At 40.0% G+C, this 208508-nt stretch overlaps 4 protein-coding genes and 1 long non-coding RNA gene across 14 annotated transcripts in view; 3 read left to right on the forward strand and 2 right to left on the reverse strand.

The window, feature by feature from the left end:
* The first annotated feature begins 4727 nt into the window (after positions 1 to 4727).
* Positions 4728 to 59153, forward strand: slco3a1a (solute carrier organic anion transporter family member 3A1a). 2 transcript variants are annotated; one of them, XM_026927243.3, is made up of 10 exons: positions 4728 to 5300; positions 24274 to 24730; positions 35802 to 35900; positions 40130 to 40264; positions 46828 to 46992; positions 47126 to 47324; positions 47605 to 47773; positions 53687 to 53868; positions 54181 to 54245; positions 54421 to 59153. In XM_026927243.3, exons 1-10 carry the CDS (start codon positions 5175 to 5177, stop codon positions 54780 to 54782), a joined length of 1959 nt encoding a protein of 652 aa, XP_026783044.1. In that variant the 5' UTR covers positions 4728 to 5174; the 3' UTR covers positions 54783 to 59153. The 2 variants fall into 2 exon arrangements, with proteins under 2 accessions (XP_026783044.1, XP_026783043.1); XM_026927242.3 differs by having other exon boundaries at positions 4729 to 5300; positions 40004 to 40264.
* A 19563-nt stretch (positions 59154 to 78716) lies between these two features.
* On the forward strand, positions 78717 to 168526 carry srpra (SRP receptor subunit alpha). 8 transcript variants are annotated; one of them, XM_034305391.2, is made up of 15 exons: positions 78721 to 79022; positions 80763 to 80846; positions 80983 to 81146; positions 84521 to 84681; positions 95549 to 95725; positions 113733 to 113889; positions 115387 to 115537; positions 115964 to 116088; positions 133813 to 133931; positions 135082 to 135168; positions 161567 to 161739; positions 162607 to 162817; positions 164748 to 164911; positions 167686 to 167784; positions 167869 to 168526. In XM_034305391.2, the coding sequence occupies exons 1-15, from the start codon at positions 78900 to 78902 to the stop codon at positions 167995 to 167997; spliced, it is 2124 nt and encodes a 707-aa protein (XP_034161282.1). In that variant the 5' UTR covers positions 78721 to 78899; the 3' UTR covers positions 167998 to 168526. The 8 variants fall into 8 exon arrangements, with proteins under 8 accessions (XP_053090762.1, XP_053090760.1, XP_053090761.1 ...); XM_034305392.2 differs by lacking the exon at positions 78721 to 79022 and adding an exon at positions 79343 to 79690; XM_053234785.1 differs by lacking the exon at positions 135082 to 135168 and having other exon boundaries at positions 78718 to 79022.
* Positions 168527 to 178519: 9993 nt separating this feature from the next.
* LOC117597525 (uncharacterized) lies at positions 178520 to 192635 on the reverse strand. The gene is made up of 12 exons (XM_053234784.1): positions 184049 to 192635; positions 183863 to 183949; positions 183680 to 183772; positions 183369 to 183463; positions 183106 to 183282; positions 182464 to 182972; positions 182006 to 182333; positions 181074 to 181878; positions 180754 to 180963; positions 180154 to 180680; positions 179897 to 180001; positions 178520 to 179788 (listed from the first exon to the last, which is right to left on the reverse strand). The coding sequence occupies exons 6-12, from the start codon at positions 182871 to 182873 to the stop codon at positions 178841 to 178843; spliced, it is 3333 nt and encodes a 1110-aa protein (XP_053090759.1). The 5' UTR covers positions 182874 to 182972; positions 183106 to 183282; positions 183369 to 183463; positions 183680 to 183772; positions 183863 to 183949; positions 184049 to 192635; the 3' UTR covers positions 178520 to 178840.
* Positions 192636 to 195054: 2419 nt separating this feature from the next.
* Positions 195055 to 199483, reverse strand: LOC128318518 (uncharacterized). The gene is made up of 3 exons (XR_008301892.1): positions 199366 to 199483; positions 197065 to 197664; positions 195055 to 195627 (listed from the first exon to the last, which is right to left on the reverse strand). It is a non-coding gene; the product is annotated as an uncharacterized LOC128318518 (long non-coding RNA).
* The window catches only part of LOC128318517 (uncharacterized), a 14211-nt gene continuing 3360 nt past the window's right edge, over positions 197658 to 208508 (forward strand). Inside the window, exons 1-4 of one of the 2 annotated variants that reach the window (XR_008301891.1) lie at positions 197658 to 199625; positions 206334 to 206466; positions 207682 to 207917; positions 208029 to 208508. The exon at positions 208029 to 208508 is cut by the window's right edge and continues 582 nt beyond it. Coding sequence is in view for 1 of the 2 variants with exons in the window: in XM_053234789.1 (XP_053090764.1) it covers positions 205618 to 206580 (963 nt within the window). In the remaining variant the exon portion in view is untranslated. The other variant, XM_053234789.1, reaches the window with a different exon arrangement.

Here is a 208508-nt window from a genome sequence, read left to right on the forward strand (position 1 = left end):
AGGTTTGGAGGTGGATCACTGCAAGCCAGTTTGTGCCATAGCGCTGATGCTGCTAGATTGTTTATAACCAAAGTTCTTCCTCAACATTTTTTTTTCTCAACTGCGCCTTCCCAGTTCTTTTTTGCTTGCTGTCCCCGAGGTACACTCCCAGATGTTTAAAACCTCCAGTTTTCCATGATAGGTTGTCTGGAAGGCTCGGTTCCCCGCCTGTCCAATCCCCAACTAAAATATCTTCGCTTTTGTTCCAGTTAACTTTAGCAGACAATAAAATATTAAAATCATTTATAATATCAGTTTAAAAAAATTAATGTCTACATTACAGTATGGGGTATTACAATTTGTCGTTGATAGGTTAGTGATTTTGCTTCTTAATTTGCATAGAAAAAGTTCTATGGCTAGGACATATAGCATGCTGGACAGTTCTATGGCTAGGACATATAGCATGCTGGACAGAGACTTTCTTCAGACTGTAGTATGTCTAGAAAGTCCTGCCCTAACACTGACCAGAAAGCCTTACATAACTCCACTGAGAGCCCCTAATGCCACTGAGTGCAGCCTCTAGCCCGTTGAGGGTCAGCTCCTTATCAAGCTCATCTGCTTGGTTAGTTTGGAGAGCACTTTGAGGGGCCGTTTACACGACAACGTTTTCAGCCAAAAACTGGAAACTTTTTATGCGTTTTGCCTGTTCGTGTACACAACAACGGCGTTTTGGGGACTGAAAACGCATATTTTTGAAAACGGGTTTCAAAGTGCAAGTTTTTGAAAACACCAACGTTATCGTCTCCATGTAAACACCCAATACGGGAATCTTTGAAAACGGTGACGTCCTGCACGTGCGTAGTACGTGTTAGGTATGTAGACATGCGCAGTACGTGTCTATTGTGAAGGCAAGCGCAAACAAACATACACAACAATGGCGGAGTACATGGTAGTGTTGTTGCTGCTCAAGAGTTTGCTAACGCTTCTTCAGCAAAGTGTGGATTTACTTCACCAATATTACAACCAACTAACAAGGTGACAGCGCCAACTACTGGCCTGGCATACGTAATACAGCGTTTTTGGCCGTTATCGCAGATATGTGTAAACACAAATCGTTTTGAAAATGTTGTTGTGTATACGTGAAACTTTTTGAAAACACAGGAGAAAAACTTCTCTGTTTTTGACTACATCGTTGTCGGGTAAACGTAGCCTAAGTAAGCTCTCCTCTGCCTCTTGCACAGCTGTGAGTTCGCTTTTATACAGCTTTGAATAAAAACTGACAGTCTGCTTGTGAATTTCAGTAGTCTCAGCTACAAAATCCCCTGATTCTATTTACACAGCATGTGTACTATAAGTCTTTTCTTCCATTTCTTTGCTCAAGACCAAAGAAGAATTGGTCTGGTCTGGAAACCCCACAGGATGGATAGAACAGGACCTAAAACCTAAAAACAATCAAGCCTTGCTAGTGAGAGCATGTAGTTTTTACAGTGAGCCCATGTGTACTGTCTCTGGTTTTCGTGGAAATTTCTCCAGATATCATACAATTCATGTGTCTCTATTAACTCACACAAACACATTTGGGAAACAGCATGATGTTCCTGTCCAAGCTGTCAGCAATGCAGTTAAAATCTCTACCCACAATTACACAAGGAGTACCGTGTTACTGTGTGTTTTTTGTAGGAAAATAACATCAGCTAGCTTCTGTTTCACCAGTTCATAAAGAGCTGCTCTTTTGCTACAATCTCTAGCACCATTTATATTTAGTGCTACTGTGATGATTGCACTCATTGCTAGATAATAGCAGTTAAACATTTTTTTTTGTCTAGTTTGTGCATTCATAACCATTTATTTTTTAAATTTGGTCACCATTGTTTTTAAGCAGTAGATTTCAACATCTGCAAAGGCTTCATTTTGGCTCCAACTTTTTAACATCATGTATGTACTGATAAGATAAGATAAACTTTATTAATCCCCAATGGGAAATTCAGGTAGTCTTGTAGATAACTAAGAAAGAAAGTAGTAAGAGTAGTAAAAAGTAGTGAGAGTAGTAGAAATTAGTGAAGTAGTAAAGTAATGAGAGTAGTGATTAGTCATCTGCCATTGGCTAAGGTGTTGTAGAGCCTGATGGCAGTGGGGATGAAGGATCTCCTGTATCTGTCTAAAGCACATTCATCTCATCAGTCTGTGAACACTGTGACCAGCTTGAATCAGTAGAACAACCATCGCATTCTTCTTCTAAATCAGTTTAGTTTTTTTTCACCTGCTTATTGCCCATGCTCTGAGACGTTTTCTTTCTTTTAAAGGGGACTTTAAAAACTGATTCTGCTTCCATTCAATGTCTGTATCTCTGTTTTCTCTTATGTCAGCTGCACAGCTGTCCTGCATTTTCTCTGCCTGCTCTACCTGCATAGGGAGATTAGGTGCTGTTTCGCCCCAGCAGCCACAGCAGACTCAATCTCTCCTGCTTTGTCCCCCGTGGGTTGTGCCGCAGAAGCATCAGGGCCCCTCTCGACAGGCCCAGCCTAGACCGCAGGGGGGGTCGATCATGGCAGGCTCCATCGTAGAGGGGGCAGCTACAGTGGACTCAGCCACAGGGGGGGTCGGCTATAGCGGACTTGACCGCAGGGGGAGTGGGTACATCGGGCCCAGCTGATGCGGTCTCAGCCCACTCAGCGTGCCTGTCTGTCACCCCTTCCAGGTTTAGCTTTTCCAGACACGCATAGACTAAATGTCCTGTTTCACCACAACTAAAACATTTAATTCCTGTGTCCGTTGTAGAAAAAACAACATTATCAAACTGTCTACATGAAAATTCATTACCAGATCAAGCTAGTCCACACCATTGTTTAGCACCATGTAAACCAGTCTCCTTAAAGACACTAGATAACTAGGGATGATTTACATCCCAGGGGGATTGTCTTAATCGGGGAGACAGTTTATCGCAGCGGAAGCTCTGCTGTGCAATTATTTCATCTTTAATAAAGGCTGGTATGTTGGACAGTTGATTTTTTTTAGACGGAGTACTGAGAGGAAGCACTGACTTAAGTGAATCCTGTATCTCTGCAACTCCACATTGCACAATTTCATTTACTTGGTCAACTGAGTTTAAGAAGATCATGATAGCGTTGTTCATTCGCAAGACTGACATGACGTTACTGTGCCCCACTACATTCCCTACAGCCAAATAGCATTCTTCCACACTCACTTTACACACAACCTTCACACCGTGTCAGCGTGTTAGCATCCCATGTGCACTAGCACTTGGAGTCGCCATGCTTTCCAGCACAATGTGCTGGTCGCAGACTCGCCAAACCAAGCTCACTCTCTCACACACACACTTTCTCACAACCTATTTAATTTAATTCAAACTAATTTTCCAAAAAAAAAAATTAAACTAAGTTTGGAAATAATCTCCAAACACTCGCACACACGCTCACGACTCTTCACTCACGCCTTCACACTTGCGCATGCGAACAGAAACAGATAGAGAGAGAGATTCATCCTAGCTCACTGAAACACTACAAGCAACGGCTGCAGAGATGAATTAAGCCAATTCTCACTACTGCTCAAAATTCAGAAAAGATCTATCAAATACTGGCTCCACCTAAAACAAAGAAACCCCCAGGCCTATCACTGCAAATCCCTGCAATGCCAAGCGCTGAGCCGAGAGAAGAGTCACCTCACCTGGCTGGTCCTGAACCTCAGTTCACTAACATGGTTCTACATCAGGAGCAGCCGGACACAAGAACAATCAGACCTCACCAAATTATAATACTACAAAAACAAAACAACATCACCCATTGGAAGATATAAACACAAGCACAAAGTAAATTGCAGTGCTCTCTGGCTGTAAATTGACAGTACACTGTGCACAGTGACCGAGCACCAACACAGAACAACGCTGACAAAGTACACTCAGCGCACACACACTGGCTATCGAGACGGCCCGCAGTAAGAAATCATGGCTCCCTAAAGGGCTGGAAGTGTGCACACAGTGCAACAGCAATACAGTGGAGACAGCTGCACTTTATAACAAAGTGTAACAAATTCAAACACTTACGTGAAATATATTTTAAAAAATTTCAGTTCACACGCCCCAGTTCTCCCTTCTGCCCAACACTGACAAACTGCCCATTCTGCTAGAAGAAATGAAGGAGAGCTGTGTTTTAGCAGGACAGTATATATCTGCCTGCCACAACCTGAGGGACAGTGAGTAACCCACCCAAACACACACAGTCCTGTTTGTCTTCTGTTCTTTTTTCTTCTTCTTTAAGGTTGCCACTATCTGTATTAACGCTTAATTTCTATTTCCTCATCGCCATGTTTCAATAGACACTCATTCTAATAAACTAATATGTTTATTAATAACAGTTCTTCTCTTTCCTGGATTTCTTTGGCAATACTGTACATGTATACGGTCATGCCAGTAAATCTTGCTGAACTGAATTGAACTGACAAAGAGAGAGAGAGAGAACGAGAATGAAAAGAGACAAAACAAAAATAGATGAGAAACAGAGACGGACAGACAGATTGGGCCAGAGAAAAAGCTGGACAGATTGAGAGACAGAAAATGAGAGATACATAAAGATAGAGGCAGCACGTCAATGACATACACAGTACAGTGATTAATACAGAGTGGAAGAAATAGAAAGAACGATAGATAGAGTAAAAACAGACCGAGACACAGACCCCTCTGCAATAATTATCCTGCAATTAGTGTGTGTGTATATGTGTGTGAGACACACAGAGAGAGCGCCCCCAGTGGTGTAGTGTGTACGACAGGAAGCCAGCAGCAGCAGAGCCGCACTGGATCTAAACACGCATAGCGGGGTGCAGTTGGAAGCCCTGACCATTTTTAGACGAATCGAAGCCGCTACATGACAAACAAAAAATGCAGCTAAAGGAAGCCGGCGTTGGATCTTCAGATTCCTGAAGCGCTCCCGCTTGCCTGTTTTGCCTCCTCATTCATCGTTGTTGGCGGTTCAATGAGCGCAGACAGTCACACCGCTAAACTACAGGGCTCTGACTAGAAATAGTCGCACTCGCCCATTTAAGCCGAAAGACTACGGAAAAGGCAGCTTAAAGAGGCTGGGGAAACGTTTCTGGTGTCCTATGTTGATCCGTTTGGTTCCTAAGCCAAGCCTCTAAGCTCAGCGATTTTGCCAGGGCAGGTGAAAAGGCGGAGGAGCTCGGACATGAGCTCCCCACACACACAGCGAGAGGACACGAATAAAAAAACATCATGTTTTTCTAACATCAAAATATTTCTAGTGTCGGAATGTGCACTGATGCTGGCGCAGGGGACAGTCGGCGCGTACTTGGTGAGCCATTTCGCTTTTACTTATGTTTCCGGTCGCAGAGGCCCGGAAACTTACGTACACGAGCAAATATGTTACTGGACGAACTTAATTTATAATTAGGTCTAGAAGGCCGTGGTGTGTGTGTGTGTGTGTGTAAGTAAGTAAGTAATTATGCAAGTGTTTGCATGTAAAAGGTATCATTTTGCTGCATGAACGTGAGCCGGCTCTTACCGTGACATCACAAAATGAATATGGGATTTTTTTTGGTCGGAATGCATAGTTACTGTACTGCAACAGAATATGGACTACATGTGTATAATAAACAGAGGAACACAGATAAAAAGCAGATCCCCGGAGATTGTTACTGAGTTTTGAAGTTAGGCTTGTCCTTCAGCTTGTTTTGAGATATTTGCTCGGTAACATTAGTAATATTTTAATGCCACAGACAGTAGAAGTGCCAACCAGACTATAAGCAGACATACTAACTAAAAAGTAATGGCAGTGGGCAATATGAGAGATGCAATGTCCTTATATAGTCTCCTCCGAATGTATTGGAACGGCAAATCCAGTTCCTTTGGTTTTTTTTTTTTTTCTGTACAGTGAAGACATTTGGGTCTGAGTTCAAAAGATGAATATGAGATGATAGATCAGAAATACAGCTTTCATTTTCTGATATTTACTTCTAGATGTGTTCAACCACTTAGAACATGGCACTTTTTGTTTGAATACACCTGTTTTTAAGTGCTCAAAACTATTGGAACATGTGACTGACAGGTGTTTCTTGTTGCCCAGGTGTGCCCTGTTAGATTGATTCTTTAAACAGTTAATAGCTTTGAATGTCTATTCTTGGCTTGAGCTCTGGGTTCTGCCTCTGAAAACTTCATTTATTGTTTAAAAAGCATAAACAAACATGAAGACTAGAACACTCTTCTTATGGGAGAAAAGCAAGCCTATTTGAAGCTGAGAAAAAAGGGAATGACCAGAGCCATTGCACTTAGGCATAGCCGATAGAATAATTTGGAATGTTCCGATAAAGTAAGAAACCATTGGTTGTGTACTAACAACCAGACATCGAACAGGTTGGCCGAGGAAAACAACATCAGTTGATGACAAACATTGTGTCGAAAAAGCTCAAAACAACAGTCAGTGACATCATCAACAATAAAGGTATCACAATCCACTGAGAGCAGAAATATAGAGGACATATCACAAGATGCAAACCACTCATCAGCAGTAAGATTCAGAAGGCCAGAATGGAATTCACAAATAAATACAGAGATGAGCATCAAATGTTTTGCAACCAAGATTAGCCTTTACCAAAGTAACCAAAAGGCCAAAGTGTGGAGAAAGAAAGGATCTGTTCATGATCCAAAACATACAAGCTCTTCGTTTAAGTACAGTGGAGGTGTCATGGCTTGGACCATGTCTTCAGCAAAACAAAAGAATTGGCCTTCCTGTTCCAATACTTTCTGAGGGGACTGTATTTTGGAGCCACTGTTTTTAAGACGGTGTTTACAATGACCACACTCCTAAATTAGACTGATCAAACTCTGTAAAATATCTTATTACTTAGGTTTTATTGACAAATGATTGACATAATGAGTTCTTTAGATAAGCTCATTGAATAGACACAGTTCTAAGGAGAAGTGTCCAGGCTTTATTTTGATAGTTTATCCATTTAGTGCCACTTAACCACAAGATCTCACAAGAGAACTATCTGAAAAGGGCACATTTGTTCTGAATTGGACCTATTACCAGTTGATTGAAAGTCTGAGACTCTAAGACTTATAGATGTTGTCCAACGACTCTTCCACATCATTCATATTTGCCATAGCAAGCCAGAAAAGCTGTAAAAAATAAAGCATTGGCTGTAACGATGAGTACGTTACTACCATTGAGAATTATGTGTGCTGGTAGAGAAAATGCATGTAGGCCTTCTAAAACGTAAGACCAGTGTGTTTTTCAAATTTGCCCGTCCCTTGTATTTTTTGACATAGTGTGCTCTATGTTTAATATAAATGTAGCTATACATCCTGTCAATCTCCCAATCAATCCACCGCAATCTGTCTTTTGTTAGGCAGACTCAAGAGCATGTCAGAGATGTTCATTTCTGAGTAATGTGTCAGTTTCCTATATAGAGGCAGCTGTTTGGGGAAGCCAGTTTTAAACAGTGTTATTATTAATACAACCTTTGTTGTATTGTTCTCTTGGCCATTATACTTCTGTAATTGTGCTGATTTATCACCTTTTTCTACATTTTATGTTGCTCTCAAACACTCGATAATCCCTGTCTAATTAATTAGTCTCTTTAGTTAAGTACTAGCATAAAAAGAGCATCCATTTGGCATGCCACTGCATAGTAACAGTGTTATTCGTTAGTGTGAACTGAGTTCCTGAAGCTTAATGAAGTTTAAGCTGTATTTTGTGTGTTGGTCTTAGGAAGTACTTGCTTTCTGCAATCCTTCCAAACAGTATGTTATTATAAAGGTGTTGCTTTATGGTTGATTACTCTGAGGTCAGTATATTCAAGTTTCACCTTCCTGGCCAGCTTTCAGCTATTCCAGTCCTTTTAAACCTTCCAGAATTCCCCCGATTGTGCTTAATGGCATTTTAACTGCTTATATGTTTGTATCCATTGTCTGTGTTGTGCAGGTCAACAAACATATGTCTCTTTTGTGATGAAAGCACATTTTCATTCAGGGATGATCGTTTGTTTGTATAAATTTTTAAGTCATTTTTATGAGAAAAGAGAACTTTCTTAATTTGTTTGAGTGGGAAATTTAAATATTAATTGTGTGTAAAGTTTATTTCCTTGATCCATTTTTTGCCCACTCTCTTAGAGTATACACATATATATATTTTTTTATTTATAAACAGACTTTATGGTTTTGCACCTGCCTAGTTGTATAACCATTGCCCCAAAAGCAGTGAAGGAAAATGAAACTAATACATGAGGAAACACCTTATATTTGGCCTGCTGCTCTTCCCTCTTCATATTTGCTTGGTACTACAGATACAATTAAAATGTGGCATGCCCATCGTTTGCCATTGTTCCCTTGCAAAGGCACTTTAGGATGTATACAAACAACCTTCAACAGTCACTGACACTCCCCTCTGCCAATTTATTTGCACCTGCTCAATTTGCATCCACTTGAGACCAGGCACCAACAACAGTGGTTGTCTGACATGGACACGAGAATTAACACTTGCAAGCTGCTATTGACTCCTTCAGTAGGATGTGGAGAAAACATGGTAGGCTATTATGTGGTACTAGGGTCAAGTTTCACTCAACTTTAAATTAAGGTTTTGACATTTATAAAATCACCTAGTGCTTTCACACTGTTTTAAACTGATTTGATAAAGTAAGATACTAAACAGCATCCAATTTAAGGTGTACTCTTGCCTTGTGTCCAGCGTTCCCGGGATAGGCTCTGGGTCAACCATGACCCTGACAAGGATAACGTGGTTACTGAAGCTGAATGAGTGAAGATACCGGCTTCAATTTGACTTCCGTAGAACAAAAGTAATTCTTCTTAAGCTTGTGGAAGGCTGCCCCAGGCTTTTGGTTCAAGTAAAGCAAATAAGGCAATGCCAACAAATAATAACAAAGTGTATGTTTTGACCCACCGAGAAACTGGTATAGTAAATAAAAGCTGAAATAAATCTGTTACTTAGCTATTATTTTAAAATGACCTCATATTGACATGAAGTTTATATACCTTAATTGACAACACAGGAATGTGCTAGCATGCAATGTGTGGAGTTCGAAAGTTGAGTTTGAATATCTTTACCCTAGGTTTATATAACATTTGGCCACATCTGTATGATTCTTTTAATGAGTTGTTTCTCAATTCTCAGGCAGTATAAAATTAATACTGTAGAAGTCTGTAAAAGTGATTGTCAGAGATGTCAGGTCAGATTTGGCATTAGTTTACTGATGTACATACATACTACTTCCTCACACCCAATCTCCTGCAGCACTTATTGATTACTATTAATATACTTTTTAGAGTAGACCATACATGGAGAATGCCCCTAAACATACCCCAACATTATTCTCTGCTCTAGTTAGAACTATAGAGAGCTGGCCAGTGGGACAGAAAGATGAAAGAATCTGATCAGATATGGGTACCCATAAAGGTTGAGTTAACATTAGCTAGCTTGTGGATAAAGCTGGTTCTTACATAATTGTGTATTATGTGTTTTTCTGTCATTTTTGTATGGTTATGTTGCTCATGAGTAAGTCAGTTGTGTGCCTCCTTGTCTTAACTAACATAGCATGTAGTAGTTAGAAAACAGTTTGAATATTCTTTAATGTGTGTTGACCTGCAACTTACAAAGATCAGATTAATTCACGTTTTCTTCATGTTTATATGTTGTAACTGGCTATGGTGAATCAACTTCAACTCCACAGTGTTGCACATATGTTTTAAAAAATTATTTCTTTTTAGAGGGCCAAGTACAGAAGGTGCTATCTAATTGATTTTAATTGAATTTTTTTTACCCTGATTTTCTCCATCCCACCCATCAGGCAGCTCTCCCCTTTCACATGACGGCTACCAACCAGGGAGGGCAAAGACTATAACATGCTTCCTCCGAGGCATGTGAAGCCAGCCGACTGTTTTATGTTTTTTTACGAACTTCAGGGAACTTCTTTGCAACATCACGGGGTGGAAGAACACGTTGTCCACCCCTTTCTGCATGCAGCTCTGCATGAGCTCACAGACGTCCTTGACTGGCTAATGTCACTGTGATTAATAGGGTAGAGTATGCCACTCCTCCCTCCCTGATTGCACAGGCGAGTTTGCTTTCTTAGGCTCCCAGCCACGGATGGCTGTGGCATCATTGAAATTTGATCTCGTAATCTCCAGATGATAAGGTGAACACTTAACTGTATGTTTTCCAATTATTAAGGGCCTGAGCACCAAAGGCATGTAAGCACCATATTGTAATTATATGCTTTTTTATTAGGGGGCTAATTGGGCCAGTTCCTATTGGAATCGTATGTTTTTTTTTCTTATTGGACCTCATTTATCAACCTTTTAGTAAAGAGTATATAAATGTTTGCATAAGCCAAACTGAAATAAAAATATGGGTGATAAATGGCAGCGACCCAAAAATTTTTCCGGGCATGTGCATTGCACAGCTGATTTGCACTTAGCGATGCTCACATTGCAGCATCTCTAAGAGACATGAGTTCAAGTTTAAAGTAAATATCAGTACAAAATGTGAAATGGTAAAAATAAAGCTTGCTATGAAAATTAAACAGATGATGGCACACAGCACACTAGGAAGTATTTGGCTCATTGTAGGTTGAGACATACCAGCTCGGTCACTTTTCTTTCTTTGACATGTTCCAGTAGCAAAAAATCCAAGCACAGACAAACCTTGCGCAGGAATAGCACAGGAATAGCACAGGATCTTTTTGTCTGCCAAATTACTACTGGCTCTAAAGTGTTGCACAGCAAAATGGATTAAAATGGATTTGAGTTGGCTTGCTGTCTTTATTTTTTTTATATTTAATATTTCTTTTAATATTTAAAAATATTAAAGAATAATTTAAAAATATTACGTTTGTGTGTATTTGAAATAAATGTGAAATTTAAGCTTAACAACATAGTTTGTATGTAAAAATGCAGTAACTTTTTTGCAAATTATATAATATGAAGCTGATCAGTCGAGGTTTACATTATTTAGTCTTCTTATACGTACATTTACGCACTTTCAGGAGCATGATATGAAGGTTTTTCCGAATTTATGGAATTTTCATGAATGCCAAATTTCTTGTGTATATGCTCATACAAATGATCTACGAATAGGATTGAGATCTGGTGAATTTGGAGGCCAAGTCAACACCTTGAACTCTTTGTCATGTTCCTCAAACTATTCCTGAACGATTTTTGCAGTGTGGCAGGGTACATTATCCTGCTGAAAGAGGCCACTGCCATTAGGGAATACTGTTGCCATGAAGGGGTGTACTTGGTCTGCAACAATGTTTAGGTAGGTGGTATGTGTCAAAGTAACAGCCACATGAATGCCAGGAACCAAAGTTTCCCAGCAAAATATTGCCAAGACACTGCCTCTGTCAACTTGCCTTCTTCCCATAGTGCATCCGGGTGCCATCTCTTTCCCTGGTAAGCAAAGTACACACACCTGGCCAGTCACATGATGTAAAAAAAACCCATAATTTATCAGACCAGGCCACCTTCTTCCAGGCCACCTTCTTCTTCTGATGCTCACATGCCCATTGTAGGCACTTTCGGCAGTAGGCAGGGATCAGCATGAGCACTCTAACCAGTCTGAAGCTACACAGCCCAATACGCAGCAGGCTAGTCATTGTTCCCCACGCGCATCAATGAGCCTTGAGTGCCCATGACCCTGTCGCCAGTTCACCAGTTGTCCTTTCTTGGACCACTTTTGGTAGGTACTAACTACTGCATACCAGGAACACCCCACAAGACCTGCTATTTTGGTGATATTCTGACCCACCTAGCCATCACAATTTGGCCGTTGTAAAAGTCACTCAGACGCTTGCCCATTTTTCCTGCTTCCAGCATATTAACTTCGAGAAATGACTGTTCACTTGCTGCTTAATATATCCCAGCCCTTGACAGGTGCCATTGTAATGAGATAATCAATGTTATTCACTTCATCTGTCAGTGGTTTAATGTTATGGCTTATTGATGTATCTCAGCAATAGCGTCACATATTCAGAACAAACTTTGTAGTTTAGTGATCTAAGGGACCCCAGGACGTTTGTCTGAATTCACCTCTAAGGGTGTTACAATTAAAAAAAATTTGTAAAACTGTTCATAACTGTTGAATGTCCAACATCAAATCAGGACTTTTCTTTATCTTGATTCCCAGCAAGGTGCTGAGCATTCTTGATTTCTTGATGTAACAAAATTTGCCAAACTGGAAGTAAGCCATTTGTACCATTTTTAACAAATTTAGCAAAAACAGTTTCAAAAACAGCTTCTTCTTCTACAAAATTTGGATCACAGCATCGTCGGACCAAACCGAGCAAAACTTGTTTCTCACATTTGTGTAGAACAGTTCCTCGATAAAGTGCAAATGAATTTGACAGTGAAAATCACCAAACAGGAAGTGAGGGCACGTCTCAGCAATGCTTTTATGTATCAACACTATAGTATCAAACTTGGCTTATATGTTTCTATGCTCATGAACCCTCCAGATCTGCTCCTTTACAAAAGGCTTGACTTATCTTAAAGACTAAGACTGTGTGAGTCCCGAACACTAATTGGAAGGCTGCTCCATATCTGGGGGGCTTTGTAAGAGAAAGCTCTGCATCCTGCTGTAGCCTTCATTAATCAAGGTACAAACAAAGAGCTTGCATCTTTTGATCGAAGCAGGTGTGTCGGCTCATTAAAGACCAAAAGTTTGCCCAGGTACTGAGAATTGAGACCATTCAGTGCTTTATAAGTCATTAGTAGTATTGTATAATCGATGCATAATTTCACTGGGTGCCAGTGCAGTGTGGATAAGATAGGGGTAATGGGGTCACATTTTCTGGTTCTAGTAAGAACTCTGGCTGCTACATTCTGGACTAACTTGAACTTGTTTATGCACCTACTAGAACATTTAGACAGGAAAGCAATATCAATAGTCCAACCTAGTGGTAAAAAAAGCATGACCTAGTTTTTCTACATCATGTAGTGACATTATATTTCTTATCTTAGCAATACTTCTGAGATGAAAGAAGGCTATCCTAGTAATATTATCTACATGAGCTTCAAATGAGAGACTGGAGTAAATAATTCTTTTACTGCTGCACAAGATGTAACTGAAAGGCCATCTAGAGTAACTGTATAATCAGAAAGCTTGCTTCTTGCTGCCTGTGGTCCTAGTAGAAGCACTTCTGTCTAGTCAGAATTAAGTAGGAGGAAGTTACTCAGCATCCAGGGTCTAATGTCCTTTACACATTCCTCAACTTTGTTAAGCTGGTGTCTCTGATCTGGCTTTGCTGAAACTGTGTGTCATCAGCATAACAGTGAAAGCTAATACCATGTTTAGGAATAATTGTACCCAGAGATAGTATATATAGAGAAAAAAGCAGTGGGCCTAAAACAGATCCTTGTAGAACACCAAACTTGACCTTAGTATGCTTAGAGGAGTCACCAGTTAAATAATGAACTGATAACAATCAGCAAAAAGAGATCTGAGCCAGTGCTGTCTCAATACTGTGATGAAGCCTAAATATGCCTAATAAGGCATATACGTATGTATATAAATATACCTAAAAAGGCCTAATAATATAATGACTAATAGATTTTATGAATGTTATTCCTATGCAAGTATGAGAATAACTGCTGTGCTACCACATTTTCTAGGACCTTGGCAATAAAGGGGAGGTTTGATATTAGCCTGTAGCTGGATAGCTGACAGGGGTTGAGGTCAGGTTTTTTTTAATCAGGGGTTTGATAATTTAGTTTGACACCATTTATATTCTAAATTATTTATATTCATTTATATTATATTATATTATATTATATGTTTTAATGTGTGAGTGTGATCTTTGTACCAACGTTTTTCTCTCTAAATATTTTAGAGAGTAGGGCTACATTATCTAGAGTGTAGCGGAATGTTGACTCTAAGAATTCATTCGCCTGATCGAATTCTGTGAGGTCAGACAGTTAATCCAATCCAGCTTGATCTCTGGGTCTGGATTGTCACCGATTAACTGTTCCTGTTCTGAGACTATGCTATGCTGCCAGAAATGAGAGCACCCCCTTTCTGATTGGCATGGATACCATCCTGCACTAAAAGGCCAGCCTTTCCCTCAAAAATACTCCAATTATCTATAAAGACCACATTGTTTTCACCACCTGGACATCCAGCAGTTCAGTGACCATAACTTGCTTTAAGCTACAACACCCTGACCCATTGGGATAGGACTAGAGCATATTACAGCACCAGGCATCAGTTTGTGTGCTAATTTGTGTGATGTGTGATGCAGGGAGAGAACATCACAGATCTAAGCCAAAATAGTAGCCAAAGACTTGCTGTTATTTACTCAAGGGCTCAAACACAATATGCAACTTCAAACACATTATCAGGTGAGGATGAGGACTATGGCCATTAGGCATGAGATGATGCGCTAAAGCCATGATAAAAGACATCCTGATAGAAGCTTCACACAATGATATTGACATGAGACAATATTGACACAGATAAAATATTACATTTTAATACATTTATTTTGTAATGACAACAAACCAAACCACTACATTATCAATACACTGTATTGTAAGAAAGGTAGATCAGGATTTATAATGTATTTGTTCATTATTCATGAATAATCATTGTATTATTTTATTTTTAAGGCTAAATTAAAGAAATTGTGTCATCACTGCTCCTATTGTTGTCTGACATCCACCTGAAAGCCAAGAGTGTGTCATACCAGTTTAATTGAAATAATACAGATGAGAAAAAAAACAGTCATGATTTTATTTTGTATATTTCCTCATCCCACCAAAATTAGTTTCTGGTTATGCCACTGCCAGCACAACACACAATGTGCTTCTGAATTAGAGGTCTGCACAGGCTTTAAATTGAAGCCCGAACCTGGCCCGTACCTGAGATCGTCTGACCTGACCCGACCCTCTAGGTACTATTAAATTTTAAGACCGAACCTGACCCCAACCCAAAATCAGATTCATCGGCTGATGTATTGCTGAACTTCATCATCAGTTTCATTCAGGGCCCGTTTACCCATGCCTCAAACTCCGCCACTACAGTCCTGTTTCATTTAGTTGTGGATTCACCAGCTGGCTTGGCACCAGTGGTAAAGCTGGCTGTGGCTGTCTGGTGCCTGGCTTCTTGGTTGATATCCTCTCTGTCAGGGTGAGGCAGCATGCCGAGCTGGCAGAACTTTAGCCGTAGGAATATGGCAAGCTTATGTAGCGTCTCGATTTTGATTTTGCGGTTCAGCTATTCAAGATGTTACTCACAAATAATGGCCTGATGAGGACTGTCTGAAGCCACAGGTCTGCAGTGGCACTTAAACCTCTCATGCCACAAAACAACCAGGTTGAGCGTGGGGTACTGGTCGCCCTCTAGTTCCTGCTGAACCTGGTAGAATGGGCGAAGAAACTCCAACTGGCAGCAAAGTCTCTGGTGCCCAGTCTCGAAGTTCGGCAGAATGTCTGAGTACTGTGTTATAAACATGGTCCATGCTGATGATACAGTACGAGTGCAGCAATTACGACTTTGTTAATAAGACAAGCATCAAATCCAAGTACAGAAGCAAGCTGTCGCTGTAATTCTCTCCATATGTTGTCACCGGTTTTCCCTTCTTCAGGGGGGAACATCGCTGTAGTAGGACTCTGCTTTGAAGCAAAAATTCTAGTATGATGTAGTGGCAAGTGTTTTGTTAAGAAACTGATCTTGCAGGAATAGTCAGTCCACATGTCGGTGGTCATCCCAACATTAATAATCACACAAAATCTCCAATATTTCTTTGATGACAGTCTGTCGTTTTGTGGCTGCGACTTCCTTACATTTCCGAAAGATGGTTGTGGGATCAGGTAGCACACTCTCTGCTGAGACGCGACCATGGGTAACTCCCAGATTTATTAGGTTATGTGTTAGGTCAATAAAACCTCTTCATGCAGCCATATGAAATATCCTGCCAGCAAAACTCTACACATTTTTCTGTAAGACTGGATTTTAAAGAAGCTGGTACTGACTTAGTTAGCGGAGATAAATAGTCAGAAACTGATGTTTGTCTGTGGTTGGTAGCGGCTTGGCCTGCAGTTGAATGAGTGCATCCACGGTCAGTGTGGCGCTTTAAAGAAGATGTACCTATACATGTAACCACTGAGCTTTTTTTTAATAGGTTGTAAAGACAAGATCATAATTCTTCCACAGTGCAGCTTTCCCTGCGTCATTGCATCACATGTAATAAGTTCTCCCTTAATAATTTTTTGCTTTATCTCACTCATTGCACGCAACTAGCTAATTTCACTCACGAAGTGTGTGTGCTATCTGCTGTGTTGTGACAGAAAGAGTGCACGGGAGCAGGCGCAGATGCGTGAAACAAGTTGCGTTAGATATATTTATTACCACTTATATATATATATATATATATATATATATATATATATATATATATATATATATATATATATATACATACACACACACACACACACACACACACGTATACACACACCGATCAGCCTTAACATTAAAACCACTGACAAGTGAAGTGAATAACATTGATTATCTGATGGCACCTGTCAATGGGTGGGATATATTAGGCAGCAAGCGAACAGTCAGTTCTCGGAGCTGATGTCTTGAAAGCAGGAAAAATGGGCAAGTATATGGTTCTGAGTGAATTTGACAAGACCCAAATTGTGATGGCTTGATGACCAGGTCAGAGCATCTCCAAAATGGCAGGTCTTGTGGGGTGTTTCCGTTATGCAGTGGTTAGTACCTACCAAAAGTGGTCCAAGGAAGGTCAACTGGTGAACTGCCGACAGGGTCATGACCGCCCAAGGCTCACTGATGTGCATGGCGAGTGAAGGCCAAGCCAGCTGGCTTGGCACCAGTGGTAAAGCTGGCTGTGGCTGTCTGGTGCCTGGCTTCTTGGTGGATATCCTCTCTGTCAGAGCATCTCCAAAATGGCAGGTCTTGTGGGGTGTTTCCGGTATGCAGTGGTTAGTACCTACCAAAAGTGGTCCAAGGAAGGACAACTGGTGAACTGCCGACAGGGTCCTGACCGCCCAAGGCTCACTGATGCGCATGGCGAGTGAAGGCTAACCCATCTCGTCCGATCCCACAGAAGTTACTGTAGCATAAATTGCTGAAAAAGTGAATGCTGGCTATGACAGAAAGGTGTCAGAGCACACAGTGCATCGCAGCTTGTTGTGTATGGGGCTGCATAGCTGCAGGCTGGTCAGAGTGCCCATGCTAACCCCTGTCCATTGCTGAAAGTGCCTACAATGGGCAGGTGAGCATCAGAACTGGACCACGGAGCAATGGAAGAAGGTGGCCTGGTCCGATAAAGCACATTTTCTTTTACATCACGTGGATGGCCGGGTGTGTGTGCATTGCTTACCTGGGGAAGAGAGGGCACCAGGATGTACTATGGGAAGAAGACAAGCCAGTGGAAGCAGTCTGATGCACTGGGAAATTTCCTTTTGGGAAACCTTGGGTCTTGGCATTCATGTGGATGTTACTTTGATGCATACCTCCAACCTAAACATTGTTACAGACCAAGTACACCCAGTCATGGCACAGGTATTCCCTAATGGCAGTGGCCTCTTTCAGCAGGATAACGTGCCCTGCCATACTGGACAACTTGTTCAGGAATCATTTGATGAACATGACAAAGAGTTGATTTGGCCTCCAAATTCCCCAAATCTCAGTCTGACCAAGCATCTGTGGGATGTGCTGGACAAACAAGTCCGATCCATGGAGGCCTCACCTCGTACCTTACAGGACTTGAAGGATCTTCTACTAACATCTTGGTGCCAGATACTGCAGCACACCTTCAAAGGTTTTGTGGAGTCTATGCCTTAGTGGGTCAGACCTGTTTTGGCGGCACAAGGGGGACCTGCACAATATTTGGCAAGTTTAATATTATGGCTGATCTGTGTGTGTGTGTGTGTGTGTGTGTGTGTGTGTGTGTCCATAAGTATTTGGACAATGACAAAATTTTCGGAATTCACTCTCTGTACACCACCACAATGGATTTGAATGAAGCAATCAAGATGTGATTGAAGTGTAGACTTTCATCTTTAATTCAAGGGGATGAACAAAAATATTGCATTAATCAGGCTCAAAAGGCTCAAAAGTAATTGGAAAAACTAACATAAATATAAGGATTATTTTTAATACTTGGATGCAAATCCTTTGCAGTCAGTGACTGCCTGACACCTGGAACTTGTGGACTTCACCAAATGTTGAGTTTACTTCATTGAGATGCTTTGCCAGGCCTTTACTGCAGCCGCCTTCAGTTTCTGCTTGTTTGTGGGTCTTTCTACCTTCAGTTTTGTCTTCAGTAAGTGAAAAGCATGCTCAATTGGGTTGAGGTCAGCTGACTGACTCAGTCATTTAAGAACATTCCATTTATTTACCTTAAGACGGTCATGGGTTGCTTTTATGGTATGTTTTGGGTCATTATCCATTTATACTTTTAAGCGCCGTCCTATCATTTGACTGAATATGAGCAGAAAGTATAGCTCTGTACACTTCAGAATTCATCCTGCTACTTCTATCAGCAGTCACATCATCAATAAACACCAGTGACCCAGTTCCACTGGTAGCCATACATGACCATGCCATAACACTGCCTCCACCATGTTTGACAGATGATGTGGTATGCATTGGATCATGAGTCCTTCCTTCTCCATACTCTTCTCATCCTATAATTCTGGTACAAGTTAATATTGGTTTCATCTGTCTAAAAAATCTTGTTCCAGAATTGGGCAGACTTTTTTTTTTTGAAATGCAAATTGAACTATTGTTTGCTGTGCTTGATGTAAGTCACACTCGCGTATAAAGATATGTCTGCTATATATGTATAGCATTCTAGATTCTAGCATTCTATATCAGCATTTTAGTTGCTTCCTAGCAAAGTCTAATCTGGCCTTTCTGTTTTTGGGCGTTACCAGTGGTTTGCATCTTGACGTAAACCCTCTGTATTTACATTTGTGAAGGCGTTTCTTGATTGTAGACTTTGATGATGATACACCTACCTTCTCAAGAGCAACTGAAGATGGCTGCAGTAAAGGCCTGGCAAAGCATCTCAAGGGAGGAAATTCAGAATTTGAGTTTTGAGAACATGAGCTCCAGAGTTCAGGCAGTCACTGACTGCAAAGGATTTTCATTCAAGTATTAAAATTATGGTTATATTTACAATTATGTCACTTTGTCCAAATACCTTTTAGCCCCTGAAAATGGAGGTACTTTGTTGAAAATGGTTGTAATTCCTAAATGGTGAATGACATATTTTTGTGGAACCTCTTAAAATAAAGCTGAAAGTCTACACTTCGATCACATCTTGATTGTTTTATTTCAAATCCATTGTGGTGGTGTATAAAGGCAAAATCACAAAAACTCTGTCATTGTCCAAATACTTCCGGACCTGACTGTACATATGTAATATATATATATATATATACATACATACATATATATATATATATATATATATATATATATATATATATATATATATATATATATATATATGTGTGTGTTTAATGAATATAATAATATTCATATGTTAAATATGAATATATACAGTCAGGTCTGTAAGTCTTTAGACAGTGACAATTTTCATAATTTTGTCTCTGTACACCACCGCAATGGATGTGAAAGGAAGCAATCAAGATGTGTTTGAAGTGTAGTCTTTCTGATTTATTTCAATATTAACAACAATATTGCATTAACCGTTTAGGAATTACAACTATTTTTTACATAGTCCCTCAATTTTCACAGGCTCAAAAGTAATTGGACAATTGACTGATAAGCAGTTTCATGACCAGGTGTGGCCTGCTTCCTCATTATTTCATGACAACTTAAGGAGATAAAAGGTCTGGAGCTGATTCCAAGTGTTGAATTTGAATTTGGTAGCTCTTCATGGGAACTCTCACTATGCGGTCCAAAGAGGTGTCAATGCAAGTGTAGGAGGCCATCATTAGGCTACAAAAAAACCTATCAGAGAGATAGCAGAATGTTTAGGAGTGGCCAAATCAAGGATGACCTGGAAGACCACAGAAGACAACTTAAGTGGATGACTGTAATATTCTTTCCTTGGTGAAGAAAAACTCCTTCACAACATCTAGCTAAGTCAAGAATACTCCTGAGAAGGTAGGTGTATCATCGTCAAAGTCTACAATCAAGAAACGCCTTCATAAATGTAAATACAGAGGGTTTACATCAAGATGCAAACCACTGGTAACGCCCAAAAACAGAAAGGCCAGATTAGACTTTGCTAGGAAGCAACTAAAATGCTGATATAGAATGCTAGAATCTAGAATGCTATACATATATAGCAGACATATCTTTATACGCAAGTGTGACTTACATCAAGCACAGCAAACAATAGTTTAATTTGCATTTCAGATTGCTATCTGGAATTGTAGATAGTGTGGAATACATTGAGCAGTAGTGTACTATGGGCCATTTCAGTATTATTTTTTCCTAGTTCATGACGAATGAAACGAGGCTGAGGGCCTTGTGTTTAACACGTCCCATAATGCTTCTTTCTGATTAGCTTAACTTTTTGGTCTATTAAGTAAGCATGCTTCAAGGTAATTGGGGTCCCACTCACAAATTTAATGCTCTGTATATTACTACATTATATTATTTAATATAATGTTTTTAATGCTCTGTATATTACTATGTTATATTACTAGTAATAATAACATATTAGTAATATATTACTGTATTACTATCATTACTGGTGCTGCTGCCTATTTTGTAAGAAGAGGTAGAGTTCATAATGAATATTAAATGAATTCTGAATTGAATATCGCAATACCAAAATTCGTATTGCCAGTGTTTTGTATCATGATATTCGAGACATTGAAATTCTGTCTAATGCCTAATAGCCATGTAATGGTCTACTTGCATTCAGTACTATTATGCATTTCCATTTTGAAATAGTGCAGCTCTCGTATTTCTGGCATCATTCTTCAGGACATTTCTGGCAGCATTCATCAATTCTGGCAGTACAGTGAGACAGCTACTTGTCCTTCAGTTTTCTCTAACTAGTGTTTATATATGTATGTAAGGTACTTACGAAAAACCTATGTAAAATAAATATTTTCCTAGTTTGTACTTGTGTATATATGTTGACGCATACAGTTTGAAGCCTTTCTTCTGGTTGCTAGAAGGGGATTTGCAAGTATTCATACATAACTTTTGAACATCATTGATGTTCATCTTCAGGAACAAATTAATGCCAGCTATGACTAGTTTTGCTATTCATAGCCTAGTTGAATAAGTTTCAGTTCAACCAAAATATTTTACTGGGCAAGTACATCTTTCACTGCTCTTATAGCACAAGAGCATGCAAATGCCTTTGTGCTCTATTACACAACATGCACAGAGATGTCATGTAGCACCACAAGATCCAAGTAACTTGTTAACTGGATCTTGGCTTGTATGGCTGAAATTTGAATTCTAAATTTTAGTGACCATAAGGCATGGTTTTCTCTTTTGAGGAAAGCTGGATGGAGATGGTGGTTAATACCCACTGAACAAGTTTTAGAGGTTTGGCAAACTGAGAGAGAAAGTGAAGGAGCAGAAGGGGATGTAGACAGCTTTGTAATGATCCTCACTTTCCACCCTGGCTACTGATAAAGCTGTGTGTGTGTATACCTGTGTGTCATTTAAAAAACTACTATTCTCCACAGAAGATTTTTTTCAATGTTTGTTCTTAGCCATTTTTGTCACATCAAGACAAATCTGAAGTCTCTGAGCTGGAGAGGCTGTGTTGCCACGTCTGAGCAATTTCTGTCCACCTTGTCTCCAGTCGTTGCTTTGCTAAGTTTGGCTGACTGTCCATGAGGTTTCTGCAGGCTGTGCCAGGGTGTAGAGAGGGGAAAATGCACAGAATCTTATGTTGGCATAGAGAGAGGGGGCATGGCTTACAGGCTTTTGTTCTGCAACAATAGAGCCCCCACGTGGGTTTCATGGACAGTGGGCCGGCTTCAGGAGCTGCAAGAGGTGCCTTTTCATTACTACATTTTTAAAGCCTTAACTGATCATCCTCTCACACGCTGAGTTGCTGTGCTCTTAGAAGTTGAAGCCTTCTGTAATGTGCAGCATTGATAAGCAGGATATGCAACTGCATGAAAACAGTGTGGTCTTTATTATTGTTAATCCAAGAATCATTGTTATAATCCATGGCAAGGGTCATACCATAAGCAGTCACTAACACACAAGGATAAGCCATAATTGTAATATGTGAAAACTAGCAAAAGTCAAAACCAGAGAACACAGAACTAGGAAAACAAGGCTGGAAAACAAGTTTAGTAATGCATGATACAATCTGCTAGGCAGATAACGCATGAGACAACCTGCTATAAATAGACAAACTAGACAAACAAAATCAGGAACTAAACAAAAAAAGCAGGTGAACACAATCAAGACAGAATAAGGAGATAAACCAATGACAAGACATGGACAGAGGCAAAATCTGAAATCAGACTGAAATCAAAATGCACATGGCTTAACAAAACATGAGGGGCAACTAATGCTGCATTCGAGTTCAGAATGACCTCATTTTCAACCTCCATCTTTTCAAGCTACAAAGTGGGGAAAAAAACATGGATGCCTCCATGTTTGAATTTTTTTTTTTTTTTTTTTTTTTTTTAGCGACAAGCTAGCCAACTAACAGTGCAGAGTGATGTATTATTTTCCTCCTCAAAACAGTGATCTGTATAGTCAGTGTTAGAGATTTAACAAGCTAATATGTCTGTATGTTGATTGATCAAAAGCAAATACTTGTATATACATCATAACTCATTTACTGTTCATGTTCATTTGATGTCACTTACTGAACTCAGACAAACTTGGAATTGAGGAAACCATCATGAGTTCCCAAGCAGGATTTCTGGGCATTTGCTTTGGTTTTTCATGGTGGGAGATGAGGAATTACGAGTTACGACCACTAGTCAAATGCAGCATAAATACAAAACACAGAGGCAGTGCTATTCGCGCTGATAGCTGGGATGTGCACTGAGAACCTCAAGGGGATTTGAGTAAAAAGGTTTGGCCTCAATAGCATTGTCTTTTCATAGGTAAAGAACTGTTTAACAGTTTCACAGAAAACCTGTAAAACCTGAGTTAAGGAAACTGATTGCCTTAAACCACTCTAGTTTGAAAATGGATTGCTTTAAGTACAGGTAACTTATAAACATTGGAGTTTACTTATTTGTTGCAATACATTAGTTAAAAAAACTAACTGAGTCCATTTTGAAATGCTCTTTTATTTATAAAGCTACTGTATGTTAAAAATAAAACAGCACATTTACTCATTCCCGGTAACAACTTTATTATTATTAGGGTGATGGTGGATCCAGAATCTATCCCGGGAACACTGGGCGTGAGATGGGAATACACCCTGAATGGGACACCAATCCATATCAGGGCACCGTGCACACACACATTCACACACTCACACACACCTAGGAGCAATTTATCATGGCCAGTCTACCTACTGGCAGGATTTGGGAGGTGGGAGGAAACCGGAGAATCCAGAAGGAACCAACACAACATGTGAAATTCATCCTATTCAGGATTAGTAGTCATGAACGATACGTTAATGGTCAAACATTAAAGCTAACTGTTGTCGCCATTCTGTCGTGATATTCCCTTATCGGGAACTTTATAAGCAAGGAATTTTATGAAAGTGGACCTGTACAAAGGTTCACTATTGGAACTGAAATGAAGTTAAATGAAAGAACTCAACCAACATGGATTTTTTTGCATTTGAAATTTGAAAGAAGTTTTGGTCTAGGTTTAAACTAATATTATTTGAGTAATAGAAACTTGAGTTACATGAGCTGTGCTTCTTTACAAAGAGTTAGTTGGCAGGTGACAAAAGCAAATTAAAACTTGATATTTCTTATACATACGAACATGTGAAGATTTGCATGTAACAATTCCCTTTGTAATTCAGAGGGGAAATGAGGAACAAGAGGCAGGCTTGCGACAACTCAAAAGGGCTCTTTATTCTCTTTATTTGTTCTTTCGCTTTTCAGGTTGTGCATTTAACACAAACACATGCGCACATACACACATCTCTGTGCTGGTCAGCTCTCCCTCTCTCTCGCTCTGGCTTCTACTTGAGGCCCTGGAGGCACAAAAAAGACACACATAAGTCAACTCAGGCTAATAAACTCAGGCGACCCGCCTTCTCTCCATCCACATCTGACGCTTGACCACGCCCCTACCACATTCCATCTTAGTGCAAATATAAAATGAAAGTTTTTTTTTTTTTTGCATATTACAGGTGAGTGTCCTGACTACGCTGGAGCGCCGCTTTAACCTGCAGAGTGCTGACGTGGGTGTGATTGCCAGCAGCTTTGAGATTGGCAACCTGGCGCTCATACTGTTTGTCAGCTATTTTGGCGCCAGGGCTCACCGACCACGTCTGATCGGCTGTGGTGGAATTGTCATGGCATTGGGTGCGCTTCTATCTGCACTGCCTGAGTTTCTCACCAACCAGTATGAGTACAAAAGCACTGAAGTGTGGCGGAAGGAGCCAGGACGGGACATGTGCTCCAATGTGTCAAGGAGAGATGTGGAAGATGGTGGCCTATGCAGCAACAAAGCCAACACCAACATGATGTACCTGCTGCTGATTGGTGCCCAAGTGCTACTGGGAATTGGAGCGACCCCCGTACAGCCTCTGGGAGTGTCCTATATAGATGACCATGTGAGGAAAAAAGACTCTTCCCTTTATATTGGTGAGTCTATTTACTGCTTCATTTTGTGTTTTGTGCACAGGACACCTTGAAACGGCAACGTGAGCAAATAATTGCTTTGTGCTAATGCTCTAATTAACATTTTGTTCAGACAGGTATAAAATGACATGTTATCGTATACACATTAAACAGAAAGTGAACAATACAAACAATATTTAAGAAAGTATTCAATATTCCATAGCAATTCTTATATTGTGCCTCATTTATGGAGACTCTTGGTCCAGGATGTGCAGGCAGTGGAATGTTAATAGCAAAGCTGATCCTACCTCAGTACTCATACTCTGAAATTATTCTATAGATCAAATTGTATCAGCAGGATTTGTTTTGCAATCAAGGCGTCATCAACAAAATCAGGCAACAAAAATTCAGGCAACTAGGCAACACAAATCTGCTATTTTGTAAGATGCAAAGACAAAGAATAGAAATATCAACATATAGAATGGTATATGATACTTTTCTATGCATTGAAACATAAAAGAATATTGAGCGGGGGTATTCTTCCTTTTTTTCTATGATGATATTTTCCCACTAACATCTGTTGACTGTTACTGGTGTTCAAGTGCATTAAAAAGAGTTATAATAGCAAATCTCAGATGACTGTTTGTGGATGTTTGTACCTAGAGGTAAAGTTGTTAATACCCTGTATTTTAACTTTACTTTACGTTTTTCTTTGAAGTCTTCACTTGTTAGTGGCACCATGAGCACATGGAAAAGATGCTTCATTCCATTATGATGTCACCATTGTTTATATTGGTCCAGACTGGATCACATGCACATTAAAAGGGCTTTAAATCAAACCTGACTAATAATCTCCTAACAGCATGTTAGTATCGAATTCCGGTGATTTGTCTTTCAGTAGGGTACTGTCAGTAACTTTAAGCAAAGTCCATGTCTCTCTCAACCTTGTTCTATTGTAAAGCACACTTCCATTTTGGAGAGAAAATTAAAGTGGATGGTGCTAACACATTGACTGTAAAGTCATCATTTTTTTATGTGAAATGCATCCCTTATGTTCTATGTATGGTTTCTCACCATCCACTTTAATAGGAACACCTGTAGACCTGCTCATTTATGTAGTTATCCAATCAGCCAATCAGGTGGCAGCAGCACAATGCATAAAATCATGCAGATACAGGTCAAGAACTTCAGTTAATGTTCACAGCAAACATCAGAAAGTGTGATCTGTGTGACTTTAACCATGGCGTGGTTGTTCATGCCAGAAGGGCTGGTTTGAGTATTTCAGAAACTGCTGATCTCCTGGGAGTTTCACACACAACAGTCTTTAGAGTTTACACAGCATGATGCAAAGAACAAAAAACATTGAATGAGTGAGTTCTTTTGGTGGAAGTGCCTTGTTGATAAGAGAGTTGTGAGGAAAATGGCTAGATTGGTTCAAGCTGCCAGGAAGGATATAGTAACTCAAATAATCACTCACAGGAATCTGAGGCTATCATGGGCGCAGACTCACCCAAACTGGACAGTTGAAGATTAGAAAAAAATGTCTTTTTCCAGTCTTCAACTGTCTGGTTTTGGTGAGTCTGCTCCCATGATAGCCTCAGATTCTTGCTCTTGGCTGACAGGAGTGGAACCTGATGTGTTCTTCTGCTGTTGTAGTGCATCCACCTCAAGGTTTGATGTGTCATGTGTTCTCAGATGCTTTCCTGTTTACCATGGTTGTAAGTATTGCTTATTTGAGTTCCTATAGACAAGTCTGGTCATTCTTTTTTGATCTCTCTCATCAACAAGGTGTTTCAGACTGCAGATCCTTTGCACACAGGATTTTTTTGGTTTTCGCACCATCTTGTGTAAACTCTAGGGACAGTTGTGTGTGAAATTCCTAGGAGATCAGCAGTTTCTGAAATACTCAAACCAGCCCATTTGGCACCAACAATCATGCTACGGTTAAAGTCACAGAGATCACACTTTTTTCCCTATTCTGATGTTTGATGTGAACATTAACTGAAACTCTTGACCTGTATCTGCATGATTTCATGCATTGTGCTTTTTATGCATCGTGCATTTCATGCATTTATTCCCTGCGCCACATGATTGGCTAATTGGATAACTATATAAATGAGCAGCTGTACAGGTATTCCTATTAAAGTGGATGGTAAGTGTATATTTTATGTGTATGTATGCTCTAAATCTTGCTGCATGTCTTAAGAACGCTTTTTACTCTGCTGCCATTAGCTTGCTCTTGGCTGCTGCCCCTGTGTAGACTTAAAAGCCATCAAAGACACAAGTGCAAGACTTTTTTTAGGGAATAAATGCTAGCGTCTGTTCACACACAGTGAGTTGCAGTCTTATCTCAGATAATTTAGCCTGCAGTCCTTAGCAAAGCTCACAGTTTTCCCAGCTATTTTTTTTTTAACTTCTTATGTATGCCTCCTATTTGATAGATAAATATATGTATGTTTAACAAGATAACACTTATATTGCTAGTCCACAATGAGGATACAGAGGAAAAAAAATTCTTTGGTTGTTTTATTTTTAAGATTTGATGTTAGAGGTTTCTCTAGTAATAATACAATTGCAGACATACAGCTGAGTAGTTAATGGTTAAGTACCAGTAACAAACCAACCTTTTAAAGCAACATGATGCTGTTTTCAGGGGTTGAGGGTCTCAAATGGCAAATTGTGCACCTAGTATCCTATAATGTAGTATCCTATAAAATTATATAATTTTTTCCAGTTTGCCTAACTGGGTTAACCTAATGTGCTATGTGATTCCTTAAAAAGCCAAAGATAGAAATTATGTTTTTTTCTGACTGTGTGATTATGGATGCCCACATAAACTATAACATTTATTAGTACTCACTCCCTTTTTACTGCATTTATGAATGTTTTAGTAATAGCACACATCCAGTCCATGGTTTCCTTGTATATGTCTTGTTTACGTGAAGGAGAGCACTGCAGGCATGGAGCCATGATTACACAGTGAGGTTGGAATGCTAACCAGCCAGCCGTAAGGTGGACAGACTGGCAGCACACACATACCACACACTCCTGAAAAACCCACAAGTAGCACAGTGAGCATTGGGCATTTTTTGTTGGTTTTGCTTTTTTTTTTTTTTTTTTACTGTAAATCTCCCAGCAGTCACTGCACCATGCCAAGGTTTTTCAGAAGCATTCAGATATTGGCTGTTCATCTACAATCAGCCTATAATTCCTCATTTTGTAGTTTCGAACATTTCAAGCAGTGGCGAGTTCAAAACGCATAGCTATGAATTTTAAACAATGTAATGCATGTACTTGGGCTGTACATTTATGGTCATAACTTTTGAACCATGTGTCCAGGATTCCCTGGGTTGAGACGAGTTCAACACACCCTGTGACATCAATTTCCGCCATCTTGGATTTTGTCAATAACTGTTTTTTCACTACTCCTCCTAAAAATCTTGTCCAATCATCACCAAGTTTGGCACACATCATCTTCAGAGTAAGCCTCACAAAAGCTATCAAAAGAATTTTGATTATTCCATACGGTTTGTCCATAATGGGTTAATGAATCTGACAGCAAAACTGCCAAACAGGAAGTGAAGCTGTATGTCAGCAATGACTTTGCACACTGACACAAAACTTGGTAGGCATCTTCAGGACCATGACCTGAGGCTATGCAACAATTTTTTTGCCAGTGTCACCTACTGGTCAAAAGTAATAACAACATTCTAAAAAATGCTTCCATCTAACTGCCAATTTTAACCTAATTTGGCACACATCATCTTCAGACCTGCTGAACAAAAGTTATCAAAGGAATTTTGATACTTAACCTGTTCTCCTGTAACACGCTGGGAATAAACAGGATGTGAGGGTGTATCTCAGCAATGCATCTACATATCATCACAAAACTTGATGGATATCTTCAGGACCATGCGCTGAATGTACCCAAGATGTTTCATGACTGTGCCACCTTATTTTTTTCCTTTTATCATTTGAAGAGTTTATGCTAAATTCACAGTTCTTTTTTCCTGTAATTCCCAGGGGTATGCTGAAGTGAACACACACCAAGATCTGGAATTCAAGTGTACTTCCTGTCAACCATCTTTGATTTTGTGAAAAACTGTTTTTTTTCACTACTCCCAACCTGGACAAACGTTACCAAAAGAATGTTGATATTCCAAACGTAATGTGCCAACCAATCTGACCTCGAAGCCACCAAACTGAAAGTGAGACTGTATCTCAGCAATGACTTTTTACACTGACGCAAATCTTGGTAGGCAGCTTCAGGGCTATGCCCTGAGGATATACAACAAATTTTGTGACAGCACCACTTGCTGGTCAAAAGTTACAATAGCATGCCAAAAATGCTTCCATCTAACTGCAATTTTTGCTACTCCTCCTCCAAAAATTCAAAACTTTAGTGTCAAACTACTCAGCAGTGTGAACCTCAATAATTATCAAAAACATCTTGCCATTTGTAAATATAGCTGTGATTTGTGAATTCTAAGAAAGCAAATCTGGTTTACTCAAACAGTTGTAATTCATAATTGGTGAGGGGAATTTGAAAACTTGATAAGTATGTTAATCTATGGTCTCTTTATTGTTCTATGTATCTTGGCAAGAACTGGCTGCTGGAGGCACTATTTATGAGGAATGCTTGGCCCTGCAGCTCACCGCTTGTGGCTATATTGTTTTCCTAAGCATTATTATTTTTAGGGCCCAAGCACTGAAAGTACGCAGGGCCCTATTGTTTTTCTAAGGATTATTATTTTTTAAGGCCCAATTTTTATTATTATTATTATTATTATTATTTCTCAACATTTCAGGGGCTTTTGGGGCCCTTAACATGCTCAAAAACTCATGAAATTCGGCACACACAGAGTCTTCGGACATTGGGCCCAGGCGAAGGGTAACACATAGGCGTGGTGGGGGGCTCTGCAGTGCCCTCTTTTACATGGTACATAAACTTGGTGCATATATCGTACATACTTGTACATATATGTACAAAACTTACTAGACACATTATTCTCATCGACCCGAACAACTTTCGCTGTATGTTTGGACATGGAAGCTGTTGTAAAGCCTTAGACCTGGGCTTAACCTAACACATCAGCGCAAAACAAGTTACTCAACATCGCTTGCTTCACTATGCATTGATTTCCTACACCCACTGGGTGGCGATGGCACCGTAGTGCTTGGTCCCATTATTGCTGAATCGTTACAAAATTCAGAGTTGTCGACCGTTAGGCGTAGACAAAAGCTAAAGACATGGGGGTGGAGGGCATGGCCCTTTTGACTAAAGTGGTTGGGTCAGTTTTACCTGTAGTCACCAAACTCAGTACATATATTGTTCTCATCAAGCCGTACAACTTTCAAATTGACAGTTATTAGCACCACCCAAGAGGAAGTAGGTTATTTTAGATTTAATGTGGGTTTTTTGAAAATTGCAGGTTCTGAACTTTTACATACTCCTCCTAGGGGATTCATGCGATTGTCACCAAGCTTGGTCAACATTGTGCCAAACAGTGAAGATGCTAAATTGCGAACAGATTTTTGATATCTCCAATGGTTTCGCCATAGTGGGGCAATAAATTTGGACATGCAAGCTGTTGTAAAGCCTTAGACCTGGGCTTAACCTAACACATCAGTGGAAAACAAGTTACTCTACAGCACTTGCTTCACTATGCATTGTTTTCATACACCCACCGGGTGGTGATGGCACCATAGTGCTTGGGCCCATCATTGCTGCTTGAAGCTGTATTTATTATTATTATTCTTATTTTTCTAAATTCTTTGGCATTTTTGAGGTACTTGCCATGTTCAAAAACTCACGAAACTTGGCTCACACATCAGAAATGCTGGTCTTCAGGGTCTCATAAAAGATCGCATCCAGGCGTCACACTGGGGCTCTGTAGCACACCCCTTTGATATTTTTCTTCAGTTTGAGCATGCAGTTTCACCAAATTTGATAGGCATATGGGTGGGTCTTCTCAAGACAAATGAATTTCACAATCGCATCCATTAACTCCACCCAGCAGGAAGTTGGCCAGTTTGTGCATTTTGACAGGTCCAAATCCTTAAATACTCCTCCTAAGGAATTCATCTGATTCAAAACAAATTTGGTCAGCATGATGTCATCTGAAATCAAGATGTCCACAATGCTAAATTGTGAATAAAAAAAATAAAATAAAAACTTTTTAAACGTGTTGCCATGTTGAGGTGGCCCAAAGTTCACATTTATGTTGAATGATGGGGCATGGTCACATACACATGCCAATAGTGATTCATTGTCATAGCGCCACCAAATAGCAACAGGAAATGAGGATTATAAACCAAATATTTCAACACCCCTGTTATATGGTTCATCATATTTAAACCAAATTTGCATACCTGCCAATGTTGGGCCCTTGATCAATGCCCTTAACCTTCTCTGCTTCAGGGGTGCCATATCATGGCTGGCCCTGCACTCTTACTCCAACTTCCTAACAAGCTAGGATATGCAAAGGAAAGAATTTCACTGTGCTGTAATACGTATGTGAAAAATAAAGGCTTCTATTCTATTCAATTCTAATTAACGTGTCATGCAGTGCAAACAGGAAGTGTGGCATAATTCCACTGTACATCATGCAGTGTGTCTCAAAGTTCACATTTATTTACTTTCCATTTTATTTGTATAGCACTTTTAACAGTGGACATTGTCACAATGCAGCTTTACAAATGTGTGTATATATATATATATATATATATATATATATATATATATATATATATATATATATATATATATATATATATATACACATACGCACATATATACGCACATATATATATATATATATATATATATATATATATATACGCACAATGTGTGTGTGTATATATATATATATATATATATATATATATATGTGTATATATATGTGTATATATATATATGTATATATATATATATGTATATATATATGTGTGTGTGTGTGTATATATATATATATATATACGCATATACAGTTAGGTCCGGAAGTATTTGGACAATGACAGAGTTTTTGTGATTTTGCCTTTATACACCACCACTATGGATTTGAAATAAAACAATCAAGATGTGATCGAAGTGTAGACTTTCAGCATTATTTTAAGAGGTTCCAAATATATATTTCAAAAATATGACATTTACCATTTAGGAATTACAGCCATTTTAAGCAAAGTACTTCCATTTTTAGGGGCTCAAAGGTATTTGGACAATTGACTGACAAGAAGTTAATTGACCAGGTGTGGTCCATTCCCTCATGATCTCAAGACAAATGAAGATAAAAGGTCTGGAGTTGATATCAGGTATTGAGTTGGCATTTGGCAGCTGTTCGACTGGAGCTACCAATATGAAGTCCAAGGAGATCTCAATGCAAGTGAAGGAGGCCATCATTAGGCTGAAAAAACAACATAAATCTATAAGAGATAGCAAAAACCTTAGGTGTGGCCAAATCAACAGTTGGGTACATTCTTAAAAAGAAAGAAAGCACTAGTTAGCTCAACGACATCAAAAGGCCTGGAAGACCACGGAAGACAATTAAAGTGGATGATCACAGAATCTTTTCCCTGGTGAAGAAAAACCCTTTCACACCATCAGCAACACTCGAGAATACTCTGGAGAAGGTAGGCGTATCATTGTCAAAATCTACAATCAAGAGACGGCTACCAAACTGATAGGACGTCACTTCACAGTGCATTGGATAATGACCCCAAACGTACTGCAAAAGCAACTCAAGACTTAAACATCTCAACACAACTCAACACCCCACAAGACCTGCCTTTTTGGAGACGCTCCGACCCAGTTGTCTAGCCATCACAATTTGGCCCTTGTTAAAGGCACTGAGATCCTTACACTTTCAAGAACTGGCTGTTTACTTGCTGCCTAATATATCCCACCACTTAACAGGTGCCATTGTAATGACATAATCAATGTTATTTACTTCATAAAAGGTTTTAATGTTATGGTTGATCTATATATATATTACACACACAACCCTCCAATGCCCCGGGTGATACTAATAATTAAGGGACACAACAGAACAATGACATATTGCACATGAACTCACAAGGCTACAATGGCCTCAAATGTTTTCAAAAAATGTCAGATAGAAAAGAGTATTCAGCTTTTTCCATTTGGCACCCGACTGATTAATTTTATTAATTAAATCTTATTTTGGATAAATAAATTGATCTTGTCTTTGAAATTGTGAATGATGATCTTGTTGATCTGGTTTTGTAAAATTATATTTTTATTTCTTTTTATTTTTTTTTTAAAATTTGACACTTCGCACTGGGAAAAAAGAAAGTTAAGGCCAGGTAACTGCAGGGCTCTGTTTTGTTTTTGAGGTTTCCTGTGAGCATAGCAGTTGTGACCACATTGCTATGAGAATTTAACATAGCAATGAACATTTTCACATACCACCATATGTCTCTGAGGAAACACTACCACACATCAGCCGCATGTGTTTCATTGACTTAAACACACACACATGTACACACACACGCACAGGACAGAAACTCCCTTTCTTCCACCCTAAACCCTTTTATTTTAAACTTTTGTTTTAAAATATTGTCTTTTTTGTGAATGCTGCTGTGTAATTTAAAATGAATTAACATACATTTAATGTAATGTATGATTCAATAAATGACACAAAAAACTGCTGAACTGATCACTTTATTGAATCAAATCAGCAAAACAAATCAAATCAAAACAACTGGGTTTCATAGGTTTCATGTTGTGTTTTTTGTTGTCACCTGAGATTATTTGTTTGTTTTAAATTGGTGAAGAACACCCAGTTGTTATTTAGCCCCTGATAAATAAAAAACATAGAGTTGAAGAAGGGTGTGCTTTTTTTTCCCTTGACTGTATATGGTTACAGTTATAGAATATACGATCGTGTGCAATATGCACGGTTAATTTCTGTTGAGATCAGTGTACATAGTACACACATTAGGTAACAATATGATATAGTGTGCAATATGCAGTGGTATACAACGTTTTATAAAAAGAGTACTCAATAAATGTGCAATATTCAGAGGTACAGTCTGTCTTAACTAGATGTACCTGGTGCGTGGCAGAGAGTTGCCCTGGTTTGCACTGTAATGGTTATAATGTATGATACATTATAAAAACAGTATATTATGGATATACAAAATAGAACAGTGTGAATGTAAGCTATTTTATGAGATGAGTTGAAAGACTGGATATAGTGCAATGTCCATCAGAAGTGTCCATAAAAAAGTAACATTTTAAGTGCATGATGCCGTGAGTGACCGAGGAATAGCAGCATGGATGTATGTGTGTGGGCAGCAGTTAATTTGTATTATATGTGTTGTATGGAAGGGTTGGCCTAGGAGAACTTGCTGGTTGTTTGATTCAGAAGGCTGATTGCTCTGGGGTAGAATGACACGGCCATGACGCGTTCTCTGACATGTGCACACATGGGAACTTGAATCTCGGCACTCTCTCTACCATGTCTCCATTAATGCAGATTGGAGCAGGAGCTTCACCAGGAGCTTTCCTGAAGTCAATGATGAGCCCCTTGGTCTTGTTGGTGTTGAGAGCCAGGCTCTTTTCTGAGCACCACATAGTTAGGTGCTGCACCTCGTCCCTATAAGCTGATTCGTTGCTGCTGGAGATCAGCCCTATCATGGTTGTATTGTCTACATATTTTATAATTGTTGTAGGTCTTGGAGCTTGGAGACCAGCTTGCTTGGAATTATTGTGTTGAACTTCTGTGCTGTAGTCAACGAACAGCATTCTGACATATGAAGATCGAGGTGAGAGCAGTGTGAAGGGCCATGGAGGTGGCATCCTCTGTGGATCTGTTGGTGTAGTATGCATACTATTGTTGGTTCAGGGTTTCTGGCATGATGCTTTTAATATGGAGCTTGTAAAAAGTGGGGCTTATTTGGGAAATAGCCTCACTTGACTCAACGTAACTGATAATCTATGCTCAGTGAGTTCCATCAGCAATGTTCAGGTGCAAATTATCGCTCTGGATAAGGTCATCTGCCAAATGCCATAAACGTTATTTCCCCTCAAATCAAGCGGGAATTGGCCAATCAAGGCTCATGTGTGTGCACACGATGTACAAGCAGCCCTAGCAGTCGAGTGAAGATATAGTGATATGGCAGTGAATGAGAGAGCAGCTTTTTCACTCCACAATGCCCAACGACTTATAATTAAAATATACGGCGAGTATGAAAACATTTTTGCAAATAAAAGCAACGGTTTGCAAATTAACAAAGCTCAAGAAGCAGCATGTCACAAAGTATACAACAGAATAAATGTGTAAGAACATAATCAAAACAAATGAATAAATAAAATAAAAGACAATTTAAATTGGTTCTGTAGTCAAAACTAACATACTTGATCTACAAGTACGACTCAAACCCCTGACCCTAGTGCTGTGAAATGGTCACGCTACTCAGTGCGCTAACGTGCACACAATTGAAGCAAGTTAATTTAATGCTAGTCGTAACTAGATCACGTTAATACTATGTCAATTAATCACATTTACTCTACATAATTCAAACTAGTAGATTAGATTTGTTTAAATTAAATATGCTATAAGCAATGAAATCACGCGGGGGCATGGTTGAGTAAAATGTATTTACATTTTCTTAAAACAGATATGTCTGACCAAAAAAACTCATACTTTTGTAATGTTTGGTTGTTTCCCAGAATTAAGCAACCTCCAACAGGTTTTCCCAGTCTGCCACATATCAGTATTAGAGTACTACAGTTCTATTAGTGTGATGTATTATATTACAGCTAACAGTTGACATCCATCAGTGTATGAATAATTAAATGATGGGTATGATTGGGTATGGGTATGACGATCTACTGTCTGTGTTGATTTCTTGTTTTTTCTCAGAAAACGGTATCCAATGAGAGTATTATAGACCATTTCAATGAGGCAGACAAAAACAAAGTTCCTGCGCATGTCTTTCATATACAAAAATTAACAATAATTGATCAATTGTGATTACCCGATCCTTTGAAAAGAGTGTGAGAAAATATGTAAGAAAGGATAGATTTTCAAATCAAAATTTCTTCACAATTGTGCTGTCTTTCTTATTGCAGGTATATTATTCTCAACCTTGGTTTTTGGACCTGCTTGTGGCTTCATCCTTGGTTCAGTCTGCACCAAATTCTATGTGGATGCTGTCTTTGTTGACACCAGTGAGTTTCCGTTCACTTCAGTTTCTGTCTGTAGTAACACATTGCATTTATGTACAGTATGTATCTCTATCTGTATCTGTTTAGTGTTCCAAATATTTGTATATTTACCTGTATTCAGATTAGGCTAAACTAAATTTTTTTTTATTAAATATGAAAACTATCACTGTTCCTCCCTGGAAACACTGGAGAAAAAACAGAGGTAGAAATGCCAACACTGACAGCATGGCCAGTAAATTGGTCCTTACAAGAGGTAGATGGTGGTAATATTAGATGGGAGGGTTGAAATCAAATACATATCAATAGCTCGACAGTTAAACTATTGGAGTTGAGCAATACATTACATCCCTAAGTCTCGTTGTTAATAATAATAATAATAATAGTAATAATAATAATCTGTAAGTCACTCTGGATAAGAGTATTTTTTAAATGCTGTAAATATACATAATATTGGGGCAAATTACACACACACACACACACAATTAAAGGCAGACAGCGAGCTGAATTAGTGATTTATATATACAGTTAGGTCCGGAAGTATTTGGCCAATGACAGAGTTTTTGTGATTTTGCCTTTATACACCACCACAATGGATTTGAAATAAAACAATCGAGATGTGATCGAAGTGTAGACTTTCAGCTTTATTTTAAGAGGTTCCACAAAAATATGGCATTTACCATCTAGGAATTACAGCCATTTTCAACAAAGTACCTCCATTTTCAGGGGCTAAAAGGTATTTGGACAAAGTGACATAATTGTAAATATAACCGTAATTTTAATACTTGGATGAAAATCCTTTGCAGTCAATCACTGCCTGAAGTCTGGAGCCCATGGACATCACCAAGTTTCCACTGAGTTTCCTCCCTGGAGATGCTTTGCCAGGCCTTCACTGCATTCACCTTCAGTTGCTGCTTGTTTGTGGGTCTTTCTGCCTTCAGTCTTGTCTTCAGTAAGTGAAAAGCATGCTCTACTGGGATGAGATCAGGCGACTGACTTGGCCATTGAAGAATATTAAATTTTTTTGCCTTTAAAATGTCTTGAGTTGCTTTCGCAGTATGTTTAGGGATATTATCCACCTGCACTGTGAAGCGGCGTCCTATCATTTTTGTAGCATTTGGCTGAATGTGAGCAGAGAATATAGCCTTATACACCTCAGAATTCATCTTGCTACTTCTGTCAGCAGTCACATCATCAATAAACACCAGTGAGCCTGTTCCATTGGCAGCCATACATGCCTATGCCATAACACCTCCTCCACATGATGTGGTATACTTTGAATCATGAGCTGTTCCTTTCTTTCACCATACTTTTCTCTTCCCATCATTCTGGTACAAGTTAATCTTGGTTTCATCAGTCCAAAGAATCTTATTCCAGAACATGGGAGGCTTTTTTAGATGTTTTCTGGCAAAGTCTAATCTGGCTTTCCTGTTCTTGAATGTTACCAGTGGTTTGCACCTTGTTGTAAACCCTCTGTATTTACATTCATGAAGGTGTCTCTTGATTGTAGATTTTGACAATGATACGCCTACCTTCTCCAGAGTTTTCTGAGGTATATAGGGCTATACTCTCTGCTCACATTCAGCCAAATGCTACAAAAATGATAGGATGTCGCTTCACAGTGCTGCTGGATAATGACCATAAAACATACTGCGAAAGCAACTCAAGACTTTTTGAAGGCAAAAAAAAATGAAATATTCTTCAATGGCCAAGTCAGTCGCCTGATCTCAACACAATAGAGTATGCTTTTCACTTAATGAAGACAAGACTGAAGGCAGAAAGACCCACAAACAAGCAGCAACTGAAGGTGGATGCAGTGAAGGCCTGGCAAAGCATCTCCAGGGATGTTCTCAGAATTTGAGTTTTGAAAACATGGGCTTGAGACTTCAGGCAGTCACTGACTGCAAAGGATTTTCATTCAAGTATTAAAATTATGGTTATATTTACAATTATGTCACTTTGTCCAAATACCTTTTAGCCCCTGAAAATGGAGGTACTTTGCTTAAAATGGCTGTAATTCCTAAATGGTGAATGCCATATTTTTGTGGAACCTCTTAAAATAAAGCTGAAAGTCTACACTTCAATAACATCTTGATTGTTTTATTTCAAATCCATTGTGGTGGTGTATAAAGGCAAAATCACAAAAACTCCGTCATTGTCCAAATACTTCCGGACCTATATATACACAGTGCTGCTTGAAAGTTTGTGAACCCCTTGAGCTGTTCAGAGTTTTCTGTTGTTTTACCATGATTTTCTTATTTTATCATCACCTGCTTCTTATAAATTACATGTCAGATGTATGTTGATCATTGCATATGTTTGTTTAGAGGGAATTTTGTGAGTAGCCAAAAAACTACATGAAAGATTGAATTATTGTATGTGTAAAAGTAAGTGAAGCCCCAGCAAGAGGGAAGGAGATATCCGAGGACATTAGGAAGAATTGGGTGACAGCCCATCAGTCTGGGGAAGGCTATAAGACCATCTCCAAGAGATTCCAACTCCATCCATCCACTGTAAGACAAATCATCTACAAATGGAGGGCATTCAACATGACCACAACTCTGCCTAGAAATGGACGCCCATCAAAACTATCATCAAGAAGCACCAGAAATTAATAAATGAGGTAAAGGCCAACCCACACATCACCTCTAGAGAGTTGCAGACCTCCCTGGCAGCATCTGGGGTAAATGTACATGCGTCTACAATCAGACAAAAATTGAACAGACATGATATTTATGGGAGGGTTGCTAGAAAGTAGCCTCTGCTCTCAAAAAAGAACAAAGCTGCCCATTTCAACTTTGCCAGAGAGCATTTGGACAAACCAGAGGCCCTTTGGAAGTCCATTCTTTGGACAGATGAGTCCAAAATAGATTTATTTGGTCATAATCAAAGCCGCCATGTTTGGAGGAAAGCCAACACTGAATTCCAGGAAAAGAACCTCCTCCCAACAGTGAAGCATGGTGGTGGAAATGTGAAGGTCTGGGGCTGCTTTTTTGCCTCTGGGCCAGGGCGACTCCATATTATTCAGGGTAACTTGAATTCTCAGACCTATCAACAAATTCTTGAAGAGAATCTCCTGCCATCAGTCAGAGAGCTGAAGCTGGGCCGAAAATGGGTGATGCAACAAGACAACGACCCTCAGAATTCAAGCAAATCCACCAAGGAATGGCTTAAAAGAAAGAAGGTTGACACTGTTGATTGGCCTAGTCAAAGTCCGGATCTCAATCCACTTGAAATGTTGTGGCTAGACCTGAAGCAGGCGGTACATGCCAGATTTCCTTCCAACCTCTCAGTTCTGCAAGGAAGAGTGGGCAAAAATCCCCAAAGACAGATGTGAGAGACTGGTCAGTGGTTACAGAAGACGTTTAGTTGAAGTAATGGCTGCAAAAGGAGGTGCCACAAGCTACTAAATAAAAGGCTTCACATACTTCTGCACAAGTCAAATTTCCATTTTTTTCCCATATTTTTTTTAATGTTTCAAGTCTGTAATGCTGGCTTCTTACCATGTTTCCTCTGAATAACAAACAGCGTAAACAGAAAAGCCGTAACCATTTTGTTCAAACTAAAAAAAAAAAAAAAAACCCACTAAACTTACAGTTCTCTCCTCTATCCTGTCATGACATTCTTTTCATCTTTGAAGCCAAAGATATAAACAAACTAGTAGAGGAAGAGGACTAAGTGCAAAATCAAAACAGCTTAACAACGGCAAACACTAGCACAAACAAACAGTGAAAGAAGCTAACAATCTAGCGAGCAAGCAAACAGGAAACATTGGTGGCTCCACTGTGCTGCTTTTAAGGCCACTGTGCTGCTTTTAAGGCCAAAACTCCACCCCTTTGGCTGGGTCTCTGTGGCTCTGAGGCTCTCCTTATTTGAGCCTCATATCTGAAAGCTGACTGTAAAAACATTTCGCTCTTCCTTTTTTTGTTGCATGTTGTACATGGGATCCCGAATACATACCTCTAGTCATTTTCATGTGAGCGTTAAAGTGGTGAATATGAAAGGCTTTTTGTGTGTATGTTAAGTATAATGGCTCAAAAGGCATCTCTTAATGTTTTGCTTATTCTTCTATGTGCATTATCATGTGTGAACCGACTCTCTACCCTCAGCCAAGCTGGACATCACCCCGGATGACCCTCGCTGGATCGGAGCCTGGTGGGGAGGCTTCCTCCTCTGTGGGGCTTTACTTTTTTTCTCCGCTATCTTCATGTTTGGTTTCCCCTCATCTCTGTCAGAGCGATATGGGAACAGCAGGACAGAAAGTGACCAGCCCATGCTGCCTGCATCTCAGAGTTATGAGCATCCAAAGCCAAGTAATGGTGTCCTGCACAACCATCAACCTGACAGCTCCTGCTGTGATCAGCTTCGAGGTAGCTTACTGTATATAGTACACACTATTATACTTTGTTTATTATCAAATAAGTATTATTATCAAAATATTAAAGCTTTTTAATGAAAGTGGAACAATAGAAAAATAGTTTTACAACAGAATTTGGCTGGAGCCCAGTATTACCTCCATTTCATTTGCACACACACCTGCCTTGTTTTTATTGCAGTTGTATTGCATGTACAGGCAGGTCCATAAATATTTGGACATTGGAAAGAAAAGAAAGTTTTTTTTTTGTTTGTTTGTTTTTTTTTGAGCTGTCTACCAGTATATTGGAGTTAAAATTAAATAATGAATGTTATTTCGAAGTGCAGACCTTCAGCTTAAATTTAAGGGCATTTACATCCAATCCAATACATACATACATCCATGTATGTTTACATACATCCAATGAATGGTGTAGGAATTACTTTTTTTATATGTGGTCCCACTCTTTTTTTAAGGGACCAAAAGTAATTGGACAAACAACCTAGCACCCATAGACAGATGCTGGATTTCTTCCTTGGTGCAACTGCAGTTGTCTTCAGTTCCTGCTTGTTCTTGAAGAATTTTGCCTTCAGTTTTCCTTCAGCAAGTGGAATGCATGCTCAGTTGGATTTGCATTTGGCTGAATCTGAGCAGACAATAAAGCCCTATACACTTCAGAATTCATCCTGCTGCATTTGTCAGCAGTCACATCAAGAAATACAAGGGAACCGGTTCCACTGGCATCCATACATGCCCATGCCATTACATTACCTTCACCATGCTTCACAGATGAGGCCATATGCTTTGGATAATGAGCAGTTCATTTTCTTCTCCATATCCCTCTCATTCTGGCACAAGTTGATCTTTGTCTCACTGTTACATAGAATGTTGATCCAGTACTGTACAGCCTTTTTAGATGTTTTTTTTTTGGTAACCTCTAATCTGGCCTTCCTGTTTTTGATGCTTGCAATAGTTTACATCTTGTGGTAAACCCTCTGTATTTACTGTGGTGAAGCTTCTCTTGATTGTTGACTTTGACACAGATATACAATACTGGTGAAAAGTTTGGGGTCACATAGAAATACCCTTGATTTTGAAAGAAAAGCACACTTTTTTCAATTAAAATAACATTAAATTGATCAAAAATACAGTCTAGACATTGTTAATGTAAATGACTATTATAGCTGGAAACGTAAAGCGTAAAGAGGGTTATTTTCAGCAACTATCACTCCCATGTTCCAGTAGCATATTGTGATAGCTAATCCAGGTTTTATTATAAAAAGGCTAATTTATAATTAGAAATTCCTCTTGCAATTATGTTAGTACAGCTGAAAATCATTGTGCTGATCAAAGAAGCAATAAAACTGGCCTTCTTTTGGCTAGTGTCTGGACCATAAGCATTTGTGGGTTTGATTATAGACTCAAGATGGCCAGAAAAAACAACACTCTTCTGAAACTTCTTAGTCTATTCTTGTTCTAAGAAAGGAAGGCTATTCCATGCAACAAATTGCCAAGAAACTGAAGATTTCATACAATACTCTCTTCAAAGAACAGCATAAACTAGCTCTAACCAGGATAGAAAGAGAAGTGGGAGGCCCTGGTGCACAACTGAGCAAGAGGACAAGTACATCAGAGTCTCTAGTTTGAGAAACAGATGTCTTACAGGTCCTGAACTGGCAGCTTCATTGACTTGTACCCACAAAGCTTCAGTCTCAACATCACAAGTCAAGCAGTGACTCCAGGATGATGGCCTTCTAGGCAAAGTTATGAAAAAAAAGCCATATCTTAGACTGACCAATAAAAGGAAGAGATTAAGATGGGCTAAAGAGCACAGACATTGGACAGAGGAAGATTGGAAAAAAGTGTTATGGACAGACGTATCTAAGTTTGAGGTGTTTGGAACACAAAGTGCCAACTGTCAAGCATGGTGGAGGAAAGGTGATGGTCTGAGGGTGCCTCTGGTGGTGCTAAACAGTGAGATTTATACATGATAAAAGGGATCTTGAACAAGGAAGACTATCATTCCATTTTGCAATTCCATGCCATACCCTGTGTATGGCACTTGATTGGAGCTAATTTTCCTCCTACAACAGGACAATGACCCAAAGTACAGCCCCAAACTATGCAAGAACTAGAAGAAGCAGTCAGCTGGTATTCTATCACTGTAGTAATGCACTGGCCTGTGCAGTCACTAGATCTCAATCCTATTGAGCTGTGGGAGCAGCTTGAATGTATGCTTCATAGAAGAAAAAAAAAGTGCCTATCAAGCCAATCCAACTTGTGCAAGGTGCTTCAAGAAGCATGGGGAGAAATTTCCTCAGATTACCTCAACAAATTGACAGCTAGAATGCCAAAGGTCTGCAAGGCTGTAATTATTGCAAAGGGAGGATTCTTTGACAAAAGGACAGAATTCTTATTTCAAGCAAAATTCATTATTTTTTAACCTTGTCAGTGTCTTGACTACATTTTCTGTTCATTTTAGAGCTCATTTAATGAATAAAAGTATGAGTTTTCATGGACCGATAGTGTACTTTGACAGTTAACGGCAATGGATTCCAAATGCAAATGCCTCACTTGAAAACAACTCTAGACCTTTTATCTGATTACTTGTAAGTGAAATAATGAGGGAATAAGGGACTAAACAATGAGGGCAGTGGCTCGATGGTTAAGGCTCTGGGTTACTGGTTAGGAGGTTGAATGTTCAAACCCCAGCAGCGCCAAGCTGCCACTGTTGGGCCCTTGAGCAGGGCCCTTAATCCTCTCTGCTCCAGGGGTGCCATATCATGGCTGACCCTGTGCTCTGACCCCAGCTTCCTAACAAGCTGGAAAATAATTTCACTGTGCTGTATATGCGACCAATAATGGCTTCTTCTTAAGACACACCTGGCCATGGAACAGCTGAGCAGCCAAAATTACTTTTGTGCTCTTAAAAAGGGGGGACCACATGTAAAAAGTAATTCCTACACTGTTCACTCGATTTGGTCATATTTATATTCTTATGTAATTTCAACTCCAATATACTGTGGTAGACAGCTACTATCAAACTGTGTGTATGTGTGTGTGTGTAGACTCACAAGACACTTTAGAAAAACCTGTGCCCCTGCTCATTCATGCATTTACCCAATCAGCCAATTATGTGGCAGCAGTGCAATGCATAAAATCAGGTCAAAAGCTTCAATTAATGTTAACATTAAACCTCAGAATGGGGAAAATGTCAAATGTCACCATGGTGTGGTTGTTGGGTCCAGATGGGCTGGTTTGAGTATTTCAGAAACTGCTGATCTCCTGGGATTTTCATGCACAGCGGTCTCTAGAATTTACACAGAATGGTGTGGAAAAACAAAAAGTAGAATGTCACTGGCAGTTCTGTTGGAGGAAACATCTTGCTGATGAGAGCGGTTAGAGGAGAATTGCCAGACTGGTTGGAGCTGTGGTACGGTAATTCAACCACTCTTCAGAACTGTGGTGAACAGAAAAACATCTCAGAATGCACAATATGTCTAACCTTAAGGCAGCTGCAACAATTCAATTCAATTTTATTTGTATAGCGCTTGTAACAGTGGACTTTGTCACAAAGCAGCTTTACAGAAATAAATACATTGAAATTAAATTAAAGCAAAATAAATTGGAAATGTGTGAATTTATCCCTAATGAGAAAGCCAGAGGCAACGGTGGCAAGGAGAAACTCCCTCAGACAATATGAGGAAGAAACCTTGAGAGGAGCCAGACACAAAAGGGAACCCATCCTCATCTGGGATAATGAAATTATAAATAAATCCCTTCTATAACTGTGTACTTCATGGACAAATATTGCAATTGTACAACCAGTAAATTAATTAGAGTTTTCACATGAAGTCTGGTTTGTTGAACCTCTCCACTGTCCCCTGCTGTGGCCACCACAGCAATCGCAGTCCCAAGCCATCACAGTACAACTCCCCATATGAGATCCTCAAGCCATCTCCACAGCCACAAAGTGGCACCATCTCCAGCAATCCCAATGATCTTCAGGCCGTCCTTGTCGGACCACCCCAATGAGTTCTCACAACCGATGAGACTCCAACCAGAAGTTGGCATCACTGGTATCTCAGGAGTAGCACGTGTAGCTCGACAGAGAGAGAGAGAGAGAGAGAGAGAGAGAGATTGTTAGGTAAGCTTTTGTCCCATAATGGTTAAGGACAGTGTACTTTGCATGCAGAGTGCAAGCAGGGACTCTGGCAAGACTAGCTGTGACAGCATAACCAAAATGGGAGAGCCAGAAGGTAACACAGACATGAGGGTGCCATGGAACATAAAGTGGCCAGCCACTCCACTGTCAACAAACCTGAGTGAACGTGTGAGAGTAGGGGGGTGTCAGCATTCAAACATCATGGTTCACCACAACACTCTGTCTGTGAACCCTCTAGACCTGCTCCTTTACCTAAAAAAAAAACTATTCACAAAAGGCTTGATTCAAAAAAGGCACATTTAAACAAATGTGTTTTCAGCCTAGATGTAAATACTGAGACTGTGTCTGAGTAGGTGTGGTGGATCATAAAAGACCAAAAGTTTGCTCAGTTACTGAGGCGCGAGACAATTCAGTTCTTTATAGGTCAATAGTAGTATTTTATAATCAATACGAAATTGCATTGGGAGCGAAATCAGTGTGGATAAGATAGAGATGATGTGGTCATATCTTCTGGTTCTAGTAAGGACTCTGCTGCAGTAACTGGAGCTTGTTTATGCACTTACTGGAGCATCCAGACAGCGAGGCATTACAAATAATCCAACCCAGAGTTAACAAAAGTGTGAACTAATTTTTCTGCATCATGTACATTATCTTATCTTAGCAATATTTCTGAGTTGAAAGAAAGATATTCTGTAATATTTCTTTCCAGTGAAAGACTGGAGTCAATAATCACACCAAGGTATTTTACTGCTGCACATGATGAAACAGAAAGGCCATCCAGAGTTATTATGTAAGCAGAAAGCTTACTTCTAGCTGCATTTGTTCCTCATACATGTACTTCTTAGTTGTCAGAATTAAGTAAAAGAAAGTTAATAAGCATCCAGTGTCTAATGTCCTTTACACATTCCTCAACTTTATTAAGCTGGTGTCCATCATCTGGTTTTGCTTAAACATACAACTGTGTGCCATCAGCATAACAATGGAAGCTAATACCATGTTTACGAATAATTTTGCCTAGAAGTAGTACATATAAAGAAAAGAGGAGTGGGCCTAAAATAGAACCTTGCAGAACACCAAACTTTACCTTAGTATGTGTAGAGAAGTCACATTTACATCTACAAACTGATAACGATCAGTCAAATAAGACCTGAGCCAGGACAGGGCTGTTCTCATAATGCCTACAACATTTTCTAGTCTATCAAGGAAAATAGCATGATCAGTGGTATCAAAAGCTGCACTAAGGTCAAGCAATACAAGCAAGTAGACACAACCCTGATCAGAAGCCAGTAGTAGTTCATTTACCACGTTAACCAGCACTGTCTCTGTGCTATGATGAAGCCGAAATCCTGACTGATAGATTTCATGAATGTTATACTTATGTAGGTTTGAGAGTAACTGCTGTGCTACAGCCTTTTCTAGGATCTTGGAGATAAAGGGGAGATTTGATATTGGCCTATAGTTGGACAATTGACAGGAGTTGAGGTCAGGTTTTTTTAATCAGGGGTGTGATAACTGCTAGTTTAAAAGATTTAGGTACATAGCCAGTGCTAAAGGAAGAATTGATGTTTTTAGAAGAGGTTCAGTTGCTTCTGGAATTATCGATTTGAAGAAACACAGAGGTAAGGGATCTAGTATACATGTTGATGATTTTGATGAGGAAATTAGTGAAATAAGTTCAGTCTCTCGAAGGGGAGTAAAACATTCTAATCATTCATCTAATATCGTTATATTATTATCTACAGGGTTAATTATAAAACTGTCTGGTTTTAAATTAATAATCTGAATTTTTTGCCTGATATTTTCAATTTTACCATTGAAACAATTCACAAAGTCATCACTGGTGTATAATGATTGTGTGCATGTTTCAGTTGTGGTCTTATTCCTAGTTTAATTTTGCTACAGTATTAAATAAGAATTTAGGATTATTTTTGTTATCTTCAGTTAGGGTGGAGAGGTACATTGATCTAGCATCACTAAGAGCTTTTCTATAGCTCGGAAGGCTCTCCTTCCATGCTATTTGAACAATAACAACATGAGACCACATCAGGTTCCACTCCTGTGAGCCAATAACAGGAATCTGAGGCTAAAATGGGCACAGGCTCACTGAATCTGGGAAGTTGAAGATTGGAAATGACCAGGCAATGTCCACATCCCTCATTCCCCATACTTTTGCAAGCTTAGAATCTGACCAATCAGATTATTGTTTAGATTTGCAGAACATAACACATGCAAGACTTTGCAAAGTTCACTGAGATAATGAAAGGCTGTCTTTAGAAGATGAAGCAAACATTAGACTCTGCATATCAAATTGTGCTTATTTATGGCATAAATAAATATTGGATAAAAAAACAGAGTCTCTTAGTCTATCATTAAGGTTACTGTAATAACAACCACCCCCCTCTCTCTCTGCTCAGTTATTCCCAAGGTGACTAAACACCTGCTGTCTAACCCGGTGTTCACCTGTATTGTCCTTGCTGCATGTATGGAGATTGCTGTAGTTGCTGGTTTTGCTGCCTTCTTGGGCAAGTACTTGGAGCAGCAGTTTAATCTTACTACCACCTCGGCCAATCAGCTTCTGGGTATGTCAGACATGCCTCTTTCATATAGACCATTCTGCATGCAGAGTCCAAAAGTTCATATCTTCCTCATTAAAATTAGTTCAAACCAAATTAATATTATTGTTATTAAAGAAATTAACTTAGATTCTTGCAGGTATGACAGCCATCCCATGTGCATGTCTGGGGATTTTTATGGGCGGTCTTTTGGTGAAGAAGCTGAATCTGTGTGCTCTGGGTGCTGTTCGGATGGCCATGTTGGTCAACCTGATTTCCACCGCCTGCTATGTGTCTTTCCTCTTCCTTGGCTGTGACACAGGCCCTGTTGCTGGTGTGACCGTCGCCTATGGCAATGAGTGAGCATGGCTAGTGTTTTGTTTATTTATTTGTTTCTCCGAAGGATTGTTTTATTTTTTGTTCACATCTGTGCACACTTGTTAAAATGGGAATAAAGAGTAATTTAGTTTTTTAAAAAAAATTCCCTACCTTTAACAGGTGTGTTGTATTTTAAGATGATTCAGGAGAGCTCTTTATTCATAATTGCCACCCTGTGAGTGTTTTATTTAATATGTGTAAAACCTCTGCTGTTGTTTGAATATGAATGGTGTGTGTGTGTGTATGTGTGTGTGTTTGTAGAACACTGCAGCCAGGCCAAACACCAGAAGCTCCATGCATTAGTAACTGTAACTGCTACACATCATCGGTTAGCCCTGTTTGTGGCTCTAACGGAATCACGTACCTGTCCTCCTGCTTCGCTGGCTGCATCAAATCCAATAGCACTGGAGTGCTTCCTCGACTGGCTCAGGTTATTTATTACTCTTTCATATGCCACACTCCTCCTTCCATGTCCCACTCTTTCTCATCTTTTTTTATGGTAACCTCTGTCAAACTATTTATCTACAGTCAATGAATGTATGTATAACTGAATGTTTAAGTAAGGAATAATCACGACAGACCGCACTGTTACACAAAAGTGATGCATGCTGCGGGGGCGGGGGGTGCATATGTGGCATGAGCTGCAAGTGGAGTGCATTATTTTCATATAACAGCATGGAATGGAGTGTTATTCCACTTGCTATTGCTATTACCACTACAATTTGCCAGCGATTAAAATGTTTGTTGAGTTAATGTACGAAATGTCATGCATTTTAAACGATATTTGCAACTTCGCAAAGTACCATGACGGTCACAAAGCTCTTACAACTGAGATTCCTTCCATAAAGATTAAATAAATCAATAAACATCAACGACTATAGTTTTTTTTGTTAAATAACACGTTTTTTTTTTTTAAATCTGTTTATTATTAGCCTTAGATTATGTAGAACATCCGCCATACACGTCCCTGTTTATGAGCTGTTACAATAGAAACTATAACATATTAGAATGAGCACATTAGTATTAACCTAATGTTCATGTTATAACCAGAACTACTTTTTGAGCCGTGCTGTTATACAAACAATAATGACCAATCAGATTCAAGCATTCAACCACCCTGTGGTATGAAATAAATATAGCATACATAATTGTATCTTCTCCCAAAACGTGGCTAAATTACTAAACAATATTTGAAATAAATTTTAAAAATTTGGTCATCACTGAGATATTTTTTAAAAATGTGTCCAGGAACTATTCTGACCATTTCTTACTTCCCTAGGATATAAATACAAGGTTGCATACATGTAAAATCTCCTTTGACCAGAGAGCTTTCAACACAAAAAGAGATGTCTGTTAACCTACATATGTCAGGTGATGGATATAATTACATAAAGGCATAAATGCAATTAAGCATGGGCAGGGCCATAAAAAAAGGTTTTGTAATTTATTCCTGTGGCAGTGAGGGTGTAGTTGAACGTCAGCCGTGGACAAAGAGGAGGCAGGTCTAACCGGCAGGTAACGGAAGATGATTCTCACCTGTGTCTTATTACTGCAAGTCTACTTATGTGTCTCTTTGCTTTCAGTGTCTTCTGTAACCGGCAAGAGAGAGAGATATAGCTGGCATAGCTCGCGTGACAAGCACACACCCATACACACGCTGTGGAGAATGAACTTGAACCTGATAGAGCGAAAGCTGTGAGTTCAGGACAATACAGACCAAATAAATATGAGCCCAGAGCTTGGCTAAAATTCTGCCTGCCTCCCGAGTCTTCCTCCACACCCTCACACACCGGGGTTCTACAGTGGTGCCAAAACCCAGGATTGGGGAAGACACAGATGCCACCATGGAAGCCTCCCCACTCAGTGAGATTGTCAAGTCCCTTGCCATCCTCCACCCAACCCAACACCAAACGCTCCTCAACCTGCACAACGAGCAGCAGCTGCGCCTCGAAGCCCTTGTGCAGGAGCAGGCCGAGAGCCGGCAGGCACTCCAGAACTGCTGCTGCCCACCACATTTCCAGCTATGTCCACTGCCACTGTACCACGCATGACGCTAACCAAGATGGCCTCCACAGACAATCCAGAGGCCTTCTTGGAGCTCTTCAAGCATCCGGCAGCTGCATGGGAAAGGCCGGAGGAGGAATGGGCTCTGCGACTCCTCCCCTTGCTATTGGAGGAAGCCCAGCTTGCCGCCCAGCAGCTGCCGGCTTGGACACATCTGGAGTATTCCAACATGAAGAGTGCAGTCCTGCAGCGGGGTGGACACCTGAGGAGCACCGTCAACACGTCTGGTCGCTGTAGCTTCCTGAGGTTGGCCGCCCCTTCACCTATAAGCAGCAGCTGAAGGACTCCTGTTGCTGGTGGTTGATGGCAGAGGAAGCGGGATGCAGAACAGATCATCAAGCCATGGAGCTGGCGGAGGATCACTTGGTGGCGATCGTTGGTCCAGGTGTCTCCCTTTTTCCTGACTCTCTCCCTCTCTCTCCTACTTCTCCCCTGATCCCAGGTTCCTGGAACCAAGGTGCATGGGGGGCCCAAAACTGGCCTCCTGAACATGATTTCCTTCAGGGAAGTGGGAACAATGATCTGGATCCCTGATGCGCCGCAGACCTCCCCCAATTGAGCAGGACCGTACTGTGTGTCAGTACGTATACAGGGGAGTACACATCAGGCCTTGGTGGACGCAGGATGTAACAAGACCACCATCCATGAAAGCCTGATTCAGTGCGGGCCATTGAGAAATACCAGTGCGGGGCATTGGCACGATTGGTGAAGGTGAGATGTGTGCACAGGAATGTTCATGAGTATCCGCTGGTGCTGGTATTAAATTTCAGGGGCAAAAGCATAAAGTGGAGGTGGCAGTTAGTCCTCATCTTACCCATCCACTAATTCTTGGGACAAATTGGCCAGGGTTTAAGGCATGAATAAGGGAAATGTTCGTGGATGGGTCCTGCAGTAGTGAGGCACGGTGTGGAATGTGTGCTATGTTGGCTGGAGAGGTGGTGCTGGGGCCGTTGATGTCAGCTCTGCATCACGGGGACACAGAAGCAAGGATTTCCCTCAGGGATTTCCCATTGGAGCAGTCGCATGATGAGACCCTGAGGCATGCCTTCGACCAACTGAGAATAATTGATGGTTAGCAAATTCAGCCTAACGTTGCTATATCCTACCCATATTTTTCAGTTATTAAAGATAGGTTACATATCGAGTGACGCAGGACACTCAAACCAAAACCATGGACTGCTCTCACTGCTACCATCAGACAGACAGTATCGCAGCATCAGATCCCACCAGCAGGCTGCGTGACAGCTTCCTTTTGCAGGCCGTCAGACTGTTGAACTCTAACCAATAACACCTCTGCAAGCACACCCCACTCTACCTTCCATGCACTGCCCTTTATCATTTACATTTACACTGGACTCTAACTGATAGATAGAGTGATATCAGACTCTGACTGTCCTTGTACCATATGTGCAATATCTCCCACTATGTCACTTCTTTGACTGCATACAACGTTTACAATGTTTACAGTTCATTATTTTTACTTGTTTAGAGTACATTAATAAATTTGCATGGCCTTTTGTCTGTGTTCATTGTTTACAGTTTGATACTTTTTGTACTACCTAAAAGTTCATTTATCATTGTTGCACTGTGCCTAGGTAGATGCTTAAACCACTCTTTATGCACCCAGTTGTTAGTACTGAAGAGCCATAGGGACGTTCTGTTCCATACGGCTCATCATAATCCCATGGCTGGGCATTTGAGGCAGGATAAAACACTAAACCATCTCATGGCCCGTTTTTATTGGCTGGGCATTCACGGTGATGTTCGCAGGTGGTGTGGGGTATATCGTGAATATCAACTGGTGAATCCACTGGCCATCCCGCTTCCATTGATCGAGGGCCCCTTCGAAAGAATTGATATGGACATTGTCGGGCCATTAGAACAGACTGCACGAGGGCCTTGCTTTGTGTTAGTTTTAGTGGACTATGGCATGTGATACCCGGAAGCCATGCCTCTCTGCAACATCCCAGCACACAGCGTTGCAGAGGCACTCTTCCGTGTTATCTCCCAGGATTCCAAAAGAGATCCTGACTGACCAGGGCACGTTCTTTATGCCATGCACTTAAATTTTTTCTCAGCCATGTTTACCATCCACAGAAGGATGGGCTGGTGCAAGCTTCGTGGCATTCTATATGTCATTAGCGAAAAGTGGGAGGAGGGGCCTTCTAACAGCAAAAAAGACATTCAGTACGTTCTGGACCTGAGAGCAAAACTCCACATCTTAAGTCACCTATCACAAGAGAATATGCGTCAGGTCCAAGAACGACAGTCCTGACTTTATGACGGGTACTCAGCTACGGGATTTTGCACCGGAAGAAATGTACTCGTATATCTACCCACGTCAAGCTCTAAGCTCTAAGCAAAGTGGTAAGGACCTTTTGAGGTAACACGGTGAGTCTGAGAAGTAGACTATGAGGTCAGGCGAACAGATAGAAATGATGCACGTCAAATGTGGTTCTGGATGAATTCAAAGCTATGCTCGACATGGGAGTAATCGAGGAGTCCCACAGTGATTGGAGCAGCCCAGTGGTCTTGGTGCCCAAGATCCATGGATCGGTCCATTTTTGTGCAGACTTTAGAAAAGTCAACACAGTGTCTAATTTTGACTCATATCTGATGCCCCACATTGACGAACTGCTCGATCAGTTAGGTGTGGATTGCTTTTATTTGACATTGGACTTAACCAAGGGGTATTGGCAGATTCCCTTGTCTCAAGGATCTCGAGAAAACATGGACTTTTCCACTCCATTTGGGTTACACCAATTTGTCACCCTTTCATCTGGGTTGTTTGGAGCCCCAGCAATATTTAAATGTCTCATGGACAGAATCGTCTGCCCACACAATGCATATGCCGCTGCTTATTTAGATGAAAATCATTTATAGTAATGAATGACAGTGGCATTTACATCTGAGGGCTGTCCTGAGATCATTGAGATGGACAGGACTCACAGCAAACCAGAATAAGAGTGCAACTGGATGGGTGGAAGTGCGGTATCTGGGCTTCCCCTTGGGCCATGGGCAGGTGCGTCCCCAAATTGATAAGACAGCTGCGACTGTGGCCTGCCCGAGACTCAAGACCAAAAAGGGGGTAAGGCAGTTCCTGGGGCTGGCTGGCTATTACCAGAGGTTTGTACCTAATTTTTCAGACATCACCAACCCGCTGACTGACCAGTAAGGGAAACCATGTACAGCACAATCGAGAAGGATTGTCTGGTCATCAAGTGGGCGGTCTTCCCCCTCCGGTACTACCTACAGGGATGCCCTTTTACCATCTGTTCCAATTACGCCCCACTCCAGTGGCTCCACTGCATGAAGGATGCCAACGCACGGATCACTAATTGGTATCTGGCACTTCAGCTGGGATCGCAAATGGTTGTGGCAGATTACCTCACCCACCAGGAGGGAGTCAGCTGCAGGCCGGACCCCAACCCCCCCCCGGTCTGAGTAAGGTTGTGGGGGTATGTGGCAGCAGGGACGTGGTCGAGCGTCAGCTGTGGATGGAGAGGAGGTGGGTTGAATCAGCAGGTAACGCGTGATGATTCTCACCTGTGTCTTAGTACTGCCAGTCTACTTACTTGTGTCTGTGCTTTCAGTGTCTCCCATAACCAGCGAGAGAGAGATATAGCTGCTGGTGCTCCCGAGACACACACATGTACCCACACACCCATACACACGCCGCGGAGCGTGAACTTTGAACCTGGCGGAGCGAAAGCTGCGAGTTCGGGATTGACCTGTTTTTTGTTGTTGTCATCCTGTTTTTGTTGAGATTTTTGTAAGTGTGCTGAAAAGCCTGGATCAAATAAACGCGAGCCCGGAGCTCGGCTAAAATGCTGCCTGCCTCCCGAGTCTTCCTCTACACCCTTACACACTGGGGTTATACAATACCCTTTGACACTTTGCGCAAACATGCCATGTGTGTTTGGCAAACAAGGAATTACACTGATTCCCATTGTAAAATCTGGTGGTGGTTCATTGATGTTTGGGGGCTGCTTTACAGGAGCTGTGCAATTCATCTACTAATCAATATTTTAATTACAAGCTTATTTCCCTAAAGTGCCTCTTTCCAAATTTGATGAGCTTATGAATTGTTATAGAATGTTGATTTATAAAGTGAAACTATATTAAAAAAAATGTTATTATTTGCTTTTATAATTTTCCATTTTGATAGAGTACTAAAGTTTTCCAAATAATAAAATCATGAATAATATTAATACACATTATTACTGTAATGCAGCAATAAATAATTTTCTCTGGACTAATATTTCCATTTTCCCCTTAGCCCATGCAGAACCTGACAGGGTGTGCATGCATTTCTGGTGATGGCATTCCCTCCACAGTTGTGCCAGGCAAATGCCCAAGTCCTGGGTGCCAGGAGGCTTTCCTCATTTTCCTGTGTGTGATCTGTGCCTGCAGCATGATAGGAGCCATGGCTCAGACACCCTCAGTTATCATCCTCATCAGGTAACTCATCTTGAGACATGCAGATAGTCTATTTCAACTTCTATCCAAGTAAAAGAAGATTTAAGAATGTGACACATGCTTTGCCTACACATTTGAGACCTGTAGAGAATTAACAGATTTGAATTGGCATTATAATGTAAAATCATTTCAGTTTAATGCAGTTTTGTCTGCAAAGGGTATGAACATCATCATGCCTTTTAAGCATACAAAAAATGCATCTGCCAAAAAAATCTCTTTACTTTACTTTACTCTTTATTAGACCCATGAACTCTGTAACCACATTGTTTATCTCTTTCCATCTCTGTTTTTTAGGACAGTCAGCCCAGAGTTGAAATCTTATGCACTTGGCGTTCTGTTTCTCTTATTGCGACTACTGGGTAAGATCTATCCACTAATAGTTAAGGAGCAGTGTAGGTCCACATTCTGTTATTTTAAGTCCCCAAAGACCTTTTACATTTAAGCAGCAGTCCTTTAGGTTTAACATGAGCTCTCTTTGATAGTCATCATAGCAATCAAAGTAATCCATGATCACTGAATCTTATTGTACCACAGGATTCATCCCACCTCCTTTGATCTTTGGTGTGGGGATCGATTCCACCTGCCTGTTCTGGAGCAGCGAGTGCAACACAAAGGGTGCCTGCATGCTATATGACAACGTGGCCTATCGCCACCTCTATGTGAGCTTAGCCATTGTGCTAAAAATAATTGCCTTCCTGCTTTACAGCACCACATGGCAGTGTTTACGCTGCAACTACAAGAAGTACATCAAGAATAATGAGGTGTATGTGACATCCACTGAAATTTTCTCTTCTGATATTAATTTGGATAGCTTGGGCAAAGACATTAACAGGACAAAATTTATATACAACCTGGAAGATCATGAGTGGTGTGAAAACATGGAATCTGTTTTATAGTGGCTGGTACTTGTTAATGCATAAATATGCATCTTCTGAAGGATCACATTGGTTGTTTATTAATTTTTTTCAAGGATAGCATTTGATTTCCTCCTTCTATGGTGATGTGTTTAAGGTGTCACTGGCCACTTTAGGAGACTGTTGCACTTTTTGAATTAATGGTAATCTTTTTTGGTCCATTGTGGTTCTTAGAAGATGCTTCAGAGGATGTACATTGTTCAGTTCCAGTGATGTACAGTCAGGTCCATAAATATTTGGACATTGACATGGTTATTATTTGTCTACCACAGTATATTGAAGTTGAAATTAAGTAATGAGAATGAGTTCAAAATGCAGAATTACAGCACTTTTTATAACTGCCCCCTTTTTAAGGGACAAAAAGTAATTGCACAAACTAACAATCATAAATTAAATTGTGATTTTAATACTCGGTTGCAAATTATTTGCAGTGAATGACTGCCTGAAGCCTGGAACCCATCACCAGATGCTGGGTTTCTTCCCTACTGATGCTCTGCCAGGCCTTTACAGCAACCGTTTTCAGCTCCTGCTTGTTCTTGGGGCATATGATGCATTTGGCTGAATCGGAGCAGATAATATTCCCTATATACAACAGAATGCATCCTGCTGTTTTTGTCAGCTGTCACATCAATAAATACCAGTTCCACTGGCAGCCACACATGCCCATGCCATAAGATGAGGTCATATGCTTTGGATCATGAGCAGTTCCTTCCCTTCTCCAAATATTTCTCTTCCCATCATTGTGGTTCACATTGATCTTTGTCTCATCTATCTATAGTATATTGTTCCAGAACTGTACAGGCTTTTGTTTAGATTTTTTGGGGAAAACTTTAATCTGATCTTCCTGGTTTTGAGGTTTACCAATGGTTTACATCTTGTGGTAAACCCTCTGTATTCACTCTGGTGAAGACTTCTCTTGATTTTTGACTTTGACACAGATACGCCTACCTCCTGGAGGGTGTTCTTCATCTGGACAACTGGTGTGAAGAGGTTTTTCTTCACTATGGATAGAATTCTTCTGTTATTCACCAAGTTGTTTTCCATGCCTTTTGGTGTTCAAGAGCTCACCAGTATGTTCTTTTTAAGAATGTACCAAATAGTTGATTTGGCCGCATCTACTGTTTTTGCTATCTCTGATTGGTTTGTTTTGATTTTTTAGTCTAATGATTGCTTGCTTCACTGGCAGTGACAGCTCTTTGGACTTAATATTGAGAATTAACAGCAATAGATTCCAAATGCCCATCAACCCTAGACCTTTTATCTGCTTACTAAGTGAAATAATGAGGGGAAAAGTAATACAATATAATAATATAATACCTGGACTTGGAACAGCTGAGCAGCCAATTGTCCAGTTACTTCTGGTCCCTTAAAAAGATAGGGACCACAAGTGCTGTAATTCCTACACCGCTCACCCGATTTGGATGTAGGTACCCTGAAATTAAAGCTGAAAGTTTGCACATTGATAATATTGATATTAACACATTGCTAATCATTATTTAAATTCAACTCCAATATACTATGGTAGACACCTAAAATACCAATATCTTTGTCAGTGTCCAAATATTTATGGCCCTGACTGTATGTTATAGTTGGTAGTTGAAGACAGCTGCTGTATAACTACAAACTAGGCTGGTAATAACCTTGACTTAGATCAGTTTTCCATACTAAGTTTCAATAAGTATACCATAATTTTATTTTTCTCAGTTTGTATGAAGAAGTCACATGAAACTATTTAACAGAGCAGTTAGGTTGATAACCTGAATAAAAACTGAAATAGCAATAAAAAATAGCTATATATATATATATATATATATATATATATATATATATATATATATATATATATATATATATATATATCTCAAAAAAATTAAAGGAACACTTTTTAATCAGAGTTATAGCATCAAGTCAGTTAAACTCCTGGGATATTGATCTGGTCAGTTAAGTAGCAGAGGGGGTTGTTAATCAGTTTCAGCTGCTTTAGTGTTAATGAAATTAACAACAGGTGCACTAGATGGGCAACAATGAGACAACCCCCAAAACAGGAATGGTTTTACAGGTGGAGGCCACTGACATTTTTTTCCCTACTCATCTTTTCTGACTGTTTTTCACTAGTTTTGCATTTGGCTACAGAGGTTGCACAGGCAGTCCAACTCCTCCAGGATGGCACATCAATACGTGCCATTGCCAGAAGGTTTGCTGTGTCTCCCAGCACAGTCTCAAGAGCATGGAGGAGATTCCAGGAGACAGGCATTTACTCTAGGAGAGCTGGACAGGGCCGTGGAAAATGGTCCTTAACCCATCAGCAGGACCGGTATCTGCTCCTTTGTGCAAGGAGGAACAGGATGAGCACTGCCAGAGCCCTACAAAATGACCTCCAGCAGGCTACTGGTGTAAATGTCTGACCAAACAATCAGAAACAGACTTCATGAGGGCGGCCTGAGGGCCCAATGTCCTCTAGTGGGCCACATGCTCACTGTCCGGCACCATGGAGCTCGATTGGCATTTGCCATTGAACACCAGAATTGGCAGGTCCGCCACTGGTGCCCTGTGCTTTTCACAGATGAGAGCAGGTTCACCCAGAGCACGTGACAGACGTGAAAGGGTCTGGAGAAGCCGTGGAGAATGTTATACTGCCTGTAACATCGTTCAGCATGACCGGTTTGGTGGTGGGTCAGTGATGGTCTGGGGAGGCATATCCATGGAGGGACGCACAGACCTCTACAGGCTAGACAATGGCACCCTGACTGCCATTAGGTATCGGGATGAAATCCTTGGACCCATTGTCAGACCCTATGCTGGTGCAGTGGGTCCTGGGTTCCTCCTGGTGCACGACAATGCCCGGCCTCATGTGGCGAGAGTATGCAAGCAGTTCCTGGAGGATGAAGGAATTGATACCACTGAATGGCCCCGACGCTCGCCTGACCTAAATCCAATAGAATACCTCTGGGACATTACGTTTCGGTCCATCCGACGCTGCCAGGTTGCACCTCAGACTGTCCAGGAGCTCAGTACTGCCCTGGTCCAGATCTGGGAGGAAATACCCCAGGACACCATCTGTCGTTTCATTAGGAGCATGCCCCGACGTTGTCAGGCATACATACAAGCACGTGGGGGCCATACAAACTACTGAGTTCCATTTTGAGTTGCTGCATTGAAATTTCAGCAAAATGGACTAGCTTGCTGCATCATTTTTTCACTTTGATTTTCGGGGTGTCTTTGAATTCAGGCCTCTGTAGGTTGATAATTTTCATTTCCATCAAATGATGTGGCATCCTTTCGTTCCTAACACATTACCCAGTCCATATCAGTATAGATATCCAGCATGATATTTTTCCCCTTTGAGATATGATGTGTTTTCAAAGTGTTCCTTTAATTTTTTTGAGCAGTGTGTGTGTATATATATATATATATATATATATATATATATATATATATACACGTATATATGCCAACATTATCTTATTAACATTGTGGCCAAGATACAGATACATGTTTAGAAACTTACTTTGCTGCTCCAAATTTATATCTGGTTTTATAGTTGTGTTTTATTATGCCAATATTGGTCTTTTTTCAGTGTTGTTTTAGCTACATTCAAATCGTGTAAGATGTTGTTTTCCAAGGAGGTTGTCTGATGGTGATTGTTTTCAATGTTATGTTATCATGCATAGTTAAGAACAAAATTTCATGAGGTAATTGAAACAGAAGTTCTATATCTACATCATATTCTACATCATCTACATATTCAAAAGGGCGTATTCAAAAAGACAGTGAATTTTAATCTCAATAATAATGAAATCATTATTTATTATTAATTCTTTTGTTAGTGTGATTTGTTTTGTGTGTAAAATCGTTATCTTGTTTAAATTTTTTATGTCCTTTCTTCAACCAGAAAGAAATGTCAACCAACCAAACTCTAGAAACCCAAAATCTTGAATGCTGCCAGCTCCTTTTTGTTTTTTGTCTGACCTCTAATCCAACAGCCCAACTACAGCGACAACTACAGTGAATATAAAAAGTTTACACACCCCTTAAAATTGCAGGTTTTTGTGATGTAGAAAATGAAACCAAGATAAGTCATGTCAGAAAATTTTCCATCTTTAATGTGATATAGCAACTATCAAAATTCTAGTGAAAAACAAATAGAAAAATTTTAGGGAAAAAAAGAGAAAAGAAAGAACTTAGAATAACCTGGTTGCATAAGTGTGCACACCCTTTTATAATTGCCCATGTGACTGTGCAAGGAATTAAACAATCAAATTCAAACTCATGTACAAAAGAAATTATCATACACCTGTGATCAATAAAGTGATTCTGATCAATGCCAAATAAAGATCAGCTTTTTCTGTAGGACTTTCTTGACATCTTCTTGGTTTCAGCTGACTACTCAAGTCAAGCTTACAAAGCATGTATGGGATCTCATTGTCAAAAGGTATTGATCAGGAGAGGGGTACAAAAGATGTTCCAAAATGTACCATGGAATATCTTGAAGGCCATCATCTACAAGTGGAGAAAATGGGGCAAAATAGTGACATTTCCAAGACATCCCTCCAAAACTGATGAAAGGGTAAGAAGAAAACTTAGCAGCGTGGCTGTCAAGAGACCTAAGGCAACATTAAAGGAGCTGCAGGAATATGTGGCTCCTCTGTACTGGTCACTCCCTGCATATGACGACAATCTCTCTTATTCTTCATATGTCTGGGCTATGGGTTAAGGGTGGCTAGATAGAAGTGCTTTTGTGTAATTCCCTGTGTGGGATTCCTGAAGTACAGCTGTTGGAGTAAACCAGCTCCACTCCACTTAGGTTGATTGGCATGTGGTGGCCATAGTGTTTACGAATTTCAACGTTTCTGATCATTATTAAGATTAAGCCACTCTTCTGAGTATTTGGACTCCAAACTTGTGACAATCTGGCAAAAATCTTAGGACTAGTTTGCAAAAGTATGTTTTGCATATTATACAAATTATTGTAAATTGGAGTGGGTAGGGCTAAATGTTTTAAATGCCAAATTTTAGGGTGAGCCAAGGAATCAGCACTAACAAGAAATTTAATTGCAGTTCTTATTTTGGTAGCCTGCTGAAACCTGATTGGCCGATGACAGCCATGTTCTTTAAGTAATTACATCATCGTCAAAATTCCAGTTACAGATTAGCAAAATGATGCACCATACCAAATTTCAATCGGACTTACGGTTCCTGAGAAACAGTTATCCAACCTTAGCTCCACCCCTATTCATGACCACACCACAAACTTTGCACTTGACTTCAGAATCTTGTCCTTTATATCCCTTTCAAGTTTCATGTGGATGCACCTAAGCATTCATAGGTTGCACCTCTTTGAGTAAATTATGCTTTGCCTTGTTAGAATTGATCGACATGTGATGGCCATATTGTTTAAAAATGTGAACATTTTTTTGATGATTATTGAAGGTCACACTGTCCTGAGTAGGTTGACACCAGGTTTGTGAAGATCAGTCAAAAACCTAGGACTAGTTCACAAAAGTAGTTTTTGACACATATTATGCAAATCATTAAAAATTTGCATGGACAGAGCTAAATGTTCCAAAAGGCACACTTTTAGGGGGTAAGGAGAGAAAGCATGGATAAAAAAAACATCAATAGCCTCCCCCCAGAGGCTAAGTTGTGTAAGACTGTATCAATTATTAGGAGGTCCTTAGAGGGACCATTCAAATACCTCAATATAATAATAGCTCAACCAAAATAGCTCAATGTTTACCCTGTCAAATGCCTGTTGAAATCTGATTGGAAATCTGATTGGAAATCTGATTTTTAAAAAAAACAAACAAACAAACAAAAACAGGTCATCATCAAAGATCCACTTGCAGATTAGCACAGTGATGCAAGTTTCAGCTCTGTTGGACGTACAGTTCTTATGAAGCAGTTATCTGACCTTAGCTCCACCACTTATGCATAACCACACCCTAAACTTTGCACATGACATCAGAATCTTGTTCTGTATTAATGTTTCAGGTTTCATGCAAATCCATGCAAAAGTCCGCCTCATTAGATTTGATTGACGTGGTGGACATTTCCATGTAAAACGTTTCGCTAGGCTGATTGGGCTCATCTCTCTTGCCTGAGTAGTGGGAGGGAGTACTGACTCATGGCTGTAGGACCTACGGTTTGGTCTGCATGATCAGTTTTAGTGGAGGAAAATAGAAGAAGAAGCAGAAGAAGCAGAATCCTAATTAAAACAATACGGTTCCAAGCACTGCATTCTTGGCCCCCTAAATATAGCTGCAATCAGCAATCAGTGGGGGCTAAACACTGTGTGGAGACTGCACCACAGGTAGCTAGTTCTCATTAAATTGCATAGAACACTAAAGGAACCACAGATAAACATACTATTTTGTTTTTGTAATGTTACCTTAATGCTAAAACTGTGAAGTGTGTGCTGCAATGTGATTGGCTGATGGCCGCTATGTTTTTAAAGTAGACTGATGAACAGTAAAAATCCTTTCACAGTTAACACAAATCTGCAGTACAGTAGATTTTAGCTTGATTGGATTTATAGCCTGAGAATCAGGTATTTGAATCTAAGCCCACCCACTCTTACAAAATCTAATACAATCAATACAAAAATATACAACTACTATATGGTAGGAGTACATCATGACTCAAGCACATATGCACAGGACACACATGCGGATTGAGATTGTGGAAAGAATTTGATACAGATTTACATTCACACTAGGATAACATTTCATGAGATGGGTAATTATTTTGAAACTTATTCGAACACTGGTATGGTTTAAAAGCTGAATACACTCAGCAGACTCATGCAGAATACATGCAAGGTTTTAAGTTTAGGTCCATATTTCATGAAAACTGAGTCCTACAAACAAAATTATTCTTTTCACTGAATCCTTGGGTTCTCCCAAACAAAGAATGAAACTTAAAAGGCATATAGAGTACTGATGTCACATGAACAATTTGGGGTATGGTCATAAAAAGGGGCAGAGTTAAAGTCAGATAAATGTTACTCAATAATCGTACATCCGATCCAGCTGAAACTAGCCAAGGTTAGATAACTGTCAGTTATAATGAGGCAGAGCCTAATTTACTCAGGCAGCTCTAACTCATGACTGTTTGCATGGATTTGCAGGAAAATAGACATATATATATATATATATATATATATATATATATATATATATAAAACTTGATAACTTGATTATACGTATACGTATATATATACATACACACAGGACAAGATTCAAAGTTTGGGGTGTGGTCATGCATAAGGGGCAGAGTTAAAGTCAGATAAATGTTTCTCAATAATCATACATCCAATCCAGCTGAAACTTGGTATACTGCATGTCTATGCTAATCTGCTAGTGTATCTTTGATAATGACCTGGTTACCTAAGAAGCATGCTATAACATCTAAAGGCTGGGTTATAATTGAAATACCACTACCAAATTTGGTAGTTAGGTCCCATATCCCACCCCCTATTCATACAAATTAAATGACTCATCAGAAGGGGTGCTACAATAAATGAACCTTTTGGTTTATATCTTCACAACTATAGGCAATAGAGTAAAACTATTTATATATGCAAAATTCCTGAGTCCTCCTTCATCATGGTTTAATTACTTTTCTATAGTTTTGTAAAAAGCTTTCTTTTTCAGACCAGTCCTAGGCTGTTCATCTGCTCAGCATACAATATGAAATTTGTCAAGTACAAAAACATCCTGAAACAATTTTGATTAGCCAAACCATTTGGCTGCTACAGGTCAGTGAAATTTTATGCCATTGCATATATTAAAAGAACCATAATCTTGTGATTGCAAAGTCAAATTTATATGCCCTTTACAATTTATATGCCCTTTACAATTTATATGCATTTTGGGGGCAGTTGTGGCCTAATGGTTAGAGTCTCGGACTTGTAACCCGAAGGTGAACCTGAAGGTTGTGGGTTCGAGTCTCAGGTCCGGCAGGGATTGTAGGTGGGGGGAGTGAATGACCAGTGCTCTCTCCCACCCTCAATACCACGACTGAGGTGAGACCCTTGAGCAAGGCACCGAACCCCCAACTGCTCCCCGGGCGCCGCAGTAAAAAGGCTGCCCACTGCTGTGTGTGTTCACTAATGTGTGTGCACTTGGATGGGTTAAATGCAGAGCACAAATTCCGAATATGGGTCACCATACTTGGCCACACGTCACTTCACTTCACTTCAATACATGGTCAATAGTACACTCTCAGCTATAAGACAAGGTTATCATTGAAACATTGCCATCAAATTTGTTATGTCCCAGATCCCACTCCCTGCATAGGCAAATGAAATGACCCGACCCATACCCACCAGAAGGGGGTGCTATAATGAATGACTTTTTATGTCAGCAACAACTATAGGGAATAGTAAAACGTTCTATATCAGCAGAATTCCTCAGTCCTGCATCTTTTTGCCATATGGTTTAATTACTTTTCACTGATGTGCTTTGTGCCATTTTCTAAAAAGCTTTCTTTTTCAAACTAGTCCTCATCTGCTCAGCATACAATATGAAATCTGAAAACAATACTAAAACAATTTTAATTAGCCAAACCGTTTGGCTGCTACAGGTCAGTGAAATTTTAGACCATTGCATGCATTAAAAGCGCCATATTTTCTGACTGCAATGTCAAATTTATATGAACATTACAATACATGGCCAGTAGTACACTCTCTGCCCATGCCTCAAATATAAGAATTGGCCCATAAGGGCCCGTTCACTATAACTAAAAATGCATACATGTCCTCAGCCATTTGATATAGGAAGAGGTCATTTGCTCTGATTTTTCTTAGTCAAAACTGAAAACTTTATCAAGTTATTTTTCTAATTAATACATTTGGAGAAGAAGTATAGCCTGCCAAAACGTGCATACTCAGAAAATGGCAGAATTTTGGACCCTTGGCCCCCACAGATAGCCCTAGCCCTAGATGAAACAGACATGAAACGTGCTTGGTACCTACTAGTCCCTCCCGCTACTCAGGCAAGTGAGATGAGCTGGATCAGTCTAATGCATTAAATCGGTCTAATGGTAGCGCTATAGGGAAGTGTTTTACATTTTGGCTCATATCTTGAATACAATAAATCCTACAATGAAGATTCTTTTGGTACTTATTCCTTGAGTTCTCCCAAACAAAAGGTCCTCAAGAACCATTTAGCTCTGCCCACTTAGACTTTTGTTAATTTGCATAACATTCAAAACCTACTTCTGTTGGCTATGTCAGACAAGGATCCCGAAGCTCTGCACACTCTTTAGCACTTTTTTCAGCCATTTGTTTTAGGTGCTTGTTTTCATGCTCAAGCACACCTATTTGGGTCTCAGCCTCTTCAAGCCGCTGCGCGATGGCTGCAGCATCAGCCCTCATCTGAAACTGCGTAGTTTTGACACTCGTCAAAGTGCAAAGTTGACAGATTTGCACTAAACGGAAGGCCATTTCCTCCATTGCCGTCTTTAAAGCAGCCTGTAACTCTGCAAACCCTAGTGGTACGGTTGCGGGTACAGATTGAGAGTCCTTTTCGCTTATCTTGGCTGCTAAAAACATGATGGACTAAAACATGAATAAATTACCGAGGCCAAGCGGAAGCTAGTCCTCAGACCTTCATCTTGTTCAAAGGTCCCATTTCGCTTCTGGGCCTAAACTTGTCTGTAAAAAATATTGGTGATATCAGGTAAGAAAGCATTTTCCCTGTTATTTTATAACAACCTAACGTTTGTTTTGTGTTCATGTCCTTAATTTATGTAGCCCAGTCTAAAAATATTTAATTTTAGACAACTAAATATGTAAACAAATAGAGATAAATAAATAATTTTAAATGTTTAAAAAGTATTATGTTGAAATCAAATAATTAGAGTGTTTAATACAGCTTATAGTGGATTAAATAATGCTATAGGCGGATAAACAAATCATTGTGATTGTGGTGATAAAGGTAATTGAAATTCAAACCATTTGTTAACAGTACGCATAAAAGTAGCGTGGAGAGCTCACAACCTAATCCCAGATGGCATAAGGTTGTAAATCTTGACATTTTGTTGAGAGTAATTATGCCCATTAAGAGTTTTACAGACGAGTAATGTACATATTGCAACCTGCAGAAGGTAAATACCACTGTGTGTGTATTTTAGTACTGCTTCATCAAGATGTACAGTAAACTGTAACTGTAAAGTTATTATTATTATTATTTATTAAGATATAATAATAATAATAATAATAATAATAATATGTTGGCTTGACAAGGCCAACAAACTCTTTTCTGATTTAAATTTACTATTATTATTTTCTTCTTCTTCTTCTTTTGAGACCATTAAATTCAGTGCAAGCCTTCAGTCTGTTCTGACTTGAGTTGCTATATCTTTTCTAGCTGATCAAAAGGGCCAAAATTCTGATAGAATTCCATTCAAAATTTCTCCTTGAGCTTTCAAGCTACTTCCACCAGACTCAGCACAGTTCTTCAGGCTGTCCAGACTGATGCTGTATTTTTCTCTAACTGATCAGACTTACGGTTTTCCCATAGCAGAAGATCAAATATCCCCTTACATTGACAGAATGTTCAGAGCCTGGCTCAGAATGTTCAAGATTTCTTCAAAAGAAAACTCAAACTGTCAAAACTCACATACACCTTTGTGCGCAAGGCCTGAAGCCCCTCTTCACACCTTCTCTCTGTCACTGTACCTGTAACAGAGACTCTCACTTCATCTATCTCTCTATCAATGCTACTGTAATGAATCGCCAGAGGCGGGTTGAGTAGGATCCATTAGCAGTTTTAATAGCAGATAATCCAAAACAGCAGGCAGAAAACATTGTCAAGAAACAGGTAGCAAAGTCTGATAAACCAGGAAGTCAAGCAGCGAGGCAAACAAATCCAAAAAACACAAGGCAAAGGCAGAAAACCGTAAACGTGAACAGGGTCAAGCACAAAAGACAACAAAACACTAAGGCAGAGAGAAGAGGCTTGGTAATGTCCTGAAAACAATACTTCGCGTCCTAGTGTGGTGAACGCTTAATGAACGCTGTTTAAATGTCTGAAAAGCCCCGGAAGTGTTCCTCGTGGGTGGCGTCAAAACTAGGGCGAGGGCTCCCTTTGGCGGGCAGGTGCCGGTGGTGACGCTACAGGGCCCCACCCCCCCCACCCCCCCCCCCCCCCTAGGAACACCTCCAGGTGTTCTACGACGTGGACGTCCCCGGGCCGAGGAGCTGGCTGGTTGGGGTGGAGACGATGGAAATCCTCCACCAAGGAGGGGTCGAGGATGTTGTCCGCATTTACCCATGATCGCTCCTCTGGGCCGTACCCCTCCCAGTCAACCAGATACTGTAGGCGGTTACCATGGCGTTGAGATTTGAGGAGTGATAAGCTCACCCTATAAGCTGGGGACCCGTCAATATCGATCGGTGGCGGTGGTTCATTCCCCGTGGTTGTGTCGTCCTGGTGGGGGCGTGCTGGTTTGAGCAGGGACACATGGAAGGTGGGGGAGATCCGATATGAGGCAGGGAGTTGCAGGCGGTAAGTTCTTTGACGTTGTATGGCACATTGCAGGCAGACGTGGGCGCTTTCCCAGACCTCCTGACTACGGCGGGCCCAGTCAGGGTTCTCCTGACTAAGGGAACAGAGGTGGTTGATACCCCAGAATGCACTGGAATGGTGTGAGTCCTGTGGATGAGTGGGTGAGGGAGTTCTGGGCATACTCTGCCCATGGGAGAAACTCACTCCAGTGCTGCTGTTTATGGCTACAGTAGGAGCGGAGGTACCTGCCGATCTCCTGGTTCAAACGCTCGGTTTGTCCATTAGACTGTGGGTGGTATCCAAAATTGAGGCTTACGTTGACCCCTAGGTGGGTACAGAAAGCTCTCCAGACTCTAGACGTGAATTGCGGGCCCCGGTCGGACACGATGTCCTCAGGAAGGCCGTAGGTGCGGAAAATGTGGTGAAACAGTGTTGTAGCCGTCTCCATGGCTGTGGGTCGGCCTTTGAGGGGGATCAGTCGGCATGCCTTAGAGAACCTGTCAATGGTTACTAGGATCATGGTGTACCCTGCAGAACTAGGGAGGTCGGTAACAAAGTCTATAGCCATGTGGGACCAGGGTCGCTTGGGAATGGGCAGAGGTTCTAACAGGCCCATGGGGAGCTGGCGGCTGGTTCAGGAGTAGGTGCTGCAGGTCCCCACGTACTCCTCCACATCCTGGGCCAGTGCGGGCCACCAAAAACAGTTGCTGATCAGGGCTGTGGTGCGCTGGATACTGTGGTGGCCGGAGCTGGGCGTATCGTGCACCCACTGCATTATTCTCGGACGAAGAGGGGCAGGCATGAAGAGCTTGGTGGGTGGACATGCTGGTGGTGGAGGTTCGTTGGCCTGGGCCCGCTGGATCTGCTCTATGATGTCTCATCTGATAGGTGCGAGTACTATGGCGGGCGGTAGTATTGGCTCCGGGCTGCTGGGCGCATTTATTGGGTCGTGTCGACGGGATAGTGCATCGGCCTTGCCGTTCTTGGTGCCTGGTCGGTATGTGACAGTGAACCGGAACCGGGTAAAGAACAGTGCCCATCGAGCTTGTCTTGGATTTAGTCTCTTTGCGTTACGCAGATATTCCAGGTTATGATGGTCAGTCAGTACTACGAACGGGTGACACGCTCCCTCCAACCAATGCCACCATTCTACCAATGCTTCCTTGATAGAGAGGAGCTCCCGATTGCCGACGTCATAGTTAGCTTCAGCTGAGATTAGCTTTCGGGAAAAGTAAGCACAAGGATAAACTTTCCCTGGATTTCCATGGTGCTGTGACAGTACGGCCCCGATTCCGCAGCTGGAGGCGTCCACCTCGACGATGAAGGGCAAGCTGGGGTCTGGATGTCTCAAGATCAGCGCTGTGGTGAAGCTAGTCTTTAGCTGGGTGAATGCAGATCGGGCCTATTCCGTCCAGCGTAGATGCCGTGGTTTACCCCGCAGGAGTGACGTCATTGGATTAGGGATGCCGCTGTAATTCCTTATGAACCGCCAGTAAAAGTTTGCGAACCCCAGGAACCGCTGCAATTCTTTGACTGTGGTAGGTTCGGGCCAGTCCGCGACTGCCTTTACTTTGCCAGCATCCATCTCCACCCCATTCTTAGAGATGACGTAACCCAGGAAGGTAATGGAGTCTTGGTGGAATTCACATTTCGCGGCCTTGACGCAACTCCAAGAGTTGTACTGCTACGTCTCGCCCCCCCCCACCGGGTATTCAAAAATATCGCGGATCAGCTCAGAGAAGTAAGTAAAAGATGTCTTTACCTGGGGATTGGTGTCTCAGACGGCCAAGGCCCAGTCCAGTGCCCTCCCCGTGAGCAAAGACAAGAGGAAGGCACACTTGGTGTTCTCCTCCCGGTAGGCCATGGGTTGAAATGCGAAAAATTCGTGCATTGCCGTAGAAAGCCTCAGTAGTGCTCAGTGGAGCCGTCGAATTTCTCCGGGAGAGCCATCCGGATTGATTCGCTGTGTACCGGTGTGGCTGAAGCAGCGAGAGTCGCCGGTGTCTGCTGGAGCTGTTCGTGAGCAGCCTGCAGCGCCGCGAGTTGCTCCTGATATGTGCGAATGATAGCTCCTTGGCCGGCCACCACCGCCTGGAAATTCGCGCGCTCTGCTGGATCCAAAACAGGCGAAGTATTCTGTAATGAATCGCCGGAGGCAGGTTGAGTAGGATCCATTAGCAGTTTTAATAGCAGATAATCCAAAACAGCAGGCAGAAAACGTAGTCGAGAAACAGGTAGCAAAGTCCGATAAACCAGGAAGTCAAGCAGCGAGGCAAACAAATCCAAAAAACACAAGGCAAAGGCAGAAAACCGTAAACGTGAACAGGGTCAAGCACAAAAGACAACAAAACACTAAGGCAGAGAGAAAAGGCTTGGTAATGTCCTGAAAACAATACTTTGCCTCCTAGTGTGGTGAACACGCTGTTTAAATGTCTGAAAAACAGACATTCCTCGTGGGTGGCGTCAAAACTCGGGCGAGGGCTCCCTCTGGCGGGCAGGTGCCAGTGGTGACGCTACAGCCATACACTCTCTCCTACCATCTCTCCCTCTCCCCTTTCTATCAGTCTACCTGTATCACTCTCTCACTCCTTCTGTCTTTCAAATACTAAAACTCTCTCTACGTATCTAGATGTATCAGTCTGTCTCTCCATTTATCTTTCTACCATTCTCTCTATCTATTTACCAGTAACACTCTATCTATCTATCTATCTATCTATCTATCTGTATCACTTCATCTATACATCTATTTTTTTTCAGTTACACTTTCTATCTATTTATCTAGCTGTGTTTGATGCGTTAGCTTACTAACTACTAGCAGCACACTAACTGCTGTGTGCACCCAATCTAATGAACTCTACATGTATTGATACCCTATCTATCTATCTATCTATCTATCTATCAACTCTACAAGTATTAGCACCGTATTTATCTATCTATTTAACTCTACAAGTATTGGCACCCTAGCTATCTGTCTATCTAAGAAATCTACAAGTTCTGGCACACTATCTATCTGTCTATAAACTCTACAGGTATTGGCACCCTATGTTTCAATTTATCTAATCAACTCTGCAAGTATTGGCACCCTATCTATCTATCTATCTATCTATCTATCTATCAACTCTACAAGTATTGGCACCTAATCTATCTGTCTATAAACTCTTGAAGTAATGGCACCCTATGTATCAATTGATCTAATCAACTCTACAAGTATTGGCACCCTATGCATCTATCTATCTAGTCAACTCTACAAGTATTGGCACCCTATCTACCTATCTATTTATTCAACTCTACAAGTATTGGCACCCTATCTATCTGTCTATCTAAGAACTCTACAAGTTCTGGTGCCCTATCTATCTATCTATCTATCTATCTATCTATCTATCTATCTATCTATCTATCTAATCAACTCTACAACTACTGGCACCTTATCTATATGTCTATCTATCAACTCTACAAGTATTGGCACCCTATCATTCTAATCAACTCTACAGGTTTTGGTACCCTATCTATCTGTCGATGTATCAACTCTACAGGTATTGGCAACCTCTCTATTTAATTATGTAATCAACTCTTGAAGTATTGGCACCCTATCTATCTGTCTAACTATGTATCTGTCTGTCTATATAACTATCTATCTATGTGTCTATCAGTCGATCTATCTGTCAGATCAACTCTACAAGCATTGGCACCCTATCTATCTATATATATATATATATATATATATATATAGCAGAAGCAGAAGATCAAATATCCCCAAAACCCAAAATTTCTACACACCGTTCCTCCCAGAGCTTTCTATCTACAACCACCAAACTCGGTACAGACCTATATCTAGGCTCAAAATGGCCAAAATTCCTAGTGACTTCCATTAAAGAATTCTGACTGTTATAGCTTCTGAAGCTTTCAAGCTAAAAACTCGGTACAGTCCTTCATGCTGTTCACCCTTTTGATGCCGTATTTTTTCTAAAACTACCATACTCTCACACACACATTGGAATGTTCAGAGTCTGACTTGGAATGTTAAAGAAATCAAACTCCAACTGTCAAAACTCACACACGCCTGTGTGCACATGGCCTGAAGCCCCTCTTCTCTCCCTCTCACTCTGTCAATGTACCTGTAACAGGGAAGCACATTTCTCTATCAATCTACCTGTTGCACACACACACACACACCCTCTCTCTCCAGATTTCTATCAGACTAACTGTATGACTGTCTCACTCCTTCTGCCTTTGAAACATTAAAACTCTCTCTATATATCTAAACGTATTAATCTGTCTCTCCATTCATCTATGTCCCATTCTATCTATCTATCTGTATATCTATATATCTATAAATAAAATCTACAAGTATTGGCACCCTATCTATCTGTCTACCTGTGAGGTCTACATGTATTGGCACCTAACAACTCTAAAATTATTTGGCACCCTATCTATCTATCTATCTATCTATCTATCTATCTATCTATCTATCTATCTAACTCTACATGTATTGGCAACCTATCTATCTATCTACCTACCCATCTATCTATCTAATCAACTCTACAACTATAAGCACCCTATCTATCTAATCAACTCCACAAGCATTGGCCCCCGATCTGTCTGTCTATCTATCTATCTATCTATCTATCTTTTCATCTCTACAGGTATTGGCACCCTATCTAATCAACTCTACAAGTATTCGCATCTTATCTATCTGTTTATCTATCATCTCTATCTATCTATCTGTCTATCTCTCAAGCCTACAAGTATTGGCACCCTAACTACATGTCTATCTATTAACTCTACATATATTGGCACTGCATCTCTCAAGTCAACTCTAAGTATTGGCCCACTATCTGCTTATGTATGTATGTATCTATATATCTTTCTACCTATTTATCCAACTATATATCTATATATCTTATATCTTTCTATATATCTTTCTATCTATTTATCCAACTCTACCAGTATTGGCACCCTATCTATCTATCTATCTATCTATCTATCTATCTACGTATCTTTTTATCAACTCTACAAGTATTGACACTCTGACTATCTGTCTATCAAATCTACAAGTATTGGCATGCAATCTATCTATCTATTCAAGTCTACAAGTATTGGCACCCTTGCCACCTAATCAGCTCCACAAGTATTGGCCCCCTATCTGTCTACGTATGTATTTATGTATCTATCTATCTATCTATTTATTTATCCAACCATAGAAGTATTGGCATCATATCTAAGTATTTAAAGAAGTGTACCAGGATTTGGCACCCTATCGATCCAAACCTAGAAGTATTGGCACCCGATGTATCTCTCTATCAACTCTACAAGTATTGGCACCCATCTATCTATCTATCTATCTATCTATCTATCTATCTATCTATCTATCCAATCAACTCTACATGTATCTATCTATATATACATATATATTCAGTCAAGTCCGGAAGTATTTGGACAATGACAGTTTTTCTGATTTTGCCTTCAATGGATTTGAAATAAAACAATCAAGATGTGATCGAAGTGTAGACTTTCAGCTTTATTTTAAGAGGTTCCACAAAAATGTGGCATTTACCATTTAGGAATTACAGCCATTTTCAACCTCCATTTTCAGGAGCTAAAAGGTATTTGGACAAAGTGACATAATTGTAAATATAACCATAATTTTAATACTTGGTTGAAAATCCTTTGCAGTCAATGACTGACTGAAGTCTGGGGCCCGTGTTCTCAAAACTCAAATTCTGAGTTTCCTCCCTGGAGATGCTTTGCCAGGCCTTGACTGCAGCCACCTTCAGTTGCTGCTTGTTTGTGGGTCTTTCTGCCTTCAGTCTTGTCTTCAGTAAGTGAAAAGCATGCTCTATTGGTTTGTGATAATGCGACTGACTTGGCCATTGAAGAATATTCCATTTCTTTGCCTTTCTTTGCCGTCTTGAGTTGCTTTCGCAGTATGTTTTAGGGTCATTATCCACCTGCACTGTGAAGTGGCATCCTATCAGTTTTGTAGCATTTGGCTGAATGTGAGCAGAGAGTAAAGCCCTATACACCTCAGAATTCATCTTGCTACTTCTGTCAGCAGTCACATCATCAATAAACAAGAGTGAGCCCGTTCCATTGGCAGCCATACATGCCTATGCCATAACACCTCCTCCACATGATGTGGTATACTTTGAATCATGAGCTGTTCCTTTCTTTCACCATACTTTTCTCTTCCCATCATTCTGGTACAAGTTAATCTTGGTTTCATCAGTCCAAAGAATCTTATTCCAGAACATGGGAGGCTTTTTTAGATGTTTTCTGGCAAAGTCTAATCTGGCTTTCCTGTTCTTGAATGTTACCAGTGGTTTGCACCTTGTTGTAAACCCTCTGTATTTACATTCATGAAGGTGTCTCTTGATTGTAGATTTTGACAATGATACGCCTACCTTCTCCAGAGTTTTCTGAGGTATATAGGGCTATACTCTCTGCTCACATTCAGCCAAATGCTACAAAAATGATGGGATGTCGCTTCACAGTGCTGCTGGATAATGACCATGTTTGACACATGATGTGGTATACTTTGGATCATGAGCTGTTCCTTTCTTTTGCCATACTTTTCTCTTCCCATCATTCTGATGCAAGTTAATCTTGGTTACATGGGAGGCTTTTTTAGATGTTTTCTGGCAAAGTCTAATCTGGCTTTCTTGTTCTTGAATGTTACCATTGGTTTGTACCTTGTTGTAAACCCTCTGTATTTACATTCATGAAGTCGTCTTTTGATTGTAGATTTTGACAATGATACGCCTACCTTCTCCAGAGTATTCTTGACTTCTGTTGATGGTGTGAAGGGGTTTTTCTTCATCAAGGAAAGGATTCTGCGATCATCCACTTTAATTGTCTTTCGTGGTCTTTCAGGCCTTTCGATGTTGTTAAGCTTACCAGTGCTTTCTTTCTTTTTAAGAATGTACCCAACTGTTGATTTGGCCACACCTAAGGTTTTTGCTATCTCTCTTATAGATTTATGTTGTTTTTCCACCCAATTGATGGCCTCCTTCACTTGCATTGAGATCTCCTTGGACGTCATATTGGTAGCTCCAGTCGAACAGCTGCCAAATGCTAACTCAATACCTGATATCAACTCCAGACCTTTTATCTGCTTCATTTGTCTTGAAGTAACGAGGGAATGGACCACACCTGGTCAATTAACTTCTTGTCAGTCAATTGTCCAAATACCTTTGAGCCCCTGAAAATGGAAGTACTTTGCTTAAAATGGCTGTAATTCCTAGATGGTAAATGCCATATTTTTGTGGAACCTCTTAAAATAAAGCTGAAAGTCTACACTTCGATCACATCTTGATTGTTTTATTTCAAATCCACAGTGGTAGTGTATAAAGGCAAAATCACAAAAACTCTGTACTGGCACCCTTTCTATCTAATCAACTCTACAAGTATTGGCCCCCTATCTATCTTTCTATCTATCCAACTCTACAAGTTTTGACACCCTATCTATCTATCTGCACATTACCATTTAAAACTGATAACCATTTTGAACTTTCAGACCATCTTTATCAAGCCAACATCTAAGTTTGTCCTCAATCTGTACCTATGTAGTTATTATTATTACGCTGAGACCCAAAATTTCTACACACCCCTCCTCCCACCAAACATCCACCAAACTCAGTACAGACCTATATCTAGGCCTATATCTGCTATATCTTTTCTAACTGATTGGAATTACTGTTTTTCTTTTTATGGAAGCTCAAAATGGCCAAAATGGCCCAGTGACTTCCATTAAAGAATTCTGACTGTTATAGCTTCTGAAGCTTTCAAGCTACTTCCACCAAACTCGGCACAGTCCTTCATGCTGTTCAGCCTGATCATGCTGTATTTTTTCTAACTGATCAGACTTAAGGTTTTCCCGTAGCAGACGATCAAATATCCCCAAAACTCCCATACTCTCACACTGACGGAATGTTCAGAGTCTGACTCGGAATGTTCAAGATTTCAAACTCCCACTGTCAAAACTCACACACACCCGTGTGCACATGGCCTGATGCTCCTCTTCTCTCCCTCTCACTCTGTCAGTGGACCTGTAACAGAGAAGCTCACTTCATCACACTCTCTCCATGCATTTCTCTATCAGTCTACTTTTATCACTCTCTCACTCCTTGTCTTTCAAACATTAAAACTCTCTCCATCTATCTATTTACTACTAACTTCTATCTATTTATCTATCTATCTATCTATCTATCTATCTATCTATCTATCTAACCAACTCTACAAGTATTGGCATCCTGTTGTAGTGAACAGCAGTTAAGATGGCATTCCAGGACCCAGTTTATAACAGGGCCCCTCTCTAACTGCCAGGGTGGAGAAAGGTTTGCCACATTGTGATTGCATCTTAGTGAACGAACATAAGCAAATGCCAGATAAGCTGCTAAGACAACTACTAGACACCTCTTACAGGGCAAGGAAGGAGACCCCCATCAAGGACTCCTCATTGGACCACAGGTTGACCCTACTACCAAACTATCAACTATGGCCAGCACTGCCATAAAAATTCCTTAGGACCTCTGGAAGAAGCAGTAGTGGCTGAAACAAAGAAAGGCCACAAAGACCCATCCAAATCCATTCATACATATGTTTGGAATCCTTAAAATTGACATAAACTGTGACACATCCACTTCACATTCATGGAAAGAACAATTTATGTTAATGGAATATGATTGTTGACACAACAGTTTATATGAGCTGACCTATTAACACATAAACGAATGCATGGGTGAGAGTTCAACCATTTCTTATTATGTTTGGACTCTATGTGCTCAGCACAAGGCCTATAATATTTAGAAAGAGGCTTGGAAAGAAGTAATGCATAGTCAAACTTTAAAGACACTTCTCCAACTGTGTACTTTACACTATGCAATTGAGTTCCACACTAGGGTGGGCTACACTGTGGCCACTTCTGGCATCAATAGCCAATCATACTGCTAGAATGGAAAGGCGCCAGATTACAATATCCTCCTTGTCAGAAAGAGATAAAGGTACCTTCCCAATCGGCACCTCCTAGTTCTGAGTTTCTAACCTGACGAGGAAAGAGACATTAACAGAAACACCACATTCTGAGTCTTCGGCCCTGAGGTAGAAGACATTAACAGCAACAACTGTCCTGAATCTCTGACCTGACAAGGAGAGAGGCAACAGTGCGATTAAGGTTAGGCTTTTGCAATCAAAACCGTCCCTTTAAGGTTCTTTCAGCTGCTTGTTCCAGACTGTAAGGATCTCTGCTTCAGCAAATGTTGCCTGACCCACATGGCTCCTCAGTGATGCAGCCAGTCTGCAGAGGACCTTGTGAGGACTTCATCTGATAACCAACCGCATGGTCCAGGCTCTAAGTACCTCCCTGGTGTGATAGCAGTTCATCATTCTCCAGCACAGCATGGCAACAACTATTGGAACGTGACTCTGTGCCTTTCCCACTGCACGCAATCTGCACAACCAGTGGAGGATGTCTCTGCTCTGAGCACCCGACTGTGTAGAACATAAATATAAGCTTACCAAACCTCTTTCCAGAGACAATGGCATTAGTTTATAATTGCAATATATGTTTGTCTAATTTGCTTAGATAGCATTTATCTGGGGTCAGTTCATAACAAATAATAGTTATATTATTTGTTTAATGATAAATAAGCATTTATCTATCGTCATTTGCCAGAGCCTTTACATGGTTTCCCCATAAGATGTTTGCTGCCCTATAATTCTCTTCCATTGCTACATTCACCACCTCATATATTGTTTTCTATGTGTCAATTTAGCATCTTTTGTTTAGTCATTAATTTATTATTCATTAGCAGTGCATATTCATTTATTAGTATCTTTCAGTAGTTGTGATATTTACTCTTGCATATCGCCACAGTGGATCATTGGTCCACGTATATTTGATTTGGCACAGATAAAGCTGTATCCTGTTTTAGGCACAGGGCTGAGTTTCTATGACAAATACAGTTTTAGACTAGTGCCATCTATTAGGCAAGTATTCACTGAAGATGTGTGTTTAGCCCATCTTCTCCATTCACAATGCATGTCAATCTTCCTTCAGCCTTTTATCAGATTTAACTTCTGACGTCATTTGACTTTATATTACTGGTTTTGCGTATTTTTTCAGTCCTGTGATGACGCTAAAGTGTATAAAAACCCTAGTGATGCTGCACCCCTAATATATATAAAAACGCTACCATGATGCTATGGTGTCAGTATCCCTGCCATTATTTAAGTATTGTGAATATCTGGTCAGCAATGGCCCTATGGTTGTCTCTTTCCATTGATTTACAGGGTTGATGGAGGATAACACATTGTGTATATGTGTGATCCTTAATCGTTAGTGCATGGTCCCCAATTTTTCCATTCAAATTAAAAATGTACAGAAACTAAACAGTCAGAATGTGTGTGATAGCCAGTCTCTTCAAAATTTGTTACAACTTTAAAACTTGTGTAGCATATTGTCCTGGTTTTGTTTCTTTAATTGATTAAACACAAAACTTCAAGAAACAAGCTTAAAGTCTAAGTTGTCCTGGTTTTGTCAATTATTAAGTTTTTTAATTGATTAAACACAAAACTTCAAGAAACAAGCTTAAAGTTGATAAAGTACAGTTTGAAGAATAATGGCTCAAAGTAGTGGTGATAATGAGGACTGTACAGCAGGTGATAGATCAGAATGCATCTTGTGTTATGGCCTCTATATTTCTGCTCTCAAAGTCTTTTTCGAAAGGTGGATTATGATACTTTCAACCCTGCCCTGTGGAGATTGTTGGTTATGTCACTGACTGTTATTTTTGGGTTTTTCTTCACAGCTCTCACAATGTTTCTGTCATCATCTGCTGTTGTTTCCTTGGCTGACCTATTCGATGTCTGGTTGTTAGTACAGCAGTCATTTCTCTCTTTTTCAGGACATGCCAAATTGTTGTATTGGCTATGCCCAATGCTGGTGCAATGGCTCTGATGGATTTTTCCCTTTTTTCTCAGCTTCAAAATGGCTTGCTTTTCTCCAATAGACAGCTCTCAGGTCTTCATGTTGGCTGTGTTCAAACAAAAGGTCCCATGTTCTAAGTTGTTTAACACATCTAGAGGTAAATAGCAGGAAATGAAAGCTGAAATTTGTTAATCATTATAGGAAATGGTTAACCACACACAAATAAACTGGTGCAGGCTCACTAACTGATAACTAACTATTTATTTTTTGTTATGTGCATATGCTTCCTTCACATTCAAACATGTACTTCAAAAAGGTAAAAGAATGCAGTTTTTTTTTTGCATCTTTCAGAAGATGGCAGAATGTCAAGATAGTCACTGTTTAACAGTGTTTACTCTCCTGACAGTGTTTGCACTGCACTGCCACTATAATTCCACTCAAATCTGCTGCTTATATCTACAATGCACTACCACATTACACTCTTACACTATATTCTTTTCAATATAATTTTTATTTTGTTTCATTTATAATGTTAAATTATTTTAATATACTTCTAGGTCTCTGTGCCGCCGTAATAGGTAAATTTCCCTGAGATGAATAATAAGCGATCTATCTATCTATCTATCTATCTATCTAATCTAATCATGTAGTACAAACCCTAGCCAAAAGAAATACACCAAAAGGTATAATATAAAAATCCAGAATATGCTAGCACTTATATTAATGTTCAATAAACGGCGCTATTTTAATACATTGCATAGCAGTTGAATTTAATCTACAATACACTGTCTACTGCAAGAGCACTAATTTCTTATATTAATTTCTTGCTCATCCTTGAATATGATGCATAGTGTATGTGGGAGTCATGTGCCGCTGCTAAGTTCCCTCTATGAGGATTGCATCAAACGAAATGGAATGCTTTTGCAGGAGTTTGTAACTTCAATGGGTAATGATTAGGACTATTATTTATGTGTGGCTGTTAATAGCTATGAGGACTATTCCATGTTCTACTTGAAAGGGATATGACTGTATACATGTTCTAGTTGAAAAGGATGTAACTGTTTAGAGGCTGTTTTAATATGCGTCAGCTATTCGAGCCACGATTTTTGCTCCAAACGTGGTGTCACGTGTTGTGTCACATATTAAACGTAATAGGAGCTATGTGCTATGACTCATGTTTGTAGCTTTTGGCAGCACGCTGAGTGACAATACAGTCCGCCTTGACAGCTGTCTTTTCAACACTTTTTCAAACAATGTTTCGTTTAAAAAAATGGTTGTCAGTAGTCATGGTCAAGTCGTTGGATGGTGTATGAATAACGTTATGCATATTTAAAAATTTATATAGCTTTTTTTTATTTCTTTAAATATCTGGTATATATATTTTTTTCAGTGTCAGGGCTTAAAAGTGCGTGTAATCGTTTGAGAAACGACGTTTATTTTGACAAAAAGTGCTCATTCATATCAGAGGAAGGAAACGTCATTTCCTGGTTTTGCTACTGACGTGGCTAACGCGGAGCTGTGACTAGTAGTGGTTAGGAATTCACTAAGACGCAGACCATACGACGTTTAGGTCCCATATATTATATACATTTTTTTTCTTATTTTGCCATTTTTTTAGTGTTTGTTCCGTTCTTCATAGTGTTAAATTAAGTCTGCTTTGGTAAGATGTTGGACTTCTTCGCCATCTTCAGTAAAGGGGGTATAGTGTTGTGGTGTTTTCAGGGGGCTGGGGTAACTGAATCTTTTACCGGCCCTGTAAACGCTCTCATCCGCTCCGTAATTCTTCAGGTAAATTTCCACACACAGCTGGCATGTAAGATTCTGAAAGCAGAGAAATATTTATTTAATGCGCAGTACCTTTGCGTTGAGATTCCATGCTTCCCGTAGCAAGTATTGAAGTAATTGGAGAAATTAACCACAAGTCTTTCTTTAATAAGTTGATGGGTTTCTGTTTGTCATGTCTAGTAGTGGAGTAAACTTAATTTTGTGGGTATCGCCCAAGTCACAAAATTAACGAACCTTTGTATTAAAGCAGACGATAATTACGACTGATCGCATATAAAACATGTCGTTAGCAAGATACAGTGAACTAAACATTAAGCATTAACCTCTTCTTTGACACGCCGCAAAAGCAGAAATGATGCACGTCCTGCTCCTACGTGAAAGTATTGCTGCGTTCGTGGTGCCTTGCAAGTGGTAATTTTCAAGTTTGTAATGCGTGGCCATGTTGATTTGACTTCACTCCGTGAACGGCGAAGGAGCTGGTTGAGAAGACTGCTTCAAGTTGATGAGTTAAATTGCAAGTTGAGTGTGCGTTTTTGCAGGCTTTTAACGGCTGTAGTCAGGGAGCTACAAGTTGCAACTTCTCCTCGAACGCAGAATAAATGCTGCGGTATACAGACACAGAACTCGGTGAAAACTATAACACTGACAATACTAATTGCTGTTTTGAGAAGGTAATCATCAACATTAGAGTTATAACTCATGAAGCTAGCTTGTTTGCTGCCACTACTCGCTATTGTCTGCTGCTGTTTCTGTACTGCAGTTTCAGTCCAAAATGTTGCGTGAATGTTTGAAGTTCACTATAGTAAAACACCACTCGTCACTCAGGCCTATAACTGTAAAAGTGCAGTTAAAGTAACTTTTAAAGAGCTTTACAGTGCTCTTACTGGCCGTGATAACTTATGTCACAAAACACTTTTCTGAGATATCGTGGTAACTTTTATAATAAAAAAAGACTTTAAAAATATTTTTTTAATACAAAAAAATAATTTTTTAAAGGTTAAATAAAGTATCATCAAACAGTTTAAAAAGAATGCAACACCATTGCTGGCAATTTGTGAGCAAACATATATATTGTGATATATCGTGTAACAGAAATGCTTTTGAGAATCATGGTATTTTATTTTTTTTCATATGTATGTGAACATTTATAAATATTTGTAAATTTATATGGAAATCAAAAACCATGCAAGTAGTCAATGACTTTGACAGTATGTCCATAAAATTCCTCAGTTGATATATGAAAGGATGTTTGGAAGCATGGATTTAATCATGCACACTTTGACAACTGACCCTTCTTCCTTGACACCCATTATAAGGCAGTGAGATGGGTCAAAAATCTGTTCAAGTGTAATGTAGAGTGTAGACTGTTTGGCGTGCAATGACATACACAGAGTACTTGGGCTTAAAGAAACGTGTGAACAAATATTATTTTTAGCATTAAATGCACTAATGATGCACTAATATTTTAAAGATGTTGTGTAATTTTTTTAATTATAGTTTGTCATTAGTATATTTGCCTGTTTAGCAGTCAAGGAAGTAGTTAATGCATACCTTTCTTTTTGTGAAAACAATAAAATACTAAACAAAAATTTATGCTTAATTTTTAACGGTAGCTTTTTGATGCAGGTGATTGACTTTGTGTCAGTCTCTCTAAGGCTATAATAAATGTTTAAAATTCAACACTTTTACTGAATACTTAAATATCTGGTGGTTTGCTAAAGCCAAATGCTTTCATGTTTTCAGGAGCGTGCTGGGAACAGTCCCTATTCCCATAATGCCTTGAATCTTAAGTACAAGCTGGACAATGAATTTGAGCTTGTGTTTGTGGTAAGTCATTTATTACCTGAAAATAAGTGTTTTTAGAGTCCAGCAATTATTTTAAGGCTATGGTCAGTCTGTTTATGATTTTATCTGCTCCTGGTACTTCCCAATCATGTCTTTTGTTATTATTCCTCTGTTTTAGGTGGGGTTTCAGAAAATTCTGACACTAACGTATGTGGACAAATTAATAGATGATGTCCAGCTTCACTTCAGAGATCGTTATAAAAATGAGCTGGAGCAGCGGGATGCCCTGAAGTTCTTGATCCGTTGTTTTGAGTTTGATGATGACTTTCAAAGGCTTCTGCGGTGAGCTGTCATTTGACGGTTAGAAAGTGCACAGACTGTTTTTCCTTTGTTCATAAATTATCTTCTGGGTATGTTGTGGTATATGGGTTATTTTGAGTAATGTAATTATAATGTATTTCCCCCCCAAAAAAGATAAATATAATGTGTACTATAAATAATATACAGTGCATTCAGAAGGTATTCAGACCCCTTCATTTTTGTCACATTTTTTTTTGTTGTAGCCCTATGCTAAAATGCTTTAAATTATAATTTTTTCCACATCAATCTACACTCCATGCCAGTATAATGACAAAGCAAACCCAGATTTGTGATAACTCTGCAAATTTATTAAAAAGAAAAAACTGAAATATCACATTGACGTAAGTATTCAGACCCTTTGCTGTAACAGTCGAAATTTAGCTCAGGTGCATCCCATTTCTCAGGATCATCTTTGAGATGTTTCTGCACTTTGATTGTAGTCTACCTGTGGCAGATTCAATTGATTGGACATGATTTGGAAAGGCACAAACCTGTCTATATAAGCTCTAACAGCTGAAAGTGTGTATCAGAGCAAAAACCAAGGCATGAGGTCAAAGGAACTGCCTGCAGAACTCAGAGACAGGATTGTGTTGTGGCACAGATCTGGGGAAGGCTACAGAAAAATTCTGGTGCATTGAAGGTTCCCAAGAGCAGAGTGGCCTCCATAATTCTTAAATAGAAGTAGTTTGGAACCAGGACTCTTCCTAGAGCTGCCTGCCTAGCCAAACAGGGAGAAGGATGTTGGTAAGAGAGGTGACCAAGATCCAGATGGTCACTCTGTTTGAGCTCCAGAGATCATGCTTGGAGATGTTAACCTTCTGCAAGTTTCTCCCATCACTGCAACACTCCACCAATCTGGGATGGTGGCCAGACGGAAGCCTCTCTTCAGTGCAAGACATAAATCACAAATCTGGTTTTTGCTTTGTCGTTATGGGGTATGCTGTGTAGAATGATATGGGCGAAAAAAAATTAAGGCATTTTAGCATAAGGCTGCAACATAAAATGTGAAAAAAAATGAAGGGTCTGAATACTTTCTGAATGCACTGTAAGTAAATACATTCACCATCCACTTTAATAGGAACACCTGTTTATTTATGCAGTTATCAAATCAGCCAATCATGTGGCAGCAGCACAATACATAAAACCATGCAGGTACAGGTCAAGAGCTTCAGTTAATGTTCACAGCAAACATCAGACTGGGTTAAAAGAGTTATCTCTGTGACTTTAACCATGGCATGATTGTTGGTGCCAGATGGGCTGGTTTGAGTATTTCAGATGCTGCTGATCTCCTGGGATTTACACACACACAGCAGCCTCTAGAGTTTACACAGAATGGTGCAATAAACAAGAAACATCCTGTGTGCGGAGGGTCTGTAGGCATCTTGTTTGAGAGAGAGTTCAGAGGAGAATGACAAGACTGGTCTGATTTGACAGTAAGTCTATAGTAACTTAAATAAGCTCTCTTTGTGAGTAGAAAAGCATCTCAGTATGCACAACACATCAAACCTTGAGGTGAATGGGCTACAGCAGCAGAAGACCATATCAGGTTCCACTCCTGTCAGCAGAACAGAACCAAGAACAAGAATCTGAGGCCATCATGGGCACAGACTCACCGAAACTGGACACTTGAAGACATCAGCTTCCCAAAAACAAGATCTTCAACGGCCTAGTTTGGGTGAGCCTATGCCCATGATATCCTCAGTTTCCTGTTCTTTTCTGACAGGAGTGGAACCTGATGTGGTCTTCTGCTTTTGTAGCCCATCCACTTCAAGTTTTGATGTTTTGTGCATGCTGAGATGCTTTTCTACTCAACATGGTTGTAAAGAGTGATTATTTGAGTTACTATAACTTTCCTGGCAGCTCGCACCACTCTGGCCATTTTTCTCTGACCTCTCTAATCAACAAAGTGTTTCCACCCACAGAATTGTCTCTCACTCAGTGTTTCTTGTTTTTGCACCATTCTGTGCATACTCTAGAGACTGTTTTGTGTGTGTGTGTGTGTGTGTGTGTGTGTGTGTGTGAAATACTGAAATACTCAAACCAGCCCATCTGGCACCAACAATCATGCCACGGTTAAAGTCACAGAGATCACACATTTTCCCCATTCTGATGTTTGATGTGAACATTAACTGAAGCTCATGTATCTCAATGCTTTTGTGCATTGTGTTGCTGCCACATTATTGGCAGCTTGGATAACTGTGTAAATGAGAAGGTGTACAGGTGTTCCTATTAAAGAGGATGCTGAGTGTATAATAATGATTAACTAAAAGCATAAGTAATTCTACTGTTTTTCTAACTTTTAAAGGAAAAGTCCTTCCTGAATGTTTTGTATTACATTAAATATATATTTTTAAATATTCGTGATAGCTTTGTGCAAGTTTCTTGGTTGAAGCTAATGTAACAGGGGACATTGCTAACATTGCAGAAACAACAACAGTCTTACAATTGTGTTTAATAGGAGGGGAAAAACGATTTCAAACATAAGAACATTAGTAGCAGCTCAATACAGCTTGGTTCTTATCTGTTTGAGAAGAGTGTACAGATGACAGTGTGAGAGAGCTGGACAGACTCCAGGATCAAGGCACTGCTGCGTCACTCTCTTTAGATAGAGATGAAGCGAAAGCTAATGCTGCATTTGACTGACTCGGTATTACATAATTTTGAGCTTGGCGTGTTTGAACTAAAAACTGCTGTAAAAACATTGTCGTTTCCATGAAAGTGCTTTTGTTTTTTTCCTTTTCTTTCTTCTTTTCTTCTTCCCCCAGCTAACAGTAGTGATCACGAGTTTATGATTTATTTACTTTCTCAAAACAGCTAATTGTATGGTCAGTGTTATAATCTGTCTGTATTTATTGATCTAAAGCAAATATAATGATAAACTCATTTAAAGTAATGAGTGAGTTTTTATTAAAATTTTTAAAAAATTTTTATTTACTGTTGACGGTGTGAGCGGCCATGCTGACAAGATGTCATATGCTGAACTGAGGGTTGAGGAAACCACCTGGAATTTGAGTAGGACTTTCAAGTTGATGGAGCATTTCTTTGCTTTTTTCCTAGTCAGAGGTTGGAAATTCAGAGTTATGTGCTTTAGTCAAATGCAGCATAAATCCTACTGGCACTGACACCAGTGGGTAGTCGGATGGCATTGTGGATAAGGTAGAAAACCAGTGCAAATAGACAGATGTGTTAACAAAATAAGTCTAAAGTAAAATAGTTTATAAATACTTATAAATAAATACTTGACACCACTGAACATCATGTATTAATGATCAATACTGATATGCAAATAGTGCAAGGTGTTTTTCCCCTTTAATTATTCTAAATTAACGTGTGTGTGTGTGTGTGTGTGTTTGTAGTGTGGTGGAAGCTGAAAGCATAGCTAAACCCCAAAAGGCCATGCGGACTTACAGTGAGTCCCAGAAATCTCAGAAAACTGTGAAATCCATGATTGAGACAAAAAGTGGAGACAAAAGCAAGGAGTCCACTGGCAAGAAGAATAAACATAACAAGAAAGAAGGTGAGCTTTTAATAGCCATTGAAGAAATAAGAGAAGGGGAAATCTTAGAAAATTTACGATTTTACGAAATCATAGAAAATTTACTGCATGACCTGTGCTGATGTGAGCTTGGGTCCACTTAAAATACAAAAATACGAACATACATATGTTACACAATATGCAAACATAAAAAATGCAGTTGAGTTCTCAAATCTGATTGGTCAGAAGGTATGCTTTAAGTATGTATATCCTCACCATTTGGGTATTAGTTCCCTATGTAATGTAAACCAGGGGTGGGTGATATGACAATCTTAGATTGTGAACAGTTAAAATGTATCCACATTATGTTTTTACAGAGCGATCATGTGTATTTTGATACTAAGCACATTTTGTCAGTTTCTGAAACATGGCAAGTCAAGTCAGGCAAATCGTTATCGTCATTCCTCTATATAGCTTGTATACATTGGAACGAAATGTCATTTCTTCAGGACCATGGTGCAGCACAGAACAGTACGCAAGACTACATAAAGTGCAAATACACAACAGTGTCAGTCGAATGCAAGACAATAAATACACAGAACAGGCCAATAAGTACACAGGACGATAAATACACAGAACAATAAATACACAGAACGTGGGGTGTAAACCGTAAACTATTGTGTGATGTAGCAGCACAAGTGTAGTAGCAAAAACGAGTTCCATAACATAAAAGTGTCTGATGCAGCTTTGTAAAGTGCGGTGTGCAGTGTTACTGAGTCATACTGGGTTAGGTGTTTGACTAGCCCAGGTGAGCATTGGGAGGCAGCAAGGTGTTGAGTAATCTGACTGCCTCAGGGAAGGAACTGTTGCGGAGTCTGCTGGTGGTGGCACGGCTGCTCCTGTACCTTCTGCCGGATGGCAGGAGAGTGAAGCGTCCGTGAGAGGGGTCGTCCACAATACTGGTGGCTTTGCAGATACCGTGTTTGTTGTTTTGTGGGTAGAGAGACTCTGATGATCTTTTCAGCTGTTCTAACAATCCGCTATAAGGTCTTGCAGTCGCAGTTCCCATACCACATGGTGAGACATCTGATCAGGACGCTCTCTATCGTCCCTCTGTAGAAGGAGGGGGAGTATGGCTCACCAGCCTCTGCAGGAAGTGGAGGCGCTAATGGGCCTTGGCTGGACAGGTGGTGTTGAGAGTCCAGGAGAGGTCCTCCGTCATATGCACACCAAGAAACTTGGAGCTTTTGACTCTCTCCACAGTTGTTCCGGTGATGTGCAATTGTGAGTGTTCCACTTGGGTCCTCTTGAAGTCGAAGATCATCTCTTTAGGCTTATCAAACATTAAGATATAGATTGTACGCTGAGTCATTGTTGCTGATGAGGCCTACGACTGTAGTTTCATCAGCAAACTTGATGTGATTAGAACTGAACTTTGCAGCACAGTCATGAGTCAGCAGGGTGAACAGCAGCGGACTGAGCATGTAGCCCTAGGGTGCGCTGGTGTTCAGTGTGGTGGTGCTAGAGGTGGAGTTGCTGATCCTGGCAGACTGGGGTCTCCCAGTCAGAAAGTCCAGGATCCAGTTGCAGAGAGAGGTGGTCAGACCCAGCAGGCTCAGCTTTATCAGTTGTTGTGGGATGATTGTGTTGAATGCTAAAATGAAATCTATGAGCAGCATCCTTACATAGTTGTCCTTTTTTGTCCAGATGGGTCAGAGAAAGGTGGATGGTAGCAGATATGGCATCCACTGTTGAGTGGTTGGGACGAGGGAACAAACCAACAATAGCCAAGAGTAGGTGGTTCCATAGCTTATGTTTCCCCTTCATTTTGTTCAGCAGCACACGCTAGCATGGGCTGACAAAACAGAGGAGTTGGTCCTTAAAAATATCAACATCAGTTATATGGAACTGCTGGATTTTAAACAGTGGACGCAGTGCAATGGTTGTTTGCAAAATATGCAAAGGCATGAGTGGCACGTCTTGGAATGAATTTAACCACCAAGAAGCCATCCCAGAGAGTGTGCTGAAATCCAGATAACATGGAGAGAATGCAGGTGTGTAATGGTACTGCTTCCAGAAACAGGGCTGAAGAAAAAAAAAATGCATATGGAAAAGGAGACGCCTTATGAGAAAACCAGTAACCACTGAGATGACATCATGTGACATTTTACCTGGTTAAAGTTATAATACCCATCAAACTGCTTGCAAATATTTTTCAGACACTGCCACTCCTTTGGAATAAAAACCAAACACAAATGCAATAAAAACCAAAACAATGAACCATGAATCACTTATTTAAAAAAATATTAAATAAAAATGGAAAACCAACTCAAATAATGTATTTAGTATTTAAACATATTAAAACATTTCCTTTCCCTTTATTGCACTTTTAAATACTCTATTTGTGATACATGTCAAAATAACATCCACATGAATACAAGGACCCAAGATTTCCCAGCAGAACATTACTCAGAGCATCACACTGCCCCTACCGGCTCGCCTTCTTCCCATAGTGCTTTCTGGTGCCATCTCTTCCCCAGGTAACGATGCATATGCACCCGGCCATCCACATGATGTAAAAGAAAACATGATTCTTCAGTCCGGTCACATTGTTCAATGCTCTGTGGTCCAGTTCCGATGCTCACGTGCTTTCGAAGGTGGACAAGGATCAGCATGGGCACTCTGACTGGTCTGCGGCTACGATGCACTGTGTGTTCTGACACCTTTCTATCATAGCCAGCATTAACCTTTTCTGCAATTTATGCTACAGTAGCTCTTCTGCTGACCAGACAGGCTAGCCTTTGCTCCCGATGCACGTCACTGAGCCTTGGGAGCCCATGAACCTGTTGCTGGTTCACCGATTGTCCTTCCTTGGACCGCTTTTGGCAGGTACTAACCACTGCATCCCGGGAACCCCCCCCACAAGACCTGCCATTTTGGAGATGCTCTGACTCAGTCGTCTAGCTCTCACAATTTGGCCCAGATCAAAGTCGCTCAGATCCTTATGGTTGCCCATTTTTCCTGCTTCCAACAAATCAACTTTGAGAACTGACTGTTCATTTGTTGCCTAATATATCTCTCCCCTTGACAGGTACCATTGTAATATGATAATCAATGTTGCAGTAACATTTTGTTAATAATGAGAATTCAAACAATTGAACAATGGCCAACTTTTCTTTTTAACGAGAAGAAAAATACCTATAAATATATAGGTCTATAGCTAAAACATAAAATATTAAAAATAATACTAATAATAACAGGGCATGAGAAGTATGATTTGGAAAAATAAGTAAATAAATAATTAAAAAAAAAAAAATTATATTATGACATACCAAACCACAATATGTTACAAGAAAGACTATCAACAAGATATGGTGTCCCAGCACGATAAAAAGTATCTGCCAATGATTGTGCCATTCATGTCAAATACTCTATAATGATAGTTACTCTTATAATTTTATGCCAAGATTTTAAAGAAGGTGCCTCATCACTGATCCATGATGGTACAATATTTTTTTCTGGCAGCAAAAGACAAAATATCAAACAATCTAGTAGCATATTTACTAGATAGCCAGTTACAGGGAAGGCCTAGTATTAATGACAGAGGCTCCAGTTCAAGTTGTAGACCAAAGATTTTTACCAAAAAAAATGCATTACTTTTATCCTATAAGCGTTAATTATATGACAGTTCCGTATACAGTGAATATAATCCCCCACCTCTATCTTAGATTTAAGGCAATATCTGGAGTTTATTGGGTTAATTTTCTGTCTAATATATGGTGTGATATGAAGCCTGTGCAAAATCTACTGACAGTTTCTTGGCATGAATCCACACCATTTCCCTTTCATCTTCTGTAATGTCCAGCCCAAGCTCTCTCTCCCATACCAGTCTAATATTCTGGGTACTAACTATACTGTAAGAACATAGGACTTTGTAGAAGAAAGTGATTTGCTCTTGTGGGGGTTGATTCAAGAGCATTTTTTCTACTTCTGTTATCGAGATGTTAGAGGGGAGTGTCAAACTTTCAAAAATATAGTCCCTAACTTGAAGAAATCGAAAGAAATCTTGCCTGGTCAGGTGATATTTTGTAACTGATTCTTCAAATGGCATCAAAGTCCCTTCCTCAACCAATCACGTAATCTGCATATGCCGAGGGCATGCCAGTTTTTAAAACCATGATCCATGATACCTGGTAAAAATTCTGGATTATTGTGAATTGTGGTCAAGAGGGAGGATACGTTGACCCTTCCCTCTAATTTATGGATAGTAAATTTTAGTTCCATTGTATATATTACGTAAAAGCCTAAACCATTTTAAGGTTGCACATAAATAACAAATGTTCTAAGAAACAGGAAGATTGGAATGTTTTAAGATCAAACCAGATAGATTTGGGATCCTCCTTAAACCATTCAGCAATGAATTTAAGTTGATATACAAGCTGGTATGACCTAACATTAGGGACATCTAAGCCACCCTCAGAAGTTTGGTAAATTTTAATCTGGGCTTTCTTTTGCTCCAAATAAGTGAACTCGGCCACCCATTTAGCTCTTTTATGACCTTGTTTGATAGTAAAATTGGTATCATTCAAAGCGGATACAATAATCGTGGTAAAATATTCCTTTTAATCACAGCAATTTTCCCCAACCAAGATAGAGGGAGGGCCATCCACCTATTCAAATCATCATAGATTTTATCAAATAATGGGGTAAAGTTGGCTTTAAACAGCTCATTAAATGTAAGGGTAATATTAATACCTAAATATGCAAAACCATTGTCAGACCATCTTAATGGGAAAGAGGTCATTTTGGTTAAACTATCTCTTAGGCTTCCTAGAGGCAAGGCTATGGATTTAGAGGAATTTCTTTTACTCTGAGAGCTGCCCGAAGGATTGAATAAGACCTACCAAATTAGGCATGGATCAGATAGTAATAGCAGAACTTTGTCTGCGTAGAGCGAATTTTTATGTTGCTTATTTCCCACCAAAACCAATGTTGTGTCCTCTTTTATTGCTTGGGCAAGTGGCTCTTTTGCTATATCAAAGGGCAGTGGGGAAAGCGGGCAGCCCTGCCTAATACCTCTAGACAGTGGGAAGTTGCTCGACCTATATCCATTAGTTACAGTATAGTACAGTATAACAGCAGCCAGCGGATCTGTATAAAGTAAGTGAACCCATTTAATAAAATTCTCGCGAGGCCAAATTTTTCTAAAGCATATAATAGATATGGCCACTCAACTCGGTCAAAAGCTTTTTCTGCATCTAAAGCTAAGCTAAGAGTGTTACTGCTGAGTTTTTGGGAGAGCTCTATAATATTCAAAATCCATCTAAAGTTGTGTCTGGAGTTTCTGCCTTTTAATAAACCCTGTTTGGTCTTCATTGATTATAGATGGCAAGATTTTTTCCAATCTCAGAGCTAATATTTTGGAAAGTAACTTCAAGTCAGTATTTAACAGAGCGATAGGCCTATATGATCCACAATTATCTGGATGATTTCCTTTTTTTTAAATGAGGGTGATATTTGCCTTTTGAAGTGATTGAGGCAGAATACCCGTTGCAAATGAGTAATAAAATATTGCCAGTAGGGGATCTAAAAATAAATGCTCAAATTCTTTATAAACTTTGGGTGCCAGACCATCAGGTCCAGGGGATTTTCCAAATTGCAAGCTATGGAGAGCAATTATGGCTTCCTTCCTCGAAGTAGGGGCATTAAGTAACCTTCTCTGATCCTCAGAAGCAGTTGGAAGTGATAATTGATCAAAAAAAGATTCCATAATGTTACAATTTTGAGGTGAATATTCAGTGCAATAGAATTTGGAATAAAATTTTCTAAATGTGCTATTTATAACAGGTATCAAAAGACTTTAAATTGTGAATTAAAATTAGGATCCACAACTGAAGTAATAAATTGCAAATATTTGCTAGGCTTATTGCCATATTCTTACAGCTTTTATTTTGAAAATAATATATTTGTTAGACTGCTATGTGAGTCCAGGGAAGTTTGTATAATGCATAGTTTTTCTAAACTGGATGAAGTATTAGCCTTTAATCATTAGCAGCAATTTCAAGCTCCAGTTCAAGACATTTTTGTTTTTCCCCCTATTTGTTTGCACCTTGAAATGGAGAGTCCTCTAAGGAAGGCCTTACAAATTTCCCAAAGCAGAGATGGGTCTCTGAAGAACTTGAATTAATTGACAGGAATATCTTAAATTCTCTTAAATACGAGAGGAAATTGGTGACTTTGGGCAATAGTGTATTAAATCTCAATTGTTTCACCTAGGCATGCAGACTGCTTCTACAAACATTTGTGAAAGAATGGGTCACTCTGAGGAGCTCAGTGAAATCAAGCGTGGTACCGTGATGGGTTGCCACCTGTGCAATAAATCCATTCGTGAAATTTCCGCACTGCTAAATATCCCACGGTCAACTGTTAGTGGTATTATAACAAAGTGGAAGCAATTGGGAACAACAGCAACTCAGCCACAAAGTGGTAGGCCACGTAAAATCACAGAGCAGGGTCAGCGCATGCTGAGGCGCACAGTGCGCAGAAGTCACCAACTTTCTGCGGAGTCAATAGCTACAGACCTCCAAACTTCGTGTGGCCTTCAGATTAGCTCAAGTACAGTACGCAGAGAGCTTCATGGAATGCATCCAAGCCTTACATCACCAAGTGCAATGCAAAGCGTCGGATGCAGTGGTGTAAAGCACGCCGCCACTGGACTCTAGAGCAGTGGAGACGTGTTCTCTGGAGTGACAAATCACGCTTCTCTGTCTGGCAATCTGACAGACGAGTCTGGGTTTGGCGGTTGCCAGGAGAACGGTACTTGCCTGACTGCACTGTGCCAAGTGTAAAGTTTGGTGGAGTGGGGATTATGGTGTGGGATTGGTTTTCAGGGGTTGGGCTTGGCCCCTTAGTTCCAGTGAAAGGAACTCTTAATGCTTCAGCATAACAAGACAATTTCATGCTCCCAACTTTGTGGGAACAGTTTGGGGATGGCCCCTTCCTGTTCCAAAATGACTGCGCACCAATGCACAAAGCAAGGTCCATAAAGACATGGATGAGCATGTTTGGTGTGGAGGAACTTGACTGACCTGCACAGAGTCCTGACCTCAACCCGATAGAACACCTTTGGGATGAATTAGAGCGGAGACTGCGAGCCAGGCCTTCTCGTCCAACATCAGTGCCTGACCTCACAAATGCGCTTCTAGAAGAATGGTCAAAAATTCCCATAAACACACTCCTAAACCTTGTGGAAAGCCTTCCCAGAAGAGTTGAAGCTGTTATAGCTGCAAAGGGTGGGCCAACTCCATATTAAACCCTACGGATTAAGAATGGGATATCATTAAAGTTCATGTGCATGTAAAGGCACACGTCCCAAAACTTTTGGCAATATAGTGTATCAAGCAAGGGATTCATCAAACAGTTAAAGTCACCCCCTGTGACAGTAGTCCCAGAGGCTGTACCTGAAAAATCAGAGAACACTTTGGTAAGAAAGTCAGGGGAGAAATTGGGAGGACAGTATTTGTTTAAAGAGACATCCCCTCTCCATAAAGTGTCCCTTTAATTACAACATAGCTGCCCGGTTTATCCTTTGCACTGTTTAGCAGTCTAAAGGGTACATTGTTATTAACAAGTATGACTACATGTCTGCAACTTGTTGTAAAAGATGAAAAGTAAGTTTGACCAACCCAGCTGTGCCTGTGATTTAAATGTTCACTGTCATTTAAGTGAGTTTTCTGTAACAGGGCAAAATCTATGCTTTCTTTACTTAATCAGGTAAAAACTTTATGGATTTTCAGTGGTCCACGTAAACCCCTTTACATTCCATGTGCAGAATCTCAATTTACTTGAAGCCATTAACATATCATCAGTAACTTATAAATTCATTTCATCATTCTTTTAAAGTGGCGTTCTTCCCCTGTAAAGTCTTTTATACTTCCAATTATTTATTACTCCACTGGTGCTGACTAGATTCAAATTAAAAAGCAACTGTGCTACAATACAAACAGTAGAACTATAATACCAACAAGACCTGAAAAATAAAAATAAAAATGGAATCGGACATGGATGGTGAGACCTCTGGCTGGCTAGGTTAATTGATTGTGTAAGTGTACTTGAAAGCTGCTGCTGGAGTGTCAAATACTTTTGTAATTTTTTGAACTGTCACACATGGCCTGGCAGGATAAAGCATCGTGTAACGGGCCCCAATCCCCTGTAACTGTATTTCTGTATTTTTATGTTTGTTTGTGTCTATTTGACTTGTGCCATCACAGAGTATCAAACTTATCTTCTTGGCCAGGTTTCATCCTTAATTCATCCTGCTACTCCTATCAGCAGTCACATCATCAATAAACACCAGTAACCCAGTTCCACTGGCAGGCATTCACGCTCATGCCATAACACTGCTTCCACATGTTTGAGAGATGGTGTAATATGCATTGTGTGTGTGTGTGTGTGTGTGTGTGTGTATATATATATATATATATATATATATATATATATATATATATATATATATATATATATCAGATGCCAATATCAGGTATTGAGTTGGCATTTGGCAGCTGTTCGACTGGAGTTACCAATATGACATCCAAGGAGATCTCAATGCAAGTGAAGGAGGCCATCATTAGGCTGAAAAAACAACATAAATCTATATATAGCAAAGAGATAGCAAAAACCTTAGGTGTGGCCAAATCAACAGTTGGGTGCATTCTTAAAAAGAAAGAAAGCACTGGTGAGCTCAACAACATCAAAAGACAGACAACTAAAGTGGATGATCGCAGAATCATTTCCTTGGTGAAGGAAAAACCCCTTCACAACATCAACAGAAGTCAAGAATACTCTGGAGAAGGTAGGCGTATCATTGTCGAAATCTACAGTCAAGAGACGCCTTTATGAATGTAAATACAGAGGGTTTACAACAAGGTGTAAACCACCGGTACCATTCAAGAACAGGAAAGCCAGATTAGACTTTGCCAGAAAACATCTAAAAAAGCCTCCCATGTTCTGAAATAAGATTCTTTGGACTGATGAAACCAAGATTAACTTGCACCGAAAGAAAGGAACAGCTCATGATCCAAAGTATACCACATCATGTGTCAAACATGGTGGAGGGAGTGTTAAGGCATGGGAATCAAAGTGGAAATCAAAATCAAATATTGTTCGGAAACTTCTTCCCAACACTGTTGCAGAAGTTCCCACAAATGTGTTGCACTTGTAGGTTGCTTTGCTTTCACCCTGTCTGTCAAGTTCATCCCAAACCAGCTCGATGAGGTCTGGACACTATCCTGGCCATTCCAAGATTTGAAGCCTACCGTCTTGTTCTTTTCTTCTAAGGTAGTTCTGACACAGCCTGCAGGTATGTTTTGGGTCATTATCTTGCTGTAGGATATACCCCTGACCAACTAGGCATATAACAGAGGGTATTGCATGGCGCTGCAAAATGCTGTGGGTAGTAGTTTTGGTTCATGGTGCCACTAACTCTTTGCAAGTCGCCGACTCTGAATCCAGCAAAAGAGCCCCACACCATAGCTCTTCCTCCTCCATGTTTGACTGGTGTCGCACACTGAGGAACCATCCTTTCGCCTACTCAATGGCGTACAAAAACCCTGTGTGATGATTTGTTTTTATCGGTCCATAAAACCTTCTTCCAGTCTTCAGTAGTCCACTGGCAGTGCTCTATGGCCCAGGCAAGCCTCTTTTTCTTATTTTGCCATCATAGCAATGGCTTTCCTACTGCCACTTGACCTGTCAAACCTGCAGCTCAAAGTCTTCTCTTCACAGTTGAAACTGAGACTTACTTACTTCGACCAGTGTTAAGCTGTGCTTGAAGATGTTGTCCTGTTTCCTCCAGTTTCCAAGTGCTTTTTGATAGTATAGGAAACTGTACTCACTGACACCTTGGCTTTTTTTTTTTGCAATTTCTTTAAAGAAAGACCTATACTTTTAAGAGTTATTATGGTCTGTCTGGCTTCCTTTGTTAATTGCCTTTTTCTTGCCATTATGAGAGGAATATACTACTTCCTGCCGTACAATACTGTCCAATTATTGCTTAAGAGGGTGCAGTAACACCATCTGTTCCCACACTGCTTTTATACAGACAGAGGGTTTGTAAGTAATCAACAAAAGTTGGGACACATGTAGGAATTGTTAGCATCAACTTTCAAGGTTTAATTTACTTCTATTGCTGCAGAACAGCTCTAAGTTCTTAACCCATTACTTCTTCCCTGAAAAAGGCCTTTTTGTATAACTACTTCTTAATCTACATTAATTTTCAGTTTTTGGTAACCTAAAGCTTTTTTTTTTTCACCTCTGGCAGTGTACCTTTTACCTTTGTACTCACTTATTCACTGGACTTGAACTGCTTAAATTTCAATAAAAACTGGAAAAATGGGGGTGTTTTAAAACTTTTGACTGGTAGTATGTACAGTGGGTAAAATAAGTATTGAACACGCCACCATTTTTCTCAGTAAAAATATTTCTAAAGGTGCTATTGACATGAAATTTTCACCAGATGTTGATAACAACCCATGCAATCCACACATGCAAAGAAATCAAACCATAGATGTCCATAAATTGTTATGTGTAATAATGTGAAATGACACAGGGAAAAAGTATTGAACACATGAAGAAAGGGAGGTGCAAAAAGGCATGGAAAGCCAAGACACCAGCTGAAATCAATCAGTAATTAGAAAGCAATCCTGCCCCTTGTCAGTGCAAATTAATATCAGCTGGTTCAGTCCCAACTGATGGCCTATAAAAAGGTGTCTCATTACCAAGGTGTCACACAAGAAACATCTCAAGATGGGTAAAAGCAAAGAGCTCTCTCAAGACCTTTGCACCCTTATTGTTGCAAAACATACTGATGGCATTGATTACAGAATGATTTCAAAACTTCTGAATGTTCCAGTGAGCACTGTTGGGGCCATAATCCGGAAGTGGAAAGAACATCATTTCACCATAAACCGGTCACGACCAGGTGCTCCTTGCGAGATTTCTGGCAGAGGAGTGAAAAGAATTATCAGAAGAGTTGTCCAAGAGCCAAGGACCACTTGTGGAGAGCTTCAGAAACACCTGGAATTAGCAGGTACAATTTTTTCAAAGAAAACAATAAGTAATGCACTCAACCGCCATGACCTGTATGCACGCTCACCACGCAAGACTCCATTGCTGAAGAAAAAGCATGTTGAAGCTCGTTTAAAGTTTGCTGCACAACATTTGGACAAGCCTGTGAAATACTGGGAGAATATAGTGTGGTCAGATGAGACCAAAATTGAACTCTTTGGATGCCGTAATACACACCATGTTTGGAGGACAAATGGCACTGCACATCACCCCAAAAACACCATACCAACAGTGAAGTTTGGAGTAGGGAACATCATGGTGTGGGGCTGTTTGTTCAGCATACGGTACTGGCAAACTTCATATAATTGAAGGAAGGATGAATGGAAATATGTACCGAGACATTCTTGATAAAAGTCTGCTGCCATCTACCAGAATGATGAAGATGAAATGAGGTGGACAGTTCAGCAAGACAATGATCTCAAACTCACAGCCAAAGAAACTCTCAATTGGTTTCAGAAAAAGAAAATAAAGCTGCTAGGATGGCCCAGCCAATCACCTGACTTGAATCCAATTAAAATCTATGGAAAGAACTAAAGATCAGAGTTGGTAGAAGAGGCCTACAGAACCTTCAAGATTTGAAGACTGTTTGTGCGGAAGAATGGGCCAAAATCACACCTGAGCAACTAGTTTCTCCATACAGGAGGCGTCTTGAAGCTGTCATTACCAACAAAGGCTTTTGTACGAAGTATTAAATAAATTTCAGTAAGCGTGTTTAAGACTTTTTCCCTGTGTCATTTCACATTATTACACATAATTTATGGACATCTATGATTTGATTTCTTTGCATGTGTGGATTGCGTGGGTTGTTACCAACATCTGGTGAAAATTTCATGTCAATAGCACCTTTAGAAATATATTTACTAAGAGAAATGGTGACATGTTCAATACTTATTTTACCTGCTTTATACATATATATATATACACTATATTACCAAAAGTATTCGGTCACCCATCCAAATGATCAGAATCAGGTGTCCTAATCATTTGGCCTGGCCACAGGTGTATAAAATCAAGCACTTAGGCATGCAGACTGTTTTTACAAACATTTGTGAAAGAATGGGCCGCTCTCAGGAGCTCAGTGAATTCCAGCGTGGAACTGTCATAGGATGCCACCTGTGCAACAAATCCAGTCGTGAAATTTCCTCGCTCCTAAATATTCCACAGTCAACTGTCAGCTTTATCATAACAAAATGGAAGAGTTTGGGAACAACAGCAACTCAGCCACGAAGTGGTAGGCCACGTAAACTGACGGAGAGGGGTCAGCGGATGCTGAAGCGCATACTGCAAAGAGGTCGTCGACTTTCTTCACAGTCAATTGCTACAGAGCTCCAAACTTCATGTGACCTTCAGATTAGCCCAAGTACAGTACGCAGAGAGCTTCATGGAATGGGTTTCCATGGCCGAGCAGCTGCATCCAAGCCACACATCACCAAGTGCAATGCAAAGCGTCGGATGCAGTGGTGTAAAGCACGCCGCCACTGGACTCTAGAGCAGTGGAGACGCATTCTCTGGAGTGATTAATCACGCTTTTCCATCTGGCAATCTGATGGACGAGTCTGGGTTTGGAGGTTGCCAGGAGAACGGTACATTTCGGACTGCATTGTGCCGAGTGTGAAATTTGGTGGAGGAGGAATTATGGTGTGGGGTTGTTTTTCAGGAGTTGGGCTTGGCCCCTTAGTTCCAGTGAAAGGAACTTTGAATGCTTCAGCATACCAAAACATTTTGGACAATTCCATGCTCCCAACCTTGTGGGAACAGTTTGGAGCGGGCCCCTTCCTCTTCCAACATGACTGTGCACCAGTGCACAAAGCAAGGTCCATAAAGACATGGATGACAGAGTCTGGTGTGGATGAACTTGACTGGCCTGCACAGAGTCCTGACCTGAACCCGACAGAACACCTTTGGGATGAATTAGAGCGGAGACTGAGAGCCAGGCCTTCTCAACCAACATCAGTGTGTGACCTCACCAATGCGCTTTTGGAAGAATGGTCAAAAATTCCTATAAACACACTCCTCAACCTTGTGGACAGCCTTCCCAGAAGAGTTGAAGCTGTAATAGCTGCTAAATGTGGACTGACATCATATTGAACCCTATGGGTTAGGAATGGGATGGCACTTAAGTTCATATGTGAGTCAAGGCAGGTGACCGAATACTTTTGGTAATATATATATATATATATAATGTGTATATGTGTATATATATATATATATATATATATATATATATATATATATATATATATATATATATATATATATATATAAAATATTTTTTTTTTGTAATCTTTTTACATATTGGATGTCCACATGGCTGATGTTTTATATGTTGTACATCTATTTATTTGAAGTGTTTGAAAGCATCTACAGTGATCAGTGCAGTAAAGCTTAATGGAATTAAGAATAATTCTAGGGGTGCTCCGATCGGGATTTTTGGGGCCGATCCCCGATCACTGGAAGCTGAATCGTCCTATACCTATACCGATCACCAATTACAGGGTCTATTAGGAGCCTTCTATTTATCATGTAGCATTATTTATTAAACTATATTTAACAGCAATGTGTATTAAGTATTAAAATTAAGAGAAGAGATAGTATCATGATTTGACAACTGTGTATTTATTGGCAAGCAATATGTGCAACATATCAACAAAACATTGCAGCCTGTGCTTGGTTAGTAATTGGGAACAGCTTAGAGCTTGACAAATACAACCTTCCTGTAGAATATATAAAAATAAATAAAATTAAATTAAAGACAGTACAGAGTCTTTAGCTTTAGACTGTTTAAACGTTAGACTAAAAACTACAACAAAAAAAGGGCTATAGCCAAAATATTGTTTCAAGTCAGTCAGCCCTCACATCTCTTGGGATGTCAAGAAGAAATTCAGTTGACACTAACAGAACCACAGCTGCATTATCACAATGGCTTTTGCATCATGAATCAATGATAAATTCTGGAGTAGTTGTTTTTTTTTCTGGGAAGCTCAGTCAGATTTTGTGGGCTTTTTGAGAGGTAGAAAGAGGGAGAGTGAGGTAGAGAAAGAGAGAGGATGGGTACAAATTAGTAGATTGATATCGCCCAAAGCTTACTTCTTAAGCATCAATGGCAGATTTTTCTTTATAAATATAAGCATCTCCGCATTTTTGGCTGACAGCTTGTTCCACTTCTCATCTATAATATTTCCTGCTGTGCTAAAAAGTCGCTCGCTATCAACACTTGTGCACGGGGCACAGAGGTAGGTTCGTGCTGCTTGTGCGAGAGCTGGAAAGCTGCTTTTATTGTTCTGCCAAAAAACAAGTGGCTGTCCACTTTGTGGGATAACTGGCTCTGATAGGTAGAGGTTCAACTGCAATGATACTGAGCTGCTGATGTCACTGCCACCATGTTCCCGATCTCCATCCAACAACTCAGCATACATAGCATGCAAGGAGCCAGTTCGTGGTACTTTCTCTGGGGGTTCAGTCCCACTTTCAGCCAAACTGGCCTCACCATCCTGCTGCTCCAGTCCAGTGGCCAGGACATCAGAAAGCAGCCCACGTATCTGGGGCTTGAGTGCGTCAGGGAAATATCTGTCTTTATACCTTTTTATTAACAAGAAAACAAAACATTGATTAATTTATTTGAATTGAATATGAATTTATCAAAAATCATAATCAGAAATACTTTAGTGATTGGGTTACAGTTGCTCCAATTTAGAAAGAAATATGTGACAGCACAGAGAAATAAGAAAAAAAAGAAAATATAAAATAAGAAATGTTCTATTATTTAATGCATTTTGAGGTTATGCTTGGCTCTTGTTTTGATTTGTCAGCCTAACATACTCCAAAAAATATGCTTTTTATCTGTAGTCTTATTATTAATTCTTCCAAGTGCTTATTTCTACAGCAAATTTAGCCAAATTTGAAGGAAATGCCAGCCTACACAAAGGAATAACACAATAACACAATGTTCATTTCAGTAATAGCTCCTTCTATTAATCATTTCGAGCAAAGATGAATTCTTGCAAGATTCTTGCAATATGAATTAAGGAGCCTACTAGAATGGTCAAAAATATATATGTTCCAGTTTATATTGATTCTGAATTTAAACGTTTTCAATACATTTTCAAATTTGCCTTCTCGTTAATTCGCTCTGACAACGACACAGCTACACACACATGTGTAAATTAAGTTCTCTCACCTCGGATCGAGGATTGTAGCGATGCTATACAGGTGCTCAGATTCAATGTCACAGAATCTTTTCTGGACCGCTTCCAACAATGTGGCTTTCAAAGTTTTTACACCATGGTCAGTCTCTGCGGTCTTCTCAAGAAGACGAGTTAAAGCTCTGATGGACGGTATAACATCTGTAGCCGATGCAGTTGATGAGCTGATCTGTTGTGTGAGCTCTTCAAATGGGGCGAGTAGTGAAATGGACATGGGACATACACTCGCACTCCAAATGTCACTCGTGAAACTAATTGATGTTATGTTGTCCTTCATAAGGCTGTCGACATGTGTAAACACTGTTTGGTATAACTGCGGCAGGCACACATCAGTGAAATATTTACGCCCTGGCATAGTGTAACGTGAATCCAAGTAGGACATGAGTCGCCGGAACCCTTCGTCTTCCGCAATAGACAGCGGCTGATGATCAAGGCATATGAATTCCATTATTTTGTGTGATATTTCTCTATGCTTCTTACTGTCCTTGCAGTAGGGTTGCTGTCGTTGAAACGTCTCTGGTACCGACAGCTGAGTGAGTGGCGCTAGAGTTGCTGAACTGTCCCGCTCTCTCTTCGCGCTAGTCAACTTTGAAAACTGCTCATATTCTTTTACGTGACTAACCTTCAAATGTCTGATAAGGTTGGAAATGTTTTGGGTGCTTCCCGCCTCGTGGGATTTGCTTGGTACACACGTTACAGATTGCTAATGTAATGTCTTTTTCCATTTTCCATTTTCCATTTTAGCAGCGCGTAAAAATTTGTCTCGCGAGTTTTGCATCATCTGATCGGCCACTCTGGATCGTCTTTTATAGAGATCGCCGATCAAACTTCCCAAAGCGATTATCGGCCGATTATGATCGGCGACCGATCAATCAGAGCACCCTTAAATAATTCCATTCCAGAAAAAGGAATTGAGCTTAAATAAAAGAAAATTATTAGGTAAATGCAATACCAACAAGTTGAAATGAACAACAATTCCATCAAACAGAAAGCTTAAGTGAGAGAGTGGTCTGTCAGTTCACTCATTCACTCACTAAGTGAACAGTAAGCACCTTATGTGGGTCAGGTTCATAGTGGATCCAGGAACACTGGGCTTGATGCAGGAATACACACCTTCATACACCCATTCACACCTAGGGGCAATCTATCATATGCAGTACACCTACTGACATGTTTTTGTGAGTTGGGAGCAAATGGGAGAACCCAGAGGACACACACATGGACATGGGGAGAACATGCACAGAAACTGCCCACAAATTGTAATGTGAGATAAGCTACCTGCTGCAACATGATGCTACCCTAGTATGTTAGTTGTAACCCGTAGCTAACAAACACAAGAGCAGAGACCAAAGTAGTGTTACAAAAAGTATCGGAAGCTCAATAAATTTCAACATAACAATCTGGTATTGTGATAAATTATGTCTGTACAATAAAAATAGGTACAAAGTATCTCTAGTATGTATTTTTTTGGCCAAAGTGACTGAGGTTTCTCTCATTCTCGCAATTGAACAATTACAAATCAAAACATAGCCATAAGAGGCCATCTGCGGGGTACAATCAAACCTCACAATTAGCTCCCCAACGTGCCCACTGCTCGCCAATTCATAAAGAACATAAAAGGACAATAGATGAACATAGTTATCAAATTTTGGGATGATGGCTCAATGCTAACCTAAAATGACTACTGAAATCTAATTGGCTGATAGCAGCCATGTTTTTTAGTAATTAAGTCATCAAAAATCCGGTTACAAATTAGCAAATCCATTTACAAAAATCCATTTACAAATTAGATGCAGCATACAAATTTAAACTTGAACAGACCTATGCTTCCTGAGAAAGCGTTAGCTTGTCTTAGCTCTGCCCCGTGGAGGGCCACACCTCTAACTTTGCCTATTACCTCAGTTTTGTTCATGCAAACATTCATGACTTATAGCTGTTTGAGTAAATTAGGCACCGCCTCCTTAGAATTGATTGACGTGACCATATCGTTTACAAATGTGTTTTCTATAATTATGCTAATTATGATTATTATATTATGTATTTCAAATTGTGTGAATGCACACAAACATTCATGAGTTACAGCCATGAGTAAATTAAGCTCTGTCTTGTTGATTGACATGTGATGGCCGTGTTGTTTACAAATGTCACCATGTTTGAGTTTCACACTCTCCCGAGTAGTTTGACATCAAATTTGTCAAAATCAGTCAAAAATCCTAGGACTAGTTTGCAAAAGTAGGTTTCACATATTACTCAAATTAGCAAAAAAAAAAAAAAAAAACAATCAGCGTGGGACGTGGGTAAAGCTAAATGGTTCTTGAGGCCTCTTTTGTTGACAAGAAGCCAAGGAATCACTGGGAAATAGAATTTTGTTTGTAGGGCTCATGAGAGATAGTTCATGAGCGCATTCCAGTGGCCAGTTCTTGTCAAAATACAATGAACAATAAAGAGACCATAGATGAACCTGCTTATCAAGTTTTGTGATGATATCTCAATGCTCATTGTGTGAAATTCTTGCTAAAATCTCATTGGCTGAAGGTGGCCATGTTTTTCAAATAATTCAATGATGATTAAAACTTCAGTCATAAATTAGCAAAAACCTGCAGCACATCACATTTTCAGCTCAAAAGAACTTTTGGTTCCTGAGAAACAGCTAATTTAACCCAACACTACCCCCTTTTGATGACCCAGCCCCAACCTTTGCAGTCATCCTCAGAAACTTGTCCTGAACGTCTTTCACGTTTGGTTTAAATCCTTATCACTGATGAATTATAGCTGTTTGAGTAAACCAGCTCCACCTCCTTAGAACTGATTGAGGTATGGTGATTATATTGTTTACATTTTTGGTAATTATTGAGGTTCACACTCTCGAGTAGTTGTGAAGGATTGTGAAGGACAGCTGTGAAGGATTTTTGGATTTTTGGAAGGCAGCGGGGGGTTGTGGTCAGGGATACTCAGCAAGGTGTGGTGTTGCTGTAGATATATATTTGGTCTCTGCAAGGGTGTCAGGACTGTTCCTGTGTGGGATGGCCCAGCAGGGGGTCCTGTGCTGAACCTGTTAAAAAACACATTCAGTTCGTTGGCACTGTCCAAGCTGCCCCCCTGCTTGACGGTCTTTCATGCTGAAGCCTGTGATCTGCTTCATGCCCATCCACACATCCTTGATGTTATTTTGCTGAAGTTTCCTCACCAGCTTCTGCCAGTACGAGTCGTTACACTCCCTCAGTCTCGTTTTTAGTTGCTGCTGTATCCTTTTTAGTTCTTCCTTGTCACCAGACCTGAAGGCCCTCTTCTTGTTCAACAGATCTTTCAGGTAACTGGTGATCCAAGATTTATTGTTCGGATAGCAGTATACGGTTCGAGTAGAGATAATGGTATCGTGGCAAAAGTTAATATAGTCTGTGACAGTCAGTGATACTATTAATGTCATCCCCATGTGGTTCACAAAGCACATTCCAGTCTGTGGTCTCGAAGCAGTCTTGCAGGGTCTCACTGGCTTCCTGTGTCCACCCCCCTCATGGATACAGGCTGCCAGGAACATACTGAGGTGTTAAAGTTAAATTACTGAACCACTGCACTACCCCCACTCGGTAATTCAGATCACAATCTCGTCTCTTTAACCCCTGCAAACTATGCGACGTGTCAGACAGCACTGTGTTCTATTTTCCCGCATGAAACAGTCAACAAACTGGTGAAAATTTGGGAGAGTAGAATCCAGATTTACGTGGTTAAGATCTCTGGTTATGGTCACAAATGCCTCAGGATGTTGACACTGTAGCCTAGCAACAGTGCTGTGTATGGCGCCACACTCTGCTATCTGATCAGCTGAAGGCGGGATGTAAACACCGATTATCATGGTGCAGGAGAATTCACGTGGTAAATAATATGGGTGCATACTCACGGCTAAAAGTTCAATGGGAGGGGAGCAGAGACGTTCCTTCACGGTAACATTGCATCATTTTTCATTTACGAAAACAGCAATCCCTCCACCTTTCCTCTTACCGCTGAGCGTCGCATCTCTGTCCACCCGAATGAGCTTAAAGCCGGGTATGGAGGCACTGTGATCAGGGAAATCCGTATGCAGCCAAGTTTCCATAAAGCACATTAAACTGCTATCCCGGTACTCCCTCTGGGTCCGAATCAGTGCACACAGTTCGTCCATCTTATTTCCCAAGGACCTCACGTTCCCCATGATAACGGACGGAACCGCGGGTTTAAATCTTCTCTTTTTCACTCTCAGCTTTGCACCGGCTCTGCAACCTCGGCGTCTCCTCCTGTGCTCTGCTGGGATCTTATGCCTGTCCCCGAGAAGAAGCGTTGTTTTGGAGAGCGCTAACAGCTGGACGCGTGTGTACCTAAACACAATGCCGCTCTGCTGAGCCCAGCTCCCAACCACAAAAAGTGATGAGAACAGCAAAAAGACCATCAAAATGGGAAAAAGGTGTATGTGAAACATGATGTGTTATCCAAAACAGAAAAAAAGAGAAAAAAGCTAGGAAAAAAGACACAGACCATATAAAAAAAGTTAAAAAAGCCAAAACTTCACATTTGGCTCGGAGCTGCTGTAACAGGCTGCTGCTCCCACAGCGCCAGGTAGTGATGTATGTAAATTACTCTTACAGATTAGATGCACCATACCAAATTTCAGCTTGATCAGACTTGTAGTTCCTGAGAATCAGCTACAGTGGTGCTTGAAAGTTTGTGAACACTTTAAAATTTTCTATGTATCTGCATAAATATGACATAAACATCATCAGATTTTTTAATAGAAGGTCTAAAAGTAGACAAAGAGAACCCAATTTTACAAATGAGACAAAATATTATACTTTGTCATTTATTTATTTAGGAAAATGATCCAATATTACATATCTGTAGGTGGCAAAGGTATGTGAACCTTTGCTTTCAGTAGCTGGTGTGACCCTTGTTACATTTCTGGCAACTGTTGATCAGTCCTGCTCGTCGGGTTGGAGGAATTTTAGCCCATTCCTCAGTATAGAACAGCTGCTACTCTGGGATGTTGGTGGGTTTCCTCACATGAACTGCTTGCTTCAGGTCCTTTCACAACATTTCTATTGGATTATTATTTCAGGATTTTGACTTGGCTATTCTGAAACATTAACTTTATTCTTCTTTAGCCTTTGTTTGGTTTGGTTGTTGTCTTGCTGCATGACCCACTTTCTCTTGAGATTCAGTTCACAGACAGATGTCCTGACATTTTCCTTTAGAATTCGCTGGTATAATTCAGAATTCATTGTTCCATTAATGATGGCAAGCCCTCCTGGCCCAGATGCAGCAAAACAGGCTCAAACCACGATACTACCCCCACCATGTTTTACAGATGGGATAAGGCTGGAATGCAGTGTTTTCCTTTCTCCAAACATAACTCTTCTCATTTAAACCAAAAAAGTTCTATTTTGGTCTCATAGGTCCACAAAACATTTTTCCAATAGCCTTCTGGCTTGTCCACGTGATCTTTAGCAAAGTGCAGATAGGCAGCTGTGTTCATTTTGTAGAGCAGTAGCTTTCTCTTTGCAACCCTGCCATGCACGGCATTGTTGTTCAGTGTTCTCCTGATGGTGGACTCATGAACATTAACATTAGGCAGTGTGAGAGAGGCCTTCAGTTGCTTAGAATTTACCCTGTGTTCCTTTGTGACCTTGCGGACTATTATGAGTCTTGCTCTTGGAGTGACTTTTGTAGGTCGACTGCTCCTGGGGAGGGTAACAATGGTCTTGAATTTTCTCTGTTTGTACACAAGCTGTCTGTGGATGTGGATTAGAAATGGTTTTGTAACCTTTTTCAGCCTGATGAACATCAACAGCTCTTTTTCTGAGGTCCTCGGAAATCTCCTTTCTTTGTGCCATGATACAGTTCCACAAATGTTGTGCAGATCAGACGATTGATAGATCCCTGTAATTTAAATAAAACAGGATGCTCACTCACACCTGATTTATCATCCCATTGATTGAAAACACCTGACTCTAATTTCACCTTCAAATTAACTGCTAATCCTAGAGGTTCATATACTTTTGCCACTCACTGATATGTAATACTGGATCATTTTCCTCAACAAATAAATGACCAAGTATAATATTTTTCTCATTTGTTTAATTGGGTTCTCTTTGTCTACTTTTAGGACTTGTGTGAAAATCTGATGACGTTTTAGGTCATATTTGTGCAGAAACATAGAAAATTATAAGGGGTTCGCAAACTTTCAGGCACCTCTGCATCTGACCTTAGCTCCATCCCCTTTATATGACCACACCCCAAAATTTGCATATGACATCAGAATCTTCTCCTGTATATGCCTTTCAAATGCCAATCCACATAAGCACTCATGAGTAACAGCTGTTTGAGTAAATTAGTATTTTGACATCAAATTTGTGAAGATAAGTCAAAAATCCTAGGACCAATTCTGAAAAGTGGGTTTTGCATATTATGCAAATTAACAAAAAATATAACCCTCAGAGCTAAATCCTGAAAGTGTTTTGTTTGGGACAGCCCAAGGAATCAGGATAATCGAGTTTTCTCAACAAATCCCAAAGAAGAGATCATAGCTAAACATAGATCAATGTAGTTGTGTGAAATGTCTGCTGAAATCTGATTGGCTGCACGCAGCCATGTTTTTTCAGTAATTAGAGATCACGAAAAATTGACTTACACATAGATGCACCCAACCAAATTCCAGCTTGATCGGCTATATGGTTCTTGAGAAGCAGCTATTTCGACTTAAACTCCACCCCCTATGTATGACCATGCCACAACATGTGCAGAAGTGTTCAGAACCTTGTAATGAACAATTTTTCCAGTTTGGTTCAAATCCCTATGACCAATCATGAATTACAGGTATTTGAGTAAACCAGCTCTGCCTCCTTAGAACTGATTGACCTGTGGTGGCCGTATTGTTTATAATTGTGAAGATTGGCCAAAAATCCCAGGACTAGTTTGCAAAAATAGGTTTGATATATTATGAAAATTATCATAAATTTGAGCGGGTGTAGCTAGGTAAGGTAGTGTTCTATAGTTTCAGCAATAGAATCAAGCTAAAAAGAAATTTCTTTCATCACCATATTTTCCAAGAGAGAGTCTTGTTTTTGTGTGCAAAAATATGAATCGCACTCCACAGTGGCCAATTTAAGTGAGATTGCATCAATTACTAATGGGTCACTACCTGAAACTACACGGATAGCTCACTGTTAACCCTGTCACATGCCTACTGAAATCTGATTGGCTAATGGCAGTCATTTTTTTTTTAAATTAATAAGGCCATCATCAAACACCCACTTAGCATAGATTAGCATAGAGATGCAGTAAACCAAGTTTAAGCTTGATCAGATGTGCAGTTTTTGAGAAACAGTTATCTGACGTTAGCTCTGCCTCTTATGCATAACAAACCCCAAACTTTGCAAATGTCGAATCTTTTCCTGTATATATTGTTTAAGTTTCATGCAAACAATCAATATGGTTCAATCCATTCAAACAATCATGTCTTAGAGCGGTCTGAGTAAATTAGGCTCTGCCTTGTTGATTGACATATGGTGTCCATATTGTTTACAGATGTCAAAATGTTAAATATTGAGGGTCACAGTCTGCTAACACCAAAACTGTGAAGATAAAAATCCTAGAACAATTTCTCAAAAGTATATACAGATTAGATAAAATTCTGAGTGGGCAGAGCTAAGTGGTTCTTGAGGTGTTTTTGTTTGGGAGAACCCACAGAATAAATTGCAAAAAGAAATTTCACTATAAGATGGTATTCTAGATATGAGCCAAAATGTGAAACTCTACACTACAGCGCCACCATTAGGCCGAGCGGGCTCATCTCTCTTGCCTGTGTATCAGGAAAGAGTACTACATTCTGACCATGTTTCATGTCTGTAGGACCTATGGTTTGGTCCGCATGATTAGTTTTAGTAGAGAAAGATATCAGTAAATCTAACCACAAGTGGCAATCTGTGGGGTCCAAGCAGCCTTAGCTAATATTGCCCCCAATGGCCAGTTCTTGGTGATGTACACTGAACAATAAAGAGACCATACATGAACATACTTATCATGTTTTGTGACAAAACTTGTGTGATTGCATCAGTAGTATGTCCATACCCAAAGCTACCATTCAATTTTCGTGATAGCGCAGTGTTAACCCTGTGAAATGCAACATCTTATTTTACAAGAGGTATGCTTCTTTTAATGTGTGAAAAATATGAATAGCGCTCCCCAGCGGCCAGTTTGCCTCCCTTAGAAGTGGGTCCCAACAGGAACCTACTTTTGAAGTTTTGTGACAATAGCTTATTAACACTGTCAAATTCGTGCTGAAATCTGATTGGCTGGTGGCATCCATGTTTTTTTTTTTTTTTTAATAATTAGGTCAAAAATCACACTTACAAATTAGCACATAGATGCACCTTCAGACTCATGATTCGTGAAGATTGTTTAAAACAATCTAATTGTTTAAAGTGAAGATTGTTTAAAACAGTTTAATGACTAGTTCCCATTTTTTTGGAGGGAGGGAATACTATCTGTTGACCAAGTTTCATGCCTCTGTGACCAATAGTGTTACAAGCACTTTGTGCTTAGACTCCTAATAATAATAAAAAAAAAACAAAAAAACTTGCACTTGGACTCCTAAATATAGCTTATTGCTAAAACTGTGAAGTGTGTGCTGCAGTGTGTTTGGCTGATGGCCCCCATGTTTTTTGTAACCTGCTCAACAGTAAAAATCCGCTCACAGATTAGCACAATAATGCAGTACAACAAATTTTAGCTTCATAGGACAAACAGCCTGAGAAACAGTTATTTAAATCTAACCCCGTCCTTATTGAAATCTGTAATATGATTTGTGTTTTCTTATATGACCATTGTATTGAAGGAGTGCATCATGACTCACACACTTATGCATGTAACCTTTACATCCGATTACTTTTACATCAAAATTGGTGCCTGTGAGCGGTGCAGGAATGTCATGATGTGCTCCATCTGGAAAAATGATCATGTAAGAGAACACAATTGATGTTATAGAGTTGAATCTATTTAAAATAACTGTGTGATTGGATTGGTGATACAATGGGTGTCAAACTGACATTTTCAGGCTGATACAGAATGTGAATTGGCCTAGTAAAGATCAGCATTTTGATCAGACATTTAGCTAGGATGTAAAAATGGTTTTAAAAAGCAGTGCTAAAATGTGGAAACTTAAAGGCTTTATTTTGCATACAGTTATTTCCAAACCATGGGCTTTCATGTTGATAACATTACAACATGCGTATAGCCCTCATATTTTTGTTTTATTAATGGGTAATGTGTACATTTTGTCATATTTCCTTCAACCAGAGCATCCTTATAAATCACTGCATCCCTAGTGGGCGGATACAGACTGTTCTCAAACCTGAGGTCTTCACATGCTACTGCGTGATTGACCCAGTGCACATGCGCCAGCTACGAAGTGCACAGCTCTATATTAAATTTAAACTATGGTGTCACAAGCCGAAAAAAATACACTACATCTATTTACACTGATCATCTATAACATCAAATCCACTGACAGGTGAGCTGAATAACACTGATTATCTCATTACAATGGCACCTGTCAAGGGGTGGGATATATTAGGCAGCAAGTAACAGTCAGTTCTCAAAGTTGATGTGTTGGAAGCAGGAAAAATGGGCAAGTGTAAGGATCTGAGAGACTTTGACAAGGGCCGAATTGTGAGAGCTAGACGATTGGGTCAGAAAGGAGTTCAAGGTGTTGACATGGCCTCCAAATTCCCCAGATCTCAATCCGATCAAGCATCTGTGGTATGTGCAGGACAAACAAGGCCGATCTATGAAGACCTCAACTTGCAGGACTTTAAGGATTTGCTCTTAATGTCTTGGTACCAGACACCACAGCACACCTTCAGAGGTCTTGTGGAGTCCATGCCTCGAGCTGTCGTGGTGGCACAAGGGTGACCCACACAATATTAGGCAGGTGGTTTTAATGTTATGGTTGATTGTTGTATATTCTTTAAGTCAGCACTAGTTTAAATACAAAATAGTGGCAGAATTCACCGTAACAACCATGGTAACACCTGAAGCATAACAGCATTTTTAACTGTATTATGCATTTGGCTTAAATAAAAGTCAAACAACAATAAAAATAGCAGTCGTACTTACTTAATGTGCACGCAAAATGCATATGACCGTAGGTAAGTAAACAGACCAAATGCTAAGTAAACTTAACAAACGAAATAAACTTAACTCTCAGTGGTTCTTGAAACGTGTGAGTCTGTTACTCCTCTCACAGTAGCGCAGAGTTTGGTGCTCATGAATGGCGCACTGTGATTGCTCAATCAGAAAGTGTATCGGTGAAAAAATAATTAAACCATATGGCCAAAAGATGGTGTAACCCTCATAATCAGGAATTCTGATGATGTAACAGGTTTTGCTCTATTCTCTACACTTAAACCATGTAAACCAAAAGGTAAATTCATTTGTTACATTATAAATATATTCTGGTCGGTATGGGTCATTTCATTTGTCTGAGTATGGGGTGGGATATGAGACCTAACAAGAAAAAGGGGTTGCAATATTTCAGTGATAACCCTGTCTTATAGCTGTTTAAGTAAATTAGGCTGTGCCTCATTAGAATTGATTGATATGTGGCAGCCATATTGCTTACAAATTTCAACATGAAATTGATAATTATTGAGAGTCACACTTGGCTGATGGGTTATGCAAATGATAATAAATTTAAGTGTGCAGGACTAAAGATAAAAAAGGCAAAAAGCATTAACCTAAAAAATTAACCTAAAAAATAATTTTCACTGTACAGCTTAATTCCAATGAGATGATTGTTTTTGAGTGCGCACACAGAATAGTGCCCCCCAGTGGCCAATTTGAGTGAAACAGATAGAAGTGTTCCCTACCTGACCATACCATTCAAGTTTCGTTAATGTAGCTCAGTGGTAACCCTGTCAAATACCTGCTGAAATCTGATTGGCCAATGGTGACCATGTTCAAGCAATGAAGTCATTATCAAAAATCCACTTACACATTACCACATAGATTAGATTAGATTCAACTTTATTGTCCTTTGCAGAGTATGAAAGATTCATCATACCAAAATTTCAATCGGACATATGGTTCCTGAGAAAGAGCTATCTGACCTAATCTCCGCCTCCTTTGTATATCCACACACCAAACTTTGCAGATAACCTCAGAATTATGTCCTGTACATACCTATAAAGTTTCGTGCCAATGCACATAACCACTCATGATTCTCTGGCGGGAAGCCCACAAATAACATAATAACATAATTTATTTTACAAGAATTATGCTTCTTTTAATGTGTAGAAACATGAATAGCACCCCCCAATGGCCAATATGCATCCCTTACAAGTGGGTCCCAGCTGGAACCTACCTTGCAAGTTTTGTGACAATAGCTCAGTGTTAACTCTCTCAAATTCCTGCTGAAATCTGATTGGCTGATGGCTGATGTGCTTTAACTAATTGGATCAACATTACATATCCACTTACTGTATATATTAGCACAGCACATAGATGCAGCATACCAAATTTCACCTCAATGTGACTAAGGGTTTCTGAGAAACAGTTATCTCACTTTAGCACTGCCCCCTATGTATGACCATGCCCCAATCTTTGTAAATGACCTCAGAAACCTGTCCATATAAGCACTCATGAGTTGAGCCATATTGTTTGCAATTTTCAAAGTATTTTGGATAATAGTAGGTTTTGCAGGTTGTGTAAATTATCTTAAATTGTTGTGGGCAGGGCTAAATGGCCCCAAAGTCAAATTTCAGCCACAGTATCAGCATTATGTTTAACGTGCAAAAACATGAATAGTACAACCCCCATGAGAAACTTGCCTGCAGTTGGCCAGTCAGATTTCAGCAGGCATTTGATAGGGTTACCACTTAGCTGTTGTCACAAAAGGTTAAGGTCGGGACCCACTACTATCTGATCTCACTGAAATTGGCCATTTGGAGGCGCTATTCATGTTTGTGCTCGCAAAAATAAGGATAACAAGGTGCGCAATGAAAATTCTTCTTAAGGTTAATGTGTTTGCTAAACGTCTGCTAAATGCTTTGTAGACCCTTTAGCCCCACCCACTTAAATTTGTGATAACTTGCATAATATGTGAAATCTATGTGCTGTCTACACTCACTGAACACTTCATTAGGAACACTATACTAATACCGGGTAGGGCCTCGCTTTGCTCTCAAAACAGACTCAATTCTTCATGGTATGGATTCCACAAGATGTTGGAAACATCCTTTGAGATTCTGATCCATATTTACATGATTGCATCATGCAATTCCTGCAGATTTTTCAGGTGCACAGTTACAACATCCAATACCACAGTTGTTCTATTGGATTCATATCCGGTGACTGGGAAGGTCACTGAAGAACACCGAACACATTGTCATGTTCAAGAAACTAGTTTGAGATGACTTTTGCTTTGTGACATGCTGGAAGTAGCCATTAGAAGATGGGTGAATTGTAGCCATGAAGGGAAGCACATGCTCAGCAACAATACGCAGATAGGCTGTGGTGTTCTGATGATGATTGATTGGTATTAACGGGCCCAAAGTGGGCCTAGAAAAGATTCCCCACACCATTACACCACCTCTTCCAGCCTGGACTGTTGACACAAGGCAAGATGGATCCATGGATTCATGCCGTTGGCACCAGATTTTGACCTTACCACATCAGCAGAAATCAAGATTCATCAGACCAGGCTACGTTTTTCCAGTCTTCAGCTGTCCAGTTTTGGTGAGCCTGTGCCTACTGCAGCCTCAGCTTTTGGTTTTTGGCTGACAGAAGCTGAACCCGACATGGTCTTCTGCTGTTGTAGCCCATGCGGCTCAAGGTTTGATGTGTTGTGTGTTATGAGATGCTTTTCTGCTCACCTCACCTGTACAGAGTGGTTATCTGAGATACTGTAGCCTTTCTGTCAGCTTAAACCACAGAAATTGGCCATTCTTTGGCCATTCTCCGTTGACATTTCTCAACAAAGTGTGTCTGTCCACAGAACTGCCACTCACTGGATGTTTTCTCTTTAGAGACTGTTGTACCTGAAAATCCCAGAAGATCAGTGGTTATAGAAATACTCAAACCGGCCCGTCAGGCACAAATAATCATGCCATGGTTAAAATCACAGAGATTACATTTTCCCCCATTCTAATGTGTGAACATTACCCGAAGCTGCTGGCCCGTATCTGCATGTATGGTTTATGCATTGCACTGCTTCCACACGATTGGCTGATTAAATAATTGCATGAATGAACAAGTGTACAGGTGTTCTGTGCTTGGTGAGTGTATATAAATATTAGTCACGTGAAAACACAATTTATGTCACGAGACCAGCGTTGGAGTATAATGTTCCCATACTTTAGAGGAGGTTTTTCTGTCATTTCCATTTAATAATTTTTAGTCTAAATGAAGTGCCATAGCACCCCACAGCATGCTTCATAACACAGACCAATTAATTGATAATGAAATTCATTGTCAACTATTTTTGTCAAATTTGATCAATTTTGTTAACTAGTTGTTGCAGCCCTAATCAACATATGCAAAAAACATAAATACCAAATGTTTTACATAATGATTTTTGAAAAACTATGTTGAATGTCAGATGATAAATGCTTTATTATTGTTTTTTTTTTTTGCCATATTATTTTGCTATCAGGCATTGTATAATACTAGGCTTATGGAAGTCAAAATTATGGCATCATGATAACCCTAGACCATTGTGCCATGCTTCATCTTGATAATCAGCAGGAGCAGGAGGAGGGGAACAAGTTGAGCCTTCCCAGGCCAGCTCTAAGAAGGCAGTGGATAATAGGAATCAGGGCCTGAGCCAGGAGGAGATCATTCAGAAGAACCTTGCTGAGTTCATCCGCAGGCAAGCAGGTGGACGAACAGAAAAGTCTAAGTATGTACATCTCAGTTATATGGGATACAAAGTATTATCTTGTGCTGCTGTTGTCAAGGGAGCAGGTGAATTTCTAAGTGAATTCATGTCACTTTCTGCTCACTGAAAATAGGAGGGTATACCGCATTAATTAATTATTTAATTAATTAACTTTATAATCAACAAACAAGTAAAAAGACCAATGAACTTTTGTTTATTACTAAAACATAGTCATGAGAAAAAGAAAATACACCCTTCTTCAGTTCTATATTTTTTATTTATAAGGGACTAAATAACAGTTGTGTGGTCCTCACCAGCTACTATAACCTCAGGTGACAACAAAAACAAACCACAACAGATTTCAATACGTAGTCTTTTTTTTTTTTCCAGTGTAAAGTAAACCAACATTCAGAAACAAGGTAGGATAAAAAGTACACCCTATAATTCAGTAACATGTAGAACTGCCTTTAGCAAAAATAACAAACAACAAAATAACAACAATAACAAATAAACATTTTCTGTAGGAAGTTACCAGTTTTCTCACATAATTTTTGAGAAATTATGGCCCACTCTTATTTACAACATTGCTTCAGTTCATTGATGTTTGAGGGCCTTTGTTTATGCACAACTCTCTTAAGTTCCCACCACAACATCTCAGTGGGGTTGAGGTCTGGACTGGCCATTCCAACACCTTGATTTTTTTAGCCATTCAGATGTCTATTTGCTGGTGTGCTTGGGATAATAGTTCTTTTGCATGACCCAGGTTTGGCCCAGCTTATGCTGCTGGACAGATAGCCTCATATTTGTCTCAAGAATATTCTAGCATAAAGTAGAGTTCATCATTGTCTCAAGGACTGCAAGTTTCCCAGGTTCTGTGGCTGCAAAACAATCCCAAATCATCACTCCTCTACCACCATGCTTGACAGTTGGTATGTGTTGTTTGTGGTGATATGCTGTGTTTGGTTTTTGCCAAACATGGCGCTGTGCATGACGACCAAACATCTCCACCTTGGTTTCATGAGTCCAAACGATATTGTTCCAGAGCTTTTATTCAAATGCAGTTTTGCAAACCTAAATCATGCTGCCATAATCCTTTTGGAAAGAAGGGACTTTTTTGTACTTTTTTCCCCCACCTGGTTTCTGAATGTTGGTTTACGGTTTAAGAAAAAATGACTACGTATTGAAATCTGTTGTGTTTTTTTTTTTTTTTTGTCATCAGGGATTATTTGTTTGTTTATAGAAGTTGGTGTGGACCACACAATTGCTATTTTGTTATTTTGACATAAAAACATAGAATGGAAGGAGGGTGTACTTTCTTTTTCCCATGACTATATATGGAGGTCAAAATACAGTAACATCAATCTTTAACTATAGTGAAACAAACCTTTAGCTATGTCAAACAAGATCAGGGGTGAACATTAGCGTAAGATAATAGCTAATAAATGAATTTCTACCATGGTGCAATTATATATGTACTGTAGAAAAGTAACTGCTCTGTTTACATGTTGTTTGTGACAGTAAATCCCCTAAACCCCAGAAGCCAAAGGGGAAGGAGAAAAGAATTTGGGATATGGGTGGTACAAGTACCAAAGACCTAGACTACAGTGGAACCAATAACAAGAGTACATTTAATAACCAAGGGCAAGATGAGGAGTTCCCAGCTGAAACAGTAGGTATCGGGTCAAAATTTATCCAGTATATATACCTTAGCTACACTCATTAGCCATTTTATCAGTTGCATATACCATTTACTGTAGGTGCACTTTGTAGGCAAGAAATTATTGACTTGAGTTTGAGAGTCTCCTCTTGTCCATTTGTGTTATTCTTCCAATAGTCTTTTGTCAGTGCTGGAAGGACAATTTAGGGTGGAGGAGTATTCTCAAGCCCCAGTGCCCTACACACTACTTTGCCACTACAGTGTCTCTGTTACTGCTGTACTGAGAACGGTCCAATATTTGGTGCCTTATGATAATCCTTCATCCCGAATACCCACAAAATAAGGATATAATAAATATAGTGGCTCAGTTCAGACAAAGTAGATTTGTGAACTGTGAAAGTATCGAGACTTTTTTTTTTTCTTCCCCCCCCCCCCCAGCAAATCCAGGTGGGCTCTATGAAGGGTGAACTGCGAGATGTGGACTATGAGTCCTCTGAGGATATTGATGAAGAAGAGGAGGAACGAAAAGACATGTTAGTGACTCTTGATGTCAGCAGAAAAGGGTGAGGCTTTGAAAATACTGGAAGTGTTGAGATAGACTTCCTTCAGTACTTCAGGACACACTGTGATTTGATTTTTTAAGGCAATTAAACACACTATTGTTCAAGAGCTCAAAGCAGCTTCCTATCTTTAACTCAAATCTGTTTGCTGGGAAATTCTCACTATTTCTGCACTTAAACCTTTCTTTTTGTCACTGCTAGGAATGTTATTTGCTCTTCATTATATTCTTTATCAGCTGCTGCATTTTCTTCCCTTTTTTCACCTACCGCAACATGTCTGGCTTTTTTTTTGTTTGTTTGTTTGTTTGTTGTTGTTGTTGTTGTTTTTTTGTTTTTGTTTTTTGCTAGTTTTTCTGGGTCTGCCTATGTACACCGCCTTTGTTTAATTAGCCAAGAAGATGGCATCGCAGCTATTTACAATACGCGCTTTTCTGAATTTCTCCAGGAATTTGAAGACTTCCTCTCAAATCTGGTCATTTCAACAGAAATGGCAATAATAATTGGAGACTTCAATATTCATTAGTACACAAGACATGAAGGCATTCCAGCTTTGACCTGGCTGTCTGCTTTGGGTCATTGTCATGTTGAAAGGTGAACCTTCACCCCAGTCTGCACTCGTGTGCATTCAGAAGCAAGTTTTTTTCGAGGACCTCTTGGCTCATTCTACATCTCTACACCCCTCAGTTCTTTTTTTTTGAACAAAGTCTGTTTATTCAAAATTTTATAATATGCAAAGAAAGTCAAAAGAGACCAGAACAGTACAATATATACAGTCAGAACCCTAACATGACCCATCCCTCTATCCATTACACATACATATGAACTACATTAAACAAAGACAAGAAGCAAAGAGAAAAATAAATAAATAAAAACAAATAAACCGAAGGAGTAATTCCAATAATAAGAATCAACATTAATATGTAAAATGAGAAAGCAGATAATTAGACACCAAAAAAAAAAAAAAAAAAAACTACACATTTTTTGGGACTGTATTCTCTATTTCATATTTTTCAACAAATGACAAGAAGGGTTGCCAGATTGCATAAAATCTCTGGGTAGACCCCCTGGAGAGAGTATCTTATTTTTTGGCAAGTAGTGCACAAAAGGCCAACAATTTACTGTTATAACTGCTTAGGTGCATGTTCTGTGCAGTGACACCAAATATAAAAGGCTATAAAAGGAGATGGAGCTATTGGCATTCCTATTATTTCTGAAAATGCCTCAAAAATTAACTTTCAAAATTTATACAATCTCGGGCATGTCTAGAACATACACCGATCAGCCGTAACATTATGACCACCTGCCTAATATTGTGTTGGTCCCCCTTTTGCTGCCAAAACAGCACTGACCCTTCGAGGCATGGACTCCACTAGATCCCTGAAGGTGTGCTGTGATATTTGGCACAAAGACGTTAACAGCAGATCCTTTAAGTCTTGTAAGTTGCGAGGTGGGGCCTCCATGGATCGGACTTGATGGCCAGCACACCCCACAGATGTTTGATTGGATTGACATCTGGGGAATTTGGAGGCCAAGTCAACTCTTTGTCATGTTCCTCGAACCATTCCTGAACAATTTTCGAAGTGTGGCAGGGCGCATTATCCTGCCAAAAGAGGTCACTTCCATTAGGGAATACCGTTGCCATGAAGGGGTGTATCTAGTCTGTATCTAGTCTCTTTGTCATGTTCCTCGAACCATTCCTGAACAATTTTCGAAGTGTGGCAGGGCGCATTATCCTGCCAAAAGAGGTCACTTCCATTAGGGAATACCGTTGCCATGAAGGGGTGTATCTAGTCTGTATCTAGTCTCTTTGTCATGTTCCTCGAACCATTCCTGAACAATTTTCGAAGTGTGGCAGGGCGCATTATCCTGCCAAAAGAGGTCACTTCCATTAGGGAATACCGTTGCCATGAAGGGGTGTATCTAGTCTGCAACAATGTTTAGGTAGGTGGTATGTGTCAAAATAGCATCCACATGAATGCCAGGACCCAAAGTTTCCCAGCAGATTTCTTCCATGCCATCTCTTCCTCTGGTAAACGATGCACCCGCACCCAGCCTTTCACATGATGTAAAAGAAAATGTGCTTGACCAGGCCACCTTCTTCCATTGCTCCGTGGTCCAGTTCTGATGCTCACCTGTCCATTGTAGGCACTTTTGGCATTGGACAGAGGTCAGCATGGGCACTCTTACAGGTCTGTGGCAACACAGCCCCATATGCAGCAAGCTCCGATGCCCTGTGTGTTCTGACACCTTTCTATCATAGCCAGCTTTAACTTTTCAGCAATTTGTGCTACAATAGCTCTTCTGTGGGATCAGACCAGATGGACTAGCCTTCAATCCCCATGCGCATCAGTGAGCCTTGGGTGCCCATGACCCTGTCGCTAGTTCACCGGTTGTCTTTCCTTGGACCACTTTTGGTAGGTACTAACCACTGCATACTGGGAACACCCCACAAGGCCTGCCGTTTTAAAGATGCTCTGACCCAGTCATCTAGCCATCACAATTTACCAAATATTTACGTGTGGCAGCTTCATTAATTGGCATTAACTTGCTTTTTTGAAGATTTATTTTGTAGCCAGATATCTTACTAAATCTTTCTAATATGTTCAATAATTTAGGGAGACCCCGCAATGGTTCTGACAACAGAAAATCGTCAGCATAAAGTGAAATTTTACACTCTATATCCCCTCTACGAATTCCTTTAATAGCACTATCTTGCTGTATAGCTATGGCTAGTGGCTCGATTGCAATGGCAAACAGAATCGGAGACAGCGGGCAGCCCTGTCTGGGTAGGAATAAAGGATTTAAATCCATGATTTAAAATTGGGCCCAAATCCTATTTTTTTATTACTAAATTCTAGTTTGCGGAAAAGATAGTCCGACTCCACCCGATCAAAGGCCTTTTCAGCGTCGAGCGATATTATAATCTCTGGTATGTCGGGTGGAGAGGGACTATACAAAATATTTAAAATGCACCTAACATTAAAAAAAAAAGAGTACCCTTTTTTTTATGAAACCAGTCTGATCTGAAGAAATTATGGAGGGGGCGAGCACTTCAAGACGTCGGGCTAGCAGTTTTGCAAAGATTTTAACATCTGCGTTTAGAAGGGAGATTGGTCGATATGAGCTGCAATGAGAGGGACACTTATCTTTCTTCAGAATCAGAGAAATGGGTGTTTCACGCATAGTTGGAGGGAGAGAATTTGAAGACAGTGGTTCTTTAAATACAGTAAGGAGCAAAGGGGCAAGTGTATCTGAAATTTTTTTTTAAAACTCAGATTGAAGGCCATCTGGTCCCGGTGACTTGCCACACTGCATACTTCTAATTGCGTCTATAATCTCTTCAACCAAAATATCTTTCTCTAGGTCGGATGCTAAATCTGGGTCTAACTTGGGGATATCCAAATTATGTAAATAATAATAAGTAAAGGGCAGCATAGTATCGATAAAAGCATGAATTTATTTCTATATGATCTGTGTGTTTTTCACCTTGTTCATCACTAATCTTCAATATATACTGATTGGCTACTTTCTGATGCAACTGATATGCTAAAATTTTCCCAGCCCTCTCCCCATGTTCATAGGACATTTGTCTCGATTTTAATATAAGGTTCTTGAAAGAAGATCAAACTCCATCTTAAGCATCAGACATTTAACTAGGTCATCTTATGGTGAGTGGCTATATCTGATCTCTAACTTCAAAATATCATCAGTTAGCTGTCTAAGACGCTCCATGGTGGCTTTCCTTTGCATTGAACCATACGAAATGTTCTGCCCCCTCAGATATGCTTTTAATGTTTCCCAAATTGTTAAGAAAGACATCCCGGGGGTCTTATTATGAGACAAAAAGAAATCAATCCCTGATTTAATAAAATTCACAAAAACTTCATCTCAAAGAAGAAGGGGATTGAACCTCAGGGTTCTACGCCTGGAATGCATAACTACATTTTCAATGGGGTATGGTCCGAAATGACTATAAACTGGTATTCACAATCAACAATCATATGGAGAAGTCTATCATCAATAAAAAAAAAATAAACGATACGCAAGAATAAGTTATGAACTGAAGAAAAAAAGGAATAACCCCTAGAAGTAGGGTTTCGGAACTGCCAAATATCAGTTAAACCATATGTCTGTAGGAAGAGATTAATTGTTTGAGATGATTTGGATTCAGGGGACGCTCTAGATGAACTGCGATCTAACTTTGTAGAAAGGACACAATTCATGTCCACCCCTAAGATAAAGTGGTAAGTGTCTATACTGGAAATTCAGGAGGAAGTCCGAGTAAAGAATGTATTGTCATCCCAGTTTGGAGCATACATGTTCATTAAAATAATGGGGAGCCCATACAGTCTCTCCATCACAATGATATATCGCCCCGTGGGATCTGAGTCTACTAGACATTACAAATGGTTCAGTCTTATGTATTATAATTGCTGCCCCCCTTGCTTTGGAATTAAAACTTGAATGAAATGTTTGCCCTATCTATCCTCCTTTTAATCTAATCTGGTCCATCACTCAGAGATGTGTCTCCTGAAGAAATACTTTGTCTGCTTTTAGATGGTCAAGGTGTAAGAGTACCCTTTTCCGTTTCACAGGATGATTGAAAGATTTAACATTCCAGCTAACAAAATTACCCATGCACCCTATTTTTCCCATTGAGCTGGTGTCAGCTATAAGGAAACTTAGGTGAGACATTGAGAACGCAACCCCATAAATTAAGATAATGAAGTTTAAAATAAACAAAGAAAAAGATAAGCCATAAGAACAAAATATGTTTGGTAGGTCCCCAACCCCAGCCACCTAAACAAACATGGTGGATGTAACGTGCACTGCAAGATTTGCCATACTTTAAATTATGGCAAGGGAGACCCACTTTAGTGTCCAACATACCAGCCTCTGCCCAGCCTCTTAGTCATAGAAAAAAAGAACAATGATAAGAGTGAAAATAAAATAATTTATAATAGTAGTAGTAATAAAATAAAGCGCTTCACATTATTGTGACAGTCAGCATCATCAGTAGGAGGTCAGAAGTGAAATATAAATACACTCAAAAACACTGCGCCACTACGACGGAACACTGCCAGAGTAGTGACTCTTATAACTATCAAACATCATCCCTCAATTCTGACCAGCCTCCCCACCCCTGCCGCTGAGTAGACCCCCATAGCATGATGCTGTAGGAATGCGTAATACTAGCCAGTCGATGACCATACCTGATTTTCTCCAGATGTAGCCACTGGAGTTCACCCCAGAGAGTTCAGTTTTTGTTTGATCAGACCAGAAAATCTTTTTCCTCAAACTCTAAAAATCCTTTAAGTGCCTTCCATATACCGTTTACCCGGGAATGGTTTCTGTTTAGTCAAGGGGTGTCAAACTCAAATTCTGCCCGGGCCACATCAGCATTTTTGTGAGACCCTAAAGGGGTGTAATCGAAATATATAATTTTGTTTTTCCTTATTTAACAAAATCTGTCTGGGCTTTGAGACTAGAATAGGATGTTTTCAGGAAAAGCATCCTATAATTTTTTAGGGGAACTGTCAAAAAGATATTTTATGGCAATGTTATTAATATGGAATGATTGTTTGATGGTAGATAGTGCCAGGAAAACAATCATGATTTTATTCTTATATTTCCTGATCCCACCAAAATTAATTTCTGCTTATGTCACTGCCAGCACAACTTCCATTTACATTTATGACATTTGGCCCTTAACCAGAGCAACGTACAGAAGTGCTCTGAAGTCTCTATCGATAAATACATCCTGAGACTGGTTCACTAGGTCATGGACTAAGAGTACCATCAGTCAAAAAAAAAAAGACAACTCTGTTGTGGAGGCAGTATAATGTGGAAAAAAAGACAAGAAGAATTTTTTTTAAATTATAAAGTGATAATTTAAGTACTTTGTGAAGAGTTAGGTTCTTTATTCATCATTTGAAGACAGACAGTGATGTTCAGTTGTTTGAACATCTAGGGGAAGTTCATTCCACCACCTAGATGCCAGAACAGAGAAGAGCCTTGATGCATGCCTTCCTTGTACCCTGAGAGATGGTGGGTCCAGTCGAGTAGTGCTGGAGGATTGGAGGGAGAGTGGTGTGATAAGTGCTTTAAGGGAGGTGGGCGCTGGTCCATTTTTGGCTTTGTAGGAAAGCATCTGTGAAAAATCTGATACGGGCAGCTCCAAGAAGCCAGTGGAGGAAGCATAGCAATTGGGTGGTGTAGGAGAATTCAGGTAACACGTGATGTGCTTCTGAATCATTTTAAATGTGAGTGTGATTACATAGGATTTAAACTATGTTTCAGTGCTGTGAGATGTGACCCTGCATGCAGTACATTGGCCAATGAAATGAGGCCATGGGCTGGATTTGGCTTGCAGGTCTTGTGTTTGACATGTGGTCTACCCACTCTACCATCAAAGCCTTATTGATGGAGTATTCCTGAGATGGTTTTTCTTCTGGCAGGTTCTCCCATCTCTTGGTTTTTGGCCTGACATGCGCTGTCAGTTATGGAAACTTACACACTTGTGTGCTTTACAGAGTATATCCAATCAGTTGAATTTGCAACAGGCTGACTCCAGTCAGGTTCTAGAGATATCTCAAGATAATCAAAGCAAACTAGATGCACCTGAGCCCAATTTGGAGTGCCTTAGTCAAGGGTCTGAATCAGTGACTGTATGTAAGGGTGGATGTCATAATGGGTGTAAAAATGAAGCCAAAATGACCGACTGCAGTGCAGTTTTTAACCATACCCTTTCCCATGTCAGTGAATGGAAAATGAGACAAAGCTGTGTTTTAATTTACATTACAAATTATTTTTTCACCTGAAGCTCTTGACAGTTCTGTAGAAAGCCATGTCTTGTTATGCTGTAAACTATTCTAACAGACCCTCAGAATGAGTGGTTGAATGTTGAATTTATATAGAATTATCATTGTAACCAGATGAAATTATTAGATTTTGGAATTGATCCAGGTCACAGCTAGGTCAAATGTCTAAAACAATTTTAATTCAATAGCTTTTTTTTACTGTTTGTCATGCAGAGATGTTATGTTCATGTTCAAGAACTCTAGGCCGTGTGTCCATGTCGTGCATCTGTCTGAGGTTCTTGTTAGCACAGTGTCTCAAGAACAAGTGGGTGAATGTTTGTATTTATAAAGAATTATCTGTATAACCAGCAGATGAGGAGATTACACTATGTAACACATTATAATTTTTTTGTTCCTAGGTAGTAAGTGTTATTTCTTAATTGCTTATACCACAAAAGTATAGAAAATGGCTTTTATTCCTCTCAAACTTTGCTTTTGTGACGTTGGTATTTTGAAATTGACCTATTTCACTGTGTAATAAATTTTTTTTCCTGGGTACTACATGCTTGTGCCTCAAAAGTATAGAAAATGGCTATTAGTCCCCTCAAACATTGTTTTTGTGACCAGGATGCCCGTAATAATAATAATAATAATAATAATAATAATAAAAAAGCACTGGAAAGTTCTAGAAAGTTTACAAGTCTGGAAAATAGATCTAGAATGTTCTTTCTAAATATGTTATTTTCCAGAACAGTCCAGATCTATTTTCCTGAACATTTCCAGACTTTTAGAACTTTCTAGAACTTTCCAGTAATATAAATAGTAGTATAAATACAGAGGCCTTAAGCCCACCAGTTTAGATTAGTTCCACCTGCCTACATGGAAACATTTCAGCATTTTTCTTAGATGGCATCAAGAGGCTGTAAGCATCCAGCAGATCCATTTTGCTATGTCTGTGGCGAATTTATCAAGACAAGAGCAAAAAAGTACTCAGTGGAAGCATCTGCTAAGATGTGTGAGGCCTACAAGGCATATTTCGGCATGCCTGTCAGAGATCAAGACAAACCGTGGTCACCTTGTTTCACCTGTGAGCACTGCAACAAAAAAAACAAAACAACAAAAAAAAAAAACCTCTGGAAAGTAAGATGGACAATTCTCACTTCTCCAAAGAGAACTGCCATCTTCAAAAGTTAGAAGCAAGTCAGAGAGCAAGGAAGACATTGTAGTTCTTGGTCTCACCAAGTCCAATGCCTAACTTTTGATGTCTAGGCTCAAGCAGTGGAACTTGAAAGTGTGCAAGTCATAGGAAGTGTCGCCAAGCTTTTTCTGTCGTCTTCACACGTGAAGATGGGCTCTGCTTCTGCCACAATGTGGCCAGTGTGTTCGAGGCAATCAGAATCACCTGTAGCCCAAATGAGTGGTGCCTCTTTATTGACGGCTCATGCAGGAGCCTCAAAGCCATGTTGCTCCAAAATGGGATCAAGTACCCCTGGCTCACATAGTGTACCTCAAAGATGATTACAAAAGCGGCAAGACATTGCTGGACGCCTTGAAGTATGAAAAGTACGGCTGGGAGGTCATTGGAGACTTCAGAATGGTGGCATTCCTATTGGGTCTCCAAGAGGTTTTACCAAGTTTCTCTGCTATCTTTGTCTTTGGGACAAAGTCAAAAGTCAAAAAAAAGTCAAAGTTAGAGTCTCTGTTGGACCACAGATAAAGAAGCTAATTCCCCAAGAAGCTCACTACGAAGGAGAAAGCGGCTTGGTACAGCTTTGTTGCAGTGATTTGGGGCTTCATGTGGAGCCGGTGGCGACACTGGTGAAGAAACTACAGCACAATGGGCTGCAGGATGTCTGTCAAAGTCCTTATCTTTGATGCTTATGTTGATAAATTCAAAGAGAACATGGGAGCATACTCCACTGAGTAAGGCGAGTGCTTCCACCAGGATATACTGGACTTTGAATGCCGCTACCAAGGACAATATAATGAGGACATGATGGCAGGCTACATTTGGGGGTTGCTTCGTGAAAGTGATTTACAATATAATCGTAAATCTCGACAAACTACTCACTTCTAAATCTTTTGTGGTCATTTTTGTATAACTATAGTATAAATACATGTTAATTATGATTCATATGTTGGTGTTTTTCTGACGTTATGTGAACGAAAAGATACAAATTTGCTCGTTTTCCTCAATGAAAATGGGTAAAAATACCAATGTCCTGGTCTCAAAAGCAAAGTTGGAGGGGATTAATAGCCATTTTCTATACATCTGAGGCATAAAGCAAATAGAAAGTAATCCTTACTACCCAGGAACATAAATTGTTACACAGTGTTATATTTTGGAATTAATCCAGACAGGGTCAGGTTCACATCAAGGTCAAATTGCTGAAATAGTTTTTCTTTAAAAGCTTTTTTGATGTTTGAATTATATTTTAAGGTTATTTCTGGCATATAAATTATTAACAGGAAAAACAAGACTTCTTGGTAGTGGAGGTATCCCCTTCAACGCCGATGGCGTAGAGTTCGACTTGTTGCTCATGTTTGATGTCTGTGCTAGCTTACTGTACTAATACCATGACTTGAGTTACATAATTTAAAAATGACCTAAATCATATACACTTTGCCTCACTGTAGCATCAAACATGCATTCATGTTTTTCTACTGTTCTCAGAATTATTAAAATTCTCTTAGATTGGATCTGCCCCTATAAGGTGCCTGAACTATTTGTTATTTCCTCTCACTTTGGAGGAGCCATGCCTTTATTTCGAGGCACTCCAGGCGTGTCAAGCTTCTTACTCTATCTCGGAGAGTAAGCCAAGGAACCCTCTGGAGGAACACTATTTTTGCCGCCCATACCCAGTACTCGCAGCTTGTGGCCATAGGTGAGGATAGGGACATAGATTGACCTGTAAACAGAGTCTTGTCTGCAAATTTAGCTCCTGCTTCACCACCACAGACCGGTGTAACGATTGTAACATCGCTCCCACTGACCTGTTCTGTCAGTCTCACACACTCTTTTTCCCTTATTCATTAATAAGGTCCCAAGATACTTAAACTCCTCCACCAGGGATAAGGTCTTTCCCCTCACCTGAAGTGAGCATCTCACTCTTTTCCAGGATAGAAGCATGTCCTCAGACTTAGAAGTGCTGATTTTCATCCCAGCCATTTCACACTCAGCAGCAAAACATTCCACTGTGTGTTGGATGTCCACTTCATGTGGTGCCAGGGGAAGAACATCTACAAACAGAGATATAACCTTTAGCTTTCCATACTTGACACCACTCAAGCTTAGGCTTTGTCTTGATATCCTGTGAATTAGCATACTCCCATGCCCCCTCACAAAGCTGTGCAAGAGTAAAGAGCTATTCCACTGTTCCACAGCTTGGAAGGAAACCACATTCCTACTGAATCCTAGGTTCAGATAGTAGACAGTCTCCTCTCCAGAACCCTGGCATAGACGTCTCCTGGGAGATGCTGAGCAATATGAGTTCCCCTATAATAACAGTTTAAAAAAGAAAAAAATAGGGACCACTATTGCAGTCCAAAGTGCCCCAGATCTCCATGCCACTTTGAAGAGGCGTGTTAACCGCATAACCCTGAGTGCCTTCAACATCTCTGCCTCAATCTCATCCACCCCTGCAGCCTTTCCCCTGTGGGATTGTAATTGCCATATTAATGTAAGCCACAGTGATGAGCTCTAAACACCAGAGATTTAGGAGATTTAAGGAATTCCTCAAAGTGCTCCTACCATTGCTCACCGGTATCTAGTAGAGTAGATACTGTATTGTTGCGTAGAGAGTAACACTCCCCAACCACTTGCTGAGCAGAGTTTGTGCATGGTTTCACTTCCTTCCATGGGCATTACTTGGAAGGCTTCCTTCTTAAACTTGTTGATTTCCCTCACCACTGCTGTCCACCAGTGTCATGACAGGCACCAATCGCCTTACAGCTTCTTGCAGCTGCTTCTAGGATTGAGGATTTGAACATGGTCCAGTTGGACTCAGTGTCTCCAGCCTTACATGGTACATGTGAAGTCTTTTTGGTGGTGGCAGTTAAATTATTCTCTCACTGAAGTTTTGCCAGATGCTCCCATGCAACCTAGAAGACTCTCCCCTGGATTTACCAGGTAAATCTTGCCGGTGACCTGGGCAACAAATCTGGCCTACCACCATGTGGGGATCAGTTGACAGCTCTGCCCCTCTGTTTACCCAAGTGTGCAGAATATATGGCCACAAATCTGTTGATACAATTACAAAATTGATCGTTGACCTTTGACCCAGGGTTCTCTGGTAACAAGTACACTTATGAGCAACCATGTGTTCAAATGAAGTGTTTGTTATGGACAATCCATGGCTTGCGCAGTACCTGTCATTCCAAACATATACACTGATGTCCCCTGGTAGAGTCCTCTACAGAGTGAGTACGAGGTACCTGGTTGATCACCTCCTCTACTGTGTGCAGAATGGCTGAATACCCTGAACTGATATTTGTTGCATAAGCACAAATGGCTTCTTTGTACAATTCATGGGGTTCTTTAGGATCACTCATTGTCTCATTCTCTCCTCACATCCATTCATCAAGACCAAGTCTCTGAGCCATTTATCTCCCAGTCACATATTCCTGAGGTTCACTGAAAAATGCAAGTTTCTTCACCATCACAGGGTCTCAATCCATGTAGTGGACAAAAATCAGACTATTGATTTAATGACAGTTGGATACCTAGACCAGTATACAGTATTCACATCAGTAGGGTGATTAGAGTACTTAACCACATTCTACCTGAATTAATTAATTTCCCTGATTTCCTCGTTAAAATTATCAGCCTACAGTCAGGTCCATAAATATTGGGACATCGACACAATTCTAACATTTTTGGCTCTATACACCACCACAATGGATTTCAAATGAAACGAACAAGATGTGCTTTAACTGCAGACTGTCAGCTTTAATTTGAGGGTATTTACATCCAAATCAGGTGAACGGTGTAGGAATTACAACAGTTACATATGTGCCTCCCACTTGTTAAGGGACCAAAAGTAATGGGACAATTGGCTTCTCAGCTGTTCCATGGCCAGGTGTGTGTTATTCCCTCATTATCCCAATTGCAATGAGCAGATAAAAGGTCCAGAGTTCATTTCAAGTGTGCTATTTGCATTTGGAATCTGTTGCTGTCAACTCTCAAGATGAGATCCAAAGAGATGTCACTATCAGTGAAGCAAGCCATCATTAGGCTGCAAAAACAAAACAAACCCATCAGAGAGATAGCAAAAACATTAGGCGTGGCCAAAACAACTGTTTGGAACATTCTTAAAAAGAAGGAACGCACCGGTGAGCTCAGCAACACCAAAAGACCCGGAAGACCACGAAGACCACGGACAGCAACTGTGGTGGATGACCGAAGAATTCTTTCCCTGGTGAAGAAAACACCCTTCACAACAGTTGGCCAGATCAAGAACACTCTCCAGGAGGTAGGTGTATGTGTGTCAAAGTCAACAATCAAGAGAAGACTTCACCAGAGTGAATACAGAGGGTTCACCACAAGATGTAAACCATTGGTGAGCCTCAAAAACAGGAAGGCCAGATTAGAGTTTGCCAAACGACATCTAAAAAAGCCTTCACAGTTCTGGAACAACATCCTATGGACAGATGAGACCAAGATCAACTTGTACCAGAGTGATGGGAAGAGAAGAGTATGGAGAAGGAACGGAACTGCTCATGATCCTAAGCATACCACCTCATCAGTGAAGCATGGTGGTAGTAGTGTCATGGCGTGGGCATGCATGGCTGCCAATGGAACTGGTTCTCTTGTATTTATTGATGATGTGACTGCTGACAAAAGCAGCAGGATGAATTCTGAAGTGTTTCGGGCAATATTATCTGCTCATATTCAGCCAAATGCTTCAGAACTCATTGGACGGCGCTTCACAGTGCAGATGGACAATGACCCAAAGCATACTGCAAAAGCAACCAGAGAGTTTTTGAAGGGAAAGAAGTGGACTGTTATGCAATGGCCAAGTCAATCACCTGACCTGAATCCAATTGAGCATGCATTTCACTTGCTGAAGACAAAACTGAAGGGAAAATGCCCCAAGAACAAGCAGGAACTGAAGACAGTTGCAGTAGAGGCCTGGCAGAGCATCACCAGGGATGAAACCCAGCGTCTGGTGATGTCTATGCGTTCCAGACTTCGGGCTGTAATTGACTGCAAAGGATTTGCAACCAAGTATTAAAAAGTGAAAGTTTGATTTATGATCATTATTCTGTCCCATTACTTTTGGTCCCTTAACAAGTGGGAGGCACATATGCAAACTGTTGTAATTCCTACACCGTTAAAGCTGACAGTCTGCAGTTAAAGCACATCTTGTTCGTTTCATTTGAAATCCATTGTGGTGGTGTATAGAGCCAAAAATGTTAGAATTGTGTCGATGTCCCAATATTTATGGACCTGACTGTACATATTTTGTAAAAACAAATAGCACCTCTGTTAAAAATAATATATCCCTCTCTTTGCAGTGGGTATGTACCTAAATCTTTTGAACTAACTGTCAAACGGTAGGCCAATATCTAACTTCCCCATAATTTCTATGATGATGATAAAGGGTGTAGCTCAGCAGTTAACCTCATAACTGGTTAGGAATCATAGACATGAAATCTTTCATTCAGACTTTAAGCCAGTATGGAGACTACGCTGGTTAATCCCTTTGTTCAGAGGGCAAAATTGGATCATTTCTACACTTGAAAAAAAAAAAAAAAATTCTGTTTGTCTTCTTGCCCCCAAATGTATCCATTCAAACAATATGAAGCCCCACTTCATTGTCATTCTGGAGTGCTGGCAGTGTCTTGAGCCCTATGAGAAAACGAAAAAACTGTAAGCTAAATAACAAAAAACATGAAACAAATCCAATTACAGTACCAGACATTTAGGGACTTTTAACCAACACCATTACAATATGTTTACACATTCACATTTCATGCAAAATGCAATAAATTGTGCATGACTGTTTTATGTATAAAGAAACTGCAATGAGATTAAGCTTAAAAAGTAAGTATTTTTCTAGATTGTATTCTACATAACACCGAACTGGCATGTGTCTGGCATATTTAACATGTGTAAAATGCATGCTGTGCTCTAGCCTAATGCATAACGTGCACCGATGCATGCAGTTAGCTTCTAATGTGTACCACATACTCCTTTAATAGGAGTACTTTAATAGGAACTCTTGCTCATTTATGCATTTAATAGGAACTCTTGCTCATTTATGCATTTATCCAATCAGCCAATCATGTGGCAGCAGCACAGTGCATAAAATCATGCAGATACCAGTCAAGAGCTTCGGGTAACGTTCTCATCAAACATCAGAATGGTGAAAATGTATGATCTCTGTGACTTTAACTGTGACATGGTTGTGGGTGCCAGATGGGCTGATTTGAGACTTCAGAAATTGCTGATCTCCTGGGATTTTCACACGTCTCACACACATCTCTAGAGTTTACACAGAGTATTGCAAAAAACAAGAAACATCCTGTGAGTGGAAGGTCTGCAGGCTGAAACACCTTGTTGATGAGAGATCAGAGGAGAATGCCCAGACTGATCTGAGCTGACAGGAAGTCTACAGTAACTCAAATAAGCACTCTTTACAACCATGTTGAGCAGAAAAGCATCTCAGAAGAATGCCACGATCATGCCACGATCAAAGTCACTGAGATCACACTTTTTCCCCGTTCTCACGTTTGAACATTAACTGAAGCTCTTGACCTGTATCTGCATGATTTTATGCATTGTTCTGCTGCCACATGATTGACTGATTGAATAATTTAATAAAGGTGTAATAGTTTAAATAGTAATAATTTAATAAGGTGTACAGATGTACCTATTAAAGTGTACGGTGCATGTATGTATTTAGCATCAGACAAACACAACTATGTGCTAGTTCATTACTAGTTTAGCAGCCTATGAGTGCACAAAGTTTTGCCAGTATGCAACAAACCGATACCCCAATTTTTTGCGAGAGAGAAAAGAACACTGACTAATGCATAAGATTTACTGAAGGTTTACTTAAGGACATGTAGGCCCTCCTCAAACGTATCTTCACACCGATATAGCTGCTCTAGAACTTGACTCAAGGCCAACTTCCATCATGCCATTGTGTTATTAAAAAATCCAAAATAAAACACTTCTGATGTGTTTTTGACCATAAATAACTCACGAACGACTTGGTAACTGTGGCACTGACAATATAGCACTGAGTGATACAGTTACGCACAGACCCACTATTCTTTTTACACAATGAGACAGATGAATGTTTGAATCCTCCAGCCAATCATGTTATACCCTTTTGAAAATCTTAGAATGAGTACAGTTGGCTCATGAAAATGCCAATGACGATGATTGGCATCTGTAAAAGCAAATATTGCTTTTGTAGTGTCTGTCTATGGACAGTAGTATTGGTATTGGTGCACAACTAGGGGATGATGGTTTATTACAAAATCTTTCCACCGACAAGGAAAACTACTGTTGTATATTGTAAAGTACAACTTCAACTTCAAAAATATCTGTATGGTTTTGAGTTTGCACATTTTCTACCTGTACTTAAGTACTTAAGTACTATAAGTACTTTACAAAGAACACAGTTACAAAGTTTATTTTAGACTAGAAAATATGCACAATAATATAAGAATAAGCAAATGCGGAAACTTGCAATGGATGGGATGAATGGACCGGTGTCATTAGCATAGGATGCAGATGGAATTGCAGCGAATAGAGAGATCGGATTTAAAATTCTCCCTTGAGACTTGATGGGAAAACTCTCACGCACTTGTATTTTGCCCTTCCTACTTTTACCCCGAACCTCTTTGAAGTGTACTTTTAATGACCAGTTTATCAAATGGGAAGGACATCAAGTACTTTACGGCAAGACAGACAACCAGGCAAACTCACTCCAAGGTGTTATAGATAAGCTAATCATTTCCTCCGAAAGAGTTTGGAAAGAATGATGAAAGGTCCTCTGAATACGTTAGCTGGCTTTTTGTATGATGATGTCACAAACAGCAGAATATAAGACCAGCAGAATATAAAAACATTCTTTAAAGCTTATTTCTTGAACTTTATTGATGCACTTGAAATCACCACATTGTTGACCATAAAATTTAAAGGATTAAAAGGATTAAATTGATACTGTAACAAATATGCCCAAACAAATACTTTGGCTAAATGTAATTTAAATAACCAGATTTAATTCACATGGTATCTCTGATCCACATTCCTGATAATTTTAATCTGACCAGTCAGAATCAATTTACTGCAACAATTTGCACTATGAACATACTGCACTATGTCTCCGTGCAGCTTTCAATGCCATAGATTACAATATTATAATCACCAGACTACACTATATCTCTGTGCAGCCTTCGATGCCATAGATTACATTATTATAATTACCAGACTAGAAATAATTTGTTGGGGTTGAGGGAATGGCTCTTCCTGGCTCAAGTTATCAGACTTATTCTTCCTACTTAATTCCTACTACAAACAGTTTTAGTAGGACCACTTGCAGCTAGAAGTAAGCTTCATGATTATGCAGTAACTCTGAATGGCCTTTTAATTACATCATGTGCAGCAGTGAAAGACTTGTCTGATTATTGACTATAAATAATATTCCTAGATGGTTTTTACTCATCTCAGAAACTTTGCTGAGCTAAGAAATGTAATATTACATGACATGGAAAAACTAGTTACTTCTAGGTTGGACTGTTTTCTTCCTTGCTGTCTGGATGTTCCAGTTAGTCCAGAATACAGCAGCCAGAGCTCTTGCTAGAACCAAAAAATTTTATCCTATCAGTCCTATCTTAGACACACTACACTGACTCCTAGAAAACTTTGTATTGATTATAAAATACTACTGATGACCTATAAAGCATAGAATAGTCTCATCCACTCCTGCTTTTATCAGGATAGGAGCTTTTATGCTTTTATACCTAATAACCTGTTTTCTCTCTCTGTCTCTCTCTGTTGAGCTGTACTCCTCTTGTCAGATGCTCGATCCTGACACTCTTCTACTACCGTGGCTTCTCTTGCTCTCTTGCTCTCTGGACCTACTTGATTGATCCTGATGCTCTACTTCTGCTTGGAGTTTTTGGCACTCACCTTCTGTTGCTGTGAACTGTTGCTAAAATCGTTAAGACTCACCTGGGCTCATTCCAGGACACTTATTCACAAAATGCTGATACTCCACATTCATTTGAGACAAACGTAGTACTATTTTGCCTTTACCCATCTACATCTTTATACTGTAATGATTTAAAATCCACTATCTTCAGTGTCATCTGAGGGAGTTCTTCCTCTCCACTGTCACCTTTGGCTTGCTCTTTCGGGATTTAAATCTACAGCCAGATTTCTGTAAAGCTGCTTTGTAACAATGTCTGTTATTAAAAGCCGTATTCAGAAAATAAATAAAACTTTTTTCTTCAGTTAATTTAAGTATATATACAGTCCTCACTGAAAGTAATGGAACAGCAAGGCCAATTATTTTTGGTTTTGTTATACACTGAAGACATTTGGGTTTGAGATCAAAAGATGAATATGAAATGATGGATCAGAGTTTCAGGTTTTATTTCCTGATATTTACATTAGTGTAAATAAGCAAGGGACATGCAGTCAAATATTAAGTGTTTACTTTAACACTATCTGTTCCTATACTTTTGCTCACCTAGAAATTGGGTGGTCTGCCACCAGAGGTGTTCTAAGTTGTTTAACACATCTAGCTGTAAACCCAAATATCTTCAGGTTGTTACCCAATACTTTCTGACAGGACTGTATGTAATAGTCCCTGACAAGTTTTTTGCATTCTGAATTCCTCTTATAAATGACAGCATGTTTCTCATGCCTGTAAAGGGTTTTACATATGTGAGTTTTATATTTTCTCAGAGCCAGAAAAGGTGGTATTGGTGGTATGTTTGGAGTGCTGAAAGGTCTGGTTGGCTCAAAGACCCTGACTCGGCAAGATATGGAACCTGTTTTGGAGAAGATGAAAGACCACCTAATTGGTACGCCAACTGTCCTTCACTCAATAACACATTACTCTCCAAACCATGATGTGCTTATACGTTCATCAGTACTACCAGTGTGTGTCCTTGTTTGGGTTTCTCACTAGTGTTATGCAAAGAACATCATGATATACACTCACTGAGCACTTTATTAGGAACACCGGTATACCTACTCAATCATGCAATTCTCTAATCAGCCAATCATTTGGCAGCAGTGCAGAAAATCCTGCAGATAAGAGGCCAACAGCTTTGGGTAATCACATCAACCATCAGAATGGGGGGAAAAAATGGGATCTTGGTGATTTTGACCATTTGACTGCCAGATGGACTGGTTTGAGTATTTTTATAACTGCTGATCTCTTGGGATTTTCATGCACAACAGTCTCTAGAGTTTACTCAGAAAGGTGCAGAAAAGAAAAAAAACATCCAGTGAGCCACAGTTCTGCAGATGGAAATGCCTTGTTGATGAGAGGGGTCAACAGAGAATGGCCAGACTGATTTGAGCAGACAGAAAGGCTACAGTAAATCAGATCACCACAACTGTACAGAGTGGTTAGAAGAAAAACATCTCAGAATCCACAACATGTCGAACATTGAGGTGGACGGCCTACAACAGCAGAAGACAATGTTGGGTTCCATTTCTGTCAGCCAAGAACAGAAAGGTGAGGCTGCTGGCTCACCAAAACTGGCCGATTGAAGACTGGGGAAAAACTTAGCCTGGTCTGATGAATCTAGTTTCTGCTGAGGCAGGGGAAGGGTATGAAAACACACCTGAAAAATCTGGATTTGTGTGATGCAATCATGTCAACATGGGCTACAATCTCAAAGGAATGTTTCCAACATCTTGTGGAATCCATGCCATGAAGAATTGCTGCTGCTTTGACAGCAAAGGGAGGCCCTACCCAGTATTAGTTTAGTGTTCCTAATAAAGTATTCAGTGAGTGTATGCCATAAATGTCTCCTGAAACTTTTTTGTTCACTTTTATGGTAGACTGCGCACATTTTATCATATGATGGAACATTTTTGATGACCAGTTTAAAGACATTATTGATTATAACTATTCTGCATCTTAATCAAACTCTTTCTGGTGAAAGTAAGTGTTTAATGCACTTGAGTTAGTGACAAGTAATGTGGTCTTGTGTTTTGAAGCTAAGAATGTAGCAGCTGACATTGCCTCACAACTTTGCGATTCTGTGGCCAGGAAACTGGAAGGGAAGGTCATGGGAACTTTCACCAGTGAGTACACTTGCTGAACAGCTTGTACAGATTAAAATTTTTCATTTAACAATAGTCTTTAACACTTAAATGAGTAGAGTTGTTCAACTACTCTCTCTCTTTCTCTCTTTGTCTTTCTCTCTCTCTCTCTCTCTGTGCACATGTGCTAAATGACTGAGAGGAGCAAATGACTTTTTTCTTCTTGTTTCTTCCTTAATTTGCCTAGAATAGGTTTAAAACACAGATTTGATAAGCAGTGATATTTTGGTGCTATTGTGCTTACTTTGTCAGTCGATACTTAAATGATGGGGATGAATTTTGATGGATTCTCAGGTTTTTTAACCTGTTAAGTATATGCCAGACCATTCAATTTCTGTTGTAGAGTGAGGTGCATTGTGCATTCTGAGATGCTTTTCTGCTCAACATGGTTGTAAAGACGGGTTATTTTATTAACCATAGCCTTACTGTCAGCTCGAATCAGTCTAGACATTGCCCACTTACCTCTAACATCAACAAGGCATTCTAGTGAGGGGTAATTGACCAGCAGAGCCTGTTGAACCATTGCACTCAAACAGGTGTAATCGGTTCAATTAAGAGTGGTACTTACCCCATTGAGTCACTCCCAGACTTATTGTTGACAGTGCCACCACATGGGAGAGAATTGTCTGGAGACTGAAGTAATAGAAAAATTTAATAAGAATGGACTTGTTAACAAGAACCCTGAAACTTTCAGAACATCATCTGTAAGCTGTCAAATTATAATTTTATTGGTCACACACACACAACCATGTACAGTACAAGGTGCAGTGAAATGCTTTTTATGACTGTCTGTGACCATAAAAATAGAATTTACATAAGCCAGAATTTACTTTTAGAAAAGGAAAAAAGGAATAAATATATAAAAGATATAAAAGATAGATGGCAGCAACAGTGCAGAAGTGCAGATAAAGTGCAGATATGTGCAGTTTATGTGCAATACAATGCTGTGCAACATTGGGCTGAGGAAGTTGCAGTGAAATTGCTAACAATTTCAAAATGCAGTGAAATTGCTCACCTCTTAATGACTACTTTTTTTATTAGAAAAGTGCGGGAAAATTGCAAAGCAGTTGCCTGAAACTGGCAAAAGAGACAAGTTGTGCAGCACTCCCTATCCACCATCAAGGCACTCAAGGAGGAGTGGAGAAGGATAGACATGACAACATGCTGTGAACTTGTACACTCAATGACGCCAAGGATCAGTGCAGTACTTAAAACTAATGGTGGACATATTAAGTACTAGCATATTTCATGTTTGTAGATTTTAACATGTAGGTTTATATATATTAGTATTTGTTGTTGTTAAGTCTAATTATGAAGTCCATAGAGCTATCTTTGCCAATGAAGCAAGCCATCATTGGGATGTAAAATAAAAACAAACCTATCAGAGAGACAGCAAAAACATTAGGTGTGGTCAAATCAACTATTTGGTACATTATTAAAAAGAAATAAAGCACTGTGAACTCAGGAGCTCCAAAAGACCTGGAAGGCAACGAAAAATGACATCAGAATGATTGGTGACATTGTTCCCTGGTGAAGAAAAACCCCTTCACATCAGCTGGTCACATCAAGAACACCCTCTAGGAGGCAGGCATATCTGCAAAGAATTTTGCAGCCAAGTATTAAAATAGCAATTCAGTTTATGATTGATTGTTCATTTACTTTTTGTCCATACTAAAAATAATGTAATTCCTACACCTGTTGCATGATATATTACTTAAGTTAATCAATAACATTCAGCAAAACCATGCAAAAAGCAAGCAGATAAATCTAAACGTAAACCAAACTACAGAGTCAATAGCAAAGATCTAATTTACAAGGCACACAGAGTAATCCGGGTGACAATGTTTGGATCACAAGACAGTGGTTTTACATTGAACTCATTGAGACTAAGGACATAAAGAAAACATATACACAAGGGGATAAGATATGTGCATTGGAGAAACAAGTATCTGTGTTAACTCTGACATTCTACCTAAAAGATCACATATGCACACACACTGTACACTGTTTCAGCATGAATTGCTTCTATATCAGGAACATATGCTGCTCCTTCCGCAGTTTCTGAAGTACTTCCTTTTTAGTTTAAATAAGCTATTTTAAATCCAGCATACTACTTGCAAGTGCCAATACTTACTGTCAAGGTTTTTTCCATTTCACTGAAGTGTAAATCATTACAAGGAAACAGAGTAGGCTTATTTAGGATTTTTCTTTTTATTAGGAGTCCAAGCACGAGGGGCTGAAACCCTAATGTAATTGTTAGGAAAACTTTCTTCTTTTTCCTCTTTGTCTACTTCTTTCTTCTGTCTTAAAATGAACCATGCAGACCCAACAAGTGCTAGGCGACAAAACAATCTCGATTTAAGTTTTCCTTGATGATGATAAGATGAGGATATAACATAAAATAATACAAAAGTCAATAAACTCAAAACAGTTTCACAAAAAATAGTCTAGAAATTCAAAATCAGTTTTATGGGGCAGAGAACAATCGACACATACTGTTTGAGATTGCATATCAACGTCATCATTGCCCTGGTTATGGAGAGCCACATGGTTCCTAAAAAAAAAAAAGTTCGCCTGTGAAATGCAAGAGACTGTCAAAGTCATAATTAGCCATAATTAGGCTCTTCTGCTAATAATGCTAAAATTAGGCTAAATATATTGTGTAAACCTGTAGCCAAGTTTGCTTAAAAAAAAAAAAAAGTCAGCTAACATCAGGCTAACTACAGGGAGTCCTAAAAGTCTCCATACATAGGGGACCATGAATGCCAGCACCACATCAGTTGTGCCTTCATTAATGGATGTCCATGGACTTCGACTTCTCAGTTGGTCCAGTCTTTTTGAATCTGTTAAGTTTGGCAACAGTGTAGTGTGTAATATGCTTGCCATTTTTCCTGTTAAAGTCCATTGCAACCTTGCGACAGCTTCCCGATCTAGCCATGAGAATGATTTCAATATGTCCTCTCTTGTCAAAGACATTCTTAAAGGCTATGTGGGGAAAAAAAATAAGCATATGCACACACACAAGTATGAAAAGATTTTGGAAGACAAATGATCCAAACAGACTGGTCAGAATGCCCATGATGACCTCTGTCCACTGATGAAAGGGCCTACATGATGATGCTGGGTGCATGTGCTTCGCTTACCAAGCTCACAGAGTCAGTTTGATGCTCTGGGCAATGTTCTACTGGCAGAACTTGGGTCTTGGCATTCAAGTGGATGTTACTTTGACACGTACCACCTACCTAAACATTGTTGGACATCAGAGCAACCGGTGTCTGTGTCTACCATCACCAGACACTAATAAAGAACTGAAGCCATGCAATAACCGATCTGCACGATGATATGCTGGAGTAGCTACGCGATCTCGGCTTGCTGCGGGGACCAGGCCTCCAACCCCCGGCGTTGCGTGATGGGTTAGCCTTGTATCGTGCCGACAGAAATGCAGCTCTGTGCGGTAAGGCTCGCAGTAGTGGCCTGTGTGTTTATATCAGCATGGAATGGTGCAAGAACTCGGTGCTAGTTTCTAGTTAGTGGTCATCACTGGCGGAGTTTGTGACTGTTAGCTGCAGACCATTTTACTTACCGTGGGAAATCACCATTGTCCTTATAATCGGACACTTTGCAATGAGAGGGGAGAATGCACTGGATCTTGTTATGCAAACATCCCTGGCACATACCGGGCAGAGCCCTGCCCCCACCTCAGCTACTCAGACCACATATCTGTTATGTTAATCCCAGCATACAGACTGCTCATCAGACACTCCAAACCGGTTCTGAAGCAGGTGAAAACCTGGCCAGCAGGAGCCATCTCTGCTCTTCAGGACTGTTTTGAGCACACTGACTGGCACATGTTCAGGGAAGCGGCTACTGACGGCGACTTCACCAGCTTGGAAGAATACACGGCATCAGTGACCAGCTATGTCAGCAAGTGCATTGATGACGTCACTGTCTCCAAGATTATCATCACTTGCTCCAACCAGAAGCCGTGGATGACTGCAGAGGTGTGTGCGCTGCTGTGGACCCGAGACTCCGCCTTCAGCAGGCAGAAAGGTGGCCCTAAGAACAGCGAGGGCCAAACTGTCCCGGGCCATCAGAGAGGCAAACGCACACGCACAGAGAATCCACAGCAACTTCAAGGCCAGCAGAGGCACGCGGCGCATGTGGCAGGGCATCCAGGCTATCACCAAGTACAGGACAACACCACCTGCCTGTGACAGAGATGCCTCCCTTCCAGATGTGCTGAACAGCTTCTACGCTCGGTTCGAGGCACAGAATGACGTGACGGCGAGGAATACCACCCCTCCTCCCAATGACCATATGCTGTGTCTTCCACGGCTGATGTGAGGAAAACTCTACACAGAGATAACACACGGAAGGCTGCTGGACCAGACAACATTCCTGGCTGAGTGCTCAGGAGATGTGCAGACCAGCTGGCGGATGTTTTCACAGACATCTTTAACACCTCCCTGAGCAGCGCCGTCGTTCCAACGTGCTTCAAGGCCACCACCATCGTCCCTATGTCAAAGAAGTCTTCAGTGTCCTGCCTCAATGACTACTGTCCTGTTGCACTCACACCCATCATCATGAAGTGCTCTGAGAGGCTCGTCATGAGGCACATCAAGACCCTGCTGCCCCCCTCACTGGATCCCCCCTGCAGTTTGCGTATTGTCCCAACCGCTCAACGGATGACGCCATCACCACCACCCTCCATCTGGCCCTCACCCACCTGGACAAAAAAGACAAATATGTTTGATTGCTGTTCATAGACTTCAGTTCAGCATTCAACACAATCATTCCTCAGCACCTGATTGGAAAGCTGAACCTGCTGGGCCTAAACACCTCCCTGGAACTGGATCCTGGACTTCCTGACTGGGAGACCTCAGTCAGTTTGAATCGGGACCAGCATGTCCAACACCACCACACTGAGCACTGAGGCTGTGGGCTCAGTCCATTGCAGTTCACACTGCTGACTCACGACTGTGCAGCAGCACACAGCTCGAATTACATCATCAGGTTCGCCGAAGACATGACCGTGGTGGGTCTTATCAGCAAGAACAAGAAGTCAGCATACAGAGAGGAGGTGCAGGGGCTAACGGACTGGTGCGGAGCCAACAACCTGTCTCTGAACGTGGACAAAACTAAAGAGATGGTCGTTGACTTCAAGACAGCCAGGAGTGACCACTCTCAGTGGAGATCATCAAGAGCATCAAATTTCTTGGTGTTCACCTGCCGGAGAACCTCACCTGGTCCCTCAAGACCAGCTCCCTAACCAAGAAAGCCCAGCAGCATCTCTACTTTCTGTGAAGGCTGAGGAAAGCCCATCTCCCACCCCCATATTCTACGGAGGTACTATTGAGAGCATCCTGAGCAGCTGCATCACTGCCTGGTTTGGAAATTGAAACGTTTCGGATCACGAGACCCTGCAGCGGATAGTGAGGACAGCTGAGAAGATCATTGGGGACTCTCTCTCTCTCATAGACATTTACACCACATGCTGCATCCACAAAGCCACCAGCATTGTGGATGACCCCACACACCCCTCACACAAACTCTTCACCCTCCTGCCTCTGGCAAGTGGTACAGAAGCATTTGGGCCCTCATGGGCTGGACTGACAACAATATGCCTAGTTTTGAGGGAACCATGGTATTGAACACTGAACTGTAATCTACAAACAGCATTCTCATGTAGGTGCCCCTCTCTTCTAAATGACTGAGGGCAGTGTGTAGTGCAGTGGAAATTGCATCGTCCGTACATCTATTTTGGCTGTAGGCAAATTGAAGTGTGTCTAGTGTAGTTGGGAGCATGGAGCAGATCAAGTTTTTAATGTAGCTTTCAGAGCACTTACTGATGATGGGAGTAAGTTAAAAGATGATGCCATGGCAAATGGAACTGACTTATAAGCCCACTTTCATCCTTTAAAAAAAATCATACCAGTCTCTAAATAACCATTCCCTCTTAAGTATAGCATGTGCTATCTATTCCAGTAATATTAATTTTGCCATTTGCACAAACCAGCACCCACTTTTATACGGCCAGATTTGTTCTTACTTGAACGATTAGTAGTATTTCTCTTGAAATGGATTTGGGATGGCTTGCTGTCTTTGTTTTTTATATGGAATATTACTTTAATGCCATTCCTATGAAACAACTGAATTAAAAATTATATATAAATTTTGTGTGTGTAATTGAAATAAATAAGCAATTTAAACTTGACTGTATAATCCGTATATTAAAATGCAGTAACTCTATACAAATTATACGTGAGGGCCGTTGTAAATGTGAGGCCCATTATCCATCTTTAAAACACAAATATAATGCCTTTAATCATGTTCTAAAGTTACCAGTGTTAAAGGCCAATGTTTGGGAATAACTGCACAATAAATAAAGGCTTTATCAAAGTTTTCTGCATTTGATTTTACTGTTTGTCTTCACTAAATGTCCGACGAACATGCTGAACTTTACTGAGGTCAGTCCATGTCCTGCATCTGCCTCAGAATGTCAGTTTGAATAATAACATGCCTCGGAATGTTAGTCTATTGCTTCACCAATCCAACATCACAGTAATATGAACTGTTTTCCTACATGATTGTGTTATTCCAGAAGAAGCGCATCAAGAGCCAAATGTGTGCAGAAGACAGATGGTGATTCCGATGCAGAGTTGTACATGGCTAATATTCTTCCATTTGTTGGATTATTAAAAGGATTTAAACGTACCTCGTTCAGACGAAATATCATTTGGGTTAGCCTCTAACAGTTTACTCTATTCCTACTGAGGTGTTTACACACATTTTAATATTGCCAAAAAATTCAAAATTTCACAAAAAATTCACTCTTATTTCTGCTTTATTCCTAATTTATGTCAGCCCTGTCCCTTGCTTTCTGCACTGATGAATTTTTGGCTAATTTGCATGATGTGCAAAACATACACCTACCATGACTGTACATGTGATGGCAGCCAAGAACAGCAATCTTAGGCTATCTTGGGCACAGGGTCATCAAAACTGGACAATTGAAGATTGATGTGGTGTACATTCTGAGATGTTTTTCTGCTCACCATGGTGGTAACGTGTGCTTATTTGAGTTACTATAGACTTCCTGCCAGCTAGAACCAATCTGGCCATTTTCCTCTGAGCTCTAGCAACAAGGCATTTCAAGGCACCCACAGAACTGTCACTCACTCAGTGTTTTTTGCCTTTCGCACCATTCTGTGTATACTCTAGAAAGTATTGTGTGTGAAAATCCCAGGAGATCAGCAGTTTGTACCGTGAATGTGCCTTTGCAACCTAGTCCAGTGATTTTTGACCTGTCTTTGCAAACTTAGTGCCAAAGTACTTAAAGGCGTGTGACCCCACTGATCACAGCTTGCTGCTCTGTTATGTTCCATTTATTTGAATTTTTCAGTGTTTTCTTTTTGGTTATTTTCCATCAAAATCTCCAATTCCTTAATATTCTGTTCTAATTTAGATCCTTTTCTGTGTCTTTCTTTTTCGTATAGAATCAATAGGATATTTCCCTCTTAGTACAGCTTTCCTGTAGTAGTTCCTGGAGAATCATTTCAATCAAGGATGCCCATTCTCTTTTGATATTAGATATCAAATTCCTGTGAATGATACCACATAAAAACAATAAATATGGCTGTGGATGATCTTCTTTGGATAGCCTTAGTACTGCAGTTGATACAAACAGTTTTGCACTGAAGTCTCCATCTTTGGAGAACAGTTGATAACTTCAACAAAATAGACTTCAGGTTAAAACTATAATGAATTCAGAAATGACTATGATGCTTATGTTTATAAGTTGCTCATAAGCTCATAAGCTCATAGGTTCCTGGTTACACAATTGCACTTTTATGTATATATAGTATCCAGTTATAGAAGGAATTATTTACATTCGCACTATCCGGTGTCACTCAGATGAGGATGGGTTCCATTTTAAGTCTGGTTCATCTCAAGGTTTCTTCATCGTCTCAGGGAGTTTTTCCTTGCCACCTTTGCCTCTGGCTTGGTCATTAGGGATAAATGTATAAATTTAAAATGTATATCCGAGATTTATATATTTTTGTAAAGCCATACAAATAAGATTGAATTGACTTCAAATTCCAGGGTTTTTTTGGTAATGAGGTGTTAAAGCGCACCTGAACAGTGTCCTTTGCAGATGATTTTTTTTTCAGGTGAGAGAGGCAAGCGTGTGGGAATTGATTGTAATGGAAAATATCTTCTTACATAGATATCATTTTAGGCAAGACAGTTTTGTTTTTTTTTAAATTACATGTCCCAAATTTTGGACATAGATTTCTTTAAAAAATTATCAGTCACTTTCAAAAGTTTCTCACGACAGTACTGTTGTATTAGGAGGTGATTATAACTGTACTTGAGACCATGTCCTAGACAGAAATCACAAAGAGCCCCATCCACATTCACCTGAAGTAGATCCAGTAATAATTATAATATTGTTGATTTACAGAGAGAGACCTTCAGTAAATTGTCATTGTTATGTTGAAGCCGGCAATAAGGGTAGATTTTTTGCCAGATCTATTTCACCACCTGTGTCAGACTACCCCTATATTACTATATATTACTGTCTCTATCTTAACTATACCTTGTTACTCTCATCCAGTTGAAAGATACGGATGCCCCTACAGCTCTATTTTTTGGATTTAGAAAAAGATTAGAGAGAAGAAACATCCATCAGCTACAAGTAAACACAGGGTAGAGAAACAGTGCAGCCTACCAGAGGAGGAATGATTGGATTTAGAAATCCCCTGACTCTTAGTGAATAAAAAGAGCTGTGCAACAATGGCAAGTTACCTAGTCTGGATGGTCTTTCTGCAGAATTTCAGAGAGGTTTCTGGAACTTAATTGGCTGTGACTGGTATGATGTCAAAGAATCATTGATCAAGGGACACTTCTTTTGTGTTGACATTGATGCCAAAGAAAGGAGTTTTAAAATTTGGTTTCTTTACCACTACACAGTGTGGATTTTAATATACTATCCAAAGCTTTGAATGAAAAATAAAATGCATATCAATCAAAATATATGAAGACCATACTAAATACATCCCTAAGCGAACTCTTTTTGATTACCTGTTCTTGGTAAGGGATATCATATCAAATGGCACAAGTTAGGGGTCTACTAATTATTGGCCTGACTGATAATCAGAGCCAATATTCAGCATTTTTCAGATTATCTGAATATGCACTTGAACTTGTTTCCTTGCTGTTTTTTTTTTTTTTTTTTTTTTTTTTTTAAATATCTGACAACCACGATTAAAAAAACAAAAACAAAAACACACATTTCTGTAGTCTGGCCCAAAGTCCCGCTTACAGCGTTATTGAATAGCTTGAAATTTGGAAAACTCATTGAGTGCAACCAACCAACCAACACAACTGTATTTTTTCTCTACATTTGAGGTCAAAAGTTTACATCCCCCTATTTTACCAAAATAAGAGGGATCATACAAAATGCATGTTATTATTTATTTAGTGCTGACCTGGATGAGATATTTCACATAAAAGATGTTTACATATAGTCCACAAGAGAAAATAATAGTTGAATTTATAAAAATGACCCTGTTCAAAAGTTTACATCCACTTGATTCTTTTGTCAAATAAGTTTTTTATTCAGTCATCAAATAACCTTACAATAATCACAAGTTCCAGTAGTAATTTTCTTATATGCACAGAAACTTACAAATAAAATAAATAAATAAGTAAATAAGTTTAAAAACAAAAAAAAAAACAAACAAACATGTAACACCCCTTCCCCAGCCTGTTAATATAAGATACAGTGACATTCAAAACAGCTTTTAAGTTACAATACATTGCATTAAGGAATAGAATTCCTCTTGAGGTAACAGAAGAAAGGGTCCCAAATCTTGTGAAACTGTCCAATGTTGCCTTTTAAAAGATATCTGATTCGCTCCAAGTGCAGAGTAGATATCAGCTCCTCAAGCCATAGTTTAGCAGCAGGAGGATTAACCTTTTTCCAGAACAGTAATAACAGTTTCTTGGCTGTTATCAAACAATATGTAAGGAATTTCTGTTGAGCACTGTTCAATGAATATGTATAATTAGAATGTCCTAATATAATGAGCACTGGGTCTGGATCCAAGTTTACACTAAGGACATCTGAAAGCACTTTAAAAACTTCACACCAGAATCCCTGTATTTTATGACAGAATATAAAACTATGAGCTAAATCAGCATCCTCCGATTTGCACTTATCACAAATAGGAGAGACATTGGGGAAAATCCTATGTAATTTCTTTTTAGAAAAGTGTAATCTGTGTAGGACCTTAAATTGAATGAGGCATAATCTAGTGTTGACCGATTGCTTATCAATATCCTCCAAGCCACTCTGCCAAATCTCCTCAGAGATTCCAATTCCAATCTCTCGCTCCCATTCCTCTCTGATCAACTTTGTAGAGGGGGAAATAGCTGCTAGTAACCTTTCATAAATTAAAGATAGCTGACATTTGTTTCCCCTGAACTGTATAAGACAATCATCAATAACTGAGGGTGGGACCTCGTCTAGGGAAACATTATGTGTACGCAAATAATTCATTATTTGTAAAAATCTGAAAAAATGTTTTTTTGGGAGGTTATATTTCTGTTGTAGTTGCACAAAGGAAGCTAAAGCCCCATCAAGATAAAGGTCCTTGACTGTGCATATACCCAATTCCTTCCATTGATTAAAGGTTGTATCCAACCTTGAAGGGGGGAATGATGGGTTATTTGCAATTGGAATTAAGAGAGAGAGTGATTTTATCTTAAGGTATTCTCTTATCTGTCTCCAAATACGTAACTGACTCTTTATGACAATACTATTAACTGCTGTTTGGTCTAATATCACGGGGGAGAGTAGCACTGCTCCAAGATCATAAGGATGGCAGTAATCCCGCTCTATCTGAAGCCAATCTGGGGCAACAGCCGACCGTTCCAACCATAGTGCAAAAACTTGTAAATGAGTAGCCCAGTAATAAAGGCGTAAATCCGGAAGGGCCAAACCCCCCTCGTGTTTAGGTTTACAAAGATGAACTTTTTTGATTCTGTGACTCTTATAGTTCCATAGAAAGGGAAGAATAATCGAGTCTAAGTGTTTAAAGAAGGACTTGGGCAATAGTATTGGAATATTACGAAATAAATATAATATTTGAGGAAGAAATATCATTTTTATTGCATTTATTCTGCCAATTAGGGAGATCGGGAGAGTCCTCCAATAATGTATACAATTTTGTAACTTAGATAATAAGGGGTTGAAATTAGCTTTGAAGAGAAGAGAATATTTATAAGTAACCACAATTCCCAAGTATAGAATTTTTTCCGTGGAAACTTTAAACAGGGAAGAATGTATTACAGACAAATCCTTCAAACCAATGGGCATGAGTTCACTTTTTTCAAAATTAACTTTAAAGCCAAAAAATTTCCCAAAGGTAGTAATAGTCTTGAGTATAACAGGAAGGCTCACCTGTGGTTGAGTAATATAAAGCAAAATATCGTCTGCATACAGCGATATTTTATTAATGGTATTTGAAGTATTGAAGCCATGTATGCAAGAGTTAGAGCGAATGGTTTCTGCAAGGGGCTCTACAGTTAACGCAAACAAAAGGGGTGAAAGGGGACAGCCCTGCCTGGTACCTCTTTGAAGATAGAAAGAGTCTGAAATTGTTTTATTTGTTAAAACCCGTGCTGATGGACTACTGTATAAAATTTTAATCCAATTTATAAACTCATCCCCCATATCAAATTTCTCAAGGACAGCGAACAAGTAACGCCACTCCACTCGGTCGAACGCCTTTTCGGCATCCAATGAAATCACAATCAAATTGTCTCGAGTTGCCTTAGAGTGATAAATTATATTAAATAGTCGTCTAATATTATGCATAGTGCTTCTTCCTGGAATAAATCCATTCTGATCTGTGTTAACCAATTTATTAATTAATTTGCCGAGTCTATTAGCAAGTGTCTTGGATAATACTTTTTGATCAACATTAAGAAGGGAGATAGGCCTGTATGCCTCAACTTCTTCAGGATTTTTACCTTTTTTAGGAATTACCGTGATAATAGCCTCAGAAAAAGTCGGTGGTAGTCCAGTTGTTAACGCTTGCTGAAAAGTTTTAAGTAAATATGGAGTGAGGGTATCACTGAATTTTTTATATAGTTCGACTGGCAGCCGGGAGCTTTTCCGCTCTTCAAAGTATTTATTGTGTTCTTTAATTCCTCTAAAGAAATATCTTTATTAAGGGATGCCCAATCTTCTGAAGATAGCGTGGGGAGCTTACATTTACGTAAAAATGTATCCATTACTTGTGGGTCCAAATCAGTGTCTGAAGAGTATAACTTTGAGTAAAATTCCTTAAAACATTGGTTTATCTCTTTAGTTGCGATACAATGCGTCCCATCTTTGGTCTTTATTTTATGAATAGTCCTTTCACTATCTATTTTATGCAATTGTCTGGCTAGTAATTTATGGGGCTTCTCTCCGAATTCAAAGTATTTCTGTTTAATGAAATGAAAAGTTCTATTAATTTTAGTAGAGACTATATTATTGTATTCGTACCTTAACTGTAAAATTTTCTTATAAGTATCTAACAAGGGGTTTAGTGCATTTTCAATGTCTAGCTGATGAATTTGTTTCCCTAAATCAGTTAATTTGGATTTGTATAATTTATTCCGGGACCCTTGATATGATATAACACAACCTCTGATAAATGCTTTTAACGTTTCCCAGAGCAGTCCTGATGATATCTCTTATCGTTGCTATCGAAAAAAATTTCCAATTGCGAACTCATGAAATCAATGAACTTAGGGTCATCAACTAGTTGAGGGTCCATCCTCCATAAGGGGCGGATAAACGATGTTTGATCGAAAACAACTTCAAATGAAACTGGGGCATGGTCTGAAATCAGTATATCGTGAATTTTAGAGTTTAGGATATTGGAAATAAGATTGCTGTCCACTAAAAAAAAATCAATACGGGTGTATACATTATGTACATGTGAGTGAAATGTATAATCTCTTTCGGTTGGATGCATAAGTCTCCATATGTCTACCAAACTAGAATTATTAACAAAAGCATTCAAAAAATTTCTTGAATTAGATTGTGGAGAGATTTTGAGAGATGATCTATCGAGATATGTGTCAAGAACACAATTAAAGTCCCCACCTATAACAAGATTTGTTTGGGACAATTTAGGAATAAGAGAAAAGACCTTCCTAAAAAAGTCTGGTTCGTCATTATTTGGACCGTACACATTTATTAACGTAATCCGGAAACCATAAATCTCACCAGACAGAATAATATAACGACCTTCCCTATCTGTTCTCAGAGCGTTTTGTTTAAATGGAACCCCTTTTCGAAATAAAATAGCAACCCCCCTAGATTCCTGCAGAAAGATTATATCTGAGGAGAGAGATTTTAGATGTGATAATGTCTTGCTTCTTTTAACGGGATGATTTAATCCTTTAACATTCCATGAGATAAATTTGAGACCCTTTCTGTTACTTTGAGATGTTATTTTTTTGCTTGATTAAAAATCAAGCCAATCATCTTTACTGCTTGTTTACTACCTTGGAGTATTTTAAACAGGCCCCCATCCCACATTCCCCAAAACTTAAACCTTAATCCCGTCATCTAACCGACTAACTAGAACTCGCGGCGCGATACGGAATTACACAACAAGTTAAGTAAAATATAATAACAAATTATATAAAAGATACAGTGAAATAAAACCTAACAAATACCTTCAAAAAGGATCAAACCTTAAACTTCCAAAAACTCGTATCAGCACAGCTCCGTAATAAGGAGTTCAAGGGGAGCATCTCAATATAACATAACACGACAAGAGTCATGTAAAAAGCCATGTAAAGAGTCAATGCTTATGATTAAAGTTCGTCGGTCACATTATTCTGATCTTACTTGACTCAGTCCAACGACATCCTTTAAACTGGTCCTGGAATTTCAAAGTTGCTTTCAGCAATCCTGACCGCTTTATCTGGATCGGTGAAGTAGAACTCTTTGCCGTTGTGCGAGACCCTCAGTTTAGCAGGGTATTGCAGACCGTATTTGACTCCGGGTTTATCCTTCAGCAACTCCCTCGCGCGTTTGAAAAGTGCGCGTCGCTTTACCACAGCAGGCGGATAGTCCGGAAGGATGTGGAGTCTTTGGCCCCTGAAGAGAATCTGCTGCATCCTGGCCGCCTTTTGCATGATTTCTTCCCTCTCGTGGACATAATGCAAGCACAGAATGAAGGCTCGAGGTGGTTCATCATTTCCAGGACGGGCGCGTAGAGCTCGGTGGGCTCGGTCCACGTGCGGGGGTTTCTCTAACGACAGGGCCTCTGCGAGGAGTTTCGCAACGAAATCCCTTGGTTTTACTCCGGATTCAGCGCCCTCTTTAATGTTCAGTATGCGGATATTTTGTCTTCTGCTGCGACTTTCGAGATCAGTACATTTTTCTGTAAGTTGCTCCACGGTACGCTTTAGCATTCCCACATCTTGTTCCATCTTAACCATTGTATCAGAAGAAGTGGAAGCATAACTTTCCAGGCTTGTTATTTTCGCAGCGTGATTGTCCATCGTAGCTTTAATCTCCGAGATTGCCGCGCTAGCCTCGTTTTTAAATGCTGACAGTTCTCCTCTGATAGCGACAGCGAGCTGTTCGATCTTTGAATCTATGATTTCCCCAATGTCCGATTTGATTGAAAGAAGTTCCGCGCGAAGGGAAGAGATCGCGTTGAGGATGACTGAACTACCCGCCTCTGGAGCATCTTCTTCAGGCGCTTCTTCAACATTAAAGCCGGAGGCTGCGGCCTGGTCCGGTGTTTTCCGAGATTTGGCCGGCATGTTTGGAAAACTGGACAAATTAAATCCTAAAGTCGGCTAGTAGTTTCTAGGATGTGAGACTATAATTTTATCAATGTTCACAATTGCTAAAAAGATGTTCTGACATATTAGATTTTTTACGGAGCCGTCGTGAAGTGCGTGCTACTCTCTCATATCGAAACCTGGAAGTCCTACATCCACTTGATTCTTAATACTGTGTTGTTACCTGAATGATCCACAGCTGTGTTTTATTGTTTAGTGATAGTTGTTCATGAGTCCCTTGTTTGTCCTGAACAGTTAAACTGCTCCCACAAATTCTTTGGTTTTCCAGCATTTTTTGTGTATTTGAACCCTTTCCAACAATGACTGTATGACTTTGAGATCCATCTTTTCACACTGAGGACAACTGAGGGACTCGTATGCAACTATTACAGAAGGTTCAAATGCTCACTGATGCTCCAGAAGGAAAAACCCAGGCATTAAGAGCCGGGGGGTGAAAACTTTTTGAATTTGAAGATCAGGGTAAATTTAACTTATTTTGTCTTCTGGGAAACATGTACACATCTCCATTCTGTTCAAAAGTTCTCTTTAGACCAAGAGAAGGCTTTGGAAGCATTTGGATGTCGCCAAACTTTGTGTCAAACATCAAAACTGTTATACAACAATATATACAGCATGTTGAGAAACAGTGGGTGCCTAACAAGACCATTTTCAGTCACCAGGGATATTCTTCAGGGCTGCTTTATGCATCAGCACTGAGCTTTTGCTAGCTTCGCTAAGGAGGTGGCTGCATAGGTTTGCTGCTCCTGGTTTCCAGAGGTGGCTCCAATTCAACAGTTTATGCAGATGATGATTGTAACACACTCCACCACCCCAGATTTTCTTACAAGACGGCGCCGCTAAGGAAGGCTGTCTACGTTAGTGCTCACAACCCGCACTGCAAGGTCTTTTACCTTGTTTTTTATCTCGTTTTTTGTGATAGTTAGCCCATGGACACATGTCCGACAAACTTTAATCAACATTGGAATAGACTTTACTCACCACTCTAATTCCCGTTTTCATCCTGGTGCTGATTGGCCTCTAGAGGTCATTCTGAGCCAGGTAAACAATGGACTTACTCTCCTGAGACAGCGGCGATGACGATGAGGAAAAAGAGCTGGAATGAAGAACCTGGTACAAGCCAGGGCACACTCCACACTAATGCCCAGCATATTGTTAGCTAATGTCCAGTCCATCGACAACAAACTGGATGACCTTAGAGCCCAGATACAGTTCCAGCTAGACTTCAGGTTCTGCAGTGCTCTTTACCTCACCAAGACACGCCACGCCATGCCAAGCTCACCCCAACCATCCCGGACCATGCTGTACAGCTGCTTGGGATCTCCTTTCACCACATGGACCAGGACGGAGAGCTCAGGGAAAATCTGGGGTGTTATGACCAACGACAAATGGTGCACTGCTTTATCGACATTACACAGGGACATTGGACTACTACAATCATTGCACCTGGATGCAGTGATTACTGGTGACTTTAACAAGGCTAACCTGAAAAAAGTCATGCCGGATTTCAATCAACACATAACCTGCAATACACTCGGATGAAGGATGCTGGGTCACTGCTACACACGACACAGAGACTGCTATAAGACAATAAAAACACAGCCACTTGGTAAGTGAGACCATGTCACCATATTACTACTTCCAAAATATAAACAAAGACTGCGGAGGGAAGACCCAGTGACACAGGAGGTGTGGCGCTGGACTAACCAGTCACGAGCCACGCTACAACATGCGCAGGAGGACACAGCTGCCTACAACGCAGGGCTGCAGACCGGCAACATGGACAAATACAAAGCAGCTTCTTACAACCTGAGGAAGACAGTGAAGGAAGCCAAAAGGAAATACAAGGACAAGAATGATACCCATTTGAGCAGGCAGATTCCAGGCATCTGTGGCAGAGCATGCAAACTGTTACAGACTACAAACCCAAGCCATTTATAATGGCAGTGCCTCTCTAGCCAATGAATTGAACATCATCTATTCACGGTTTGAGGTTACCAGCACAGACCAGGAAAACCGTGAGTATGAACCATCAGGTCTAGCTGGGGAAGAGGAAAGACTGGTCATTTCAGAACTGGATGTGAGGAAGGTCCTACACAAAGTTAACACCAGAAAAGCATGCGATCTGGACAACATCCCTGGACATGTGGTAAAAGTCTGTGCTAACCAGCTATCACCAGTCTTTACCACCATTTTTAACCTCTCCCTCAAACAGAGTGTTGTCCCCACATGTTTTTAGTCCTCCACCATTATTCCTGTCCCCAAACCCCTCACCCTGCCTCCCTGAATGAATAAAGTCCTCTAGCACTCACTTCTATAGTGACGAAGTGCTTTGAAAAGCTGGTCAGAGACTACGTCTGCTCTGCCCTCCCCAGTTGCCTAGACCTAGTTTGCCTAGTTTGCATACTGGTCCAGCAGGTCCACAGATGTCAACCATACCCAACACACTACCCTCTCCTACCTTGCCCAGAGGAAAGGAAACTATGTGCAGATTCTGTTTGTGGATTACAGCTCCACCTTTAACACCGTTGTCCCCTCACTCCTCTGTAAAAAACTCCAGAATCTGGGGCTAAACACTTCTGGACCTTCTGATTCTGATTCTGGACTTCCTGACTGGAAGCCCCCAGGTGATCATGATGGGAAACCACACCTCCACCAAGGGCACACCAGCATCTCTACCATCTATGACATCTGGCCAGGTTCATAGTCTCTCACAGGGTGCTGAAGGTTTTCTACACTGGGGCTGTGGAGTCTTCTCACTGGGACCATCACCACCTGGTTCAGAGGCACCACGGCCCAGGACTGAAAGGTGCTGTCCGGAGTGGTGAGGGCAGCAGAGAAGCCCATCAGGAATTCTCTCCCCTGCGTCACAAACATCTACAACCAGCGATGCAAGCCCAGGGTCAGAAGGATTGTAAAAGACTTTCACCACCCTGGAAACAGTATCTTCTCAGTTATCTCATCAGGGAAGCCCTACCGGATCCTGAGGACCAAAACAGAAAGACTCAGAAGGAGTTTCTACCCTCAGGCAATCTGTCTACTGAATGAAGACACTTGAAGTCTGCATATTTCTACCACACACACACACACACACACACACACACTGAAAATTTATCATCATTCATTTACCATCTGCCAGCATTATATGGGACAAATGCAGAACTTTACTGCTGCAACACAGGACCTCCAGCTTCCACAGCAATGTGGATGGACCAGTGATGGTTTTAAAATTGCTGGAATCTTCTTTGTAATTGATGAATACATAAAAGACAAACATGGGAAGGCATAGCAGCATGTTATAGTAAGAGAAGGAAGTGGGTCCTTCCTCAGATATCTTATAGAGGATGGATGCCTGTTGTTAATATTCTATAATCTCAAACTCCAGAAGACTTGTTCATATATATTCAAAAGGCCTTTTTATAGCATTTTATCAGTTTTAACATTCATCATTTTATAGCATTTAACATTTAGTCTTCCAGGGACTACGGCAGGCTGAGGCCTTACTTGGCTATGAGAATCCAAATACTATTAAAACTGTGGTAATGTTCTGACAGTGTGTGTTGGATAGCATATAGGCTTTCTTTAAAAAAAATCATAGGAGTATAGGGGTGGACAAACAATATTGAACTTTTTGATCTTGAGCTGCCTAACAGCAACATTGAGTTGTATATCAAGAAACTTGATTATGCCTTGTTCCACCTTCCACAGGCCTTCTTCCACACCTATTCTGGAGAGTAAAAATAAGGGACCCAGTAGAGAAGGGACATCTGAGGGTTCTGTCTTACCCCCCTGTTTTCTGACACTTTTGAACCTGAAAAGCCTCATTGTCTCCAATTTCTTGGTGATCTAATAAGGAAAGATAGTACTAGCCAAATGTACACATACCATAGAAAGTAAATTAACCTGTGAAGATATAGGAACTGAGATTTCTTCAGTCTCCAGCACACTATTTGAAGACAAGGCTATTCAACAGGACACTAACATAGAAGACATATGTTTGAGGTTTGAGGACTGTAAGCCCAAACTAATAAGCTACACACAAAGCCAACTTCTAGTTAAAAGGTATTCTTGGAGCTTACATTGGGCAAAGTGGAGGTTGTACATCCAGTCTGTGTGTAGCTGTGTGTGATCCTATGCTTTTTGGTCAATACTTGCTTGATCCTGTTTCAGCTGTAAGTGTCACAGGAAAAAGGTTTGGGCCCAAGTAGAGATCTCTAATCCTTTTGAAGTGTGTGGTACACAGCATCCTTATGGTATGTTACAGACTGACACTGCCCCTCAAAGGTCACAAATGTAAAATCTTTCCTCTCAGTCCCCATGCTCAGTTCTTCAGCAACTGATGAGGACAGAGGTTTGTCTACTCAAGTTTTGGACAGTGGCTCCTCTCTCTCTGCCCTGAATGAAACTGAACTTGGAGTTCATTGTTCACACTCAGCAAGTGGTGTAGTAGCCAGTCGGCAACCGTTTGGTGATGTGACAACTGACAAATTTAGCCCATAGTGAAAAACATAACAGTTCTTTTCAATCGCAAGAGTGAGGAAACACCCTGACTGCTTTTTTGCCACCCTGTCAGCTTCAATCTGTCTTATGTTTTCGTGCTTCTTGGTCCAAAACATACCAAAGGACATTGTTGCAACACGTTTGTTTTCACATCTTTGAAATAATCAGTCTTATAGTAAAGTTACAATTCTTCCTCATAACTGCAAACAAAAACTTGAGCTGTCCCAGTCTGGTGTCATTAGCATGTGAACTTTGTCTACTTCAACTGCACAAAGTGGAGTCATGTTGAGATGTTAGACATGCCTTATTGAGAGTAAAAGGGAAACAAGAACCCCAGTGCCATAAATCCTTTTTGACTCATTTATAGGAAATACACTATGGAGTTTACCCAACATTCTGTTCGGTGTCTTTTTACAAAAGTAAAATGGTGTGTCTTCCTTCATGGCAATAGCAGATACTGTGTTTGTCTCATTAGTAAAATGATAACTGCCTTTCAAGCTATTGTTCAGTGGTCAGAATGTTTCCCAGACGGCGGTTGCCCAAATTCCTACATTTCTATTGATTAACTAATTTAGTGGGTAACTTTTAGCAGCATCAGAAGAAAATAAGACTTTAAGTCAGAGAGGCCCTGAATCATATGAAATTGAGATTTTTCATGTGCTTATGTGGAATTTTCTTAGATTAGTAGATTTATTACTTCAAAATTACCTATGAGAAATATTCTTTAAAGTGTACTTTTGGAAATAAGTTACAATCTGCTTACTTACTAATCTCACTAGTAGTATCTGTGACTAAATTCCAAACATTGACTTGCATTCTGAACAAGATTTTACTCTTACCTAGTGAACTATTTCAATTAATTTAGTTAAATTCCATTAAATTCAGTTTTATTTATGTAGTGCTTATAACAATGGACATTGTCACAAAGCAGCTTTACAGATATCCAGATATAGATTTATTCCCAATTAGCAAACCAGAGGCAGTGATGGCAAGGGAAGAACTCCCTGAGACAACATGAGGAAGAAACCTTGAGAGAAACCAGACTCAAAAGGTAACACCAGACAGCATGATTAACAGTCATTGCTCTTTCAGAACTGTATTCTGTAGTGTCAGGCAGTGCTAAGTGTGTTGAAAGGATCATCAGTATGAGCACCAGACACATTTTTTATTTAATTAGAGTTTTAGCTAAGTCTGTAGTATGCAAGTGTACCCATTATCCACTGTATAATTAATAAGACTTGAGCAAAGACAGTTTCTAGCAAGTGCAATCATTAAGCTATCATTAAGTGAGACCATCCACAACCATCTTTAGGTTATCCGTCTAGTACTATCCCCAGCAATTTCATGGCAAACTTCAGGCTAATCCTGTGGGGCCATCCTCAGCAGAAATGAGTGATTTTCAGGTGAAGAAGACTCCAAGCACAAGCATCAGAATGGGCCAGGCATGTATGGAGGGCAGGCATCTCATCAAGCAGCAGTAGTAGCATATGTAGCTTGATTGAAACAGGGTGAGGGGAGAGAGCGAGGGAGAACACACAGAGTATTAAGTATGCTCTTATTAAGACTGAGACTGTGTATGAATCCTGAGCACAAACTGGAAGGCTGGTTCATAATTGTGGGACTTTGATAAAATAATTCTAGCTATTTTAGAATTTTAGGTTTTTCTAGGTACCAACAAAAAGCCTGCTACTTTTGATAGAAGCAAGCATGGCAGATCATAAAAAAAATTGAAGGTTCCTCAGGTACTGTGGTGCAAAACCATTTACTGCTTTATAGGTCATTAGTAGTATTTTATAATCAATGCAAAATTTTACTGGGAGCCAATTTAGTGTGGATAGGATATAGTAAAATTTTCTGGTTCTAGTAAGGACTCTGGCTTCTGCATCATGACCTAACTGGAGCTTGTTTATGCACCTTCTAGAACATCCAGACAGCAACGCATTGCAGTACTCCTACCTAGAGATATCAAAAGCATAAACTAGTTTATCAGTGTCATGTAGTGACATTACATTTCTTATCTTAGCCATATTTCTGAGATGCAACAAGGCTGTTTTAGTAATTTTATCTACATAAGCTTCAAATGATTGCCTGGAGTCAATATTCACATCGAGGTGCTGCCCATGATGTAACTGAAAGACCATACAGAGTTACTACATAATCACAAAGCTTAATTCCAACTGGCTGTGGTCCTCCTAGTAGGAAGTTACTCAGCATCTAGTGTCTAATTCCTCAACCTTCTTAAGGTAGTGTCTGTCATTTGGTTTTGCTGAAACATACAGCTATAACATTAAAACCACCTACCTAATATTGTGTAGGTCCCCCTTGTGCTGCCAAAACAGCTCTTACTTGTCAAGGCATGGACTCCACAAGACCTCTGAAGGTATGCTGTGGTATCTGGCACCAAGATGTTAGCAGCGGATCCTTTAAGACCTGTAAGTTGTGAGTTGGGTCCTTCATGGATTGGACTGTTTGTCCAGCACATTCCACAGATGCTTGATCGGATTGAGATCTTGGGAATTTGGAGCCCAAATCAAGACCTTGAACTCTTTATGTTCCTCAATCCATTCCTGAACGATTTTTGCAGGGCGCATTATCCTGCTGAAGAAGACCACTGCCATTAGGGAATAACGTTGCCATGAAGGGGTGTACTTGGTCTGCAGCAATGTGTAGGTAGGTGGTACATGTCAAAGTAACATCCACATGAATGAATGCCAGGACCCAAGATTACCCAGAGCATCACACTGCCTCTGTCGGCTTACCTTCTTCCCATAGTGCATCCTGGTGCTGTCTCTTCCCCAGGTAAGCAAACTGTGATGCACTGTGTGTTCTGACACCTTTCTGTGGTAGCCTTTGCTCCCCACATGCATCAATGAGCTTTGGGCACCCATGACCACTGCACCACTCTATACCTGGAACGCCCCCAAGACCTGCCATTTTGGAGATGCTCTGGTTTGCTGATGCACTGTCTAGCCATCACAATTTGGCACAATTTGTCAAAGTTGCTCAGATCCTTACACTTGCCCATTTTTCCTGCTTCCAGCACATCAACTACGAGAAGTGACTGTTCACTTGCTACCCAATATGTCCCACCCCTTGACAGGTGCATTGTAACGAGATAATCGATTCACCTATCAGTGATTTTAATGTTATGGCTGATCGGTGTGTCATCGGCATAGCAGTGGAAGCTAGTGCCATATTTATGAATAATTGTACCTACAGGTGGCATATATAGAGAAAAAAGCAGTGGGCATAAAATAGAGACTTGTTGAACACCAAACTTTACTTTAGTATGCATTTACAGTGGGCATAAAATAGAGCCTTGTTGAACACCAAACTTTGCTTTAGTATGCACTTACATCTTCAAACTATATCAGAGCGCCATTTCCTTTACTCTGACAACATTTTCTAGTCTGTCTAGAAGAATATTATGATCAGTGGTATCAAAATCTGCACTAAGGTCAAGCAGCACAACCAAGCAGACACAACCCTCATCAGAGGCCAGTAATGGGCCATTTACTGCTTTAATCAGTGCTGTCTGAGTACCTTTTTTTCTCTGTTATATATGTTATACCCCTTTATAATTATATTCATCCCTTTACTCTCTTTACCTTAATGTGCTATATGCTAGTTCTGAGTTAACCATAGTTACTTGGCTTTAACCTAACTCCATGCCATTATTGGGAGAGGAAGAGGGGGGCTCTCATCTCTATTATATTTCCAGGACAGAGGCTGTCTTTGTTCAGAGTTCTGTTAGCAAGACAAGACAACAGATGGGGGGATGTAGGACCTTTGCCAGTGATGTAACCCCTGTACTAAGATCATTCTTGTCCAACCCATAAACCATAACAAGGAAGGTCAACAAAAGGTTAGGACGGACACTTCTTTTTTTTTTTTTTTTTTTTTAATATATATGAACTCCATTATCTGCCTGCCTGGGATGATCATGAACTGCCCTTTGAAGCTCTCCTAAGGTTATCTGCGAGGCCAACAACCAGGATGGCCACAATACACCGAAAGATGAATGAATGAATGAATGAATGAATGAAAGATCTAGGTTTCTCTGCTACAAGAGGGGACAGATTCAGGATAGATCAGATTATTTTTATGGGAAGACAATGGGGCAGAAGTTTGTCGAATCCTTTGGTATTAGACTTTTAGATTTTCTTTTCGAACACATCAAACATGAAAATTGCTTGGGACTTTCCTAACCTCCATTTTCATGCACTGTGTTTGTGTGATAATTGCATACTTGATGGTTGCGTAATCCATTTCATTTTCCTGCAATGCATAGGAATCACAGCAACTATGTCATGTTTGGTTTCAAATGTATTGTAAAATCTTGCTTGGAATTTTGGATTACATTTCATGAGTGCACAAAACAAGGCATTTTATGAATATACAAATAGTTGTCCCCAAGTAATCTCCGTTCATCAACTTCAGAGTTGCATTTTTTGAATCTTAATTCTGGCTGATCTCACCTCGATCTTAGCTAAGTCTCCACTGTTGGCCTGTTCCACCAATAATCTGTCTACGTAGAGTCCTAATCGTTCATCCGTAATCCGGGGAACCAGACTCAAACGCTACAGTTGGACATTCAGCATAAGTTTGCTGAACTGTGCCACGTTGAGGATTTTTTTTCTTTGCACTCTCTATCAATGCCACGGCTGACTACACTGAAGTATTGAGATTGCTGTGGTGGCTGCGAGCAGCTTTGTACTTAGGACTCCATCAATGAAGAGTAGATAGGTTTAAAAAACTGGACTTCATGTGAAAACTGTGATGAATTTACTGGTTGGACAATTGCACTATTTGTCCCTATAGTGCATAGTTATAGAAGGGATTTATTTATAATAGCACTATCCGTTAGTACCCAGATGAGGATGGGTTCCCTTTTGAGTCTGGTTTCTCTCAAGGTTTCTTCCTCATATCGTCTCAGGGAGTTTTTTCGTTGCCATTGTCGCCTCTGGCTTGCTCATTAGGGATAAATTCACATATTTACAATTTATTTTGGTTTAATTTAATTTGAATGTATTTATTTCTGTGAAGCTGGTTTGTGACAATGTCCATTGTTAAAAGCGATATCCAAATAAAATTGAAGTGAATTGAATCACTTAAAAGGTCAGGACCAACCAGAGACACACCATCAGAACTTAACTATAAAGCTGCTCTACATACCTTCTTCAATGTTAGCATGGTAGTTTAGCTAGAATTAGTATGTTAAGTAGAGCGACTCTTTTGCCCACTTCACAAAACATCTAAACAGCTGCCTGGGCTCTTTGTGTCTGCCATTGAGCTTCATTCCAGTTATTAACTAATTATCTATTATTTTAAGTAAGTTTATATATGTTTTTCATTACCATATATTTTGTATTATATTGATGCATACCTTCCTTATTATTAAACTTTTACTTGTGTGTTTCTCTTTTTTCACAAAGAGTTCTAAAAACTGTCAACAGATTCATCTAGCTTGATTTAAATTAAATATCCTTCAGATAGTAGGCAAATTATTACTAAATCTTATTTTGGTGATGCAACCATTGTGATGTCGTATCTCTTTCAGAGATTATTTTGTGTATTGGACTGGTGCCTCTTTAATAGACTTATTATAAAAAATAATTATTAATAGATAATAAATAAATAGAATAGAGTAGAATAATAAATAGAATTATTATTTAAAAATAATAATTTCTAATATTTAATTTTACAGTAATTATTTGCCCACCTCACATACCTACAATATAAAGTAACACTAAAAATGTGAGAAGTGAATGACAGCACTAACCAACTTATGGTGTTAGAAAGGTATCAGACTTAGATTTTTTGGTCCAATGCCCTTATATTCAATATACAAAAATTCAAAAGGTCCTTATACTCCATATGTATAAGATCTTTTTTTATGTACAGTTGAGGGAACAGAAATGGAGGACCCACCCCCAATACCTAGGAAGATATCATCATTGAGACATGTATGTTGTATAAATCTCTGATACCTAAAAGATCTGAAGAGATCTAGAGACTGCTTCACTGTGCAGTTACCACTAACAGTCTGGTTTATAAATTTACACAATTGTTTCACCAGGATGTCCTTTTTGTAATGCTCTCAATACTATTTCCACACATTTGGTGAATGTTTAAGATAGTCCCTTAATTTTATTTTTACAAAATATTTAGCAGGCAGGATTTTTTATTCACTAAATAGCTGTTTACATTGGGCTGCACATATGGGGAAAAAATTTGAATTTCCACCTGTTTTGGGGGTGCCTGTGTTCAACATTGAATTTCTTTGTGATGTCACACTCAACAGTAGTGGCAGTAGACACTTAGGGCTTTAAGAATTTGCAGTTTTTCGTAAGTATTTCTTTTTTACCTAGCCTACTAGGTTTAAATGTTAGAATTTTATTGTAGCAGTTGTATACGGTGTTTAATACCAAAAAAACTTTAGTTGTGCTGTCGGTTGTATCTCTATACTAGTGTTATTTTGGAGAGGTGTGAATTGTTTGCCCAGCAGGGGGCTCACACCCTTTCCTTTACCATCACCCTGCCTCACAGTCATGATACTTTACACACCGAAACCCAACAGTGTCCTGGCTAATCTTATAACAGACTTGCAGTGATAAAACAATTAATTTGTTTATACTGATTGAAAATGTTGATAAGTCGATTGGGTACGCCAAAATACTGCAAGAAAAGGGTTAAAAATGGAGAGAGCAGTGCACAATCTTTGTTAGGACAAGCCAAATTAGCTATCCTAAAAACAAAAAAAAAAGAAGGACAAATGTCTGTCACTGGTAGAGTAGTTGTCAGTTACAGCAGATTGATAATGGGGAACTTGTTTAAAATGAAATTGAGCTTCCAAGTGGCTGTTGTGTCAGTGAGTGAGTTTGGGCATCTGGTTGTTGAATTGCTGATGTTTAATATGTATATATAGAATCTGTGTTTATTTATTGTGTGATGTTCTTTCTCTCTCCTGCTTTTCTCATTTTCCCCCTCTTGATAGCTGTGGCGTCTATGGTAAAGCAAGCTCTGCAGGATGCACTGGTGCAAATCTTGCAGCCAAAACGAAGAGTGGACATTCTTAGAGATGTACTTGAGGCACAGGCTCAGCACAAGCCTTTCGTCATTACCTTCTGCGGGGTCAATGGAGTTGGCAAGTCGACCAACCTTGCCAAGGTCAGGACCGTATGGCTGCTGTTTTTATAGGAAATTATTGTTAGTTTGTTTAATTGCTTTTACACAACACTGGAATTTAATGTATTTGGGTCATTTGTTGACTGTCACTGCTTGCCTGTCCTAGCTTTTTTTTAAAGTGTAATTTTATTTTTATAATCTGATAGTTGTGTTTTTAACTTTGTTAGAACAACAGTTATAGTAGCCTTAGATAATCAGAGAAATCCAAACTTCCAACCCCAATACCAGATAAGGGCAATGTTAAATTGCACAAACAACACCTTATTTCTGTCAGTATATTTTTTTACAGTTTGTCACGCTCTGGTGGTGTAATGTAGCTTTCTATAATAAATTTACATAGATAAGACAGCCAGGTGACAAAGAGGAAAAATCTGAATAAATGAGTGAGCAAACATAGCAATGCAGTTCTGCATGATTCGATTCAAAAATGTATATCCTACCATACTCTGTGGCTTGTATGAAAGTGCTGAGCAAACCTAGTTGACCTAAATTTTTGATCAAGAGAGAAAAAGATCGTCATCTAAGTAACTTTGGAACAGGGTTCTTTGGGCATGGCAGGAGCTTTAGTCGCAAAGGCTGCTCAACTGGGCATTGGTTCATTAGGAACAGTGGGACATCCTGATATCTGCATTTAGACTATTAGCAATAACAGTCTATCCATAACTGCACAGAGTGGGTATGTTTACAAAAGCATAAACTCATTACTATCAAAGATACACATACTAGGCTTCACTTCACCTGTCAGTGGTTTTAATGTTATGGCATATTCCCACCAAGCAGGTGAGTGCAGTGGTGTACAGTTCCAGAGACTTGTAGAATCATGGAGATCATAATTATCCCTTCCTACAGATCTCATACTGGCTAATTGAAAATGGTTTCTCAGTGTTGATCGCTGCATGTGACACATTTCGTGCGGGTGCAGTGGAACAGCTGAGGACTCACCAACGACGACTGAACTCACTGCACCCACCACAGCAGCACGGACGCCCTGTTGTTCAGCTCTTTGAAAGAGGTTATGGCAAGGACGCCGCCGGCATTGCAATGGAGGCTATTGCTTACGGTAATTCAGTTTCCATAATGTGTCAAATGAACTCTCTCAATCTTAATAACACAATTAGACAAGTTAGCTAGCCTATTAGCTAGCCTTGCAGCCACTCAAGAATGATATTTTTTAGTAGAAAACAATAGACAGTCAGGTCCCTAAATCTTTGAACATTTACAAATTTATTGTTATTGTAGTTGTCAACCACAGTACATTGGTGTTGAAATTAAATAGTATGAGCTCAAAGAACAGGCTTTCAGCTTAAATTTGTGGGTGTTTGCAGTCAAATCAAGTGAACAGTGTAGGAAGTACAGCACTTTTTATATGGGGTCCACTCCTTTTTTTTTAAGGACCAAGAGTAATTGGACAATTGGCTGCTCAGCTGTTCCGTGGCCAGGTGTATGTTATTCCCTCATTATTTCACAAGTAAGTATATAAAAGTCTGGAGCTGATTTCAAGTGTGGCATTTGCATTTGAGAATCTGTTGCTGTTATCGCTTAATATGAAGTCCAAAGAGCTGTCACTGACGGTGAAGCAAGCCATCATTAGGCTGAAAAATCAAAACAAACCCATCAGAGAGATAGCAAAAACATTAGATCTGACCAAGTCAACTATTTGGTACATTCTTAAAAAGAAAGAATGCACTGGTGAGCTCAGGAATACCAACAGGCCAGGAAGACCATGAAAAACGACTGTGGTGAGTGACAGAAGAATTCTTACCTTGGTGGAGAAAAAAACCTGGGAATGGTTTGGAGATGGGAAGGAACTGCTCATGATAAGAAGCATACCACCTCATGTTTTTATTGATGATATGACTGCTGACAAAATCAGCAGGATGAATTCTGAAGTGTATAGGGTGTTATTATCTGCTCAGATTCAGCCAGATGCTTCAAACTTATTGGACAGCACTTCACTGTAGATGGATATTGAGCTGAAGCATACTTCGAAAACAGCCCAAGATATTTGTAAGGGGTCAGTCCATCTCAAGTCCTATAATTGGTCCAAAATTATAAAGTTTGTTGCTTGACTGTGTTTAATTTTTCATGCCATTTTTAATTTCATGGCACACAACAAATTTTTTTTATTCAGCTGTTTACAGAAACCTCAATATCTCGGATCAGGATGGTCTTGGCTCCTTGGAACAAAAAACTAATCTCTAGAACACATTACATGTATATTTACAAATGTACATGTTTGCACGTTGTTGTTTCTTAGACTTATAAAAATGATCAGGTTTCTTCAAATCTGGCCCTCGAGGTCCACTGCCCTGAAGAGTTGTGTGCCATGACACAAAGATGGCTGTTGTGGTTAAACCAAATGAAATTTAAAAAAAAAAAAAAAAAAAATGATGGTTTTGCAATGCCAATACATAGAGGTAATCACTCAAAATTAGGAAAATTAAAAGTGGTCAAGCAACATGTATTGGACCACTTGAGATGGAATGACCCTAAGGCAAAGAAGTTGAATGTTCTGTAATGGCCAAGTCATCTGACATGAATCCAATTGCACATATATATCATTTGCTGAAGGCCTAACTGAAGGCAAACTCCCCAAGAACAACCAGGAACTTGAAGGAACTTAAGAGCCTGGCAGAGCATCACCAGGGAATAAACCCAGCGTCTGGTGATGTTTATGGGTTTCAGACCTCAGGCAGTCATTGACTGCACAGGATTTGCAACCAACTATTACTAAATAACTATTTAATTTATACTTATGTTAGTTGTCCAGTTACTTTGGTCCCTTAAAAAGTGGCAGACCACATATGAAAAGTACTGTAATTCCTAAATGCCCTCAAATTAAAGCTAAAAGTCTATTATTTAATTTCAACTTCAGCTAAAATAATAACTTTGTCATTGTCCAAATATTTATGGACCTGACTATACATAATCAGCTATAATTTTCTGTTTCTGTTACTATTTTTTCTCTCTACTCTCCTCTTCTCTTATAGCCCGTAATCAGGGGTTTGATGTTGTGCTGGTGGACACAGCTGGCCGCATGCAAGATAATGCTCCACTAATGACTGCTCTGGCTAAACTTATTGCTGTCAATACTCCAGACTTGGTGCTGTTTGTAGGAGAGGCTTTGGTGGGCAATGAGGCTGTGGATCAGCTGGTAAGTTCAGCATTGCCTAATTACTGAACTCCACTTGCAGAGTAATTGCAGAAAGGGTCAAGAACAAGATATGCAGCATACTGTAATACTAACATCCCCTATCCACAGGAAAAAAAGTAAAAACAGTTTGAAAACCCTCACATAAGCACAAGTGGTTATGTCATTAAAAAAAAAGTGTGTCGTATACTGTTATGAAAAACGTCTGCGTAGAGAATGAGAAATGCTGAAAAAACACCAACATGGCTAAAAGTTCATTCATTTATCTCCAGTAACTGCTTTATCCTGGTCAGGGTCACTTAATGTTGCACTTGGGTCTTAGTTCATAGTGCGGTTTGTACTCCCGGGGTGGTGGAGCAGTAGAGCGAGTATCATATTCTGGCGCCTTCACATGAGGGTGTAATAATGAAACAAAAAAGATTAAATTGCGAACTCTTTATCAAATAAAAATTTACAGGGCACAAACATGGTCAGCAGCCATGGTAAACAGAGTCCTATCACATTCATAACACATGCAATGCAATGCGCAGGTTTGTGTTGTGACGTCAACATTTTCAAAAGCATACTTTTCCCATCTACCTTGGAGGGTGTTTTTGAAAACGAGTTTGTTTCCAGTGACCCACAACAGTGTTTTAATGTGTACAGGACGCAAAAATGCAGAGAACTAACAGCGTTTTCAAAAAATATCTGTATACCTGTGGACAGGGCTTTTGTTTACAAAAGCTTTATAACTTCGATGGAAAGAGAGGAGAGCAGTACAAACTTAGTGTGCAAGGTAGACTTTTAGCTTTCACTAGTCCAAGAACCACCTGTGTTTACATTTACATTTCCCTTTTTTGACTGATGCTTTTATCCAGAACAGCTTACAGTTGAGAAAGGATTACAACTGAGCAGATAAGGGTTAAGGGTAAAGCTTGACTGTGCTGAGATTTGAACTCAACTTTCTGATCAGTAGCCCAATGTCTTAACCACTGAGTCACCACATCCCCTTTCACAGAAAGAAGCCACTGACAGTGCAGATGACCAACCAGAAACTTTTTCAGTGGGGCTTGAATAACTTTTAAAGATGGATGATAAATCATAGGACAAACCAAACCACTTCTGGTATCTACAATGGATATAAAAAGTTTACACAACCATGTTAAAATGGCAGGTTTCTGTGATGTAAAAAAATGAAACCAAGATAAATCATGTCAGAACTTTTTCCACCTTCAATGTGAAATTACAACATATATAAAAATAACTTTTTTATTTGTAGTATTGTATTTTATTTTTTGACATACAATCAGAAACATTTTAGGAAAAATAAAAAAAAAGTTACAGTAACCTGGTTGCATAAGTGTACATACCCTTTTATAACTGGGGTTGTGCCTGTGTTCAGGCTGAACCAATCACATTCAATCTCATGTTCAAAAGTAATTATAATACATCTGTCATCAATAAACTTATTCTGATTAACCCCAAATAACGAACAGCTGTTTCTGTAAGATTTTCTTGACAATGTCTTGGTTTCGTCTGACTGCTGAAGCCATGGTCCCCAAAGAGCTTACAAAGCCTGAACGGTATCTCATTTGTCGAGAGATATTGATCAGGAGAGGGGTATAAAATAATTTCCAAAACATTGGATGTACCATGGAACACTGTGAAGGCCATCATCAACAAGTGGAGAAAATGAGTCACTACAGTGACATTAGCAAGAACAGGATGTTCTCTCTCAAAAATTTACAAAAGGACAAGACAAAAACTTACCAGAAAAGCTGCCAAGAACCTTACAGTAACATTAAAGGAGCTGCAGGAATATCTGACAAGTACTCATTACTGTCTGCATGGGACAACAATCTCTTGTATTCTTCACATGTCTGTGCTAAGGGGTAGGGTGGCTAGACGGAAGCCCTTTGTCACAAAAAACATCCAAGCCCCACTAAATCATCCCAAACCGTGTGGCAAAATGTGTTGCGGTCTGATGAGACCAATTCCAAAAGGTATAATTATGCCATAATTCCAAAAAGTATGTTTGATTTAAAAAAAAAAAAGAAAAAAAAAAAAGCACATAACCAAAAGAACACCATACCCATTGTGAAGCATGGTGGTGGCAGCATCATGCTTTAGGGCTGCTTTTCTTTAGCCAGAACTGGGGCTTATATCAAGGTGGAGGGAATCATGAATAGCTACAAATACCCGTCGATTTTAGTACAAAACATTCAGGTGTCTGCTAGTAAGCTGAAGATGAAAAGGAATTTCACCTTTCAGGATGACATTGACCCAAAGTATACATCCAAATCAACAAAGGAGTGATTTAACCAAAAGAAGATCAATGTTTTTGAATGGCCAAGCCAAAGCCCAGACCTGAATCCAAATAAAAATCTGTGTGGTGATCTGAAGATGTCTGTACACAGGAGATGCCCTCACAATGTGACGGATCTAGATCGTTTTTGCAAGAAAGAGTGGGAAAATATTGCCAAGTCAATATGCGCCATGCTGATAGACTTTTACCCAAAAAGACTGAGTGGTGTAATAAAATCAAAAGGTGCTTCAACAAATTATTAGTTTAGGGCAACTTGATGTTATGTCAACTTAACATTCCTTGACATTCCACATTCTTTAATTGTTAGATCATATTTCAACAGTAACAAGCAGTGAAAACCTGAACCTCAAGCTGATGGAATCTAAGCAAAAACATGTCAGTGCAGATGTTCCCTATTGTTTCTCTCTCTCTCTCTATATATATATATATAGTGTGTTGAATGCCTTTTGTATTTTAAAATGTGTGTATGCAGGTTAAGTTTAACCAGGCACTGGCTGATCATTCAATGTCTGATCATCCGAGACTCATAGATGGCATTGTTCTCACCAAGTTTGACACTATTGATGATAAGGTAGAACAATTGACAATTTTATGCTTGAGTATATCACAGTTTTCAATGAGAATGTTTTTATATATCATTTTTTTTTCTCTGTAGGTTGGTGCTGCAATTTCCATGACCTACATCACAAGTCAGCCCATTGTGTTTGTAGGTACAGGACAAACCTATAATGACCTCCGCAGCCTCAATGCCAGAGCTGTTGTAAACGCGCTCATGAAGGCCTGAGTTGTGTGCAGAATTATGTGCATGAAGGTGTTCAATTGGATCTGGTTAAGGGTTGACCAGCCAGTTGCCACCACTTATAGTGTTAAAGTCTTAAGAGACTGAACCCTTTTATTTCAGGTCTTACTAGAAATCATGAACATACCTGTTTCTTCAAATTCGACTTTGCAAAACTTAATTTAAGCGAAAGTTTTAAAATGTCTTGAAGGTATTTGGGGTTATTTACAATATTGTATTCCAGAACCTGGCCTAGTGAAGTACTAGTGATTGACCAGTGCTTATGAAAGTCTCAACACAGCTAATGTCTGCTTGCAGCATCAGTACTAAAGTGATTATTACAGCATCATAGCACAAAAACTTTCATCCTATTCCATCTTGGAAGACTGTGTTGATGTTTAGCAAGGTGATAGAATAGGAATCAATATTTTACTTCCGTCATCTCTTGCTCCCTGGGCACAACCCCTAGTGCTGCTAAGCTCTCTGCCCAAAGGTAGAAATCAAATACAATAAAGGAAATCAAATTCTGACTGTATTTTTTGTTGTTCTTAATTTGTTACCATTTCAGCAACATATACATACTGTTTAATGCCAGTTAGAAAGTTGGATCCACCTTTTCTTTCTTTCTTTCTTTCATTCTTTTTTTTTTTTTTTTTTTTTTTAAGCATTTTCCCCCATTTCAGTATATGTACTAATCGGTAATCAATAATATATGCAAATATGTCAGTTTTTATAAAGAATTTTTTACAAGGTAGTCTGTTCTTCAAAGCAAACCCTGAGTCTGCAAAAACTTTTTTTTTTCCGTCATAGTTTCACCATCAAATGATGGTGGTATTCATCATAGTGCCAGATATAGTTACTGTTGATTTCAGTTAAAATAAATAAATTAATAAAAGCTGACATTTTCACTTTCATATACAGAACAGAAGTAGAAACAATGGCAAGCAATGTAAGTGTTAATAAATTCAGTAAAAAATGCTACGAACAAGGTCTAATGGCTACTTGTTTTCAATATCCGATATAAATTCAGCTCCAACATTATTGGGGCCTTGGTAATGGTGGGTAAAAATGTCTTTTTTGGATAATTAACTTAATGAGAGAATTCTAACCTTAGACAAAAAAATTCTTATGAAGAAAATGTACCTGAAGCATGGTTCCCATTTATATTTTAGGTAATTTAGGTGTTTAGGAACTCTAAGTAGATATCTGACTTTCACCATTTATGAATATGAGGTGACACAGAGACCAAAGTCCCTTAGTCATTCATCAGAATGGGAAATATTAATATACACAAATGTGGCAAAACTGTGTTGACCATAATTCAGGCAATGGCTATAAAAATTGCTACATGCCCAAAAATGCTTTTATCCACTGTCTGTTTTCCCCCACAAATGGTAGGAGGGTGGTTAAATTTTATCCAAGGACCATAACTGGAGATTTGCAGAAGAGTGTAGCATTTTAAGAGTTATCAAGTCTCCAAATCTACTATTGGACATCAGTGAAGAAGTGAAGTGAAGTGACTTGTGGCCAAGTATGGTGACCCATACTCGGAATTTGTGCTCTGCATTTAACCCATCCAAGTGCACACACAGTAGTGAACACACACCCGGAGTAGTGGGCAGCCTTTTTTTGCTGCGGCGTTGGGGAGCAGTTGTTAGCTACGAGCAGCCACGGGCCCTCTAATCAGGAAGCTGCAGGAGTGCAAAACTGATCTAAAATGCTGAGAGAGTCCCTACTTGGTATGGGTACAGGGAAATGGAAACCCAACTCTGACCTGTTTATATGGGTTAGCGGTGACAATGAATTTTGCAAGTGCAGCAGTATGAGCATGGTATGGCAACAGAGAGCCACTAGACCACACTATCGGCAGATATTCCAGGCTTTTGATTTGTTAGACGATAGGTAATGTGAAATAAAACTCAACATGCTGATGCAAACCCCGCTTGACCGTGGACTGAGAGGTGAGTGTCACCAAAACATTTAAAATAGCTAACTAAAAGAAAATAAGAAATTGATAGGAGTCTGTTGAAAATTAACACTTTTTAGCAAAATGTCTTCCAAAATTTTTCATGCTTAGTTTATATTTTTTTCAGATAGCCTTTAAGAATATTTTTGACAAAAGAACATCATAATGAAATCGTTCTTATGGCTGGATTGGGAAACTGTTGCAAGGTTGCGATGGGCTTTAACAGGAAACATGGCAAGCATATCACACACAATGCAGTTGCCAAACTTTTAACAAATTTAAAAAGCCTGGAAGTGTTATGGACCAAACGAGAAGTGGATGTCCACAAACATCCACTGACGAAGGCGCAAAAAAGTACGAAGGTACAAAAAAATCAGTGCCAGTTTGTTTAGAGTGTCCTAGTGCAAACATGCTTATTTCTTATTGTTCCTTGGTACTTGTACTATTTTTGTTTGTTTGTCCTGTCTTAAGCAACTTTTTTCTGATCAGCTTTACAGGAAACGAACTCCTGGACATCAGAAATAGCACACCAAATAACTTTTTGCCGACGTTTGCGCATACAGAAGTTTTACTGGACATTTTAGTCGGAGGAGCTGCGATCCTATACAAATGCTCCAGGCGACGCAAACGAGGGAAGCGCGCTGGTGCACTCGTGAAATTCCGACAGCGCGGTTTTAGGACTCGCTGAGCATTCATCTGGCGAATCTCCACTCCCTAGCAAATAAATCAGACGAACTACAACTCCTCACCCGCACAAACAAGGACTTTCTAAACTCTGCCGTGCTTTGCTTCATGGAAACCTGGCTGAACGGAGCCATCTCGGACAGCACGCTTCATCTAATGGGCTTCCAGCTGTTCAGAGCAGATTGCGTCACCGAGTCGTCGGGGAAAACGAGAGGCGGTGGATTATGTTTTTATATCAATGAAGGCTGGTGTACAGACGTGACAGTTTTAAAGATGATGTGCTGCCCAGATTTGGAAGCTCTCTTTATTAACTGTAAGCCTTTTTCTCTTTCATTATCATTCTCTGTGATTTTAATAAAGCTAATCTCACCCGCGAACTGCCTAAATACAGACAGCACATCACATGACCCACCAGGGACAGCAATATACTGGACCATTGCCACACTGTTTTAAAGGATGCATACCACTCTGTCCCCCGAGCAGCACTGGGACTCTCTGATCACTGTTTGGTTCATCTTCTACCAGCCTACAAGCAGAAACTTAAATCTGCTAAGCCTGTATTAAAAAACTATGGGCAGTGGTAGCTCAGTGGTTAAGACGTTGGCCTACTGATCAGAAGGTCATGAGTTCAATCCCCAGTACCGCCAAGCTACTACTGCTGGGCCCTTGAGCAAGGCCCTTAACCCTCAACTGCTCAGATGTATAAAAAATGAGATTAAATGTAAGTTGCTCTGGATAAGGGCGTCTGCCAAATGCCATAAATGTAAAATGTAAATGTAAGGAGATGGACTACTGAAGCAGAGCGGGATTTACAAGCCTGCTTTGACTGCACTGATTTGAGTGTTTTTGAGGCTGCAGCTTCTGATCTGGATGAGCTCACTGACACCGTGACATCCTACATCAGTTTCTGTGAGGACGTGTGTTCCCACCAGGACTTATTTAACATTTAACAACGACAAACCTTGGTTCAGTGCAAAACTCAAACAGCTTCGCCAGGCCAAAGAGGACGCCTACAGAAGAAGCCTTGTACAAAGAGGCCAAATACACACTAAATAGGGAGATAAGAGTGGCAAAGCAGAACTACTCTGAAAAACTGGAAAAACAGCTTTCAAATAATGACTCTACATCAGTGTGGAAAGGCCTGAAAGCCATCACCAGCTACAAGACCCCATACCCCAGCACTGAGGTCAATCAACAACTGGCTGAAGACCTGAACGAGTTCTACTGTAGGTTTGAAAAGCCTGGTCTGACACCCCACACCCACTCTGACCGTCTCACAACACAGCCATCAACACCCTCCCCGTTGCTCCCCTCTACTGTTTCTCAGCCTGTACTTAAGATCTGTAAAGATGATGTACGCAAAGTCTTCAGGAAACAGAAGATAAGGAAAGCCAAAGGTCCAGACGGTGTCTCTCCAGCCTGCCTCAAAGCCTGTGCTGTCCAGCTATCAACCATCTTCACATTAATCTTCAACATATCACTGGAGCTCTGTGAAGTCCCCTCCTGCTTCAAACGCTCCATCATCATCCCTGTACCCAAGAAACCAAAAATCACAGAACTAAATGACTACAGACCTGTTGCTTTAACATCTGTGGTCGTGAAGTCATTTGAGAGGCTGGTGTTGGCCTACTTGAAGGACATTACTTGACCCTTGCTGGACCCCCTGCAGTTTGCTTACCGAGCAAACAGGTCTGTGGATGATGCAGTCAATGTGGGATTGCACTACATCCTCCAACATCTGGACAAACCAGGGACTTGTGCAAGGATCCTGTTTGTGGACTTCAGCTCCGCTTTCAACACCATCATCCCAGATACTCTTCTGAATAAACTGACACAGCTCTCTGTACCCACCTCCATCTGTCAGTGGATCACCAGCTTCCTGACAGACAGGCAGCAGCTAGTGAGGCTGGGAAAATTCACATCCAACACCCGCACCATCAGCACTGGAGCTCCTCAGGGCTGCGTTCTCTCCCCACTGCTTTTCTCCCACTACACAAATTACTGCACCTCTAAAGACCCCTCTGTCAAACTCCTGAAGTTTGCAGATGACACTACAGTCATCGGTCTCATTCAGGACGGTGACAAGTCTGCTTACAGACAAGAGGTTGAGCAGCTGGCTTTCTGGTGCAGTCACAACAACCTGGGGCTGAACACGCTCAAAACTGTGGAGATGATAGTGGACTTCAGGAGAAACCCCCCTGCTCTCCCCCTTCTTACCATCATAGACAGCACCGTGGCTGTAGTGGAGTCATTCAAGTTCCAGGTCACCACCATCTCTCAGGACCTGAAGTGGGACATTCACATTGACTCCATTGTGAAAAAGGCCGAGCAGAGGTTGTTCTTCCTTCGTCAACTGAAAAAGTTCAACCTGCCACAGGCGCAGATGACACAGTTTTACTCAGCTGTTATTGAGTCGGTTCTGTGCTCTTTTGTAACTGTCTGGTTTGGGTCAGCCAGCAAATCAGATATAAGAAGACTGCAACGGACTGTTAGGACAGCAGAAAGGATCATTGGTGTGCACCTGCCCAACCTTCAGGACTTGTACAACTCCAGAGTGAAGAAACGGGCAGCTAACATCATCACAGACCTCTCTCACCCCGGCCATAACCTGTTTGCACTCCTCCCTTCAGGCAGATGTTACAGATCTCTGTGCACTAGAACATCTAGGCATTAAAACAGTTTTTTCCCCCCATGCCATCTCCAGCTTAAACAGCTAACACAGGAATCATTACCTGTGTTTTTTGTAATTCATTTCTGTAATTCATCCTCCATCTCTAATTACTGCCTCTTTCTCAAGTATTATGTAAATACATATGCATATCTCTTTATTTATACAGTTGTATATAGAGTAAATAATGCATAAATCTGTACATAAATCTTCTGTTCCAGATTCATACACATTATTATTTTTTTATTTTTAATGTCAAGTCTTGCTATTTTAATGTTTTCTGTTCTCATGTAAGACATGTATGTATGTATGCATGTATGTACCAAGAGCACCTTAAAAAACCACAACAAATTCCTTGTGTGTCTGCGCACACACTTGGCGAATAAAGCTAATTCTGATTCTGATTCTGATTCATATGGTAAACAAGTTCTTTCACACACATTCACACACATTTTCTAGAAAAATCGTAAAATGATTTATACTCAAATTAGAAAGCTCATTTACTACCATGCAAAATGGGTTTTTCTTTACAGAAGTTTCTGTACATGTACATAATCTATATGTACACAATTCTACTAGCATTTCAAAATGATCTTTGCTAAGCTGCTATAACTGTGTGAAAGATGTTTGTTAGATGAATGGTGATAATGACAAAGTTTTCTCCTCTAGTGAGCAGTCTGTAGTTTTAACTAAAAGACATAAAGCCTAAAACAATTAAATCAGTGACAGTTTGTTAAAAGAATCTACTAGCGCAAACATGCTGATTTCTCTTTCCTGCTGAAAAAAAAAACATCCTGGGAAAGGATGTGCCGCCAAAACAGCTCTGACCCATCGAGGCATGGACTCCACAAGACCTCTGAAGGTGTGCTGTGATATCTGGCACCAAGACATTTGCAGCAGATCCTTTAAGTCAAGTAAGTTGCGAGGTGGGCCTCCATGGATCGAACTCATTTGTCCAGCACAGCACAGGACCTGTTTGTCCCACAGATGCACGATTGGATTGAACTCTGGGGAATTTGGAGGCCAAGTCAACATCTTGAACTCTTTGTCATGTTCCTCAAACCATTCCCGAACAATTTTTGCAGCATGGCAGGTTTTGTGCAGTTTGTGGCTAGAGGTCCAGGTATGACAGATTTCAGGTGGGAGACATGGAAAGAGGGGGCTATTTTGCAGTGTTATTGCAGGGCAAGCTTATAAGTAACTTTGTTGATCTGCTTCAGGATCATGTATGGTCTGATGTATCTGGGGATTAGTTTCTTGCAACCTTTGGAGCTTCTAAAGTCTTTTGTCGCTAGTCAGTCTCCTGGCTGATAGTGTGGGGTCTCCCCTCGACATCGGTCTGCATTCTCCTTACTGGTCTGTGCCACTTGTTCAAGACATTGATGTGCTTTCCCACACATGTTTGGTTTTCTGGAACCAGTCATCCATGACTGATGAGTCGGTGGGGTTGGCGTTCCAGGGGAACAGCGGGGGATGGTACCAACAAATGGTACCAACAAATAGCCTGCACGGATCATAAAAGACCAAAACCATTTAGTGCTTTATAGGTCAATAGTAGTATTTTATAATCAATACGAAATTTGATTGGGAACCAATGCAGTGTGGATAAGATAGGGGTGATGTGGTCATATCTTCTGGTTCTAGTAAGGACTCTCGCTGCTGCATTCTGGTAACAAAAGCATGAACTAATTTTTCTGCATTGTGTAGTGACAATATATTTCTTATTTTAGCAATATTTCTGAGATGAAAGAAAGCAATCCTAGTTATATTATCTACATGAGCTTCAAAAGAAAGACTAGAGTCGATAATCACACCAAGGTCTTTTACTGCTGTACATGATGAAACAGAAAGGTCATCCAGAGTTATTATGTAATCAGAAAGCTTACTTCTAGCTGCATGTGGTCCTAGTACAAGTACTTCTGTCTTGTCAGAATTAAGTAAGAGAAAGTTAATAAGCATCCAGTTTCTAATGTCTTTTACACATTCCTCAACTTTATTAAGCTGGTGTCTGTCATCTGGCTTTGCTGAAACATACAACTGTGTGTCATCAGCGTAACAGTGGAAACTAATACCATGCTTACGGATAATTTTACCCATAGGTGGCATATATAGAGAAAAGAGCAGTGGGCCTAAAACAGAGCCTTGCAGGACACCAAACTTTACCTTAGTATGAGAAGAGAAGTCACTATTTACGTTTACAAACTGATAACGATCAGTCAAATAAGACCTGAGCCAGGAAAGGGCCGTTCCCTTAATGCCTACTACATTTTCTAGTCTATTGAGGAGAATAGCATGATCAATGGTATCAAAAGCTGCACTAAGATCAAGCAGCACCAGCAAGGAGACACAACCCTGATCAGAGGCCAGTAGTAAATAATTTACAACTTTAACCAGTGCTGTCTCTGTGCTATGATGAGGCCTAAATCCTGACTGATACATTTCATGAATGTTATTCCTATGTAAGTATGAGCATAGCTGCTGTGCTACAACCTTTTCTAGGACCTTGGAGATAAAGGGGAGGTTTGATATTGGCCTATAGTTAGACAGCTGACAGTGGTCAAGGTCAGGTTTTTTAATCAGGGGCTTGATAACTGCTGCAGATGGTATGTATGCCGCACACATGGGTGGCTAAGGTGGTGTTTGCCTCAGCTTAGTGGGCACGAACAGCTTTTAGGAGGGCATGAACAGGGAATCTGCTGAGGAGGGGTGCGTGTGATTGCTTGGTCAATATCCCAGGTGACAGCTCCCATGAAGCGGGGTGGGGTGGGGATGTGGGTATGTGCTCCTCACTGCCTTCTCAAGGGCTAGATGCGTACAGGTGGAACAGAGTCATCTTTGAAGCCTGGCCTATAGGAAAGGGTGTAGGGTGGCAAAGCACAGGGAGCAACGGGCCTGCCAAGGATTTAGACGCTTAGCAGTCTTGAGATACTCAAGGTTCTTATGGTCAGTGATTATGGTGACACCACTTCTCAAGTGCCATTTTCACATCCAGTAACTCCAAGATCCCAATGTCATAATTCTGTTCTGCAGGAGATAGCTTCTTAGAAAAGAAGGTACTTGACTGTGACTTGGTTGAGTCCATGACAGATCAATGCAGGGTTGAAAGCCACCTCCTTTCTTTTCCACAAAAAAGAAGTTTGCAGAGGCGGGAGACGTGGAAGGATGAATATACCCTTGTAACACTTCCTGGATGTATTCCTCAATAGCATGTTGTTCAATTATGGAGAGTGCATATGTATAGAAAACCATTCGGGACCAGGCGCGGCACTGCTGCAACTCAGGCATAGAGAGACGAGCGTTTGTTTGGTGAAAGTCGGTTATATGTTGAAGTTTAAGTTGTTAAGTGTGTTGAAGTCTGTAACAAAACACGATGGGGAAGAAGATTATTTGGTGCAGATTACATTCAGTGTTTGCAACTAATTTGATGCCACCACCGTTTTTCCAGGGAAAGCGACCAGGTGCTGTGGGTTTGTGGCAGGGAATGGCTGTATTACTTATGGAAAAGAGCAGTACCAGAACCAGGCCTGCTAGATGAAATTCCAGAAGAGTTGTTGCAACAGCATGGAGATAGTCGGCCGCGGAAACCAGGGAAGAGGGGCAGCATTCAACATCGACTCCACCGAAGGTGCAACAAGGCATTGCTACCATCAATACTCTACAGTAATGCTCGCTCCCTGAGGAACAAGATGGAGGAGTTGCGCCTGAGCACAACAGTCTGCAATGAATACCATGAGTCGTGCCTCATGATTTACACAAAGACCTGGCTTCAAGGAGATTTCCCGGACTCAGTGTTACAGGTACAAGGCTTCTCAAATGTTTGCGTGAACAGGAATAATAACTCTGGGAAAATGAAGGGTTTGGTGTTTGTGGTGTTTGTGTTTTTATTATGGATTCTTGGTGTAGAAACTATTCAGTAAAAGACATGGTATGTACTCCTGGCCTTGAACTCATATGTTTAAGTCTAAGTCTAAGATGTATTTACCTACCCAGAGACTATGGGAACATTTTCATTTGTGTTGTATATCCTGGCTAGTGCGAATGCATCAAAAGCTGCCTCACATATAGCTGACTGTGTTTATCAGCAATTACAAAACAAGCCTGATTTACCAATGTTTGTATTAGGGGACTTTAAGATAGACTATACTGTACTCTTCCAGGGTTCCAGCAATATATCAGTAATAGCACACGGAAAAATAAAAGATGGCAAATGGCAATCTTAAAGAGGCATATGCTCCTAAGATTAGACCTCCTCTTTCAAATTTGGACCATATCACCATTCGACCAATTTCCCACCTTTAGGCCCACCTTTAAGTAAACCTGTCTCAAGGACTGTCAGTGTGTCAGGATAGTAATAAGGAGTTCAGAGGTGCTTCCTGGCCACAGATTGGAGTGTTTTCTTTCAAGACAATAATATTGCCAGTATTGCAGAGGAGATCACAGGGTACATTCTTTTTTGTGTGACACTGTAGTTCCAAAAAAGACTATTAGGACATACCCAAATAATAAGCTGGGGAACAATAGTCTGTTTGAGAGGGGGAAGAAGGGAAAAAGAAGGGGAAGAAGGAAAAAGAGGAAAAATGAGAGAAAAAAGGAGGAAAAGAAAGAAAAAAGTACTACAGAGATAAAGAGAAATAAGTGATTTGTAGGCATCTGTTTTGCAATTTTTCTCAGAAAACATGCTTTTTTTTTTTTTTGCAAAATTCGGGTCACGCTGCCAACAAGACGACGCAGGTTTGAGTCCCACCTCAGACAAGAACTAAATATTGAATTAAATTTTTGAAATGACATCTGATAGTCTACAGAAACATTGCTGATGTTAAAATCAATAAATTATTCCTCACCACAGTTTACTTCTGTGTAGTTTCATAATGATAGTGATTTAATTCAATGCAGGATATGGCATTTCTCTATGTATGTACTGTTATGGATGCTGTCTTTTTACAAAATAATGTCTTTTATTGTATTAATATTATTGTATTTACATATATTGTATTTTTTTTTTTATTCTATTGTATAGTTTGTCCTCTGATTTATTAGAAATTCTAATTAACTTTACATAGGATTACTCTATTACTTATTTAAAGATTTGTGCTAAGATGCGTATGCAAAAATAAAGAGATTATAAAATGTTTTACCACCCAGTGGGCTCACAAAGTGATTACGATTACTGAAGCAGAAGTGTGATATAAATCAGAGACCAGTCACTGGTATATAAACAATAAAACTGTATTTTTAAATAAATAAATAAACAAACACACCAAGCATAATATAATACAACACACGCACCATAACAATAAATACAAGTGATAAATTATTATAAAAGAGTAAAATATTAAAGTATAACTATATAAGACTATAAACAACAACAACAACAAAAAAAACTATAAGTATTTTAAACATTATATTTACGTATAAAATATATACATATAACTGTGTAAAGAAATAAAACCTATTTTTTCTTAATCTGTTCCAGCCACTGCTCTTTTGTTAGAGTCTCAGTATTCGGACAGTAAATAGTGCCCTTATACTGGCTATGTCCAGTCTCCGCTGTCCTGTGGCGACCACATTTTTTTGCAAGTATTCGCCTCCACTCTTCTTGTATACGCACGTGGTCGACGTGGCATTTGTGGTTGGACAGCCGAAGCTGGAGGAATACTGCTAGCTTGGGGTGGCTGGAGCGCTACAGAAGGTGGAGTGCTGCTGGGCTGAGGAGTGGTGGTGGCTGGGGGTCCAGGGACCACAAACACGGTGTACGTGGGGCTAGGGTGGGGAGCAAGTGTGACGAAAGCGCCTGGAGGTCGAGGAAGCAACTGTCTTTGGGGTGCCAGCTTTGGTCTCGCTGTCTCACGTGGGTCTGGGGGGGACGTGGAGGTGATGCACCTCTTCTGTCTGGCTTGCCCTACCGTGTTGTGTGGCAAGCTGTACGCGTGCTCTTGCCCTTGCCCTTGCAATGGTGGTGCAGCCGGACGAGCGCTGGCAGATTGCAGAGGCTCAGCGGCAACAGGAAGAGGATCAGGCAGATCCATTCCTTGCAACAAGAGAGTCAGGTCTTGCCTTTTCACTCTCTCATTGTGCCATTGAACCAGAGTCGTCTGATTCACCTCCACCAGCTGCAGATTGGTGCTCTGTATGATGGCCCCATTGTTCAAGATCAGCTGCCGGATCCTGCGGTAGTCGTGCAGGATTAGAGACCATCTTGTCAGGGAGCCCTTGCCCTTCCTCCTCGGATTTTTGTGAATCCTGCAGAGTCTGATGAAAATGGCCTCCACGAGCCGGCAACAGTCTGGCCACTGGGCGGGTGAAGCTGTCGATGCCAACACACACCGTTTCAGACTATCTACCCCAGGAGTGAAAACGGCCTTCTTTTTAGGAGACCGAAACCTCCCTGTGGTCAACCTTTCCTGGTGTCTGGCAGCAAAGACCACCCGCTGCTTGTCAAAATCCAGCAGGTTCTGCCAGAGGGCCACAATTTCACTGACCTGAAAAAGACAAACCATGCAAACACGGATGAGTTACATGCAATATTGGTTTTAAACACAACAGATTTTTTCTTCTCCTTTTCATTCTTTTTTAAAAATGCCACTCACCTGCTGACTGCTGAGGGTTAGACCAGTTTGATGCCTCATCTCCACCAGATAATCTGCCAGGCTGTCCACCCGGTCCATCCCTGGCACATTTTGATCATCCACAGCCTAAGACAGTGTATTGAATAAAATATATGTTAACTGTCTGCATGTATGACAGTAGTTATTTTAGGAATGGCTCAAATGTTTAAAGATAGGTCAAAGGTTCAAATGGTAACCTATTATACAATGAGTTTTCTAATACTGTGATATTTACATACCAAAGTCTCCTCAGGCACTTGAGTGGGAGAATCTGGAGCACTGATACCAGGTGGAGTTGTAGACATATCAGTGCTCGCAGCAGATGGCTGGGCGGAGTAGGACGCGGCGGCTGGTGGGGCGGTGGAGGACGGGGTGGATGGCGGGGTGGAGGAGGATGCGGCGGCTGGCTGGGAGGAGGACGCAGCGGATGGCGGGGCGGTGGAGGATGCGGCGACTGGCTGGGAGGAGGATGCGGCGGCTGGCTGGGAGGAGGAGGAGGACGCGGCGGATGGCGGGGCGGTAGAACACGCGGCGGCTGGCGGGGCGGAGGAAGCAGCAGGGTGAATTCTGGCGGCAGTTGTTGTCAGATCTTCTAGCAATGAGGCCAAGGTGGGATCATCACTTAGGTCCTCCTCAAATCCTTCATCCTCCTGCTCCTCGACATTAACTTCCTCCAGCAGCTGGTCTGTTGCCTCAGCATCTGGGTCCACCCTCTGAAGCGGCTGTCCAGTCTGAGCGAGTAGGTAGTCCACTCCGATAAGCTCCCCTAAAGAAAACAGAATTCAGATTACTAAACTAACTATGGTGGAGCTGAGGTCATTTAAATGTTTTACACTTACCAGTGTACTTCGAAGGGGCCTGGAAGCTGGGAATGTATTTCCTCCCGAACACCTTCAGACTGTTTGTGTTTATACAGTGCACCACCTCCCCTGCATAGGTGAGGAGAGAGGATAGCTTGGTGGCCAAGGAAGCTGCTGCCCGGTCCTGGTTCCACCTGTTCAGGCCTTCCAGGAGATAGAGCTGAAAATTCAGGGTGTTTGCGCTGGTTCCTGTTAATAAATAAGGCCATAAGTTGGAGATTGTAAGCAGGCATATTATTATGTATTGTACTGTAACGTATTTGATATACAGAACAGTGAAATGCCAAAAATCCACAAACCTGGAATGAACCTTTGCATGTGGCAGTGGAAAGACTCGAGTGATGTTGAGCCCCTAGCGCACCTGTACCTGGTGAGCACTATCCCTCCCTTGGTGGTGGTGGTGCCTGTCTCGGTGTAGAGAGACACACCCGGCACGTCCTGGATGCACTTCACGTGCCTCTTCTGAACACGCCATATGTGCTCCATCCTCACCGTGTCCAGCAGAGGGACACCCATAAGGTCTCTCCCCTTTTCCTCTTTCAGCTCCTGCAGGAGGTGGTCAATCAGGCGAACTGTGGTCTCCACTCCACGAGTCCTCTGACGGCAGTAGAGGGCCAGCTCCTTCTTTGAAATGCGCCTGTTCACCAGGTCATCAGTGATCAGAGGCAGCCTTTCGTCCTCCAGCTGCTCTCTCTTCGCCCGACGCAAAAGAGCAACGTCATGCGGATCCCACTCAAAGATGCACGCCGACAGACGTGCCATGAAGGTTGGGTAGAGGGGATGAGCATCCGTAGAGCACCCTGTCGCCAGTCGCCGCATAAAGTGCCAGATGTCCAGCCTGATGTTCAGGTCAGGCCATCCTCCAAAACGGGTCTGCAGCTTGCTCTGCCCCTTGTCTATACAGCAGCCAGAATCCACATACAGCAGCACCGGAGGAGCCACCCCTGCCTGCTGGTACCTGCTGACCAGGCCTGACACCATGGAGTCCAGACCAGGGCCTTCCTGGGCAGTCAGGACACTGATGAGTATCTGTCCTCTCTCGTTGCCAACAGAGGACATCCACTGCGCAGTGCCCCGGGCATGGCCGGCCAGCTTCTTCGTGATCTGAAATTGCAAACAATATTCACACCAAGCATTAATAACAATACATTCCATAGTGCACACACACAACCGCTATGCTAAACAAAAAGTGATGTGTGCAGTCAAAAATTGTGAAGCAACTAACTTCTACCTTTTTTGTTGAATCCATTTTTAAAATGGTCCCAAATGTTGAGGTGATGCTGGCCTTAATATGATCCAGGCGGCTTATGCTGTCCTTCCCATAAACGGTCAACAGCCACTTGCTGGTAGGCACTTCAATGGGTTGCGGAGGCTCCTGAAAAGCAACAGGGAGGAAGCTGGGGCGGTCAGCAAAGACAGCGCACTCCTCCATGTAGTGGGCCAAGTGGTGAAGCCACTCCTCCCCATGGTTCTCCTTTAGCTGTCTGGCCAGTCTAGTGGGGCTATTTCCAAGTGTCCTCTCCCTCAGCAGGCGTATGACACGAATATCACATGCATACCTTTTAAGCAAAAATATATGCATTTTACACGCAAGATAAACAAAATGTTGATTAAACGGTCAATATAATGAACATTTATTATTATTTATTGAACTAAGATTCTGTAACACGTGTGTAGATTGTGTCTTACTTGTATGTCAAGATCACGCGAAACAGTGCCCGGTGGGGCAAGTCGAGCTGGTTCAGGACAGTCTGGCTGGTGGAAATGTAATTCAGACGACAAGCGGTACACCTGAGTGTCTCTGTCACCATCAAGTAATACCTGTCGATGTCCAGCACCCTGCGAGCCCTTTTATGGATGCCATAGCCAGTCAGCTGCTTCCCACAGACAGGACAAAACAGCCTGACCTTCCACAGGTGGTAGGGCATCCACACCAGGAGCCTGTGTGTGAAGAACCAGTCTGGTAATGGAGCCTGGTGGTAGATGAGGGAGGGGACTGGAGGCTCGTACCAGAGCTTCAAGCCTGACCGAAGTCTGCCACCGTGATAGAGTGTAGATGCAATCCACCGCTGATCTTGTAAGGGTATCGTCTTCCTCATTTCAGGTGGCAGAGAAGAAACGGACCCAGAACCATCATCAGGAGCTGGAGGAGCAGAAGTCGGCACACCACTGGGAGCAGCAGAGGTGATCGGATCTCCCTAAAGGAGACAAAAGCCATTCAGATGGAACATTAATAAGTTTGTTTCTGTTTGCATAGATAACATTCCAAATGCAAACATACATATGCTGTCTATGCCAAGAAGGTGATGTGGTGGAGAGATGACAACTCACAGACTCTGAAGGAGAAGGGCTGGCCCTCAGAGACTCTGAAGGAGAAGGGCTGGCCCTCACAGTGGAAGGAGGAAAAGAGCTTGCTTTCAAGGTGGAGGAAGGATGAGTGCTGGCTGTCACAGAGGCTGAAGGAGAAGGGCTGGCACTCTCAGACAGTGGGGAGGAGGCTGATGAGGACTGTAAGGAAACACATTGCACATATTAGCATAGTGAACATAACCACACAATAAACATGCTGTTCTTTTAAAAGTCTTTTAAATTACCTTTCTACAACCTGATGCCCCAGCTTCCTCCTTGGTATGTTTACATTAGGCTTGGCTGCAGCACTGTGGGTCCCTCCAAACCATGGCTTTGTAAACTAACAGTTGGGTTTACAGAAAAACATAAGTATAAAACCGTACAGGACAAATGTTTCATTCAGGTAACAACTGACCCGCATAATCACACATCTGACTCAATTGCTCGCACCTCTCTGCTAAGGTCAAAGAGCAGAGCGAGTGTAGAGACAATGGAAGTGTGTGTGAGGGGTGGGGTGGGATGGGTAGTCTATACAACAATCAGACTAATCTGTTACCATTGATATGTTAAGTGGAGGTCGTCTGGTCGTCTGGGCAGAGGTTGGGGTAGGGGCGGCACCGGACGTGGAGGCAGGCTGATCACTGGTTCCCTAATAAGTGCAATAAAAAGGAAATGGGGTCAAAACCCATCCAAAGGCAAGTCATTATTGAAAAACAAAACAAAGGGCTGAATTACATACCCTGGGAAGGTGGAATCCACAAAGACAGCTCTGTACTCCGCCAAAAAGGGACGTCTGTCCACGGGCCTGCGCTGGACATTTATCTATCTGTAACATTAAAAAACAGCGTGTCAGTTGACAAGCAGCCAATAGATTACATTGTGTGGCTCTCTGTCTGTCTTCCCACAAACATTCGCCTGTACGTACCCTCTGAAACAGGTCATACCACTTCTTCTGATGAGGAGCAGGTCTGTTGCCTGCTTCGGAGGGCCACACGCCTGTGCTGGCAAACTGCCGCAGGCGGGACATCCACTCCTGGTCTCCCATGGCCTTGTGAGATTTCTGAGGCTTGGACATCTTCAGCACTTCAAAAAAGACTCAGAAAAACTGTTAAAAATAAAACACTGACCACATCACTGCACTGACTACTGCATTGGCATGTTTTCTCTTCTAAAGTTGTACAACTGCTACAGTCATTATCATTTTAAAACAGACCTGGTTTCTTTCAACTTCCATTTTTACCAGTGTTTTTGTTTGTTCATTTTTGCCCAACCGCCGAAGGCGGGACATCCACTCCTCGTCCCCCATGGGCCTTGTGAGATTTTTGAGGCTTGCTTGGACATTTTTAGCACTTCAAAAAAGACTCATAGAAAAACTGTTAAAAATATACACTGATTCTTTCCATTTTTACCATCCTAGTTTTTTTGTTTGGTCATGTAGGTTCTGACCAGTGTCTATGAAGCATGTCGAATTGTATAATAATTAAATCATAACATGTAATAATTAAATAAATTAAAAGGGACAATAAAATGCAAAGAATTGAACTTATTGATTAATGAAATTGTCGAACAAAAGGAAACACTATATAATAATAATATAATATGATAAACACTATATATAAAAATAATAACATGATAAACATTCAAACACTATATAACACTATATAATAAAAGTAATAACACGATAAACATTCCAAAGCTAATTGAAGACGCTCGACATAACATTCCAAAACTTGCTAGCATAAGGTTTGAACAAAGCACACAATTAAAAGCGAGTTCTGGAACACGAGATATAATAACTCCAAAAGTCACTATAATACATACGTAATTACGCGTTAGAACATTACAAAAGTAACGTGTCATAATAAAGACCGCTCAAAGCACACACCTAAACACGCGATATAAATATATATTTATTTTTTTGCAAAATTTACAGACTGTTGAAAAACACGAAGGAACATCTCTTACCTGGCTATTTGAAATCCGCTACCTATCACGCGCTGAAACGCCGCATATATGGACGAATGAAACGTCTCTTTGACGCGCACGATTTGATTGGCGCGTCCGACGCGATCTGACTGGCGCGTCCATCTTTGACTCCATCTTGGATTGTCCATTGTGATTCACAGATCCATCTTTGCGGCAACGGGATTGGCGGACAATGATGGAGAATAATGGAAATGGGCATCGGGATTGGCGGAGAATGATGGAGAATGATGGAAACGGCTGTCGCGGATTGGACGGCCACAGGTCGCTTAAACCAGACGATCGCGTTAACAGGTAGCCCTGGCCAGAACAATAAAGCTACCCCTTGTTCTTCTGAAGCATGGAAAACACTACTGCTGCAGCATGTAGTCTGGGTCCACAGACTGCCTCAGATGCGGTATTGGACCGAGGTCCCCAGTTTGCAAGCCAGTCTGTCATCGTGCTTTCACTTCCAGTCAAATGGCCAGACAGAGAAGGTCAAACAAGATCTTGAACGGACTCTATTTTGTCTGGCCTCCTCCAGACCATCCTCCTGGTCTGAGCACCTTATCTGGGCAGATATGCTAACAACACCTTGTGGCACTTGTCCCTGGGTATGTCCCCTTTAAATTGCCAGTTTGGGTATACCCCTTCCCATGTTTCCAATGCAGGAGGCTGATTTATGGATCCCAACACAGAGCACATTATGCGACGCTGCCGCCCAGCATGGGGAAAAGCCTGGATTGCCCTTCAGGCTGCCTCTATGGCCCAGAAATGGGCCGCTGATTGGAGGTGGAGGCCTGGGCCTTCCTTCCGGCTCGGACAACAGGTCTGGCTCTCCACCAAATACCTGCCTCTACCTTATTAACTGGGAGGGGTATGGTACATAGGAGCACTGTTGGGTCTCTGCATGCCACAATTTGTACTTATCAGGGTCTTCAGGCAGGATGGAGGGGGGTCCTGTAACAGCCCAGCCTGGGGCTGTGTCTTCGGCTAGGCCACCTTTGGCCACCAGAGGGAGGTACAGGACTGCGCCGAAGTAGTCAGGAGCACTGAGCTACACCTGTCTGCCTCGCTACTTAAGAGTAGTACACAGGCTCTCATGCACTCAGTCTCCGTTGCAGAGTTCTGGCAAGAGACTTGGCCAGTATCTTGGTCATTTTAAAAACTAGAGCTGTACTTTTGATCCTTCCTCTGTGCTGGGTTGACCTCGCCTTGCCAACTTAGCCCCCTCTCAAGTTTTTGAATTCCTTTTCTTTTTTAATCTCCTTGTAGCAAGCAGTAAGGGCTTTCTCCCTGCTATTCCAAATTTAAGTTTGAATGCTTCCTGGATAAGATCGTGCTGTTACTTCTTGGTTTTTGTTTTCACAAGGCTCCAGGTTTTTACTTTTCCCCTTGACCACTTTTGAAAGACTGGCAAGTGGCCAAGGGGAGACTGGGCAGTTTGTCTCATACCACTGCTTACAGGCAAAGCCAGGAGTGCTTTTGTGACCATGAACCCTTCCAAAACACAGGACTATGATCAGCTTAAGGACACCATACTGAGGAAGACATACTGTTTGGGGTTTCATTCTTTAAGCGCCCTGACAGATTAGTTGCCACTAGAACAAGGCTTAAAGACTTGTTCTGAAGTGGGTCCAGTTCAGCCAAAATAGTAAAGCCCACATTATGGAGGTTATTGTGCTCAAACAATATCTGCAGGAGTTTTACCCAGAAGTGAGGACCTGGGTTAAGGAACATAATCCAACAACTGCTGCACAAGCTGTCAACCTGGTAGATGCCTATATTGCTGCAAAGAGGGATCCAGGGAACTTCCATTACGCTGACATTCTGCCAACTGCAAAAGGTAAGTCTGAGGGGTCCGGGGTGAGTTCAAACACTCAAAGCCACGTTAAGATCCTGAAGCCCACACACCCTAAACCCATAGCATCTGTTCCCACATTGCAACTCACAGTTAAGAAAGAAGTCCTGTGATTTGACTGTGGTGAGCCAGGACAAACTAGACTAGATTGTCCACTGCCAAGCAAATATCCACAGCACTCATGAAATTCTTCTCACACGTAGATATACCCCAAGAAGTCCTCACAGACCAAGGTCTCAACTTTATGAGCTGTATACTACACCAGGTATATCAGCTGTTAGGGATTAAGATAGTGTGAACCACCCCTTACCACCTGCTGACTGATGGTTGAGTGGATGGTTTAATCAAACTCTGAAGGCTATGCTCAAGAAATTTGTCCAAAACAGGCAAAGACTGGGACAATTGGCTGTTGTTCCTTGTCCTGTTCTTGTTAGCCTACCGAGAGGTACTGCAGGATTCAGTATGGTTCTCACGTTTTGAGCTCCTTTATGCCCACCCCATGAGAGGACCCTTGAATGTCCTGAAAGAGAGTTGGGAGGACATAGCCAGATCCAGTAAGCAAAAACATCATTACCTATGTCCTCAAAATGAGACAGCAACTCCAAAAGACCACTGCCCTTGCCCAAAAGAATCTACTATGGTCCCAAGCCCAACAGAAAGCATAGTATGACAAAGCATCCCGAAAACGCAACTTTGAACCCGGTGAGGCGGTCCTGTTGCTGTTTCCAACATCAGAGAACAAGTTGTTAGCGAATTGGCAGGGCCCCTCAAGCAAAAAGTGGGACCAGTAACCTATGAAATCAAGATTTTCTCCAGAAACCAGCCATTCCAATCCTACCACATCAACATGCTCAAGAGATGGCATGCCTGGGCACAACCAGCAGAGCCTGTGCAGGGTGCAACAGATCCAGTGGCTGACAACTCCATGTTCATGAGAGCAGTGAGAGAGGAAGAGGAGATCAAAGACTGATACATCCCTGAGCCTAGATCACCTGACCGAAGAACAGAGACAGCAGCTGTCAGAGAGCTTACCTGATCAGCTCTTCATGGAGACCCTGGATAGAACAGACCTGGTCTGTCATTCCTTCATCCTAAAAAAAAACCCCAAACCCATCCACCAGCCAGTCTACCATGTGCCAGAGTGACTACTGCCAGTGATGGAGCAGGAGCTAGACACCATGAAGGAACTGAGAGTGATAGAACCATCCACCAGCGAGTGAAGCAGTCCCACTTTGCTGGTTCCTAAAAAGGATGGCATGCTCTGATTTTATCTGGACTTCTGCAAATTGAATTGCTGGTCTGACAAGCTGCCCTGATAAGTGTGCCCTAGTCAAGATGGAAACCCAATACCTTGGGTTTGTGCTGGGACACGGGGTGGTCAGGCCACAAGTCGGAAAGGTTGAGGCCATTAAGAATGCATGACCCATGACGAAGAAATAACTTGAGTCGTTTTTGGGATTAATAGGCTGGTGCCTGCGTTTTATGCCAAACCTCTAAGCCTGGGCAGATGCCCTGACTAACTTGAGTAAAAAAGTGCAATGCAATGATTCAGCATCTAAACCGTCTGAAGTTCCAAAGTTCCAAAAAGTTACCTCTGTTGGTGGCCTGATCATTTTCCATGTGACTATGTTAACCAATCATTTGGCAAACAGTATAGCAAGATGATTCAGAGCCTGCTCTCATGTATTCCTGGTTTTCCTGAACCACCTTTGAATGTCCTTTGTCCAACTTTTTCAAAATCCTATGTCCAGATCTTTCTCTTAACTTGAACTCAGTCCATGCCTGCATTGCTTCCTTGTGAACATGATAACATTATGCTGTCTGAGTGATGCACTAGCCTTATGCGAAATTCAAAAGGTTATGTGAGTAAATCCCTTTTCAACAATAACTACAATGTACAAAATGTTGACAAGCATAGCAGAATGCTTACTGCTCGAACCAACAGTAGCTGATCTCCAAATTTCTGGCTTGAGTACGTTATCAGTTTGGGTCGCTGCAGTCCATCAGCAGGATCTTTGCTTAAGTCCATTGATAATAAATAGATGACATAATAAATAAATAGATAACATGGACATAATTTTGTTTTGAAAAGTGCTGTGCAAAAAGAAACCTTGGGTGATTATTTAAAACCAAGTAAATTCTTGGTCCATGCAAATTTTAACTGGTTCTTGCATTAAATTTAAATATACCAAAAGGAAAAACAACTCTTTTTCGTTTTTTTGTCTCTATCAGAAGAAACAGGATTTTGGCCAGACTCGCCATATGATCATTTTTACAGAATAATTTAATCATATGGGTTGATGTGGATTAGTAGGTGGGACTAAAACACTGATTGCGCCTCATTGGCCAACCTCCACAAGCTCATTTTTCAGCAACCCTGCTAGTCCAAATAAGATTGTACCACTGTTGAACTTAATGGAAGTGACAACAGAAAAATTAAATTAATTATAAAAGATTGAAACATAGACCTCTATGTATCAGCCTAGTTCTGTACCGGTGTAATAAGACCATTTCTAGTTCTTGTTATTATCACTTAAAAATAAATAAAATCTGATAAAAATTACAATAATTGAGTAAAAAATTTAAGAAATTTAAAAAAATTAAAAAAAATTAGTGTGAATGTATTCTATTTAAAATAATGTTACAAAATAAGTTGTTAATAGTGTTAATTGAGATATATTGGGACATATTTTGACTTTCCACATGATCTAAGCTTTAGATACATTCCAGATTTAAAATTAACACAGGTGTACGCTGTTTGGCATATTTAGTGTGAACTCTCAAAAATTAAATACTAGTCTTTATTTGTTGGTGAATTTGGTGAATGCTTATTAATTATGCAGTTTTTACATTTTTTTTATTTTTTTACATATTTTCCAGTTCTCTGTACAATTACGTTTTAACATTATTCATGTCATATCAATGCCAGAAACGGTGTTCAACATACACTATTCAGAGTACAACGCAGCCTACAAACACGGCCACTATGGACTACAACACCCAGCACCAACAGAGACTATAACATTCAAATTCACCATCTTACCGATTACACATACCTGTTCACAAATACAGACCACAGTTTATAAGGACTCTAAACCCACACTCGTCTTGCGAATTCACACTCTCTAATTCTCTCCAGTGGTCTTCCTAGTTACAGATCTTTTTTTGTGCTTTACATTTTTGCCTAAGCCTTGCCTAGTTCCTGTTGTTTGCTAATTGCCTGACCACTGCCTGTTTTTTGACTATGCTCTTGCCTTACACTTTGGAATTTTCTGCCTGTGTGTTCTGCTGTTTATTTGTACTTCCATCTGCTTATGCTTTGTGCCAGAATACTTCGCCAACCATGGATGCAGCATAGTGGCATCAGATGTTAGCGATACAGGGTCGCATTGTTAAGGAACAGCAGCAGCAGATTGCCATGCTCAGTGCTCAGAATCCTGATGGAAATCTGTAGTGTGTCACAATCACAGTTCTAATAAAAACAGAAATATTACAACCCTATTTACATTAAACATAGAAACTTTATTAGGAACACCTGTACATTCATGCAGTTATCTAATCAGCCAATGGCAGCAGCATAATTCAACCAATCATGCAGATATACGTCAAGGGCTTCAGTTAATGTTCACATCAAACATCAGAATGAAGAAAGAATGTGATATCTGTGACTTTGGTTGTGGCATGAATGTTGGTCGAGTATTTCAGAAACTGATTATCTTCTGGGAATTTCACACACAACAGTTTCTACAGGTTATACAGAATGGTGCGAAAAACAAAAAACTATGGGTGAGAGACAGTTCTTTGGGTGGAAAAGTCTTGTTAAGAGTGGTCAGAGGAAAACGACCAGATTGGCTCAGGCTTCCAGGAAGGATATAGTAACTCAATCACTCTTTACATCTGTGGTGAGCAGAAAAGCATCTCAGCATGCACAAAACATCAAACCTTGTGGTGGTTGGGCTACAACAGCAGAAGACCATATCAGGTTCCACTCCTGTCAGCCAAGAATCTGAGGCTATTATGGGCACGGACTCACTGAAACTGGACAGCTGAAGATTAGAAAAAGACCAGGTGATTATTTTTTCTAGTCTTCAACTGTCCAGTTTGGGTTAGCCTGTGCCCATGATAGCCTCAGATTCTTATTTGGTTTGATGTGTTGTGCATTCTGAGATGCTTTTCTGCTCCCCACAGTTGTAAAGAGTGCTTATTTGAGTTACTATAATCTTCTCCTCAGCTCAGACCAGTCTGATCATTCTCCTCTGTCCTCTCTCATCAACAACAGGATATTTTTTTGTTTTTTGCACCAGTCTGTGAAAACTCTAGAGACTGTGTGAAACTGCCAGGAGATCGGCAGTTTCTGAAATACTCAAACCAGCCCATCTTGCACCAACAGCCAAGCCATGGTTAAAGTCAGAGATCACATTTTCCCCATTCTGATGGTTGATGTGAAGATTAGCTGAAGTTCTTGACCTTGATCTTGTTTCTGTGTGATTTTACACTGCACTGCTGCTAAATGATATCTCCATAAATGAGCAGGTGTACAGGTGTTCCTAATAAAGTCTATATGTGATTATATGTCTGTGGACATTATAGTTTGGAATGAAATATACAGGGAAGGATACTTGCCAAAGTCTGTGGTTTCTTCTCCAAGAATGAGAGGAAAGCCACAGAGACCTGCTGTACACTTAGCAGTGATGTCAGTGCTCTCAAAAAATTTTATACCATAGAATGGAACATCAAATTAGTCAGAAAATATCAATTAAAAGTTGAGCTAAAACAGTAACAGAATTTAGTTTTCAAGAAGGAAGCATTGACAAGCTTACCTTAGATTTAATTTGCTCAAGAAACTCAAAGTCTCTTTCCAACTGCACCTTTCTTTGATTAAAAAAATTTCCAGAAAATGAGCTGTATCTTGATCAAGTGTTGAGAAGAATTCTTGCTTGAGGCTTCTGCTTGTGATGTTCTGCAATGATCTATCAAAGGAATACTCCATCCAAAAATAAAAAGTCTCTCATCATTTACTCACCCTCATGCCATCCCAGATGCATATGACTTTCTTTCTTCAGAAGAACACAAACAAAGTTTTTTATAAAAAAAATAATCCTTAACTGCGAGTCCATATAATGCAAGTGAATGGGTACCAGAAAGTTGAAGCTCCAAAAATCACATACAGCTATCATGGCATTAATCCATAAGACTTCATTGGATGAATCAGTGTCTTCTGGAGCGAAATGATAGGCATGTGTAATAAAAATACTAATATTTTAAACTTTTTAAAATATAAACCATCACTTCCTGCCAACTGCCTTACACGCGTTCATGCGAGGTTTGAGTCTATGCTTGACATAAATGTAAGTGCATTGAGAAACTCACGCAAGAAGTGACGTGGAAGCGCAGAAGACCGTCTCACGGTTCTCACGCGAGCTTCACAACACGCTTATACCACGTTTCACAAAGCGCTTACGTTTAAGCATAAACTCGATCCTCTTGTGAACATGCATAATGTTTAAAATATTAGTATTTTTCTTACAAACTCTCCAGTTGTAATGAATCGCCGGAGGCGGGTTGTGTAGGATCCATTAGCAGATTTAATAGCAGATAATCCAAACCAGTGGGCAGAAACGTAGTCGAGAAACAGGCAGTAAAGTCCGGTAAACCAGGAAGTCGAGCAGCGAGACAAACAAATCCAAAAAACACAAGGCAAAGGCAGAAAACCGTAAACGTGAACAGGGTCAAGCACAAAAGACAGCAAAACACTATGGCAGAGAGAAAAGGCTTGGTAATGTCCCGAAAACAATACTTCGCGTCCTAGTGTAGTGAACGCGCTGTTTAAATATCTGAAAAAACCCCGGAAGTGTTTCTCGTGGGTGGTGTCAAAACTCGGTCGAGGGCTCCCTCTGGCGGGCAGGTGCCGGTGGTGATGCTACACCAGTAGACATTGATACATCCACTGAGGTCGTATGGATTACTGTCATGATGGCTGTGTAGGATTCTTACTGAGACTGATTATAGTTAATTACTGAAAGCCTAATTTCAGCTATCCTGTGAACAATAGGCAAAACAGTCAACCTTAATCTGCATTTACCAGTGTTTACCAGCCTTTATCAGCAGTTAGCAGCTTTTATCAGCCATTATCAGTGTTTTTCTGCATTTATCAGCTATGATCGGCATTTATCAGCCATTATCAGCATTTACCAGCATTTATCAGAAATTATCAGTGTATATAACCATTACCTGCATTTGTCAGTGTTTACCAACCATTATTAGTGTTTACCAGCATTTATCAGTGTTTTTCAGCCATTATCAGCGTTTACCGGCGTATGTCAGCCATTATCAGCATTTATATAATTTACCAGACATTATCAGCGTATTATCAGCATTTATCGGCACTTATCAGCCATTATCAGCCATTCTTCCGCATTTATCAGCATTTATTGCCTTTATCAATGTTTTGTTTATCAACGATTGCCACAGTTTACCGGCCTAGGATGCAAAATCTCGTAGCGTGCACAGGCTGCAACCGGCGAGATAGTTGTGATAATAGAGTTAAGTAGGCAGAGAAAAATTGATAGGCTGCAGCACTGGTGTTGAGGGAGCCAGTTGGTGCATGGATAGAGTTTCATGGCTGAACTAGACTTTGTGGATCATGTTCAATGCAGTGGTGCTTGGGACGCAATACAAAATGAGGAAATACTTTTAAAAACAAACCTCCGTGCTCTGAAAGTTTCACCCCAGGCAAATCAACAGTATTGTCAGTCAATCTGAAGGATGTCACCAGTTCTAGTATGTCTTTCAAAAGCATTAAAATCTCCCATGTTGTATCATTCTCTGGGATATCAAACCCCCATCATTAGTGGGAGAAGTCTTAAAAGTGCCCAGTTTACATTACCACCTATCTTGCCTCTAGAGGCAAACGCAGCCAGAATGATCTGAAGCTGATCAGTCTTGTCTATGAATTTGTACAGGAACCGTTTGATTGATCTGTTTACATACTCAAGGGAGATATACTTTCTGTTGTTCAAATCATTGAGGCACACTGCCATTTCAATGGGTATGACTTTTTAAGACTATTTTATCAAATTATGCATTTTAATATAAACAATCATATTTGATATAATTTTTCATAATATTCATGTGAAACAGTGACACACACTTTTGCATATATGCGTTTGCTTGAAAAACTTCTTTCCTGAAGCCAGAGTGAATCAAAACTGTATAGCACTTTTAGTGCCCAATGCAAACATTGTGTGAGCACATAGGGATGTATTGAGAAAGCATTCAACAACAATCTCCTTTGTCTTCTCCACATTCAGAAAGAGATTGTTGTCTTTGCACCACCCGGCCAGTCATGGTTCAGAAGATGAGAAAAGAAGGGGGCTCAGCACACATCCTTGAGGGGCCCCTGTGTTTAATGTGATGGTGCTGGATGTGTTGCTGCTGACTCGTACTGCTTGAGGTCTCCCAGTCAGGAAGTCCAACAGCCAGTTGCACAGCGAGGTGTTGAGTCCCAGCTGGACCAATTTGTGAATGAGCTGTTGAGGGATGATTGTGTTGAATGCTGAACTGAAATCTATGAACAGCATTCTAACGTATGAGTCTTTTTTGTCCAAATGTGTGAGGGCTGAGTGGAGAGCAGTGGCGATGGCGTCATCCGTTGAGCGGTTGGACCGATATGCAAACTGAAAGGGGTCAAGGGAGAGGAGGAGGAAAGACTTGATGTGGTGCATGACTAGTCGTTCAAAGCACTTCATTAGGATAGGAGTAAGTGCAACCGGACGGTAGTCATTGAAGCAGGGGGGGACTACTTCTTCGGGACTGGAATGATGGTGGTGGCTTTGAAGCACGTGGGAACAACAGCCTGACTAAGTGAGATGTTAAATATGTCTGTGAAGACATCAATGAGTTCTACTGCAGTCTCTCAGTACACGACAAGGTATGTTGTCAGGACCCGGAGCTTTGCATACGTTGATCCTGCTGAGGGATCTCCTCATGCTGTGCGTGGACAATGTCAACACCTGGTTGCCAGGAAGAGGTGCATAAGCAGGGTAGTAGAGGCCTGGAACAACCACAGGATTCCTGGTATGCTGAATAATGTTTAAAACATAAAACTCTTCACAAGCAGTTGAAATTTATAAAAAATTAACAATCCCCAACCATATTGCACAGGGTGGTTGTGCAAAAGAATCTCAGCAGCACTACTGCCCCATGGAATTGAAGCAGCTGACTTGTACATGGACACACTGGGATCCTCTTTAACCAGGGTTTCTGCCTTTGGTAGACCTTTTCACAAGTGAACATAAGAAGGCTCAATAATGCAGTCATCAAAAGCTTTGTGCCTTTTAAAGAGGCTTTGATCTCTCTAGTCACTCTAACACAAAGATATTCTTAAAAGCCATGTTTATTTTGCCATTTTCCATTAAATGCTCTTTCTAGAAACATAAAATGTACTAGTTTGATGCTGATAAACACAGGTAACTTACATTTGTATTTCTTGTTAGCCTACTCTACCTTAATGATGTCACTAAGAGATAACAATGCTTCAGAAAGACCAGCTGCAAGAAAGAAATTGTTTTCCTCCCTGCATTTCAAACACTGTGATGCAGTAGCCATCCACTGGTCAACACAAAGCTTGCATCCAATCAGGCTTCTACAGCAGGTGGCAAATACTGGATGATCAATGGGTCCTGCAAAATACAAAATGTCATAGAACAGTCAGCTATTGTACATACAGTGTAGGGTACGTGAAAAAAGTGAAGTGTTCTAGTTATCTTTTCCTTAAAAAGACATGTTATTATAGTAAAACACAAAAATACTGACCACCTCATGCTACCAATTTCTGTTATATATACAGTGGCCCCAAAAAGTATTTGGACACTTAAGCAGCACTTACAAATATGTGAATTCCATTGCATTAGAACAAACTCAAAGTGGCATTTACTGAAAAGATAGCATGAGCACACTTTTAATGCAACATGTTTGAAGAAAAAGAATTTTTTTTAGGTTTTGAAAGAAAAAAAATCCACATACTTTTAAAAATTAACACATTCTGAATGACGAAATTAATGGAACATGCCTATAGTCAGTGTGATGAACTACACTTTTAGTTGATTTTGCTATGACATGTGAACTTGTGGGGAATTGACTTAATACATCCACTATAAATTCCCACAGGATCAGTTAGTTAAAAAAAAATACATGGCTATGAAATAAAATAAATAAAATAAAAGGTACAGCATCATTTGTTTGCTCAAAGACGACCACTCAATTCGCAAGATCAGCATAAACTAAATCTTCTTCCTCCCAAAGTTGGGTATATTGCAAAAAAGTTAAAAAATGAAGGACTTGTGAATAAGAATATAGCATACAGGCAGAACCAGAAAGGCAACCAGCAGGAAACAAAGTCTGGGGCTGTTACAGTGGTTTGGTGAGCTTGTGTTCATTGATGGAATCATGAAGTATAAAGAGAAATTCTGGAGGAAAAATTGCAGAAATCAGAAAAGAAATTATATAAGAGACAGAAGTGGATCTTTCAACAGGATAAAGATCCAAACCATACCAGCCACATATTGAAAATACTTTGCAAAAAAGAGAAGTCCAAGAATGGCCCTCCCAGATCCCTGACCCTAAACCCTGTAGAGCACCTATGGGATGCAATGGAGAAGAAAATGTCAGTTCATCAATGTTCTAGTGTGGATGAACTAAAAGCTTTGGTGGCGGAAACCAGGAGGAAAATTTAATCACAGCTTTTACAGAAACTTGCTGATTCTATGCACAGACATTGTTGACATGGAGACATTGTGCAAATGAAAGGATTGCAGGCTAAATACTACAACAGTTGAAATTGTGATTTTAATGAAGCCATTATCAAGTGGCCAAGTAATTTTTTTGTCTTCATTTTAAAATATGTCTATCGTATTATAAATTAATACATAAGCTTCTTTTTGTTAAATGTTTTGCTTGAAAAGTGTTCTTATCTTTACAATAAATACCAGTGGGTTTGATTTTTTTTTGTTGTTGTTGTTCTCTAATGCAGTGGAATTCATATATTTGTCAGTGCAGCTTAAGTGTCCAAATACTTTTTGGGGCCACTGTGTTTGACAAATTGTATATATAAGACTTACCCTTGCACACTATGCAAGTGAAAACTGCTTTTATTTTCTTTGTTTGGACTTCAGTGAAGGCAGGTGTTTGACTGGACAGCTCAGACAGCTCTTTGACAGCTGAGATAACTTGCTGAAGGCCCTGTGAGGCCAGCACCACCTCTTCTATCTTATCATAGACATCTTGTAGACCTGAAGTATCATCATCTTTTTGACTAAAAGGTAATTGTTTTAATTAGATTAGTATTGACTTGTGCAGGTGAGAAATGTACTCACAAATATTGGTTCTGTACCTTCTCTTCCTCTTGCTGCCTAGGAACTTGCTCTGCAATGGCAAAAACCTTGTGGGCATTCTACTTCCAATAGAGGGACCCCGGGTACAGGGGATGACATGACCCAATGATGGCCACATCATTCTTGATATTTTAAGCGGCTTAAAAATACAAACATAAATTGTAAAATGTACTTTTGGTTCCTTCAGGGTTAAGTATCTCATTACCCTAGGCATTGGGGAGAATTACAGGATCATAACTTCCAAGAGCATCTTATTCAGTGAAACGGACTACCACCATCCTGCTTGGCCTCAGTTTGCCATTCACCAAATCAGCTATGTAAATGGATCTGGAAGACATAATACACATTACCAATTCAAAATTTAAATAAAAAAACCAAACAAACAAAAAAAAAAGTGCAATATACATGTCAGTCACACAATCGTTTCCAGTCAAAATAGGTAGTTCTTATCCAAAAATCAGGCTAGGTGGAGCAGATGTATGAGTTGTCTGGCCCTGTGACATTAGTTGTCCAGACACTCATAGTAACATCACCTAGCTTTATTTCTCCCCTATTGTAGAATAGCATGTATTTTATTAGTTGGTAAATAAATTGTTTAATGCAATATGCAGTTGTGTATTTATTTCCAGTTGATTTATAGTTAAATAAAACAATCACAAAGCTTGTAAAGAATAGCTGAAAACTGTTGCACACTTATACAGTACAAGATTATACATTATTGCACACTGTATAACCTGTATAGGTTTATACAGTATAGGCTTGTAAGATCATTACTGTTTTTTCCCCTTACTGAAGCGTGCTGCCTTGGTGATATTAGTGACAGCACTGTGTTAATCTGACAATACAAAAAACAAAATACTGCAAAACATTTATTACCAATAGGTTTCCATTTATTACTGTTCCATTTATTACTGTTGTAAGACAAGTCAAGTAAGACAAGTCAAGTGGTGACTCACTCACACCCCTAAATTTTTTTGTTGGCCTTTAAAAACAAACAAAAAAAAAACAATTTGGAGAACAGTAATACTTGTGGTTTGTGACTTCAGCAGCTTTTTGAAACTTTAAGAGTTAATGCATTGTGCTAGAAAACTTCAGAATAAAATAATTTAAGCCCTTACATTGATACTAATAATGGGTTCAGAAAAAGGTTTCATGTGGAGGCTTATTAGATACACAAGGTAACTGATGACTGGTGAATTTGTGAAAATGTATTGGAAAATATTTACTCTCAATGTGATAACCTTCTTGAAACAATAAGTCTAATATGGTTAAGTTATAAGTGCTTATTATAGAGTGTTTCCTGACCTCACTAATGCTCATGTGGCTGAACGAACACAAATCCCCACAGCTATGTTCCAAAATCTAGTGGATAGCCTTCCCAGTAGTGTTTATTAGTTTATTATAACAGCAAAGGGGGGACTAAATCTGGAATCAGATGTTCAACAAGCACATATGGGTTTGATTGGTGTATTTTTTTTTTATTCACTGAGAGCCTTTGATACACATTGTAGTAGTCTGTTAGCCTACATAAGGAATGTCTAAATCAATACTCTACTCAAATGTACATTAAAATACAAATCTTTTCATTATACAGGCATATAAGGTATGCTGAGTTTGTTCACATTGACATGTGAGAATAGTACGTAATTAGCAATATTTTCATTTTCATTTAATTTTTTAAATAACATTTGCATTGGGATTTTGTGAGTTTACTGTACCCTGCTACCTTATCAGCTAATTACCGTCATTATTCGTTCATGAAATGTGCCATCTCTGTAGCCACGGTGTCAACCCCACCCCTTACTCCTAGTTTAGGAATTCCTCAGTAAAAGTTACTCTCAGTGGTTTTGTAAATAATGCTACGTTTACATGACAATGATGTAGTCAAAAACGGTTTTTCTCTCGCGTTTTCAAAAAGTTTCACGTATACACGACAACGTTTTCAAAACGATTTGAGTTTACACATATCCGCGATAACGGCCAAAAACGCTGTATTACGTATGCCAGGCCAGTAGTTGGCGCTGTCACCTTGTTAGTTGGTTGTAATATTGGTGAAGTAAATCCACACTTTGCTGAAGAAGCGTTAGCAAACTCTTGAGCAGCAGCAACACTACCATGTACTCCGCCATTGTTGTGTATGTTTGTTCGCGCTTGCCTTTACGATAGACACGTACTACGCACGCGTCACCGTTTTCAAAGATTCCCGTATTGGGTGTTTACATGGAGACGATAACGGCGGCGTTTTCAAAAACTTGCACTTTGAAACCCGTTTTAGAAGAAACTCTAAAGTGAGTAATGTTTAGTTACTCGTAAAGTCTTTGTGAATACAACCCCTGTTATTCCTTCTTTTTACTTTTTTTTTTTCCAGTAAACTCCCACTTCAGTATATAAAATTATTTTTACCAAGTGTTGGGTGACTTTAAAGCCCCAACGGTATGAATGATAATTAAATAAAAATAAAGAGATGATGTGTGGAAATGTTTTACTTAAGAATGTAATTAAAAATGGCAGTTGAATGTCAAGCAATTGCAATGTAATCATATTAGACTTATCAATTCATGTTTATCACATTTAGTATTTTTCAAAACACTGTCACAAACTTCAGTTAAGATTAGAATATGGTCAACTCAAATTATTTAAAGGATTACTACTTTTGTATAGGCAGTGATCTGATTCTTATACTGCTTGTTTCTCATCCTCCCATTTTAAAATCATATGTTTATCAAACTGATTAATATCATTATCATATCTTATTAATATCAGCTTACAATACAATAACCAGGACGTCCTGTTAACAGCTCACTTGAATGGGTTTAGTCCAAACCCCAACAACTCAAAAACATGTAGCCTTATGAAGATCAACTTGTACCTAATGTGTATTGTGAATGGAAAGTTCAAGAATAAAAGCCCTATGGCTCTAATTAATAGCCAGAATATTATTGTGCACATCTGAATAATGAATTATTATTATATTTATATTAATATTTCAATGAAATAAATGTGTGCTGAGGGGGTTTGTGAAGTTTATTTTACAGTTAAAGGGGTTCCTTGCTGCAAAATATTTGAGAACCACTGCTTTAACTATTGGACAACTGGTATTAATCTATAAATGTTTTGCAATATTTTGTACATCCTGACACAGTGCTGTCACAAAAATCACCATGGCAGCAATAGTTTTCAGCTATTCTTTAAATGCTTTGTGTTTGTTTTATTTAAGTATAAATCAACTGGAAATAAATGCACAATTACATATTGCATTAAACAATTTATTTTACTGATTAATAAAATACATGTTAAAATGTGTAGCTTATTGGTGGTGTAAGGAATGCAAAGGGTCAAGGGTCCATCCTCTCCATGACAGTCGACAATAGGGGAGAAAGAAAGATAGGTGATGTTACCATGAGTGTCTGATACAAAGACTTTTTTTTCACGAATAATCATTATGAAGCACAGATAGTTTTACACAGATGTCATTATGTTACTATGCAGTTAGACGCGCACACCCACAATTGCATACACTTTTTAAAAATGTAATTCCTCAAGACTTATAATTATATAAGATATAAAGATATACAATTACTGCTACCAATATGGAGCTTTTCACAATTTACCCCCTTCTACTCCATCCATTATTGGAGACCTCATGTCAATCAAGAAACACACGTCAGTTTCACTGTCCCCTAACTAATCTGCTCAGTGGTGTTCCTGAAAAAACGTGATTGCTGAAGTTCACTCACCATCTAAACAGGATGTAAACCAAGTTGTAGAAATCAGGTTATACCCAGGAAGTTGATCATTTACATAAAGCTTACTGCGTGAAGGAAAACACTTGAATATGTACATATTATGAGCACTATGAGCACATTTATAATTTACCCTATAATGAAATAGATATAATCCAAATGAAACCCCTATTATGTACTATTAAATACTGTGTGCAGCTATGATAATACCACTGGCGCTATATTAACATCAATGAGCTAAAAATATATTAAATAAATTAATAAACTATTTTATACCGCTTATTAGGTATAGGTGCCAATAACAGGATCAAGATTAGCTAAGGGCTAATTCAAGCTAGCCAATATTCAATGGAGTCAACTACCTTAGCTGTTGTAGCTAGCTTGCACTTAGCATTGTTTCTATACTAGTTTGCTTATAAATACATATTTGGACACAACAAGTTGACTTTTTAAAAGTCACCTCTTTTTATTTAAAGTTGATTCTTTTTATTTAAATTCGACTTCTTTTTTTAATGTTGCCTGGTTTTATTTAAAGCTGAATTCTTTTTTAAGTTGACTTCTTTTTATTTTCTAAAATTGCTTCTTTTTATTTAAAGTTGACTTCTTTTTATTTAAAATTGACTTTTTTCTTTTTTTACACTTTTACACTCAACACACATTTACATTAAACATTTTCAACATTTACTCCAATAGTGTTAGCACTGCTACAAATTTAGCATTCAAAGGTCAAATACAGAACAGTATCACCGGATTCACGTATTGTCCTTTTACCATATTGAAATAATATTTACCTGATAACTGTATTGAGTTGCATATTTATTAAAAAATAATAAAGGTATTATGTTATAATTCACTGTAGGTTCCATACTAGGCCCATTGCTAATGACAGCCATGTTTGTTGTGGTATTTGCTATTTTTGAGCCTCACGCCCTAATACCAAGTGTCTAGTGCGGTAGAGGTCTTTTTTGTTGTCAGCTTTTGTTTAAAGTTGTTTATTTAAAATTTTTTTTTTTTTGGATTTGCTTTTTTAAAATTGCCTCTTTTTATTACAATTTACTTTTTCTACTTTACTTTTTAATATTGCCTTTTTATTTAAAGTTGCCTCTTTTTATTTAAAGTTGATTTCTGTTTTTAAGTTGATTTCTTTTTGTTATAAATTTGCCTCTTTTCATTTAAAGCTGAGTTATTTTATTTAAAGTTGACTTCTTTTTATTTAAAGTTGCCTCTTTTTATTTAAAGCTGACTTCTTTTTTAAATTTGACTTCTTTTTTCATAATTTCCTCTTTTTATATAAAAAGTTGACTTCTTTTTATTTTAAGTTGACTTCTTTTTTTTTTTTAAAGTTGCCTCTTTTTATTTAAAGTTTACTTCATTTTTTGTATACAGTTGCCTCTTTTTATGTAAAGTTGACTACTTTCTTTTAAGTTGACATTTATTTTTAACAAAGGCTTTCGATTCTGTGGACCATGAAATATTGCTGGATAGGCTAAGAGGAATAGGACTCTCTGAGAGCTGTCTGGCCTGGTTCAAGAGTTATTGTTCTGGTCGTTTACAATCAGTGAGGGTGGAGGGGCTTCTGTCAGATCCCTTGCCCCTATTCAAAGGGGTCCCACAAGGAAGCATATTGGGGCCTATACTTTTTAATATTTATGTTAATGACATTATTCTTAATGCAGGTGATTCTCATGTACATTTATACGCTGATGACACTATCATTTATACATTTAATTCTTCCCTGACTACTGCACTATTTTTATTGCAGGCCAGTTTTACTCGCATCCAACGTGCTTTCTCTAGTCTTCATTTAGTTTTAAATACAAATAAAACAAAATGTATGGTTTTTAATAGAAATCTTCCACATGTTGAGTATCCACCTAAAATTTTTACATTGGATGGCTCTGAGATCGATTATGTTGAATGCTATAAATATCTTGGTATCTGGCTCGATAGCAAACTGTCATTTGAAACTCACATAAATGTACTGCTCACAAAGGTTAAAACTCATATTGGTTTTCTTTATTATAACAAATCTTCTTTTACGCATTCTTCAAAACAGCTTCTGGTTAAAATGACAGTGCTCCCAATTCTGGATTATGGTGATGTAGTTTATAGGTTTGCTTCAAAAACTCTCCTTCATAAACTGGATGTTATTTACCACGCTGCAATCCGCTTTGTGACTGGAGCTTCATTTAACACTCACCATTGTCACTTGTATTCTTCATTGAACTGGCCTTCTCTTCATTCTCGTAGACAAATTCACTGGTTTTTGTTTATTTACAAAACTCTTATTGGGAAAACTCCGCTATATTTACAGTCACTTCTTAATATTCATAATACAAGTCATAATTTGCGCTCTAGTAGTTTTATTAATTTCTGCATACCTAAAGTCCGTACCTCTTTTGGTCGTTCCTCTTTTCAGTTTTCTGCTGCCGATGACTGGAATCATCTGCAGCAGACCTTAAAGCTTAGTTCATTCATTTCGCTTACTTCCTTTAAAAATTTAATTCACACTTTAAAAAATGACTGAATATAAAACATATATTTTTTGTTTAAATCACAGTGAACTTTTGTAAACTATTAAACAGAATGTTTTGTTATATTTACAACATCGATATGCGATTATAATCAAATTTATTTGTTAAAACTACAAAGATTGGTATAAAAAAACAGAGAAATACTGTAATACTCATAACAAAACAACTTTGTTCATTTGACATGCATTGTAAAAACTAAAGTTTTAGTCAGTTGTTCTTAAAAATACAACTAAAGTAAGTCACTATACAAGTTTATGCTGTACTTTTAACATGATTGATGCAAATTGAGGTAGTAAAAATGTTTTTACAAAAAAATGTATTGTGAACCTGAGAGGTTGCCTGTCTGTATTTATATATAAAAATATAGGCTACAATTATAATAACATTGTTTTTATAATTCAGGCTATTTGTAGCATATTGTAGAGTGTGTATAAGAAATTAAATTTATTGATATGCAAAGTAATAGGTACTGTTCAGTCCTAATCCTTATATGCCTTATGTTTCTTTTAGTCTTTAAATTTTAATGTAATTCTTAGCCTACTGGTTTTCTACATAGGCCTATTGATAAAACAATAGTAATAATTTGAGCATTGTGTCATTATCACAGGCTCAACAACCAAACAGTGCCTTCACTAGCATCGCTTTATGATTTATTTGTAGCCCACTCTATTTATAGAGTATGTGTATAAGGAATTAAAATTATTGAGGCCTGTGCAAAGTAACACTTCTGTTCAGTCCTAACCATAATCCTTGTATGCTTTATGTTTCTTTTAGTCTTTAAATTGTAATGTTATACTTAGCCTACTGGTTTTCTATTTATATTTATAACTTATTTCAGCATTGTTTTGAGCATTGTATCATTATCACAGGCTAAACAACCAGTGCCTCCTCTAACCACAGACTTGTACTTGTCCTCTCTCATTGTGCTCTGCCACTGAGTCTGCTAATTTTGAATTGCATAGTTCGCAGATAAGCTCGTCTCTGATTGGATAATGACGTGAGGAGCGGGAGACACTCACCTGCGGCTGACGTCAATAACGAGCGAGCCAGAGCAGCGCTTGCTAGAAAGAAAACAGAGGCACAGCAGAAGTCTTCGGAACAGTGTCTTTTAAACGTTTTTATCTACAGTTTTAAGAAGTTTTTAGAGGGTGTGCTGCTGTTCAATTGGAAAATTAAAAGTTTGCACGGTAAGCTTCAGTGTTTAGCCTACTTTTTTCGAGACCAAACGAAAATGTGTGCTGAAAGCACATGGTGTGAACTAGCTAGCTAGATCAATGCGTGATAACTTGGTTCAGCTGAAAAGCACAGGCAAACACTTGAAATCCCAAAAATGATCACCTGTGTCTTTTGTAAAAAGAAATTGAATACATTAAGAGGCTATGTACTACATTGCAAAGTGCGTAGGAATGAGCCCCGTTGTCTTTTTTAATGTGTTGGCGCCAACTGTAGTCAAACATTTATCACTTACTCAGCTTTTATGGGCCATTTTTATCGTGTGCACAATGCAGCGCAAGCTGCTCCTATAGCTGTTGTTGCGGATTTAAAATGCGCAGTTTCATTATGTGCCCGCCGTTTTCACACGGTGAAAGAGCTTGTGTCTCACTTAAATGATCATATTGGCGAGGGCAGGTCTGTGTCATGTCCAGTAAGTGGTTGTAAACACGTGTTTACAAAAAAGTCGTCATTTACTTCTCACATGTGTAGAAAGCATAAAGCATGCTCCCCAGATGGTATCGATAACATGTACAGGGAAACTCGCCCTCAGCCCCCACATGTCATTGCCAGTACAGATGATTCAGAAAACACACATGAAGCCATGGCAACAGCTAGTGCAGCCAGTGATATGCCAGAGAATGATAGTCAGTCTTATGTGTGTCTTTTACCTTAAACTGCAAGGACAGCTGCAAATTCCTGCCTCAACTATACAGACTATTGTTGAGGAAATGCAGAGTTAGGTCAAGCCTATACAATAACTAGAGTAAGTTCTTTTTTAAAAAAATGATATGAGCCTATCAGATGAAGCAGTCTCTAAAATCTGTGACTGCATTAAAGAGTCAGATTTCTTCTCTGCCTGTCATCAGGGACAATTAAGAACTACATACTCTAGAAATCTGACATTCACAAAAATGTTTAATTACACAGAACCCCAAAAAGTGGCACTGGGAATGGATGAAAACATGACACAAAAATTTGCTTACTACATACCAGTAGCAGAAACTCTGAAGAGCTTTTTACAGTCATGTTTAGGGAGGAATACACAGTCACAACAGTTTGGAGATCCTGATGTAGAGGTTTTTACAGATTTATATGATGGACAAAATTTCAAATGTCACCTGTTCTTCAATGAAAACCCTGAAAGCCTCAAACTGATTTTGTACCAAGATTCATTTGAAATTTTGAATCCCCTGGGTTCTGCTAAAAAGATGCACAAAGTTCTTGCAGTCTATATTTCATTAGCAAATTTACCCATTCATTTGCGTTCAAATACTGATAATATGTTTTTAGTCTTGTTGTGTGTTGAGGATGACCTTAAGCGTTTTGGAGTAGTCAAAGTTTTCTCAGAGTTGTTGGCAGATCTGAAATCCTTGGAGACAGATGGAATAAATGTAGATGGACAAACAGTAAAAGGGGGTCTTTACTGCATTGCTGGGGATAACTTGGGTTCTCATTGCATAGGTGGGTTTACAGAGAACTTCAGCCGCTCTCAATATTTTTGCAGGTACTGTGAAATCACAAGAAGTGAGTTTGTGGCTGATCCGAATGTCTGTGGTCCTCTACGCACTCCAGAGACGTATGACGCAGCTGTTGCTGATCTCCAGGCTGAAAACATCCAAGGCGTCAGAGGGATAAAGGTAAACTCTATCTTTAATGCCCTTGAGTCTTTTCACGTATCCCAGCCTGGTCTCCCGCCCTGTTTAGGTCATGACCTCTTTGAAGGAGTCTTGTCATATGATCTAACACTGTAGCTGAAGAACATTATAAAAAAGAAAAAATGGTTCACATACTCACTCTTAAACAGGCGCATCAAACAGTTAAAGTACAAAGGATCTGAAGCACTCACAAAGCCATGTGCTGTCAACCCGGACAGTGCCAAGTTATCAGGGCAAGCCATTCAAAACTGTAACCTTTTGAGATTGCTACCAGTTTTGATTGGTGACAAAGTGCAAAATCATGAGGATGAAGTATGGCAGTTAGCTCTCCAGCTAAAAGACATTGTGGATCTTATTTGTGCTCAGAACATTTCCTTGTCCCAGATAGCATATCTTGACATTTTGATCCAAGAATATTTGGAGTTGAGAAAGATGTTGTTTCCTGAAGTGTAAAACCCAAGCACCACTATTTGCGCCATTATTCAGCACTGGTCTTGAAATTTGGTCCATTGATTAGGTTATGGACGCTTAGGTTTGAAAGTAAGCACAGTTATTTTAAAGATGTGCCAGACACTTGAAAAACTTCAAAAACATTTGTCAAACTTTGTCAGAGCGTCATCAGATGTATCAGGCATATCTTTTAGCTGGGCAAGAATGCAGTAAACTACTGCAAGTGAAGGACAGCTGTGTGTTTTATCCCAACCTCTACAGTAACACTATTAAACATGCAGTCAGGGAGTTAGCCTTTTCAGAAAGCAATACTACAGTTACCACAGACATTCAGTACAAGGGCACTGCATATAAAAAAGGACAGTTTCTTGTGTACAGAAATGATGAGTATATGGAGTTTGGTGAACTTCTACTCATCTTGATTCATAATGACACATCTGTGTATGTTTTGATGGATATCCACAAAGGCACCTTCCTCTCAGAATACCATCTGTATTCTGTGACAAAGGACAGTCTTAGGTTACAGTGTATCAACATTAATGACCTGCCCGATTTCTATTTTTTGGTATCATACATTCTTGATGGATACCAAGTCATTCCACTAAAACACAGTATTGTGGAAAAATAAAGTCCAATTAAAGCTCACTTCTTACTGTAAATAATTTGACATTAATATAAGTGTTACCTGATGCATGTCCCTGCTCTGTTAAGTGTATGTACTGTATATATTTTCTGTTTTGTTTGAAGGTGCCATTTTGTCTTCAGTGCAAATATGACTGACTCAGAGCGAACCTTCCTAGATGTCGCCATCATGGAAGTCCTACCACAACTTCAAGCAGTAAACAAAAACATCCTGGAAGAGCACTTGCAGTCCATTGGAGTCGAGACGTATGATGATCTACGCTTCGTAACGGAGGCTGATTTGATGACAGCATTAAGACCTGTAGAAGCCAGAAAGCTTCTTTCTGCTTGGAAACAGAAATGTAAGTAAAAACACTATACACCACCACACAACTATTCAAAATCAACAGCAGACATGGACATTGTGAAATATTTTACAGTATGAATCAATCTTATTTTTTTGCCATTTGAAGACCACACTCCCGAGAAGAGTTCACTATCATCTGTGGAAGCCTCACCTACCCAATCGCTGCCATCGCTCTCTGTTTCACCCCAAAGTTCATCGTCAAGCTCCTCCAGCAGCCCAGGACTTGACACACAGTGGGACGTCAACTTTGAAATTCCATGGAGTAAATTTCCTGAAGAAGTGATGCAGGCTTTAGAGAGGGGAAAAAGGCCTGGCCCAAAACTAAGGGGGCAAATGGTCCGGATTGTTGTGACTGAGATGATGCAAAAATGCCCTCATGTAGGTAAAAAGCATTCAACTGACGTTGCAACAAAAATGGTGGCAAAATATCCTAGTTCTTTCCAAGATGTAATAGAGGGTGATATTGTTAGAACAGGCTACCATTCCCTTGTCAAACAGTTGCAAAACAGAACTGAAAATGTGAGGCGCACTTCAACACCCAAAATAAGAAAAAGAAAACATCAGACCGATGACTCGGACCAAACAG

This window comes from Pangasianodon hypophthalmus, chromosome 6, assembly GCF_027358585.1.
Source record: "Pangasianodon hypophthalmus isolate fPanHyp1 chromosome 6, fPanHyp1.pri, whole genome shotgun sequence".
Classification (NCBI taxonomy): Eukaryota; Metazoa; Chordata; class Actinopteri; order Siluriformes; family Pangasiidae; genus Pangasianodon; species Pangasianodon hypophthalmus.

Excerpts from the sequence above, each read along its gene's own strand:
- slco3a1a (XM_026927242.3), top strand. The coding sequence starts at position 5,175 with ATGAGCTCCCCACACACACAGCGAGAGGACACGAATAAAAAAACATCA. Across the intron at positions 40,265-46,827 it reads CTGCTGTGATCAGCTTCGAG|TTATTCCCAAGGTGACTAAA; the intron begins GTAGCTTACTGT and ends CTCTCTGCTCAG. Across the intron at positions 53,869-54,180 it reads TCAGTTATCATCCTCATCAG|GACAGTCAGCCCAGAGTTGA; the intron begins GTAACTCATCTT and ends TCTGTTTTTTAG.
- srpra (XM_034305391.2), top strand. The coding sequence starts at position 78,900 with ATGTTGGACTTCTTCGCCATCTTCAGTAAAGGGGGTATAGTGTTGTGG. Across the intron at positions 133,932-135,081 it reads GATGAAAGACCACCTAATTG|CTAAGAATGTAGCAGCTGAC; the intron begins GTACGCCAACTG and ends TGTGTTTTGAAG. Across the intron at positions 162,818-164,747 it reads AATGGAGGCTATTGCTTACG|CCCGTAATCAGGGGTTTGAT; the intron begins GTAATTCAGTTT and ends CTTCTCTTATAG.
- LOC117597525 (XM_053234784.1), bottom strand. The coding sequence starts at position 182,873 with ATGAGGAAGACGATACCCTTACAAGATCAGCGGTGGATTGCATCTACA. Across the intron at positions 181,879-182,005 it reads AAATGGATTCAACAAAAAAG|ATCACGAAGAAGCTGGCCGG; the intron begins GTAGAAGTTAGT and ends TTGCAATTTCAG. Across the intron at positions 180,964-181,073 it reads CATGCAAAGGTTCATTCCAG|GAACCAGCGCAAACACCCTG; the intron begins GTTTGTGGATTT and ends ATTTATTAACAG.